Genomic DNA, 231,862 nt, shown 5'->3' with positions numbered 1-231,862 from the left:
GCCCCGCAATGGTGGAGCCAGGGAGGTCTCTGGGAATCCCATTGTTCCTCACTTTTCCCAGAGCTGGCGGGCGGGGAGCAGGTGATCACGGCTGGCTTTACTGGGAGGCAAAATGCTGACTGGATTTACTGGGAGGCAAAACGCTGACTCATCTGTCTGGGTTTGAGGGCGTCGCGGGTGCCGTGGCTCGGATGGACCCTCGGCAGGGGGGTGGCAAGGGCTGATTGATGGCCCTGAAGAGAGAACGCGAGACAGATGGGAGAGGGCTTTGGCAGCCGAGGGAGGGGTAAAAAATGAGCCCTTACCCAGAACTTACCTCCACGAGCCGAAATTAGTGCCCTTGCGAGTCAATTAACCGCCAGCAGTCCCCCGGCCCTCCTAGGGTGGGGCTCAGGGGCGGCAGCGAAAGGCGGCTGCAGGCAGGTTTCTGCGGAGGATGCAGAGCAACAGCAGCAGCCCCTTGCCCGTGTCGACAGCGTGGGAGACGGAGATGAAGGGGCAGCGAGCGACAAAGCGAAATACAGGGGCACCAGCACCGGGGCAGGTGCAGGGGCACCGGGACCCTAAGACGGGGGCGAGTTGGACCGCCGGTGCTGTCCCTTCAGCACCACCCGCCCTGGCAGCCTGACCCGGGGAGAGCCTCGGATCTGGTCCGGGTGGCTCAGAGCCAGCCCCAAAGGATTCAGAACCAGTCCCGAGGAGCTCAGAACCAGTTCTGGAGGGCTTAGAGCCAGCCCCGGGAGACTCAAAGCCCCGTCCAGGCACTGACAGCCTGGGCCCCTCTCTGCCTTGCCTGGGCTGCCAATCTCTAGCACACCCTCCTGCTCCTCGTGGCTGGTACAAGCTTCATGTGTCACGATCCTTATTTTTTACTTATTCACAGAATCACAGGACGTTAGGGATCAGAAGGGACCTCGAAAGATTCTCTTGGGTTTCTATCCATGTGAACTGCTCTTGTGGCTGGTGATGAGGAGGGAGGGTTGCCTTAGTCATCTCCAAAGGGTTTGTTTGATTTCTGCCAGTCCAGAGCGTGAGAGAAGAGACATTTTTATCCCCAAGGTAAGTGGTGCAGCACACTATTGTTGAGCGTGGCTGTCTCCACCTGATCCACATTAATAATGCCACTGATCCAGGTCCATGAGGCTAATCCATACATGATATTGCTCTGAACCAAACCCAGTCACCAAGCTGCTTGTGACTATACATTATTCATTGATATGCCTCTTTGCCCACGCATGCATTAAATGGTAATTTCAGAGGCATCATTGTCCAAAGGGTTACCCAAGCACCTTCATAAGGTTCAGAAAAAATAAAAAGAAAAAACACCACCACAATCAAACAAAAAACCCCATCAAAACCAATAAGTAAACAAAGAATAACCCCTCAGAGCCTTCTCTCCCTACAAACCGCACCCAAATCGATGCATTTTGACCAAAACCCATGGGGAAAAAAAAATAAAAAGGAGAAAGCAAGCAACTTCCCCCTCCCCCCCAAGCAACAAACAAACAAAACCCCCAAACAAACAAAATAACAAAAAAACCCACCCAAGCCAAGGTCACAACCAAGTGAAGCCTTGTAACAAATGCACAGCACAGTGATAAAAGACTCCAGACTGAAAGGCGAAGAACTAAGCCTGCAGCTTGGCCCTGAAGGATGAAAATGATGTGCTCTGGTAACTAATGAAGGAGGGAGAGATCCAAAGCCAGAGGCCCTCTGGGGGTGGGGGGAAAGCTCCACCTCCTTCCCCTTCTGGGACCCTAATGGTGGATGTAGCCATACTGATCTCAGGTGCTTTTCTGGGGATTGGAGGCCACCATATGGTCTCTCAGGTACACTGAAGTCCTGCATTATTTAAGATTTATAAATATTAATCATCACAGCACTGCTGATCAGGCAGCCCACAGAAGTAGCACAGTGCTGAGAGATGCTTCAGCAAGCTGAAAGCCTTGAAGTGATCATGTTGACACATTCTGCAGTTTGCTGAAATGGATGCAGTGTCTTTCAGAGAGAACCTTAAATAAAGCTCATTCATCACTTGGCACATCCTTGGAAGATGCTCAGACGGCCGTGGTCATAGGCCTCTGTGGAGGGACGGAAGGAGAATGCTCTGCCAGTAAGCTGGCCCAGAAGCTGTGAAGCGAGGGAGACAAGAATGAAATCCTGCAGACACGACCATGACTTCTAAATGTTTCAGACTTGATGAAGGTCATTACCAAAAGCTCAGGTTTCCCACCATACTTTCTTTTCCAGTAAACCCTCAAAACATGGACCAACAATCACATTGTGAAGAGCCATCTCCAAGTGATTCCCCTGTCCACAGGTCCTTGAGGACACACTCTCCAGTGTCTTATTTTGTGAATTTATTTCCCAATGTACTCATGGGAAGCCCATCAAAGACACCTTGCCACAGGCTGATCTGCTGAGTCTTTGGCCTCATGTGTCAAACTGAAGACACTTGCATTCACCCATATGGAAACACAGGCACTATGAAGAATCACTCAACAAGATGTCTTCCTTTTCGTACATTCTCCTTATTTTGCTAGTTCATAAGGTCTTTGTGTAGTTCTGTTTCTGTGGTCCTTTTAAGGACACTGAAAAATCATAGAACCATTAAGGTTGGAAAAGACCTCTAAGATCAAGTCTGACTGTCAACCCAACACCACAATGGCCACTGAACCATGTCCCCAGGTGCCATGTCTACACATTCTTTCAACATCTTTAAGGATGGTGACTCCACCACCTTTCTGGGCAGCCTGTCCCTATCCCTGAGCACTCTTGCAGCAAAGAAATGTTTCCTAATCTCCAACCTAACCCTCCCCTTGCACAATTTCAGGCCATTTCCTCCCTGATCCTAGAGAGACGTGACCAACCCCCATTTCACTTCAACCTCCTTTCAGGGAGCTGAGGTCTCCCCTCAGTCTCCTTTTCTCCAGACTAAACAACCCCATGGTATGAACTAGGCAGGCTCCTCATCATACAAGTAGAAAATTAGGTCTCTTGACTGACACATCAATATTCCCTCCATGCTACAGTGCTCTGGTAACTGTGGCCTGCCTAGAATATCTCAGGAGCACAGGACTCCTTCACTAAGCTAGCTGGGATGAGAAGGAATGGACTCAAGTTTCACCAGGGAGGGTTTAGGTTGCGCATTGGAAGAAACTTCTTCACTGGAAGGATTCTCAAAGACTGGAACAGGCTACCCAATGAGGTGGTTGAATCCCCATCCCTGGAGGTATTTAAAAGCCACAGAGATGTGGTGCTGAGAGCCATAGTTTAGCACCAGCCTTAGCAGAGCTCAAGAAGGGTTGGACTGGATGATCCTAAAAGGCTTTTCCTGTCTAAGCAATTCCATGATTCTAGGCATCAGTGGCTCTAGTGATTGCTGATCTCCACTGGGTCCACTGAGAGGAGACTCCATGGTGAAGTGAGCTAATTGCTCAGGTTGGAAAAGACTTTTAAGATCATCAGATCCAACCATAAATCCAGTGCTGCCAAGTCCACCACTAAACCACTTCCCTCAGCACCTCATCTACATAGCTTTTAGATACTTCCAGGGATGGTGACTCTACCACTTCCCCACGGAGCCTGTTCTAGGGCTTGGCAATGCTTCTGGGGAAGCAGGGATGTCCTTCAAAACTAGCACAATGATGCCTGGGAGCATGGGGCTAAAAGCAGAGATCCAATGACCATTCTTACATACAGTAGCAAATGATTTTCAAAGAGAAGCTGAACAAACCCTCAACATAAACCCACAACCAAACTCCAAGGATGCTCATAGCAAGGGCTTGGGATGGCTCCTGCTGACCTCTGCACCATCATCTCTTACAGAATTATGCAGCCCTTGAAAATACCAACTTGTTGCTTGTGCCACTGCAATAGCCTGTGAACTTCCCTGCCTGACCCACAGCCTGGGAAAGCCTTGTCCTTTCTCTGGTGGTTGCCTTACCAGCTGCTGATGCCTACATCTGACCCTGTGATTATAATTTTCTATGGTGTTGGCTCAATATCAAGAGATGGCAGTGAATCATTTTATTTCCAGAGTATTACTTGAAGAATAAGAATCAGCCTCAATCCTAAAATGCTTCATTGGGTTGGAATTGTTCTGTCATAGCACAAAACCTGAAAGCCCAAGTTGTCTGCAGACAAATCATTAACCAGCTTCCCTTTGGGATATGATAATTGCTGGAGTGGTTGACAGCTTTTCTTGGCGTGGAGCACTCAAAGAGCAGACACATTATTTCAGAAGCATTAAAGGCCAGAAGAAAGTCTTTTGATAAATGAGTAAAGTCCATTCAAATGCTGAAACAAAGCTTACTTATTTCCATGGTCCTTTCTATTTCTGCTTATCCTATGCCTCTCTTTTCCTTTATGGTTTTGTTCTCAGCAACCTCAACTAATGTAAACCAGCCCTGGTGAATTTCTGCCAATCAAGGTTTGGTGGAGGGGGTTTAGTCCTTGAAAACAGATGGTTTGAAAGCCACATTGTGCCACCATGCACACAGCCAATAGTACAAATATTTGTTCAATTAGAAGGGGATTTTCCAAGTCACAAATGTAAGAGGCAGACAACTCCCAGTGTCTTCCAGAGGGAGTGGAGAGCCTCATTGCCTCCAAACCTTCCCGCGCTAGTTCAGTCTTTCTAAATGCAGGCGGAAGGTCCTAGCCTGCTCTGAAATCAGACATTTCCCAGCTGTTCCCAGGATGACAATCACGGATAGAGGCAATAGGAATCTCCAGAATGTTCAGTATTTAAGATAAAAGTTTCAGCAACATTGTTGATTCCACGGATGGAATTCCATTCCAGAGATGTCCTGTGACATTCTGAAGCCCTAGCAATAGGTTGTGTGGGTGGATTACAGCCAAGGGTTGAGGAATGCTTCTTCCAGACATTGTCATTAAGAGACCTCACCCTTCTAACCACAAAAAGGCATCATTAAATATTAACATTTCCTCTCAACACCTCTCTAAGAATATGACAGCTATTGGCTCACCACCACTAAAATCTGTATGGAACTGGGACTCAACAGGAAATAGAGACTGATTTGGACTGGAAATTATCTGCAGTTTTACCAGCATTTTCCCATCTGCAAGCTGACTGAGGGACCACTCAGTCCTAAAGATACGAAACAAGACTGGCTATGCTGAGGGCTCTGTTAGGTACATCAGTGGATGGCCACAGCACATATTCATGTTCTGTCATCTCACAGAACAAAAGCACCTTACCCTTAAGCTACATTAAGGAGCTTCACCTCATGGGCTCTGTGTTTGGTGGTGGCTTCAGAGCCTATTTTAAACTTGTCACAACAGTCTGCACAGGTAGGGTCCACGCAGTCAGAGAATGGAGGGGGCTGAAAGGGACCTGTTAAGACACATTGGGGTTGCTGAATTTAAAAGTGAAGCTAGGAATAAAAAGCTTCAAGCAGAAACCTGTACTGGACTGTCTCTGTACTGCTCAGCTTCTTCATTCCACTGACGTGGCTTGAAAACCTCACCTGGCACAGTGCCCAGCAGGGCAGAATTCAGTTCTGAAGACACCTTCAGCTAAAGCACTGAAAATCGTTTGTCATTTTTGAAAATCTCATCTCATTACCTCTGAAACAGTCAGGACAGAGAAAGGCAGCATTATAGGCCTCACATGGGAAATGAGACATAGAAATTCAAATGACCCACCTAAAAGAGCAGAAGCAGCTTGTCACATGGAGCAATAGCAAGACACTGGTCAAAGACTCTTGTCTGTAGTCAGCCCAGTTTGGGGATCCCCTCCAGCCACAACCATTGCTTTGTTCACTAGTCTGATTTATTAAAAGCAATTAAACCAATAGAGATGAATTCTTCACAATGTGTCCTCCGTGAGCATGAGCCCTTGTCCTGTCACTGAGCACCACTGAAAAAGAGACTGGGCCTGTCCCCCTGACAGCCTGCCTTGGAGTATTTATGAGCGTTGAGAAGATCACCTCCCAGCCTTCTCTTCTTTAGGCTAACAAGCCTCAGGTACCTCAGCCCTTCTTCATATAGAAATAATAATAAAAAATAACAAATACTAATCCAAAGCAATACCTTCTTCATTCCCTTCTTCTCATCTTTGTTTCCTTGCCGTGGAACAGAGAACAGAATACAGCACCAGGAAATTTGATGCCCAGGTTGCTGGAGGCAGGCACACTAATAGTCTAGGCCTCTGTAAGACGTCTCAAGTTGGGAATCTTAATTGCTAAGCACTGAGGAAATCCTTGCTGTAAACACTTCAGAGTCTTTCCTGTCAGAATGGGCATCTGGCCAGTGGGCTTCTGTTCTGCACCCTCCCTTCAATGTCAGGATCTTTGGAAGAGCTTTCTTGACAATGGTGTCTCTACTCTGCTCTGTTGAGGTTGCACTTGGATTATTGTGTCCAGTTCTGGGCTCCCCAGGTCAAGAGAGACAGGTAACTACAGAGGCCACAAGGATGATTAGGGGACTGGAGCATCTCCGTGAGGAGGAAAGGCTGGGGCTGTTTAGCCCAGAGAAGAGCAGCCTGAGAGGGGATCTGATCAATGCTCAGCAAGGGTGGGGGGCAAGAAGTTAGGGCTGGGCTCTTTTCAGTGGTGCCCAGTGACAAAACAAGGGGCAATGGGTACAGACTGGAACCCAGGAGGTTTCACTTGAACTTAAGGAAAACTTTGAGACTGCTGGAGACCTGAAGTAGGCTGCCCAGAGAGGCTGTGGAGTCTTCTCTGGAGAGATTCCAAACCCGCCTGGACATTGTGGTCCTGGGCAAGATGCTGTGGGTGCCCCTGCTAGAGCAGAGATATTGGACTGCATGATCTCCAGAGGTCCCTTCCAAGTCCGTTCTGGCTACTCCCACCTGTTTTTTCTAGAATCAGCTGCCTGGGTTTCCTGGCTCAGAAATGGACAACAAAGGCCCTGGCAGGAAGCTGCTGCCCTCCAGTGCTGCTGCTGGTCTGTGGGAGCTGCAGCAGATCTAGGATCTGACTCTGCTGGCTCTGGCTGCACTCCTTCTTTAGACTCGTGTCTGGCACTGTGCTCCTGTAGAACTGCCGTGTGCTGATGTGTTAATCCAGGGGTGAAAGGTTTCTGTTATTCTGCTCCAAACAGAAACCCATAGAATTCTTAAAAACTCCAGGCTTCTGTGCCTCCCCATCTCATGACAGGGATGGATTGACAGAAGGACTTGGAGGGACTGAGAGCCTCTCCTTTGTCTGTGCCTGAGTGAACAGAGGGAAGGAGGGCAGCACAGGGTGAGTCAGGCTGGATGAATTGTTCTGGCAGGGCCTGACTCTGATGTATTCTGATGCATCCAGGCACAGCTGAGTGAAATGTACTGGGCTGAAGTTCCTTGATGATCTTTGCCTCAGTCAGGGTGGGGTTTTTTCCAGCGGAAGTCTGGTATTTACATCCCTTCTGTTTCATTATCCAAAGCTTGCTCCTTACAAGCAATTGAGAGATTTGGGTGATGAGAACTTTGGAGCAGGCTCAGGCTCACTGTTGGCTGCAATAGGTTTGCACTTTACAACCAGAATACGAAGAATTGCTCTGAAAACATTAATATCAAACTGGTAGTAGCATGGACAGCTCAGTGGAGTCCAGTTCTGGTAAAGATCACAGAGTGTAGCTGTATCTTTTGTGGCATGGTCCAGGCTGGGACATCTGAGCAGTACAGCCTGCTTGAGAGCAGCGCGGCACAGAACAACTGGTCAAGCATGTGGCCAGCAGCCATGTTATACTACCCGACCTGCAACTGTCCTGGAGAAGAGAGGTCCCTCATTGTGTCAAGGAGCCAGACATCAAAAGGGGTGATTTGTGGTGCTGAGAAGAGTGAGGGGGGAAGGACTCTGGCTAGTGTGGTAAGTGCGTAAGAGTGATCATAAGTGGGGCCCTTTTGGATAATTGATTAATTACTCTCATTTTATTAGCAGCATATTAAGTAGGGTTCAGTGCACTAGAACCTCATTAACTAGGGCAATCAGGGACAAGCACAATGAGCAGACACAATTTGATTTTCACAAGGGTTGCAAAACACCCTCAGTTATACACAAAACCCCTTTGAAGTCCAAAGTCATCTACAACCTGCGAGCTGGGAGAGCAGCACAGCTAAACTGCTCTACCCACTACCATGTGTCTTGCAGAAGGCTTTTGCTGTGAGGACCCTGTCTTTGGAAGTTAGTGGGACTTTTGCTTTGACATCCCTGTGGTCAGAACTAAAAGCTTCTTGTAAACTTCTTTAAAGCTGTAGGGAAAGGAAGGGAAGAGTCCAGAGGCCTTGTAGAAGCTGAGAAGCTGCATCCTCCATGAGAAGGAGGAGGTTGGTTGTTGGAGTGGATGTAGCAAATGGGCATGAGTTGATAGTCCCTGCCTGGCTTGGAATAAAGAGCTGCCAACTGAACTCAGGTTGGATGTTCTGACAGGATCTGGACAACAGGTAACACTGGTCAGATAACTCCCTAGGAAAGCCACAGCAATAAACATCCTCCCAGGTCTCTTTAGTACACAGCAGAGCAATGCCTGATGCATCCACAAGCCAAAATGGGAGCTGGATCCTAAGTCCACGTGGCAAATCTCAAGCTGTTTTGGCAGTAATTGGCTTGGTAGTCTGTTGACCATTTTGTAGAGGTTTGGATCACTTTTATTGTGGAAATGGAACTGATAATAAAAATGGGGTTGACTTTAGTGTGCACTGTGGCCCAGTGGACTATTTACCATGGCCTCATGGACATCAGTGCTTTGTAGTTGGAAAGACACTGTCTCCATGCAGTGCTGAAAGGTAATTTTGCTGTTAGGGTGATAGATGCAGCACAGCAACAAGAGCCTATTTACAGGCTTCTCATCAGGTTATATGAACTATAGAATGAAGCACTTGCTCAGCGATAATCTGTGAGAATTGCTGACAGCTTGGGCTGCAGCCTGTGAGCACAGAGGAGCAGCAAAGATGGAGGCAGCAATTAGGATGAAGCAAAGTCAGCTGACAAATTGGCCATGTCCCTCTTTTCCATTCAGTTGTGAGTGACAAATGGTTTGACTTACATTACTTCCTTACATTAAACTACAGCATGGCCAACTGCCTGGCGATGAATGCAGTCCCTGGATCTTATAGCTCACATTTCTTTGAATGGGGTTTCTGTTTTAAAAGTTCTTAGTGAATTTTGATTTTGGTTCCAGTCTGCTAGGTCGCTGAAATGCAGTGTTTGCAAGAAACCTAGCTGAAAGGATTACAGTGCAATTAAAATTCCTTGTCCTTTTGATTTTCCTTTTTCTTATTTTTTCCCCCTCTCTGGCACTCCTGTGTGTGTGGTGGATTGTTTCTGTGTGGAAGATCTAATTAAGCTTGCAGCTTTGGAAGAGACAGAGGAGCATTAGAGGTGGCCTTTTCAGTTCACTTGAGGTGGAGCATGAGGGCTGCACGGTGTCTTACGTATTTCCTGTTCTTGTATAATTTACACTCGATGTGATGAGCTGACATACCATAAAAGTAGATAGGAATGATTGTTTAACTGAGTCACACTGATTTACAGTGCTGAGAATGCAACTGGACTTTCCAAAACGGGGATTAGCCAACTTTAGCTTGTTCTCTATGCAGAAGAATGCCCAGACCTCTCTCAGTGTGTGTTAACATTTTAGTTGGCGCTGAACCAGTTGTCAGCCAGTGATAAAAAATCAAATCAGGTGCTATTTTTAGCTGTGTACCAGTGGATGCAGAAAGCTACTATAGAATCGTGAAATCACTGGAGTTGGAAAAGACCTCTCAGACCAGCTTCTAGGAACAGAAGAGTTAACAGAAACAGCAAGCAGTTTCCATTGGAGTTGGCTTAAATGCCTTCTTTACATCTTTAGATGTATGGACTGACACATCAGAGTTTTTCTGTGTATCTCTATCAGAAGCAGCCACTAATTTATCTCTCTGTGCAAATTCTGGTCTGTGCTGTGTTGATGAGTGCTCAGCACTCTTAATCCAGGCCAATTTGGGTATGTGTGCCCAATACACCCCCTCAACTCCTTGCCTTAGGCCTGTGGGCAGCCTTCAAATCTGACCTAGGTGCTTTTCTGAGTGGGTTGAAATAATGCATAGGCCTGAAATCAGCTCCTCTTGGCATAATGAAGGAAGGACAGGGGAAGAGGAGGCTACTCAGAGAGGAGGACTGATCTTGTGGATCTGAAGCTGGGTGAGCAATATGGTTTCAAAACTACATCAGGTGTGGGGTACAGGCTGGGTGAAGTGACTGAGTGTGTACCCCTGCTGAGGACCTCAAAGTGGTGGGTACAGCCTTGTCACTGTCTTCCTTTCTCCTTCACTTTGCAAACCCATCTCCTTTGCTCTTGGAAATCCTGCCTCTGATCTTCCACTACAGCTTGGGTATAACAGGATTTGTTTTCTCTGTTGCCGTCCTTGGACTGCAAGGATTTGTGCTCTGTGCAGCAGGGACTGCAGAGGAGGGCTTTGGGCACATGCAGCCCCAATGATGCCCCAGTTTCAGTCCTGTCTAACCACTGCAGCAGAGTGATTGCCAGCTCCTCGGGATCCCTCCCAAGTGTGTTTTGCTGTGAAACTTGTTTGCAAGTCTCTGTGGCTACACCAAGAGCAGGCTGGCTTTTGCTGCTCTTCCACTGTTTCTTCACTAACCTTTGTTTTGTACAAGTGCTCAGGAATGATGCACATTGGGAGCATTTCCCTCAGGTTTTTCACCTTATTTAGTTCCAGCTTTCTGCTGCACTGCCTGAGAGCAGAGATCTCAAAACCCAGGACAAAGCCAAGGCAAAGGTAGATCTGCACAGAGCTTACAAAGGCCAAGGTTTGGTGATCAGTAACCAAGGCAACAAGGGCTCTTTGGAAGTAAGTGCATGCTGCAGACCCCCCATTTTGTAGGGAGAACTGGTCAGTATTAATGATTAGAGAAGACAAGGTAAGATCTATTAAGCACACAAAGCCCTCAGACAGGTGATCAGATGTTATGGCAAGGTCTGAATCTGATGCTGAACATCTTTGCTGCAGGATCCCTTGCAGTGTCACTGCTGGACACCACATCCATCCACCAGCAAAACTTCAGTCTGAGGGAAGAGGCCAAGTTGGTTCCAAAGATAAAGGCATGATCAGGTGTCTGAACAAAGCACTGATGGGAGGAGGCTGTGGTCACAGATGGTTTTACTGCCCAGTGCTTTTTGTCAGAAAAAAATGAGCCCAGCCTCTTAATTGTGCAGCTATGAGTTTATTTTTGGCTGCTTCAGCACCTGGAAAGTAAGTGGGTGGAGGTCTGTCTTTTGTCTTCAAGTGGGCCCCGTTTCAGTGAGTTTAAGCTGCTGAAGCTCAAGCTGCTGAAGCTCAAATTCAGTGATCTACAGTAAGCATTGTAGAGGGAGGGGAGTGCACTGGCAGACTCGAACTGCTATGTCTAAGAGCCGCGCTAAGGAGGAGCCCCGAGGAGAATCAGAGCACTGAGTTTCGTTGGGAGCTCTTCCTGCTCTCTGGAGAGCACCCTTTGCATTCTACTGCCATTGCTATAGTAACTTTCTGTCTCCTGGTTTTGTTCTGAATGGCAATGGGGAAAGCCTCCGTGCCGGCTCCAGCTGACGCCCTGCTGTTCCAAACAGCCTCAAGGCCTGCTCTCGTTTTTAACTCATGAATGGGTGGTACTTTTTAGCTGGGGTGCTTTGTGAGCCTGTGATTGCTTCCTTTTGTCTCTCCTGCATCCATTGTACATACAGAGGAGAAATCTGGAGCAAGCAGCTCTAACAGCTCTGGATCGTTGGGGTGGGTGCTGAGCATTGTGGGGAGGTGGCAGTTTATAGCAGTAGGGTTTGTGAAATAAATGAGAGCCAGTGGGGTTTAGCAGGCACCAGTGTAGGCTCTGAAGACTGACTTCTGTCTTCCTTTATCACAACCCAGGCATCCCCTCTCCAGACACAAAGCAGCTCTTTTCCAATTGCCAGCATGTTTCCCCTCTGGGACTTGCTGCTGCCATGGAAAACAGCAGAAAGCTCTGGTGAATCTATTCTGTACCCAGTGGTGAGCAGCAGGTCAGGGTTATCACTGCCATTTAACAAATGTAGGTGGATCCCACAGAAGGGAAGTGGCTTGCTCAAGCCAAAAGAACATACATCAGAATTGTGGGAAGAGCTTGGGAATCTGGGGATGCAATGCTAATTTCTTGGCTTCTGTTTGGAAAATAAAACTGAGCAATTTGAGGGAGATTGTTTGTTTGTTTGTTGCTCCTCTGTATGACTGGAGAAACTGATCCAGACTGAAAACTGATTGGTTATTACTGGACCTGGAAAGAATTCTGCCATGTTCAGGGGCTCAAACTGCAGAGCACTGGATCCTGCAAAACTCCTGAATGGAAGCTTAAATCTCAGTGGAAGAATTGCTCCACTAGTACTCTGAGGCCACCACATGTTTCTCAATCTGGGCTGGTTGTTTGCAAGGAGATGCACAGATCAGTTGAGAGACCTAGGTGTGATCCATTATCTTTTGCCTATCGATACTGAGGCCGCAGCAGATTAACTGCTCCTTCCTTAGAGCACTGGTGTCAGAGTTGGATAGTGCAGCCATGCTTCTTGTTTGGAAATGTTCTTAGACATGCAGTGGGGCAGTGTTGGCAGTGCTGGGATCACTGGGGCATTCCCTGACTGTCTGCCAGATGCTAGCTCAGCTAAACTGGCTTGGGGCAGGCATTGTCCATGCTAGAGCTCTCTGGTGGTTACAGTGCGAGGCCTTTGTGAGCAACCTTTATCCAAATGTGTGAAGTGAATATCAAACTTCTCTATTGGGCCCTTATTCAAATGGATCTGAACACTGTCAAAATGTTTGATTTTTTTTTTCTTTCTTGTTAAAATATTCATGCTGGTTCTTGATAAAGAGCAGTTCTTCATTTTGAAGTCAGCAAGTCTTTCTATGCAAACATTTCCTGGATCCTACGCAAGCAACAACTCACCCCTAAAAAAGAGCAGTTTAGCCCCCAGAGGAGATGCTTCCTATCAAAGGGAAGCAGGTCAGTCTGAAACGTGGCATTTTGATTCACTGAAGTTTGTTTAACATTGTTTCACATTGATCTCAGATCATTAAAACAAACTCCTAGCACACAGCAGGGAGGAAGGGCTGGTTCGCACAGTGTAACACAGACCCTGACCTCCGGGTCCGGCTCTTCTGGAAGTCAGCAACACCCCGCATTTTTTCACTGGCTCTTTGGATGACTTTAAACAAATACTTCCACATACACAGCCTATGGTGGAGGGTTTGCAACTTGTTCTTTGAAACACCGCTACTAAATGTGTGTGGATGTTACAGCAGCCTCCTAGTCACTCTCCAGACACTGCATTTCACTGGGGGGGGTCATCCCTCTGGGTCACTCCTCACCCTGCCCAGGGAGAGTGGACTGTGGCACTGGCATATGTCTCTGTCTGTGCAGGGATACCCTGGCAGAGGATAATGAGGGGTCTCCATGTGCTGGTGACATTACTGTTCCTTTCAAAAGCACCAGCTGGCAGCCCTCTGATTAGTACACTACAGATGGCAGCAAGATGCAAAGGGCCTCTCCCATCCCTGCACCAAAGCACAGCACCCTCCACGCTGCCCCCTTCTTCCCTAATCCAAGGGAACCCATGGCTGCTTGCTGGGATTCTCCTATTCTGACAGTGGCAGCTGGAAAGCCATGAGCTGGGCTTTGGCCTGTGACATGCAGAGGGCCCTGCTTTTGTCAGAAGGAAAGGCATAGTGCATTCAGGAGTTAATGATCTGGGTGATCTGGATTTATGAAATAAAAACAGGAATGCAGTTTAATTAAACAAGTGCAACACGAGGATGTTGGTGCATGTTGGTAGCTACTGCAACGCCCCCAGACTTGATGGGTTCTGCAGAGCAGCACAAAGAGGTCTGGTTTTTGCATTGCTGTATTTTTTAGTCCTCTCTCTAATTACTGCCTTTACTCTTGGCTTCTACCTGCTTCTGCCCTGCCTAGAACTATGAGAAAGTGTGACTTTCTAGAGAAGCTGTTGCTTTATGAGGAAGGGGAAGGGTAAGTTGCAGGAGTTCTTGGTTAATCAAGCTGCTGAAAGGTTAAATATCTGTCAGAACACACACAGGGTGAAGAAAAAAATCCTTGTGGGGCACAGAGCTGCTATGGATCAGAGGTTCCAGGAACAAAAGGTAAACAGATGCTTGGGGCAAGGAATCTCCATCCCTCTCTTTGCAGAGCACCATGTGCATCTGCAGCAGGGTATTAGGCATGGCTAATGATGCAGGGCTGGGCACCTGCTAGACTGATTGCAGCACAGCAGGCTGGAGTGCTGTGTGGACAGCATCTGGAGACAGCTCTGCACTCAGGGCAGTGCTGGAGCTCACAGCCAGAGCTGTGCTCTTACACTGGCTCCCAAGTGCCAGACTGCTATGAAATCTCTGCTGTGAGCTGGGGAATGCAGAGCACCAACAAGAAAGAAGGAAATGGTGTCAGTTGTCTCCTGCTCTGTCCCTCGCCCTGAAACCTGCAGAGGCCATTGGAGACTTGCCCTGGCTCTGCATCAGGCTCTCTGCCACTAACATGCCGCATGGCCATGACAACCCAGCATGGCTGAGGGGGTCACAGCACTGGAGCAGAGCTTGGCCTCTGCTTCACTAGGGCTGTGAGTGCTCTGCTCCCTTCTGAGCAGAGATCTGGCCTAAGGCCTGGGCAGAGCTTCGGTCCCACAAAAGAAGGTTTGTGCTTGAGGAACTTGACCCACATCTCTTACCCACAGTTGATGAAATAGAGCCGCGTAGATTCCATACAGCTATTCTTCAGAAAAGAAGCCTTTGCATGACCCTGCTGAAACCCACAGCTCCCAAGGAAGGATGAGGTGTAGCACAAACTCTACTGAAACTCTAATCCAGTCCCCAGCCTGCCTAAAAGCCTTTGCCTCTCTTCCTGATACCCTAGACCAGTTCTTATTTTGACAACAGCAAGGACACCAGCTATCACAGTCTCACAGTATCGCCAAGGTTGGAAGAGACCTCGAGGATCATCGAGTCCAACCACTGCACCAAGTGCCACGTCCAGTCTCCTCTTGAAGACCTCCAGGGACGGTGACTCCACCACCTCCCTGGGCAGCACATCCCAATGACGAATGACTCTCTCTGGGAAGAACTTTCTCCTCACCTCCAGCCTAAACTTCCCCTGGCACAGCTTGAGACTGCATCCTCTTGTTCTGGTTCTGGGTGCCTGGGAGAAGAGACCAACTCCTTCCTGGCAACAACCACCTTTCAGGTAGTTGTAGAGGGCAATGAGGTCACCCCTGAGTCTCCTCTTCTCCAGGCTAAACAACCCCAGCTCCCTCAGCCTCTCCTCACAGGGCTGTGCTCAAGGCTTCTCCCCAGCCTTGTTGCCTTTCTCTGGACACCTTCAAGTGTCTCGATGTCCTTCCTAAACTGAGGGGCCCAGAACTGGACACAGGACTCAAGGTGTGGCCTAACCAGTGCAGAGTACAGGGGCACAATGACTTCCTTGCTCCTGCTGGCCACACTGTTCCTAATGCAGGCCAGGATGCCATTGGCCCTCTTGGCCACCTGGGCACACTGCTGGCTCCTGTTTAGGCAGCTGTCAATCAGCACCCCCAAGTCCCTCTCTGTTTGGCAGCGCTCAGCCACTCTGACCCCAGCCTGTAGCTCTGCCTGGGGTTGCCGTGGCCAAAGTGCAGCACCCAGCACTTGGACTTGTTAAATGCCATCACCCACTGCTCCTCCAGGAGCCCTGTAGGACATGCCCCACCCTGGCCCTCTTTGCCACAGTGGATCCCCAGCAGCTCAGGTATGTGACCCAGCTCTAGCCCAGTGTCATGCAGAGCCTCTAACAAAATAACCATGTCACAAACTCCAGACTCTAGGTTTTAAGAGTCAGGAAGAATGCAGTGGTGCCAGCATAGCACATCTGAACATTGATCAAGACCTATTTCTCTCCAAGTCAACAGAGGATATTTAATGGTGGACTGGGAAAAATCCCTCGTGAGGTTTAAATTGTTGTGTCCAACCAATACTCAAATTGCTCTAGAGATCATCATCAGATTTCCAGCTCACTGCCCCTCTGCATGTGATAAAAGCATTTCAGGCTTAGCAGTGAGGTTTCCATCACTCTCCATGGGAGTTCTGGGAAGACCACTGGATTCTGTCTGGAGAACAATAGACATTTTCTTACTGATAACAAGGGCAGGGAGCAGATTATAGAACAGGCTGCATGCATGCACTGGAAGAGAAGGGACCTTGATGGGACAGCAGCAGTCACCCCATCTGGCATCATCTACATTCTAGTGCACAAGCATGTCTGTAGGCTTCAGCTGCACTGCACACACAACCTGCCACAATCCGAGTTTGGCTCACTGAAAGAAGTTGATACACAGACACTGTGTGGCTTCATGTGCATTATTTGAATTGATTAAATAGATTTTCAGATCCTGACCCTCACAGTACAGCTCCTACAGCAATCATATTGCCTGATAATGCCGAACAGACTTGCAAACACCTTTCACTTCTGCAGAAGGCAAGGGAAGGCAGCGGCTTTCAGCACCATTCTCTCTTACACTTCTCTGCTGAGAAACTAAAGCCTAAGGCTGAGAAGTGCCAGAACTCAATCTGGTGCCAGGCCTGCTGGGGTGACATCACTCATCACACCACCATGGACCCAGCCAATTGGGGAGGTTTCTTCTCCTGCCGTTATTTCTCATGCAGCAGGGAAGCCTATAGGCAATGTAACAGCCCTGGGAGAGGACTCACTCTTCATTGTTGATGCTTATCTTGCCACACCTTCCCTTCCTTTCCCACTCCAGTGTGCACAGACACAGAGAGCACAGCAGAGGCAGAACAGACACAGGCAGCAAAAATTCCTCTCCAAATGTGAAGCTTTTGGCAGTGATTCACAGAAGAGTTTCTTGCTGGTTCCAGAGATTCGTATTTTTGTTCGGCAATCTCAGCGGGAGGAAGCAGCTCCCTCTTCTAAGTCACTGATCAGTGTAACTCATTGTCAGACACCATGCAGCTCTCAGCCTTTGTGTTTCCATCCCAAGTACACTAAAAGCAACTCATCTCCAGCCAGACAGCCCAGTCACGCCTGTGACCCTGTGAAAAGACAACACAGAGTTTAAAGCTAGGCCTGCAAGCTGGCTTTTCCCAGATACCTAATTCTTAGCGCACAGACGCAAAGCCCAATATGAGATCAGGGTAAGCTGCAGTGCTGCAAACTGAGGCTTGCAGGTTATTGTTCTGCTTACAGCAGGTATTTCACTGCAGGGCTGTCTAGGAGAGGAAAACAGGAAACAGGCACACAATCTTGTTCACAGAATGATGCAAGCTGTTAAATAATTGGTAGGAAGCCCAGAGATCTCTGCTACCTGTCAGACAGGACCCTTAAAACTGCAGGTATAAGTTCTGGAATGAAACACTTGGTGCATCAGGAAAGCAAGCTGAGCAAGTTGTAGCCTTCAAGTGCTGGCACAACCCGCTCATGCAGGAGGTTAAAACAAGCCCTCTCTGCAAGAACTCAAAAGGAGACTGTAGGTTGAACCCCAGGCACACAGCTTTAAACCCAACTCGGCAGCACCTCGAAAGCCTGTGGGTATAAACAGCTTTTGGTCCTGCTCCAGGCAGCGGTCACACACTGCCAGGCTTTGCAAAGAGTGGGCTGAAAACAATCCAGCACCAGTGTCCATCTTGCTTTTGCTGACTCTGGTATGAGCATTTGTTCCTACCTTATCAGTATTTACAAAAATACCTTTACTTTTTAAAAGGCAGAATTCTGCAACTGGAGCTGAGTAGATAACCCCATGAAAAAGAACATTCTGTTCTTTCCCAGTGCTGGGGCAGCAAACCCTGCCACACTGTCCAGCAGACCAGTTCCTGCAGCTTGCTCAGCCCTTGGCTGCTCTGCTAGCCACAAGCAGGAGTTATTACAGCCCTCTATGTAGCCAGATCTTACTGCAGAGCACAACCAGGACTTGTCAGTGCCTGTTTAACTTTCCCCTCCCTAACACCCAGCTAGTCTTTCTGAAACTCAAATAACTGCAGCTACAGCTTCATCTTATCTCCAACAACAAGCAAAACACTGGCAGAAGGAGCAAGTTATTTCTGTGAGCTCCCTTCTGCATGAAATTCAGAGCTGTAAGTAACTATCCAGTGCCACTGGAAGTAAACCCTGGTACAAAGCATCCTCCAGACCTTCAGGACTTCTCAGCCAGGAAAGTCCCGAATGTGATCCCATGTTTGGAGATAAATCCCAACTTAGCTTACTTATTAAGCCTGCACCATTCTCTCAGAAACATGACAGGCTGCTTGTAAGTGACCAGGCGTGCTGTGCAAGAGACCACACCAACCCCAGGGGGCAGATCTGGTGGGACAGGGAAAGGCACCACAAAACAAGGCAGATTCTCCTTGAAACACTTATTCAGGAGACAGCCCCTGAGAAGTATGTACCTGGGAGGCAAAGTCTCCTTTATCTACCACTGAGAAGCATCCCAGGGTCCTGTGGCTGTGACAACTGGGCTGGGTAAGAGGGCCAGCACAACTCACACACTGAAATCTTGCATGAATCCTAAATGACACATCTTAGCAACTCAAACCAGACGGAGGACTATTATACTTCAGAGTAAGCACTTTGGTCATTTTCTGGCTTGAAAATTACTGGATTTCACTTTAGATAACAAGCTGCAAGCTCAATAAACTGTGCCAACAAGAAAGGTCTCTAAACAAACTCCACAACCTTATGGGAAAAGTGTTAGGAAACAGTTTAAAACAGCTATAGTTGACAAAAGCCACTTTCCATGCTCTCACGTCTCCGCAGCAGCACAGAAAGTGAAGTTCTGTTTACTTTCCTTAATGGAAAAGCTCCACTCGCTCTCCCCCTAATGTCAGGACTCATCACAGAGCTTTGGCTGAGTCAGCTGCACTCAGCTGAGCTGACACAAAGAGCGAGTTCATGAAACAGGAATTAACGTGGCCATTTCTTGTTCCAGTAGGTGCTGCATAAAGCACCAGAGTTTTCCAGGATATCTTAAGGTTTTAAAGTGATGTTTGAACCATACAGTCCAAGGGGCCTTGCATTTCATTTGGTTTTCAAGAACCAAAATGCAAAGGGCTCTTTCTGTATAACCAAGCATGAGGCACAGAGCCTACAAACACTTGCAGAGAATCAGGGTTTCATTTTTGAGACAAAATTTGTACAGGTATGCACACACACAAATGTAGAAATAATAGAATTTATATGGAATTTCCCCCTTTTTTTCCTCCCCATTTACTCAGCTCATTTCCCTAGCTTCACTGCATTTAGTTGAATGGAGCAGCAGTATCAGAGTGCTGCTCTAAAACAAGTACAGAAATAAACCCTTTCTCATCAGTCTTTGCTCAAACTCACTTCTACTAGAATGAAAAGAAACCTGAAGGTAGCCCTCGAGCTTCATCAAAACCTGATTTAGACTGAAGTGATTTTAGTGCAAAGACACTGTTGCATTGTGCAGCATTTGATTCTTTTGCAAAACAACTAAAACCAGCCCAAAGTATCCAGTGAGGTTTTTCCCGCCCTGAGATACCTGCTAGGTAAATGTGTTTCTTTCAGGCGTCTGCAGAGTATCCATCTGCTCAAAACCACAGCTCTGCTCTCCAAAGCACCAGCAATGCAAAACTTCAAGCCCGAATCCAAGACATTTAAACTTGGACTGAACAACTCTGCACATGACTCCTAGAAACGCCCAGGGCTCTTGAACCAAGAATATGGAGGCAGATTAACAGTTAGGGTTTCTCTCCCCTATTCTTTAATCTGCAACAGAATTAGGTAACAGAAGAGAAATACTAGGAGTACAACAGAGTTGACCCATGATACAAAAATCCCATCAATTGGACTTTACATTTTATGTACCACTATATTAGTTTGCTTTAAGTTTCCCTGGACAAGGTGCTGGAGGGCTTGGTGCAGGTCCACAACACTGAGAATGGAAATTCCTCTATTAGGTGCTTCAGGGAAAGAAGCAAATGATCCCATGTCACTACAAAGAAAACAAACCCCAGCAAGCTTTCAGATGATTCCAGTCTCTGAACAGCAGCTTCAGTGTTCGTGTAACCCAGAACACAACAGTTCCAGTGGAACGCTGCACACAGCCGTCCTGTAAAAGCAAAGACAATAAAAGAGAGCGAGAAGGGCGCAGCATGAAGTGATTCCAGACAGACAGTTTTGGGAGAGCTTTAATGGCACAAAATGCTGGTAAGCTACAACTTATACATGAGCTGTAAACTGTGTATGTTACAAAGTGCTAACTAATGGATGAAGAATGCAGACTCACTTGGGCTCAGTTAACTCCAATATCTCAACAAATGTCAATTAAAAAAGTTTGAGTTTCTAACAATCTTCAGCTTCCACTTTAGAACAGGAAGTCAGTGTGTGCTGCAGTGAGCTCAGCCTGCTGCATCTTTAATGTGCGAGTTTATGCATTGTTTCTTTTTTCTTTGATCCTATTTACAAATATTCTAGGCCAGTTTTCACTGAAGGTAAGAAAAATTAAGCCTGCATTTTTTTATTGATTTGTTTTCCAAAACTGTAAACAGGTATAAAGCTTTTTAAACAACATTTATCTTAACAAAACTTCAACTATCAATAGTTGAAACCCCTTTTCAAGCGATACAACCACCTGTTTCTGCTCATTGTAGAAGTAGGATTTGCAGCCTCTCATCCAAAGCTTATAGCAGAGCATCAGTAAATACTGCATTGTATCACAGCAAATGTTACAGTGATCACCTCCACTCCTCCTCCAGAGGTCTTGCCACTTTCAGCCACACCATGGTTCCCTCAGACACTCCAAGCTGTGTTGACACTCTAGCCACGAGCTTGCAATACTCTTGGATCAGATTTTAATTTAGAAAGGAGCCTTTTTCAGTACTCCCTACTCAGTAAAAATCTATTTCCCACTATTGCAATTTCCATACAAAACAAGGTGCTGCAATTAGAACTGAAAGCGTTTCAGCCTTTCTCCCACCTCCCTGGTTTTTAGGGCTGTCAAAGGATGTACTTGGTCCTACCTAAAACACCTTTCACCATGCCCCCCACTCCTTGTCCCACCTTTGGGTGAAACCCAGTATCAATGCTTGGAACAACCAGGCAGTGGCAGGCAGCTCAAGGGCCACCAGAAGAGAAAAAAGCAGATGTCAAAAGAATTTCCTTGTCAAGACTGCCCTTGCACCCTGAAAGCATTCTCAGTCAACAGTCAGAAGTAGAGAATACAAATACAGCTTAGCAGGGGGTGATACTTCTCTTTCTTACTTCATGGGAGCTAACTAAATTCTTTTCAACCAAATCTCACTTGGAATTTAGCTTCTATGCATCAACTGTTTCAGGCATTCACTGCTGTATCAAATAATCAACTTTGTAGTCTGATGCAAGCAAACAATTACAGGTAGCTGTTCTCTCCACTCCAGCAGACTAGATCTTGTTTTCCACATGTCAGCCTGCTAAAGATTTTATTTAAATGAGCTTTTTGCTAGTCTTAAAATTAGCACTGGTTCCCTAGATACTTAGTATTAAAGTCTATATCTTTTTTTAATATATTCATATATATATATATATATATTAAAAAAAAAGAGTATTCTACCCTTCAGAGTCATGCTACATGTTCTGAAATCCAATAAAACCTATTTAAGGACAGGACTGTCCCAATGCTTTGTAACAATTTGGTACTAAAGCTTCACATTTTGAGAAGAAGTGTCACTGAAGGAGGACAACGTTAATGTTCCCTAAGATAAGAGTTCAACAACATTAGTGATCAGTCTACCTAACGTGAGACATCACAAGTGACTTCCAGATTCCACGTATCCCCAGAGGAGACTGTACAGTACACGGCGAGGGGAATGTTGAAGGCTCCTGCAGAAGGCATCGCAGAACTCCGCAGCTCAGCGATCCTGACGTGCCTGCCAGGCTGTCCCCCTTGAAGTCAAAAGCTCTGCTTTCTGAAACTGCCCTATCAGTGTGACTGAATGGTTCCACAACAGAGTCATTCTTTTGTACAGAGTCTAACTATACTTACAGCTCTTGGGTTTTTCCTTAAGTTAAAAATACTTGAGGAGGAAAATGTCACATTTAAAATTTCCCCTTAAGAAAACAGGTAAGGAAAAGAAAAGCTTCTTCACATGCAAACAATGCAATTTCTCTAATATTTTCTAGGCATCAGACAGGTTTTCCTACAAGGAATAGGGAGCAGACTTCATAGAAAAGACAAGATTACAACAATTACTTAAAATATGCTGACAGATTGAGTTATCCTGCTTTCAAATGTATGTTCTCTCTGCCTCCTGCAAATGAACCGGTGTTAGCCAATACAAGGGGCCAAGTAAACTCCCCCAAAAAGCTGATTTAGATTTCTTTATTGCCAGTGATTTCTTGCTTTATTTCACAACCAGCTTGTTTTTCAAAAGGAAAACTCAGTTTCACTCCAATCAGTAATTTTCTTCCAAGGAAATTTATCACTGTAATGCAGTCAACATTTACACCATGCACAACTGCAATTTAAGTCAGGTTGCACTGAAGAGGCAACAGCATCACCGATAAAATGAAAACTTGCTGGTGGCATTTTGCATTGAGAGAAGCCCTTGCAACATATGGACAGTTGTAAACTCCGTTCAGCAACTCTGACGTGTCTTGCAGGCCAAGAGGCAGGGGAATGGGAGGAGAGGGAAAGAATGTGGATAGCGAAACACCTCAACAGAGTTCCAACACAATACTGAGTTCCAGAGTTAGCAACAACCTGGATACGTAAGGAAAGGGTGAAGTCAGGGTCATGCTTAAAATGGTCTCAAGTCACATGTACTAAATGAGACAGTAACACCTTCACAGGTCACAGGGGCTTCCAGGTTCTGCACTCCACCTTCAATAAGTGCTGGCTGAAGGTGTGGTCAGTCGCTTCCCAATGTAGATGCTGAAACAGAGAGCATAAGGCAGAGGTAGTTCAAGGAACAGTCTGATCTCCAAACATCCTCAAGCACTCAGCTATTCTGATTTGTCCTTCAAGCATGTCTGATGAGATTCTTCCAACTCAACCCCTGTAACATTAATTAGAGTGAGATTTTCAGATGAGCCCAGGAGGAGTTGTCCTACCCATGCCAGTGCAGTGGGCTTCTGCCAGCCCCAAGCTCATCTGAAAACCACAATCAAAAACTTTTGTCTTGTTTGTGGAGCACCTGACACAGGGGCTCCTGAACAGCCAGCCAACACCACCAGATTATCATGGCAAAACAAAGTGCTGCCTGCAAAAGGATGGGGCAAGCTTCCACACACTGAGCACTGAGGAGCTAGGCAAATGCTGATCTCTAATAAATAAATCCTGCAAGATTTACTTGGTCACAGAAAGGCACAATTTGCTGAAGCACAAATACCTCACAACATAGGCTCATGTGTTCTCTGACAGTTTACAAGAATGTAAAGTGGCACTCCATCCCCAGAAACACAGCTGAAGCTAAAGAAAAGCACACTCTGTGTACACGTCTGCCCCACCAGAGCAGAACGTAAGATGGATAAACACAAGGTCAGGATTGAAGCAAACCCAGAGCTTACGTGAGATTAAGCAGGCAATGCAAATACTGCTGCAGAGTCACAGCTGATCTCCCAGAGCACATCCAGCATTTCATGTACCTAAGCATTCACACGGTGACTGTCAGTTGTATCTCACAACTGCAGTATGAGACCCTGAAATTCCAGGGCATGTGCCACACATAGGACTTTTATGTGCCCCTGGAATGGTTCAAGTTGCAGCAGGTTTCCACCTATTCCATTCTTACTTTCGCTGTGTGATATCTCGAAGCCTAAGCAGAAGGTGTGGACAATCAAATGGCACATGTTATAACTGCAAGGGTTATCTGGCAATTAATGATAATCCATGAAACAAAATAAAAACTGATCTAGTCTCAAAAGAAAACACAGTAATAGCTGCAAAGTTTCAATTGCAACAAAGTTTTCCTGCATCTCAAGAAGTGTCCCAAGTCTGCCTTGAGCAAGGTGCATCAACACTCCAGTTATTCTAGACACAGCCCTTTCCAGCAAGCACCTGACACACAAGCCAAAAAGCAAAGCCAGATGCAAAAGGTGAGGTGAGAATTAGGTCAATACTTACCCTAGTCCCAAAGCCAAAACATGAGATATGAAGAGAGATGGAATGAAAACCTTGAGAAATTCTGCAGAGAAAATGCCACCTTTTTTCATTGCTCCACTTTTTCTCATACTTAAAGACACTGAACGTTTAGGATGTCTGAAATGAAATTCCCTGAAAGAAGAGGGGGAGGGGGGGAAATTCAACAAGGTCTTTTTGTTTCTTTCTCTTTTTGCACACAAATGCACAGATCTCTCTAGAAGCACTTTTTAAAGCAGCACAAAAAGCTAGAGATCAAAGCAAGAGATCCCTTACTCAGAGTAAGGAACCAAAGAGAATAATAGGAGGTATTGTGGAGAGACCACTTACACAGACAGTACAGAGACAAAGGGAGCAGTAGCTGAAGAGAGAGGTAGGTCCGAGAGAGGGAATTTCAGGATGTGATTTGTTAGCAAGAGCCTCATTTTTTGTTCCAAACAGAGATACAGAAGTCTGCCAGATTTAGACAGCATCCTCTATTTTAATAAAAAGGCTTTGCATTCACGGCTCTCAACGTTTCCCCTTCCATGGATGAACATTACATATTTTACATAGAAAGAAAAAGAGGTACAGAGAATTTAGGAGATTTCTCAGCATTATCCCCTTCAATAAGCCAAAACTAAATCCCATGAATCCCAGCTCCAAGTACCCAGCTCTCCCAGTAAATACAATTTTGTCAAGAAACCCTAATCAGCTTGGTGTGGGTTTATATCACTTGACATTACTTTACTGTTGCTATTAAGATTTTCACACTAAATTGTTTTGACTTTCTATAGCCTCCCCAGAGAGAAATCTTTCTCTAAGATGATCCTATGTGGAGAGCCAGAGCAATTACATGTCACTGTGACTTATGATTTTTCTCTCCTTCATATCAAAGAACAGCCATTGGAAAAAGAAGTTAACTCACTTGGGAGGAACGTTTTCAGGCCTACTTGACCAGTCTGACACCCAGTCAGTACTTTTCTTCAAAACTTCCAATTCTTTCTCTCCTTCTACTGCTTCTTCTTCAGACTGAAAATAGACATGGGTCAAGCCTTGTAACACGCAATCAGCTCCTCCTTAGGGTGTTAAACTGAGAGCAACAGCATCAGTGGTAAAGTGATAAGCACCAAGTGGTGACACCTGATAAATGAGCAAGTGTTGTTGGACTGCTGGTTATGTAGAAGAGATTTGATTATGCTAAAAGGAAGATCTGCAGCAGTCAGTACACTACAAATATTATTGCGATATTCAGGACATCCATATCCCTCCAGCTTGTCTGGTTGGGCTTTTTAAAACGACCTCCCAAAAAAATCTGTTTATTACACTTAGTATTAAACAGTACTGGGCAAAAAATGTCCAGGTTTTACAAACAGCAAAACCTTTAAGTTGATGCCATTGGATTTAAAGCATACAGAACATAGCTAAAGCCCAGAAAAACAGTCAAATAAAAGGGCTTCAAACCCAGCATCTTCACCTTTTTAAAGGTGTTAATAGTCATTTAGAATTCATATTGCCTGCAACTTGCAGCTTCTACTGTGTGTGTCCCAGATGCAATAGGGAAAGGCAGGCCCCCACTACAGCTGCCTTGAACCAAAGATTTCACAGAACATCACTTCACACAGATGTTACTACATAGGAAAAAAGAAAACTGAAAGACCTGAGAATGCCTCTGACTTTGGTACAAATTCCTCCTTAGTAATAAAACAATTTGCTGAGGGACTCTCTGTAAAATCAGACAAACCATTTAGAACATTCCAAAACCAGAGGTAATCACAGAAGTGAGATGGCAGAGCCAATCAGCCACTTCATTCAGAGGGTTCTGACTCTGTTAGGGCAGAACTGCAACAGTCCTGCTGTTGGGCCAGGTCTTTGACACAATTAAATGCAAGGTTTCATTCTTCCAGGAATGCTTTTTATTTATAGTGCTGAGAACAGCAAGTTCTATTAAGTGATCGAAGCAAGGGTTCAGTGTTGGTCTCCTCTCAGTTTGCATTATGGATATTACTCACTATCATGTGAGCTGACTGTCTGCAGAGCCATCAACTCAACACCCTAACATCTTGAGCTGAAGTAGAAACATTTCAACAACTAAGCAGGTGTGACACACACAATGGAAGCAGCACTAGACAAGAGACCTGCTACTAACAGGGTACTTCTCAGCGTTAAGAGGGAAAGCCTCGTTTCTCCCCTCATTCCACAGCTATTCCCCTCTGTAAGTCAAATTCCAACTCATGTGAAATCTAAGTCGAAACAAAGTTTACCAACCCTGTCTTGGTACTAGAGAGAAGTGTTCTGGAATGTGTTTTAATTAGTAAAATGTAATTATGAAAAATAAACCTTAAAAGAAAAGGCAATTTAGTTCAACTGCCATAGGCTTGAGAGCCCAGAAATTGTTTACTGCCCCTATTTATGGGAGGTACCAGATAAGGTTCTAGTAAAAAAGCCTGAGTAAAAACCTGCAAGAGCAAAATACAAGAGAAGTAAAAAGCCTGGCCCAAATGATTAAGGGACACCTCCACATTTTGGATAAATAAGGTTTATAGAATTCATTTGCTTGCATTGCAGCTAACAGCCAAGTTAAGGGTCTCAGAAAGAGAACAGCTGCTAGTAAGCAGTAGTTTAATGCATTTTTTGATACACAAAAGCCATGACATTTTAGATCCTTTGACATAACAGAGAGCTTGCTCTGTCCCTCGAGTACTCCCCAAAATGATGTACACAAAGACAAGATCCAAGATCTCTGCACAATGTTCACAACTTCACAATGTATCTCTTTGAAGTTTATATATTTTAAAGGTTAATGAAGACAATACCTGAGAACTACTGTCTTTACTTGTGTGCATTTCCACATCAAAAGTTATCTGTCCATCTTCTTGGGGTGAAGGGCTGAAGAAAAATTGATGTCATGTCAGTTTGCAACACTAGACTCTGTCAGCTAAAGAATTATCAGTGTAACCAGCACTGCAGCTGAATCATTTCCCATACACTCCTGCATACTGCTCAGGTAAGGTACAGGACATGCTGCCCTTCAGAACACAAACAGCAGTATTAGGAAGCCTTCCAAACACCCTCACCTTTCCCATTTTTTCTTTTCCATTGATAATCCTACCTGACTTGAGTTTTCAAGAAATCATAGAATCACAGACTGGGTTGGCTTGGAAGGGACCTTAAAGGACCTAGTTCCAACCATGGCAGGGACATCTCCTACCAGACCAGGTTGTTCAAGGCCCCACCAAACCTGCCTTTGAACACTGCCAGGCTTAGTGCCTCCAGAGAAGCTCTTGGGCAACCTGTTCCAGTGCCTCACCACCCTTATGGGGAAGTATTTCCTCGCAATCCAGTTTCTCCCAATTTGAAGCTATCACCCCTCACTCCATGCCTTTGTAGAAAGTCCCTCTCCAGCCATCCTGTGGACCCATTCAAATCCTGGAAGGCAGCTCTAAGGTCTCCCTGGAGCCTTCTCTCCAGGCTGAGCAGCCCCAACTCTCTCAGTCTGTCCTCACAGGGCAGGTGTTCCAGCCCTCTGATCATCTTTCTGGTCTCTTTGGGGGCTGCTCCAACAGCTCCATGTGCTGAGGACTCCAGAGCTGGACACAATACTCCAAGTGAAGTCTCAGCAGAGCAGAGAGGCAGAATCCCCTCCCTTGACTTGCTGCCTGATGAATATCCAAAAAGAACTCAAAACATCATGCTGAAGACCAACTTACTCTTCAGAGCTTTCAGAAAAGCACATTAAGCATCAAAGCACCTCCCCTTTCCTGTGTGCTACTTCAACTGTCAAAAAGGCAAATAATTACCAAAATGCGAACCAGTGGAAAAACAAGTGTAAAAAACACAAACCCAGGAATCTCTTTCACTAAAAATGTGGGCAGTGACTGTAAAACTCCTTGCTAGTAGAACTCCTCAACAATCATCACCTACCAAACATTCCTGGCTGGACTGCAAAGTATGAAACTACTGACAGCCAGTTTCTTAGCAACACAGACGTAAGAAAATGTTCCATAAATACAACCATTCTATTTGAAATATTAATATGGCTCCCTTTAAAACACTCCACTCCATTCAGTAATTAGATCAGGCCTAACTAACTTTAAGCAGCTTTTATCTGATGAACCCCTTACATAATAAGACACACAGCAGACATGAGAGAGTTCACCCAACAAAATTGAAGGAGGCAGGAGCAGAGGGACAGCTAAAATTATAGACAGAACCCACAAGAGGATTCCCACAGCTGCTCCAAAACTCCCTGGGAAAAAAGGTGTAATGAACACCTAAGAATATCATCATGCTCACGTGCACCTCAAAGGATTACAGCTTTAGGTAAGAAGAATCACAGAACTGTCTCGGCTGGAAAAGACCTCTGAGATCACCAAGTCAGTAACATTAGGTACTTTGAATCCCCTTGGCATAAATCACATGTGCTAAGTTTAACTGTGACATTGATGTGAGCTTCCTGCTCCTGGACTACTCAGTTTTCTGTGGTAATGAAGTATTCTTCAGTTCTGAGGTGGTTCTTGATAGCCATGAGCCAGTAAATACTCCAGACACTGGAGCATAACAAATTTAAGGCCAAGGAAAAGCTTTACCCCCACCCTGCACTTAGAGGATGAACACTGCAGTAAGTTGCACACAGGGCAGCAAACATTCCTTTACCTGTCACAGTGGGAGCTACCCCTGGAACTGCTCTGTCCCGACTCGTGCTGGGCGTCCAGGAGGATTTTCTCCATGTCTCCATTGTGGATGGAGGATGATGAAGGGACGTGCTCCAGGCCTCCGTTCTTCCCACTGCCGTTATCGTTGCTGTTGCCGTTCATCTGCAGCTCCACCCAGGAACCTGTTGGACCAGCCAGATGCGCCTTAGTGAAAGCAGTGGAGCTGAAACCCATCATCAAGTTATCAATTACACACAGAAAAACACACCAGCATGGGGGATTCAGATAACATGCCCTGCTGCTGGGAGAAAGCTCATAAACACCCACTGCAAGCAGGACTGACCTGGCTTTTCCTCTTTCATCAACATAAACACCCCTAAAAAGTTCTGGGGTGTTGTTGTCTACCTGCCCCCAAAGCCAGGGGAAGAGCATGGCCCCTCTCTCCTCAACTGTTCACACTTTAATGGGCCATATTTCTCTCTGGAGTTTGAAGCTTCAATTACCTGTCTCAATCACAGTAGTCACCAAGCTTCCTTGTTCTCCTGTGCTCCTACTGTTCTGCTTCTCTTTTTTAAAACAAAATTCTCATTCCCCAGCCCCCTGCTCTACAAATCCTCATTTGTGATTCCATATTCTCCTCCTTCCCTCTCTTTCCAAAGGCCCCCAGTCAACCCCTCATCTACACACGACACAGGCTGCCCTTCTCAGGCCTTGTTCCACTCTTTGCCCTGGCCCCTAACAAACATCTCCCTCATTGCATGCCACCTCTCCTATCCTACCATGACCATACTGGGTCATACAACAACCCTGAACTTGGCACTGAGCTTCCTCACACAGCAAAAGGACACAATAACACAAACACAACTGCAGTCAGGTTAAAACACTTCCCTGCTAATAAGCCAAAACAAAGAGCTGAGCAGCACGAGGAATCCCAAACTCTCACAGGTAGTAAGTTAACAATCTCATTGCCTTGACTTCAGCCTCCTTCCCCTGCCCCTTTCTGCCCTTTCCATAGCCAAAGAGGGCTGCACAGCCCAAAAGTTGAAGGTTTCCTGGGTTTGCCTTTATTTTACATAGTCCTGCCTATAGGCTATCCACCTGTGCACTGACATTTGACAAAGAGCAAGAGGACATGGCAAATACTAAAAGCACCTGCTAAGAAGTCCATGTGCTCCGTAGCAGGGCTGAGGATTTTTATCTTTGCTTTTAAATGTCTTCACTTGTATTTAGGTGCAGAGTAACCAAATGCAAAGCTGTTCATTAGGCACATGCTTCAACTGGAAACAAACAGGTTTGGGAAATATGTTTCATTCATAAATAAACTGGTGAAGGTAGAACAGACTTCTCTTGCTCTCTGTTCCAAATATTTAACTACATTCCCTATTCAACTGCAATCCCAACTTCCTCATTAAGACATATAAGGAGAATCATACAGCCATGATTATGGAGAAGAAGATCTCCAATTTCTCAGAAGGATCCTGTTTTCAAGGCAACATTATGTCCCATTATCAGACAGAGAATGTGTGATATCATCACAGTTCCTGCAGAACTTAATCTGGCACCTGAATGTCAGAGCTTTCAGAGCTTTTGTGGGTTTTATTTTTTGAGGTTTTGGCATCTTCAGCACTGAGGCAAAACCTATTCAATAAAGGAAGCCTAAAGACATGAATCAAACAGCTTTTATAAACACTAAAGGTACGGGTTCTAAATTTCAACACTGATTTCTTGGCTTCTGAAATGCATCTTAGACTGCCTGCACTTATCTTTTAATTGCAAAGTTTTGGCAGGGGGGAGGGGCGCCGGCGACAGCGGGGAGGGGCGCCGGCGACAGCGGGGAGGGGCGCCGGCGACAGCGGGGAGGGGCGCCGGCGACAGCGGGGAGGGGCGCCGGCGACAGCGGGGAGGGGCGCCGGCGACAGCGGGGAGGGGCGCCGGCGACAGCGGGGAGGGGCGCCGGCGACAGCGGGGAGGGGCGCCATCTCATCACAAATTCACCTATTTTCAACGTGATCTTGTGAGGATGAAGCAGAGTTTATCCTTAGCACCAGTTATTATCTAGACCATTATACTGATGACCATGGAAGCACCATAGCCCTACAAGCCCTAGTGGTTTACAGCCTGGTTCCCCCAAACTGCGTTGACAGAGGAGGAATTTTTGCTCGTGTGCCAGCTGTGTGTGCATGGAGGGCTGCTCAGATAATGGGAGATGGCAGCTTTTGCTCAGATCACTCAGCATGAGGCACAGTGAGCATATTACTCCAGATTTATGATGACTGCTGGTGTCTAGATTTAAAACCCAAAAGTCCATGTTGCAAGAGCCACATCACTAAGGTAGATTTGCCTTGTAGCAACACTTCCATAGCAAGAAGCCATGCAGAAAATCGTATGGCAGCTGCAGTGAGAAGACAGACCAGAAAGCTGTATGCTGCCCAACATGCATTTTGGAGTGGAGAGCATCTGCTGGGAGGAATAGAATAGAATAGAATAGAATAGAATAGAATAGAATAGAATAGAATAGAATAGAATAGAATAGAATAGAATAGAATAGAATAGAATAGAATAGAATAGAATAGAATAGAATAGAATAGAATAGACTGGACTGCCCAGGATCTGCAAAGACATCCACCACTACAAAACCAGCAAGGAGTGGTGGAAGCAAACCAGCAAACAGTATGGGAAGAATAGAGGGTAAAGGTGCAGGGAGAAGTCTCCCTCTGACACCAAGCAAAGGAAAAGCCCAGCAGATGATCAGAACTGGCTGCTCTGGCACACAGACTCTAAACACTGCTCCACAGCACTGAGAATTGTGCACAAACCAAACCTTTTTATTAACACTCCCCCCCATGTTTATCTAAAATGTGTTCTGGAGGAAGAACACCCAAATTAGCCTGTGAGTAAGGAGTCCCAACCAGCTGAGCGGCAGTTTACATGACAAGCAGCACGTTCTCCCTCTGACCTCACTCCTCATGAGTCAAGGCACATCCAAGGAAGTGCAGTCTGACATCAGGCTCAAACATGCTGCATCCTCCCACTGGCAGACACAACCGGTTTGGAGGAAGCCAGAGAGCTCAGGGAGTTTCAGACTGGCCAGAGGAACCTGCATTTTTGCTGCTTTCAAAGGACACACAGGAGTACATCCCAGGATAAGCTGCCTACCAAAGAGCATGCTTGCTGCCCCAAGCTTTCCTCAGAACACAGGGACCTACAATCATCATCCACAGGAGAAATCTTAACTTCACCATATTTCAAACTTGACAGTAAAACAGGAAATGTGGTAGAATTCTCCTCCCTTCACAAATCACCTGAGAGACACTTTGGGGAGGAAAAAAACAAACCATACCACAATAACACAACAAAATAACAAACCACCTCATAACTGTTTATCTGAGTGGTATTTTTCTCCAAATGGGTTTGAATTTTGGCCATGCTTTAAAGCTCATCACCTCACTATCCGTTGATCCAGTCTCTTTTGCCACAGCTGGTGGACTGCTTCTACACCAGTACCTAAATGCATTGGGCAAGAGGGGTCTCATGTTGCTTATTTCACTCTGTGACTTCACTTGGGTGGGGGAGATATCAAGCACAAGATATACATTTAATATAAATACTGCGTAGTCAACTTGAATAAACTAAGAAATACCATTTTCATAATGCAGTAGTTGATAAAAACAAAAAAAGAAAGAGAAGAAAGCTGTTCAGATTCCCACCATGGAAATTATTAAGCAAATCTGCCATGACAGAGCTAGATGGATTCCAGCCTAAGGTGAGATTTCTTATTTTTGTCAATACATAACAGAGTTTTATCATAATTAAAATACAAGAAGCACCTAGAATTCCCATTACAAGCAAGCCTTCTGTTTTATCTTTGATGAACCCAACAGGTTTATTCCCAGGTCTTCTACCCTTTGAGTCAAGGGCTAAGGGATCTCTGAATGAAAGGCCCTAAAGAGGCACAAATGACAGAGAACAAAATGAATCAGTGTCTAAGCTCATTAGTCTGAAAAGGTTCACTGAAAAGCTCATATAATGGCAGAAAATGTAACTATAACACCAAAGCATTGTGGAAAGGCTGAACGTCTGAAAGCAGCACTAAGCCTGGATGGAGCTGGTTGGCTGCATTTGTTTTGTCCAGGGAGCACAGACTATCAAACATTTCCTCTCATACCTTGTGCTCACCACCTTCAGTAATCACATTGATTCTGCTAAGCCCTTCCCTGCTGATCCAGCAGTAAGATCTGCGTGGGCAGATCCAGCAGAGGCTTACAGAGCACTCCTCTCTTGTTGCTCCTATCTCACAGCAGATTAACACGTCCCACAGAGCCAGTTAACTACCAAGAGGAAACAAAGAGGGGATGTTAAAACACAGAAGCATCAGAGGCAGCAGATTCTAAAGTCAGTGCCCAGTTAGGCACCAGGCATGCCCCCATTCCAAGGTGTCAGAGTTGTTAAAGTCTGCTAACAGCCCTGAATAATTTGCTGAAGTACAGATTTGACTCAGGTGAGCACTGCTGTGAGCTGCCATGGCTCTCACATGAGGCAGTGCTACCACAACACAATAGCAGTGTTAGGCACAGGCCACGGTTTATCCTTCCTTAACACAATTCCCATTGAACTAGAGCAGCTCAGCCAAACAATCTATTTCGTGGCCAGTTTAACTTCACTGTAAACTATGAAGGTAACAGTTAATCATTAATGCAATTTATTCACCTCTTCAAGCAGCAGCATCCTTAGTAATTACAAACAAACGAAGGGCGGCATTACTCTAGACATGTAACACGAGGGAAAAGCATCTGCCCAAGGACGGGAGCCTGAACACAACCCCCAACGTGCCTCACCGATGCTGTGCAAGGGACAAAAGACGGCAGAAGGGCGCTGACAGCGCTGCCGGATACCGCGGGGCAGAGCTCACGTCAGTGGCATTGCCTCAGCCGCTGAACAAACTCATTCCACAGCCATGCTCCTCCCCTGCCCTGCTCCATCCCCATCTTAGCTTGCCAATGCCAGCCACCGAATGAACTCCGTTCCACCACGGAGCAAACCTGCTCCAGCTCGTCTCGCACCAAACCACGGCGCTTGCTCGCTCCTCCGGCTGCCCTCCCCACGGCCGATTCAGCCTCCACCGCCGTGGTGAAGAGCGTCGCTCCCCGGGAAACCCCCCGGGGCTCATTCCATTTCGGGCAGGCAGCCTCCTCAGCGCTCCCGACCCCGGGCCCCACTGCCCCCAACTCGGTGCCCCCCGGCCCCGCTCCCGCCTCTTCCCCCCGGTGCCCGCCGCCGGACCGATCAGACTCGCTCCGATTGGCCCCCGGCGGCTCGCGCGGCCCCGGCTTCCACCAATCACAGCCCAGATAAGGGGGGCAGGGGGTCGCGGCCCCACGGCGGCCTCACAGCCGGTGGGCCCCGCCCGGGCCCTTCGGCGCTCGCTGCCGCCCGCTGCACTCACTGTTGAGGCCCGGCTCGGTCTGCGTCCCCTCGGCCGGCGGGTTGTTGTTGTTGTTGTGCTGCGGCAGCTCCTGAGGGCTGGACATGGCGGCGCAGGAGCGGCAGCGGAGTGACTGAGGAGCCCGCTGGGGCTGGGACAACAACAACAAACCTGGACTCCGCTCCAGGCCCGCCGCCCCGCCTCCCGCACTGCGCAGCCGCGGCCACCCCGTGCCCGCCCTCCGCCCGCCTTCCGCCGCTGCGCACCACGGGGTTCACCGCCCCTGCGCACGTCTCGCCGCTGCTGCCGCGCCTGCGCCGGGCCTCACGGACCGAGGCGGGGAAAGCGCGGGAGCACGGCGGGGCTCGGCCTGTGCCGCCCCCCGGGAACGAGGGAAAATGCGCAGAGCAGCGGGACCCGTGCGGTGCCGGCCGCGGGGATGTGCGGCCTGTGCGGTGCCAGTCACCTCAAAACGTGGGGCTGGAGTTACCATGGGCGCTGGACTTGGCAGTGACAGAACCTTAAGGGGGATTCTTCTGTTCCTCGTTTGTTCATTCACATTCTCAATCACGAAGCAGCAGTGAGACTAACGTCTCACAAATTATTATTTAATTTGCCTTCCCAGCTGTAAAAATCATCTTTGCTGGCTTCACTCCATTTGACATCATCCAAGGTTTATTTTGAAGCTTGGAGTCTTTTTGGTGGAGCTTTATAGCTCAAGTCCCACCTCACACACGTGTAGAAATACCCTTCTTCCCAATAGCAGTAAAAACCTTTAATGTCATAAATCCCATCCACATTGGTCACAACAACCCCAGGCAGTGCTACAGGCTGGCGGGGGAGTGGCTGGAGAGCAGCCAGGCAGAAAGGGACCTGGGGGTACTGGTTGACAGCAGATGAACATGAGCCAGCAGTGTGCCCAGGTGGCCAAGAAGGCCAATGGCATCCTGGCCTGCATCAGGAATAGTGTGGCCAGCAGGAGCAGGAAAGTCATTCTGCCCTGTACTCAGCACTGGTTAGGCCACATCTTGAGTCCTGTGTCCAGTTCTGGGCTCCTCAGTTTAAGAAGGACATTGAGAGACTTGAAGGTGTCCAGAGAAGGGCAATGAGGCTGGGGAAGGGTCTGGAGCACAGCCCTGTGAGGAGAGGCTGAGGGAGCTGGGCTTGCTTACCCTGGAGAAGAGGAGGCTCAGGGGAGACCTTCTTGCTCTCTACAACTACCTGAAGGGAGGTTGTAGCCAGGCAGAGGTTGGTCTCTTCTCCCAGGCAGCCAGCACCAGAACAAGAGGACACAGTCTCAGGCTGCACCAGGGGAGGTTTAGGTTGGATGTTAGGAAGAAGTTCTATACAGAGAGAGTGATTGCCCATTGGAATGGGCTGCCCGGGGAGGTGGTGGAGTCACCATCACTGAAGGTGCTTAAGAAGAGACTGGATAAGGCACTTGGTGCCGTGGTTTAGTAGATTAGATGATGTTGGGTGATAGGTTGGACTCGATGATCTCGAAGGTCTATTCTATTCTAGTCTATTCTATCCTATTCTATTCTAAGCAGCCAGGAGAGTATAAGGTGGGATTTTAAATCAGGAGTAGGAGTTCAATCACAGCAATGCCACCAGAGACTGGACTTGCACAGACACATTGCCATTAACATTCTCTGTTATCTCCCCATTACATGCAGAAACCCCACTTGGTGTCAGTGTCAGAACTGATTCAAGCTCAATAAAAAGCTTGTGGATACAACTGTCTCATCTGTCCCATGCTGGAATGCTCATTTCAAATGTTCTCACCTGTTCATCAGCACTGTATTGATGATCATCCAGGTGGCCCTTCCAAACCCACCTTTCCTAATGCAGTACCATGCCCTGCAGGACCGCTCTGAATGTGTGATCGTGTAGGAAACATGGATGTCTCGGGGGTATCACCACAAGAGGATTAACCACATGCAGTAAAGAGAAAGCATCCATTTAAATGATTGAATAGAACAGCTGCTTACAGGCAGAAGGGCCACAGATAGGCTCGAGATTGGAATCAGAACAACGAGCTGCTCATGACTTTGAACAGAATCCTGCCCAGGTAACCCTGTCCTCCTTTGCAGCCCTTCCAGTCACAGGTCTGCAGCATGAGTATTTGTCATATCCATCATTCAGGAAGCATTTGCCATCATACTTGTGACATGAATATTTATCAGTGCAGTGGGACTAATTAACATTTCTGAGTCATAAATAAATTGATCAAGATTATAGAGTGAGCCAATGCAGAGCCAGAAATAGCATTCACAAGCCCTGACTTTCAGACCTGTGCTTTAACCACTACACAGTTGCCTGTGGCAACTGCATGATGTAATTAATGTTTGTAAAGTCCTTTGAATCCGTGGATGGAAAATGCTATGACAACAGCAGGGTTGGAGGGACAGAAAACCACTTGTAAACAGAAGAGAAACAGTGGCTGTAAACTGGGAAAGGCCTTTGTACTGAAGTGCAATGTAAAGGTTTTTCTTCTAGAAAGTTATAAAAAGCCCTTAAATTGATTGACACCAAACAAGAACTCATCTGATGTATCTCAAAGAGCTGAGCCAAGCTCAATGTTCCTCAATGCTTGAAGCAATTTAAGTAGATCTAAAGTCTTAAACGTGCTGCCATTGCTTCTGTTTTCTTCATTTAGTGCCCCATGCCTGCAAAAAGTGCTCCCTGATGCTCAGATGGATGGCACCCAGCAAAGTTTCTCCCTGTGCACCTCTGTTGGTTTCCTTATGCTGGGGGCAGCAATGACCTTATTGTGGCCCTCCAGTATCTGAAGGGGGCCTACAAGAAGGCTGGGGAGGGACTTCTCAGGATCTCAGGTAGTGATAGGACTAGGGGGAAGGGAATGAAGCTGGAAGTGGGGAGATTCAGGCTGGATGTGAGGAGGAAGTTCTTCCCCATGAGAGTGGTGAAGCCCTGGAATGGGTTGTCCAGGGAGGTGGTTGGGGTGCCTTCCCTGGAGGTGTTTAAGCCCAGGCTGGATGAGGCTCTGGCCAGCCTGATCTAGTGTGGGGTGTCCCTGCCCATGGCAGGGGGGGTGGAACTAGATGATCCTTGTGGTCCCTTCCAACCCTGACTGATTCTATGATTCTATGTCTACTGGGATCCTGGCATGGTGAGGGTGGGAAGGGACCTCTGAAACTCATCCAGTCCAAACCCCCTACTAAAGCAGGGCACCCACAGCAGCTTGTCCAGGATCACAATGTCCAGGTGAGTTTGGAATCTCTCTAGAGAAGGAGACTCCAGAGCCTGCTCCAGGGATCCAGCACCTCAAAGTAAAGAAGTTTCTCCTTAATTTCAAGAGAAACCTCCTGTGTTTGTGCCCATTGCCCCTTGTCCTGTCCCTGGGTACCACTGAAAAGAGCCCAGTCCCATCCTCTTGCTGAGCATTGATCAGATCCCCTCTGAGGCTGCTCTTCTGCAGGCTCAACAGCTCCAGGGCTCTCAGACTCTCTCCCCATCATGTGGATGCTCCAGACCCCTCAGCACCTTCCCAGCCTCTGCAGGACTCTCTCCAGGAGTGAGTTCTCTGTCCCTCCTGAACTGGGAAGCCCAGAATTTCTATTCTCTTAGCAGCAGCAGATCAGAGTCCTTGCAGACAACTGGTGGATCCACTGGATCCCTTTTCAGAGCTCCTGTCGCTGGTCGGTGATGCTTTGCCTCCTAGTGGGGAGCACCCATACAGAAAAGCATCAGAGCAAACCACAAGCACTGCTTCCTGCGAGGGAGACACCAGGGCTGTGTTGTTTGCAAACAGCTGAGATTATTAAAATGCAGGAGTAGGTTGTGTAGACAAGTGAAATTCCCACTGCTAGAGGCTGTCAGCTGGATCACAGCAGAAGGAAGCCCTCAATCCAGCCACTGCCGCCCTTCTCCTACTGCTCATTTTTCCAAGCCAGCACCTTTCTGTCCAGGTTAAACAAGACCTTACAGACCAGCACTAAAGAAACTGTGGTTCTGCACAGCAGCCTCACTCTCCCAGCTCCACCCACAACACACCTCTCCCCACCTCAATGCCACCTCCCAGTCCTTCTACTTCCAGCAGCTTATCACAGGGCAAAGGGCAGAAGGAACATCTCCTGACAGCAGCCAGCAGCGATGTATTGCGTGGGGGGACTCATCACCTACAGCCCGAGATAGAATCTGAGGCCAGTGCACAAGAAATTAGTTCCCAGCTGTGTCATGCCTAAGAACACCCAATTCGGCCTTCTTTTCTCCAGGCTGAACAACCCCATTTCCCTCAGCTGCTCCTCACCAGACCTGTTCTTTGATACCATCTATTCCACCACCCAGCAGCCTCTCTCTGAGAGGGCAGGGCAAAGAAAAAAAAATAAAAAAAGGGGGCTTTCTGCTCATCATGAGCAGCAGAGGCTGCTCAAACTAGGTGGTGTCCAGTTCTGGGCCCCTCACTGTAGGAAGGAGGTTGGAACGTGGCCAGAGAAGGGCAACAAAGTTGGTGAGGGGTCTGGAGCACAGCCCTATGAGGAGAGGCTGAGGGAGCTGGGGTTGCTTAGCCTGGAGAAGAGAAGACTCAGGGGTGACCTTATTGCTCTCTACAACTACCTGAAGGGAGGTTGTAGACAGATGGATGTTGGTCTCTTCTCCCAGGCAGCCAGCACCAGAACAAGAGGACACAGTCTCAGGCTGTGCCAGGGGAGGTTTAGGTTGGATGTTAGGAAGAAGTTCTATACAGAGAGAGTGATTGCACATTGGAATGGGCTGCCTGGGGAGGTGGGGGAGTCACCATCACTGGAGGTGTCCAGGAGGAGACTTGATGGGGTGCTTGGTGCCGTGGGTTAGTTGTTTAGGTGGGTTGGATCGGTTGATAGGTTGGACGCGATGATATTGAAGGTCTCTTCCAACCTGGTTTATTCTATTCTGAGAACAAAACAATGTGCAGTAAAATACTAAATGCTGAAGGTCCAACCCCACCAGAAGAGCAGAGGCAAGCAGGCTGCTGCTGACTCTCCATGTTTTCAAGGCAGCAGACACTTCTCAGCAGGAAAATGAAGGGCCTCCAAGCACAGAAGTTGCCTTCATCAGACCTCAGCATTGGTGACAGCAAGCAGTGAACGCTGGCAGTGACACTGCTGCAGTTCAGCATGGCTGCAATCTTCCAGACACTAGCAGCCTAAGGGGCAGTTGTTGGCTTTGGGTATCATCACTGGCTTCATGACAAGACACTAGGGAGCAGAACTCCTTTTCTGTGTTTCGTCCAGTACCCAAGGATTAAGAATGGAGGATTTGCACTGATTTCACTGGAAGAGGCTGCTGGAATGAAGCATTCATTTCTGTAACTGAGCCTGTTGGTGGAAGGCAGAATTACACACACCCCCTGCCTGGCCCAGAAACCACAGCACAGAAGTCAGAGAATTGCTCAACTTGCAGAAAGCGAGAGCTCAGCAAGTGCACAAACACCTGTAAAGAGAGAAAAGGAGAGGGACTAGGCAGAGGATAAAAAGCCACCTGACAAAACATATTCCAGGCATACTTTTATTAATAAAATATAAGATTTACAACATGTGTCAAGGGACAGTGTGCTTAGAGAATTATCTAGTTGGATAGTATGACAGCAAGGTCAGTAGCTGGTTTTGGTGAGGGCAAGTTAAACATGCCAGGGGTCACCACTACTGACAAAAACCAGAGCTCTTCCCAAGCCCAGCTTTAACCCACTTCCATCCCAACACACAGGCTGAGGTCCCACAGGCAGCTTCACTTGGGTGTGGTATTGCTGGGAGGCTATACTGTGCTCTAGGGCAAGCTACCTGCTTAGTCTGTGTCCTCTTTGCATCCTCACTTCCTTGTGTCTGTGCCAAGAACCTTTCCAGGTGTTCAGTGCACAGAGTCACAAGAGCAGCAGTCCCCACACCTCTGTCTTCCCAGAGAAGCAGGCCTGAACCTTGTGCTGTTCTGCACACAGTGCAGATGAGTTTTACCTGCCCTGGTGTCAGTCTCATTACCTCTTTGCTCTTGCAGTAAGAACAAACCTTGGCCCTGATCCTGTAAACACCCATACACATGATTAACTTTACTCACCAGTTGTCTCCTTAACTATATTAGCAAGTAGTCATTTGAGTACAATTAGTCACATGCTCTGTAGGCAGGAGTAGGATCTACTACTGCTTCATTCACCCACTGGAAAACAGCTGCTCTCCCTGGGGCAGTTAAACATTTTTACAAGGCTAACAGGTGAAAATAAAAAGGTCAAGTTCTTACAAAGGCTCATGGTCAGGCATGCATGGTACAAGACAAATACTTAAGCAAACCAGACCTAATAAATATTAGAATCTTTACATTTTCAAACCACTGCACAAGGACTTAAAGAAATTAAAGGATGTCTGCAAGAGTAATCTTGTAACAACCTCACCCAGCCATAATTTTACAGCAGAAACAGTACCTTAAACTTAGCTGATCAAATAGAGGCATTATAATATCTACCCAGAACCAAGCCACAGAAAGAATTTCAATATAGGTAACCAAAAAGCAAAAATCTTCCCAGGCAGGACAACCTTTTCCATGAAGGAAGACTAAACCTAAAAGCACAATTTGCAAAAATACCTGGCAGTAAAAACTCATGAGCCTTACAAAGCATCAGTATCTGGTTCATCTTTGGCTAAACCTTGTTTGCTAAGGACTTTCAATCTCTCAACTGCAAGTATTCATGTCATGCAGCTGCTGCACTCCAGGTGTTTCTGATCTGCACCATGCACCTTTCTGTAAGTACAACTCTGCAACACCAGAAGGCAGGAGAAACACCTGTACAGTCAGACCACAGTTCCAGTGCTACTGGTAGCCACAAAGCACAGACAGGAGAGCAGCTCAGGATGCTGCAGCGAGCTCTGCATGTGCTCAGCGTCTGCACTACAGACAAGAACTCAGACAACTGAAAAAGCCACAGGGAACTCAGCACTCCAAACAAGGCATTAAGGTTTGCATTCTAACAAAAGGCAATCAAGAAACCAGGACAAAACTCAACATTAAGACATTATTCCCATAAAGTAGATTTCTAGGCCCAAAACCTCACTTCCTGTTCCAATTAAAAAAAGGGGGGAAAAAAAAAAAAAGCAAAGCCTTTGGGGACACTGCCAGAGGAAGTGCCCTGCTCAGATGGCACAACCTGACAGCAGGGCACGGCTGAAGATGCAGAGGTCAGCATACACCACAGCTGCTGCTGCTGCCACTCATGGATGTGGATTCTGCTGAAATCCCTCCCTCTCCTCATTCCCATGAAAAAAATTAATACTGGTTAAAATCATTACAAAAAACCATCATTTTATTTTCATGCATCTAAGGTAGAACACAGAGTATTTGTATAAAGAGGTAGATTTAAAAAAAAGAAAACAGATTCTCCATTCTTTGTCACTTTTATTCAGTAGTTTGTTATTTTCTCCTTTTTTTTTTTCCCCTCCTCGTTTTGGTGCCAGACATGGCAAGGAGTGATTACAGTCAACTGTTTATTGAACATTTGTTGCAACACAGCCCCCCTTTACCACTGACCCCAAACGGACCCACTTCATGTGCTTTCTTCTGGTTTTTCTCTATACACCACCACCGAAGCGAGGTGGAGGGGGATGAAAGGGGAAGGGGAAGTCCAGGAGGCGGAGGAATGCTACAAGCCACAGCAAGAATGAGCTGTATTTAATAAAAAAAGGGGCCACAAATGATACAGTAATGAGGTTACACAATTAAATCCCATAGCATGATTGAAGGCTTTCCCTGTGTCTGACGTCATCACAATGGAAGGCATAAAAAGTGGAGTAAACCGAGGTCGGTAGAGTCCAGGCTAGTCCATTAGGCAAGATGGTGCAAGTAGTCATCTTAAATTAAAAAGTGCCCTACCCTCACCTAAATGGCTGGCAGGCATGGAGGGGAGCAGCAGGGCTCTCTCCATGCAGCTGTGAAGTGTGTTGTCATATGGCACATGTCAAACACTGCCAAGGGGGTGCCACAATGGACCTCTTGCTCGCTCTCCGTTACAGGTACAAATACTAGATTCAACTATTTCAACTATGCAGGAAGTGGACTCTCCAGTTAGGAATGCCAACCCTAATTCATTTTGTCTTGAAATATATACAAGTTGTTTGTGGTGGCTACAGCTATGATGTTCTCCTTGGGGTGCCAGGCTGTGTGCAGAATCTTCTTGTTGAAGTCCAGGCTGTCCACGCTGATCTCATCCTTCTTCCGCTTGCCGCTAGCACAGACCTTGCGTGGCTTCAGCACCGTGCGGGGCTTGTTGTTCTCCCGGGATGCCTCCAGGGTGACATCTCGCTTCGTGTTCCTATCAAACATCCTGAAGAAGTTGTTGTAGGACCCTGTCATGACTATGCTGCAGGGAGGGGAAGGAAGAAAGGAAAAGTTCAGCCAAAAATAACCTCTCCCTTTTTTAGTAGTGAAGATGATGCCTCAAGCATGCACCTTCTGCAGTCTCAGGTGAAACTCAAACTGCTTGAGTGTTTTGTGGATTTATTTTAATAAGGAGCATCTTCCTCCTTCACTGGCCCTTCAAGGTACACAGACAAGGAGAGCCAAGAAAAAGCTCCTGCAAGTTTTTTCCCTAGTGTTCTACCTTTTGACTAGACAGCTGAAACAGAGAGCTTCTACACTTGCTGCCCAATGGGCCTGGTGTGTTCCCATACAGATCATTCTGAAGTCAGATCACACCAGATGACACTGATAAAAACCCAAACCAACCCAAAAAGACAAGGCATAGGGATAAAGCAGCTAGTGGACTCGAGTATGGGTAGTGCTGCCTCAGAAAAAATTTACAGCACACCATCTCTGACCTTTCTGCACTGCCAGCCTCTCCAGTCTGAGCAGCAGCTGCAACATTTCATTGCCATTTCACTCTGGCAAAGTCACACACCTCAGCGCCTAGTCCCACTACATCCCTTCAGAACACCAAGGCAACTGTCCATTGCTGCAGCACCAAGGCTTCAGAGCGAACATAAATCAGCATCTACTCAAGTACTTCAACATCACCTAAACCAGGTCATGGACAAAAACAGGTGTTTGAGTCAGGCTCCAAGGTGCCTGCTTCAAGAATAACTTGGAAAGAAAGACCTTAAGTGCATACAGGAAAGAATTAAACTGACCTGTCTGATCCATTCCAACAGCACTCAAACTTGTCAAAGATGCAATCATTCTCATACAGGGAACAAAGTTTACTTCTGAGGTATTCATGCACCTGGGAGGAAAAAAACCACAGTGAACTGAATGAGACTGTTCCAGAAGCAACTGCTCACCCCCTGCCCAGATACAAAGCAGCGTGAACAGATGCAGGAGCTAACAGGTCCTGCTCCCCAGACTTCCAAAGAACTCAGCAGCAGGTCACTCAGGGTGGGGAAGGCAGAGGCTTTCCCTCTGAGCCCGTCAGCCCCTCACTACCCCTGCAGGTATCCAAAAGGATTTATCAGACTTTGCTTCTCTCTCAAAAATGTGCTTTGATGACTGATCTTCCTCCTGTCTATGATAAAGAGGAGCCTTTCACAAATGTTCTTACAAAAGAAAACACAACAGCCATTCTCAGTGCTGTTTTCTGCAGAGAAATGTTTTTCCTCTGGGCAATTACAAAGTCACCTGCAGACTCTGAGGGCTGTGCTAGCTCATGGCTGAAGGTTACTGTGCCACATTTCCACTCTGTGGGAGGGAGGCTTTTTCATACCCAAGCATGGGTTTGGGTTCTGCAATCAGTGTGCAAATAGCAAGATCCTTTAGACACGTCTGGAAGCCACAAATCTTATTGATGCTTTTCTTGGACACGGCAGTCTCTAAACACAAATGTAACTGCCAGCAACCCAGCATCCTCCCAGGCTTTACTCCCGAGCCTACGCCATCCTCACCCAATACCTGGTATGTTTCCACAGGTCTGTTTTCCATGTTCAAGTCCCAGATCTTCACTGACAGGTAATCTCTAGTCATCATATAGCGACCACTATGGCTAAATTTGACATCAGATATGGAAGAGATGATTTCAGAGAAAAATGATCTGTTGCTAGGATCTTCTGGTTCTTCAAACACTGTATAAAAACAAGAGAGGTATTTCAAGAAGTAAGTTTGGCTCTTCCAACACAAGACACAGTGCTTTCTCCAGCAGCTTGCTGCACTGGGCTCCTCTGCCTGCCTTACACACTGCAGCTTTCCACCAGAAAGCCCTAATGGTACAGTGGCAATACTCTCCAACATTTCACAGTGAGTCAGGGGCAGCCTCTAAGTGCACTGCTCACCAAGACCTGGAGTCTTCATTCACACAGGGAAGATGGCTTGCATCAATGACAGACCAAACTCAACCAGTCCTTGACCTCCTGAAGCCTGCAGAAAGTCATTCTTCCCTGGGCAGACTGCCCCGCTTAAGCTGGTCAGATTTTGGGTTATTTTCGCCAAAGTAATGAATAAAGAGAAATCTACTTTTAAAATCTAGATTTTTGGGATTAGATCCATTTGGCAGATTGCAGAATGCAAGACAAGCACACACACACTGCAGGGTGCTTCCTTCCACCCAGCAGCTAGCAGGTAACACTCTGGAGCTTACATTTTGAGTGCCGGTCACAGAGTGCTGACGCCCTCATGTCACAGAGGCGAATGGTTCCTTTACTGCTGCTGTACACAAACGTGTTGCAGCTGTTGGGGTGGAACTCTGCAGCTGTGATCACCTCTGTCAGCTCTTCCATGTTGGCAGGCTTAATGTCTACAATATCTACAGCACTTGGTTAAGAAAATGCCTCCAGTTTTCGTAATGTTTTTCATTCAGCAAAGCTTCTTCAGCTCAGCATGCACCTGGAATAGCCAAAGAGAACTAGAGCAAGCAAATGAAAGCCAAATACTGCCTGCAATTTGGAAGCAGGACAAGATTTCCATGCCAAGGACTGTGGAACCCAGTTAAACTGGACAGGAGTTAAAACATGGTTTAGCCCCAGCTTTGGCAGAGTTAGAGAATGGTTGGGCTGAATGATCTTACAGGTCTTGTCCAACCAAAGTGATGGTGCGATTCCCTGAGATGTGCATAGTCATCTTCTGACTTGACTCCTACTGCAAGCCAAGGAAAGTCTCACACCATAGTCTGCTGTGATGCTGCTCTTCAGAATTGCTCAGCTCACTTGAACCCCTGCTTTTTATCCTTTACAAGAAGCTGTTTTTCACCATTCACATGACTACTACTCATACTGCTTGTGCTGAGTGACCTCTCGAGTAGTCAAGTCCTCAACAGCTGCCAGGGAGAAACAACCAGGAAATGGAGGCACATGCCACATGGAAAGCCTTCCATGAAAGGAAATGCAATCCAGTGGCTGTTCCCATCGTGTACAACACCACAAAAAGGATACTAAAGCTTCTGTCTGTGATTTCTAGGTGCCACAGGTTGATCCGCAAGTCGTCGGCAGACAGGTAGGTCTCGTAATCGCTATTGATGGAGATGGAATTGATGTGATACGTGTGAGCATTGGCAAATATTCTTCGTGGACTAGCTTCAACCATGAGGTCCATGGGCCTGAACACTGGCACCTGCAAAATACAGACCAATGGAAGCTTGAGCTGCAGATGCATTACAAACACACCAGGCTGACTAAAATAGCTCAAAATCACCCCAGGAGTAAATCTGTCTGCCAGCTGGCATCGCAGAACACGACAAATTGCACCTGGGGGCACGTCTGACTGAGCCACAGGGTCCTCTGTGTGCTGGGGTGAGAGGAATCCCTTCAATGCAACTGAGAGCAAACTACTCACCCGTAGTGTTGTAACCGTAGTAGGATCCCTATACCGTCCATCTTCTTCCTTTAAATTATAACCCTCTGGTCTCTTGTCCCTTTCACTGATTTTCCATAACTTTATTGTTTTATCTGAAATAAAGCAGCCACAGTTTGCAATCAGAGCTCTAGCAAAGACACTTGTCTTCAATTGATGCACTTTAATATGAAGCCTTCAAACAAGACAAGACCACCTCCACGTACCAAAAAAAGACAAACACACTGCTTGGAGAAAACAAGCTGAAAAAGCATTAAAAAGGCCTCCTCCACAGTTTGTTCTTTTTATGAAAGTTACAGCAAGTTGCAGTCAGAATCAAGATTGTTATGAATGACTAATCCAAGCTCCCACCATCAGATACCCACATCAGAAGCACCAAGTGACATCTTAGCCAAGTCCCTCTGCTACAGAGCAGCCAGATCAGGACTGCCTGATGTCACAGCCCATGCTGGGGGACTTCTGCAGGGCAGGCAGCAGTGCAGTTCCACAGCACATCTCTGGGGAAGCCACAGCCCTGAGTACTGGCATTTAAAGCCAACTTATTTCCAGCCCTCTGACAGTGGAGGATTAGACAAAGTCCCCAAAGCAAGCCAATGTCACAACAGGTCACCATGCAAAAGCAGCTGTGTAGGCAGGACTTACCATTTGTAGATAACAAAAACTGAGCAGCATTTTTCTGGGGTAACCACCTAATTTTGTTGATCTTCTCTTCAATTTCTAAACTTTTCAAGTAGTCAAACTCTGGTTCATGGCTTTGAAAGGTACTGTAAACATTGTATTCTCCCCTACTGTGAGATTGGGTTTTGTTCTAAAAAGAGAATGAAATCATCAAGGTATGTATGCAGTTAACAGAATGCTTTCAGGCTGCAGGCAGATACAGATGCAGTCACACACACAGGCAGAAAGCCCAGCACCATCAGAAGAGGTCAGGACTGCCACACACATTGCTGCCTATGCCTGATGTGCCCCAAGTGTCCTTTGGTGCACAACTTGCCTTACTGTAATGAGCCTGCAGAACCACAGAATGGTCTGGGATGGAAGGAACCTTAAAGGTTACCTAGCTCCAATCCCTCCTCTTTCTAAAAGCTGTATTTTAGGTACTGGCTTCCTAACACAAATACTGCACTGCATGAACTAAGCCTGCAACAGGTACAGTGCCAGGAAACTGGAACCATTTCTGAAACAGCACCCACTGGGGTTAACTGATCTGATTCAAGCTGCAGTTTCTGAGGTATTGCTGTACCACCCACCTCAAGAGGTTGCACCATCAGATGCCTTTCCTGTGGTATGTTTTGTTGCCCATTCCTTCTAGTGTCTCACGTCCAGCCATTCATTTCATCCCTTCACACCTCTAAAACATACTTCTTGATATGATCCTTGCTGGCCCACATTTGCCACATTCCTCACATCATTCTCTCTTGCTTCATACCCTGATTGGCAGGAATCCTGACATTTTACTGCTGTGGGGGAGAGAAAAGCAGCCCAAATACTTAGAAATAAAGGCTGGCAGCAGAACACTGCCCCAGACCTCTGAGTGACGCTGCCTTCCCACCCCAGGAACAGGAGGAACTGAGCTCAGTGAGACCCAGCGGGTTAGGCAGGGTCACTGCCTAGACTTGTGAAGTACATTCACTGTGCTTCAGGAGATGCTGGACTGTGCTGTGAAGGTGCCAGAGCCCTGGAGCAGGCTGCCCAGAGGCTGTAAGGTCTCCTCTGGAGACTTTCAAATCCTAGCTGGACACATTCCTGTGTGACCTGCCCTAGGTGAACTTTGGCGGTGGGGTTTGGACTTGATCTCCAGAGGTCCCTTCCAAGCCCTACCATTCTGTGATTCTAAAGGACTAGAATAATAAAAACAAGTGATAACAAATGCAATTCATCCTTGGGACTAAAGCAGGACTGAAGCCATCAGACCACCCCACAGCTCTCAAACCCAGGAAACCAAACAAGAAGAGGTGTTGACCCAAGCAAGCACCTCACATGAAATGTCTATTTAGATAACTGCAGGTTGCCCACGTCAGTTCCTCTCTTGGCTCCAATTAGTGACTGTGCTCACTTCCTGCATGACACTTGAGCAATGTCCCTTGCCTGGCCTTGCAGAAGGGCTGCCAGACTGCAGCCCAGAAGTGGCACCGCATTGGCAGCAGGTGAGTTACACCAGCTCCTCTAACTCTGTACAGAGCTCTTGTGCTTTAGAGTGCTCGTGCCTGCACAGCTCTCTGAACACAGTGTGACAGAAGGTGCTACATGAATGCACCCAAAATACTTGAACAGTTGCCTTTTAGCTAATACTACAGCTAAAACTTGCTCCAGACAGTGGTGCACGTGGTGTAAGCATTGATGCATTAGGGAATCCAGTCCCCACCTGCCACTGACTAGACTGAGGAATCAGTATCATGACAAACCCAGTTATGTGCAGCTCCATCTGATGAGCCAGGTGGCTCCTGCTATACCTAGATCTAGAGGATATGAGCCATGGGTTATGCATCAAAACCTGAAATAGTCAAAGACAACTCACTTGAGAGCTGGTGATTAGCTAAAAGGCTTTAAGCTACATTAAAGTATCCTTAAAGGATGCAAGCTACAAACCAGAGTTTAAAAAAACAAACGAACAACAAAACAGCACAGAAGTTTACAGCAAGGATGAACACAGCAGGTGAACCATTTCAGATTCTGGCCCAATAAAGCCCAGCAGAGGCTGGCCAGCCAGGAGACCCCACTAGATGGCACCAACCGACCACAGAGAGGGATCCACCAGGAGAAGGTCCTGCCCTTCTGTGTCCTGCTAGCAGCAGACAGCCACTTGCTCTGAGCAGCTGTGGAATGTCGTAGGCTTAGGATTTTTAGACTTGAACTTGCATCATGGTAACAGAAGTGCTCTTTATCCTCTCTTTGAAGCAAACTCTAATCAAGTCAACATCTAACCACAGCTGTAGCTAAAACCCAAGTGCTCCATCTCCGCTTCCCCACCTTTCACAAGGGGGCAGAGGCCTTCTCCTAGCATTGGAACATCTGCAGAATTCTGCAGAGACCACAAGAACAAGGATAAATGAAGAGAGATCTCTCCTTCTAGGATACCATGGTTTTGCCTGGCTGATAGCAGTATGGAAAAGTGCATCTTAGGTCATCATAAACCCACCAGCTTCAGCTTCCCCTCCAAGGTCTCTTTGTGTCCTGCTCCCCTACCTCTTTAGGTGGCAGCTAAAGTGTGTTCAAAGTTTACTTTCTAATAATATCACAAAGTCCTCACTGATTTCTTTGCTCTTAAATCTAATTTCTATCACTTATTACACAAGGATCAACTGTGTGTACACTTTTCAAATAAAAGCATTCTCCTTGTCTTTAAAAAGAGAATGACCAGGGACAGAAGAACATGAAATGTCCTTTAGGTAGTTAGTACTCACCTCCTGCTCCTGTTGAAAGATGACAACTCTCCCTCCTTTGTCTCCTGTCGCTAACAGCTCTCCAGAATGGTTAAACTCTACTGTAGAAATTATGTCAGCTGCAAGGGAACAAAAACAAACACTGCACAGTCACCATCAGGCTCAGAGAGCTAGAGCTGAGAGAAAGCAAAGGCACTCTTCAGCTTTGGCTTCTGTCACAGAGCTCAAGGGGGGCTGCCTTCAAGAGGTTTTTCTAGAGCTGGACATTTGCAGAACAGTTATCAACTGGCCCTGCCAGAGTTACAAGCTCAGTGCCATCACTGCATTGATTTGCAGGGGCTTGCACTCATAAGAAATGATCCTCTTCTACAGTTGCTGCTCCAGCTGAGCACAGCCATGGACCTCCAGTCTGCGCTTCAACCACAGACACCACGACAGGCAGACTCCTGTGCTTTCTGACAGTCACTACCTAGATGATCTCAGAGCCTCTGCTTGCCGGTCGGTGCAGTTGTTGTTGAGTTTTGGGGGTTGTTCTGTGGGTGGTGGTGGTTTTCTTGTGTTTTAAGGACTCTGTACCAATTTGTCAGCTTAAGGGCAAAAGGCATTTGGTTGGCAATGTTCAGACACCAGTGTCTAAGGAACACAAGGGTGGGGAACAAGAAGAGCTACTGAAAATTAATAAACAAATTCAACAGCCTCTAGCAAAGTCTCCCAAGGTAAGGGAGGAGAGCTGGCATTACCACAAGCACTGCACAGAGAGCTAAAATGAAATAGTGAGTCCACAGTGACAAAAGCCCAGTCACATGGATCTGGTTACACAGCAGAAAGGACAAGTGATAACCCCAAATCACTCTTTCAGTCACACATATACCCCTCACTTTTAAGCGGCAAACTCAGAAGCCAAATGGTTCTTTGAACCCCAACTTCAAGCTACACCTTAGATATTGGGCCCCATCCTCTTTAGCATCTTCATTGATGATCTGGATGAGGGGGTTGAGTCAGTCATCAGCAGGTTTGCAGATGACACCAAATTAGGAGCAGATGTTGGTCAGTTAGAGGGTAGAAAGGCTCTGCAGACAGACCTCGACCGACTGGACAGATGGGCAGAGTCCAACAGGATGGCATTCAACAAGTCCAAGTGCCAGGGGCTGCACTTTGGCCATGGCAACCCTATGCAGAGCTACAGGCTGGGGGCAGAGTGGCTGAGAAATGCCAAACAGAGAGGGACCTGGGGGTGCTGATTGACAGCTGCCTAAACAGGAGCCAGCAGTGTGCCCAGGTGGCCAAGAGGGCCAATGGCATCCTGGCCTGTATTAGGAACAGTGTGGCCAGCAAGAGCAGGGAGGTCATTGTGCCCCTGTACTCTGCGTTGGTTAGGCCACACCTTGAGTCCTGTGTCCAGTTCTGGGCCCCTCAGTTTACGAAGGACATCGAGACATTTGAAGGTGTCCAGAGAAGGGCAACAAGGCTGGGGAGAGGCCTTGAGCACAGCCCTGTGAGGAGAGGCTGAGGGAGCTGGGATTGTTTAGCCTGGAGAAGAGGAGGCTCAGGGGTGACCTCATTGCCCTCTACAACTACCTGAAAGGTGGTTGTAGCCAGGAAGGGGTTGGTCTCTTCTCCCAGGCACCCAGAACCAGAACAAGAGGACGCAGTCTCAAGCTGCGCCAGGGGAAGCTTAGACTTGAAGTGAGGAGAAAGTTCTTCCCAGAGAGAGTCATTCGTCATTGGGATGTGCTGCCCAGGGAGGTGGTGGAGTCACCGTCCCTGGAGGTGTTCAAGAGGGGATTGGATGTGGCACTTGGTGCCATGGTCTAGTCGTGAGGTCTACCGAGACAGGTTGGACTTGATGATCCTTGGGGTCTCTTCCAACCTTAGTGATACAGATTTCTGCTGAAGGAAGTGCCTTGGATTTTTACATATGCAAGTCTGCAGCTTTTGTGTCGGTCAGCTCATGATAATAACATTTTCAACTGCATGGTTCCTTCATCCTGTTTTGGAGTTGCAAAAGTTTCTGGTACTTGCTCTGCAGACTACTTGCTGAAGAGAAGTGACTCAGTGAGTTCACACAGACACTATTGTACAGCACATCACAGAAGCTATCAGAGACAGCACGAGGGTTATTGCATATGAAGAAGTGAAACCTGCAGGATTTTCCTCTCATTCACTTCAGTATCAGAATGAGCTGATATCATTCTGGGGCGGCCCCAGAGATGGGTGGTGGACACCAAGGCCAGAGGTGAGCTGTGCTGTGCTGGCTGCACTCACAGCAGCCACAGGCAGGCAAAGTCTGACCCAGAGCTGCCCATGCAGAGCTTGGGCACACACAAACTCAGCTGTAAGGTCCTCAGAGGCAAGAGATGCAGAGTCAGCCTCCTGGCACAGCTCAGCTGTGTTTGCTATACATCCAGCCTGCCATGAAACAAAGGTGAAACAAGATCATCCTGTCTCCATCGGGCTCCCTTGCCATGATACTTGGCACCACTGGAAGCACAAACAAGCTGCAGTTTCTCAAGAACACTGTGTTAAGGACAGAAATACGATGTCAGCTTGTGTGAATATAAACCAGGATCCAGATCACACATAAGAACCCCTTGATTTGAGTGCACACATTATTTCCCCTCTCCCTGGAAGGTAGCAGTTACTTTAGTCATTAATTTATGATCAAGATGAAGTGATTGATGTCCCCTCTGTAAGACTGACAGCTGCACACTGTTCAGTGTTCACCTTGACAGGTGAGCAAGGCACACAGATAACACACAATTAATCAAACGCAGTATGCAGAGTGAAGTGCAACCCAAGCAGTCTGATTGTTACTCTTCCACACAATGTAATGCAATCCTCTGCTAGGAGAAGGCCCTAAGGTAATGATCAGCTGGAGAAAACCAAGATAACTCCCCTCTCAGCAGTGAGAGGAACACACAGTAATTACTGATTTGATGAGCACAGATCTAACACTATGAGCTCTTCAGAGAAGACATTACAGCAGCTATCAGCAGATCTAAATATGGACATGGATGTGCAAGGAGAACTGAAAGAAAAAACCCCATAACCCAAAAATCTTACAAATCTATATCCACCTAAAACCAGATGGATAAATTCATCACACTACCTACTTGGTGTAAAAGGTCAAAAGCCTTAGGCTTCAAGCCCTGTGGTTAGAAGAGACAACAGCCTTAAGGGAAGGGCTAAAGCCTTTGCTCAGCTCTGCTGGGGTGCTGGAGATTGCAATTACACAAGGCTCTCATGCAGCAGGAAGCCGACTGCTCCTCTTTAAGTGTTCCCAACCTTCTTCCTTTTGGCATCTACTTTAACTTTCAAGATTATCCAAGCTTGCTACTGGTGATCTCCAAGCTGATGAAGTCCTGTTTGGTCTATACAATCAACTGTGTGATGGAACTTTCAGCTCTAATATCCCCACCACACCTCCAAAAACGTCCATCAGGCTGGGGGTGACCAGGTGCTGAAAACCCTCGGATGCCTGCCCAACACCATGCAGATGATCTTTCCAAGTACTTGGATTGATTTGTAAACAAATTACATCCCTTAGCAGCAATCACAACAGAAAAATAATTAGCTGTTAGAATGCAGCACACTGGAGTCTTGGACTGTTCTGTTTCCAAGGGCAAAGCAAACACGCTGAAAAAGTAGGCAGAAAAATTTCTGCTTGAGTAGTCCCAAAGTAGGGTGAGATCAGCAAAGCCACCACCAGGACACTGTAAAGCAATAACTCACCATTGAGAGCATTGCATTCCCATACCTTGGTCAAAAACACAGACAGACATCAAGGTACTGGTGCTGAACGGGGCAGGATTCATGCTGCTTGAGAGCTGGCAGGGGAACCATCTCATCTTCCACAGTGCACCAATCCGCTCCAGGATCTTCATCAGGGTTAACACCCTCCTTGCCAAGGCAAACCATCAGCATTCACCTTTTATCTGCAGAGGGGGACTCCAGCTCCTCTCTCAGTTACACGCTGGGTTATTTAAGTCCTTTGGCATCTCCAGAGCGTGCTGCCTCCTCCCTTGCAGGCTGCTGATTTTGCTACAGTCCCTAGGTGGAGTCTGGCAAGCATAGAGGGCTGCTTTCACTGTCCAGAAGCATGGAAATGATCCCTGCTATGCCAGACAGCACCAGGGAGGAGCATCTGAGGGAGAAGCAGTCGTGTAGTGCTCTGTTGTCACCAACATCACTGGCTTTTGGAGATAGGATGCATTCTGTTGTTTATTGCTGACTTCATTTCAATGCCCTCCTCTTCAAGCACTAGTGTCTGAGACAAATAACCAAGTCCTCACCTGATAACCACAGCCCTCAGAGGACACATACTACTGTCTGTAAAGAGACTTCCACGAAGTTACCCATGCTTGGGAGATCAGATTTGTCTCTCTCCTCCCCCAAAACATCTTGAGACATCTCTGGCACCAAGATGAAAGGTGGCATTTCAGGTGCTAAGATATAAAACACTGTAGGGCAACATCAAACATACATGAAGGCACCATTCTGACAACAGCAAAAAAAAAACAAAACACCAAACCCCCAAACCAACCAAAACCACCAACTTCAAGCCCGGACAGCAAAGTATCTGCACTTCTGAGCTTTAATTCAATCCCTTAACAGTAGCGCACCAAGGGAAGGGAAGGAACCAGTACCTGGAGACTACTATTTCACAGGGCAGACACCTATCAGGATGGCTTTGAATTTACAGATGCATTTATAACAGGTTCTTAGATAACCCAGAGATAATGCAACTGAAGTCCCAAACCTACAGAAGACATATAAGCTACAGGGCCAGCCTGCACTGTCTGAAAACAATCCCAAACTGGTGCCTTGACCCCATTTCAGCTATCAGACAGCTACATGGTTTTGTGTTGGTTTCAAATTAGTTAAGAAAGTGCTTGAAAAATGACTGTGAAAAGCCCTCTCTCAATAAACACATAACGACAGCAGAGAGAAGAATGTTTTCTCCATATAAACACAAGCAAAGCTGTTTGGTTTCTGTATAGAAACCATTAACCCTCACACCCCTGATTAATTACTATTTTCAAACCTTAAGATATCACTGCAGTTCCTTTCAGAGCACAGGCACAGGAAACCAACCTCCTCCACTAGGTGACTGAATCAACTGATCACAGCAATATCTCTGGGCTCACAAGAAGCTGCAAGCCAACAGCACTCTCAGCACAGTTACATGGATCGTCCAGATGCAAGCACCCCAAAGAGCTCCTGCTGACCAGGCACTGCTTGTTTAATTAATGAGGTTAACTGGCTCCAGAACTGGCTGATATTTAAAAAAATAAATAAATAAAAATTAACAGTGGAAACAGCAAAACATAAGTTGGAGTCTCCTTAATATGAGGAACAAACCTGGTTAGGAAAGCAACAAGAAGGAAAATTCTCCCCTCCAGATCATCATTATCTAGGTTTAGAGTTTTGACCTGAAGAGTATAAAACCAAATGGGATTCTGTCTTCCTCTAGTACTGCCAGCATATTTAGAAAGCCCCCCACACATGCATGTACATACAGGGAACATCTTACCAGGGACAAAAAGCAGAGGATGAGCACTAAAGTCTCTTAATACCTAGGCTTCTCCAAATTCAAGTTATTCCTTAAAATATGAACGGAAGTGCCTATTTGCTTGTCCTATTCACACTAGTCCAGGTCTATTGTTGGCTGAAACAAAGCCCTTTCAACCTGCATGACCCGTTCCCAGGACATTTGACACTAGTTTATTAATATCACAAACACAAGAGGCACAAATGGCAGAAATCCAGACCCACTCCTGTGCCAGTTTTGAATGACCTTAGCCAGGCAGGTGAACAACCTCATGGGCTGTCCAATTACAACGCTTCTTCACAACTAGGAACAAGCAGTTAAAGGTCACAGTTTCTCCTTCAGCCTGTTCTTTGCAGCCACTGCTATACCATATCATCAAGAAAAAAGCCCAAACAACCTCAAGTCTGCCCACAGGCTTTCCTCCCTCCAGCCTGGAGAACCGCTCTGCCTCTAACCAAAGAAGGTAACCAACAGCGGGCCCAACATTTCAGCATCCTGAAACACCAGCCTGCTGTTCTGCACGGCAGCTCCTGGGGCTCCATTTTCTGAACATCAGAGTACTTAGATGCTGATAGCTTCCAATCAGTTTTTAGGTAGAGAAACGGAAAAAGAGCAGTAATTCTCCTCCTAGGGATGTGTCACACCTAGCTTTATATCAAGCTCTCTGCTTCTACAGTTTGTACTAGAGAGGAAGCAGGTTGAATACTACTCCAGACAGTGGTTAAGTAATTGAAGCAAGAAGAGCTTTTCCCCTTTGAATTTTCCCCTTTGAATTTTCCTGTTTCTAACATTTCCTATCACAGGGACCATGTCTTTCAGGCCCACATTATGCCTTTAAATAAATTATTTAATGAAGCAGCATGAGAACAGTCCACACCAATTCTATTTCCACCCCAGAAACAGTGTTCAGCCAGCAAAATCTGCACTGATTACTGAGAGGTCCCCCAGCCAGAGCTAACAGAAGCGTTAAGTTGTATTGGTACTATGCAGAATTCATTTGGAGAGTTACTCATCATTTTTGTCCTCTGTACAATCACAAACAGATCAGACATATCTAATTATAGGAGAACAAAATTAACTCCAGCAGGAACTAACTCCATGCCCAAACAGCTTCATACAGGACCCCCTTAAGTACCTGCGTGTTCTGCGACTATCACTCATGAAACTGAGGAACCTATTGAGCAGTATGAGGAGAACTGAGACTAAAAGGCTCATATCTATCAGATTTGATTGCTCTAACACAGCGATCTGTACACAGTGCTCTGGTACACAACTTGTTCCAACATGTCTTCTACCTGCAGAGCTACTCTACAATGTTATCATTAATAAAGCTGCAGCAAAACTGGTTCTACATATATAATTTTCAAGAAGCATCGCCATTTTAGCACTGCTGAGGACAAAAATTCAAGTTTACTGATTTTTCCAGAGTAGACTCCATGCTGGAACAGAGAAATTAGCCTCTGTTAAGAGGAAAACAGCACCGTCACTTCTGACCTCTCTGACAACATGCTGCTGACCTGCCGATCAAGAACATCCTATTAACCACAGGCAGAGTGAAGATGCAGGAGACCAGAACTCCACCTCAAGCCTCTTCTCTGGAAAATCTGTATTCCTAGAGCTCAGTCATGGTACCACACTCAGCAGGCTCCTCAGAGCCATACACAATGCCTACAGGAGGGCTCCATATCCTCACAGGGCACACACCATGAAATTCAAGTTAGACATCACACAACGAGTCCCCAAAATGCATTAAAAACCTTGGCCTAAGTCTCAAGCTTCATTTCCTCTTCTGACAAGCACATCTGCACTTTCCCAAACACAGGCCCACTGCCCCTTGACAGGAGGAGCGCTTTGCTACTTTAGTTGTACCTCCATTTCCTTAGGGAACTGCTCTCAATATGCTGAGGTAGAATGAAGAAAAAAAAAAAAACTTGAAGAAAAAAAAAATAGTCCTGAAAGCAAGTGTCAGCAGCTGAGCTGTGCTCCCCAACAAGTGAGACCCAGTTCATGGCACAGAGGCACTCCCTTGTCTTGGGCATTGGGGCTCACTTCCATCCAGGCCCAGCAGGCAACTCAATCCCCACACAAATTCTAGGCGTTCCCTCAGCAGAAGTTATTTCAGACAGTGTAAAAAGTCATTCCAGACTTGAGATACCCAGCCCATGGGGAGCTAAGCTTTCAAATACATGCTTCTGAGCCTGCAGAATCTCTGCTGATGAAGGGTTTTCACTCAAAGTCCAACAGCAGTAACAGGTTCATCTGAAAGATTTAGAGAATGTACTAACAAGCTCCCAAGGTCCTGTCAGCCCCACTCTCTGCGATGCCGTCCTCATCCTGCTGTGACAGCTGATAAACACATTTGCTTGATAACAGGGGCCGAGAAGGACAGCGAAGAGTCTGCCACTCGGAGCGGGGATTTCACAAATGCCAATGTTGTTTTCATGCCCTCTGGGTCCCTTTCAAGGGAGATTTCTGCAATGAGCAACAGGACTAGCAGAAAATCAGCCCTGTGACCAAAGCAAAATATGGAAGCATTTACTTCCCTCTTCATCTAGTTCACAAATGTTTACTTGCCTCTGCCTCAAGACTAGAAATTACCTTACTCGGAATCACTGACACCAATTATAGCTGAACACACCTACACAAGAGCTGCCCCTGTGTTACTTATTCAAGAGCATGTTCATCTACACACTACAAAACGAGTCGTGGATTAATTCATGTAACCTAACATCCAATTGGTAAAAGCAGTTAAGAGGAAGCTTTAAGTTGGGTGTCTGCTCATTGAAAAACAAAATAATTTCAAGTCATATTTACTTGACCCACTACCTAATGCCCAAAACAAAAGCCATTGGGTGATGACCAATACTAATGCATACCTGCTTCCCTTCTGCTCACAGATGTGTATTTTTGTGAGTCTTTTCCTTCCCCCTATGCTCAAACCAGGTGGCTCTTGAGTCCCTGAAACTAATCTGGATTATGAGCTACCCAAATTCCTACTGATAGCCCCCCCAACCCACAGAACCCTTCCTGTTGCCCCCCCTCGACTCTGCACTAAGCACACACTAATAGCACAGGCTACACAGTTCCCTCAGAAGATCTCGCTTTAGATCTTTCCAGGGGTTGTTTGTGTTCTGAAGTAGTACAGAGCTATTTATGGAAAAATCTCTGCTGGAGTCAGCCAGAATTTCAATGGGCTGCAGAGCACAGAAAAGCCAGTGGTTGGTTTTCTGTTTGCAAATAACAATATATTTGGAAATAACACACTGTGTTACTGTTTTGCATGTACAGAACAGAAGCCTTCAGGCAATGCCTTTCTTGTCACTGAGAATGCTACAGACTAAGAGCACTGGAAGATCTTGGGGCTTTTTTTGCTGAAGTCATTCCAAACCATACTGCAAGTGAAAAATTAGAAGCAGTGTTTTAGAAGAATATCACAGTTTGGCAGTGCCTTTCAAAATCAGCTACTAGGATGCTGTGGCTTGATGTGTACTGCTGCCATAGCTATAAAAACCACCTCCTAGAAACAATCCTGCTGCTTCAGACTTAGCTTCTTTGAGCCTTTCTATTCTTTGCTTCATTCTTTCTATTCTTTTACTTCAGGTGCAAAAGCTAAGACAAAAAATGTCTAAGGCTTTTCATCTTCAGGTGCAGAATGCAACAGAGCATGGCACCTCAAACACTCCAGTGCCTCCTCCTGGGGAAGGAGAGTGACGGCAAACATTGACTCTCACCCACCCCTGGGGAACGTCGGGCAGACGCAGACTCACTAGAGGAGTTGCAGGCAGTTTGCTGGGGAACAGAGCGCCTGTGAAGGTCACAAACACAGCTGAAGTTTCCAGCAGGGATGAATGCACTGCTCTGGCTTTCAAGTGAGGGTGGAATAAAACATTACAAGTGCTTCACTATGGGCATTCACTGCTTTAGCAGTTCATTTTAGTACTTACTGCATTTTTTGCGGCACTTGGAACCTGAGAGAAAAAAGTCTTCCCTTTACCAGTTGCCTCCTTTCCCCCCCCTCAACTTGGCAAGTATTTTGCCATGTTTCTATTCTGGCCCAAGCACACATGCCTCAGCTTCTTTTAAAAAAAAAAAAAAAAAAAAAAAAAAAATATAAATTAAGCAGAGGCCAATCCTAGTTCCTGGCCTGGACTTTCAGATTCTCAACACTCACTTTACATGCAAAATGGCATCTACAGCTAACAATTCTGCAAGGCATATGGTGATACACATCTCAAAAATGGGCATTTTTAAAATACACCCACCAATTTGCACAAAATACTTCAAGTTTATTATTTTACATCTCTCACCTTCTCTATTTATAGACTGGGACCTTTTCTTTGGATTTTGGGACAGCTGTATTTCAGCTGAAAAGAACACAGAGCCTTTAGCTGTAGCCCTGTCCTGCACGGATCTCCAGCTTCCTTGCAGTAACTTTCATAAGCTTTGGAATTTTCAAAGAGGGTCTGGAGGAAAATGAAAGACCCTGGACGTTACTTGGAAGCGAAATGAAAGATTCAGCAACACCCAAGCAACCACAGCAACAACCACCACCAACCAAAACACTCACCACCAAACCCATGCAGCTGCAGTAAGAACTGCCACAGAAAAGGCAGAAGACCACACAGAACTTCTATCATCACTTTGGTCCAGCAGCCAGTTCCACATACCCCTAATGCTGCTGGTGAAGGCTGCCACCACCTCTCTAAAGCACTGCCATTTTCTCACTGCTCAACTATGAAATGAGGTTTGTGAGTTCCATCTTCAACTGCTGTTTGTTCATACCGATCTGTTAGAAGAGATGGCCTCAAACATGAATTCAGTTCCCTGGGAGCAGAGTTTTGCCTGTGAGTGAGCACCTATCACCTGTGAGCACAAAAGGGCTGCGAAAGAGGCTTGAGCAAGCTGGTCTGTGCCTTAGTTTCTCAGGTTGCCTTAAAAATCATTATAATTTCTCCAAGAGAAGCAACTCCTGAGTAATCTAGTAACTCAGAATAAAATTAATCTGACAGCAAATAACCCCAGACATATCATTTTAATTCAGTTTCCCAGGTGAGCACTGGTGAAGGTCCAAGGAAGGGGCAGCTCTTTTAGAAGCAGCAGCTACTTGAACTGACAATGAACCTAGAAGCAAGTCAGGATGCAACAGGAATTCTAATTCCTCCTTCCATTTCAAGCTCACAGTTCACAGCAAAACAAGCTGAACAGGACAGTTGTTAAAAGCCAGTCCCAGGGCTGTTGTGTTAAATGATCTCCAGTACGTCTATAAATTAATCCTTAGCCAGTGCTCCAAGAACTTAGAGGTTTGTTAAGCAATTCCATTGGAAAAAAGTCCAGGAGCTCTCCAAAAAGCATCTTTGAGAATTGTTATATGGCTGTTGCAGCTAAGGTTTATTTCATTACACAGCTCTTTTCTGATGGACCAATTTAACCTTCGAAGTTACTTGAAAAGACCAACTCCTTCAGTCTCCGTTGATAGACAACACAGAGGTCAATTTCTGGGAAGCATCTTCCACTGACCTACTCACAGGAGAAAGGCCAACTGAAATCACTGCTTTTAAGAGTCAAATAGTCCCTGGAATACTTTTTGTAGTCATGAGGGGAAAAGGAAAGTGGAACATTTCTAGCATTTAACAGGCAAGAACATACTGGTAATTACTCTACATTTTAAATAAGCAGCCATAGTATGGAGTCAGTTTCCTTACCTGCTCCTGAATATAGTCAATTATTTTATTTCTCTCAAGTCCTCAAAAATCAGACTGCCAACTGTGTGTGTTTGGAGAGCATATTATTCCCAGGTCATTAATTTAAGAATTGCAACCAAAAACATAAAGGGAAACATTCCCACCCAAAAAAGCATACCTGGAAATCACTCTTACCATGCAACTCTTTAAAACCCTCATTTTCTGACCCTCAAATTTTCTTCTAAAATGAGACACAAATGTAACTGCCTGAGGGTTTAACTTGTGACCTAAATATGCTGAGTTTCTTCATGGTGCTATCACTTGTGGCTTGCCAAGAGGAAAACACATTTCTGTGAAGAATGGCTGTTTCCTTCCAGCGCTTAACAAAAGCATGGCAAGTTAGAAGCTTACAGCCACTGCTGTTTCTGCTGCTGAACTACAGTCATGCACAGAAGCCTCCAAGAATTACTTTCAGTCATACTGTCAGGTACTGTTACTGCTGCACAGTAGCTGTGGTTACCGCTTTTCCCAATCATGTTTAAAAGTCTACATTGCCCAGATGGGGCTATTTTGATTGCAGGGCCTACTGCTGCTTCCTGAAAGAGAATGTTCTCAGCTAGTTCCTGTGTGCCCAGCTGGTCAAGGCCACCAGCATCCTGGCATGGATCAACAATGGTGTGGCCAGCAGGACCAGGACAGGAATTGTACCCCTGGACTGGCCACTGGTGAGGCCACCCCTTGAGTATTACCACAGCAGTCTGCTAGCTGTTGTCTACGTTCACATTCACCACCCATGTGCCCACCTCTACCAAGACTTTTTACTCAGTTAAATAATTTCTTCATAAGGCTAAGTCTCAGTTTCACCCTGCAAACCCTATGCACAGTCAGGGTACTGCGTGCTATAAAGCACTGAGAACAGGAAAAAGACCCCTCAAGCAGTTGTTAAAGCTTCCCATACTACTAACACTGCTGTGGGAGGATGGTGCTTCCTGAAGAACAAAAAGCTTAGCTTGATTCCACCAGCAGTCGATGGTTGCACTACAGGAGCACACAGCAGATTTAATTGTATGCAGCCCTCAGCAGCACCTAAACCAAAGCAGGCCCAACTCTACCCAAAGGCAAGACAATCCATGAGTTTAGGTAAAGTCAGACCCCCAAACAAGAGATCAGTTCTTCAAATCATATTAAGAGCTCTAAGACACGACAAGAGCAGATTATCATTTGCCAGATTCTTTTTGAAGTGCTTTACAGGGAAGCAATCAGTCAGTAATCCACCTCCTGTTTAAGTGGTGCTCTTTCCTACAACAGCTTCCAAGAAAATGAACTGCATTGATACCAACACAGAGCTGTTTACTAACAGCTAGGAATGGTACTGAGTAGATCTTGTCTCCGTGCACTGCTTGTGTGGACAACAAAGGAAGAGAACCTGCCCCATGTGTGCTGCTTTAGCTGCAAAAAAGTGCTCCAAAAGATGATTCACAACACAGTGATACATGGCATTTTGTGTGCACATCCCTCCATGTGTTTGTGAGACCTGCTGTCACACAAAATCTACAACTGCCACCTCACAGCAGCTGGGCAGCTCCCTTACACCCCAATCCATGCTGCCCTCAACCACACATTCCCAGCACCCCTTCTTTACACCTCTAGGGTACCTCCATACAGATGTAAGTCCAGGGATCTCATTTGACTACAACCTAACCCAGTAAAAGAAAACCCCACCCAAACAACTCTAGGCCCATTTATTTTCACAAGCAGCACAGACTTGGAGCAGCTTCAGTCTTTACATCCAAAAGTGATGCAGAACCTCTGGCAAGTGTTAAGTGCACCACATCAGACCTTCAGCCGTTTCACCCTGCCAGTATTTTAGTTCAGTCTCCTCAGGTAATACCCAAGAGCAACACTGTCATGGTGTTCCATTGCTGGCCTTCAGATAGCACCTGTTCAAAGGCTAGATCTTGAACAGGTTTAAAGTCCTGTCCAGCAGCAGCAGTGCACCTGGGGATCAGGAACTTGTGTTGACTATCCATAAAGTCCTCTAAGGCACCAAGTCTTTTCAAGAGGTAGGTCCTTGTGTTGCCTTGAGCCACTTACCACTCTACCCCACACTGGTACAAGCACACACAGAGCTCTAAGAACCAGAGCAGGGCTCGATTCAGCTGAAAAAGTCTGGTCAAAATCACAATTTTAAGAATTTGTCAGCTGTATCAGCTTCCCAAACACATTCATTCTGCATTTGCAGGAACACTTGTGCCGGCAAAGTAGGAAGGAGTGCCTCTTCAAGCAGAAATGCTGCCAAACATGTAGCCATGGCCTAAATAGGCAAGCCAGAAGAGAACAGAAAGAAGGAAAAAAACAAAACAGGCAGACAGTAGAGCTAGGAACACCCAGCTCTTAACTCTTACTTCAGCACTGCTTCCACAAGGAGCTGCAGTTCTCACTTTTGTTCTTTCAAAACACACTCCGTGAAGCTACAGCTACCACAGAAAACAATTTCTAAGGTAGAAATACCCAGAGCAGAATTGTTTAGGCAGCACCTCTAAACCTACCAGTCATGAAGCACTAAAGCTGATCAAGAGCTATAATCGACCAGGACTGCCAATGACATTCAGTTGCATTCATTTGTACTGTTGGCATCTCGACCACTGTAACTTCTGCGTTCGTGGCACACAGACCTCACTCCTTTTTCCAACCAATTTTTAATTTAAGCCAGAGATACAAGAACAGCAAAGCATCCCACATCTTTGGATTACACTTGAAAGAAATTCAGATACAGAAATCTGACTCTTCCTTCTGCCAAGTGATTAAAACAAATTTGACTTAATTTGTTCTGAAGTACAAACTCAGTTCACTAAGTAAGTGTCTAGTTTTCAGAGGCAGTTTAAACTCAGCTCTTGGTTGTTTCCAACTGGAGTTGCAATTATGCCACTTCTTGGACAACAGAACAGCATAAGAGTAAAAAGTCTTAAGATGAAGCAATTGCTGCAGAAAATCCTTGCCATCCTTGCCTGTGATCATTGCCATAAAGGAAGCTTCTCCTATGCAAACAGAGCCATGTGCTTCTGGACAGTTAAGTCTTACTTGCACTGAAACAGTGCCAGCACAAAAGGAAAAAATCCAACTGCTACAAGATACTTTTGATAACCTGATCACTGAACTTACCAAGGGCAATGACTCCATGTTCCTCTGAAGAAGTCCTGACTAATCCAGTGTCCTGGCTCTGGATTCTCCAGAGTACACAAAACAAGTTACAGACATTGCAGAACTGGGCTCCAGCAAGACAAATAGAAAATTAAGAGGGGAGGAAGACTTCTGCTGAGCAAAGAGCCAGCTGTTTCAGAAACAAGAGCACAAGCTACAACACCCTTGCCCTCACCCAGGAGACTCCTAAATCACAAAAAGGCAAACTTTTGCCATTAGTTAAAATCAATGGCCTAAATTATAATGATGCTGACACTCAGATTTCCATTTATAACCCAATTTCTGTGCTTAACAAGAGAGCCAGGCCACAGCTTAAACCAAGGATGGATTCCACACTTATCAACAGAAGAGAGGCTACTCCTCTGCTCCTCACATTTGTACTCCACGAATCAGAAAAGCTCTGCCGCAGCAGAATGGCACAGGCAGTCTCCAGGTACAGATTCACTGCCATCTCCTCTCCTCGAGCTGTCCCTCTTTCCCTTCCACCCTCACTATCTCTGCAAGAAAGTCACATCCATCTATCACACAGTGCTTAGAAAGCCAGAAAAATCAAAACCTGTATGTGTCAGAGTTCATGTTTCAGCCAAAGCTACCAAATACTGACCTTGCAATAGCCAGACAGGCCAGCCTGAGCACCCACAGCAATACTGGTTCTACAGGAGAGGTTACAGGGTCAGAGCTGACTTGGAAGATGCCTACCAGCCTTCTCAGGAGGCCTTTTCCAAGTTGCTGCTGCTGTTACTATATTATTTTTTCCCCCCTCCATCAGCCATGTTTCACAGATCACCTTGTGGAGAGGCCACAGGGTTCATGCTCTGCTGATCAGTGCAATTAACCGGACGATGCCTTATTCCTGGTCAACACTTCCCGATTCAGCCTAAGCCAGCTTTCCAATACAAACATTGCAACACTGCACTGCCAAGGGGAAGAAAACAGAAAGTGAAACCCCTAATTTCCTTCGGGTTTGTTTTCTTCACTCTGATTTTAGTGAAGTTTCAGCATTCCACAAGTTCTCCTAAAACAGGAGATCTAATCTCTCTATAGCCTCTCAAAAGACAAAAATCCACACCCTAGGTATGACCACACAAAAACTGGCACTGTCCTCAGGCACAGCGACGGTCAGAGCCCACACTCATCAGCTTGCAGATCACAGTGGTTAAACAACCATCTCACTTTCAGACAGCATGATTTTCTTCATCTTTCAGCATGTTGCCTCCCACAAGAAAGCAGGCAGAAAGGCAGGGAAGGAAGAAAAGTCCCCAGACTACACTTAGAGCCACTGTCAACTTTTCCTTGGGCATCCTGAATGAAGACCAGCAGCATGCAAAGCTTTTTCAAGAACCACACAAGGCTGTGTTTCATTGGAGTGAGCCCCCAAGCCAGAAATATGGCTAGAGAAGGAAAAAAAGCAACCAGCTTGACGCATTATTAATCCTTCCAACAGTATCATCAGAAGTCTTGAAGGATAGCAGGGAAGCCGAAACTGCATTTCAATTAGACAACTGGCTCTTAACCATCTCCAGCAGGAATTGTGGGAGCTAAACACACAGTAAGGAGGGAGAATTTCAGCTCCACAACTCATTACAATCAAGTATCAAAACCAGCCTTGGAAGCTGTCTCCAGGATCTAGGCATTTACATTTCAGGCTGTCTTGAAGTCTATCAAGGCTCTGCATTTTCGTCTTAGGATAAGTCTTAAGTCAGCTACAGCTGATGCTGGGGTGAAAGTTCTCTTTGGGTCACCAAATCAGAAAGGCTATGTCTCCCATAAAGTCAGAAATGGACATTCTTAGAAGTTTTTGGCAGCCATCCTGTCTGGCTTGCTGAAAGCGAAGCCCGTTAATGAACTTACAGTGAAGTCCCCCAACCACGGCTGCAGTCCACGTAGTGCACTGCTAACCTGTCAGGAAGTACAAGGCTGGTGAGTTATCTTTCCCAACACAATGCACAATGCTTCGGCATAGCCAAGGAAGTCAAGGACAGCCTATTTCCTGACTTCTGCATGTCCAGAGCCCCATGAAAACTACTTGACCACACATATATAGAAAGTTCATCTCTATTACATGCATGTCAGCATGTTTGTTTTAATGCAGAATTACTTGAAAGCACCTGCCACACAGACAACTTCAGTATCTGAACTTCTTCAAGGATTTAGTTGGGTATTTCATTAAAGGTTTCAGAATTTGAAGTCTGATGAGGAAGAAAAAATTACATTTAACAATAGCCTTGAGTTCAAGCTTTGGAACGTATTTCCCCAAGAACTTTAAATGAAACTTTACAAACATAGTTACAGCTTTCTTGTCCCCTCTCCCATCACTGAAGGCATATTCTCTGCCACATGCTGCACCAATAGAAACAAGTCACTGATGTCTACACTGACATACTGGCCTCTGAAGTTAGTGAGCCACAGGTGGAATGTGGAAACAATAGAAACTGTAGTAATGGCTTTCCTAGACACAGCATGAATCTTGCTTGTAACTCAGAGCATTCAAGATACCTACAGAAAGAAAAATGCCCTGCAATTGCCTAACTGCCAAGGGCCAGCTGCTTGCAAAGAAACATTTAACTCCCGATCTGGCAGGCTCTGTTCTGCAAACAGGACTTCACAGACGAAGAAAGTTAGAAGTCAGTGGGAGTCTTCTCACAGAAGAGAGCCTGCTCTCCCGCACAGCGATGCAGCAGCCCAGTAAAAGAAAATGAGAAAGACATTTCTCAACCAGTCACAACCAGAGGCAGCCATCTTAGTGTGAGATGACATTTGGCACTGCCACCTTGGGAATACTGCAGGCAATTTCCAGTATTATTTCAAACACACACCTCCTTTACTTCCCAAGTCAGAGTGCACAAATACTCAGATTTCTTCCTCTTCTCATTAAGAGGAGCAGGAGAGATTGGGAAAATGACCTAATCTTTATCTAACACTTAGATTTTCAAAGAGTACAAACATTAATTATCTCTCAAAAAACTTCCCTGTGAAATGCAAGTATCACATTCCCATTTTGCAGATTAGGAAAAAAAATAAATCAAAAGCTGAATGACAGGAAAATTTTTACAATCCTAGGAAATTATTCCAGCAAAACATTTAAGCAGCCTGAATTCAGCCCTTCTTAGAAGTGTGCAGCACAGTACACTCAAACCCGTTTCATCCCACCCTGCACCTGGGTATCCGAACGCAAATAACGTCTATTTGCTTTGCTCCAGTTCTTACAGCAGCTCTGAGGTATCTCAGTAAGATCACATCCACATCCCCCTGCCTCAAGAGTGGTTAAAAAAATCGGAAAATATTCAGTAAAAAAACACAACAACTAAAAATATATTGCTCTTACCTTCTGCTACATCATCATCCACAGCGCCTTTCACCTGAGAAAAACACCACTGAATGTCATTGCCTCCTCCAGCTCCTAAGAAAAAAAAACAAACCACAATCAACGAAAAAAAATGAGAGCCTCCCGCAGGAGCAAGCACACAATAGTCAGCAGAACATCTCAGCCAGCGCGGTGCACGCCCACTTCCCGAGCAGCGGGAGGCACAGTCCCAGGCCGCCCCTCCCCACCTTTTTCCTTTAGAGATTGTTTTGGCATTAGCGGGACACCAGCGCTCAGCGCAGCAGCCTCCGGCCACCCAGAGCTCGCTGGAGTCGGGCACATCGACCAAGCTAACTCGGGCCACGCGTTTAAAGCCAACATCATCTCGCACGGGAACCTTCTTCCTCCTGCAGAAGTCAGAACCCTCTACCAACACACAAAACCAAACTTAAGCTGCACGCTTTGGAAAGCTCCAATCCTTCATCCAACGCAAACCAAGGGCGCCCGTAGCCTCCTTTGCTTACACAACACTCAACTCGACCTCCACTAAAGGCTGAAGAAAAAGAGTTTTACCACAGTTTTAGTCTCTTCGCTGAAGTAACGAAAACATTTATCAGTCTTAAAAGCAAAGGGCAGCAAATCCGAGTAGAAAAGCAAGCAAACAACGTGATGTGAACGAGCTCTACTACCATAGAAAACGGATCGCAGAGAAAACTTCAGGAACATTACTGGCCGGGCGGAAGGCAGCGATTCATTTGAACCCTGCCACCAAAACGCACCAAAAAACACCACCCATTTCTTTTGCATTTCGTGCTGAGCAAATCACTGCAGGGCTAAGCACATACAGGAAGAGGCTAAAACGGACTTTCTTTTTTTTTAATTCTTTTGAAAGCCACTGTCAAAATGGAACTTTTCCTCAGCACAGTTCCAACAGGCTGAGCAACAGATGGCATTTACACACTAATCCAGAGCCCTGCCACGGCTCTGGGGACAACAAAGCACAGAGAAGGGACTTCTTCATGCTTTCACACTAACTTAAAGGGGGAAAATATCCAAGACAAGGAAATCAGAAACCTCAAAATAACCTTTGCAAAAAAAATAACCAAAAAACCCCCAACAACCCAAGTGACTCAGAATGCTGAGGGAAGTACTGGAACACAATCAGAGTCCAGTCTGCATTTTTTCCTTGCCTTAAGTTCTTTTCTGAAGGATTACAGCCATGCAAGGCAGGCAGCCTGAGGAGGCAAGTCCAAGCACCCACCTATGCGAGGGACCTGCTTGAGGCTGCCCTGGAGAGCTCTGCCTCGCATCTCCCCTACCATTCCCCAACACACCAACAACACATCCCCTTTCCAGCCTCATTTGCCATTTAGCAGCTGCCACCATGGAAGCACTTGAAGGGCACAGCTTGTAAGAAATCCACTGCTCCTTCTAATTACGACTAAAATTTTGGTTTTCATACAATTCACTTGAACCGAGTTAGCACTTTCCCTCCCCACGATTACAACAAAAAGAGGAGGGTGGAGCATGGGCATATGGTGTGGGGGAAAAAAACCAAAGCACAAACCTACTGCAGCCCCTCCTGCTTGCTCCTCCAAATGCAAGGCCCTGGAAAGACAATTAACGTGCAGAGGAGGGGGCGGAGGTGTTTCCAAATTAAGAAATCTCAAGGAAAAGTAAGAAGGAGGAGGCCTTATGCATACACACTTCTAGCCTACCAAAAGCACTTTGGGATGCAAAATGGGGAGCGAGCATAGGAAGAAATAAGAAAGAAAACACAGCCAGACTTGTATTATTTAATTACACCCCGTACCTAATTTTACTCTCATTCGCAGATGCTTAAAAGCTGCAGCCTGCAGAAGGTTGCAGTTCATTCCCGACACAAGCACGTCTGCACCTCGACACCTCCCCGCGCACAGCAGCCCTGTGCAGCCCACACTAACTCCACCTGAGCACACAGCTCGGGCAGGGACCCGATTCCTAACGTCTGTGGGGCGGAAAAAACAGCCAGGAAAAGGAGGCGAAAGACCCACCCAGTCTGCAAGGCTCCGGCATGCCCAACTTCAAAACACACCCCTTCCCCCACCGAGCCCCTCCGCCTCACTGCTTGCCTGCTTTTGGGGTGGGCTTTTTTTCTCCCCTTAGAAGGGAGGGAAAGGTATAAAGGGTGGGTGGGAGAGCAACACGACCCCCCAGAAGGGGGGGAAAAAAAATAAATCGGGAAGGCGCAGGCGAGACGGAGAAGAGCGGGGCCGGGGCACCGACCGAGGCAGGGGCAGCGGCACGCCGGTAGCCACAGTCTCGGGAAAGGCAGCGGCGGGCTGCGAGGCCAGGGAGAAAACCCCGGCGAGCTGAGGCAGGCGGGGCACGGAGGCTGTCCAGTGCCCGTGGCCGGCAGGCCGCTGCCGCAGCCTCACCTGCGCCCCCCGCCCGGCGGCAGGGGCCGGTGCCCCGCGGGGGCAGCCTCCCCTTACCTGCCATGTTGGGCTGGCGATAGCGGCTGCGGCGGGTCGGGCGGTCTCGGCGCAGAGCGGCGGGGCCGCAGGTGCCGGACGGGGGGCGGCGGCAGGGGGCGGATGGCGGCGGATGGCGGCGGGGGTGCGGCCGGCTCCGTTTCTGGGGCTGCCCCCGCTCCGCGCCTCGCTCCGGGCCCCCCCCGAATCCTCCACTTTCAAAATGGCGCCGGCCGAGCTGGGGGTGACGTCACTCGGCAGGGGGGCGGGCGGGGCGGTGCTCAGAGAGGGCGGCGCAGAGGGTCCCTCATGACCCACCGTAGCAGCAGGCCGCCCTCGCCGGCCCCTGTATCGCGAGGCAGCATGGCGGGCTACTGCTGCGCCTGTCCGCGCTTCCTCTCCGCCCTCGGCTCGGCCCTGCAGGGAAGGCCTCTTCCGAGGGCTCCGTTCCCGGCTGGACGCTCTGTATCTCACCTTTTATTTCCCTCCTTCTGCGGCGTCGTTTGATTTTTATTTTTTTGGTCGGTTGGTTGGATTTTGTTTGTTTTTGGGTTTTGGTTGGTTGGGGGTTTGTCTGTGGGTTTGTTGCGGGGGGTTGGTTTGTTTGGGTGGTTTTTTTTTAACTTGCCTCCACTCCCTTCCTTCTCCTGCCTCTTCCTCACGCAGAAGTTCCTCGCTGTAGCCACAGAACCTGTTTGATGCACATTTTCCATCCTCTTGGATGCTTTCCATAACGTCTGCAGACTCGGTCTCTGATTTCACCGGAGAAGCCCAGCGCCTCTGTGCCGTTCTCATTGCTATTCGCTGCATACACCCAGCCATGCTCCGAGCTATGTTTGGGCTCCATCCACCTTTCACACCAACAGCCAGCAAGAGCTGCAAAGAAAGACCCAGCCGAGCCCAGCTTGGCACCACTCCTGCTGGCTTAGAGAGGATGAAGGCTCCTTTTTAGCTCGCTGGGTCTTAGCTCGCTGGGTCCCAGTTAAAATCTCAGCTGTGGTTAACACAGAGGAGTTGGATAATTGATTCAGTATAATGTATTAAAGATTTTGAGAAAGTCATCTGTTTCCCTTCACAGATGTTTGTGCAAATGTTTTCTTCTCAGGCTGGGTATAGTTTGCTAATCCAGGTTGCCCTTGGGAGATTCATGAGTTTACCCTGAAAACCCAGCACTGCCACAAACACAACACGCTTTGAAGCAAGTCTTCTATAATCACATGTAGACTAGCTTTTTATTTCCAGCTAACACCACCCAAAAGGATGGTTTTCTTAAACGAGAGACCACAGAATTCCTAGTCTGGTACAGCACAAAACGGCACTGGGAAACTGAGCATCCTTTAAACACACCCACAAGTGCAGTCAGGCTCTGGGTGTGAGAGTAAACACCAGAACCCCACCACTGTCTGCTTTGGACACATGCTGATGTACCTCTACATCCCTGATAAAGGATTGCACAAGCAAATTAAAGAACTGAAAAATCAATCTTGCAAACAATAAAATGTTTGAAGGAGCACTCAGCACACATGGGGCGTTCTCAAAAACTGAAACTCGCCTAGGTTTGGGAATATCTGGAACCCAGTATTTTTCTTAGTCCATTTTGAGAGCAATCCAAAAACCTAAACCCAAACACACTGCAAGTCTGAAAACATTCACAGTAAAGACAGGCTCTCTTTGGATCACTACAGCATTAAGGCCCTTCTCTTAACACCCAGCTCCACCCTTCTTAGAGCCGAGGAACAAATACACTCAGTTCTACAGATTTGTGGCTGTGTTTAGTTGATACCCAATTGGAATGAAAATATGACATTTCTTTCCCCCCCCCTCCAGGATTCCTTAAAAAATCCTTTCCAACCTTAGCCAGAATTGGTCTGCCACCATTTAGCAGGAAAATTTGCAACTAAACTCCAGTTCATTCATTGCCTTCTGTACAACTACTGCAGAATTTGACCCTCATAGTAGAATGAACATTGTTTCAAGAACTTCTGCTGCATTGTAGTAGTTTTAGGCTATGCCTTTAAAATTTCTTCACAGATCTTGAACAGAAAGTAGTAAAATGTAAATAAATTACTATTGGGTGTAAAAAGGAAAATAATGATAGTTCTAAACAATCCCATTGGAAGAGATAAGGGACTTAAACTAGTTGTGCCAAACAATGTCTCTTCTTCTCACCTCTTGGTTCTGGGAGATACTAACTCCTTCTGCTTGACCTTGGCTGCATCTCTCTGCTCCTTTCTCTTACCCCTTTTATGTACAAGGGGGGAAAGGAGGGGCAGGGAGGGAGAAGCTATTTGCTTCCCCTGGTTTTTGGCTGGGGGGGTGCTTGTGCTGTTTATTAATTGTAAATACCTGTAAATATTGTAAATACTGTATATTTTGTATAAATTCATTGCATTTCACTGTAGATTGTAGTTCTGCTTGTAAATACAGCTTTCATTTGCTTCCAACTGAGCTGGTCTGGCAAATTTAATGTTGGAGGGGACTTTTCAACCCACCACACGTATTGAAAACAAAACCAAACCAACCAAACAACAACAACAAAAAACCCCAAACCCAAAATACAAGAACAAAAAAACCAAAACAAACAAAAAAACTCCAGACCTGCAATTAGTTCTGTAATGTAAATTAATGAAGCTTTAGTGCATACCTTGTAATTAAACCTTTTCTAAGAGGGATTGTGTCTTAATATCATTGCGCCAGAAGGATGGATCATAACTCCAACATTTCAGGGTTTTGTTTTGAATTAACTGCTACAGAATATAAAGAAGTATAATAAATAATTAACATTAAATCACAACCAGGGTAATTAGTAAGACATCTTGGAAAACACAGTCTTTGCTTGGGTGTTCACTCGCTTGTTAATTCAGGCAACGCAAGGATTCAAGCTGGTGTGAATAGTTTGTGCAAATGAGCATGAGCAGGTTTGGCAGCTGTGGATCACTACTGTGAGCACATCCCAGTGCCCCTTGGATTTCAGTGGGGTTTAAGCATTTGTTCAGGTTCTCGGGGCAGCCAGGAACTGTATTACATTAAAGTCACCAGTGGAGTCCCCCAGGGATCAGTACTGGGCCCCATCCTCTTTAATATCTTCATTGATCTGGATGAGGGGACTGAGTCAGTCATCAGCACGTTTGCAGATGACACCAAGTTAGGAGCAGATGTTGGTCAGTTAGAGGGCAGAAAGGCTCTGCAGACGGACCTCGACTGACTGGACAGATGGGCGGAGTCCAATGGCATGGCATTTAACAAGTCCAAGTGCCAGGGGCTGCACTTTGGCCACAACAACCCCATGCAGAGCTACAGGCTGGGGGCAGAGTGGCTGAGAAATGCCAAACAGAGAGGGACCTGGGGGTGCTGATTGACAGCTGCCTAAACAGGAGCCAGCAGTGTGCCCAGGTGGCCAAGAGGGCCAATGGCATCCTGGCCTGTATTAGGAACAGTGTGGCCAGCAGGAGCAGGGAGGTCATTGTGCCCCTGTACTCTGCGTTGGTTAGGCCACACCTTGAGTCCTGTGTCCAGTTCTGGGCCCCTCAGTTTAAGAAGGATATCGAGACACTTGAAGGTATCCAGAGAAGGGCAACAAGGCTGGGGAGAGGCCTTGAGCACAGCCCTGTGAGGAGAGGCTGAGGGAAGGGGTTGGTCTCTTCTCCCAGGCACCCAGCACCAGAATGAGGGGATGCAGTGTCAAGCTGCACCAGGGGAAGTTTAGGCTGGAGGTGAGGAGAAAGTTCTTCACCGAGCGAGTCGTTCGTCATTGGGATGTGCTGCCCAGGGAGGTGGTGGAGTCACCACCCCTGGAGGTGTTCAAGAGGGGATTGGATGTGGCACTTGGTGCCATGGTCTAGTCATGAGGTCTGTGGAGACACATTGGACTCGATGATCCTCAGGGTCTCTTCCAACGTTGGTGATACTGTGAGACTGTGAAATGTATGCACAGCCACCCACAGCACAAAGCTTTGATGAACATTTAGCTATCGCAGTTGCGCTTTAATTACTAATTCTTACTCTATGGACTAAAGAACATCTCCAGGAAAATTGAGGAACATCCTGGGACAAGGAACCACAGAAAAATGTTTCTGGTTGTGTTTCTCAAAGCACAGTAAAGTTCATACAGAGTGCTCAGTTCACAATAGTATAGATCAGGAGCTGCCGAAGTGAGAACAAGTTAAAAATCAAAGTGCAAAATGTGACTGGCAGCTAGTAAAAAGACATTTATATTAAATGTCAAACCACTGATCAAGCAACCCAAAGAATTCCTTCAGGAACTCATCTTGGATCTGCTTTAGCTTCCCAGTAATTTGACCCGTTAGACAAGACTATAATGAACTACAACAACTCAGGGAGTAATTATTCCCAAAATTATCACTGGAATTTAGTAACAGCTGAGCCGTCAGAGGTCACACACAGGCTGACATCAGGGCAATGCAACTCCCTGCAGTGTTCTGTCCTTCGTTCTATCTGCAAGTGTCTCAGCAAGAGCTTGCATTGCTTTTTGGGAGATTTCACAGCCAAACACCTTTTGCTCCTAGAAATGTTTGCTAATATTCACATTGTGTTTCCCCAATTTTAGTTTCATATAATTGTTTCTATCTGTGTAGCCACTTAATTAACAACCATTATCAAAACAGTGCTGAGTCACATCTTAAAATGGCAATGTGGAATTTCATGCTTAACAAAGGGGCAGGCAGATGCTGGCTCTGCAGTGAGTTTCAGGCAAACTCCCAGGGTAAAATGCCTGTGGTGCAAGTCCCAACCCATCCAGCTTCTGCATGCCACCCCAACACCAGCTTTGCTCAAGTAGGGAGGCCTTCTGCACTATTTGCAGCGTGTCAGCAAGTTTTCTGTTGGCACACAGATCTTTCATTGGCTTTTTCCATCAGGATTTACTCAACCCAAAGTCACTTTAACCAGGTCCCACTTCTAAAGCCCCAACTACCAGTAGCCAGAAGTTTTTAGCTAAACCCAAAGTTTAAGCATTTTCAGTTTCAGTTCCTGCCTCACTACCCTAAACTTATACACTACAAAGACATACATTGTGCCCTACTTCACTAGAGCAATTCTAAACTCATTGGGTTTTAATCTTCAAAAGAAGAAAACCTAAATAAAACATTCTATCAACTCTGAGCATCTGCACTGCTGAGGAAATACTCAGAGTAGCATAAAAGCATCATCTCTCCTGCTCTGTCATGGGGCAGTTCAGTAGAGGTATTAACAATGATAAAAGCTGAAGAGGATGGTCCACAAGTTTCAGTTCCCTCTGTAACTATCAGTAATTTTCTCAAGAGCCATTTCCCAAACAAGGCAAGGTGACAGCACTACCTGCTGCTCCTTGGAGTGCCCCAAGCTCCCCATCATTGTGCAAACCTGGGCAATACAAACTCAATAATTGTGGCAAGCAGGCAGCTTGTGTCATCCCAAAAGTGGAAAGTTCATTGGATTCAAGTTCTGCTATTCCAAGAGGAAGGCTCAGCATTTTCTTTCAGAAATTACTAAGGCCTTTTTTCCTGACTTTAGCTTGGTGAAAGCTAAAACAGAACAGCTAATTATGCTTGGGAAGAATTCCATATGATCATTAGACCAGTAGTTTGCAAGACAGGTTTAATACCAGATCGAAAGGTGATTTGTTTAGAGCAGGTCTAAACTACAATGATTGAGATGAGATCACAATTTGTGAAGTATTAGTTCAACGTGTTGTTTAAGCATGGCTTGTACAGGATTCATGCACCTGCATTTTGGCAGGAGCTTTATTTTAAAGCAAGTGCAAAAATACAGGCAAGGATAGAGGGGCTTCTGGAACAAAAAAGAGAACTGTTGTGTGGAAGCTTTCAGAACTAGAGCTGCTAGAACTAGAACAGAATAGAATAGATTAAACCAGGTTGGAAGAGACCTTCAAGATCATCATGTCCAGCCCATCAACCAATCCAACACCACCTAAACAACTAACCCATGGCACCAAGCACCCCATCAAGTCTCCTGAACACCTCAAATGATGGTGACTCCACCACCTCCCTGGGCAGCCCATTCCAATGGGCAATCACTCTCTCTGTATAGAACTTCCTCCTGACATCCAGCCTAAACCTCCCCTGGCGCAGCCTGAGACTGTGTCCTCTTGTTCTGGTACTGGCTGCCTGGGAGAAGAGACCAACATCTGCCTGTCTACAACCTCCCTTCAGGCAGTTGTAGAGAGCAATAAGGTCACCCCTGAGTCTCCTCTTCTCCAGGCTAAACAACCCCAGCTCCCTCAGCCTCTCCTCACAGGGCTGTGTTCCAAACCCCTCACCAACTTTGTTGCCCTTCTCTGGACTCGTTCCAGCAAGTCAACCTCCTTCCTGAACTGAGGGGCCCAGAACTGGACACAGGACTCGAGGTGTGGCCTAACCAGTGCAGTGTACAGGGGCAGAATGGCCTCCCTGCTCCTGCTGGCCACACTGTTCCTGATGCAGGCCAGGATGCCATTGGCCCTCTTAGCTGCCTGGGCACACTGCAGGCTCATGTTCAACCTACCATCGACCAGTACCCCCAGGTCCCTCTCTGCCTGGCTGCTCTCCAGTCACTCTGACCCCAGCCTGTAGCTCTGCTTGGGGTTGTTGTGGCCAATGTGCAGAACCCAGCACTTGGATGTGTTAAATCTCATGCCCTGGGACTCTGCCCATCTGCCCAGCCTGTCGAGGTCTCTCTGCAGAGCCTCTCTACCCTCCAGCAGATCAACTCCTGCCCCCAGCTTGGTGTCGTCAGCAAATTTACTAATGATGGACTCAATGCCCTCGTCCAGATTATCAATAAAGATGTTAAAGAGCATGGGGCCCAGCACTGATCCCTGGGGCACACCACTGGTGCCTGGCTGCCAGCTGGCTGTGGCACCATTCACCACCACTCTCTGGGCTCAGCCTCCAGCCAGTTCCTAACCCATCGCAGTGTGCTCCCATCCAAGCCATGGGCTGACAGCTTGGCCAGGAGTTTGCTGTGGGGGACAGTGTCAAAGGCCTTGCTGAGGTCCAGGTAGACTACATCCACAGCCTGCCCCACATCCACCAGGTGGGTCACCTGATCATAGAAGGAGATCAGGTTGGTCAGGCAGGACCTGCCCTTCCTAAACCCATGCTGGCTGGGCCTGATCCCTTGGCCATCCTCTAAGTGCTGTGTGATTGCACTCAAGATGACCTGCTCCATAACCTTGCCTGGCACTGAGGTCAGGCTGACAGGCCTGGAATTCCCTGGTTCATCCAACCGACCCTTCTTGTGGATGGGCACCACGTTGGCCAGCTTCCAGTCCTCTGGGACCTCTCCAGTGAGCCAGGACTGCTGAAAAATGATGGAGAGTGGCTTGACCAGCACATCTGCCAGCTCTCTCAGCACCCTAGGATGGATCCCATCCAGTCCCATGGACTTGTGGGGATCCAAGCGGCTGAGGATATCTCTAACTATCCCCTCCTTCTGGAACAGAGGGAAACTATGCAGTTCCCTGGCTCCTTCTGCCAGCTCTGCAGGCCAGCTGTCTGGAAGACATTCTGTTCTGCTAGTAAAAATTGAGGCAAAGAAGGTGTTAAGTAACTCTGCCTTCTCCTCATCCTTTGTTACAACGTTCCCCTCCGTGTCCACCAAGGAGTGGAGGTTGTCCCTGCCCTTCCTCTTGCTATTCATGTATTTATAGAAGGACTTTTTGTTGTCCTTCACAGCAGAGGCCAGGCTAAGCTCCAAATGTGCTTTTGCCTCCCTGATTTTTTAACTACATGATCTAGCAACATCCTTAAACATTCAGTGGGTTGCCTCACCTTTCTTCCAAAGATGATACACCCTCTTTTTTGCCCTTAGCTCTATTACAAGTTCATTGCCCATCCAGGCTGGCCGTCTGCCCTGGCGGCTCATCTTCCAGCACATTGGCACAGCCTGTCCCTGCGCCTTGAAGCAGGTCCAGCCCTCCTGGACCCCTTTGTTTTTAAGGGCTTTTTCCCAAGGAACCCTCTGAGTTAGTTCCTTGAGTAGCCTGAAGTCTGCCCTCTGACAGTCCAGAGTGGAGGTCTTCTTGCTGCCCCTCCGAGCTTGACCAAATACTGAAAATTCAATTCTCTCGTGGTCGCTGGCCCCTAAACAGCCTCCGACCACCACATCCCCACCAGCCCTCCCCTGTTGGTGAAGAGGAGGTCAAGCATAGCCTTGCCCCTGGTAGGCTCGTGCAGCACCTGGGATAAGAAGCTATCCTCCATGCACTCTAAGAACGTCCTGGACTGCCTCCTCTCTGCTGTGTTGAGATCCCAGCAGATGTCAGGCAGGTTGAAGTCGCCCATGAGAACAAGGTCAGGAGATCTGGAAACAGCCTGAAGCTGCCTATAGAATGCTTCATCAACATCTTCCTCCTGTTTGGGTGGTCTATAACATACTCCAACCAGGATGTCTGCCCTGCCGGTCTTCCCTCTAATTCTTGCCCACAAGCACTCAACCCGATCATCCCTAATCTCCATCTCAACGGCATCTAGTGCCTCCCTGATGTACAGGGCCACCCCTCCACCCCTTCTTCCTTACCTGTCTCTCCTGAAGAGCCTGTAGCCGTCAATTGCAGCACTCCAGTCATGTGAGCTATCCCACCACGTCTCTGAGATGGCAACTACATCATAACTTTCCTGCTGCAACAAGGCTTCCAGCTCCTCTTGTCTGTTATTCATGCTTTGTGCATTAGTGTACATGCACTGCAGCTGGGCTGCTGGTATCACCTCTGGCTTTAGCTAGAACTAGAATTAGAGTTGAGGATAACTTGGAGACCTGCTAGCCATAGAAAAAGTGAAGTGAGAACAATTTTGCTAAAGTAAGCACCAAGAACACAAGGCAAGCCACTCAGAAAGTGTTTTTATTCCAACTAGAACAATTAAATGCTGAACTACATCTCTGAAAACGTCCACAGCACATCCACCACCAGGCACTTTTAAGAGCAGATTAGATAACCATCTACAGGGAACAGTCTAAGTAGAGCTGCTCTCTGCCTAAAGGTAAGAGATGCCTTAGTGCTTCCCAGCCCCAGTTTTCACTGCATTTTTCAGCCTGAAAACACAGGTTCTTTGTAGCAGTGACAAAGACCTAGATACACTGAGCCAAATCAATCCCCACTCAAAAAACACTTTAAAAAGTGTCAAGAATTCCTTCTGCTATTAGTCTGTAGAAAGGCACAATTAATGCTCCCCAATCTCTTTGAATCCTTGAGATCAATAGAGGAAACATGATAACAACACCAACAGCTGTAACAAGAGGTTATCTGGGAGGGAAAACCATCACTTCATGCACAGACTGCACTGTTAACATGCTGCATCTATAGGAAGCCTTGGGCGACTCTCAAGTGAAAGGAGCCTCACTCATCACCTTCATGGAACAGATTGCAGGAAGAGGGGGAGCTAAGGCAAAGACCTGCAAAAAGTCTCCAGTAGCTTCCATGTGAAAAACAGGCTGGAATCACAGAAAGATGTAAGAAATCTGGCTGAAATTGTTCAAGTTGGTTTTAGCTTTTGATTCCAGAGGAAAGTGTGAATGTGAAATGTGACTTCTAAAACAAAAGGGAAAGCTAATGCCAAGAAACATCTTGATTCATACTATACATAGAAATATTAGTAGTAACTTACTCTGAGTAGTAACACTTGAGTCGTGTGCAAAAATGACACATGCAGGTAGCTGGCATGGTTGGCATTAGGCATTCGTTAGCTTACTCCTTGCTGTATGAGTTTGGTTATCTCTGGTTTCATTTCTCACTAACAACTGCAGGGTATTTCTAGGATATTTAAGTGTTTCAAACTTTAATTCAACAAGCATTACTCAGGTATTTGCAGCTGAAACTGTTCTGAAACATTCCTTGCTTGCTTTGCTTTGTCACCCCCTGGTGACAAGTTGATAAGGCTCTGAAGGTAATGCCAGGAATGAACTGAGAGGGGAAGGAAGGGAGGCTGAAACAGCAGAATGAATTGTTCCATTCATGTGGCTTTTCTGCTAGGGAATAAGTTCACTTTGTAAACAGGAGAGAGGTGTGGTTTGCAGATCGGACAGGAAATCCTTAGCTCTAATCCTTGCTGTGTTGTTGATTCCCTTGGAAACCTCCAGCAAATGTTTTCTGTTCCTATTTCTTAAAAAATTGGAAATAAGCAGAGGATGGTAGCACTTCACTGGGTCCTAGGAGTAGACTTTCAGTTAAAACATTTATAACATGCTTTAAGAACAGGTCATGGAACATGCTTGAAAAGTGGGTTACTTGTCTGGGGCTATTTCCTTAACTTGTTCTTGGGGCCAGGGTCCTTTGGGGACCCAAGCTACCAATGTGCATCTAGAAGCTTTATTTTTCTCACTTGTACCAAAGGAATGCAGATACCTTACCAGGGGTATAAGGAAATGCAGCAGGCATTGTCTGGTGTGGTTTGTGGTCAGGCAGCCTTCACTGTTGTGCCCAGAACATACTGGCTGCACTTAGCCTTGCTGCACAGACTCCTTAATGCTCTCCCCTTGGGTTGCAGGGAGCACACTGGCGAGTGAAGCTGTGTGAGAAGGGGCTGTGGCTGAGGGAAGCTCCTGAAGAGGACTCTCTGTGTCAGGCCCTCATTAGGAGATGCATGCTCTGGCTGTTGAGCAGTGTGGTAAGTCCCTTCTACCCAAGAGCCCACACAGCAGATGCAGCTGTCTGGCAAGCTGCTCAGCTGTGTCTGATGGTGAAGGGTCCTGGAACCAGCAGATGATGGTGCTGGGAATACTGAAGCAGCAAAGAGTCTGGAGGTGTGACAGCTCTGCTGGGAGTCAGGGCAGAGATTCTGATGATTTTAGTGTGGTTCTGTATCCATGTAAATGACTGGTTCTAACCCCCTGCAGGGACACCTCCCACCAGCCCAGGCTGCTCAAGGCCTCATCCAGCCTGGCCTTGAACACCTCCAAGGAGGGGACAAGCACAGCCTCCATGGGCAACCTGTGCCAGTGTGTCCCCACCCTCACTGTAAAGAATGTTTTCTTAATATCTTCTAAATTTCCCCTCCTAAGGCTTCAATCCATTCCCTCTTGTCCTATCACTGCAAGCCCTTGCAAAAAGTCTGTTCCTAGCTTTCTTGTAGGCCCCATGTTTTCGCTGGGTGTTTCTTCCCTTGTGTTAGACAGAACACTGCATAAAGAGGCAATTGTTTGCTTAAACCACTATATCTCTATTGTCCTTTGAGAACAGTAATGAGCATGAGGTAACTGGACTTGGGGTCTGCCACAAGAAATAGGAGCAGCCAGCCCAGAAAATGAAGCTGCAGTGCTCCTTTGAAGAGGTGTTTTCTGCAGCAGCTTGAAATAGCTTGCTGTTTCCTCTGATTCCTTCGTGCAGTGCCAGCATCAGCAGATGCTGTTGCAAGCAGCCTGGGTGTAGTCCTGGTTTCATCCAGCATTGCCAAATTTGCAGCCTGACCACTCTTTCCCTCCCAAGTCGTAGTTAGCTGCTGATTTCAGCATCGTGTTTGCCACCCTCACAGTGTAGATGATGTGATGCAGTGCTCTAAATGGAGTAAGTATCTTGCTTCTGTTGTGACTGTAATGGGTGCTTTGTTTACCAGGAAAGCCCTGTCCCCATGAGTCAGTTCTGAAATGGATTCATACTGGGTGCACCACCAGAGTCCTCTGTAACTGCCGGGATGCTGGTCTTGAGGGGAAGGCTGGGGAAGCAAAATCCAGTGAATTGGAAAATACCATCCACAGGGCCCAAGCTGGCAGCCATGAATTGTGCATGAACTACAGTGATGTTTATCCAGTGTTATTCCCTGTGCTTAGAGATGTGGTTTTGGCCATGAAACAACTCAAATCAAGATCTCCATGAGGCACATTCCAACCCACCTAGGACTTCTGTCGACAGCAGTAATGAGCCAGCAGCGATAAGCCACCAAACCTTTGTTTTCTCAGTGTCTGATGTTTCTAGGACTCCTGAAAAGGCCCAGCTACATGCACTGTTAAATATTGCTGCCATTCCTCATCTTGGTTTGGTACACATCCACAAAACAAAATAATCCAGACAAACATTTGTAGTTGCATCTTATCAAAAATCATCCCAGAGTTGAATGTAAAGGTAAAAAAGGTTAGCTGCTCCTGGAGGCAAGCTTTGCTCCCTAGTGATCTGCATTCCCAACGGTTTTATGATGTTTTTTGACATTGGAACTGCTCCTTTTGGTTTACAAGCTGTGTCAATTGTAGCAGCTGCTCCAAACAGCACTGAGATGCAGCCCTTTCTGGGGTAGATTTTCAAAACTGTTCAGTGAAAAAGCTTCCAGCACATGTCAAAAAGGGGCTAATCCTATGGTTTTTCTTTACAAAAATCAATGGTAAGTTTTAAATTAGAGACTGATAAGGAACTTAAGGGATGTGTATTTTTTCCTCTGTTCTGTTTAACATTTGTTTCATGAGCTAAGCAAATAATCTCATCTCTTCCTTCCCTTTTCCCTCAATGCAGGAACAACAATAGTTTCTTCACTAGGCTCATGCATTTGGGTTATCCCACTGCATCTAACACTGTTTTGCTGCACAAATAACTCTAACTGCTATTTACTAAGGGAGACCTGAAGTTCCTTTGGATGTCTGTGCAAAATACACCCTGAATAAGATTTTTTGGTGATGCCAGAATAATTGCAAAAGAAAACAAAGATGAAAACATCCTCTAAAACTATCTGGGAAATTCAGGTCAGGGAATAATAACCCTTTGTGGAATATGCCAAGAACTCTCTGAAGAGCTGCGGTGCTATGCAGGTATCCTAGGCTCTTTAGAAATGCTTAACACGGAGGAAAACAAAGTCCTTGTGTCTAAAAAAGTACACAAGGAGACAGGATCTTGGGTTTTAATTCCCTTCTGAGGAGGTGTAGAATTTCGAAGGCTGTGCCAGGTGTGAGGACACGACGCTAGGCAGCTCCAAGCAGAGTGGACATTGCTTGGTTATTTTTGGACACAGCTCTTTAGTCAATGACCCTGGTGCTGCAGCTGTAACAAAGAGAGGTTTCTGCCTTGCTGTGGAGGTAAAACTTGAGGGAGGAAGGGAGGAAAAGAAGATGAAGACTGGATGGCCTGACCCATGTCACGTTTTGCTAACAGCGTTAGTTCATTGTTTAATTAAATAGTTAATTAAGTTCGCTGTGTGGACTGGATAGAACAATTAATTGGGTGCTCGTTTTGGTTTTTGATTTAAGAAAACAAAATTCAATTCATCATCACCTCGTGAATTTTGCTTCCCTCAGAGCACTGATCTCATCAATGTGACAGACACTAGCTGCCCTTTGTAGTATTAATGGGTCACGGTAGAAGAGCTTCCCATGCTTTCGGGGGAGTATTTAGAGAAGACTGGGAAAATGTGCTGGAGTAGGAATGGGAATCTGTTTGCAGCTGGCTTTTAAAAGGGAATTTCAGTGTGGTAGTTGAAATGAGGAGGCGCCTGGGGAGAAGGCTTTACTGGAAGGAAGGTGGAGAGTCATGAAAACAAATCCAAGAAATTATTATTTTTTTTGTAGCAATAGCTAAATGCAAAATGCAAATGTCCTCTTTTTTATTTTCATTTGTGGGAATATGGCTGTTTGTTAAGATGCTGTGAAAGAGGAGGCAAGCCTGGAGAAGTTGTATCTGACTTTCTGTAACATTCATTGTCAAAATGACAAGTTGTGAGGCTTGCAGCCAATGATTTTTGCTAAACTGCAATTTTCTATTTTTTTGGGTTTTTTTGGGTAGAGACTTAACAGAATTCTCAAAACGCTTCAAATGAAAGCTTCAGTGAAAACAACCAAACAAAACCCAACCACTCCTTCTCCTCAGGAGTTTGTTTTGTCTCCTTGCCAAAAATGAATCCTGGGCAGGCTTGATCAGCTCTCTCCCATTTATATGTTCAGAAAGGTTTGTGGCATTTCAGTTAGTGCTGCCAGGAATGCTTCTTCAGAGCAGCTCGGGGGATTTATGCTTGATATACCTGAGGTTAACAGGTGGTGTGCACAGTGTTAGCTGTATCAGGATGGCAAGGAGGATTGAACTGGGAGCACCCACGTTCTGGATAATTTCTATCCTGTCTCAGGTGCCAAATGATGAGCCAGCAAGTCTTGTAAAACAGCAAATGTCTTCTCTTCAGCCTTCTCTACAACACTGGGGTTTTGCAATTTTCTCCGCGTTTTCTAGGCTGAAGTCAGCCAGGAGAGGGAAGCAAAAGCATAGCCATGTGAGGCAGGTGTGAGATAACAGGCAGCTTCCTTTGTGACTTTTTTTTACCAGTATCCTCAATACCAGTAAGCAGGAATCCTGAGCCATGTGCATGTATGAAGCTGATGAAGCAGATGCCTGGGCAGCTGAGTAAAATCAGCCCACGGAGCCTTCTGCTACTGCTGTGTGAACTGCAGCAGGAATTGTGCCTGTCTTGGGGAGGAACTCTGCTAGTTCTCCTTCTCCTCTCCACTGAAGGTGTGTGAATGCCAGTACAACCAGTTCAGGTCTCACAATGAGAACTGAACTGCACCAGCTTAAAGTGCATTTTCTGAAACTTTAATTGCATCAGTGTTGGAGTTTTCTCACCTCATCAGTGATGAAAGAGAACACGCTGTGCCAAAAAGCTTGAAAGTTTGATGAATGGTGCCTGGTGAGAGCAGCTCTACAGAGCACCACTGCCTGGGTGGCAGCACTGCAGAGAGTTCCTGGAAAGTTGTTCCGTGGGTGCTCTTCTGATTCCTCCTGGAACTCTGCAGTCATGCTGCCACCTATGGAAACCTCCCCAGCAGCCTGGCTTGCTGCTCCGCAGCTGTGCAAACAGGCTGTGAGCTTACACCTCTGATTGCTGATAAAACTCCTTTCTGTTTTACTGGATCTTTGTTAATCTCGACATGAGATGGCTCAAATTCTCTTCCCTTGAAATAAATTAGTTTTGAAATTTAAATTGGTTCCGGAAATTGCTCCTTAGGACAATATTTTTGTTTGACACTGAGGCACCAAGGCCTGCAGAAGGAGGAGTTTGTTCAGAAGTATTTTCTCGTGTTCTCAACAGTGTTCTGGTTCTCTGGTTTGGGTTGTTCTTTTCCGCAGCACATCATTGGTGTTAGGTGTACTATGAATGTTGCAAAGAAGCTGTAGCATTTGTGATTAAGAAATTTCCAGGTAGTGTGTGAAGGTATCAAATGTTATTGAGATCTGGAGGAAAGACTACATTGGCTAAAACCTTCAAAAGGAGCTCAAGGGAATAGGGTGTTCAAATGCTTATAGAAATTGGACCCTAGAGCTTATCTGAGTGAGAAAAGTGACAAGAATAACTCCATAACTGTTCTTAATCACTCCCAAAGTAGGTATTTCCAGTCCTGAAATCCTAGTTTGTCTTGATCTGCTTCAGAGAAAATAAGAACAGTAGTAAAATGGCTGATTCTGCAATAAAACATTCCCCACAGAGTATAGCCTCTGCTATTTCACTGGCAGACTTCTGAAGCTGCTCCACATAGACCTGAAAGAAGCAGGAAGGTAAAAGAGAGAAGGCAGTATCTCAATGTTTTTGGAATGAGTTTGACCACAATATAAAGGTCTCTCTGAGGTCTGTGACTACTTGGCACATATAAGTTAAACTGAGGAATGGAACTGTGAGACAACTCTAAATCCAGCAAAGCAGTATGTGTGGCCTCCAGACAGAGGGTGTAACTCTGCCCCTGAGGAGGACACTGCAGGCTGTCAATGTCCATTCCTTGGAAACTGTGCTCTTGGCTCTGATGTCACCCTGAACCAGTTCTGTGTTGGTGACTGCAGGGAAAACTGCTGTAAATGTTTGTGAGCATCCTGGAAAGCAGCCTAGGTTTGCATCATACAGGATGTCTTGATTATATCAGTAGCAGATATCCAAAGCATTTTTGTTTCTTTATGGCTGTTTCATACAGAGTAAAACTGAATTTTATAATAAATAGTCATGTGGCCAAACCTGATGACTTTTATATTTAATTCGTTTTGGCTGTCACCTGAGGATCTTTAATCATGATGCAGAGGTGTGATAACCCTGATTTAGAAGGCAAGGGAAAGGAGATGAACTTGCTTCAGATTGTGAGATGCCTCATTAACAAAGCCTGGAATTGCTGATGCTCCATTTATTTGCTCCAGTTTGCTGTTAATGTGGTCTGTGTGGCACTGAAAGTTGGGTCTAATCCAGCAGGCAATTCCCCTTCCTTCAGAACTGCTCAGGACGTGCTTTCTCTTGCTTCTCTGCACAGCATAACTTCAAGTCTATGCTGCCATTTGTGCTTGGAGGGGCAGAGAGGAAGGCTTCTTATGGACCAGACTCTATGAAACTTAGTTTTGATTGAGGTCAGAAGCAAAGTGTATATTTACACTACTCAAAAGCAGAGAGTAGCAGGAGTTTATAGGAATCAGTCTGGCCTTAAGATGCTATAAGGAAAAAGAAAAGTTTAGATGGGAAAGTCTGTTGGAGTGTGGGTCAGGAGACAGAAGAGACTTCTCTGTCAGTACAGTGGTCCTGGGAAGGCATTTTTTTGGGGTTACATGAGCAGGAGGCATGTTCAATCAGTAACTGTAGCTTTCCACGTCTTGGGACAGACACCAGCTTTGTAATAGCAACGACTAAATGATCATCCCTCATTAAATCTAACAGCACATACCAGAGCTGTTGAGGTTATCCATGAGTCGAAGTCTAAGCAAAGTTATCTCAGAAGAGAAGAGCAGGACAACGCTGGATTTATTCCCTCCTGGAAGCAGCAGTTCTAGCAGTGGTGTCACCATACGGGCCACAAGGTGGTGGCATTGCCCAGCTAAACCATAAACCATCCTCTCGGTACTGGGACTTCGATGGGTTTGTGTCTTGTGCAGCTTTGGGGAAAGAAAATCACCTTGAACATTTTAATCTGTTGCATAATTAATCAGGAACATAAAATACACATCTTGATGGGAGTGACTTTTTTCTCTTCCTCTTCTGCTCTCCCCAACACCAGTTATTAGGCATTTTGAATAGCATTTACCTGTCCTTCAAAAGCACTGAAAGTGGTTTGTGCCCTGGGAGTTAGAGTAGGTTCAGTTCCTGACTTCCCATGTGATCTCGGGCAAGTGGCTTAAATTTTGTGGAGCTCTGTTTCTGAGTGGTAAGTTAGAATTATTCCATTCCACCTGCTCTGGTTTACTGTGCAGCCTCTTCAGACACAGCATATGCACACAGCATCCTGTCTCTTCTGGAGTATTCAAAGTACTTTTGTAATCTTTGCAAAGTTAAGAGGTACGGCCCCAAAATATTTCATTTAATTGTTGTTAATTAACTTGTACAAATGAGTTGAGCAACGGGAGCTCAGTGGAGATGTGCACCAGTGGGCAGCCTCTATTGAGCTGGTGCTGAGCCCTATTCCTTGACCTCAAAATTTGGTCTCATGTTTGGGATTCTGCTCTGACAAGTATAAGGCTGGTGTGTGGTGAAGTCAGCGAGCAGATGGCCAAGGGCAGCTTCACTACTGCTGAAACTAATGACAGAACTTAGGCAGCTCACCCAGTTCCCTGCTTTTCTCTTGCTTGTACTCATGAACAAGTGCACCTAAGATACTGGGGGATGGGAAATCAGTGCAGGTGTTAAAACATGACAGATGATCAAATATTTAGTGCCTGTCTTATGAAATAATAAGGCCAGGAGATTCTGTCAAGTGTTAAGGCTTGTAAACTGTATTCCCCATTTCACAAAAACTGTGGAAGTGGAACCTTTCCAACTGTGGAGTGAATCTCTTAATAGTTTACCAATATCTGCTGTTTTACCTCGGGAGTTGAGCTAAAGATGTGCAACTTTCTATGTGATCAGTGTGGATGTGTCTGTGTGAGGAGTGTGCAAGTGTGGTGATTTGATTATCTAGATAAACCTGGCAGTGCCAGTGCATGCCCTTGGCTCATTAACCAATACTTGGTGCAAAGGTTGCCTTGTTCCCAGCCCACAGCATGCTTCTTAAAACAGATGTTTGTGTCTTGGCTTACTTCTTAAATGTTATTTTGCAGGGTATGTGGCAAATGTGCCAGTAATGGAGCCTTGGGGAATATTTTCACATATTCATGGATAACATACTCCCAGAATCCAGGAGCTCCTGAGATCAAATCCCCTCTCTTCACAGCTGACCTGCTGCAATTTGACTTCCAAGCGCTCTCACTTCTCTGCTCACCAAGCAGGAATGATACAGTAACATTGACTCAGTGCAGGTGCTGAGAGACTTGCCTTGGTAGTTGTATTGAAAAGGGGAAAAGACACAGCACAAAGCACATCAAAGCTCCCACTTTGTAGGGCTTCTATTATGGAAACTAGCTTGCAGTGGTCAACAAAAATAGAAGCAAAAAAAACAAAAAACAAACCAAAACCAAAGAAATGAAAACTTAGGAGAAAATATGAAGAAATTAACTGCGCCAGTCCTTCGAAAAGAACTTTTCCAAGGTGGACTAATCCCTGAAGAAACTTTGATTCTTGCACTTCTGATCTAGGGTTGTGAGATGAGAAGTGTTTGTTAAGGTAGTTTATGAGCATATACAATTGCCTAATTGGTGCTGTTGTCTGCTGATTACTCTGCCTGGTTTAAAAATCAGTTACCCATGCACAACAATAGTAACTTACTACTTTTCTGATACTCACTCGTGTTGAGATGATGCCTGATAGGCTGGCTAGAAAAACACGGCTGTGCAAGTGTGTTCAAATGAAAGCTGGAGCTTTTTCATACTAGGGCTGATCTTGCTGCAGATTGTGAATGGAAGAAAGAAAATTATCTGCCATATGCTTCAACATATTCTAGACTTCAGATGCTCTGAACACATGGTCTGGAAAACAACAGAGGGTGTTTTCCTTCCCTAAAGCCAAAGAATGCCTGTGGACCACAAAGCTGTCTGCTCAGGGTAGTGTTCTCAAACCCCCTGAACCTGCTCATCTGTTTTGTTGCGTTTGATGTCTCATGGACTTGGTGTAAGCAAAGGCTTATTTTTTGTCTTTGGCAAGGAGCTAAGGGGGAGGCTGCATATCAAGAGCTGTCTTTCTTTACTTCTCTTCACCCCCTGCCCCATGTTAGTCAACTGGTACACAACGAATCTCTAAAGCTGGTGCTGCCTGCCATGAAAGGATCATCCTGAACAGAGCCATCTTCTGCGGAATCACAGCTCAGATGACAATTTTTCCATCTACAAGAGAAACAAACAGATCTGAACTGATATCATGGCTTACTGTAGCTCTTGGTATAATTTCAAATACCTTGTGGTTTGTCATCATAAAGTTTGCCCTGGGTAAATCTACTGACCACGGAGCCTGGCTCTGGTTGGGTGTCATAAAGGTGCCTTTTTGTTTAACAGCTCTTCACCAGCCTAAGCATAACCTGACTTCTGTACTCGTCTGGTACCAGCTCGTTCTCACCGATGCCCTTAACTTGGTTCTTAAATTGGACTGATTTGAATCCTCAAGCTTATAGAAGCTCAGAATTATACTGGTTACAGGACCCTAAGACTGGAAAGACCTGTGGAAAGCATTTGGCATTGGGTACTAACAGCTTCACTGCTTGTAACCCAAGTGCAAATGCTTGCAGGATCAGAATCAGCCTGTGTGGCTTGGCAGCTTTTGAAATGCTGTCCTCTGAGGCAGAAGTCCATTTGGCTCTGTGAAGTTAGGTGTGTTAATAGTTCTGTTCCACCAAATAAATACACACACACCACACCTTCACACCCTCCCCAACTCTTCAGGTTATTTAATATACTTCAGAGAAGAACCAAGTTGCCTCTCCAAGGCTGTAAAGCTCTAATTGTGATATACTGAGCTTTTAACTACCTCTTCTTACCTTGTGGAAAGAATGTAGGAAGAGTCAGATTAGATTGGGCTTCTTGTGTACGTAATCTTACCTTCCAGCACCAGATGCTTTAAAGAAGGCATGGGAAACCTTGCAGGAGGCAGATGTTTTGATTATTGACCTTCCCCATGAGGTGTTTTCCTAATCTTAATAATTTGTATTATGGTTGTAGCAATAAACTCCAGTCAGGGATTTAGAATCTGGTGAGATTCCATATTAAGCGACAAGATTAAAGCTACTTCCTCCTGGAAGAAGCCTGCAAATGCAGCCCCTAATAACACAACCTGCTTTTATTTTTAAATTGCAAAGCTCAGTGCCACTTTCAGGATTGTTTTGCACTAATTCTGTAACTCTAGACTGAAAATAGCCTCCAATGGCAACATATCTGCAAAACCAGCAAATCTGGGATTAAACACAGCTCACACGCTCCTGCTGCAAAGCTAGTTTGCATCAAAGTAATTTTGTATCGCTGTAAGCCGAGGGTCCAAATTTCAGTGTAAGGCTGTGCTGTACAAACTGAAGAAATTTACAGCTGTTAGCACTTCTTACATTTTTAAACTCTTCAAAAATCAAGGGGTTTTTATCTAGCAAGTTCCTTAAGGTTTGCTGACTTTGGAGCAGGCAAAGTCTCCCCGTGGCATCACTCGAGACTGACTATTCCTGTAATTAAAGTCAGACACCTGTTTGAGACAGAGCTCCGTTGAGCTGAATCTGGAAATAAAACTTGGGCCCTAGCTGTACAGATGTTTAAGCAGGAGGTTAAGCACATGGATATTGTCAAGTAATTTTTGTAAGACCACTCAGGTGACTAATATAGGTCAAGTGCCGATACAAGAATGTCTGTAATGCTGGGGACCACTTTTTATTTGCTTCATATGCTAATGAATTTAATTCTGCTCCTCAGTATGCATTTATCCAGTTGCTGGTGAGAAAGTGTCTAACAACTGGAGCTGGGTCACCAGTGTGTGGAACTAGAAAAGTCACAATCTCCTCTTCCTGTTGAATATTTTAGATACTTTATATACAGAGCCATATTGAAAATCTGTCCTTGATTGCTGTCCATAAACTGCAAAATGAGAGAGAGGATCCCAGCACAAATATACACCCACTTAAAGCCTTTTTCCTGCCTGTGCTTGTTGCTTCAAACCTCCATGTGGTTAGAAAAACAAACTTGAGCACTAAGGCTTCTCAAATCTGCATTGTAAAATAAAATGGAACGTACACTCCTGATGGTAAAATATTATTTGCTAGGGTGTTCCAAACCCCACTCTAGGCAAAAGGCAGAAAAAGTATCCTTACAAAAAATAGATTAAAAAAAAAAAGTTGGATATAAAACCTAGCAGATGTATTTTCCTGTTCTGGTGGAAGGAAAAAAGCACCTACTTGTTGGGATGAATGGGAGACTCAAATGATGATCTGATGGATACATTTCCCCTCTTTTGGGCAAGAAGAGGCAGAGAAGAAGTTATTAAATGTTTACTTATGCATTTGTAAGTTTGAAAGTGTTCCTTTGCTCCCTGCATCATTATAAATGTGATCAGCTGAATCTCTGAAGCTTTCCCATTTTGTAGGTGCTGATCAGCGTGCAGAGGGGCTGCAGCAAATGGTGCCTTCATGATGCGGGAGGGAAGGGGGAGAGAAAGGGAGAGACCAGGTACAGCTCCTCATGTCACGGCTCTGAGCTGTGTTCCTGGTTACTGCTCATGGCACGGCGCGGGTGAGGGTGTGCGTGGAGGGGGCTGGTGTTTCATACATGGGGGTTCAACTTGCCAAATAGCGGAGTTCTTTTTGAGATGATATAAACCTGAGCTTCAGTAAATACAACCAAGGGGACTTCAACGGTGAAGTCTCTGGTTGGTGCTTTCCACTCAGAGTCAAGAGCTCGATTTGCTTTCAGGACTGAGTCGTGTGCACCTGAGCTGCTTTAAGCCTCTCACATTAAAAACCTCTTAAGAATGTTTTGGGGGGTGTGTTTGTTTGATTCCACTCAGGCTGTGTTCTTATTTCATTTAAATCAAAGGTCTGGTAAACCAGGAGTAGGCTTACATCAGTCGGAGTAAACTTCACATCCAGCTCTGCTCCTTGAACAGGGTCTCCATGCCAGCTCAGGGCACAACTTGTGCCAGTTTCTTGCAGCCATGTTTCTGTTGAAGGGTAGCCCGTGCCAGTCAATGTTTTGTTGATGTTTGTGTTTGGCAGTTGCAAGTTGTTTTCGAGGACTCGTTTGTTTGTCAAATATCGTTTTCTTGAAGGAATGTGATGTCTGTGTGCTTGTGTTCCCTTGCGTTGTGAATAACTTAAAACTTCGGGCTGCTAACAGCTTCACGCAACGTTTACAGCGGACACTTCTATTTCTAGTACAAGGCTACCAGGAAAATGAACTTTTGGGTGAGATCAGTGGGTAAAGGGGGAAGGTCAATTTTTCTCCATCTTGACACTGATAATTTTCACCTATGACTCTCCCCTTAAGACACCTCAAGGAAGATGAGTTCTCACCATGGTTAGGAACAAAAATGAAATGTTTCAAGTGCCGTCTTCAGGTGTAGTTTAACTTTCTCATTGGCGTGTTCTCCTTAAGCGCGTGAGGAAAACAGGAACGGTTTAAAGTTGCACTTTTAAAGGGCTTAACTATTATCTGCAATATTTATATTTTGTCCTGCTTGGGAGCTGCTGAGATGTGTCAAGCCGTGAAAGTTGCCTCCGACGCCACTGAACATCTACATCGGCTTCCTTCTTGTCACCGCGGCGTGTGGCAGCAGGGAGGGGATCGCTCTCCTCGGAACGGAGACGAGCAGCCCTCGCCCCAGCAGCCGAGTTTTGGGTTTCGTTGGGGTTTTTTTGTTTGTGTGGGTTTGGTTTTGTTTTTTTCCTTCGGGTTTTTGTTTGGGTTTTTTTTTTCAGCCTCGGGAAACCAGGAGCTTCCAGCCGTTCGCGGGAACGGAGCCGCTCGTTGCGGCACCTCTCGCAGTGGCGGAGTGCGGAGCCAGCCCTGGCACCGGCCCCGAGCGAGCCTCGGCCCCGGGACTGTGCGGCCCGAGACCCTTCCGGGCCCCGCTCGCTCGGTCTGTGAGCGGCAGCCGCCCGAGGCTCCGCACCGTTCCCTGCCGACTTGGAGCCGTTTCCCTCGGCGCCACGCGCCTCCGAGAAAGCCGCTCCCGGAGCCTTGTTGTTCGGGTCTCTGCTTCGTATTCGGAACGGCGGGCAAGCATGCTGTGGAAGACCCGCTGCTGGAGGGGCCCTTCCCGTCACTGAGGTTTCCTCCTCGGCTCTTGCGGTGGATTTTTGCCGAGCTAACGCGCTCATCCCTTTCGGAGTTACACAGTGCCCATTACCTGCGGCGGAACTGGCTCCCGTAGACCGCACAAATCTCGGAAGGGCAAATCCCCATTAAGCGGTGGTTGCACCAGTATGAACGCTGCTTTCACTGGGTGAATTTACATCGGAAGCGTTTGAGAGGTGGGCTTTTGCTAGACGGTGTTTACACCGTCGGCATGAAATAGGGAACCTGGATCAGGAGTTTCTCATGTCAGAAGCATTTCCAACTCCTGTGCTTGTTCTGGATGATCTCCGGAGGTCCCTTCCAGCCCCTATTGTTATGTCACTAAAGATACGCTGCAAAGCAGGGAAACTTAATTTGGAGGGGGAAGAGATCTGCCGCCGAAAGTGCTTCCTCAGGCGAGGCCCGTGCCGCCCGCAGCTCCGCGCTTCTCGGTGCTTCCCGGCGGGCACGGAGCAGCTCCCTCCTCCTGGGTCAGGGGAGAGGGAAGGCTCCCTTCGTTTGCTCCTGAAGTGCAAAATTGAGGTGGCAGCTGTTTGGAGCGAGGAGAGTGCATCTCCCGTGACCTGCGGCACTGCCCTCTGACCCGCCGTGAATCCCGAGAAGCGGGAGGCTCCCGAGGGCCTCGGCACACGAGTCCCCATTGTTTCCAAAGCTGGCATCGTCCCGCCGGGCACGCACCGGGAGGTTCCTTAAGCGACCGGGCTGAGACCGAAGGAGCATCTGAGTTGGATCTGAGCGGGGCCACCTTGAACGCCTTCGGGAGACAGGCTCGGCTGTATCCCTGGGAGCGAATGACTCCGGTTATTAGGGAACATTTTTCTTCCTACGAATGCATCGGCCAAGGTTAGATAGAGTGGGAATTCTGCCTCCTCCCCTTCCGTCTCTGTCTCAGGTTTAAGAGTAAATGCAGAAACGGTCAGAGTGGCATTGCCAAAAACGATCTCTGGACAATGAGGGGGCTTTTACTCGAGGTAATGTACCCACGCTAACTGTGAAACAGTCAACAAACAAAATCTCCAGACTATCTTCCCATTGCCTGTACACTTACATCACACGTTCTTGTTTTCTTACTCCCTTTCTTTTATTTGTTTGAATATCTTACCCTCTTTGGTTGGATCAGTTTAACTTATGCTGAGAAATTGAATCTCCAAGATAAAAATATCATCTCTGAAAGCTTGGTCTCCCCTCCGTAACGCCATCAAACTGCTGTTGCTTTTCTTTAACGTGCAAATAACGCCAGCCTCGCCTTTGCTAACCTGGCGAAATCACTTGCTGCATATTTATCAGTCTGGGGAGGTGGGTTAGCATGGTAAATATCCTTGAACAAAGATCGTCTGAGGTGTATTAGTTCACCCGGTGCCATGTCTGTCACTTAAGTAGACAGAATAATTCGGAGTCCCGGCTCTGCCCTCAGTCGTGCCTGAATTAAGGATACATTTCCATGAAAGTTTTATGGGAAGGTTTTAATTTGCTATGTTTAGGGGGAGAGAACTGTCTGAAACTCCACGAAAATAATTTGATGTTGGCTAGAAAGGTTCTTTTTAAAACGCAGATGAACGGGGATGGAAGGATTTAGGTTTATTCTGAAATGGAAATGGTAGTTCTATCCCGTAAAAAAAAAAAAAAAAAAAAAAAAGAAAAGATCATAAAGCAGGTTAAAGAGAGAAGCTGTACATAATGAGTAAAGGAAATCCTTGCGCTGTCCCTTTAACTACCGAACATCTGATTCCCTCATCTGGCAGATGGTCTCTGAGCACAGATTTGCATTCATTGTCCTGAAATCTGTTTTCGCGTTGGTGTTATATAGATTTCAGAGGCAGATCTATACACGGATCAGAATACAAAAGGGCCGGGAGGAAAGTATCTCCAAGGCAGAGTGGTTTGGAAAAAAGAAATCGACACTAAAAGTCGGTGCAGGTAGCGCCTGGCGCTCCGCGGGCTGAGCGGGGCCAGCGCCGGCTCCTTTCACGGGGAATTTTGCCTCTGTGGGATGTTATAAAAAGTTTTAAGGCTTGGTCCTGACAGCTCGCTCACAGAGAGAACTGCAGGCTCTGGGCGCTGCAGTCTCTCTCCCCTCCCTGTGACTGGCACACACGGAGCCCTGGCAGGCTCCGCTACCCGCTTCGTTCCCCCGGAGCAATTTGGATTCACACGCCCCGCCCGCAGGCAAACCAGCGCTCTCTTTGTTACAGAGTCAATGAACCGTTTCGGCCGGAAAGGGCCTTTAAGGTCATCGAGCCCAACCATTTTCCGACTCATCCGAGTCCGGTGCTGAACCATGTCCCTCAGCACCACATCTCTGCGGCTTTTGACCCGCCTGTCTCGGAGATGTGCACGAAAGGAGGTCTGCCAGCGCGATCCGGATTTACAGGAGTTCCTGCTTCTGGTGCAATGCAGATGTGAGGCGGCAGGGCCGCTGGATGCGGGGCTGACAAGCTGTGATATTGGGTGCAGGTGAGGGGTCCCGCTGCCCGGGGTCCCGGGGCCTCTCCCACCCCGCGGTAAATGCGAACCGGCAGCGCCGGGAGCGCGGCCCGGCTGCGGGCGACCCGCGGACAGCCAATCAGGGACGGCCATGCAAATGAGAGTGCCTAATATGGGCGTGGGCCCCGCCCCCGCCGCTCCCGCCTGCGGCCCATTCATGGTGCGGGGCCGGAGCGCGGCCCGGGCGTGCGGCGCGACTCCAGCTCCAGCTTCTCTCTGCCGCCTCCGTCCCGCAGCTCCTGGCCGGCTTCATTTTTTCCTTCTTCTTCTTCTTCTGTGTTTTTTTTTTTTTTTTTTTCCCTACCCTGGATTAGGCAGCGATCAATCCTGCTCCCTCTGTCTGTTGAGAAACAGGTGATCCTTGGTAACAGCGATTCTTTCCTGGATGCGGTTTCCTCGCCTGCCTTTGAAGGATGATGACACCAGGGAAGACTGAAGCAGCGTAACTTTTACTCTGCAAGAGGAGAAACTTCCCCCCCCACCCCGTTATCTGAAGGCATTAAAAACACGTAGCATTTAAAAGCAGAAGAAGTTGGTTTTAAAGCTGAACTCCGCTTTTCTGGGATTTGTGTGTGTCAATTACAAAAGCTGCATCTTTTTAAATTTTTTTTTTTTAAACCTACTTTCCTCCTTCCTTATCTCCCAAAAGGAAACTGTTGGTAGTTGGAATAGACTTTTTAAATGTTTGGAATTCAAGATACTTTGGGAAGAGGACCAATTCTGAAAGATAAATCTCTAGGTTCCGAAATGGATTCCGTCAGGTCCTGGGTCAGAAACGTTGGGGTTGTGGATGCAAACGTAGCAGCACAAAGGTAACCATCACTATTTCTCTCCAACTTTCCCCCCGCCTTAAAAAAAATTCTTTAAGCAAGCCGATTCTTTACTCACTGTTGTTATTTGCATTTCATATAACATTTATTTTCTCCTTTTCTGTCCCACTCCCGGTCTCCTCTAGTCAATGCCAATTCAAAGTAGCACAGCTAGGACTAGGGCTAAGCTCCGAGCCCGCTGAATACCGAGTCCTAAAGCCCGGTGCGGGGATCATCTGTCAGAGACCTCAGGCCATTCCTTCTCCTACAGAAGGGAGGTGTGTGGAGGGGCGGACAAGTTGTACCTAGGGTATAGGCTGCTCCTGCTCGTCTCTGGGGCAGGCTGCCGAGCAGGAGCAGACCAAGTCAGGATTCACTTCCCTGTAAATCGCTGCCCCGCTCCCTCCTCCCGGCCTATCTTGTTTACTGAATACAGCGCCCACACAGCTGCCGTGGGCACTGGTGAAATCCTGACCCGCGGGTCCAAGGCTGATGATCAGGACAGCACGAAGCTGGGCAAGAAGGGGAGTTCACGGAGCCTGCAGCCTCCTGCTCGCTTGCGGGTAGTATCTGCTTGAGCCTCTCGGGATCTCTGCTGAGCCGGAACGCCGGTCCGCACCCCGAGCTGGGGGCTTGGTTGATCGCTCTGGACTTGTTCGAGGGGGTCAGCTCCCACTCTGTGTCTTTACTTTCTCTTCCCAGACAAGTCGGCAGAGGACTGTTATTCCAGTCTTTTCCCATAAGGGGCAAGACGATTTAAAAGACTCCTTTTAAGTAAAATATTTTTCTCTTCACTCTCTGGATACTTTAAAAAAGAGGTAGTAAAGATAATAATAAATAAATAACTAGAAATGTTTTTAAAAGTAGCGTCGAGGAAGGCTAAATTTGTCCTGGAATTAAGTTTGGTTTTATTTAGTATAGAGACAAGGTGAAGGGCATCTAGCAGCAGATGGGACTTCAGATGCAACACAGAAATAGTCCATCCATGCCCAGCCTGAGCATGGTTTCCCGAGCGCTATGGGAGGAGTTATCAGAGTTTTACGAACGTCAATAGACGGTTTAATAAATACCAGGTGGGGGGGGAGATGTTTATTCCTGGAAAATTGAAAGTAAAAGGAACCAGCTTCTAAGAAACCTGCAATTTGTGGGAGCGATGCGGTCACATCACGCTAGTGGTGGCACCACTGTGTTTATTCAGAGATTTGTAAAACAAACCAAGAGATCCCAGTCCTTACATGGATGAGAAGCCCCAGAATATGGGAAGTTGTGGCACACGTGGTGGGTTTACACTGTGCCTCTTCGGCTGTGGTAAACTCGGGGAAACAGCTCTAGCTCTCCTAAAGAGTCAAATACTTTTGCCACTGCAGTGAAACTACTTAGGAGGCTGAAAAAGAAGGTATTCTGACTCCAAACTTGTCTGGCAGATAGACTTAATCTGTCTGTTGAGCAATAGAGAGGTGCCCATGTGCACCTATTCTCTGCAGTAGGTACAAACTGACATTAGGGAGAGGGAGCTGCAACGAGTGTCACTTTCCAAGGTAGCTGCAGTTAGGGATAGCGTGGGTAAGGAAAAGCATTTCCATCTCTCCAAGCCGAGGACTGTGTGGGAAACGTCGCTGAACTTTCTGCAGCCAGGGATAACATTTGTCTGAGGGATGATTAACTCAAGACTATTCCACCCCTCTATTTAAATCATAAACTGAAGACCCAGACATCGGTTCAAATAGATCAGTGACTAAAAAATACATGGACAAACTTGGCTGCTGAGGAGCCAGTTGTCCTCAGTTGTCTTGCCCAAAATGCAGGTGCCTCAAGCTGACAGGGAATGCTCTGAGCTCGCTCGTCTTCTCCTGCAGGAAAACTGAACGGTGCTGGGGTGTACAGAAAGCACTTCCAGACTCTCTGCAGGGTTAACTCTGCTTCACCCGCCGCATGTTGTCCCCCAGAATCAGTGTGACAGGCAAGAGAATAGGCAGAGGAGGGAGTGGGAGTGAAACGCTTCCTGCGTTTAGCAATAACGATTCCGGCGTTCGGGCTCTGTGCTCGTAGCACAGCGGCACACACAGCGGCGCCAGGCCGACCCCAGTGACAGCTTCAGGCGCTGCAGTGACAGCTTCCATCCCTGCAATGACAGCTTCCACCACGGTCATGGCCCCTTCCTTTCCGCGCCGGCTCCGCCACCGCTCCATCCCGTCCCGCGGCGGCCAGGAAGCGCCCAGGTTGGAGCGGGTGCTGGCGAGAAGTTATTTGTGACCTCTGTGACACCAACACCAGGAGGACAGGGGCTCCTCGGCTTTCTCTGTGCGTGCCCTGATTTTGCTGTTGTTGTTTTGCTGTTACTGCTGCACAACCTGGTAACGTCTTTGTCTCTTCCCCCACCCTATCCCGTCTGTTTCCTTCACAGCGGAGTAGCTTTGTCCAGAGCTCACTTTGAAAAGCAGCCACCCTCCAACTTGAGGAAATCCAATTTCTTTCACTTTGTTCTGGCTCTCTACGACAGACAGGGGCAGCCCGTGGAAATAGAGAGGACAGCTTTTGTGGACTTTGTAGAAAATGATAAAGTAAGGCTTGTTATCTTCCTTCCTCCTCTTTTCCTCTCCAAATTTGATCGTTTTCTTCTCCCCACGTTGAGCTAATAACTTTTAATACCTGTTGCCCCTAACAAAATACAACCAGCTCATGGTCCGCGGTTCAGGTGCTGCGCCAGAGCTGTTAACTTCCGTGCTGCCGCATTTGAAAAGGCTTGCAAACCTCTGCTGTACCGGGAACACAACGGGGAGTGCATGCATCCAGTAAAAATAACATTAAAAAAAACCCAAAGGGGACAAATGTGCATTTATTGTTTTTTAAATTTTATGTTTTGCTACCTATCAGATCTGCGAAGTTTTATTAGTTCCCCAACAGATGGGGAATCTGACCTGTAATCCCTCATAATATCTTTTGAGCACAATTATAGATTCGTCCTAAGACTCCAAAGTCAGTGGCAGGACTTGAAAAACATTTGCTTTTGGATTTGAAATCCATGTGTTAACCACTTCACAATGTTTTTACAATGGTTTTCTTAGTCACGGGCAAGATTTTTTTAGTTAAGAAGGAGGCTCATAAATAATTATCTTCTAGGAAATGACAATAAAAAAACCCACACAAGAATCATCCCTGTAACACAGCCTTCAGGAAATAAATATCAATAACGACTCAACACTATTGCAGAGTAATGAACACATTAAAAACAGAACCCAGGGAGCTTTCCCTCTATCAATCTGCTTTATATTAACTGACTCAAAATGTACAAATTCATCTCGGTGTATTGCCTTGGGAAAGTCGAGAGGATAATAGCAGATATGAAAGGAAAAGAACTCCTGAACTCCTGCAGGAAAAGATGTCAGCAGTGTTTTGTAGTTTGTCCTGGGTCATTCACAAGGTTAATATACCCCAATCAGTGGCTTCACCTCTCAGAATTTTAATGAACTGCGTCGCCATTTCCATCATGATTATCAGTTTTTGCATTTTAAATGTACCCAGTATAAGTTTTGGAATAATATATTTATTTATTTAAACTCTCTCTTTCAGGAGCAAGGCAATGAAAAGACGAACAACGGCACGCATTACAAACTGCAGCTGCTTTACAGCAATGGTGAGTGCCCTCTCCAGTCACCTTCTGCAGGCTCTGCAGCAGGGCAAGGCTGTGGGGGTGCTGTCACTGATTTCTAAACCCCAGAAATTCCTTCTCTTGATGCCCCTTCGTGTAGGTATGGGCTCTGAACTTTCCCTGGTGGGGATGGGCTTGGGAAACACTCCTGAGGCAAAATGAAACGGTCTTTCTGAGGATGTTTAATCTGGCACTGGATAGAACAAGATGGTTTTGTTCTGATGTTTGGGGAAGGTGCCTGTCACACATTATTGATCATGCTTCTCTCTCTCTCTAGGTGTCAGGACTGAACAGGATCTGTATGTGAGGCTCATCGATTCGGTCACCAAGCAGGTGAGCAGAGCTGATGTATGCCCTGCTTACCCTGTCCCAGCCACTGCTTTCCTTAGCACTGCTCTGCATCTCTCTATTTCTGGCTCATTTTTGTCTGTTTATCTGTATGTGCACCTTATTTTTCACAGCAGTTGAAAAGTGATGCTCTAAGTCTCTTTTTGCCTCATCTACAGATTGTAGTTTTTTAACAAGCTTTCTGTAGAAGCTGTTTTCCCTGCTTGTAAAGGCTTTGAGGGAAGGTATTTATTTGTGAGCCTTCGCCTCAGCTCTGATTATTGTGACAAATAAGGGACTCCTGACACTGCTGCTTTTGCCTTTATTTTTGTAGCCCATAACTTACGAAGGACAGAACAAAAACCCCGAAATGTGCCGAGTTTTGCTTACCCATGAAGTCATGTGCAGGTAAGAGGACTTTATAACAGCGTATCATTGCAATTTGTGTCCGTGGATGCTCAAAGGGCCTTTCCAGGGAAGTCCCAGGTAGGAAGAGTTTGATCTGGGGGCTGGTTGTTTTGTTGTGGAGTCAGATTCTTTATGTGGGAAGATTTCCTTTTTACTTGTGCAAAACATTTGATTTGGGCTCAATATAGATTTGAGGGGGGAAGAAAGGTGTGTGGGGGTTGTTTCCTCATTGCTTTTGTTTTGTGGTTGCCTTTCCCCCCCCCGATACCCCCCCCTCCATGAGATTTAACAGCCCCAGGTCCACAGTCTGAGCTGTGCTGTCTTGGTTTAAACTAGGCCTTTGTATGTCTTGTTTAAATCAAGACTTTTCATACCCTTATGTCTTGCAAAATTTGTGCTCACTGTTTGAGCAATTGAACTGGCAGATTTTAACCTGGAAATCAAAAGGCATTCTTCATGTAATCTTCTCTGGCAAAATATTTCAGTGTTCTGAATTAAATTATTATCCTTAATGTTAATTTTGCTTAGCTCTACCCCAAATGAAATCCCTCAAACCAAAACACCAATCCATCTTTTCTGTACTGTGTAAGCAAGATTTAGGTGACTTCCACCTTTTAATTTTATAACATTCACTACTTTTGGCATGTCAGGTTAGAAATTAGAGGGTCCAACGAGTTAAGGCTGTTTTAAATATCATTTGTATATGTCTGAAGTTACATCAACATCATGTATATACCTCATGCTTCCATGGTAACTTACTACTTTTCCTGTTCTTGTGTAATTAATTTTTTCCCCAATACATATAACAATGCAAACAGCCAATGTTCTTAGATTAAAATGTGTTGAATTGTGCATCAAATATACTTTCATAAAATGAAAGGCAAACCCAGGCTTGACCTTTATTAAACACAGTTTATGATTTATTATATTTGTGGGAAAGGGTTAAGCTGTTGGACTAAATGTTGCTTCTTTTAATGTTATAGTTTGCTACTTGATGTCTTTATTTTAAAGTAGCCTTCTAAATGGATATAGTGATAAGAGCAGCTTCTTGTCAGGAGAAAGGCTCCATTTCAGTACTCAGCAATTGTGACAGCTGTATTCCTTTTAAAGAATACTGGGAATCAGATGAATGCGAGTGCTGCTCTGCTGTGCTCTGCTCTGGCTCATGAGGAACACGAGCGGTGTTACTCCCAGCAGCACTCACCGTGTGCACAGTCACAGCCTCCACTGTGTGTGGGAAATGTTTCTGAGTTACCAGGACCTGTGGATGTAGTAGCAAAGTTTGAGGATAGATGTGTTACTTTCTGGCACATCTAGAACCTGGCTTTGCATTAAATATATCTGCTATGCATCCCGTTGGAAGTTTTCACTGTAATTAGGTGAATGTTAGAGAAGGAAAATCTGGCTCCTGGTTGTGATAACAAGATAGCAGTTCACTTACTTCATCTTGCTCTGCTCTTCCTGCCCAGGCTGCAGCTCTATTTCAGCAGTTAAAATATTTCAGTGGCCCACATGCACCTTCCCATCAAAATATACTTCTTTAAGATCAGATTAATTTGGCTTTTCCCTGCTTTTCTCTCCTTGCCTTTGTAGTGCCAAGGGCTCTGTTCAGCTATTGTATACCTGGGCTCTGCTGATGCCTACAGCAGTGTTCTGTGCTTGATTTAAGGTAGTGTTCTACAAATGCAAGCCGTAATTCCCATTATCCCAAACTCTCCTGCTTGATAGATTAGCTAAGGAAGCGTTACAACTTGGGGATGCCCTTTCCATGTAAAACACAGATTAGGGAAGGGACTCAAAAGTGCTCTGTAAGCTGATCAAGGCATTTGATTTGAAATGTTGTGTTTTCCTAAATCATCTCTGAAGAGGATGCTGTGCGCTCTGAAGAGGCATTACAGAGATCACTGTGAATAATGCCAAGGGAATGGATCCAGCTCTAGTTAAACTTGACATTTTATTTTATTTCTTTTAAGTACAATAATCAAATCTTCCTCATTGTGTGCTGCTTAAGTGGCAGCATCAATTTTTAAAGGCCCTAGTTTAGTTTGCATTAGTAACAGTAGATAAAAATTTAATGTGCTGTACCCACTCCGCTGTCCAAATTGATGCCTACTGCTTTTAAAAAGAAAGGGCTGCCTGTCTTTCTGCTTCTCCTCTCCCACTCCCTGCTAGCTGAAGGCAGGCTTTTTGGGGGGGTATTTTTCTGTACCTAATCACGCAGCAGATATTCCTGCTGCGTTTGAAACTCTGCAGCTCCCGCTCCGGCAGTGACAGATGCGTGCTTAGCAGGAAAGTTGTCTAAATATTGATAGGGCTGCAGCAATCTGTCACACCAATTGAAAGTTAAACTCTCAATAATTAGAGCTTTCAGTGAGAGGCTCTATTTATTTATTTGCAGAGCTGAACTTTATTATTTTTTTTAGTTTGGGTTCTTACGGCCTAATGGGAACTGATCCTGTTAGATGGATCATAGTCATAGAATCTTTTTGGTTGGAAAAGAGCTTTCAGATCATGGAGTCTTGTCTTATGTGCAGAGTCCTTCCCCTCAATGGTTTGAAATCAAGGTAAAGAGCCTCCTCTCTTTGAATAACTTTTCTTCCTCTTCTTCTTTTTCTTCCAATTATCGACTAAGAGGAAACTAGTTGTTATGCTGCTGCCAGCAGCCCCCTATGCCCTCAATGCTCAGAGGGTTAAAAGGTATTATAATTTGAACAGAAGTAGTCTCAGGGCCTACAGCTGGCTAATAACAGAGCTGCATTGAGTGCAGGCGAGCCCCACAGCTGTGACTTTCGCCACAAGGCTCAGGCTAGACGGGGGCTCTAATCAGCTGGGCCAGGCGGCCACTGGGGCTGTGTCTTTATCGGCCAGATGGTGTGAATTTAGACACTTTTGTTATGCAATTGCAGGGAGGAGTTGGGGAGAAGAAAACAAAACAAAGGCCACCATGCTGTGAGCTTATGTGAGTTTGAAATTAGAAACAGATTTTTTTTTTTTTTTGGTGAGGAGGGAAGTTGAGGGCTGAATTTTAAAAGCATTTTAGTCAAGTGTGAGTAGGGAAAGGATGTGAGTTTGCCTTTGACATGAGTCTTCTGGAGGTTCACTCTGTAGATTTGGTGGTGCCTGTCCTTGTCTTATGGCTTTATGTTTGCATTTAGTTTTTTTCAGGACAGTTCATGAGGTAAACCATGGAAATCATTTCCCAGCGTAGACCTTGTTAGAGGGGGAAGTATAATAAGGAAAGGCATAGAAAATAGAAGTCCTAGGCCTTGATATTTGTGTTTTAATCAAATAAGCATCTCTAAAGGCATCTTCCTAGCACAATTCTAGGAAAAATATAAATATTGGAGAATTCATCCCAATAAATTACTTTAAGAGAATATTGAATTTAAGAGAATTTAAGAATTTCAGAGAAGGGTTGATCCTGGCTCACCCTAGTCTGGGATTTTTGCCATTGACTTAAACTGGGACAAGTCACTTCTGCTACAGGCAGCACTTGTAAAACAAACCCAGCGGTAGTGCTTGGATGCTGCAGTGAAATACTTGGAAACAGGGATTTAAAGATTTGAGAGATACTTTTGCTAAAATGACAGGCTGAAACATCCTCAGTCTTGGACAGCAATCCAATTTATGGTGAATGGGTTGCTCAATGGAAGTGACTAACCACTTAGGCACTGCTTTCCCTAGTCAAGACTCAGCTAAAAGGGAATGTTCAAAGGCAGAAAAAAATGATCACTCTAACAAAACTCTGCTAGCCAAGTGTGATAAGAATGTTGATATGTTGATGTTTGTAAAATATTTGGAGACCTTCAGCTGGAAGCCACAGCTCTAGAAGGAAAATTTTGTAAATACTACAAGTATAGTTCCTGACTGTGATAATTGTGCAAACTGAAATCACAGAATCACAGAAACATCCAGGTTGGAAAAAACCCGCAGGATCACCAAGGCCAACCAATAACCCTGCTCTACAAGGTTCACCCCTAAAGCATAGCCCCAAGCACACATCCAAACTACCTTTAAACACATCCAGGGTTGGTGACTCCACCACCTCCCTGGGCAGATCATTCCGGTGCCTGACCACTCTTGCTGTGAAAAGTTTTTTTCCTAATGTCCAGTCTAAACCTCCCCAGTTGTAGCTTGAGGCTATTCTATCTTGTTCTATCACTAATTACCTGTGAGAAGAGACCAGCACCAGCCTCTCTACAACGTCCTTTCAGGTAATAAATAAACCAAGAAAGCTCATTTCAGAACCCAGCCACCTTGTACTCCAGTCTCACATAGCTCCTTCTAAAACACTTCCTATGCCAAGAAGTGGCCACCTCTCTTGGAAGGGTCTCAGAGCTGGGGAGATGTGGAGGTGCTGATGGTGTGTCCTGCTCGAGCATTATTTTTTAGGACCATCTGCATAAGTTGCACTACTAAAAGATACCTCATCTAGTGTTATTGCAGGGAGAGGAAATGCCTGCTGCTTCAGCTGGCTGTAGAAACCAAAACACTGCCAAAATACTGTAAAAACTGAGTTCCTTGTGTGTTGTTATAGCAGTGTGTAAACCAGCAAGGTGTTTACTCCTGGTTTTATTTCCACCTGCATTGTTGCGTTGGGCAGGCCCAACTTTTATTCTTCTGAGAGAAGGTTTTCAGGGTTTTTTTTTGGGTCTATTAATTTTTTTTCTGTAGAAAATATCTCCCATTTTGTCTTTCTAGTACAAGAATAAACAATCATTAAGCAGTGAAATGCATGAAAGATGCACTCAAACCAAAGTTTAAGTGGGCAGAGGAGGGAGTGGGATATTCTTAGCTGGTGTGAATTACCATAGCTGTGCTGGAGTCGATGGAGCTGTGACAATTTACAGCAGCTAGAGGGTCTGCCCCAGGGACATTTAAATATTTAGTGTATCCTTTTATTTTCAAAGGACCAGCATCAATGAATAAGTGCAGGTTGCAGGCAAAGGGAGTGTAGAAATATTGAAACAGTTAGAGCTGCTCTTCAAATAGATCTGCTGCTTGTAGCTCGTCTCGTTGGGCAAGTTCACTGTGCAAATGAGAAGCTCCTGGCACTGCTGTAACTTATGGAGAAGGAAACTGCATCTGAAATGGATTCTTTTTGGAAGGAGTTTTTTGGGGTTTGTGTGTGTGAGTTGTGTTGGTTTTGGTGGGTTTTTTTTTTCAATGCTTACTTTAGGTATTCGTAATGGAATATTAGGCATTTCAGGACAAAAAGCTCCTCTTTCCTATTCTGTGCTACTGTAGTGTTGAAGTTCCCTGTGGGTGTACGGAACACAGAGGTTCCTAGATACTTCATAATGAACAAATCAGTTACTGGAGGATCAATCACGAGGCTGCCGATCGTCAGTTCTGATGCCTCCTTTTGGTGGACTTGGAGCCATACCTGACCCCTGACACACTAGTAATGTCACTGTGGCAGCTGCCAGACAGCACCGCGGGCTAATGCGTGGCCGCATTCCTGTTCAGCTGGCGGCGGAGAGCCAAGTGCCAAACTCCAGCTAGAACCAGCCAGGCCCTGGGCACCCAGTTCCTTTCTTTTCCCTTGTGAAAGCCAAGCCAGGATTGTCTCAGTCACTCTTCTAGGCAAATCGTGATTCCTGAAGATTAGCAGACAAGACTTTTAGCTGTTGCTTTGCTGTCAGCTGTCCTAGACATTTTCTAACTTTGCTATTCTTTCTCTCTCTAGTCGCTGCTGTGAGAAGAAAAGTTGTGGCAACAGAAATGAGACTCCATCTGACCCCGTCATCATTGACAGGTAGGAAAAAATTCCTCTTTTTCCCACAAAAGCAATCCCAAATTGTTATTTGTGTTTTGGGGGTGGCTCATGGTCTTTCTGGATGGTTCTCTGTCAGTGGCTGCCACCTGGGGCTGCCTGTGTTTCTTGATTATTTAGTTGCCATCCCAGCAGTTGGTTTGCTTTGGTCCCTCTGGGCTTACCTTGATAAAATAGTCGATGTTTATTTTTTCACATTCAGTTCTCTCCAATTTTTATTGTGACCAAGTATTTCCTGTATGCATCTGGAATATTTTCCATCCACTAGGGATATGATCCAACTGGATTACTTAAACCTCCCTTTCACCTGTGTGTGTGCGTCTCGAAACTGTGAGTGAGATTTGGAGTTCAGCAGGGGTCATAAGGAGGTACTGAGCCAGGCAGAGCTGCCTTACCTGGCTCTAAGGGTAGCCACTAAATCAGCTTAGGCCACAGTAAAGAAATGATTACTAAGCTGTACTGCTGCCTGGAGGTTGAGGGGTTTAGTGATCTGTATGCTCCTGTCTGGACTGGACATAGTTAACAACTTAGGGTACCTCTAAGGCTGGCAAAGATGCCAGAGATACACACTGCTGTCTATGCTGCTGCAACTTCTTGGTTTATTGAGGACTTTTTTTTTCCCCCTGAGTGGCTCATATGTCAGCTCTGTCTGTGCCACAACTTCACCCTCTGACCACCCTGGAGATGCACCTTACAAAACTCATGAGACTGATGAAGCATTTATATCAGTTGAAGTAAAAACCTGCCATGCAGTGCTGCAGTGAACTAAGCACACACCAGATTAGCCAAGTTCAGGGACCAGTTGCTGCAGATGAACATGACTCCATCAGCAGTGCAGACTTCTCCCCTTTGCTTGTTCCTCTTCCTGCTTCCTTGCTTGGTGTGCTCCGAAAGACTGCGGCTAGATGCTGGTGTTCATGTTCCTGTTTGCTGCTGTGGGGAGGCTCAGCTCACTGGTGCTTGCCAAACCATGGAAACTTCTAACCCTGTTTATAAAGGAAGAAATAGTTCAGTGGGAAAAAAAATGTCAGCCATGTTGTTGTTGTTTTTTGTCTTCTGGAACAAATTCCAAATGTTCTTATGTTAAATAAAACATTTCTGCTGTGACCTCTGCTCTGGAGCCTAGATTTAGATCTAAGGACCTTGCAGTCTTTTTTCCCTCTTGGAAACCAGCACTTTTCTGTATGGCAGGGAGCTGCTGCTCTGCGCTTTACTGTGCACCCTCTCCCACCATCAGAGATCCGTAGGACACTTCAGAGCCTCTGGGTTCCTGCAGTGTTCTGAGTTGGAATTCCAGTGTGACTCAGAGCACGATCTGATCTCAGGATGCTGCCTCTGCTTTGCCAGCAGTGATACAGCTCAGAGGCTGCCATGCTGCTACAGCAGGAACAGATCTGACTCTACTAAAGCACAGGACTGAAAGGACCACCTGAACAACTCATTGTGGTTGTACTCTGTGGAGGCTCTGGAGTCCTCTTCTGTTTGTGAGCTGACGGAATGAGGCCATTTAGCTCAGGTGCTTTAAGAATCCTGGGTTCAATTTCTCCTGCTGTTAACCTAAAGTCTTCCTAACTGTGCTGTAAGAATCTGTCGTGCTTTGTTAGATCTTATCTACTTATTTATCTACCTTTTATCTACTTCTTTCTTGCAGTTGTTACTGGGGCAGTGATGGATGGGACTGGAGTGAGCTGCTGGGCTGTGTGAAGTGCTGCCGTGGGTCGAGACAAGCAGTAACCAGTGGGTGGAGGCATGGGGCCAGGTCTGCAGCTGGGCCAGCAGGGCTGCCTGGGCTTCACCAGCTGAGCTTGGCACGCTGGTTTCAGGAGATGGTGAGCTGCAGCACTGGCAGCTGGCCCAGGCTGTGAGCATTTAGGCTTTCATTATTATTTTTAAGGAAAAGCTCCAAAGCATGGGCACAGCTGGCAGGATTGCTGGCATCTCTGTGAGGAAGAAGAGGAGGCTGGGTTCCATCCCTGTGCCATGGGGTCTATCCCATCAGGGCAAAAATGGGGTGGTATGGCCAGAGGGTGTCCTCACTGCTGGCACTGGAGCTCTGGATGCTGCACAGATGAGCAGAGCAGTGAGGCCTTCTTGGCTGGCACCTTTCACAAGCACTAAAAGTCACTTTAGGGAGGACAGCTGTGGCCAGGCTTAAACATTCTGACTGCCCCTGTAGCATCCATGCTGTGTGCTAAAGTGCTGTGTGTGCGATGTCCACAGCAATAGGCTTATGCTTTATGTTTTCTTGTGTTGCTCACTCTCCTCCTCTCAGTTCCCTTTCCCTAAAAAAGGCAAGAGGGCACAGAGATTATCTTTCATTTTGAAGGATCTGGCTTTCAATAAGTTCAGACTGCTGGCTGTCCTGGGTTGTTTCGGGTTCAGGTTAGCTTTGTTTTACACTTCTCTTAATCTCAGCCATCAAAAAGGTTTTAATCCCTTCCAACTCCCTTTCAGGCTGATCCAAAAAAAAAAAACCACTGGGTAACACAAGGATATTTCACAATGCTTAGAGGTGGAACAGCATGAATGGAGAGGTCTGTACCAAATTCCCACCAGCACTAAGTTGCCCTGTCACTTTAAACAAGCCCCTTGACTCCATGCCTCAGTTTCCCCCTTGTTAGAAAGTATTAGCACTTGCCTGGCTGTGGGAAGTGGATTCAACTCCTTGAACAGGAGTGTTTGAGTTTATTTTTCATGTTTCTACTGCAAGGAGGATTTCCTCTAAATGTCAGAGCTGAATTGCTCTTGTTCTGCTCTGTTTTCCATGCTCCTTGTAAGCCTGCCAGGGTAGAATGAACGTCATGAATCGGCTGCTGCTTTGGGGTGAAGCTGGGAGCCACAGACTGATGCAGCCCTCAGCTCCCCACATGCTCCAATCCCCCCTTCCAAGCCTCCAAACCCCACAATGATCTCTTCTCTTGTCCTAGGGAGTCAAAGTCCTTTGTTCACTGCTAAACCCTGCTCTCCTGCAAAGAGCTGCTGTTGTGCCATCTGTCTCTTTATGAATTTTTTAGTAGACTGGATGTTTGTGGGGAGTCAGTAACTCAAAGTGCACTTCCCAGCCATTTGACAAGTGGTTCTTCTGGTGCTTAATTTGTTTGTTTCTCTCTCCCCCCCCTTCCCCCCCCCTTTTTTAGGCAGAAAGGAAATTTCTTTACTAGTTTGCTGTCCAAAGTATCTTGAAATCTTTGATGTGTACAATCAATTCAAGCTTGTAAATGGAGTGAACTGCAGGCTAGCTTGTGTCACTTCATCTTTTTCTTTTAATGTCAACAGCCAGCAGATTTCCCAGCAAGTGGCGAGTCAAGAGAAGCTTAAAGTCTTCCCTGAGCTTGCTAGAAAAGTGAAGAACGGACTCATAGTTGAGTTTGAACTATGGAAGTCCTGGCTTCTGCTCCTTTCTATTGCAGACTCCCCTTATTGTTCCAGCCATTCCCCTAGTCTCTCTTTAATAGTAACCCAAGTGTAAGTGCCTGCTTTTCTACCTTTCACTGATGACACAAAGACAAGCGCTGAAACTGATGTGTGGAAATCCTGTGGCGGTGTGGAAAGCTGTGGCCGTTAGGGCAGAGATTGTCTCGGAGCGATTTAAAAAGTTGTTCTCCTGCATTGTTCTTTGCTGCTGCCTGGGCTGAAGGTGTTACTGCTTCTGAAACATGAAGGAGTTTAAATCACCGCAGATTCCATGGCCAGATTTACTAGAAAGCTGATAGAACCGAACTCATTGCCAGCAGCTCCTTGTCTGAGCATGCTCCTGGTCATGTGCTGTCACTGTGTGACTCTGCAGCCGTTCTGGCTGGAGCCCTGACAGTGGAGTTGCAGCTTTCAAGGGTGTGTTTGAGGGGAGAAATCTAATGGGTGAGAGCCTTGACCAACGCTGAACTGTGAGGGGAGCATGGTTAAACCTGAGCAAGGACATATTATATAATTTAAAGAAATAAACCTTGACATTTGCTACTGCTGCCTGGAAGCCTTAAGAAAATAGGTCCAGACCCAAAGGATTTTAGCAATTTTGCATAAATCAGATAAGCTTCCATGATGCTTTAGTGAAGCTTGGGCAGCAAGCATGGGTGGATTCCAGTCTTGTTGGGTTAGTTGTGCTTTAGCTGAGATAAAAACTTGGATGGTGGTGACTGACTGAATCCTGACTGAGCAATGCAAGGTTCTGAGCAAAGTGCAAACAGAGTGTGGAAAAATCTGTGTCCCTTTTCAACGGAAACTTTTCTTTGCAATAAGGAGAATCTGGTCCATTTCATGTTGTATTGTCAAGAACATCAAGAGAGGAGGTTAGCTGGCTGATCCCCATGCACTAGCACCTCTGGGAATAGAAACTGAGGATAAATTCACTGTGCAAACAGCACAGAAGAAATTGTGAGTGTGTGGAGCAGCACTGTGTGACATGGGATCTCTACAACACCCCTGTGTGAAAAAGGGTCTGTGTTTGCCTGCACCCATCATGCAAATTCATCCTCCCAAAAGCATCCTCTGTGTATTTATGGCCTAAAATACTCTTCCATGTCACTTCTGCACTCTTCAGCCTCTGTCTAGACTTGGTTTTATGGACTTGTCACTTCATCTGCCCTAACCTTCTTTGTTACTGCCTCTAGCTTTCCTTTTTAACCTTTTGTTTTTGTCCATCCCTTCCTTGTGTCTTTCTTTCACCATCTGTTTCTGATGGGATCTCAGAATTTTCTACCCTGTAATCATCCCAGGACTCCAGCCTCTCTGAAGCAAGTGCTTCACATCTGAAGAAGGCCTCCCAATTGATGTGTAGTGTTTCCTGCTTTCAGATAGGAGATGAAATAATTTGTCCTGCTCAGAACATCACCCAGAGTCCTTGTGAAATGAAGGCAAGGCTGAGATCAAACATACAGGATGGAAGTCTGACACTTGCCTAAGCTGTCTGGAGATGGGCTCATGTTTTAAAGTTCTTGCCCAAGATCATGCAGGAGACAGTTTGTGAGAGTGCTGAGTGGAATCCAAGTCTGATGTGTGCCAGGCTGGATCACGTCAGCAGGTCCTGGAGCAGCATTTCCTCTCCTCAAGTGTACTTCATCTGTTTCCATCTTTCTGATTGGATCTCTATCATGCTGCTGTCACCCACCTCATCTTTCTTTTTACTCCTTCTTGTTCTTTCCTTCCTTACCCTCTCCATCTCCTCTTCTCTGCTGGTTCTCTTCACAAATAAGTGCTTATTTCTCCATGGGCATTCCATTTATAACTCCATGCTTGCTGGCTTTTCCTTCAAGTGGAGTCCATTGAGCTTGTAAATTGTACTGGATCAGTGAGCCCATAATGAGGCTTCTAAGTCCAAACAGTGCAAGTCTGCTGGGATTTTATTGTTCATAAAGCTTCTTCCCGGGGGAGTGATAGAGCCATTAGGTGTGTGCTGTGTTTAATACTTGGTCATGACAGGAAGCAATAATTTTCTATCTTTTACTGTGGCTCCTGAGTTGTTTTTAAGCAGTCAGCTTATTTGAGTTTCAGTGACTGTGAGCCCATTAGGCAAAATGAGTTGCTCTTTCCTACTGGGTTTGTATCTTGCCTAAAACGGCTATTTCAGGAAAACAAACTAGACTAAAGTGGCAACTGATTTGCCCTGTGGTGGCTTGAATTGCTTGCCCCTCTCACGAACTCCCCAGTGCTGTCACACCTGACAGGAGATGGCACAAAGCTGATGTCACCAGACCATGGCATTTCTCGTGCTGAGGGAATTTTAAGAGCCCTTTTCCCTCTGCTCAGTTTTTGGCATGAAGGTAGAAAATTCCGCTTCCTGGTTTTTTTCATGCCTTTAAAGAAAAAAAGAAAAAGTGGAGATTCACTGGAAATGTGAATCTCAAGCAAAGTAAAATGATATCATGAACTATCACAAATGCTTTCAGGATTCAGGCTTTGTAGCCTGTTAGGAAGATGCTCCTCTGCCTCTCTGTCATATTGCTGATGCTTCCCTCACAGAACTTGTCACCTCTCTCTGCAGGATGTGCCAGCAGCTCTGCATGCTCCACACACGTTCCATTGTTGCTGCTGGCTGCTCCACCAAGCTGATTATTGTAGGTGTTCTCTTGCTCTGTTCCTGTGCTCCAGGGGAAAAGTTTTCCACTAAACATTTTCCCGCTGGGTCCTTGCCTTGATCTTTGCAGCTCAGTGCAAGAGGCTGGTGTCAGAAAGGGAAGAAATAATTGCCTTGCTGTGGTGGCTCTGTCCCCAGGAGCTGTGTGGCAGCGTGGCTGCACGAGGTGCCTGTGCCTCAGCCAGACACACGCAGGATCTTCTGCAGAGTGCCAGACCTTGGAGCAAGATCATCCAGAGCTGGAAAAGAGGTGGCACACGGAGGGTAATTACAGAGGCGTTTACAGCAGCTGAAAGCCAGTATGCAGTGAGCAGATGAAATTAGCTGATGGCATAAAGAAATTAGACCTGAAGCTGAGAGTGCTGGTGCCAATACAAATTGGATTTAATTATTTTTGAAGAGCTGGGGCTAGATTTTCTTATGCAACGCTGATAAAAAGCTATTTCAGCAAATGGGTCCCGATTCAGCAAAGCAATTAGCACTTGATATTGTTTAGCATCAACATCAAGAAGCCTGTGCATAAATATTTTGTTAAAAATAAGTCCTGAAAAGAAAAATGAAACCACTCAGATTCCCATGTGGGCTTTTGGCTTGTTCCACATCTGCAAACTTTGTATATGGAAGTGCAGTTGTTGAAATTGAGTCTTGGGACTCTCAAGTTCACAGGAATCTAAAGCAAAAGGGGCTGCTTTGGAGGATGAGTAGAGATGAAGATGCCTCCTCCAGACAGGCCACTTATTTTGGGGATCTGCCTGAAGTTTTTCTTCTTTCAATGATCCTTCTGTTTATAGCTACTAGAAGCTGCACTGGGTCTTCAGATTGTGAGTATGAGTGAAATCTTGGATAAGTGATGTGTTCCCTCCTTAAGAAACGTGGGTGCTCAGGACCTTGAGGAAAAATAATGACAACTTTCAGGGTTGAATCTGTGCTGCTATAAATCATCCTACTTGATGTTAACAAAATACCTGGCTAGTCAAAATTCCTCTGCTAAAGAGAGGAGAAAAAGTATACAGTGTTGTGTCAGTGTCACTTGTTGACACAGAGCCTCGAAAAAGTCTCCTCTGGGACATTTTGGTGTTTTGGCTTTTTTTTTCCTTCCCTTTATCTCAAGCATTTCCCAGCATTCCTGCAGGCACATCTGGTTCTCTCATTTTCTAGCTTTACTTGGTGCTTTCAGAAAGGATCCTTGTCAGTTCCTCTCTGTTTAGCCAAACAACACAACAGGACAGTGGCCCAGACTGATAACTTGCCTAAAATATAGTTGCTCTTCAGAAGCAGTGACCTTAACCCTTCCTGGTGAGGAGCAGTGCAGGCTGGCTGTGGACACACCAGTTCTGCAGAGACGATGAACCAGCGGCACAGCCATGGCCATGCCCCTGTGCAATGCCTGCAGGATTTCATAGGCTGCCAAGGTTTTGCTCAGCTTAGCCCTACACATGTTGAGTGTCTCTGTCATCGCCTTCTCCTCCCTGCCCTCCCCAGGTACAGCATTTTAGGTACACCTTGCACATCTTTACTGGTCCTGGACAGCAAGGTTAAAGCTGAAGTCACTGATGAGACATCTTGATTGGAGTTGCAGCTCTTCCCCTTCCTTAACACACAGATCTCTCTGCAGCTGCTTCTCGCCCACAGGAGGCTTAGGTTGGTCACTGGAAGAAGCTTCTTTGCTGGAAGGGCTCTCAAGGACTGGCACAGGTTGCCCAGGGTGGTGGCTCAGTCCCCATCCCCGGAGGTGTTTCAAAGCCCTAGAGTTGTTGTGTTGAGAGACATGTCTTAGCCCCAGCCTTGCCAGTGTCAGAGAATGGTTGGGCTGGATGAGCTTAAAGGGCTTTCCAACCCTTCTGTGATAACTTTTCTCCTAAATGGCAAAACATTTCAGTAGGTTCTGTCACTTATCAAAACTGCCTTTTAAAAGAAAGAGATGTTCTTTATAAACCCTTGTTCTACTCACAGCATGCTCTTGCCAGATTATATTTTTTCACCAAGAAAAAGTAGTCTCAGATTAAAAATTGCAGATAACTGAAGCTGGATTAAATCCTTTACGAAAATTTGTTCTACTCTTATGCCCCAACTAATTACTGCTAATGATAGGGTCTCTTATTTCGAGACTGCTGGTTCTAATTGATGTTATTTGATCTAATCTATTTGCTGGCCATTCAGTGGCAGCTGAAACACGAGATGGCTTTCTGAGGGCCTGAGTGAAAAATCATTTACTGCCGTGGCAGTATCGCTGAGGCACTGGCTGTGACTGAAAATCCTGCTCAGTTCTGTGCAGACACAAACTCTGGCTTTTAGTCCATTTTTGTCTGTACTCATGTCCCAAAATCTTGTGGCAGCAGCCTTGTTGCTGTGCTTCCAAGGTTGGAAGAGCACCAGGCTGTATAGCTGTGTGGCTTTCTGCTCCAGGACTTGTAGCTGTGTTACCGCAGTGATCCCTGCGGATGCTTCCTGCATGTTATCCTCCTGGACACCCACCGGTAACAAACCCTCAAAACTCCTCCCTTAGCCCACTGAAAATTTCCTGTGCTGTGTGCTGCCGTCTCTTTCCTAAGCCATGTTTTCTCCTGGAGTTCACCATTGTTTTGTCAGCCCACCCATCACAAAGCAGAGGTCACATCAACATGACCTTTTGCTGGTACAAGGAGGCTGCTAAATAATTCACGTGGCCAACTTGATTTCGGGGTCCACATTTGTTTTTTCCACTCTCCTAATCAAGATGCTCATTTAATTCTATTCCAGCACCTGTTCAGCAATTAACACCCTACAATTTGCATCTTACCCTGACATTTGCTATCTTTCCAATTAGTTTTTATATCAGTATAATTAGGTAGGGTTATTACAGTGCATCAAGCAGGGTCGAGGATATTCCCAAGCCTTTAAGCTCTTTCCCAGATTTGTTTAGGGAAGCCACGGAGGGTAAACGGTTGATTAGGATCACTGTTTTTCTTCTTCATTCAGATCAGGAGAAAACTGTTTCCCCATGTGGCTCATGAAAGATCAGGGAAATATGTCAGTCTGCAAGAACTAATATTGTGTAGTTCATGACTTTTGGGGTGCATTTACAGGGGATTATTAGGAAGGGTCAGGCTGTGTGGCCACTTGCAGTGGCGTTCACCAGGGGACATTATGCTCTTGCTTTGTATTGCACCCAGTAAACTGCAACAATGCTTTTAATGTTTGAAATCAATTTTTGGAGTTATCCTGTGGGTAGGGGGAGCAAGTCCCAGTTAGAGGGCAACCCAACCATACTGAACACTTAAGCTTAATTGGTAAAGACTATGGGAGTGAAGTGGCTTCTCTGAACACCTCTCAATTTGAATTCCACAGAGGGAGGGTCTTGCTGTTCACCTGTGACTAGTCTGGGTTGTAGGCTCTTGGTGTTAAAAATTGTCAACCAAGGCATATTGGGTGTGGCCCTTCCTTCTCCTCCTGCATTGCCAGTAGTAGAAGAGATAGCTCCTTGCTGTTACTGTTGGGTTTTGTTTTGTTTTCCTTTCCTTTCAATCCCCCTGCCCTCATCCCCTATACAGGGCTGACATAAGGGAGGCTGAGATGTATGCAGGGAGGTGGGACACAAGGAGATGAGATCTATTGTATGGATCAGAGAGAAGTTTCTTTTCTGCTCTCACACCACCCAGCTTGGTACTTCTTTCTTACATGTGGTTTGAAATTATCTCACTCCAGCCCCCAGATTCCCCTGTATCTCTCTGGAGTCTGTAGGTGCATACAAAGCCTACATTATCAGGAGGCAATATTGCCCTTGGCGAAATTGCAGCAAAGGGAAGTGTGTGACGGTAGGAAAATCACACCTTGCCTGGCAAAGAGGTGGATCAAAAACCAGCCCCAAATCCCCCACTTCATGTCTGGTGCATTGCTCCTGGACCTGGTTGTTATTCTGAGTCTTTCTGCAATATACCTTAATGATGCTCTCTAGACCTTGGTGGGGAGGGATACAGGGGGCCCAAAGGAGGAATCAGCCCACTCTAATTCCCCAGTCTGGAGAAGCTGGAGAGAGGCAGAGTTTTCATGTGCTGAGCTGGCACAGCCATAGCCACAAGCTGTTCTCATGTTTGAGTGTACAGCAGGGTTACCCCTGCTCAAATGAATAATCTAATTGTAATGAGCTTCACCTCTCCCCACTGTGTCTTTGTTTTTAATCACTGACAGCTTTACATGGGGAACTGAGCAGGCTTAGGAAAACAGTGTGGAAAACTGTGAAATTGGGGCAACAAGGAAGAAGTAGAATGGGAAAGGAGGGTGGAGATGGATAAGAAACATAGGGACATGAGGCTGGTTAAATGGAATGATCAGATACAGAATGAGAAAACATAAGCATCAATCAGGCAAGTTTTGAACATCAAATCTCATTGCTGTGGGCAGGATCTCTGTCTTAGTCATCCTCTCTAACTAATTTTTAAAGTGTTAGCCCTGCTGCTTTTCATGATATCAAATCCATGGGAATGAATTTTCACGACCAATTGGTAAGAAATTAAATTCCCAAGATCTAAGAAGGTTTCAACAGGGCTGCGACACCCCCTCCCCGCCCCCGCGCGCCCAGGTTTAAAGGCAAAGCAGAAGATGGAGATGCTGCAATCTGCTCCCTCTGCTGGTGAAGGCATCGGCCCTGGCTAACTGTCTTGGTTTGTTCCCTGTCTGTCAGAGCAGAGCCTGGTCCGAAAATTGAGCAGCACACACTGGATCAGGCTGTACTAGCAGATAAAAACATGAGAGTGTACTGAAAGAAATAAGGCTACAAAGGAGGGGAGCAGGAAAGAAAAGGAGTCTTGTGAGGGTTGAAACTGAACTTGGGAACAAGTCAACTGGATGAAGAGATCTGCCCAGCAGACTTTACTGCCTTGTGCTGTGAGCAGACAAAGCCAACACTCACCTGTGGTGTGTCTTTCAGGCTCTTGTCTTGGCCAGCAACCTGGTTCTTCAACTGAGCTCTCTTGATGAGCGTAAATGAGGTTCTACGCAGCCATGGCTGGGAATGTGCTGAGAGGAATGGGAGAGAAGGGTTTGTATAAACCCTGGGAAAAAGGAGAAGAATTTGTATGGAGATTTCCTATCCCATTTTTCAAACTCATAGCCTTCAGCTGGACTCTCACCTGAGCTAAACCCTGAGCAGTGTGAAGCTTTGCCCCTGATGTTCACCTCTGTATCTCCTGAGGAAATCTGGAGTCTTGTGTGCTTGGTAGGTGGGTAGAAGAGAGAGTAAACAAACAGTTCAGTTTAAAATGGTAACCATATCCTGTATTGTGTAGATCATGTCATTATCTGATCACCTTGTCTGCACTGAAATCTTACACTTCATCTTTCCCTGTAATAGATTTCACCCTGGAATGCAAATGCACTCTGGCATTGCTGAACAGTCTGGTTTGCATTGCTTCTGGGTGCTCTAGGCCAGGAAGAGAGGTTCTTAATGTGCCCCAGAAATCACTCAGAGTGCTGAGAGGTGAGCAGCTTCTCATTGCACGGCAAGCAGATCATCTCCAGCTGCTCCTGGTGACATCAGGAAGGGTTGGGATTTGTATGTGTGTGACACCACTGTGAAGGGCTGGATCTTACTGGTGCTGGGTGTGGATTGTTTCTGAACCAGCAAATGAGAGCTTTGGGGCTGGTCTGCCTATGGACCAAGGTCTTAAAAATGTGAACTTTAGCTGCCCTGTCATTATTCAGGCTGAGATGTTCTGTGTGGCCTATGAGTTTAGAATGGAAATTATAAACCAACTCTAATGTCTGGCATGGATGAAATAGCTCAGAGGCAGCAGCTGATGTTACAGAACTTGCTGGCTCTTAAGGACTTTTGAAAATGAAGCCATTTCTAGCCTGGCGCTTTTGAATCCAAGAATTCTGCTCTAAATCATCTTACCTCATAACACGAGTGACCTCTTTTCAGGAGAAAGAATGAAGTCAGTCTGAGGAATCTTTTACCAGTGTCCAAAGAGAAAATGTACCCTGTAGTGTTCAGAATGCACTTGTGGTGGCTTTGTCTTTGAATCTGAGCTGTGGGGCTGTTTTGTGAATGAATCAGACTTTTCAAAGTTAGGTCTTTTCCATCTCTATTAGGTCACCCAGTGCCCACCCTAGTGTGGCCTGCTCAGGCATCTCTAGCTGTTTTGTTGATACCTCTCCCTTCTGTAACTTGGTGCTTTGCTTCCCTGAAGGCAGGTGTCCAACACTAGAGGGAGGTGGATTTGCTAGCAGAGGGATGTGCCAGCTCCTCAGTCTGCTGTCTATAGTAAGTGGGGAGGAAAGATGTTAGGAAGAAGTTCTTCACAGAAAGAGTGATTGGCCATTGGAGTGTGCTGCCCAAGGAGGTGGTGGAGTCACCATCTTGGAGGTGTTTAGGAAAAGACTGGATGGGGCACTTGGTGCCATGGTTTAGTTGATTAGTTGGTGTTGGATGATATGTTGGACTCATTGATCTCAAAGGTATTTTCCAACCTGGTTAATTCTATTCTATTCTATTCTATTCTATTCTATTCTATTCTATTCTATTCTATTCTATTCTATTCTATTCTATTCTATTCTATTCTATTCTATTCTATTCTATTTCTATGTGAATGAATAATAATATTAATGATGTTTGCTAAGTCTCTCATCTAGTGCACTAGGCAGTGTAATTGCTGCAGTGCTTTGTGTGAAAGCCAGCAGGCTGATGGAGAAATAGAAACAGAATTGTTCCCCTCCCTTCTTCCCAAACAAGAAGACAGCCACTAGTAAGGGCTCTTTGTTTCCTAAAAAGAGGAGCATGATGTGTGAGCAGGCAAGATGTGTGTGTCCAGTCAGTGCTAGCTCTGCTGCCAGCTATCCAAGTTCCACTAGTTTGGTGGGGGAAGGATCTCTCAGAGCTTTTAGAGTTGTGTTAATACAATATTGGTGTGTGGGAAAACCTGCAGGGATCAGTCTGACTTGATTTAACAATGAATGATTAGACTGAAATGATGTGAAACTCTGCAAAGCCTTTTAAATATTTAAAAGCAAAGTTTGGAGAAAATGAAAATAATAATAAAAACAAAACAGCAACAACAGCAACAGCAGCAACAGCAGCAACAGCAACAACAACAATATTAACAATATTAACAATATTAACAATATTAACAATAACAATAACAATAACAATAACAATAACAATAACAATAATAATAATAATAACAACACTTTAATTTTAAAAGCTAAGCCCAAGTTTAAAAGAAGGCAGAAATCCTTCAGGTTGGGTAATATAAGCAGGGTGTGTGACTTCTCCAGTTGTCCTCCTTTAAATCCTTTTGGGATGCATTCAGGGACTGCAAGCTGTCAGGTACAAAAAGAACTGGCTGCTGTTTGGAAATAAATTAATTTGTAAGATGAAAGGTCATGCAAAATATTTGGGAATTTTGGAAGCACTGCAGCTGAACTTGGTTGGCACCAGGAGCAGTTACACAGCTGTATAATTTTTAGGGGGGCATGGAGAGGGACTGGGATGGGAAAGGGGAACCCGGTGAGTGTTTTGCTGCCGGCAGCAGGTGACCAAATTGATTAGTTGCTACCGTGTTTTGTTCAGGGAGGGGTCAGGGAAGAAAATACAGGTGGGGAGGGGACCAGGCTCTGCATGGTCGCATTTTAACACCTCCTCTGCTAAGCAGGAGGCCAGCTTGGGGTGCTAAATTCCTGTCTGTGGCCGTCTGTGAAATAAATCCGTGTGTCGTGCAGTCCCAAGCTGTCAGCAATGGTTTGCAGTGATGGACTCTGAAAGAGGTTTCCTCCGGGCTGGTGGCGTGGCCGGCAGCCGCTAGGGAGCTGTCGTTAGCTCCGATTTCGGAGCCAGCTCATTAGAGCAATGACGGCAGGCACCGCTGCCTTCTGCAAGGGTTTGTCAGCTCCTGCCTGTTTACAGCGCTCTGGCTAGACAACAACATTGCATCTCCCTCTACCTGCAGCAGAAGACATTGAATACAATGCCAAGTTAGTTGAAGAACAGGGTGGTGGTAGTTGCTCCTTACCGAGCAGAAAATATGGTTTCTCTTGTTCTCCCTCTGTCTCCCTCTTTGGTCTTGCCTAGACCCTAAGGGCAGGGGGGCTTGTATCCAATGATGTGGATGAGACTCCTGGAACGCTGTAGAACTGACCCCAGGAATCATTCATACCATGCACCTATCACCGTAGCTCCTCAGTTTTGTGTCCTCCTTTGCTCTTCCACAAGGGACATCTTGGCTAACTGGCAAAGATGTGACTAACCTGCACTGCACTGGAGGCACCAGTGGTGAGCTGGCACTTTGAGCTCATTCCCTACAGCAGCAGTCAAATGAACAAGTACAACTCTCAGATATCTGGCAAAAAAGCATTGGCAAACTGAGTATTAATTAAACAGCTGATAAAGTTTCATTTGGTTCATTTCCCTGCAATAAACCACTAATTATATCAAAATGAGAACATTTCTGAGCATTGCAGCAGAATGGGATTGAAATGGCAGTGGCTGTGCCAAGGCCGATGCCACCCAGTCCTCCCACAGGCTGCTGTGCTGAGCAGAAGAGGGGCACAGTGTGCTCAGAGCCAAGGTGTGGAATCTGGTGACAGAAAGAGGAGATGGTGTTTGGTTGCTCAGCCTTTTATTTTCAGTAAAAAGCATCTCTGTCCTTGGGCTGCTGGAAGGAAACTTCCTCTCAAACAGATGACAGCGGTGGAAGGTGGTTGGTGCTTGAGGTTTGCAACTATTAATTTTTAGACTTCGTACACAAAGTTTTCCTCTCTTAACAAGAAACTCTTGAAACTTGGAAATGTATTTGCAGTTGTTGGAAAGAAAAAACAACAACAATATTTTTTCCTAGAAGAAGAGGAACAGTTGCACTGCAATGCTGCTGGAGGTCAAAACATCTCCTGGAAGGATCATAAGTAGCGAGGGAGATCACTGTGTGACAGTGGTTCAGAAGCTTTTGGGTAGAGAATTTGAAAAGGGTTTGGGGATCCAGAGACCAAAAAAAAGATAAAATTGCAGGGCATGAGTAGGATTGACTAGCACTGATTTGCCAATGAATGTAATTAGTATCTTTTGTAGTATTAACAATTCTATTCAGTTAATGCTTTCATTACCAGCTTACCATTTTGATGACGGTGTGCTAATTCCAGGGTATCTTTCTTAATTAAGAACCACCTTCTTTACAACTTTTTAATTGAGTTAATGGATTTTGCTTTCCAAAGTGTAACCAGTCAGACTCACAGTGCCAAAATTAATCCATGATATGGACTTTGATCTGGGTGTTTGGAATGTGATCCTGGATGCTGAGGTTGACAAGGCAAGGTCAATCATCTCATCTTGAGAGGGTTACATAATTCTTTGTGATAGGAAGTTTGGGCTCTTCACAGCTGTGTTACAATTTGTGCTGCTTTTCTAGACTGCCAATCTCTTCATCTGGACAGAGAATGTTTGTAGCCCAGGGACTGAAACAGGCCAACAAAGCAAGTGCCTGTATGTTTACGAGGAAAATCTACTTCCTAACAGCAATTAGCCTGCTTGTGTGCTCCACTTACCTGTTCTGCATTGTCAGCAGAAAGCTCTCATTCTTTTTCTAGCTTTTAGTTTATGCAGATGCTTACCAGCCTCCAAGTTTGGGGTCTTGCTGCCTTTGCTGCTGCTGTTCTATACAGACCACTGCTTCTTCTCAAAGACTTCTCTGAGCACAGGCCTGCAGGCAGGAGCACGAACCAGCGTCCTTTCAAGGTCTCTTTCAGTGCTATTTCTTCTAAGGACCAAGTGGAATGTGTCCTAATTTCCTTCAACAGCAAAGATACTGCAGTGTTGAGCACTACTGTCCTGGTAGTGGCTTTCTGGGGTTCATCTGGCAGCTGTGTTGCAGGCAAGGTCTTCCCAGATGTTATCAGGGTGCTAGTTTCATGCAGGATTTTCTCTAAAGGAAACCATCTTGTCCCAGTTGTCTCTCTCATCTTTTCTCCTCCCCCATCTCCCCCAGCCTAGTGTGGATGTTGTTTCTCCTCTGAGGTTAAGCTACAGTTAGAGAGAATAAAATAATGAATGCAAGGAGGAAAGGCAACTGGAGTTTCTTTTTAGCATTTCAATTTTATTTCTGTCAAATGACACTTGAGGAACTGGAGCCTGTTAATGCTCTCTCCAAGGAGCAAGGTTTCTTTTGAGAGAACAACTACAGGGAAATGCAGCAGCAACAACAAAAGTGCACCAGAATCCTTCAGACCTGGGCATTCTCCAAAGAGCTCTGGCTGTCATAATTTACACACCTTGCCTAATTCAGAGCACATGTCTGAGCTACAAGAGGCATTCAGCAGACACGCCGCTGTCTTCCTCTCAGTGGGCCTGCTGTGAGTTTGTCAGCAGTGCTGTTAACAATGACAAAGTAGTTCATCAATATATTTTTTTTTTAACACCAATATCCTAGAAGCAGCAAAAATCTCGTGTGCTATTCCTGCACAGCCTTCTCTGCTGCAGCCTTAGGGTAATAGAGCTTCTGCTGCCGGATAATGAAGCCCTGTTCTGCTGTGATCAATACCTTGGCAGCTTGTCTTTAGTGCAACACTGCCTGTGGTTCATCCCAGCTGAGTGAGCTGACCTGGGCTCCTGGTAGCTTCCACAAGCACAGAGCTCAGCAGCCCTGCAGGGCCCAGGATGTGCTGATCTGGAAGCAGTGTTCAGTGCATATCCGCACGGGTGCCCTGCAGAGCCATTTGTACTTCTGCATCACATTTCCAGCAGTTGTAGGTCTGGCAGTGTCCTTGCACAGGCTGCCTTTTGGGGCTGTGTGGATATGGCAGGCCTGAGCCTTCTCCTGTGTCTTCTGGGTGGGACATGACTTGGGAAACGCTCCTGGATCCAGAAGCTCTTGCAAACAGGGTGTAGAGATATTTGAGCTGGCTATGCAGGAAATCCATCTGGATGATTCTATTTCCTGGAGACTTTCCTACTGCTGCAATATCTAATGACAACTGAACTGCACTTTATAATCCCCAAATCATCACTTTTGTTTATCCATGTACCTTTGAGCTGCACATTTGCCTCAGTGGGACTAATTGGACTGGATTAGAAATTTATTGAAACTAAAGACTGATGACTTAAAAGCAGCAACATCAAAACCAAATTTAACTTAGAAATGGTCTTGGAAGCTGGAGCAGTTTAACACAGTGAAAAATGGAAGAGTGTGGGATGAAAATCCTGTCTAGCCTGGAACTTGTGAAGAGATTTTGGTGGCACAATGAGCTGCATTTCTAGAGGAATACTGCCAAAGTGAAAATGGATAAAAAGGTCACACAACGCAATGTGCAACAGTACATGGCATGGACCAGGGGCATAGTTTGGTGTAAGTTAAGCAAAGGCAAAGAGAATATTCAATGAAATGGAAAGACTGCAGACAAAGCAGCAGCAGTGTTTGAGGCTGTAGCCAGTCTCTGGCATTCACTGTCAGTCAGCAGTAAGCAGTCAAATTATCAAGGTTTATGGATGTTCTGTATGGGTGGGATATGGAGGGAGGGAATTTTATTTCATGAGTGATGTGGCTCACCGGTTGGTGAGTTTGATGCTGATCAACAAATGTAAACATGCATTGCAAGATTTTCTAGAAAGGTCTTTGATGCTGAGGTGCTTGGCAGGACTGTTTGTAAGGGCTGTATCTGTCTTGCTGCCAGGCTCTGGTGCTCTGCACGGTGGCACTGGAGTGTGGAATGGGCAGGCTGGCAAATGGCTCCAATTTTAGCTGATAAAGGAACCCTCAGCTCTGCTTACCTACTCCCTCCCCCTCCCCACTGCTTAAGGAGCTTGGTCTGACTCATGTCTGGCCTTTGCAACATGTGGTAAGAGTTAGGAGGAGGGAAAAAAAGTTTAAAAAGTTGGGGGAAGGGTAGGATGGGAAGGTTCCACAGAATTTAATAAGCCTGCTTAGAATTTATGCTGAAATCCTATGGGGAACGTCTGCTCCCCTCCCCCCACACCCCCCGGTGTTTGTGCATTTTTAGAGCCAAGAAATGTAACATTTGGGTGGAGGTGTCAGAAAAGACATGGAGGTAGGGCTTGCAGGTAGAGCAAATGAAGAAAGGGGAGTTAAAAAGAACACAAAGTTAGAACCTGGGCTTGGTGGAAGCAGTCCCAGGGCTGTTGAGCTCACATCCCATGTGAGAGCAGCTGGAGGTCCATGCCTCTCCCAAGCCGAGGTCGGGAGGGCTGATTGCACTCTGCTTGGCTGCAGCGTTGGGTAAGTGTTTGAAGGAATAAAATTGATGTTGCTGAAGCCAAAGCTGCAGAGTCCATGGGGTTTGTTTTCAATCCCATCTGTATTTTTCAGTCCCATGGAAGATGGTTTGGAATTATTTCTAAGTGCAAGGATTTGTTCAAGAATATATCTTGTCTGCAGCAGTTTCAGGCCTGGCTTTGCTTCAGACCTGCTGATCTAAGGTCTATGGGAATCACTCTTGAGCTTGTCGCTGAGCAGGGTCTGGGTGTTGTGCTGCTGTAGACCCTACAGGGAGGGTTTGTGTTTTCCCTTCCATGTCTTGAGGACACATTCACTTGTGTTACCTCTGTGTGGGCTTTTTGGCTGCTCCTCTGCTAATTTGTTGACATAAGAATATAACCATCTTTTCAAGCTGCATCTGCTTGTCTTTCTTCCATGAATTCTGCATATTTTCTTCTCTGTTTTTCCAAAAGCCGCTGGGCCTGCATCCAACAACCTCTCCCCAGCTCTCCCAAAAAGTGTTTCCGGCAGTTGCCCAACAGCTTGAGTGAGGCTGAGAAAAAAAGACATTTTCTGCAGAAGAACAACTGTAGCAGTGCAACAAACTGGAAGCAAAGGAGCCCACTTCCCCCAGCATGACCTGCCATCAGTGGACCCCACAGCAGTGCAGTTTTAAAAGCCAGGCCTTGGGGTACAGTTGCAGGGCTATAAAATCAGTTTGAAATCTTCTCATTTAGGGCTTTGATTTGTGTTTATTTACAGTACATTAGTTTCAGATGGTGCCTCTCTTTCACTGCAGAGCTGTGAAATGTGCCTGCCTCTTACTCCAGTTGTGGACAAAGACATAGCTCAGTGGCCACTGAGGGTGCATTTGAGCTGAGCTCAGCTGGCTCTGATGGGCAGGTAGCTGCTGCCAGCTCTGCTCTGAGAGTCAGCTTCAGAAAAAGAGCAGTTTTGCAGAATGGTTAGTGTTGGAAGGGACTTCTGGAGATAATCCAGTCCAAGCCCCCCTGCTAACCCAGGTTCCCTCAGATCAGCTTGCCCAGGATCACAATGTCCAGGTGGGTTTTGAAAGTCTCCAGAGAAGGAGACTCCACGACCTCTCTGGGGAGACTGCTTCAGGGCTCCAGCACCTTCACAGCAAAGAATTTTCTCCTTAAGATCAAGTGAAACCTCCTGGGTTCTAGTCTGTACCTTTTGCCCCTTTTCTTACCACTGGGCACCACTGAGAAGAGTCTGTCCCTGTCCTCTTGTCCCCCAACCTTCAGCTCTTACTGAGCATTGATCAGATCCCTTCTTAGGCTGCTCTTCATTAGGCTGTACAGCCCCAGGTCTCTCAGCCTCTCCTCATAAGAGAGGTGCTTCTGTCCCCTCAGAATCTTCATGATCCTCTTAGGCTCTCCCATAGTTCTCTGTCCCTCTTGAGCTGGGGAGCCCAGAACTGGACACAATATTGCAGGGTGGACTGACCAGGGCAGCGTAGAAGGGGAAAAGAACCTCCCTTGACCTCATGGCCACACTCTTCTTACTGCACCCCAGAATACCTTTGACATTCTTGGCCATGAGGACACTTCTCCAAAGCTTTTGTTGAAGCTCACAGGCATATTGGTGAGTGCTCATACATTAGCATGTCACTTGTGCAGGTACCTTGATGGAAACCAACTGAAGGGTGAAACTTGTAAAGGATGAGGTTGTGTGCTGGCCTCATGCCTCCTGGGTCATGAGTGTGGATCGCAAGCTCCTGCAGCAGAGATCAATCTCATGCAGTGCCAGATACAGCTCTTAATTGCCCTGTCGTAACGCGTTACTCCTTTGCTAATAGTTTGAGTTATTTCTTTGTTAACCTTTACACAGCCAATAACAAATTAAACATCATTATCTGAGTTTAAAATAGGCTGTAAATCTCGAAGCCTTGGTTCATACTCAGGTACCTACAACGAGGGAGCAATAAAAGGGCATTTAATGACACCAAAACACAACGTGGGAAGTGTTACAAGCAAAAGAGAGGAAAACAGGGCAGTTACGAATTGTCTGTGGAAAGAGGAGTTTACATAAATGACAGTGTTCTTAAAACATGTCTCTGATCAAAGTGAGGAGCTCTCCTTCTCCAGCTGCAGGCAAACTGCTTCTCTCCAGCTCAATTCTGCACAGTAAAGTTTTCAGCACAATCACTTGGTGTTCAGTAAATAGTGCGGGCATGAGAGACACAGAACTGAGCTGAGGGATGGGAAATTTTGGTCTGTTATGAGTCTTTATGCCTTTGGTTTGGCCCAGCTAGCTTCTGTTTGCCAGGGGTGCTCTTTGGTTCTCAAGCTGTCTGTTACATGCACCACACTGGCAACCTCTGCTTTCAGCATTGTTAGGTGGGGGTGGGGGCTGGAATTCGATGATTTTCCTCAGCATTACAGTCCCTCCACCAAGGCTGGGGCCAGGCAGCTAACAGACACTTAACTGTGTGCTTGGGTTGACAGTGTTGCGTGTGTGTATCTACACCCGTCCCATGCCTGAGCATCTGAGCACTCCGCGTGCCTTAGTGGGGTAGACACATCTGCAAAGAAGCCTTTAGCACAGTTCCTCAATGTTGCTTGACTTGTTTATTTATTTTTCACTTGAAGGGGCTTTGGAAGTTGGTGGTGCAGAGAGGCAGCAGGATGTCAGGGAGGTGGACTCTGGGCATCATTAAAGGTGTCAAAGGTCGGGGATCTCAGAAATGACACACTTGACCCATTTCCTTACCACGCCGGACCCTGAGTCTGGAGTGAGCTCCCCTGGGGACAGTGCAGTGGGTCTGAAGCTGAATCTTCAGCCCTTCCTTCCCACGAGGTGTATAATTTGATATTTACAGCCTTTCTCTCCAACAAGGTCTATGGCACCTTGGGGACCCATTCCATAAAGAATGCTGATTCCCTTTATGAATTTTTGATGGGGGAGGAGGAGCAAGGGAGGCCACAGGGGGGACTTGTGAAATGTTAATATTTTCTTCTTCTTAGCAATGTTATGATCAGCCCCTCTGATTGTGTTTGCTGGGATAAAGTTGTCTGAATTTTCCTTCTCCTCTCTTGCCCCCTTCTCACCTGCAAAGCAAGAATACAGAAAGGAAAATTGCTCACCTCACAGTTTCTTAGCAATGCACAGATTTTTCTGCTGCTGTTCTCCTAAGACACAGATGATCAGTAAAGAAGATATTTTCCTTGAATATGGCCCAAATGAGCCTCCTTTGTTCTGCTTTATTTTGGTGGTCCATGGGGGTGGCACTCCTGGGACTGGGAGTGCCTGGCTGTATTTCAGTGCAGAGGAGGAAATGAGGCTCTGCTTTCCCTTAGTGTGTGTGAGTGCATGTTACTCAAGTTGTGATTTTTCTTTTCCTGTCATAAACACAAACAAATGTTTACCCCTGCTGCCTTCTTGCAGGTGAAATGTCCACCAGTGTGATTTTGACCACAGTTTTCATCAAAGAGGGGGTTTGGTGTTTTTTTTTGTGTGGTGTGTGTTTGGTTTGGTTTTTTGTGTGTGTTTTTTTGGTGTTTTTTTGGGGGGGAGGGACAGGGGTGGTGTCCTGTGCTCTGGAGAAGTCATTGGGCTCTGGGCTTTAGCCTTCAGGCCAAGTATGGATGCACTGCTTTTACTACTGTGCAGTACGTACCCATGACACACGAGAAAGCAAGATGCAGGGCCAACTTGAGTTTCCTCCTGCAGGCACTCCAGCATCTTTCCTGCTCTTGGAGAGAGGCTGTGTGAGCACTGGCCATGCTCTGCCTCTGTCACATCCTCCTTCAGTCGTTGAAGCTCAGGCTCCAAGCTCTGGGTCACTCCACATGCAGAAGTCAGATTGCTTTTAGAAGGGCAAGGCTATTGCAGAAGTGGTTGAATGTTCTGCTCTCATGCTCTGCCTCTTCCCACCTTCTGGTAGAGTTTTATGCTTGCTCTAAAGTCCTATTTGAATGCTCTCATCTGTATCTGTCCTAATCCTTATCTGCTTGCTTCCTCCTCTAACAAGGTCATACTGACTCTCTCTCAGCTGTGAAGCCTCTAAGATAATGTCAAATGATGTTGCAAAGACCCCTGTCAAAGGCTTTGCACGTGAGAAGCTGAGGCTCCGCTTGGGTGCAAGATGATGCAGGCATTGCTGTGATTAGTCAGACAGCTCCGAATGGCAGGAGGAGGCTGAGATTTCTGAGACCATCTGAGACCATCAAGGCCTTTTTTCCTTGGCTGGGGGATGTCACAGATCTAACATCTGTGTTGTGGTTTGCTTTTGCTTTTGCTTGACTCCTAAAACAATATTTGTGAAAACAGAGGTGATTCCTGACTTTAGCTTCAATCCTGGAGATGCTTAAAACACATCCTTAGCCTTGCTGTCCTGAGCAGTCCTGGGAAGTCAGATGGTGCTTGCTGTTGGTCTGCTGCTGGACTGGTAGAGCAGGAACCTGGAAAAGAGGGCTCTCAGTATTCTGTGTTGTTCTCAGTGGTGACTATTTTCTAGGAGTGAGATGAAAAGGGTATCAGGGAATAAATGAGATCTGCTCTACTGTGATTTGAGAAGAGGGGGGCAGAAAAAGAGGTCTGGACCTTTGCCTTAGATTTTCCCATCTGTTCAACAGGGATTAAGGTACTTTCTCTGCTTCCCATCAAGGTGTAAAACTTAATGGATTAGATTAGCTGCTGTTTGATTCCACCTGCTAGGTACTGTGTTATCAAGCTTGCTAGATGCTGTGTTCTCCAGCAGCACCTTCCTGTAGAATCTTTATCCTCATTGCTTTTTCTCAAGTCAGTCAAACCCTTTTTCTTGTGTTTACTTCCCATTCCCAACTTATTAAACACTTTTGGGAACACAAAATAGATCTCCCAGTGGTTTTTATCAAAATAACCTTTAATGCTAATGTCTGCAATGAGCTACCCTGCAGTCTTGATGCTCTATTGGTTGACTTTGTCTTCCTTCTCTCTTCTTTACGATGTTAACTTACAAGTTTGTGTAGTAAACCCTGTGGACAGCCAGTGTTTGTGCAGTTTATTGCCAGGCATGCTTGAGTTTCTACCAGTGCTTTGCAAATATTTGCAAAAGGGCTGCTTACACTGAGATCTTGTTGGGAACAGTCTTTAGCATTAGCAGAGAATAGGGACAACAACTTTCCTACCTAATAAAACCAGCTGAATATAAAAAGTCGTCACACAAATGTGTTAAAAGTAGACTGTTAGGACTTCTTAAATAAAGCATCCAATATAAGCAAAGTGCAGCAGGCTATTAAAAACATACATTCCCCTCATGATGGAAGTAGGCTTAATACAAACAGGGCTAAATGCCACTCATTACAGAAGCAGACACTTCCACAAGACCTATGGAAACCTCCCCAGCAGCAGGAAGGTGCAGTAGACAGCAAACACTTCACAGAAGCCTAGTTGACCACAAGCAAAGCAAATTAGCTGGGCAAATACCACAGGCAGCTGTCAGTGGAATCCCTGATCTGTTCTGAGTGACGTGGGGCCTCTTGGTTCCCAGCAGCCACATGGTCCATGAGAGCTGCTCCCTGAGGCTGGGTCCTTGACAACACCCAAATGGAGATGATGTTCAGTTGCAAAGCAATCCTGGCACTTAGGAAACTCTTCATATTCTTATCGAAGCTGGTGGCAAAACACTCATCCACCTCAAATGCAAAGCAGCTGATCTTTCCCTTTTTGGTGCCAGGCTTTGATCCATGTTACCCAGCTCTAGCTCCCGTTTGGTTTCACGGCTGCATGTGACTGCAGCCAAACCAGACACCTGCCCCAGCTTCCCTAGCCATGGATACAGGATTTGTGTAGCATCTACAGCCTACTCTATCTGTTTATGTTGATGAGCTCTTTGTTATTAGAAACGCTGGTGGGAAGCCAGGAAAGCACCTCCTTGAGTGCTGTACCAGTGCCTGCCTGCTGTGGTAGTCCATTGTGGGAAGGCAGTGGAATCCAATGTTTGTCAGGGTCCAATTTTTGTTCCTGTGGGAGTGAAAGTTTTAGCAGGTGTGGAAAAGGAAGAGTGGTCATCTGAAGTTAAAGTTTAGTGCCTAAATGGCCTGCTTTCAGTTCTGTACTTCGTCATCAGCTTACTCAGTTCAATTCTACAAGCCTTAGTTTTCCTGTCTGTGAAACAGTTATTATGGAACTTTCCTTACAACTAGTAAGTGCTTGGGCTTCGTGCTGATAGTGCTTCACATATGGATTGGCAAGAAAAAGGACAGAAAGTTGCATGCTTAGTGTCTACAAATATCTTGTGTGGTTTGTTTTGGAGATGGCTACAAGGCTGAAATCCTGCTCCTGCTCTCCTGGACAAGGACTTCTGAGGAGCTTTCCCTGTTTGCAATCTAATATCTTCCCAGCTGACCTTCTGGTTAGCAAACAGAAAGTGCCAACTGCTGATGGTGGTTATCAGTGAGTTACTGCTCTGGGTTATTTTGTTCAACTCCAGCTTTGGAACTGCCTCTTTTCTCTATTCCTTAAATGAATATCAGTCAGAAAACAACCCAGTCCTGGGAACATGAGATTTTAATGTGCAGTGAGTGAGTGCCTCGAGACTGAAGCCTGTCACTAGAACTCATCTGGAATTGCTTACCACAGGGTAAATTTACTAGAAGCTGAGAGTCAAGACTGGACTTTAAAAGGTGGCACCTAAAGAAATCCTCTTAGTGTCTCCACAAGCTGATGTTGACAAGTTCTTTGCATTAAGGATTTATGGCAGAGTCCAAATCCTTGCTTGGTATGTTAGACAAATAATTACAGAGAATTTTTATCTTGATCCCTTGCTCCAAGGTATCCATTCATAAAGTATTTACAGCAGCTGCAGAGGATGCGACAACCATTTGGTGGGTTTTGTTCCTTTCTTTTTCTTCTCTTCCTAGAACCATGATTTGTAGAGTTGTCAGAATGAAAACCAGGCTTTGTGGTTTTTAGCAAAGACATTTCTCAGGTGAAACTGAAATTCTTTTCCCTGTAAAATTCTGACTCTTTGGTGGTTTGGTGTTTTTGTTATTGTTGACATTTCAAGCACTGGAAACCATGCATCAGAATAACTAATAGTGAATGTGGGGACTTGTGCCCATACGAGAGCCTGTTGAGCTGATCTGGGCTGTGTACTTGTCGAGCTAACTCCCACTTTATGTCATTTTCCTGAGTCTCTTGCCCAGAATGTTATGAGTGCCTCTAAAGATGTCAAATCACCATCCAGCATCTACTGGGGGCTGCAAACCTTTATGGAAGTGAGAGAGCTTAGCACTCGAGTGGTGTTTAATAGCAGTCTGTGATGGGAGATTGCCAAATTGGCTAAATTATACTGATTTTGATTGTGAAGTGGGGAAATAACATGGAAAAATTGCATGTGGGTTTAAGAAACTATATTCAAGAATAATTTAACAATTTTAACCACATCCTACTTAAAGAAAAAAAGTAATGTACTTTTATGAAACCATGATGTGATTTATCTGGTGAGGAGTTTGTTCATTGGAATCAGAAAGATCAATGTGAACCTGCACTGGGTGCCTCTTCTCAGCCAGCTGTTTTGCATGACAAGTTGCAAGTTCTTCCAGGCAGGGGTGGCTGGAACGTTGAAAATGTAGGATGTAATCAGTGAACATAGTGAATGAGTGCACAGAGACGTGTGAGGGAATGGAAACAGTGATTCTGGGGTGGATTCTCTCTTCAGGTATGCAAATAATTTTGCTTTAGAAAAGGAGGAAAGATTGCTCTGGCACTTATTTGCTTAAGTCATTATTTCTCTTGGAGGAAATAATTTTCCTGCCTAATTTATCAAGCAAACACTGTAAGCTGTTAGCTGGAAATAAGAGCCTCAACAGGAATAATTGTGCTGGGTTTGGTGCTGTGCTTTCCTTAGAGCCACAGAGCAATTTAGCTACTTTCCAAACATTGGCAGCTTTGTTCTAGGTGCTTACAGAATGATCTAGAAAAAAGGCAGTTCCTGTCCAAAGTACTTACAAGAGTTTCTAATTTTAGGTTTATTCTATTCTATTCTATTCTATTCTATTCTATTCTATTCTATTCTATTCTATTCTATTCTATTCTATTCTATTCTATTCTATTCTATTCTAGATGATAGAAGGCTTTAACAGATTCAGACGTTCTTCCCACAGTCAGTTTTCCTGGGTGCCAAGCAGCACTTTGGGATAGAGACTGGCAGTGACTTTTATTTGTTGGGCTTTTTGGGGTGGATGCCAATTGTAACCAAAAAGCATTAAACCACTCGAACCTACAAGAAGCAGACTCTCAAATGAATCCTCTGCCTGTGGATTTCTCATTCCCAATGGTGGGGGCTATTTCTCTACCCTGGTGTCAGCTTGGTAACGAGGGGGGAGGCACAGCCAGTAGCTTGATTGTTCTGGATGAACTATCAGCGATCCACAGGGAATGCTGGTACCTTGACCTCCCTGACCCTCAAAGTGCTGAGTGTGGAAAATGTGAGGTCTCCATGGGCCTCAATATGTGCAAGATGTCAGAAAAATGCAGTTCTTGGAAAACCTTTTTTTAAGGTTGCATCATTGTGCTAACGTTACAAGTTCGCCTTTTCTTTGTGTTGTTTTGTCCCCAAATCCACCTTTTCCTTTTTCATCCCTTCAGTAACATTCACATTTTTGTTGCATTTGGGGTGTTTACAATTGTCCCTAGGGAAGGAAAAATGTAATAGAGGATTTTAAACACAGTTACACTGCAAAATTGCATTCTGCTGCTGCCTCCACCATGGAGCTGGGATCTCTTTTAATAATGTCTTCCCCACACTTAGCCAAAATCTCTGCTGAACTTGAGTAAACTTCCTACAGCTCCTTTTGGACTCATTAAGGGCCAAGCTATATTTCAATTTTGATATTTGGGTGTTTCCTTGGCAACATTTTTTTCATTTGGAAACACAGAAGGTTATGGATCATACACTTGCTCCTCTGAATTCCCAAGCATTGTTGGTGTAGCAGAGCACAGCCTGAAGTGCACAGTAACAGCCTGCTGCTTGCCACTGGTGCTGCAAGTCAGGATTTATAAGTATTTCCAGATTGTTTTTGTCAATATCCAGAAATGTGTATGGTGAGCACACAGCTCACAGAAAGTTTAGTCAACAGTTTAAGATTTCAGTTAGGGAGCCAAGAGTTTTCCCCCCTCCTACTCTGAGGACAGAAGGGTGTATTTGATTTAAAGTTTATACACTGTGCCTCTTCAGGCTCTGTTGTTTTTGTTTTCCTGATGGCTATTCACACTCTGAGCACTGCTGCCCTTGCCCTACTGCACAGCACCTTGATTCTCCCATTTTCAAACGTGGTGTGCAATGCTGGGTGTGGAATTAAGAGCTGAGAGTAAAGGTTCACCTTAGGCTGGCTTGAATAAATTAATTTTTCATTGCATGTGCTTTGGTTTCTGTGTCTTGAAAGATGCAGACTGAAAGGGAACTGAGACTGAATTTTTAAGGCGTCCGAATTGTTTGTTGTTGCAAAGGAGAACTTAATCTTAGCACAGATGCTGATAGCAGCACCAGGCCTTGTACAGCCTTTGCTAAACTGTTGTTAACATTCCCTGGTTCTGGATCTGATTTCGTTAGTGGATCCAGGAGCATCTTATGGAAGAGCCAAAGTAGTTTGTTAATTGGAGTTCTTTTGACATGGATGATGGGGTTTTGGTTTTCTTAAGATGCTGTTCTTAATGAGGTGTAATCATTTAGACATGCCAAAAAATTCTTAATTAACTGAAGACATCAGCAGACATAACTAATACAGTTAAAACAAGCTCTGCTCTCTGTAGCCCAGATCCATAGCAATTCTTACTATGTAAGGTCTGCTACTTGCAGAAGACCATTTTGTCTTTGCCTTTTACTTTCCATAAGAGCCAGAATTTGTTAGCATCAGCCTTAACTTCCAATTTCCTGGGGTTTGTCAGCTTAAGCCAGACACTTAACCTTATTCAGAAACGTTTTGCTTTAAGGTTTTTTTTTCAGGGTTTATTGAGGTAAAATGTTATGAAAAATTGGGAGGGGGGGGAAAGAAGTCCTGATGTAACACATTTGAAGACCAAACTTAGTTTTCAGTTTCTTGAAACAGAAGGTGAAAAATGCTGATTTTTTACCACTTCTTCCCCAGGGAAAAAGGGGAGGTTGGGGAAGGAAAATGTCTCTGTTTATGCCTTTGCAAATATAGTTCTGAAATCCAGATGTATAATTAAAGCCAGCGAGTCAGAAACCTGTAAATATTACAGCAGCCTTCGCCAGCATGCGGTGAGCTCCTGCTGGCTCAGGGGTAGCAACGAAGGGAAGGTGTGGGGTTTGTGGTTCATGAACCATCAGCATGTGTGGCATACATCACCTTATCAGTGCTGGTGAATGACTGAAAATGCAGCTACCATTTGCCTGCAAGCCTTTTCCTTATAAACATCTCCTTCTGGACTTTGCTGTGTTATCATTCAGGATTCATAAATCAATATCCAGAACCACTGGTGTGTTGCTTGCATCTTGCCCATGGTGTTCCTAGAGCTTTTCCATTAGGAACCCATCCACGGTGTGTGTGAGTGAGGTTTGGGAGCTCTCCCCTCTCTCCCTGCCTTATAACAACTAATACATCACTGGTGGATGTGGTGCTGAGGGATGTGGCTCAGCAGCAGGCTTGGTAGTGTTGGGTTAATGGCTGGACTCAGTCTGAAAGGGCTTCTCAAGCCTAAACAATTCTGTGATTCTAAACCCTTGGAGATCATCATTATGAGTACAGTTTAGCTCAAGTATTTGAGGAGAGCTTCCTGTCAGGTTTCCCAGCTTATAATGGAGGCAATCCAAGATTGCTGCAGTTAAATGCTGAAGAGAAATTGACAAATGATTTATTTTGTTTTTAGGAATTAATGGTGTTCTTTCCACTGCAGCACTAACAATGCTTAGTTCTGGCTGGAAGGGTTGTGTCAGTGGGGACTGTGTTCTCTCCTGAGTTTGCAAGATGAGTGGCACATTGGGGTCCCAGCCTGTTATGAAGGGTCTTGGGATTTTTCAAGCCACAGACACAAATGGGCCAAAACCCCTTTACTTTAGGAGAACTTCCAAAGTGTTCCCTCTTTGGGCACCTTTCTGCCAGAGGTGTGAAGCTGTGGGAGAGCTGACCCATGAGCTGTGCTGTTTGTTGTGGGCTGTTTTATTAGGGAAAGAAAAGCAACTCACCCAGTTTGCAAGTCTGAGAAGAGCTTAATTAAACTGATTTTGTGTTACTTTAAATACATCTACACCTGCTTCTGTGGTGCTTTGAGAGGCTCCTGTTCCCAGAAGGCCAGGGCAGATGCGGGGAACAAGGAGAGTCATGTTCCAGTTTCCTTTTTTCACCCAGACTTGTGAATCTTGGACTTGTGTGTTTGCATTTGAGGGCATGCACGGTGGAAAAATGAAAGGTAGAGTTTTTCATGGGGGAAATTCCCAGATACTGGCAAACTCTTTTAGATTTTTTCAAAATAGAGCATTTAGAATTTGGTTGTTCATAATCCCTAAACAATTTGTTTTGCTTCTTTTGTTTCCTGTTCTGGAACTTTTTTCTAGAAAATTAAGGCTAGGGAAAAAGACAGGAAAATAACAAAGGAACAAAATCTCTCTGCCTCTTGCCCAAAGATGGGAAACATTTGGTTCAGAGGACACCCTTACTGAAGAGTTTCGTCAAGGGCATTCCGCACTGGGGCGAGTAGTTTAAAAACCAGGAGATGTCCTTTCTTGAGAAGCTGTGCCTTGCACAGCCCAATCTTCTGGCCGGTTTCAGTGTTGTGATGCAACACAATAAACATGGAACAAGCAGTAAATTGGATCCTGTGCAAGGTTATGCATTGTGTTTACATTCCACCTGCAATAAAGTTAGTATGATTGCATTAATTAAAGAATTAAATTACAGGAGAGAATTCAAATATTGAAATGTTGCTCTTAACACTAATCATTGTCTGTGAAATGCTGTGGGTTTGATTAAACTTGGGTTTTCTGCAGGACTCTTGTTTCTGCTCAACTTGATGCACAGGGCAGCTGGGGAGGCAGAGGCTTTAACACTGCGCTCGCCTTTCCTGCCTTGTCGGCCTCCAGGTAACCAGGAACCAGGGCTCTTCTCTTTCATGAGCATTTAGTTATTTAGCTAAAGCTGACAGTGTTCGATCGGTTCCGGTGTCTGGAGTGGATTTTTGAAGCCACCTGGTGCGATGCCGAAGTATTGCAGCAATGCCAGCCCGATCGCGGACATCTGGCAGCCATCAGGAAAGCTGCCTGGGGACAAGGACTGCAGGGCAGCTCCTGAGGCTCAGGTCTGCTCGTGCCAGTCCTTGTGTGCGTAGATAACTGGGTGGGACAAGGAATGAAGTTTTGGGTTCACTCCTCAGGCTCTTGGTTGACACCAGGAGGGAAGACGGTTGTGTCAGAAAAGGCTTGAAACTGCCTGGCTTGTCCTGAGCACCTGCAGGTGAGATCTGGGGACATGTCTCTTAGAGACATGGGAGACTGAAGGGGTTGATAATCTGCCAGCCCAGTGCCCAGGAACCAGCTGCACTGACCTTGGTCAAGTCCCCTTCTCTGTAGCATGCCCTGCCACAAACACTGAATTACTCTAAAGGCTTCGTAACATGAGCAGCTTCATCTGGAACTGCTGGGCATGCACCCACCTCTGGCCTCCTGTTTATCAGTGTCGTTGTATCAGACTGAATCCTGTCCTGGCTCTTTAGGGCAAGTCTTGCTCTTCCTTGGGGGGGTGTGTGTGAAAATCTGGGGGTGATTTCTTCCCCCCCCCAGTGCATACACTAGGACTGCTCTTTGTCTTCTCACCAGCTGAGCCTCAGCTGCAGATTCCCAGGCTTCTCTTTTTTCCCTTCTGTTCTCAGCAGTGATTTAATAAATATATTTTAAAATCACTTTTTCCTTTTTCCTCCACCCAGATGCCAGCTCCCACCCCCATAACATTCGTGTGCACATCCATGTGAGCTGAATTCACATCTGCAGTGGGTGACAGGGCTGATTTCACCACAGCTTAACACAAGCTGGACTTTTATTTATTGTATTTTTTTATTAGTTCCTTCCCCTCCCCCCTTTTTTTCTCTCTCTCTTTCTTTCTTTCTTTCTTTCTTTCTTTCTTTCTTTCTTTCTTTCTTTCTTTCTTTCTTTCTTTCTTTCTTTCTTTCTTTCTTTCTTTCTTTCTTTCTTTCTTTCTTTCTTTCTTTCTTTCTTTCTTTCTTTCTTTTTCTTTCTTTCTTTCTTTTTCTCTTTCTTTCTTTTTCTCTTTCTCTCTTTCTTTCTTTTTCTTTCTTTTTCTTTATTTCTTTCTTTCTTTCTCTCTTTCTTTCTTTTTCTTTTTCTCTCTCTCTTTCTTTCTCTTTCTCTCTTTCTTTCTTTCTTTTTCTCTCTTTCTCTCTTTCTTTCTCTCTCTTTCTCTCTTTCTCTTTCTTTCTCTCTTTCTCTTTCTTTCTTTCTTTCTTTCTTCTTCCTTCCTTCCTTCCTTCCTTCCTTCCTTCCTTCCTTCCTTCCTTCCTTCCTTCCTTCCTTCCTTCCTTCCTTCCTTCCTTCCTTCCTTCCTTCCTTCCTTCCTTCCTTCCTTCCTTCCTTCCTTCCTTCCTTTCTCTCTTTCTCTCTTTCTCTCTTTCTCTTTATCTCTTTCTCTCTTTTTCTCTCTTTCTTTCTCTCTCTTTCCCTCTTTCTCTCTTTTTCTTTCTTTCTCTTTCTCTTTCTCCTTCTTTCCTTCTTTCCTTCTTTCCTTCTTTCCTTCTTTCCTTCTTTCCTTCTTTCCTTCTTTCCTTCTTTCCTTCTTTCCTTCTTTCCTTCTTTCCTTCTTTCCTTCTTTCCTTCTTTCTTTTCCTTCTTTCCTTCTTTCCTTCTTTCCTTGTTTCCGTCTTTCCTTCTTTCTTTCCTTCTTTCTTTCCTTCTTTCCTTCCTTCTTTCCTTCCTTCTTTCCTTCTTTCCTTCTTTCCTTCTTTCCTTCTTTCCTTCTTTCCTTCTCTCTTTCTCTCTTTCTTCTCTCACTGCCTATGTCCTTTTTGGATCCTGGTGTAAAAGTCAGTCTCACAGCAAATATGTGAACTAAATTTATATACTCAGAGAGAGTCTATCAGCTGAGAAAGGGAAGATCAGAGTGACCAGGTCACCAGATTACAGATTACAGATTACAGGTACCACTGAAGCTTTCCACAGTGCCTGTCAGCACCAATAGAATTCCCTACTCAAACTTGGCCAGTGCTACAGCAAATATTTCAGTTCTTGTTTCTTGACATTCAGAAGCCTGATGTCTGAGTGTGGTTTGTGTAATGGGATTGCCTAATGTGTATGAGTAGCTCTTGGATGTTGATGGGAATTTGCTTCTGAGAACTCAGATTTGAGTCTCGTTGGCATTGGTCTGTCATGGAGTTCATGGACTTCAGTGGCACTTACATCACAGAACACTGAACACTGAACTGGAGCATCCAGAGCGCAGGGCTCTGTTCTGTGTCAGGCTGTACTTGTGTGATATTGGACCCAGGGCCAGCTCATAGAATTATTCAGGCTGGAAAAGACCTCTAAGGCCATCAAGTCCAACTGTCAACTCAGCAATCATCCTTCTATCAATGGTTCTGTTCCTTGGTGCTGGTGCAGTGCTCCCAGCTCCACGTGAAAACTCCTCCTGTGTGAGCTGCACATTGAGAAGCTTTGCTGTAAATCAGAAGAAACTTCTTCACTGAAAGGATTGTCAAAGAGTGGAACAGGCTCCCCAGGAGGTGTTTAATACTGCAGAGATGTGGGCTTAGCCCCAGCCTTGGCAGAGTTAGAGTGTGGTGGGACTGGATGATCTGAAAGGGCTTCCCAGCTGAAGTGATTCTGTGATCAATGGAAGGAGAGGCCTGGAGGAATGAACTGATCCACACCAGCTACAATCCTCAGATCTTCCGAATCCCATCCCTGCACTATTTTGTCTGGTGTTATCTTTAGTGTAAACTTCCTTTGGCTTCTTAGATCCAATCAGTTTAGACCAGATCAAGGTGTAACAAGGGACGCATCAGCAGAGCTCTTCTCTGCTTGTTCATCCCCATGGCCATAACGACTGCAATAAAAATTCTTGCACAGTAAGGAGCAGTTGGCTGTGAATAAACCTGGGACAGAGCAGGTCCCCAGGATTACTGGAGCTCATGTACTCCTGAAACATCCCTAAGCCAGTCCCAGTGCCTTACTGGTGCAATGGGGTATAGCAAAGGCATTAAGGATCTGAATGCAAGTGAAGCAATTCAGTGTAAGACAAGATCTGTCAGCACAGGCTTTAATGTTGCTTAGCAAAATATGTTACAGTAAATCTTTATAGACTGTATAAGTGTGTTGGGTTCCAACGAAGTAAACCAAAGTAAACATTTCTCTTATGGGAAATTAAATTCCATGTGGTTAGGGCAGAGCTATGATTAATTCAATGGCAATGAGAATATAGTGAAGTTATTGACTGTGTCTGAGAAACAATTTAATGTCAGAAAAGAAGTTTGAACACCAGGTAGAGGGAAAGGGAAAGGGAGGTCCTGATCCTTAATTGTGAATTAAAGCATTGATGCTGTAGGTATGAAAGTAATGAGCTTGCTCCACCATTAGCAAGGCCCTACCTGCAGCTCTGGGGGTGCTTGCACAAACACATAGGGTGCTTGCACACATGTAGGGGTGCTGCACAGACATGTGGGGGGGGTGCTAGCACACATGTGGAATGCTTGCACACGCGTGTGTGTGAGATTTGGTGTGCTCCCCTCACCAGCAGGAGCAGGGAGCGCTCGGGGGCCTGCTGGCCTGCGGTTCATGGTTTCATAATGCTTGCTTTAACTTTAAATGATTTTTAATATTCTACATATGGTTTCATGGTTTTAAGGCTCCTCACTGGGAACGAACAAGGCTGTGGTATTATGATGAATAGTGGATCAGGTCCAGGAACACCCACTTGCTTCCCTACATATCAAACATGTGGCGCTCCCATTAAACATGGGGATCTCCCTGGGGATTAGAGTTGTCCTATCTAATCCAGTCCTATTCTGTTCCCCTGACCCAGATTGAGTAGGATGCATTGTTCCCATACATTCTTCTTTTAATTAAATGCAGTAGATATGTCATGTCAATGAAATATTCCAGGTCTGTTTTTACATCTGTAGCCATTTTCTCCTCCTTTACTTCCATTTGCCTTCTTGGAAAGAAATTCTGCATTAAATAGTCTTGGATTAGTTGATTGGCTGCATGTCTGCTGCCAAAACAGTTCAAATAAAAATCCTAATGTTGGTTTTTGCTTTTCTGCCTGTATAAAACTGGACTGCAATGTCACAGAGACACTGCTCCTCTGAGAAGTTTCAGACCCACCAGAAAACTCAGTCTCCAAATTACCTGCCCTGCTGAGTTTGTTCTGCTAAGTGGATGGATTTTGCAGCAAGCACACCAAGGGTTTGCTCCTTGTTACTCCTCTAATCCCTACAGGCATTAGCATGACGGACACTGCGCTGGCTTGGTTTGCACGTTTGCTGCAATGATTTGGTGACTGATCCAATTGATACAAAGCTTCATCATCATTTAGAGTCAAAATCCTCTCTCGATATGCGCCAGGCAGATTATCCAGGTCTGGAAACTGATCTCCTTTTAAACATGCCGTGTTCAATTATTATTTTTAAAATGCTGGATTACAGCTATGAATTCTCTAGAGGTTAAACTGGAGCCTTATTATAAGGGGAACTACAAGTAAACATTATTAATTATATAAAAAAAAATTGCTTAAATTAGGGTTTTTTTCACACCTGCTTCTTTCTTAATTAGCTAGGAGTCCACACATTTCAGTCAGCTGAACTCTTTAGTATTTATTCAAGCATACTTGACATTAACATACTGTTTGATGTTTGATATCCTGAGTTTTTAATTTAACCACATGACAACAAATGGTATTTATGAAATATCAGTGAGCTGGAAAAATATCCTGTGTCACAGTTGTGCACCATAGTGAGCTGGAAGCTGCTTCCTTTTGGAGCTCCGAGACAGGCTGAAATGCAGGGGGGGGATGTGTGCCTTGCTCTGATATCCTGGGGTTTATCCTTAGCAAGATTTACAGGCTGCCAGGGGTGCAAAGCTACCAAGAGAGTAGCAGGATCCTGCTGCAGGATCTGGGAGGGGGGGAAACACAAAAATGCTTTTTAGATGATGCCACAAGTTAGAGAGGTCTTACACAATGGAATTGTCTACACGAGTCACCAGCAAAGTATGGAGCTATTAATGCTGTTACACTTTGGGTTTGGATTGCTCCTTCTTCCCCCTTAGGATCCACAGCAATTCACAAAATTTCCATGAAAATTTGCAGAACTTGTTTGTGTTAGAATGGTGCTTGGAGACCAAGCTGGGCTCAGGTCTGGCTGTGTTAGGTACTGCTCACCATCAGCAGAAGACAGCGGCTGCCAAAGAGAACTCGCATTCAAAACAGATTTGTATAAACAGAGGGTGCTGAGCCCAGAAACCACAGAGCCATGTGAAACAACTTCCTCAGGATTTCACAGTGGGGCAGTGGCAGCCTGAGGATTAGAGCTTGTTCCCCAAACCCCACTCAGTTACAACAGCATTGCTCCATAGATAGCTTTGCAGTGGTTTTGGGTTGGTGGTTGTTGTTTTTTTCAGTGGGGAAACTGAGGCAGGAAGCAGTCAGTTGGCTCCTGAGGAGCAGCTGCGTGCAGAGGACAAAGAGCAGTCCTTCAGCTTGCCTGTGGGTTCAGGAGGTTTCAGCTCTCTGTCTCCCAGTGAATAATCTCACATTTGTAACTGCAGAGCTCCACAGCCAACGATGACAGCCTCTGGAGCTGGCTTGCATTAAACTTGCAGAGCCTTTGCCAGAATCTTGATACCTGCTGTGCTGGTCCTCATGTGTCATCTGAGTGGGGCTTACAGGCAATGCCTGGCTTGGTGGTAAAGGTCCTCAGCAGAAGGGTGTGGAAGGCCTGAGTCATTTATTAAATCTGCTAGAGATTCTCCTGAGTTGTGTCCTTCACAGGCTGTTTGCTACCTGACAGCAAAGTTTGGGGATTTTGCTGTGTTACACTGAGCAGAGCTTCACACAGCCATGCTGCTTTGCACACAGCCATGCTGCTGACTGACAGCTTATCAGTTGCAATATTGGAGAGATCCAAAAGGAAGCATTTTCAACAAAATGGAATACCAAAAATGGGAGATTTCAAATAGATTTAGACAAGAATTTTGTTTGGTTTTCAGTTTCAAAATAGAAATTTATCTTGAAATCAAAGCCCTTAACTTAGAAAAAGTGGTAACAAAATGTTTGCTTGGTTGTGTGGTATTTTTTTCTTTTGAAGTCTCTGCCCACCAGGAAAATGTAACAAATTGGTCATGTCCTTAGCCTACCTGTGTCTCTGCTTTTTAGGTTGCTCTTTAAAGCTTCAGATCTGTTTCTGTGTTTGTTGAAATGCTGTTAATCACCACAATGACATTTGAACCTTTTCTGGGCCATTTGGGCCATAACAAAGGTTAGAACTACAAACATGTATCACCTTTGTGATCCCCACTTCAGGGTCAGGTAGGATCCTGTGATGAGGAAAAGCTGCCTAAATGCCCTGGTTCAGACTAAAACCGCTTTTGTGTTGTTGTAGCAGACACCAATTTCCATGTGATCTTGATCACCAGGAGATCACTGCAGCTCCAGCCACACAGGTGTGTGTCCACACTTCTGTTATCACTGCCTGGCTGCTGTTAGAGTTTGACAGCAGCCATTAGCTCTACCTGCTTGCTGTGCCATTCAAATGTTGGCAAACAGTGAAAGAAGACAATAAAAGAATATTTCTGTTTGCACCCTGCATCTCCCAAGAGCCTGCATGCTCTGCACCAGGGAAAGGCATCTGCTCTGGGGTGGGGCTTGGTCAGAATCAGGCCCTGCTGTGTAATAAATGATGCACTCACAAAGAAGTACAAAGCATGGATTTGGAGGAGATCTCTCACGTTAGTGGAATGTTCTAAACTGAGAAGAATATCTTCATAAAAATAAATGGGAGACAGATGCATGGATTTCAAGTAGCAGGATAGATGCTGAGTGAAGAGAAAGCTTGTTTTGGATGTTCACATGTTAGCAGGTCAAGACAAGGCTCAAGAAGACAAAGCTCATTCCTAGCGAAGCTGCATTGTCTGTGCTGGGATCTGAGCTCGTGACAGCTGCCTGTGTCCTAGTGAGTGTGGGGTAAGAATGCACTCAGGGGGTGTGTGGAAAGAATGCACTCCACTGGCTGTGTTCCCTCTCCAAAACAGAAAGCTGGACTCCCTCATCTGCAGGAGAAGGAAGGGTTTAAGCTGAGCCCACCAAAGCCTGGGACCTCAGCACATTCTCCATTCATGCCTTTGCTTTTCAATGCATTTTCTAATGCGACATTCTTCAGCTGGCCAGGGCTGGAGGGTGATGAGATCTTGAGGCATGATTTCCACCTTGCTGGTTGCTGAGCACTGCTTTAGTGAGGCCATGCTCTGTTTGATTCCTAAATATGCCACTTAGCAGCTGTTTGCAGAAGATTCAGTCCAAAGGCCACTGATGTCAGTGGGAGCCTTTCGTGGACCTTGCTCTGACTCTCTCATTCAGAGCTGCAGCTATCAAACAGTTTTTCCAAATCTTCACCTTGCCCCTTACCTGCCAGGTTGGGGTCCTCACTGTCCAGAAGTTGAAACCACTTTGTTTTCTTCATAACTGGATTTTGACTCTGTTAGAGTCAGGGACATGGGAGGCTGATTATTACCTTTGGATAGAGGGAATGAAAGAGCTGGGAGGTGCAGTATGTGAGACTATGACTCTGCTAGAAAGTGTGGAAACAGGACCAAAAGCAGGGAGGAGCAGGTTGCTTCTAAATTCTTTCATGGCCTGAGTGCTACAAACACTGATGCCAGAAATATTTCTTGAAGGTTAAAAAACTCCTTGAATAAAACTGTTTATGGAATGGTTGTCACCTGCAAGGCTGCAAAGGAATGCTCAGGGAAAGCTAGAGAAGTTCCTGAGCTTTTCCAGCAGAACACTGAAGTAAGAGTCCAAGCTAACATGTAGGGATTACTGGAATAAGCTGGCCTAGAGGAAGGAGGTGTTAAGGAGAAGCTGATCTAGAAGAAGAGCCAATGAACATGGAAGAAAGGTACCAGACCCAGTAGCCACAAAGGAGAGATGCAGCCCTTTCAGTCTGCAGCTTGAGGGGAAACCATTTCAGGTGCAACCCCGGGTTTACTTTAGGTCTTAGCTCCTTAGTCCTCTGGTGATCTATTGGTAGATGACATCTGCGCAGGGTCACTGGAGGCACTGAGACCCTGGTGCCTGGTTCCTCACAGCATTTTCTGTACGTGTGACAAGGGGAGAGATGTTTACAAACACACCAGAGCAGTTCTGTGGAACGAAGAGCTTGGCAAGTCCCTCACTCTGGACAGTTGTAGTGAGGGCTTAAGCTGTGCTGCAGCTCAGCTTTTGCTTTTCACCTGCATGAAACATTTTTATTCAACCACTAAGAGGGTGATATTTCTTTAAAGACCACAGACCTAATACCAGTTTATTCCACAGGTAGGAACAGAGCCAGATCAACAGACCTGTGTAAACAAGACACCACAGGCCTCTTCTGGATTTTTTTTTTAAATACATATAAAGAGACTACTTCAGATTCTGCAGAAGTAATAATAAAACCAGACCTAATGGGTCACCATATGTGGAGAGGAGTTCTCTTGGGTCTTAGGATATACACTTAAAGAGTGAAATAAAGAAAAGGAAAAAAGCAGTAATATTGGCAACTGTTGTTAGGTAGTATAAACAATAGCCAGCCATTGGCTTGGAGCAGGGGATCAAGTTCCAATAGCACTCAATAGGGAGCCTTCCTTAAAAAATTAGAAGAAGCTGGGTTGGAGCTGGTCCATCCTGGGAATGGCAGAAGAAGCAAAAACAAGAGTAAATGAATGGAAATTAAGCAGCAGGAAATGGGGATTTGGCACAAGGCTGGAATTTGAAACTGCAGAGAGGTGTCAGTGATAAAGGTTGGATAGAGTTTCTGGCCAAAAACAGAAAGAAAGAATGCAGATGTGTTCATTGAATAAAGTACAGATGTAGAGAGTGGAAGGGGGGTGGGAGGTGGCAGGGGGAAAGAGGAATAAAAAAAAGGAAAAAAAAAGGAAGGGAGATAATGCTGCCAGTAGGTGACTCCTGTTCAGTGAGGGTTTGCAGCACTTTGTGTCTGTGGAGAGCAGCAGCTGTAGGCTTGGTCTGGGTTGCTGCAACCTACAGCAGCCTGTGTTTGCATACAGCTTGTCCTGGCCCTAGTGTGCTTGGCCCCACACTCCTTGGGACCATGTAGCAGTCAGCATCTAGGTGTGAGGTGGGGCTGGGGATCTGCTCCTTTATCATCTGGCAGCACCTCCTCAGGAAGAGGAGGTGATGTCATTGCAGGGACTGCTGGGTTTATGCTCCTGGACTCTGCGTAAAGAGCCTGGGCTGTAGAAGTCCTATTTGCATTTCTCTTGTTCTTTCCTCAGTTGTCTTTGCTCCTTGCTGCCTCTCTTCGGGGCAGTGTTTGTGCCTGGCTAGGCACAGGGCTGCACCATCCACATTTATTGTCCATTATTTAGACATGCCCACGTTGTGGCAGTCGACAGTGGGTCTGTTCCTCCTGATTGCAAAGGAGGTTTATTTGCTTAAACTGTTGTGAATATGAAGCCATTTCCCACTGCAGTTGGGCAGGCTGATTGCAGTTTGGTTTCCATTTCTGCAGTTCATCTGATGAGTAATGCTGTTGTATTCTCTCCCCGAAGTCCTTCGGTGGCACACGTCACTGCTGCTTCCCAGCACTTCTGCCTTCAGGCAGTCGCCCTGGTGGCAGGAGGAAGTCCCGACACTCCTGTGGTGCTGCTGTGCCCTTGGTAAGCCCAAACACAGCAACTTGGAAGGCATTTAGTCCTTTGTCTCCTAGTGCTTTGAGCACATAAAGTAAGAAATATGGTCTGAGTGACTTGCCAAATAACCACATTGCCTCTAGCAGAGCCAGAGCAGAGCCTTCTAAATCTAGACTAGGACTTCAGCCACTGGAGCATGCTCCGTCAGCACTGTGCTGACAGAGCTGTAGCTTAGGGAATAACCAGTCCAGGGATTAAGCAGTGTCCTCCTAGCAGTGTCACTGCCTTCACCCTAGAGGTCCTGCAAACTTAATTATTTTTAATTGGCATCTGGTGTCTTTAACTTGCATATTAAAGAGGTATATTAGAAGGGTCTGATTCTCTGCTGACCCCTGCCTTGTGTGTCATTTACTAAGTAGGAAAGCTGGCATTTGGTGCCCTCTTCACAGCTGATGTTAATAAATGAAGTGCAGTGCTGCACTAGACCACAGCTCTCAGAACAGCAGCTAAGATGAATGGCACTCCTTGAGCTGTGCTTGCCCAGACTGTGCTGTGGTTTATGGATTCATGGGGCTAGAGCCTCATCTTGTAACTCAATCTGCACTGTGACCTGTTGGCTTCTTTAAGAGCCTGTCCAGGAAAACTCTTTCACTGCATTGGCAGCTCAGCCAAGGCAGCTATACAGAACCACACTCACTGATGTATGAGGTCTTTGCATGTGTGGAGGTTTAACTCTTTGTGCCTACAAAGGACTTGTAACTTGGCTCCCACCTCCAGCCTGGACACACCAAACCTGACCACCTGACAAAGATGATGCACAAATGCTAGCAAAAGGTGTCAGTCTCAAAGATTCCCCAGCTGAGATCTGTTAAACTCCTTTGTGAAATCATGAAGTGGCCAAGCACTAGCTGTGATCCTTTGCCTGTTCCTGTGTCGGTTCCTGGGTGATGTTAACAAGTAAGGAAATAAACCTGCAAAATCAGATGTGTCTTTGAGGGATGCAAATCCTGGCCATTAAAAGGGTTGTTATCTCTGCTTTTAAAGCAGCATCTGACCATCTTCCTCTTTCTGTTTCTCCATTTCTGCTTCGTATCACTTCTCCTCTCCCCCGACTTCCCTTTATGGAGTCTTTTAAGTATAGATGCTACTTACATGCTTAAACAGCTGTAAAACTACCAGCGCAAACCCCCTGCAAATGCCGAACAGATGCGTGGTGGTGAAAGCTGCATATGGGCAGGACTATCAGCATCTTGGAACCTTGGACTCCTCACCTTCTTCCCTTAGTGCAGGGAGTGAAGGAGAACTGCACCAACCTTCAGCTCCTTTTGTTAGGGCAGGAAAGGTCACGCTAAAACCTTGGAGCTGGCAGCCTGGGAAGGAAGTACAGAGGTTGTTACTTTGAGTTTGGGTTAGTTTTGGTTTGGTTTTTAAAAGAGAATGGATGGACAAAGATACACTGTGGTGATGTAAGAGCACAAACTGCCTCACACTGACTTGCATCTAACTGCCTTTCACCCTGCACTAAAGATGCGTGGCGGGATTGAGAATGCCTCATGGCAGCACAGTGGCTTTGGGAGACTACAGGCTGTGCTGCAAGAAGCATGTGGGATGTCTTTGAAGCTCATCCTATTGCATCTCAGCCATGAGCTGTTTGCATGTAGCCAAACAAGTTGTGCTTCTCCAGCAAACCTTTCTGCCTTGGCCACACAGAACCTTGCAGGAGGAGGTAGGAATAGGGAACGCCTGACAGTTAGATCAGAGGTTTGCATGTGGAAAGATCTCCTGTTGCAGGCTGGGATGAACAACCTGTTGATATTTAACAGTTAGCATCTTTATATGGAGTCTGGTGGTGTTGGGCTGACAGTTGGACTTGATGTTCCCAGAGGGCTTTTCCAACCTCAGTGATTCTGTGGTTCTCTGATTCTAACCCAGTTTCCTGCTTTAAATACATCTGTGAGACTGCTGCCCACAGGACACGTGTGGGAACACAGTGGGGCTCCTTTCTAATTAAGGTCCTTGGCAGTTGCATTCTATTAACAATGGATCAGAACTCTCAACCCTCACATTAAGGTACATGCAAAAAGTCCTTAGCTTTTACTGTTTGTATGAACTGGGGAGATTGATTGGGTGGTGACTGGAAAAGGAAGATGGGACATTTCCAGACTCCAAAATAGGACCAGATTTGCTAACAAACCTTCATGAGCGGAGGGGGTAGTAATGTTGCTGGTTTTGTGCTGAAACAATGTGAGAACTGCAGCTGTGAGTAAGGAGGTGTCTGAGCCACAAGGTTTGGTCTCATTTCTATTCACAGGCATGGGTGTGGGGATGCAATGCTGCAGCCTGAGCTGCTCCTTGGTTCAGATCCAGTTCAGATTGCTGTGCTTGCTTTTCGAGCTTGTTTTGTTCCCTCAAACTCGTGGCACAAATTCATGTAGGTTTGCAGCTCCAGGATTCAGAATCTGTTGTGGGGAAGGCAGAGTCATGCTGTGGGCAAGCAGCAAGTGAACCTTGTGAGGAGTCTCAGTTCAGCCAAGGACTAAGACATCGAATGCTAATGGAACAAGTGTGGGTGAGGTGTGCAAGGATGCTTTGCCCAGGCATGGTGCCTGCATTACATCTGGGCAATTGCTCCTTGCACCATCCGAGCAGGATCCTTGCACGTTTCCCAAGCTTTGGACTGCAATGTGCAAATTGCAACTCTGGTTCTGGGGAACCTCTGCTAGGGCTGAAGTTCTGTGCAAACAATTCCCTCAGTTTGAGTAGTGCTTTGGAGATCTCTGGCTATGAGTGTGCCTGTAGCAGGAACCTGGCATTTTGCTCTTCCACCAAACCCCTGATTTTAACAGTTTGGCCAAATGTTTAATTACTGCAATTACAAAAGGGCATCACACTGAACATCAACCATCTTCCACTGCAAATGTTTGCACATAGCCAGGACTGAGAAGAAAACAAATAGACAAGATGTGCATATGTTCTAATGTCAGCGCGGAAGAATCGTCCTCAAGGCTGTTAATGTGCAGCTAGGTTGGAGCAGGGCTGTTAGCAGAGGATACCTCTGAACCTGCCTCCTGAGACTGCAGAGCCAGAGTGAGAGTCCTTTTGTCAGGAGCATTTACAAGGGGTCCAGGGAGTCTTCTGGGTATTCTCTTTGCATGTCTTTTGAGACATCCATATGCATCTTTTGATTCTACATCTATGGGAGTTAATTCACTGGAGTAGCTGGAAAAAATATTTATAGCTTCCCTCTTGGAATTCTACAAAGTATCCATAGGATCCTGCCTGCTGAATTATGAGAGAACCATATGGTTTATTCCCAGCTGAATACAGGACTTCTGAAAAGGAGGGTGGTGGCATAAATTTTTTCAGCACAGCCACCCTCGTCTCTTTGCATCACTTTCACAAGTATATATTAGGCAAATGAAGCTGTTGTAAGATTCTTTTTTCTCATTTTTTTGAAGGGCCACTGTGGGATGTTGGGAGTTGATTTTGATTGTAAGAGAGATGTTCTGACAGCCAGGCTTGTGAACAAATCTGGAAGGCAAAGCTGGAAACGTGTGACTGTTTTGTTGCCTGATATTTGATTCTCTGTTGCATCAATCTTTTTTTGAATCAAAAGAGATTTTTTTTTTGTTTCTGCACAACTGATGAAAAATCTTCTCTGGAAGGCGACCTAGAGTTGCACAGCCACTTCTGTGGCTTTTTTCTTCTGTTAAAAGATAGATGATGTCAGTAGGATTTGCTTCCTGATCGTTCCTTTCAGGGGTTATTTGGTTCTCTCTGTCTAGCTAGAGCTCACTAAGTGCACCAGATTCATCTGCGTCCTTAAAGCATCGTGCAAGGTTAAGCTATTGCCCATCGCTCTGTATTTTAACCCAGGAAGGCTTTTTAACAGCTGTGTAGCTCTACTGATTTATTTTTTTTTTCTTTCTCCTTGATTTTGTTTGACTCTTGGGAGGGGTAGGGGAATAAGCAGAGAGGAGAGAAAAAAAATAGCATTAACACAAAGGAGCACTTCTTATTAAGAGTAGGTGGGTAAAGGCATTGGAAAAATAATACCTCAAGATGCATTGAAACATTTTAGGGAATTAGGGAATTCTGATCTCCTGCAAAAGGAAAAAAGAAAGCGGGGGGGGGGGGGGAGGAGAAAATTAATATTAAAGACAAGCTGTGAGTTTCCATCTGGCCTTGCCGCTTTCGACTAACGCTTCCATGACGGAATTCATCTGTCCATCAACTGTCAAAAATTCTCCTGTCAGTAAATCCCTGGGCACTCTTTCCAGCCCACCCCACTCAAAAATATTCCGAGCCACAAAGTCCTCTGAATTCCGAGTTGCCCTCTCCCCCACTTCCTGCTGTGCTCTTGGTGCTGCCAAAGTTGCAGCCCTGGTTATTTACTTATTTACACCCTCCTTCAGAACCGGGGCTCCAGGACGGGGGGAGCTCCAGTGGAAAGAAGCTGGGGAGCGTTCAATCATCTGGAGGTTAAATTCCCACCAAGATCCTCCTAAGTCTTTCAGTTGCAGTCTGACAGCAGACAGCCCACATCTGTTTTAAAACACTGAGTGGTTGTGAAGTGTGAACTCCCCACTGTTTAATGTAACTACATGACTCTCTAATGTACACACTGCTAGAGCAGCTCGCAATGCCAAACTGTTGTGACATGCCTGAAGGACATATATAAACACAATATACAGTGGTTTATTGTGACAAAGTGCATCTCTGCTACAAGCAGAGCCAGACCAGCCTGCTCCTGAGTGGAGTCAAATGGGAGCAGAATGCTATTTGCCATCTATTTGTTCATTGCCGACATAAGCCAAATATACATGAAACTTATGCCCCTTCAAATTGCATGGAGCCTATTTAAATTCCCCAAAGAAAGAATTTTTAGCTGAGGATTCATCCAAATGTAGGTTTTCTGTGCTGTTATTGATGTGATAGAAGTAGAACCGAAGGAAGCAGGAAGGTAGCCTGGACAGTGGGCACCGTGTGTGTGGCTGGTCCAGCTCCCACCTCCCCTAGGACTGCCTTGCTCCTTTGTGCCGACCTGGCCTTCTCAGAGATTCGAGGGGCTGCACCCTACCAAACATTTCTGGGGGTTCCCTGTCTAAGCTTCATTCAGGTGAAGTGGCAATTCTCTAATTTTTTAATTCTCTTTTTTTTCTCACCATGCTGAAAGCTAAACCTGCCTCTCCTGCAGCGGGCAGCAGGAGCACTGCTACGTCTTTCAAAGGACATTTTATTTCACTGTTTCTTCCTTCAAAAAAGTGTTGGTTACTTGTGGCTTCTGACACCTCATTAATCAAGTGATCAGAATTCGGTATTTTACGGCAGCAAGACCAATTAACCTTTGCTAGCTACATAGCAGCCAAAAATAATTTCTAATTGTCAAATGGGGAAAGAAACCTCACTCCAAACACTGAACCTCTGAAGAGCACAAAGATGAAAAAGTGGGATTGCTTTTTGGGTTTGCAAGCACTTAGAGAGAAACCTTACACTCTGCATGTGTGCATTTCTGCTTCTGACTTCTGAAGTAAGGAAGAAATTTGGAGAGAAGCAAGTTCAAAGGTTGGGCTCTGCACAGTTGCAGAGTGCCTGCCTGTAACGTGTCTCCAAATCCCTTCGGATGAGAGATTGGCTTTGCTGCCCTGTAACTCGAGAGCCTGTGTTCTACAAAATCTCCCTTCCACAGCTCAAATATTAGTAGGAGACAAAAGACAATGTGAAAAATCTCAGCTCATTTCACTTCCTCTCCAACATTTGCGCTGTGCTGTTCCCTGTCGCAGTGTCTCACTGCAGCACTCCCGCTCTGGACCATCCATGGCAGATCTTCCTGGCAGTAATGGAGTCCTGGCGGCTCAGAAGCTGGTCTGTGGGCTTTGTTTGCAGCTCCTAGCTTGAGCATTTCAAATAAAACCCAAACATTCCCACCCAGGGGTTACTTTTCAGTGGAGACTTCACTGTGCTCCTTAAAAACAAATCAGCTTTTGCTTGTGAATTATGTTTTATTCTTTCGAGGAGCATTGCTGGTTTAAAGACAATCAGAGCAGTAAACATTGTTTTAGGCAGCTTGAAGTTGCTTTAAAAGAAGTCTTTTAAATATTAATGCTGGGGAAGGATGGTGCTGTAAGAAGTTCTTCATGAATTAGAAAAGTTACTTGAATTGTCTTTATTGCTTTGTTACTCCTGAGGAGTGAATGCAGAGATTTGGTCAGAGCTCTGGTCTGGCCTTTGAGATACACAGAATGAACCAGCTGGAGATGAAAGGACCCCAGTGTGTGAACTGCTGCTCTGCCATACAGCACCCCCTGTTTCCTTAGCACTTGTGAGAGCTCTCCTGATTTCCCAAGTATCTTTTGCTGTGACCCTTGTCTCATTCTCTGCGTTTTGGATCGTACAAACCATCAGAAGGTCTGAGTACAAAGCCAAGGCAAGGTTCAGATCCTCTTTGAGCTTTGCCACTGAGTTTCACAAGTCCGTGCTGCAGCCAGGCTTGGGTTATGCAGTTGAATATTGTCAGGTAGTCCTGAGGCATAGCTGGGTTTTGTTTTTCTTTACAAGCTGGTAAGGTTTTTATACATTCATTATAAAACAAAATTGCACCAATGTGTTTGTGTGCACTCCTCAGAGGCTTCGAACCCTGGCTGGCTTTTCCTGGTTGTTGGGTTTCTCCACCATGCTTTTAATTAAAAGAGGGTATCTCCATCCTCACTTCGGACACAAAGTGCAGCAGGAAATTGTTTATCAGGAAGGGCCCGTGAGGTTGGGTTTTTCATTGTGATTTTATCCCCCCCATTCCAGGTTTCCCCCTCCTCCCTCTTTCAGGGCTGTTCAATGTATTCCAGGCAGAGGAGGTCACAAACACTGGTGCATATGCAGGAGCCAAACAAATAGCCTTTCTGATAGGGCTGGGTGACATGTGTCAACCCCTGTCATCCAGGAACAAGAGAGGCAATGTGCCCAGACAAAGGAGAGGGTGGAATCTCAACACACTGGCAAACCCTGACCCACACGCAAGGGCTTTGTGCAGCAGATGCCGCCTCTTATTGTTCCCTGCCTCTCTCCCCACCACCCCTGACAACAGCCACTGCCGCTGGCATTCCACCCTGACATCTGTTCAGCTTTATTGATGCTCTCCTGGAGGAATTCCCAGTGTAAACAGGGAATTCTCTACGGGAACCCCATGTTGTAAAAGGGATGAGCTGCATAATGCAAAGATTTAACCACTATTTAAAGGTGTGACACTTGATTGAAAGTGACTTGATTTTATTTTTTTTCCCCTCCCCCTCTCCCCAGCCACCTTTAGCCATGTTTGGCACAAATTGTCTGGGTAGGATTTTTATTTTCCTTGCCTTTAAATTTCCCTTTCTTTACACCCCACCCCCACCTTTTGTTTTTGTGGAGCAGGATTGTCAGGACAAATGAAAACTAAGAAGCAGAGTGCAGCAAAAAATGGAAAATAAAGCAAAAACTTGAAAAACTCTGGAAAGGTGGGAGAGAGAAACCTGGCGTGTGGCTACCAGAGTCAGTCTAGGTCAGAGCCACCTACACCTAGGACTGACAGCACAGCAAACATCTTGAAGATCTTCGTATCTCTTGAACCTAGGGACAATTCCTTCTGAGAGGGCTGAAAACTGGAACAGTGCATTCAGCATCTCCAGCAAGAGGAAGCAAAGGAACACACCCAGCCATAATCCTTCTGCATCCATGTCCTTCATTCCTCAGTATTTGTTTCAAAAGGAATCTTCTCTACTTCCATTCTGCTTGTGGCTCTGGGTGGGTTTTGAAGCCACCTCCTGAGTTGAAGCACGCAGCTCTGCTCCTGTAGAAAATATTGAGCTGAGTTTTGGCACCAAAAGCTCTGCTCCAAAATCCAGAGCAGCTGATGAGAGGCAGTCCATTGATTTGAATTGGCTTTGGGGCAGGATGTTAGATGCTGAAGTGGCCAAAATAGCAGGAGGACTGGGAATTGCTGTGTATTCTTGTCACCTAGGGAGCACCAGGAAGAGACTGGATCTGGCATTATTCTGAGTCCCTGATTTGTTTAAATAACCATGTGAAAATAAATGTAGATACTTGAAATTCAAACAGTAAGCTGTCTGCTCCTCAGATCAACCAAAAAGAGACAGAAAAAATCATGCTGCACCAGTCCTGCAGAATTTTAACAGCTAATATTATTCTGTTGAGATTGCTGGGTAAAGCCATTGTGCCTGGTAGTGCAGGAGCAGCTGAGGTCCTCCCGCACCCACAAGCAGACTTCTCTGAATTAACTGAAGGCTCAGCCTAGAAGTTCTCAGTCTTTGTTCAAGATCTGTCTGTGTTCTTGTAAGAAAGATTGTATGTCAGGTACAAATATTTATGTTCTTGGATAAGATGCAGATATAAGAACATGCCCTCCAAACAGTGAAGAGCACTAAAAGAGACACCAACTAAGGAAGAAACTAACATGTGGGAAAAATGTGCAGAAAGGGGAGCGCTGCTGGGTGGAGGAGTTCCCTAAGCCTGGAAATGTTGTGCTCAAGGTTAGGAAGCTCTGGGCACAGGGATTGGGATGTGGTTATGTTGGTTCTTCGTGAGATGCCATCACCTAGGCTGGAGTTGTTAGCAGGTTGATGGTGTCACTGGGGTGAATAAAGTAACCCCAAAATGAGAGCCAATGTGTGCAGCCTGCGCCCATTTAGGTATAATGAACATTTCTGTGCTGGCTGCTAGGAGGAAAGGTCTGATTGAAACCATGAGTTGAAGCCTGATTGGACACTCAATAGGTTTGGCAGTCAGATGTGTGTTTGTTCTATCGTTCCGTTGGGTCATTTAAAAAACCATTGCTAATTGCTGATATCTCATTTCAAAAGATGTTTTACAGGCTTTTGGAGGAATTTCTTTTTGGAATCTTTGGCTCAATTATATTAGCATCTTTTCTGTGTTGTTCTCAGAAGGGGAACAAATATCTAAGCAAAAGGAAAAAAAAAGTACCAAAGAAGCAACATTTTCCTTCCCTCAAAGGCAGTGACCAACCGACCATCTATCTGTACTGGTGAGGCTGGTAGGGAAGTCGAGACCTCGGTGAGCAGGGGGAGATCATTCTGTGTCAAAACAAGTTGTTAGCATTATGAGAGTTAGAGCTCCCAATAAAGTCAGTGCAGTAGGAGCAGGCCTTCTGAGATTATTTTGAGACTAAACAGAGGATTGTAGGAAAAGAAATGAGAGACTCATAATGAAGTTAGGGAGAGGTGGATTTGATGGTATTTGTAGGAGTGTCTCTAATTAGAATGTCTTATTTCCCCCCTCATGTCTCCTTTCCCCCTGCTCCTAGTAGCTGAAAAATAATGAATACAAACAGCGAGGTGCTGATGGATGGCCAAAGTCGTGGCCAAATCCCACTCTGTGCTTCCTGTGCAGTAGAAGCTGAAACACAAAGAGAAGTTGCTACCAGAATTCTCAACAGCAGTCAATCAGGAACAAATTTACAATAGCAACCCGGGTTCCCCTAGGAACAAATCACTTAAAGATTTAAGGATGTAAACAAATATCCAGCAAGAGTTGTTTGAAGCATAAAGAGGATTTGGTTCCATTGGCGCATTCCTCTTGATGGTGTTGTGAAAGGCAGCTCTGCTCCCTCCTGTGTCAAGAGCTGGGGAAACGAAGCCCTTCCTAAAATGTGATCAAATGTCTGTCTTGATGTGAGCAGGGCCAGAGGAGTGACCTGTGCGTGGGGACTTCTTCTGTGCATACGTGTGTCTGTGTGCTTCACCCGTGCATGTATGTGTGTGTGTGCTTCACCCGTGCATGTATGTGTGTGCGCTTCGCCTGTGCACACGTGTGTGTGCTTCACCCATGCATGTATGTGTGTGCGCTTCGCCTGTGCACATGTGTGTGTGCTTCACCCGTGCACGTATGTGTGCTTCACCCATGCATGTATGTGTGTGCGCTTCACCTGTGCACATGTGTGTGTGCTTCACCCGTGCATGTATGTGTGTGCGCTTCGTCTGTGCACACGTGTGCTTCACCCGTGCATGTAGGTGTGTGCGCTTCTCCTGTGCACACGTGTGTGTGCTTCACCTGTACACATGTGTGTGTGCTTCGCCTGTGCACGTGTGTGTGCTTTACCCATGCACATGTGTGTTTCACCAGTGCACCTTATGTGTGCTTCACCAGTGCACGTGTGTGTGTTTCACCAGTGCACGTGTGTGTGTGTGTGCTTCACCCGTGCACATGTGTGTGTGTGCTTCACCCGTGCACGTGTGTGTGCGTGTTTCACCAGCGCACGTGTGCGTGTGTGCTTCACCAGTGCACATGCGTGTGTGTGTGCTTCACCAGTGCATATGTGTGTGTGTGTCTTCACCAGCGCACGTGTGTGTGTGTGCTTCACCAGTGCATATGTGTGTGTGTGTCTTCACCTGTTCACGTGTGTGTTTTTTCCGTGCACACGTGTGTGCAGTGTGTCTGTCTGCAGCGATGCACAGCTGGCTCTGCAGCCGGGTCAGATGCCAGCTGCTATTCTGAGGCTCGGCTTTTCTTACCAATTTGTCGGTAGATTCAGGCACTATTGAAAACTTCACAAGTCCGCATCTGAGCTTCTTCCTAATCAGCTTCCTCACCTTGCTGATATTCTAACGGCTCTCAGTTCACTTCAGCGCTGCCTTTTGCAGAGTTTTCCAATTAGCAGAAACCTGTTCCACCTTCTCCCATAATTACAGGGGACTCGCTTCAGATCAGCTGTGGCCAGACAGCATATGATGTACTTGCCAAAATCTGTGCACTGAGGGTTTTCCGTCTGTGTGTGTGGAGGTTTCTTTAACCTGTGCATGAGCTGGCACAGGCTTTACATCGCTGTTGTAGGCAGGGAGCTCCCTCAGTAGTGGCACGTGTCAAAATACCCAAATAATTTCTGCTAAACGCACCGCAGTGAGAACACAAATAGCAGCCTGGCTGGGCTGGTGTGTGATGGATGCTCAGTGCCTTGTCCTTCTATGAATCTCTGTGCATGGCTATGAAAATCAGGCAACTGCTCAGTGACTGCTGCCTTCAGCTCCTGCTAGAGGATTTTATTCAAGCAGCATCCATTTGGTCACTTTTTATCACCTTTATCCCTCAGCATGTATGTCAAGCAGTAAGGCAAAGACAAGGTGGTGCCGATGCTCTCTGATATTACCCCAGCTGATCAGAAAGCAATCAGCACCATTTCTTTAGAGCTGTTTGTCCAGCTGAGATTCCTGCTCTAACAATGGAGCAGCCATAACTGTTACTGTTACATGAAAAGAAAATATATTTAATAATAAGCTCATTGATTTTTAACAGCATCTCTGTGTTGCCTAATTGATGGGAAGTTGTATGTTTGTGTAGCCAAGGGGGGTTATGAATTAAATATGGTCGTCATTCCTTGAGGGATGCATGTCAATGCAAGAAGGATGGGGGATCTACATCTCCCCCAAGCTAAACAAGCCCCTCCAAAGACATAGGAAAGGCTGGAACAGGAGGAAGGGGGGAAAGGGAATAAAAAGCATCCATCACTGTTTATTAAGTGCTGCTACTTGAAGGTAAAAGGAGTATTGAACTGTTTTTAAATTGGAAGGAATGTAGCCAGACACAACGTTGATGGCAATATTAGGTTGGTGACAAATTTTATTCTTTTGTCCACGTGTATTACAGTAGCAATTTGAAGTGATTTATGTCTCTCTGCTAACTTGAAGTAAACCTGCTTGCAGTAGAGCTGCAGTGGTAGTGTTTGCTTGTTCTCGTAAACAGCTATTACGAAACTAGGAGTAACTACCGCTGGGGATGCTAATTAATGGGCAGATTCACACTGGGACAGGTAGAGTCCGCAGCATTCAGCCCAAAGATTGCAGAGAGAGAGAGAGTTTGCCAGTCCAGCCCCTTACAGCAGCGCTCACAGCCAGGGTGAGCCAACCCAAACCCTTTAGAAAAGAATTTCACTTTTGTCTCAGAGTTTTGTCATGCTCTAAGCTCCAGTGAAAACATTGCCAAGCAAAGGAGCTGCACTACTGCTTCTGCTCAGGTGCTCAGAAGAGATTACTCAACAAGTGAAGAAGGGAGTGGGTTGCTTTTTATGAGCAAGAATCTCTCTGCTGAGGGTAAAAGACACTTTCCCACTAATATTTTACTTGCTAATAGGTCAGTACGAAGTAAGCATGTAAGGCAGATGAAATGGTTCCTAATGCCTCACTCTGAGAACCAGAGTAAAGTTTCCCTGAGCTCTCTGCCTGGTAGTCTGATTGAGCAACAGAAAATCATCTTGGCATTTGCTGAATTATTGCAAAAAAACCTGAAGCTGTTGACTAATTTTATTATTTTTGAAGGCAGAGAGGGGAAGGGGAATAGAGGAGAGGGATCAGTTCTTAGAGCAACTGATTAATCTTCTGAAAATCTCCAAGTGTCCTGGTAGAGATCAGAGTTTCTGCCTTGACATTTATTGGTTTGATGATTCCTTATGAGTGTGATTAGAAGATATAAACCCCAAGAGCTTCAGAGCCATGGCAATCTCTTTAGTTTCTGCATGAAGTTGTGGAAGTCTTAGAGCTGGTCTCACCAGCAAATGCTGGTCTTCCAGAAAGAGATGCAACATTTCTGGGTCCTCAGGAAAACAGGTTTTTCGCAGGTTTTTGATGTGTTACTAAATGCAATCACATGAAAAAAAGAGAAGCTTCAGTAACAGGAAAGCTTATGGCAGACTTGTCACTGCCAGTCCTTTGTCAGCCTTGCTCAGCAGCCTCCTGAAGTGCCACAGATGCTCTTCGGCTGATGTCTGATGCTCTCCAATGAGCCACAGGCCTCCATCCCATAACCTGTCCTGACACTGGAGGGACTGACTCTGTGTCTGATGTCTCATTGTACAAGCTCTCCCTAATGACAGTGCTACTCCCATTAGCCTCCCTTGATGTCTATTTACCACAGCAGCTTTTCAATTATTTAAAATGCACACATCTGGATTACATAAAGGAAGAAAACATCAGCAAATGTTGCATGCACTCTAAAACTTTTCTCCAGAAATTATGACTGTGGTAGAACTTGAGAAGGAACAGATCCACAACTCACTGCACACATCAGCCTGTCAGTGTGCTGCGGCCAGGGGCAGGAAGTCCTGGAGCTGGGAACTGCCAAGAGACCTTTTTCGGTAGAGAGCACATTGTGATGGTGCATTTGGGATGACACCTTGGTATTTAAAGCATCAAACCCTGAATGTTTGCCATCAGTAAGCCAACAGCCACTTTAAAATTGATACTCTGCATATGTGTGTGTGTGTGCCTGCTGCTGGAGTCTGTAAAGCGTGCACTATGAATGCATAAACCACCTTGCACACCTCCCAGGGAGGCACTGGGTTAGCTTTTCTCCCTGAGAAGCCTTCCAAAGTTGGTTAAGTTTGAGGTTCATGTCCAGCTTTAACTCTCACAGACTCTTACAAGTGCCTCACCTCTGGCTTTTGCAGTGCCTGCTTAAGCAGGGCATTGGATCTGTCCCTGTCATCTATACAAGTCAAGGAAGAATTTTGGAATCCAGAGTGAAGAGTGCAGATCATGGCTGCTGCACCGGGGAACATCTGGAGCCCTCACACAAGCTCATTAGTCTGTCCATAAAGCAGAGCCTCACACAAGCCTTGCCTTAATGAGATTCAAAACAAGCACACACAACCCAGGGGGAGAAGGACCATTCTGGTGGGGCAGAGACAGCTCTTGGGAACACTAAGTGCTTATTAATCATTGGCTTGAGCTGGGGGGGACCTGGTCTTGAAGTGTCCCCATTCTGCAGACTCCTGCAGTTCCCCTCAAGGGCAGGTAGCCCAAAGCCAGGTCTGTATCTGCAGTGGAAGATCAGGAGCTGAAATCATCAGATCATTAAGGTTGGAAAAGACCTCTAAGATCATCAAGTCAAGCCACCAACTGAACACCTCCATGGCCACTAAACCATGGCCCCAAGTGCCATGGCCACACACTTCATCCTCACCTCCAGGGATGGGGACTCCACCACCTCCCTGGGCAGACTGTTCTAGTGCCTAACTACTCCTCCAGCCAAGAAATTGTTCCCAATTTCCAACCTAAACCTCCCCTGGTGCAATCTGAGGCCATTTCCTATCATCCTATCCAGTGTTACCTTGGGATCTCTCACAGAAGTTCCAGGAATGTGCTTTGCTCTCACTAGAGGGCCAGGCTCTGTAGCTGAACACAGAGCTCTGAGGCCACCACTCTAAGCAGAGCTGACCATGTGCACCCACTCCAGCACGCAGCAGGTTCTGCATTGTCTGTAATGCCCTGGGACTCGGTGTTACACATGCACAGGAAAATGAAACCAATCCCATGCTTCAGGCTGTAAATTGATCACTGGAAAGGTCAGGAAGCAATTTTCCTCTGCTGTTAACATCACTGCACAGGTGACTTGGGGTGCATGCGTGTGTGGGGGTGCGAGGCAAGAGAAGCCATTTCTCCTGAAGCACAAAGTATTTGCCAGAGGCAAAATAACTGCAGCCAGGAGCTGAGAGCAAACCCATTGCCCACATGCTCGAGTTCTGCCTTGTCTTGCTTTCTGAGTGCCTGATCTCAGACACTTTAAAGGCTTTGGGGATGCATCTCATGAAAATCTGGGCTGTGATGCTGTGCAGTTGCAGCAGGTGGCTCTTCTTCCACCTCTGATTTGAGCTTTCTGTGGGGTGAGGATGTAGAGTCAGGGGTTTGAATTTTGAGCCCAGAGAAAGGGCAGGCTGGATTTTGACCCACTGCATTCTGGAGATGTGTCTGAGCACAGTGAGACTTCGTGCAGTGTTATTCTGAAGGGCCTCGTTCATAGAATGCCTTGAAAGGTGGAGCTCATGAGGACAGGGCTGGGGTCTTGTCAGTGACAGGACAAGGGGCGACGGACACCAACCAGAGCCCAGGAGGTCTCACTTGAACTTAAGGAGAATCTTCTTTGTGTGAGGGAGCTGGAGCGCTGGAGCAGGCTGCACAGAGAGGCTGTGGAGTCTTTTTCTCTGGAGACTTGCAAAACCCACCTGGGCTTTGGGATCCTGAGCAATCTGATGCAGCAGAGCTTGTGTTATCAGGGGGGTTGGACTGGATGATCGCCAGAGATCCCAGTGGTGCCAGGTTGATGGTTGGACTTGATCTTAAAGGTCCAAGCCAAGAAAATCTGAGTTTCAGAGTTCAGATTTTTTTCCCTTTAAAGCAACCCAGGGGCTCTCTGGGAGCCTTTGTGCACATACACAAGAACAAGGTGCACAAACCTGTCAGCCTTGGCAAATCCCATGGGCAAAGGCTTGGGAAATGGTAGGAAGCTCTGGCCATCAGAAATGCTCTTAAGGATGGGGTGCTGCCATTTGCTTTTGGCCACGAGCTGTGGCTGTGCAATGTCTTCTTCTGGCAGAACAAGAACAGGTTGAAAGATCTGCAGCACCTGGCTCCTGTGCCCAGCTCTGTGGCTCTGGAGATACAGATTCTATTTCTGCCTCAGCCATCTGACCCAGATATCTTTGGGCCCTTTCATCCACGGTTTAAAATGAGGTGCAGGCAGAGCTGAGGAAGGAAATTAGAGACCCAACCTGTATTATTTTATTTTTAAAAGCTCATTCTTTCTTCTCTGTCTGCTGAGCTGGGGTCCAGGCAGGCAAGCAATGGAAATGTATGTATGAGGCAGAGAGATGCTTTCTGTTTGTATTACTCATTTCATCCTTCCTTAGCTCCCTTGTCAGCTGGTGATGTGTTCAGTGACTCTCAGGAGAACAGCAGATATTGGGGATGTCTGTAAATGTACAACAGCAATTGTTGGAGGAGCTACTCCATGTCTGGAGCCCTCAGCCCCGTGGTAATCTGACACAGACCTCATGGCCTTGTTCTGCTTTGTGAGTAGCTGGGCTGCTTCTGTGGTTTTAATTGTGAGATGCTTTCTTCTCCTGGAGTAAGGTCTTTGTTAAACACGTGCCATCCACAAGCACACTTGAAGGCTTTCAGTGGTTCACCAGTCTTCTAGCGCAGGAGTGTAATTTTTCCTTCTTTCTGCCTTTGTTTGGGTTGGATCCTGAGGGCTTGCTTTGGGTTTTGCTTACTCACAACTGAAGCAAACCCCTGGTGATGCTGGTGAGCACTGCTTTGGGGAAAGGTGGAAGTGAAGGCTAAGGAAGGATGCTAGCAACAGAGCTGAGATATACAGCAAGAGCTGTATGAATAAATCCAACAATCAGCAGATGAGACTGCAGGCGATGTGTTTGTAAGTGCAATACATTCCTGCTATTGTCTGCGTCTTTGTTTGCAAAACATCCGGTGCTATTTGGGGTGCCCTTTCCTTCTTTCCCTGCACAGTCACATTGCTGGGTGAGATCTCAGGACGTGGCTGCTCTATGCACAAGGGCTGCTTTGTGCGTGAGGAGCAGGCTCCCCAGTCTGTAACACCGCACATGTCAGAACAGCCCTTGGCAGGCACGTTCCTCTGAATCCCAGCTCCTCAGCATTAAAGCAAGACCCTTCATTTTAATCATTAGAGAATGAATCCAGTGCTAATAGCACTTAATTGTTTCACTAGAATGCTCTCCGTTGGTTTTGGCAGCTGCAATGAAAACAACTCCAAACAGCATCAAAGGAGCTCATCCACACGGCATGCGGGGCAGAGCGCTTCGCTCCGCACCGCCGTGCTCACATCCTCACATCCCCTCGCTCCGCAGACGCTGCTGTAATCCTCTCCTGTCTCAGGCTATGATCTGGGGAGGTCTGATGGGTAAAAGCAAAAGGAATAAAATAGACACAGAAAATCTTGGTCCTTGCCCTTGCAAATAGCAGCCCGATGGTGCCTCTGCTCCAGCCGTGCTCCTATATTAGTCCTGACTTCTTGAAGCCTGCCCGCTCGTCTGGATTTGTATGCGACATCAAGCATACCTTTTCACATATGTTCTTTCCAGATTTTTTTTAACAGTTACTTAGCAGTTTATAGAAGGAAGTGAATGATCTCATCAAGCTGCTTAGAAATTAAAAAAAAATCTGTGCTTATTAATTATGCAGGATTAGTCTAATTATAATTCAGCAAATTAATTAGCGACAGAAGGTGTTCTGAAACATTGGAGTACATTTGCATGTTAAATGGAGAGGCTAGTCTGTAATATATGTAAATTTATGCATGGCTTCATAGTTTAATTTAAAAATTTGCAGCTGCATATGGTATGGGAGCAGGTGAAAAGTCAGTTTTAGTTTAATGATGCTAACAAACATTGGATGCTGTCCTGTCTTAGGGAAGGAATGTGCCGAGCGTGCCCCTGTCTGCCAATCTATAAATCTGTCACAGGAATATGATGTTCCAATGGCGCCCAGAGTCAAGGTCATCTGTGGCCAGACCCAGAAGTACAATAGGTGCAAATCCACCGACTGAGCAGACCTCAGAGAAGGGAGGGGCACCGGCTGCCGGGCTGTAAATTCGCCTCTTTAACAAATGACTGAGCGGTCGTTCAGACCGACCCAGCCGAGGGACAGGCTCCTGCCTCCAGGAGTGAGTGAGAGCTGTCTGCTGAGCAATATCCGCTCTGGCAGGTGTGAAAGAGGTGCCTAACCTTGGGTCTGTCTGCAGCGTTCGCATCAGCACAACTTTCTGATCTCTTGGAGTCACTGGAAAGTGATTACCAAGTTCTGCATTAACTGCAGGGTAGAGTTTTAATACGCTGGCCTCTGCCATCTGGCAGCAACAGTAAAAAGCAGCAGAGCCAGCAGCAGCAGAGAGGCTGCTGGTGTAATTGGTGCTCACTGTTCAGCCTAGCATGGCTCAGCAGACAGATATTTGCTGAGAGCAGTGGGGTAAGAGGAGAGAGGAGTCAAAAGAGAAAGGAGTCACAGATCTCTCTGAGCATGGCAAATAAAAGAGTGGGGATCAGGTTCTGTGCCCTCTGAACACCTGTGTCAGGTCCTACCTTTTCTGGAATCCCCAGGATTTCAAAGTGGACCCTGAGATCAGTTTGCACCTGATTAGAGCTGGAAGGACAAAATGACACCACAGAAGGAATCAATGTGACTGGTGCTGCAGAGCATCCTTAGGCCCATGCCTGTGTGAGCTGGTCCCGCACCAAGCTGGGCTGCAGGGCTGAGGCTGACAGAAGTGTCATGAAGAAGAATTTGGCTCTGCTTTCAAATCCTGCTGGGTGTTGTGTTCAGAGGCACTCAGCTCTATGAAATTTTTGTCACCTTTAAAGAGAACCAACAAAAAGCACAAACATGGAATAGTTCTTGGCTCAGGAGCAACTTGAGCTACTCTGTGAGGTAGGTCACTTGTTTTCTAGGTGCCTTGACTTCCCCACCCGCAAAATGTGGACAGAAGCCTTCCTTCCCTCCTGTCCTTTGTGTGTCTTTTCTCCAGGAACTATTTCACAACCTGGCTGTGCAATGCTTAGCAGAGTTGGAGCCTGTAGCTGCTGAGAATATTACCTGAATGTCCTCTTCAACAGCCCAATCCTCTACTCGATTACTTCCTGCCTCTTGACTTTTGATTATGTTATGGCATTTGGTCCTGTGCCAAATGGCAGGAATGGTATGGATTTTGCAGGATAAATAAGCTTTTAGCCATTTTCTTATAGGTTACTGGAAAGTTTTGGTGTGGGAAGAAGAAGAAAAACCCAGAGGAAAAGGGAAGTTGCTCAGATTGCAGAGTCCTCCAAAGACTTTTTGGAGAACAATTGCAATTACCAAGGCGCTGTTAGTGTTGTGTTTCATTTTCAATCTGAACCCATAGAGTTCAATTATTATTTTCATTAATAGTGTCAGGTTTTCATCAGAGTGCACAAACAAGGAGGTTTTCCTTGGAGAGTTGTGGGTTTTTTTTCCCTAGCAAACATGGCCATGCCAAATGACTCCGTTCAGCACCGACAAATGATGGCCTGGGTGACCGGCAGTGTGCTCCCCCAGCCCTTGCTTCCTGGAAATGGGATCCCTTTGCAAGAGAGGAGAAACATTCACCAAATGAGTGTGAACTGCAGCTGGGCAGGGGGGGAGTGGGTGGGAAGGGAATGGGGGTGGGGTGGCTTGCTGCTGCTGCTGCCCAGAGTGGGACAGAATCTGGAGATGAAAATTGTGCAGAAGGTGGGAAATATAAGGACTATAAATACCAGGTTTGCTGCTGGGGGTGGGGTGGGGGGTGGGGTGTGTAGGGTTTGGAGAACATTGTAGGTCTACATTCAGCTATTAGGTGGAGGCAAAAAAAATAAGTGTCACAGAAATTTATGGAGAAGGATCCTTACTCCATCTCCTGTAGGTTTGCACACACCTTCACTCATCTCCCACCCAAGACTGAGGAATTCTCATGTGTTGTCTGTTGTCCTCTGCACGCAGAGGTGTGGAGCTGGAGAAAAGTCTTCTGAGATTGGTGTCCCATAACTGATGAAATTCCTTTGAATCGAGGCAGGAGGATAGAGATGCATTTCTTGGTTTTCCCATCAGGAAACAAAGGTGGTGTTAGGGGCAGGAGTAGCAGGCAGGTCCAATTTTTGGTGTGGCTGGAGTCTATCAAACAAGTGGCAAATGAACAACCAACTTCTCCTGGTCTACACTTGAGACCTCATCACATCATCTGACTCCTGCTGCCTCCTCTCCCAGCAAATCTCTGACAAACCCAGGAAAGTCTCCTGACCTACATATGTTGGTTTTCACATTTGTTAAACTGGGTTCACACTTTATGCACAGGAGTTTTGTGAAGATTAATTAGCTGCTGTTTGTGGGCTATCAGATCTCTGGAATATTGCAATAACCTCACTCACTCCTCACGCAGCGTGAGCTGCCCGCTCCTTGGCAATGCCTTTGTGCAGTGCCTGATCCCACATTGCCTGCAGCTGCTGCAAAGGAGCAGCAAAGGTTCTCCTCAGCTTCCTGGTAGTACACTCACTAATAGAACAAAGTTACTCCAGAGATAATATTCAGATTATAAAGAAGCCTTCTGCTGTGATAGTCATTAAAATCAAGACAATGATCTCAAATAAATGCAATTAATTGATTTTAAGCACTGACCTTCAAATGTGTGAGCAGGGTCTGAGCAGAAGATGTTGTGGATGTCTTTGCTCCAGCTAAACCATATTAAGATTAAATATACTGTGAGCTGCACGACTGTCACTACAGCAAGGGTCTGACTCCAACCAGCTCCGTCCAAGCTAGGGAAATCTGAGATCAGGGTCTCCCATCCTCTCCTCCCACTGCCCACCTGTGTTTTGGTGCAGCAGCCTCTGAGATGAGTGGGAGAATCTACCCTGCCCCACAACACAGCAGAGCAGAAGGTTCTACTCCACATTATCTCCTTTCAAAGGATAAAAGAGGCCACAGGTTTGAGCACAAGAAGCCAATAAGACTCATTTGATAGAATGTGTTCACTCAGAGCAGCTCCTGAGGCAGGAGGTTCTGGAGGGTTTTCAGTTGAGGGTACAAAGAGGTGGACCAGCACCAGCACATTTCCCCTGCCACCCCCAGTGCAAAGAGAGCCTGCAGCAGGATGTGAGCTCTCACCCTGCTCCGTGCACACAAAGTACCCAGAGAGCTCTAACTCGTAAATGAGAAGAAATGGCAGAGGTGAAAACTCAGTCTGCAAAATGCACACCCAGAGAAAATAACTATTTTAAGTATTTAAAAATGTTTGTGTGAGATTTAAGGCAAAAAGGAATGTTTTAAGTGAAAAAAGCTCACTGGAAAGATGAATTTTGTGCAGTCATTTTACATGATGCTACCAAGGGCTTTTCTCTGGCTTCAGTTGCCATGAGGTTTGTGAAGGGTTTTGTTTGCTCGAGCAACATAGAAATGGATCAGATCCTTCGATGTTTCTTTGTGTGCTTGGGGCAGAAGGAAGAGAAATACCCCAGGAAGAGATGCAAAGAAAGTGGGAGAAGGGAGAGTGGCTTTCTGCCTTATTGTCTGGCATTAGGGCTGTTCTGGCTGTTGTTGGTAAACCCTAGGAAATATCCATCTTTCTCCTTTAAAGTTCTAATTCAAGGCATGAATGTGTGAGTTCTGAAGGGACTTTGGGACTGCGGTAAAAAATCGTTGTCATAGTAACAGAAAGGGAAATCGGCCTGGCTCACCTGGGACTTTAACTTACTGCAAAAGCGGATTTTTTTTTTTAAGGAAAGCACTCAGCAAGAGAAATAAATAAATAACTTCTTCTTTGTATTCTACAGCAAGCCTTCAACTATTTATTTTTGCTTCCATTCAAATATTTTCCCTTTTAAATCTATTTAAAAGTCTCTGATCCCTTTTAATTTCAAGTGTCGCAGCTCAGCCCAAATGAAAATGCAGCGAATCACAGAAAATACTCCTGCTTGTGACAGAGGATGCCAAAAGGGTTTTCTGTTTTCTGACTTTCGAAGACGTCCTTCTGTTGTTGTTAATCCAACAGCTCTGATTCTGCCTCTAGTTTCTTTACCTCCGGTAAAGAATGGTAAATTAAGTCAGATTAACCAGGTAACAAAGAGAGGGATCCCCTCCTCCCTTCGTGTGACACAAAAAACCTGCCTAATATTTCTGCCCTGCAGCCCTGGTGCTGTGGTGCCCAGTGCTGGGTAAGCCAGTCGAGCACACTGGAGACTCCGCTTGTGCCGGTGACAGGCTGAACCCCCCCCCAAATAATGACACATAAAGATAGGCATCTGTGACAGGGCAAAGGTAATTGGCAGGAGAACTTTGTAGGATGTTAATAGGTTTATCTGCTTGGACAGCAGGAGCTGTCATGTATCACTTCAGGTTGTGTTTTTGTTATCCACTCTCAATCTATCAAAGTTTATAATCTGGGCTGGTGGCAGCTCTTCTTCTTTGCTTTAGTTACTGAAACCTTAGTAACTAAAAACATCACCATGATGAAACCTCGCCAGAGCCACACTTGCTCCTGCTTTTTAATACACTCGGAGTGGTTTCAAGCCTTATCTGCTCCACAGTTACCTTGGGTTTGTAGCTTTCACCATAAAATCCTTCTCTGTTGTTTCATGGAAAATCCCTTCACACAGTCAAGGAAAGCCCTGGCATGACAGGGTGGGTGAAGAAAGAGCCTGGAACCATGCAGCCCAGCAGGCAGCGAGGGAAGGGAGCAGACAGAGTGACTGTCAGCAGCAAGCAGCCCAGCCCAAGCCTTGCCTGCTTCTTTCCCCTTCTCTTTGTCAGTTTCTTTGGTTCTGTTTTGTTGCATTCTCCCAGCCCTGCTCTGTTGCTAAATCCCTAGGATGTGGACCTGCAAAGAGAAATCCCAGCACTGGTTTGTTCCATTCCATAGCAGTGACTTGGCTCTTTTATCTTTCCAGGTTCTTCTTAAAATTTTTTCTCAAGTGCAATCAGAATTGCTTGAAAACAGCAGGAAACCCAAGAGATATGAGACGGTTCCAGGTAAGTCTTACAAGGCTCAGCATTAACCTTTTGCCTTTTCTCTTCTTCTCCTTTTCCCTCCCTCTCTCCTGCACAGCCCATTACAAACATGATGACAGTATATGCTAAACCAGATCAGAGATTGTTCAAGTTTTCCCCCATCTGTGTGTTTAAACCTTTCCCCCCTTTTTCCCACTCTGAATCCCCAAGGGGAAGTGCTGTACTGTACCAAGCAGCAGTGGATATTTGATGTGACACCCTCGGGCAGAGCACTCCCGCACGCAGCTGCCCACAGCAGGGATCCTGCTCCTGAGCCTCAGATGCCTCCAAATGGCTCCGAGTGGCTCCGTCCGTGGTGCACAAGCAGCCTCCTCAGCCCCTCTCCACTCCCTGTCTCTTCCCATCTCTTTTCTTTTGTCTTTTTAACACTCTCGTGCCCTCCCTTTCAGTTTATTTACACACACACAAAAAAGAGGCAGCCAAAATCGTGAAGGTCACTTTAAGAGCTCATGCAGCAAAGCAACAAGGCCCATGGGACACTGACCCAGCTGCTTTGCAGTGAAATCTGCCACTGGTTTCATCATAGCTGTGGCTGATGTATTGTGAGTACCAGCTAATAAAAACACAGGAGGAGAAGTGTGTCACTGGCGAGGAGGAAGGCAGGCACAGGCTCCCCCTTTCATAGCCTCACCATGAAGCAGCTCTCTTGGTTTTACCTGGAGCTTAAGCCACACCAAAATGTCCAGGGAATGCAGAAGGCTTTCACAGCTTGGAGGAGCTGCCTCTGTGTGGCATGGAAGGTGGCACAGCACAGAACGCTGGGGCAAAGTGATGCTGGAATGAGCTCTGGGGCAGCTGGGGGTAAGGTAGCATAGGACAGTAAGAGGGACACAGGATGGCAAGTCAGAGGGTTGGACTGATTTGCTGGGTGATCTTTGATCATTGTCTTGTCTTTTAGCACCTCTCCAGATTTCATCTTGGGAAAGCTTTGAGCTCTTCCTTCATGGAGGTGTTTGATATGGCTCCTGCATGCTTTGCCAGCCAGAGTTTTTAAACCCTACCCATGAAACCCAGGACCATCCTCAGAAAGGCTGTCACTGCTTGTTGCCATTGTTACTGCATTTTCACTGTGCCACATCCCTGATGCAAAGAGGATTTTGGCTCCCTGAGGGATGTGTGGTTTCCTTGTGGCCCCACAAGCCTTGCAGCGGGAAGGTGACATCCTTTGGTTTGGCAGTTTGTGCTTCATGACTTGCATCACTTTCCTCATTTATAAATGAAGTGAAAACTCCACAGGAGCTTACAGAGTTGTTTAAAACTTTCCACCAAAACATGTTTTCACAGACAAGTGATTTATTTTTTCGACTTTTAGTGGCAATGACAAATTCACAGGAGGTAGATTTTTATATGTAGAAGTTCAAGTTTTAAGAGAAAGGCTGCAATGCAAAAGCTGCTGAGAGCTCCCCAAATTGGAAAGAAATGTAGGCAAGTTATGGAAGTTATGAATGTTTTGGGTTGAGCAGAAATAAATGTAAAGAAAAATTCCTGACCAACTCCATTTTTTTCACTGGTGGTTTGAAGAGGCTGCAGCGACTTCTTCAGTCTGTGTTTTTCCAGATGATAAGAGAGGAAACAAAGGAGCTGCTCACTGATAGGAAACCTGCCCTGCTTTCTTTTCCTTCAAATGGCAAGTTCCATAAAGAGAAAACACCAATTAGGGATCATCTGCCCAGAATGTGAAAAACAGGGAATAAAGGAAAATTCAGTTTGTAGCTTGTAAAGAGATCTTGTTAGGTCCTAGAGCTGGCTGTAGCAGCCAGCTGTGCAGTGGCAGAGCCATGAACAGAGTCGCCTTGGGTTGGGAGTTTGTAAGAAACTTTGCACAGGGGGACCCTGATTAGTGCCTGGGGATCCCAGCACTGCTACACTGCAAGTGATGCATATGGGAAATCTGGATGCAAAGACACCCGAGCCCTGCAGAAATTCAGCTCTGATTTCAGTCTGATGCTCCCTGCCCTCTCGCTGTGGCAAGTGAAACCAAGACCCTAGGTTGTGATCAGTGCTGAACTGCAGGCAGATTTGGGATCTGATTTTTTGGGCAGCAATCTCTCTCTGGTATCAGCCATGTTCTTTGTTCTGCCTCATTATCCCCACACCCAAACTGGTGATGTTACAGAGCCTGCATAGCTTTGTGTTTCCAGTGAGGCATTGGCCAGAGAAATGGAAGTAGGTCTGCATCACCCCCATGGTCATGCTGGGACAGCTCTGCCTGCAGCCAATCCACCCAGTACAGCCTTGCTTTTCATCTTTGTACCAAAATCAGCAGTTTATTGGAGAAGAAAATGAGCTGAGACAGACTCCTCATCTGGGTGTTCTGCTGTACACCATGCCAGGCCAGGCAGAGCCAAGTGAAACTCTCTGATTGTGTTTTACTTAAACTCCTTCTGCACTTTTGGTCCATGGGAATTCAGACCCTTTGAGGTTCACTGTGAGACTGAAGTTCAAACTCCAAAATTAATCAAGATCAGACAAACCCACTAAGTTTACCTTACTTTGTGTCAAAACCAAAAACGTTGCTGAGGCTTTTTTTTCTGGCGTCACAAAAATGAAGCCTTTGAGACCCAAACTGCTAAATGCTTGAGGTTTGGAGGGAGAGCAGGACCTGCATCCACGCTGCTTCAAAGCTGGATGCCTCAGCTGATGGGCTTTGTTCTGGGCTACAGCGGTCATTATGTGAAAACAATGCAGAAAGTAGTTCAGTTGCTAGAATTTTACACACTGGGAGTAAAAAAAAAAGCTCGCAGGGCCGAAGGCAATTAGCCAGGAGGAGCTAGAAAGACAATAAGCACAGAGAGTTTGTTTACTGCCTGCCTTGCTGCTTCCAAGGGTAGCAGCAAGAACTCCACTGAGTGCCACCGAAGTTCAGAGTAGCTTTGGATGATCCACTGCCTCTGCCTCCTGGAACCTCCTTTTTTTTGGCTTGATTTTTGGATTTTTTGGGGCTTTTTGGTTTTGTGTTTAGATTTGACCAAATGCTTTTTTTACCTGCTGCTTGTTGTGTGCTGTCAGATGCCCTTAAGGTCAGGAGTGGGGAAAACAAAGCAGCTAACTCTCAGTATCAGTGATGTGCTTGCATGCTGTCAGCCTGTTTATTTTCACTTGAATTGTTAAGATTTACAGCAAAGAAAGTAATGAATGTGCAGAATGATCAGGTCTGAAAGGACAGCTGCTCATCCTGCCAGCACAGGAAGATGTGGGCAGAGTAAAAGCAGGGCCAAAAAGCACAGTGCAGTAGGGTGCTTTATTCCCTGTATGATTTAATTCATTATGCTTTATTCTTGGGTTGCACTTAAAACCTTTATTGTTTTTTCCTAATAAATTATTTGTACAGCTGTTTTTATCAAGGCCTTGCTCTCTCTCCAACCCATTCAACTTGCCTTGTGCAAACAGATTTCTACTCTGCTGAATGTCTTCGGATTGGTACATTTCCTGCAAACCCAAAGGCATTCCTTCTCCTGGAGCAGTGCTTGCCACATCTCCAGGACACACTAAGATACTTTAAAAATGGTGATTAAAAAAACCCAACCACAAGCAAGCAAGAGGAGAGAGAAGCCTTATACCAAAATTCTTTCTGAAACCTCTCCTGAGTCCTGGCACTCAAAGGCTCTGGTCAAAGACCATCTCTGCACTGTAACAGAGATGGAATGAAAGCCCAGAACTCAGGTTTTGTTGTTGACACAAGTAGGAGACATGGAAATAGTGCTGCACAACGCACCTCTGAGCTTTTCAGCATGCAGGAATGGTTACTCATGCCTGGAAACAGGTCAAGTTAATGCTTCTGATTAGAGATGGGTGTGAAGCTGCACAGTTTGGGCTGGGCTTGGCTGATGACCAAAGTTCCAGGGCGTTGGGATCCAGACTGAGCCCAGCCTCAGCCTCCTGTCTAGATCTGTTAGGAGATGTGGATGTTTCATAGTGGAGTTACATGTATTAAGTTAAATGTTAGATTTTACTTATATCACACCCCTGAAAAGGAGGGGAGTGGAGAGGAACAGGGATGGAAAGGTTACATTAGTGCTGCATTGTAAATGTGACACAGCCTCAGATGCCTGCAGAGGTGAAGGCTTTTCGTGTCTAATTCTTCTGTTTGGAGAGCAGCAGCAGCTGCTTGGTGAGCACATTGGCAGCTTGAAGAAGTACAATGACAATCTCTTTAATTCTTTAAAATCAAAGACCAATGTTTTCTACTATTGAAAAAGTTGTCAGGCCCCAGAAGGTAAAAGGTGAGGGAGGAATACCTCAGTGCTTACTCCCCAGTAGTAACATAGTCATATTGCAAGTCAGTGTCCTTTCCTTCCTTGTTTCTGAGGAGTAGCAGCAGTGAGGGGGAAGAAATGGTCTGAAAGTGAGGCACAAGAGCAGAGATTTATTGAAGGATGAGAGGAGACTCCAGGGGCCTCCAGGTCAAAGCAGTGCAATTAGCATCATATCATCTGGCTAAGCAGCTCCTGCTCCACCCCACCAGCCCTGCACCCAGCCCAGAGCCAGGGGCAAGACTCTCACCAGCCAAGATACCACCCAGAGGAGCTCAGCCCCAGCCAGCACCCGTGGATGGGATTGGAGCAGTCATTAATCATTGCCCTAACAACCAGGGGGAGGGGAAAGGAGAGGGGGGCACCAGGCCACTCAGCCTTTGTTGTCACCATCACCCAGTGTGCACCATGGACACTCACCAGAGATGAGAGGAGGATCCTCAGCTCAGATGGGCTCAGCTTGGGGCTGCTGCTCTTCCTGGTGGGATTAAATAGGGGAGTGGATGGGGAAGGCCAAGTGGCCACACCTGGAGTGGGAGGAGACTCCAATAGAGCCCAGATGCTCTGGGTTTGAGGGGGGAAAGAGGGAAAATGGGGTGGGTGAGGGACTTTGAGGGTGTCAGGTAATGATGGGACTGGGGGGAATGGAAAAGGAAAATAGAAATGGGTAGATTCAGATTGGATGTTAGGAGGAAATTCTTCCCAGAAAGAGAGATTTGCCACTGGAATGTGCTGCCCAGGGAGGTGGTGGAGTCACTGTCCCTGGAGGTGTTTAAGAAGAGACTGGATGAGGCACTTAGTGCCATGATTGAGTTGATTAGATGGTGCTGGGTGATAGGTTGGACTCAGTGATCTTGAAGGTCTTTTCCAACCTGGTTAATTCTGTGATTCTGTCTGTCTATGGCTACAGCAGGGAAAGAGAGTCTTCCTAGATCCAGTGGTGATGACTGCCCAAATACATCTGCAGATGGAGCAGCATGTCCTTGTGAATGTAACTGAAGCAAATGTTGATGAGTTATCAATTAAAATATTTCTGAGTAAAGATTTTTCAGTGGAAAACTGACAGAGAAGTGTGGTGAAATCAGCTTTTCACACCCTGCTGCTGATACCTGAGCTCAGCTGATCTGCAAATCTGAGCTTACACAGGCAGGGTTGTTGCTGTCAGTGCTGTGTTCCCAGTGAGTGATTCTCCCAGGAAATGAACCAAAAAAACCCCTGATACCCTCCATTTAATGAGGACTTCTCCTAGAGAACTTGCTTGAAGCCCAGTGATACTTAATGGTAACGACCGGTGTGTAATGGGGGACAATAATTCTCTGGAATGAAGATGAGGCACTTCAGCTCAAATGCTTCAGCTGAGACCTGGTGCTAATGCATCAGACTCCTGTTGACTGGGAATTCTGCTTCCTCCAGCAACACACTGATTAAACATCCTGCAGAGCATGGATGAGGCTGGGACAAGGCACCAGAGCTACAATGCTAACAATGCTCAGCTTTGAACCAACCTGCTTTTTTAGAAGCAAAAAGAGAAAGGTCAGCAGCTGCCCTCTGTTTTCAGCAGAAATCAGGATGTGGAAGGTTTCCTGGCAGGTATTCTCCCTCTAGGTGCTCTAGGGAGAAAGAGAAAAGAAAATAACAAGGTGTATCCCTGGGGAGATTTCCTTCCTGACCTCAGAGTGGCTGGATCAGTTCCTCATCAGGCGTGTGAGCAAAGCTGGCTGTGTTTGACAATTCACCCAGCCTCTGATGTGAGGCACTGCAGGATCTCTGTCATCCAGGAGGAGGAAGAGTGGGTAAGAGTGGTGGGATAATACTGTGAGTTAGGAGTGTAGACTGTGGGAAGCAGAAAGGGATGGCAAGGACACAACATAACTGGTCAAAATTCAAATCCTTTTCAGACTTATGGTGAAAGAAAGTGCCTGAGATCCCCAGGTCAGGTCTGGGCAGGGACAGGAGTCACCCAGCTGTTGTTGGAGGTGAACACTACATGGGCTGCTGTTGTGGCAGACTGAGCTTTCAGCAGTCTGGAGCCGTTTCAGGGTGGCAGATTTCTGCAGCAGATAGTGACTGACCCAACCAAAGGTGACCTTATTTGGATCCTGTATGAGTAAAGGCAGGAGTGACTGTGAGTGCAGAAGGAAAAACACTCGAAGAGCCAAATGTGCTCAATCTGAAGAGCAAAAAGCCACTGTGACAGGAGCTCCAGAGCTGTGCATTGCCTGTTAGAAATGAGATGCCACTGTCTCAGGCAGGCTTTGCCAGCAGAAGGAAGGATGTGTTTGTACCTTTGTCCCCCACTGATTTCTTGTTGGAAATGCAATTCACTGCTTTTGCTGCCTTCAAAAGAGATGAAAATGAAACTGGAACAGGTGCAGGAAAGGGTCATTAAGGTGACTGGGGAGTGGATAAGAGCTTGGCTCAGATGCTTTAGTGACATGAACTGAGAAGGGATGAAGCTGCTGTCTGAAAATGTCCTAGGGTAGATCAGAATGGGGAATAATAATCTGAAAAGTAGTGTTAAGTAAGCACTGAGTAGGAATAAATGTAGACTGTAAAGCACAAATCCTCTAACCATCAGGACAAGAGGATACCAAAGGGAGAAGCTTGGAATGGCTGAAGACAATTTATCAGAGTAGCTGCAGGGCTTGGAGGCTGGGTGGCAGTGATCCAGGAGTTATCTCCCATCCCTGCTCCCCTATAATCTGAGGAGGCTTCGTTCCTCAGCTGAAGCCCTTGTGCTTGGCTCTTTCTCTCAGGGTCCCAGGGAGGTTTTCCCAAGGAATTCAATGGGAGCTTTGAGCAGTGAGAGGCTCTGGTGCTTTCCACTTTGTTTATCTTATCCCTAACCCAGCTCTGAAGCAAACAAACTCTGTTCTCACATCCACTCCTGTGTTACTCGCTCACCCAAAATGCCTCCTTGACATCAATGGGAGCCGTGTCCAAGTGAAGACAGCAGGATGAAGCTTGACATCTTTGCTTCCACCCAGCTGGAAAATCATAATAATGATGATAATTTTTAAAATCCTCATAGCAGTTATCCTCTTGAAAAGTTAAAACAACATGGTGCTGGGACTAGAGTTAGAAGGGAAAGTGCATCAGGAATGCAATATTGTTTCCAGATGTACAATGTCATAAAGAATTTTTTCCACACTTGGAATGGTAACAGGAATTTTTTGAGAGAGATCATTTACACAGTGATGAGATCTGTTACATGTAAGTGAATGCCTGTATGCCTGGAATGCTTGTACCATCTGGCTAAAGAGGTGTCCGTGAGCGCTACAGCTTGGGGATGCACGCTGATAGCTATTGACTTGCCTGCCTGTGAGTTGGAGAGGAGCCTCTTCTGCAGCACAGAGATCCTGACACAATGTAGAGATAGGGGAGGAAAAATTGTGGTACCCAGGTGAAGGTTTGCAAAGACATTCAGCACTTGGAACTGTGCAGGGGAGTGAAAGTGCAGCTGGCAGGGCCTGGGTTTGATGTGCTGGATGTGGTGGTGGTGAAGCCTCACTGTGGCTCTTGAGCAGGGATTGAGCTACAGAAACACCTGGGAAGCAGAAAAGGTGTGGAGACCCAGCACAGGCATGGCTGCAGCGCTGCTGGGGAGCCAGTGTCTGCCGCTTCATAACTGCTAACGAGACCCTTGCAGGTCTGAAGAGAGAATCTTAAGCACTGCCAAAAACTCCACATGGAAGCCAGGAATTCCCTCACTGTTCCCAGTGATGGAACCTGCATGTGGATGGATGAAGGAATATCACATTTCCCTGCCTGTTCCTGGCTTGATCGGCTGCCCTCTGAAACTCCAACAGAGATGAGGGTTTGCTCCAGCTGTTCTGGGGCACACAATGTTTAGTCTTTATGCTGTGCCAGATTTGGTCCTCAGCAACACTTACAGAGCCCATGGTCTACCCAACAGGTTTTGATGTTCTCAGGTCATTCCCTCAGGATTACATTGCGCACGAGCTACTGATTTTAGGTACAAACTCATCATGAACAGACAGAAGTGCCCTCAGATCAGGTAAAGACAACCACACCATTCCCATTTCCCAGTGTTGTGGACCAATCTGAGGTGTAATCCTCCAGGGCAGTTTGCACATAACCTTTCATCAGCACTAAACAGCAGTTTGAGGCTGAGAGACCTGAAGTGTTTTATGATGTTGGGAGAGCAAGTGTTGCTGCTAAATGTGCTCAGAAGGCTAGTGGCAAAAATGCCTAGAAATGGTTAACAAGGTAATGGTAAGAAACGTTGACCTTGATTTGTTTAGCTAAGATGTAAAGATTTTTGAAGGTCAAAGGTGTTCTTGTGTAGTGATTTGGAGTCTAACTGTGTCTGACCCTCTAACATTAAGCTGCTGTGGCCTGCAGTTTTGAAGAGTGAAGCAAACCAGGGGGAAAGAGAGAAGGGGGAGAGAACAGGAAATGGAGTGAGGTGTTTCAGGAAGTTGTCAGGAGTTGACTGATTGATTCCAGATGGAAAGGGTCACCCGTCATGACCCAGGAAATACTCACTGGGGAAAGCAGTTGGCTTGTGAAAGGGAAGGGCCTGGGAGTTAGAGACCATAGTGGAATGCACATTCCTCTTCCTTTTACCCATAAAACATTGGTTTTAATCTTCAGTACAAAACAATTGGGTTGTCATCATCATCAGGCAAGAGGCAGCAAAGGGAAGAAGCTCAGCAATAATCTCACAAGTGCTCACTCTTCGTGCTGGGTAGCAGTGGTGCAGCAAGGAGGACAAAGACCTGTGCTGAAGTGCAGCAGGAACCTGGAGATAACTGCAACAAGGCCCAAAACCTTGAGAATGTTCTGCTCCAGACCTGAATTTTGCGTTTTGTCCTGCCCCTCAGAGTGCTGCCTTCATTTATCCCAGGTCCCAGCCTGTGAAACGCCAAGTGGCTTTCACCCCCTTCAGGGAGAGGAGGCTGTTCAGTGCTCTTCTTCCAGCAGAGGATTCTTGCTTGCCTTTGCTTGTGCTGCAGCCCTTACTGAAGTGTGCAACATTCCAGCCGAGTGGTTGTCGAAGCAGGGCAGGAGTGTGTGCATGAAGCCTGCCTGCAAGATAGAGATCTCATGCTGAGAGCTCTGGGGGGGTTTGTCACACAGGTACCGAGTGTGAGCTCAGATGTGCTCCTGCAGCCAACTCTGTCGATGCCTCCACTTTATTTACATTTGGTTACAATTTAAAGACTTGTCGTAAATATTTCAGGCACTGGAATAATTCAGGTCTATTCCCCTGCTGCCAAAGTGTGCTCTGTGCTGGCCAGTGAGAGATTAAAATTTATTTCCATTGTTTAAGGGAAAATAATGAAGTGCATCTGAGTGGGTTCAGCGATGTCAGGACGGGACGGGAGCCTCCCTCCACCCAAATGTGCAATGATGAAATCAGTTGGCACACAACAGCAACACATTTTGTGACAGGAATGCTTGAGAAGTAGAAGAGTACAGCATGACAGGAGCCTTTTGGAATGAATTAAACTTGTCTGAAGAAAGAAAGTATTCTTGAGGCTAGGCAGGGCTTCTCCTCTCTGGGCTGAATATCGTTTTATCAGCAATTAGAGCCTGACATCGCCTTACCTGTGACAGCTGCATCTGTGCAAATTCATGGACACATCCAGGGTCAGATCCTCAGTGAGCTGCTGTAGCTGTGTGGCAGCTGAATGGGGTTGGGCTGATTTACACCAGCCTCAAAGTTTCAACAAACTACATCTTCTTTCAGCAGTTAAAACAGTTTGTTCTTTCTCTCCCTTAAACTGTTGTTGTCTATAAATGTGTTGCACATATTTCTGGATTTGTAGGCCCTTTGGATATTGCAGAGGGAAGGCTGAGTTGGATGCATTGCCATAGGCAACTGCACAGCAACACAGGTCCTGCAGGCTGAGGTTTGAAAACTGCTGCTTGATTTGGGGTCCTCAGGCTGAGATGATTTTCAAGAGGCACCAGGCATGCATGTGTCAAAGCCCAGACATGATGCTGGGTACTGTTCTCATGTAGTAGGAGTTTCCATTTGGCTCAGTCAGTGGAGACCTGTATTTCTGGAGCAGATGCAGATATATTTGCATGGAGAGCAGATGGTTCTGAACCTGCCTGTCTGTTTCAGAGGGCAAATTGCTGTGGTGCTCTCAGCCTGGCCTCCTGGTTGGTCTGTGCAGACCCCTTTGCCATCAGCTATGCTACAGTGCATCATAGGAAAGGAAATTTAGGGCCATCTGCAGAGCTGGTTCATTATACGGTGAGGGCTTTATACGGCCCTCAGGATGCTGTGCTGCACAGAAGGGGCACAGAGAACCTAGGCTGAAATATTTCCTCCCCTTTCTGCTAAGGAGCAAACCCTGCAGGACACAATGCTGTTTTACAAACAGAACAGAGCTTTAACTACATGACCAAGTTGAATTGCAGGGTGAGCTGCTCACCTGCCTGCCTTTGCTCCCCTCCCATGCCCAGGTGGTGCTGTCGACAACGGTGAACGTGGACGGGCATGTGCTGGCCGTGTCTGACAACATGTTTGTGCACAACAACTCCAAGCACGGACGGAGGGCCAGGAGGCTCGACCCCTCTGAAGGTAGATACGTGTGTGAAGATCAGCTGCAAAGGAATGCAAAAGCTGATTCCCCATTCTTCAATTTCTGTTTGTTTTCAGGAGGGAAAGGAGAGCTGAGAGGGAGCTACAGAACCTCCAGGGGTTTAGAGAAGGAAGAGGCAGGAACACAGAGCCTGCTGCATGCACAATGCCATCCTCTTCACATCTGAGAGACTGCCTCCCCCTCGCCCCCCCAGCTCATTAATTAGTTTGTACTGCAGAGATGGAAACCACAGAAACACAAAGTATTGTCTAAATTTCACCCTTCTTGTTCAGCTGGGCTAAGTTTGATTGCAGGCAAATTAGGCAAGATGACATCTTAGTTAAACAGAGCTGGTGTGGCACGAGATGTGTATGAGAAGTGTCATGGCTCCCCCAAACAAACGAGGCACGAGGCATGGCAGTGCACAGGAGGGAGCTGACAGTAATTGATTTGAGTTTGTTTGGCTAAGCAAGACTCATGGCTGGCTGCAGGATGGCTTTGGGGCTATATTAAAGCAATTACAAATAGTTGTATCTGTTAAGCTTCAAAATGCTGGGCCCCTCCCCTCCTGCTTCCCCAGGTTAATTCCCAGCACATTCCACCTCTGTCCTGCAGACACTGCTCACTATGGCCAGCAAATGCTATCTGTGGCTGCTCTGCCCTCCCCTGCAGCTAGTGAAAGTGAGAGGAGCTGGTGATGTTAGTAGAAAAGACAAGCAGGGATATTATTTCATTATAATGTTTTGCTGCCCCACTTCTTAACTGTGCCCTGCATCAACCTAAAAGAAGAATTAATGAACTGGAAGAAAATGATTGAATCAGTAAAGAATTCAGAGTGGTGTTAATTCTCCCCCAGCGGGCAGTGAAATGGTAGAAGGAAAATCCCAGGATTCCTAGCCTAGGAAGCCATCCAGTTTTTCCTTGACTGATTGGATGTGATTGACTGGCTGTTCAAAGGAGTCTCATGTTTTTGGAGCGCTGCCAAAGTTCCCCTCCACCTCTGACCCTGTCAACATCGGGAATGGAGTGATGGATTGACTTTGGTTATGGCCTGGAAACCATATTGGGTTCCTGATGGGATGTATAGTCCAGAGGCCTTGAACATATGGAAGAGAGAAGAAAAAAAACAAACCCCAAAATCTACTCTATAAACTCAAGAAAATTATTAGAACTTGTCTCCTGGTCAGAAGTGGAGCAAACACTTGGTACTTCCATATCTTTTTACCCATTGATAAGTTTCATGAATCTGTCTCTACTCTTTACTGCACAGGGTTTAGCTTTGGAGTGATTCTAGGCTATGGAGAAGGCTCTTTTGAGAGGCAGTCTCACAGAGCCACTGAAGTGCTTCATTTTTCCACCCTTGCAGTTGGCTTCTGAGGCTTTAATAGCAGGACGTTAAGTGCCGGTAATGAGTAGGCAAGTAATTAACACTAGCAAGGTAGAAAACACACTTTTGATTATTTGCTTATTTACTGGGGTTTGTGGAATGGTAAAGCAGCCTTCATGCATGAATGGCTAGAGATGACTTGTCCCAGGACTTTGCCAGCCCTGGGGAGTTCACCCCAGCCCTGAAGCTGCAGCAGTGCAGAAGCTCCCAGGAGCAGGCACTAAAGCTGCTCCGAGCTATGGTTTGCAGCACTGGGTGCAAACCTCTGCAGCAGATGGGTGCAGGCACCTTCTGTGCATACTGAGCTGGCCGAGGTCAAAATCAAGCAAAGTCTCAAGATGTGTGGGGCAAAAAAGCCCAAGACCTAACATCCTGATGTCCTTCTTGTCTTGTTTAGCCACACCGTGCATCAAAGCGATCAGCCCGAGCGAGGGCTGGACCACAGGAGGAGCAATGGTGATCATTATTGGAGACAACTTCTTTGATGGGCTGCAAGTGGTGTTTGGAACCATGCTTGTGTGGAGTGAGGTGGGTAGCGCTGCCTCCCTGTTGCCAGGCTGAAAAAAACACTCCTCCTGTGAGCAAGGTGTGGGGAACAGAGTTCATTCCTGTTCCAACAACAGTACAGAAGTGGTAGTGTTCAAGGTGGGCAGCAGAAACCTGTGATGAGAAAGCTCCTGGGATGAGATTTCTCTGTGGAACTTCTTCATTTGTGATACTGTTGAGGTCAAGTGCTCAGTAATTTCCAGAATGGATGGGAGCAGTTCCAGGTGACCTGAACAATGCTTGGTGGCTTGAACAGTTCTAAGTGTCTGGTAAAGATATAAAGAAAGAATTCAATAAAGAAAGGATTCAAGTTTGGGAAGGAGAAAAATTCCTGCTGGGTCCAGAAATAAGCCAGCAGCTCAGCAGTGGGCACAGGCAGCACAATTTTCCTGGTGACAGCTGATCCTAAACTGTGTCCTCATCTCTTGGAGGCAGGAAGCCAGAGCAGCTGCATCCCTTGCCTGGTCCTGTGGGGAACAATGGCTGCCTTTACCCATCAAACATGTGGGTGGGAGGTGAAAGCAGGGTGAGGGACACAGGCAAGTCATCATCCTTCTTCTCCCTCTCCTGTCTCCAGCTCATCACGCCCCATGCCATCCGCGTCCAGACGCCTCCACGCCACATCCCTGGGGTGGTGGAAGTGACATTGTCCTACAAATCCAAACAGTTCTGCAAGGGCGCCCCCGGCAGGTTCATTTACACAGGTAGGTGCCCTAGCAGCAGAGCATTATCCACGGCTCTGGAAGGAAACCTCAGGTGGGGGCAGACTGCACACTTCAGTGGAACCTTCTCCCATGGTCTTTTCTGCTTCTGCAGGCCTTGCTCTTAGTGTTCTCAACAAAAGCATCACTGAGGGTCCCCAGCTGTGCGCTGGTGGTACCCGGGCTGCAAGACGGTTGGGAATGGAGTGATTCGGAGATGTGTGACAGAAATGTGCATTCCTCTGTGGAGAAAAGGCATCACCTTAAGTGCAAGACTTGTACCATCGAGGGGGGCTTGAGTCAGACTGCGGCACAGGTCTTTGAGGTGTTAATTAGAGTGCTTCTACACAAAGAAAAGGCCACGGAGATGTATGCAGGAGCCAGGAGGAGAGAAGCAAGTTAAAGATCCTGTTCCTGTGTTGCTGTTGGCACAGGGCTAGCTGTGGGTGTTTTCTGAGCAGTGAGTGGGTGCCTGCTGCCATATGCTGCAAACCAGCACCACACAGAGATGCCGAGCTCGGAGCGCGGGTGGGACAGACAGCTTCTCAATCTGTCTGCTCAAGAAGCTCTGCTTCTCCCACCATGGCAGGCAAAATGATAAACAGAGCTGTTAGGTAGAGTCTCACCTGTGCAATAAATTCCCCCAGACTGTTGCTGCTAATAGCAGCACAAACAGCTCCCAGGTTATGAAAATAGCATGGTGGCATTTTTCATGGCTGAGCTACCAGGGCCAAACCTCAGTGGTTCTGGGAGTCTATGAAAAATGCCCAGGTAGCTGCTGAGTGGTGCTTCACAGTACAGTGACAAGAATCATTCGTGTGAGCTCAGAAGGTCTGTTTCCAAACACCACAACTCAACATTTAGTCCCTGTGTGCACCTTGGTCTGGTGAGAGTGCAGGTTACAGACACATTTCCAGGTTCTGATTTACATTTCTTCCATCAGCTGTTCCTAGCACAGCAAGACATCTGTTCTCTGCTGCTAATCCAGCAGCAGCCTCATGTTCTGCCTCTAATGCTGCACAAACTCCAGTCCTCTGCTGCTGTAAGCAGCTCAGTTAGAGTTCCCTTGTCTTTCATAACTCTCCCATCTGCTGACGCCAGCCCAGGATACGTCTCTGAGGCTTTCCTACCTTAAGGTTGATCACAGCTCTGCATTTTCTTTGTCACAGAGATGCTCACCTGGAAATGTCTGTAGCAGGGAGATTTTGAACATAATTTTCCTTGCTGAGCAGAAATCCTCCAGGGGTTAACTTGTCAGAGCAATGCAATATAAAATAATCTGCAGGCTGTGTCAACTCCTGGGCTGTGCTGGATCCATCGCTGTGCCAGGGGCCAGGGATGGGAGGGTGCTGGCTTGCTAAAGCTTGTGAGGAGATTTGAGAAGGTCTTGTTAGCTGCTTGTGGGAAACAGCACTTATAAGGATGCAGTGAGCCCTGCAGATTGTAAGAGTGAGCTGAGGTGGCCAGAACACAGCTGACGTGACCTCTCCCTCTTGCTGACTAACAGCTCTGTGGGTAGAAGAGTGCTGCTGCTGCAGTGAGGGTGGTAGGCCAGTTTAGCTGCCCAGGAGATGGCTGCTCTCTGCACACCTCATGCCATGCCATGCACAGTGCTTTGTGCTCTGGGGAACCCAGGAGAGCCCTTGTGCCTAAAGCACTGGAGCTGAGTGTTGCCAGAGAGCTTTGGCTGTACCTGAAGCACTTTTCTTGGGGGTTTCACCTCAAAAGCCTGATCTGTGGGGAACCATGAGCAGCCTGCTCTTGTGTCAGACTCCCTCAGGTTTCTCAGTCCAGGAACCCTGAAGCATTTGGAGATAACTTTGTCCTATGCTGTGTAACACCTTGACCAACCCCTACTGATCCAGCAGCTCTTTTCCCAGTGGTGTTCTGGTGAAGCTGTTTAAACTTCCTGCTGGAGTTCACAGCTTGCCCCTCAGGTGGAAAGCTGCCATGTGGTCATACAGGTGTTGGTTTGCAACAGGATTTCATGACAGATATCTTTGTTTCATTAATGAGTAAAACTAGTAGTAGGCCATTTGGGTGCAGCTGTGCAGAGAAGCTTTTGTGCTGACAGACTTGATGTGTCCAGCCATCCACCATGGCCGAGGAGCTCTCGGAACACATCCACGTTGCTGAGAGAGATTTGCTGCTCTTTATCTATCAGAATTAAAATGTCCACATCAATCCATTGGAAAAATGGCTGCTGGGTACTGGCCAATTTCTTTTCCTGAGTTAGCATTTTGTGTATTCCCATTAGCTATTTTTAGTGCACTGTGTACACATCCATGTTTGAATTCCTCTGGAGCTCACACTGCTGGTGCTGAGCTGCAGATATATATATATCTTAACTGATGAGCCTCTAATCAAGAAGAGAAATGGCACATAATGATGTACTGGCTCTTGGGAGAATTGGCCTATAATTCTCAGGATTATTGGCAAGCCCCCCACCCCCTAAAACATCCCCCCCTTCCCAAATGGGATGTAGATCCTGTGGCAGTGGAAATGTGTATTATTAAACTCCTTAAGCAAACCAGAAGGGCTCCCAGTGGAGAGCAGAGACATTCTAAGTATAGCCAAGACTAAATTCTCAGGTCTGGGTTTTCTCTACTCAATTCCCACTCGATTATCTCCTGTAATATTTAAACTTCATGCCATGCCATAATTATTTAATAAAAAGTAAATATAAGATGTGTCTCAGTGGGGAATGTGACCTTTTACCTTCATGTTGTTCCACCAAAGGCAGACACAGATAAACAACCAATCTGGATCAGCAGAAGAGTGTCTCACTTGACAGCTTTGTTATTGTGGTGTCCGAGCCTGGTGGCCCGGAAGGTGCTGAGGGTATCTGGGAGGATTCCATAGGTGCCATCAGTGGTCCTTTCAGTTGGGTGGTTTCAGCTCTGCTGATGTCACCAGAAGAAAGTACTGAAAGAATTTTCTTTTTCAGAAGAACCACAAATGTTGCAAGGGGGTAGAAGCAGCTAGGACTGACTGGGGACAGTGCTGAAGGACTCACACAGAAGCACAGAAAGCACTGGGTTGGAAGGGACCTCTAAAGCTTGAGTCCAACCCCCCTGCAGTCAGCAGGGCCATTCCCAGCTGGAGCAAGCTGCTCAGAGCCACATCAAGCCTGACTTTGAATGTCTTGAGGGATGAGGCTTCCACCATCTTCCTGGGCAACCTGCTTCAGTGTTCCACCCCCCCCCATAGTAAAGAGCTCCTTCCTAATGTCCAGTCTAACTGTACCCTGTTCTAGTTCCAAACCAGATATTACTAAATGTGTCAGGCAATTCCTAGCAAGCTTCTCAGCATGAAAGAGGCACTGGGATGAGAGGGCATCCTCTGAAGGGTAAGGAAATTCCAAGCCACCCTTGCACTGTGAGCACAGGAATCCTGTAGTGCTAGAGGCTGCAGAGCTGTGAATGTGCAGGATGCTGCACAACTGACTTCTGGCTTCAGCATCAATTTGAGCTGGAGTTTAATTGTGAATGAACAATCAGAAATCAGATTGTGCCATGACTGCACAGGAAAGAGAATTACAGCACCTGAAGGTCATGAAATCACCAGTGATGCCAGTAGGGCTCTGCCAGCTATTACTGCAGATTTGGGTAAAAATATCTTGGTTTATCCACTGGAGACCAACATCATTACAGAGTGTCTGTGTGTGCACAGCAGCCCTGCACCGCTGCAGGAGATCCTGTGCCCTACTTTGTGCTGGCAGCGTGCTGGGGGTGTGCACAGCACTGGTGAGCTGAGTCTGCAGGGCTCTGGGGTTCTGGCTGTGTACCCAGCATACAGCTGGTCTCATGTGCATTGCAGCAGGACTGCCTCTGCTGCTGCTGTGCTCAGTCCTGTCCAGAGCAGGCAAACTCTTCCCTGAAAGAGGGTTTTGTGACAGTGCTTCCCTGCTGCAGCTTTCAAACGAGTCACTCAGCCTTTGATAGATGGTGAGCAGCCAGCAGCTGAAACTGGAGCAGGTTTAAATGCAGAAGTTGGGATTTCTTTGTTCCCTTAGTGAGGCAAACTCACTACTGTGACCCTCTGGAATAGCCTCAGCTGTGCCCACCAGCACAAGAGGGCAGAAGGGGGATCTGCACACAGATGTGTGTGTGGCTGCCCAGAGTTCCTGCAGGGCTGGGCTGTGAGCAGAAAGGTGCCACCAATTCTTCACCAAATGGCAGCCACCCTGAGGGGCTGTCCAGGAGCAGGTTGGTGGACAGAGAAAGGCAAAGGTGTGGACAATTCAACAGGTGGAGCTGGGGTACCAGAGGCTGCTCTGTAGTACATGGTCCAACACAAATAGCTCCTGGCCTGCACTCAATGACCAGGGCTCTCCTCAGCCCTCCCTGGGCAGGGAGGCTTTCTGTGCACAAGCTGAGAAATCATCTTCCTTAGGTCATGAAACCTGTCACACAAAGAGATCCAGATACCTCTGTACCCCTGTGATGAGCTTTCTGTTTGCCTTTCAGCTCTAAATGAACCTACCATAGACTACGGCTTCCAAAGGCTGCAAAAGGTCATCCCAAGACATCCTGGGGACCCTGAAAGATTAGCTAAGGTAAAATATTTGTGAGGACTTCTCTGAGCACACTGGCCACGGGGGGGTTGCTTTGCTTGGTTGCTGTTATTGAGAACAAATAAAAGGATGTGGAGATTATTCAGGGGTTTTATGTCCGTGCAGAAGAGCAGATGGACATTCAGTGGAGATCAGAGCTCTGGTTCCATTGGGTGTCTGGAACCTCTCTCCAGTGACGCTGCTGCCCTTGGAGCAGCTTCAGGACTCTGGAGAGCTCCAGGGTGAGCGCTGGGCACGGTGCTGGCTGACGTCACTCTCAGACAGCACTGCCTACAGTGACCACCACAGGAGATGGGCTTGGACGGGACTTCTGGAGATCGTCCAGCCCAACCTTCCTGCTAGCGCAGGGTGACCCAGAGCAGGTTGTCCAGGAACGTGTCCAGGCAGTTTTTGTAAGATTCCAGAGATGGAGACTCCTCCATCTCTTTGGGCAGCCTCTCCAGGGCTCTACTGCCCTCAAAGTCAAGAAGTTCCTCCTCGTGTTTAGAAGGAACCTTCCTCTGTTAAATGCCCATTATGTGCATCTGCTCCTCCTGCAGGAAATGCTGCTGAAACGAGCTGCTGACCTGGTTGAAGCCCTGTATGGAACCCCACACAACAACCAGGTCAGGCTGACTGTTCTCATGGGGGGATGGTGGTGCTTTCAGGGTGAGTAACAAACACCAGGACATTTCTTGAAGCAGGGCTCTGAGTCTGCCCCTTCCCCCTGCAGGACATCATTCTGAAGCGAGCTGCAGACATCGCAGAAGCTCTCTACAGTGTGCCCAGGAACCCAGCGCAGATCCCAGCCCTCTCCAGCTCTCCTGCCCACAGCAGCATGATGGGCATCAACTCCTACGGCAGCCAGCTAGGAGTGAGCATCTCAGAGTCAACACAGGGCAACAACCAAGGTGAGCACTGACAGCAGAGGAATTTCAACAAAGGAAAAGTGAAACTCAGTTGATGCCATTTTGGAGCATTTTTAATGCCAACTCAGCCCTGAATTCTGCCCCTGCTCCCCTCAACACCTTTTGGTTCTTTCTGGTTGGATCTCTGTTTTCATAAAAGGACAGCAGCTGCAGACCCCTCTCAGTTCCAGAGGTGGAGAATTTCCTTCTCCTTTTTGAAGGCTGTTATTCAGTGTGAATTTTACCACCCCCAGTGTCAGTGTGCCCAGCCTGCACATGGTTTGTGTATCACATTGGCTGATGGCATGGAGAGATGTCTGTAACACTCTAAGGCAGTAAAACCACATCAGCTAAAGTAAATGTCACATAAACCATGCTCTAAGCCATCATGGAGATCATTTTGCCAGTTCTTTTTAAATAAGATCTCACCAGAGAACCTCATCAGAGAAATGGGCAGAAATAATCTGACTTGCTGTCAAGCGGTAACCACTCTGCAAGCAGCTGCTGGACCCGAACAAAAGCTTTTCCATGGCAAAATCCCTTTGTGGCTGCCAGCAGTGCTGAGAGCTGTGGTGTTCTTCAGGTCTCCCACTGGGAGAAAGAAGAGGCTAAATGTTGGTTCTCAGATATTTTTGATTGTTTTTTTAAGACAAAAAATTGTTTTTTCCTGTCCTAGTTTATTCTTCCCCCCCCCCCCCCCCCCCCAAGTCAAAGTGCAAGTTGTGTGTGAGTTATCATCTCCCCTTGGAGATGTCCTTCCTTTATTTGTAATTCATTGATGATTTAAAACTACAACTGCAGAGAACCCCTCAGGAAAAGGTGACACAGTGGTTTCCAGGTCCTAGATTCAATTTCAGCTCTCAAGCTGGACATAAATCAGTGACTGATTTAGAAGGGGAACCTAGAGGGGAGTGCTTGGAGCCCAATCCATTGACATGCTTTGAAATGTGGGTTTTTAGGTTACATTCGTAACACCAGCAGCATCTCACCCCGAGGTTACTCCTCCAGCTCCACTCCTCAGCAGTCCAACTACAGCACCTCCAGCAACAGCATGAACGGCTACAGCAACGTCCCCATGTCCAACCTGGGCGTCCCAGGCTCTCCTGGCTTCATCAACGGCTCTCCCACGGGGTCCCCCTATGGACGTGAGTGCTCTGCTCCTCTGGCTGCAGGCTTGCTCCTGCTTAGCTTAGCTTTGCAGCGAGGGATGGCTGTCAGGAGGAGTCCAGGCGTGGCACAGGGGTTTGTGAAAGGCTCTGACTGGTGTCCTGGCACATCTGAGGATGAGGCAGGACACGCTCCATGTTCCAGAGCAGAGGAACACTGAATGCTGCTCGTGTGTCCCTCACTCTTTGTCCTTGTGCACGTGCACAAGTGGCAAGGGCCACCCTGAGGAATGAGGCACAGCTGGGAGCTGGGGAGGAGTTAGCAAGGAGCCCTTGCTGCTAGCAGAGTGACTGCTTTGGACCCTGTGAACTGCACTGCCACAGACTGAGAGCTGACTTTGGGGGTAACTTCCTGTGGAACTCTCTTACCTTGGGAACCAGAAATAGAGCAGGGACGGAGTCAGCATCTCTGTGTTTCTAGTTCTTAGCTTTACCATGAGTGAGTCACTCTTCTTTCATGCCCTGATTTCCCTCTGCCATGAATGTGTGTGAAATAGATAAACAGATATCTGCATTTGAGGCTGCACAGCTATTTCTGTACTTATTTATTTACTGATTGTTGAATTATTTACCTACAGTGCAGCCAGCTTAGGCAGGGGAGAGCTCCCAAAAATGTCTTCCTTAAAAAGAAGCCAGTTTCAAGTCAAATCTAAGCAGCAGCTTTAAACAAACCCCCCTCAACTCCAACCAAGCAGCCTTCATGTTTAAAAGCTCAGAGGGCACAGGAGTCACAGAATCATTTCAGTTGGAAAAGACCTTCCAGGTCATCATGTCCAACCATGAGCAGCCTTCCCAGTTTCCAGAGCAGTCTGAGTGGACAACTTGTGACTGTTTCCTCTTTGTTCATATTGATTCTCTCTCTCCCTTGATTATTTTACCATTTTCTCATCTCTTCACCTTGCTTTTCAAACCTCAAGCTCTCTCTTGTCTGGTCTGTTCACCTCTCTGTGTCAGACTGGCTGCCAACAGCCCAGGCAGAGTGAGGGTGGAATCAGAGTTAACACAACTTAGACATGTTGGGCAGCTTTACCAGACCTCCGTAATGACATTTCTGAGGAGGAATCACTTTTTTTTTCCCTTTCACAGTGATGTCTTCAAGTCCAACAGTTGGCTCCTCCAGCACTTCTTCCATCCTTCCATTCTCCTCTTCCGTCTTTCCTGCTGTCAAACAGAAGAGTGCCTTCGCTCCTGTCATCAGACCCCAAGGGTCTCCTTCTCCTGCCTGCTCTAGTGGCAATGGCAATGGGTTCAGAGGTAAGAAATGCACAATTCCTGCTTAGCATGCAGATGCAAAGCACACTGTGCTGGTGCAGGCAAACACAGCAGCCACCTGCACCAGCCCTGCAGTGAAAAATCTGACGCGGTCCCGCCAGGTTGAGGCAAAGCTCCAAGCTCTGTCTGGTTGGATTTAAAGCAGCAGGGCACAGACACTCATCGGCACCAGGAAGGACCTGACCCACACCGCATTTCAGCACCAGCTCTTTTGTCAGGGCTGACTTCTCCTTAGGCTTTAGGGACCTGTAAAACAACCCTTGCCCTGCAGAGCTGACCCACAGCTCTGTGCACAACAGCCAAGGCTTGAAACCTGCTGCAAGGTTTAGGTTTGTATTGGGAATTGAGGCCTCTAGGATATTTACAGCCTTTTTAAAGGGGGTCTGCAAAACAAATGTGAGTACTAAGATAAGAATTGAAACCTGTGCTGAATTCTTTCCTTTAACAGGCTGGGGGGGCACATAAATACACTCCAAGTCTCTATTAAAACAAGCCTTTATGGGGCCTGAGAAGTCATCTGGCTCCTTCAGACTCGACTAGAGATACCACAGAAAGCACAGCTCTGGGAATTCACTACACCAAGAGCCAGAGGTGACGCTAAAATGAGCCCCACAAACCACACCTGTAGCTGTGGCTGCCTTACAAACCCTTAGCTGGCTTGCACCCAGCACAGGTGCCTGCCACCACAGCATCTGGGCACCACCTCTGCTGGAGTATTTGTTTATAAAAAAGTTCTCCAAGCTTGTGACAATTTTAATCAAGAGTTGCAGCTGATAATTGCAAGCTGTCAAGGTTAATACAATAAGGCTCATCTCTAATTCTTTTTCCATTTCCCTCCAAGAAAAAAGCAAAGACCCTCTGGGATAATGACTCTGGTTTCTATATTCCCAACTCATCAGGGAGTGTCCTGCATTGAACCACCTTTATTGAAAAGTTACATCGATTCAATATCTAGTAATACAGGCAAAAATAATTACAGCTTTGCTAGCAGTGTAAGACCTTAATCCAAACCTCACAAACATTCAATAAAAAGCCAGACAGGCTGGGAATAGGCTTCTGACAGTGCAATCCCACAGGGGAGTGGAGGTGGGGTGGAAATGGATGGCCAGGGGTATGTGAAAACAGAGTGAACCGCAGAGCAAAGCCCTTCAGATGAGCTGTGGAAGCCCAGGTGAGAATTCCAGGCAACCAGCACCAGAACAAGAGGACACAGTCTCAAGCTGTGCCAGGGGAGTTCAGGCTGGAGGTGAGGAGAAAGTTCTCCCCAGAAAGAGAGATTGGCCATTGGAATGTGCTGCCCAGGGAGGTGGTGGAGTCACCGTCCCTGGAGGTGTTCAAAAAAGGACTGGATGTGGCACTTGGAGCCACGGTTTAGTTGTCAGGATGTGTTGGGTGACAGGTTGGACTTGGTGATCTCTGAGGTCTTTTCCAACCTTATTGATTCTATGATTCCAGCCAATATTCCTCAGCCTGCTGGTGCTTTGCTGCAGAAGGAGGTGGGGCTGCAACAATGGCTGAAAGCCAGTGAGGCAATCAGCCTTTGCTTGCCCTGTTGAGGTGCTCTCACAGTTCTATGTGAATTTGTCCACTGGTAGGTTCCATCCTATCCTGACACCTTCTAAGGAGTCTCTCTGCTCTGGAGCACTGTCAGGACAGGCTTGGGCTGGGGGATAATGGTGAGGAAAGCAAGGACTTGCTGTTTGCTCAGGAGGAAAGGAACGGAGGCAAAAGGACTCACCAGAACCCCAGGGGTTCCTTCTGATTGCAGGTGGCACTTTTGGGCACTTTTGCTGTTGCCATCACTTGGCTGAGTCCAGGGCTGCTGGATAAATATCTTCAATTCTACAGAAAAGATGAAACTCCCATCCCAGGTCAGGGACTTGCCAAAATGTGTTCTTGCCTTGCTTCTGAAGAGACACAGCAGAAACTCAGGCTCTGAGCTGATGAAGGATTTGCTCTCCTTGATTAAAAAAAGAAAACAATGTTGATAACAACAGTACCAGGGGAAGCCTTGATGACAATGCAGCCTCTGCCCCTGGGAACAGAGTTTAAACTGTTCTGGCAGCAGCCCCTGCACATCTCAAATTCAGCCCCCCTGGCTGTACCAGGCTCTGCTGCCTCCCTGCACACAGAACCTGGCTGCTGTGCCACGAGGAAAGAGCAGCCACAGGTAGGGCCTGGCCAGGCACTGGCTGTGTGAATGACCCTGGCTTTGCTCCAGGCAAGAGACCCAGCCAGGCTACTCGAGACAAGGAGCTCAAGTTCTGGGGGCTGACCTGGCTGGTTGTGACTGCAGCAGCTTGGGAAGCTCCATCGGGAATCCTGCGGGGGGGGGGGGGAGCAGCTGAGGGCACCACTTCCCTCTGCCACCAGCCCAGCAGAGATGCAGCAGGGCATCCATCCAGGGCTTAAGGCAGGAACATGGCTGATGCAGAGGGAGAAGGCTTCCCAGGGTCAGGCTGGGACACGACTGTTAGGATCATTTTTGATTTTGGGGGTGAGGAGGAGGAGAAGGAAAGGAGCAGCCCCCTCAGCATGGTCAGAAAATCCCTGCAAACAGGCAGGCAAGCCTTTACCTGCTCGGTCTGGGGTTGTGTGAATGGTTTGACACAGAACAGCAGTCCTCAGCAACTGAAACCCGCAGAAACGGGGCCGAAGGCTGTTTGTTTCACTTTCTCTTTCAGCTGCCCTGCCAGACGTGGCAGGGCCTTGCAGCCCCAGGCAGTTACACAATACAAAAATATTTATTTTCCCATTGTATGAAGTGGCAAACCACATCCAGAGCTGTTTAAAATCAGCCCAGCTCCTGGGCTTCCAGCAGAGTGAAGCTAGCTAAGGATCTTGCCCTAAGCGTTTGTTTTAAACAGGATGAACGAGAGGGTGAAAGGAACTCTCAGAGGACAGGGCTTTAAGCACTTGAATAATCCCACAAATTCCAGGGACCATAAATCTTGGCAGGATTAGGACCTTGCACTGCACTGAGGCCCCTGTGAGAATGTGACTCACTCATTTGCTATACAAATACACAGAAACTGAACTTACTCTCAAACCTTGGGGAGCAGCACCAGCTCCAGGCAGCTTCAGGACAGGGGAAAAGCACCCAAAAATGAGTCACAGAGTGCATTGGGCTGGAGGGCACCTCCAGAGGTCATCCAGTCCAACACCCCCAACCAGAGCAGGTTGCTCAGAGCCCCCTCAGCCGGGGGCGTGGGTCAGCATTTCTGAACAGCCTCCTACTGAGCCTGGGCTGAATCCCTTCTCTCCATTGAGTCCCAGTGGTGACTCCACCGTGAGCTGGCACGTTGTGCCCAGGCTGTGGACACTCTCAGTCTCATCCCCTTAGCTTCCACCAAGGCTCAAAACCATTCCAAGACACTGAAGTTTCAGTTCAGGCTGCAGGTGAGGCCCCTGCTGCACTCCATGGCTGCACACAGGAGGGTGAAGGGCTCAAAGATCTCTTGTCCATGGAAATTTGCCAGAATTTCATCTCTGTCAATTTTCTCTTTCAGCCATGACTGGGCTTGTCGTGCCCCCGATGTAAGCAAGAGGCAGCTTTGCTCCTCTCCATCTTCCCTTTTTTCCTCTTCCCCCCCCCCATTTTTCTTTTACAGCACAAAACTACTTATTGTGATGGACCAATAAAAGAAACAATAGCACTACAAGCTCTTTTTGGGGGAAAGCCAGGCCCAGGGGAAAAAAAAGAAAGAAAAAAAGCAGCATTTTTTATGGATTGGAGAAGCCACAAGTCTGCATCTCTCACCTCTCATATTCCTGACACAACCACAGCAGCTCCTCAGACCCTGGGAGTGAAGAGTCAGCCCAGAGCCAGGACAACAGCGCTGGCAGGAGGGAGCCAGAAGGGCAAAGTCATTCTTGCCAGACACGAAGCCTTCCTCAGATTTGTAAAATATGGAAAGGAGAAAGAAATTGGCACAAATGCTTCAAGCTTGCTATTTTGGATACAATTTGTTTTACTTTGTAGGGGAGAAAAGTTGAAGTTTCTATTTTCTATGGAGCCTTTCAGATATCAATTTAGTTTATGCAGAAAAAACCAACTCAACAAACAGGGTACCAGGATGGAAGAGTCTCTAGGACAAACTGCAGGAGTGATGGACCTTTGGTGTATTTGTGTATTTGCTTATAGTTTAACCTCTTAAAAAATGTAAGATGTTTTACAATTATTTAAATAAATAAACTTGTAACTTATTGTATGTAGAGGTAGAAATGAAACCCTCTTTTGGATTTTTTTTTTTGTTTTTCCTTCCAATTGTACAATGAAGAAAAAAAAAGATGCAAAAATGTAGTCACCAGTTTGAGATTTATTATCCCTCACCTCTTCCCTCCGACTGCATTCACCTGCCAGGATGTGCAGGATTGCTTCTGGTTGCCAGAACCAGCAGAGACTTTTACACCTTGGGTGTGGATTTGCATCCTCCTCACCTTTCCCCCTTTCAGTTTTTCTTTCCATTGAAATATTCAGGTACTAAGAGGAACTGGTGAGCTTCAGAGCCCCACTGGCAAGTGAGTGGCACTTAGGGATCTGAGCAGACCCAAGGTTTCATGAGGTACTGAGTTTATTTTATAGATGCAATGTCTGAGTGAGGAGGGAAAAGGTTCTCTGGGGGAAAGGGTTCTCTGTTTCTCCAGGTAGTTAGAACACCTTGAGTTCAGTTATACTTCATACTAAGGGTGCATTTATAAAGGGTAAATATGTATTGGAATAATTTATGCACTTTTATGCTCAGTCATTAAAAATGGTAAGTATTTTCCAGTTAGATGCTGAAGTTCATAAAGTGATTGCTTCCAATTTTCCTGTGTTTTACCATTAAAGAAGTTTAGTTCTCCTTTGCATCTCCTCTCCTGACATTGGCAGGTGAGGACAAGTCTGATAAAAACTGTCACCACTTCCCTGACTAACCCAGAGAGCACAGGGAAGGATTTGGTTCTTGGAAAGCCATTTTTGGAAAAAAACCAAGCAACAAAAAAAGACTAAATCAGCTTCACTCCTCACCCCCTCCCCCCTGCTTTGTAGCTGCAGCAATAGTTGTTCCTATGGCAACATCTTTATCTTCACAAATAAACCCTCACTGTGTGGCCCCTGAAGGTGTCCATTGCCTGGTAGTTTTGTTGGTGGGTAAGTCAAACAGTGTTCTTGGTGCCCCTTAGAGATGGTAGAAGGTGTTGGGGTCACTGCTGGACGACTGTGACAATGTGCAGGGCTGAGGCTGTGTGGAGCTATTGTGGAGCTGGTTAGAGGTAGAGCTAGACTAGAAAACAGAAAGCCTCTGTCTGCACCCGTGGCTCAAAGCCAGCTGTGGTGAGTTGTGACCAAGAGGCTTGGTGGTGTGTGTGGCACATGACCTCTTCTGGGTGACCCTGCTCTGGCAGGGGGGTTGGACTCCATGCTCTCCAGAAGGTCCCTTCCAACCCCTACCATTCTGTGATTCTGTGAGCAGGTCCTCCCTGGAAGCTCTCCTCTTAGGTTAGGGCAGAAACGGGAATCAGAAGCACGTTTGAAGGGAGATTTGGTGGCAATGATGTGATTTTGAGCAGCATGAATGGAGTCAGAAGCTGACAGTCGGGTCGCTGAAGGTGTCTGCATTCCGGGAGAGGTGAAATACAACAACTCACCATTGATTATGGTGGCAAGGTCATTGGTGCTGCATGTTCTCTGCATGCCCTTCATGCCATCAAGGTCAGAGCAATCACTGGTGGCCAGCAGGAGCCAACCTTGAAGCTAAGTGACCTCTGAAACAGGAAAGAGCCACAGGAGTTAAGTCTGGCGTCATAGCTGTGCTGTGGGACAGTCACCACTGGTGACACAACAGGGACCACTTTCTAACCTGAGCAGAACAAAAACCCCTCCAGACCCAGCACTTGAGGGACCCACAGGCATCAATGTCCCAGCAGGCTTGAGAGCAGGAGGTCCAAATTCCCAGGTGGAATTCTGCATGTGTGCAGGGGGAATACAAACAGGCTGAGGATTTTGGACAGGGTTGGGATGAAAACTCCTGTAACCCTCAGTGGATTCTGCAACACACGCCTTGATGGACCAGGCTCATTTCTGAGTGTCTCCCTTCTCCCACTGGGACTTACTAAAAGGCCCCAAACAGCTCCAATCATTGATGGTGGATTCCCTGCTCCTCTCCCCCTTGCCCTTCTCTGTTGGGCTTTTAAAATTTTATCCTTCCTGCTTATCCTCAAAATCCTGCACCAGCAAATATCCCAGAGCCTTCTAGCCCTGCTGGAGAGCAGCAGCTTGCTGCCTGGTCTCACATTGTTTAACAAACAAAATCTTCATTACAAAAACCTCAGTCAGGAAGGTTTCCAATTTAAACAGCTGAGACACTTCATGGAGAGGTTATGCTGTTGATTGTCCACCCTTCTTTCTTACTCTTCTTTAGTTAGCACAGGCAGATATAAGAGATCACTGAAGCCTTGGGAAGATTCAGGTTAAAAATGAGACACTGGCTGGAAAAGGGAAGGTTCTGAACCACTCCACATTGCCTTCACACTTCAGTTATTTTTATTAGCTCTGTCCAGTTGCTCTGGAGTGGGAGAGTCAAGAGTCCAGATGAAAAAGAAAACCTCTAGAAAGCGACTTCAGGTCCTTCTCTTAGAGGAGGAGAAGCAAGCTGTAGCTGCCTCTGTCAATGTAAACATGGCAAATAGTTTCTGGTTTGAGCTGAGCCAGACAAATGCAAAAGCCCCAAACACAGGAATGCTTTAGGAGATTAATTTTGCTTTTGCTTGGAAATCATCACCCTCAAGATGAGTGCAGAACTTACAGAGCTTTCCAAAAAAACAGGTGTAAATAAAAGCAATCAGAAATCCTTGACAGAAGGACTTTGGCAGTGGCAAAGCACCCAACAGAAAGGAGAAGTGCTGGAAAAATGGTTGTGTAAGGATTTTCTTCAGTGTGATTTCACAAATCCATCCTCTCCTAGCTGTTGCTGTTTCCTTTTCCCCAGCAGCTCTTCCCTTGCCACTAGAGAGATGAGAGCCCTGCGGTCAGTACCGACAGAGGCCATCACCAGGTGGAAGGAGAATGTTTTATCTCATGACTTCTCTTGGGGTAGCATCTTCCTCTCCCTCTTTCTTTGCACACTTCCAACATGCATGGATTCTGAAGACCATTTCTTCCCTTCTGTAAATGAAGAGCCTCGTTTCTCCCTCCTGTGTAGAGCTGGGGTTGGTTCTTTTGGGTCTCTTTGCTTTGTCAGTTATTTCTGGTATGAAGTTGCTATGCACAGAGCTTTTGTAAAGACAGCTTTCTTTGGTTTTGGTTACTGTTTTTAATGGTCCTACTTATGGAAGAATATCTTGTTTGTAAAATGAATATGTCTACTTCAGTTTTAAACTTTAAATTATCCTAACAAGAAAATAAAATTTTTGTACTGTACCCAAGGGGAGGAATGAGCTTGATTTGAGAGTGGGGCCTGGGAGAGCTGCTAACTTGTGCAGCATGGAGAACACCACAGAAAATTCCGTGGAGCCATGGAGTCCATAAGGTGGGAAAGGCCCTCTAAGATCAGCAAGTCCAGCTGCCAACCCAACACCTCCATGGCCACTACACCATGTCCCCAGGTGCCATGGCCACACCTTTTCTGAACACCTCCCCAACTCACTCCCACCTCTCCTAACAGTGGTGGTAAGTGGAGCCCCTCCTGTAAGTGGCCAGTCCAAGCCCAGTTAGCCTTTGCCTGGGGAGCAGATGACTCCAGCCAGGCATGGCCAGGCTGCCATCTGCATGATATCCTGCTTCAGAAAGACCTCTAGCAGAGCAGACTGGCTTCCACTGGCCTTTGTCCCTTCCCAGCTCTTTTCTAGGTGGCTGTTCTGTAAGAAGTTGAGTTTTCCTTTAATAAATGGAGAAATGCTAGCCCCTGGCTCAGCCACTTAGAGAGGGCAGCTCGGGAATTGCCAGACCAGTTAAAATATTTATCTCGGTGACAACACACAGCTGCTGAGGTGCAAAGATCTGAAGCTTTAATGGCAGCAGGTTATTTAAGGAGGAATGTCTCATTAACTCTGCTGCAGGACTGGATTAAGCAGCCAGCTGGTGGCCATAGCAGAGGGTGCAGACACAGCAGCCATGGCAGAGACAGTGTTGAGCTGTAGATAAGGGGAAGCAGGAAACCAAACACTTCCCCCTCCCCAAGTGGAAGGCACCAAAACACTGTTCCAAGGAGGCAATACAAGAAGACTGGGGGGCAGGGGAAATCTCATCTGGTGTCCTGCTTCCTTTGGGTGAAGTTACAGCAACAACAACAAAAAAGGGATGGGAATGACCAGACAGAGCCTCCCCATTACCAGTTGCTTCTCCTGGGGGGGGGACGTGGATGGAGCAAGGCCTTCTGCAAGGTTTACAGGACCTGGACTTGGGGAAATCCTCCTGGCTCATTTGTCATAGACTCACAGGATGCACAGGGTTGGAAGGGGCCTTCAAAGCTCATCCAGTCCAAGCCACCTGCAGTCAGCAGGAACATCCCCAACTACAGCAGCTTGCTCAGAGCCCCATCAAGCCTGACCTTGAACGTCTGCAGGGATGGGGCCTCCACCACTTCCCTGTACTCAGTCCAACAGAGAGGTTGTGGCTACCCAGCTGGAGCACAAGAGACTGTCCCTGCTGTGAGGTGCTGGCTGCAGCCTTGCCACCGTTAAAACCAGTGGTAGCTTCCCACCCACCTCATTCAGCACTAGAGCAAGGTTTCAATGAATGTGATCCTGGTTGAACTGGTCAGAGGCTGCAGACAGCAGCAGCATTGAGGAGCAGTGAGAAGGGAGGGGAAAGTGGCATGGGGGAAGATCCAGGAGGAGAATTTTGGGATCTTGTCTGTGGTAGCAGCCCCACCTGCCCCTATTTACAAGCTCAGCACTTGACAAGACAAGGGCTGAGCCAGAGTCAGTGCAGGTGCACCAGCAGCCTACACCATCTATTGATCTGCCCAGATAATTACTTTCCCCTCTGGTCTGCAAACCAGGAGCACAGCTACAAAATAAAGTGGGGAAGAAAAATGTACAAGCATTGGATTTCTGTTGTGTTCACATTTGTCCCAGCACAGCACCCATGCTTACAGCACAATGGCAGGAGAGGGCTTCAGAACTTTCTGGCCCTGTGATCCTTTAAAATACAACACAGCTTTTCATGGAGCCACAAAGGTTGGGAAAGTCCTCTAAGCTCATCCATGGCCATTAAACCATGGCTCCAAGTGCCATGGCCACAGGTTTCTTGAACACCTCCAGGGATGGGGACTCCACCACCTCCCTGGGCAGCCTGTGCCAGTCCCTGACCATGCTTGCAGCAAGGAAATTTTTCCTCATGACCAACCTGAACCTCCCCTGGCACAATTTCAGGCCATTTCCTCTTGTCCTATCGCCTGATCCTAGGGAGAAGAGAACAGTCCCCACCTCACTGCAGCCTCCTTTCAGGGAGCAATAAGGTCTCCCCTCAGCCTCCTCTTCTCCAGCCTGCACAGCCCCAGCTCCCTCAGCCACTCCTCAGCAGATGTTCTCCAGACCATGTTCTTTCTTTCAGAAAGGCCTTGATGGTGTGGGTACAGTCATCAGTATTTTTAGTCTAGGTTGTGATTTCCTGAGCCATGACAATTACTTTGAGGCTGAGTGGAGCTGGAGTGGAAAGAAATATTTCCAGCAGCCAGTAGAGCTTTGAGAAAGTTTCAGATCAGTTTTGGGAACAAAGCTAGCCCTGATGAGAAAGTTGAGCCCCTCTCATCTCCTCCAGACAGTTGAGTTCAGTGGCTGCATGCAGCAGCAGAACAGCCTGGAGAAGGCCTTCTCCCAACACTTCCCTGAGACTGCAGGAACTTGATTGAAATTTAGCAGCAGGGTCCCTGTGACACCACAATTGCTGCACTCATTTCTTTGTCTTTAAAATGCCATATAATTGCTAATGTAATTAGTGCTGTATACTGAGGGGGCCCGTGCAATTACCAACTCCTAAGATCAAGTAATTAATGTTCTGTCAACAAACCAGCAACTGTTTCATTAGCAACTGTCTGGGCCTGCAAGCAGCCCCACTCGGCGCGTTCCCCACTCGGCTGAGCTCGGCAGTCGCTGGGAATTCAAACCAAGCCAGCCAGGATCCGCGGCGTGCAGGCAGCCTCCACCCACAGCCACCAGCCCTTTCTCCCTCCAGTAAGGAGCCATTAGTGCTGCTCCAGGAGACAGGATCACATCTGTCCAGTCTGCTTCCAGGAAAGAAGGTTTTCCTCATATCCAATCTAGACCTCCCATGGTGGGACTCGAGGCCACTTCCCCTCATCCATCACTGGATGCTCGGAGCAGTGATCGCTTCCATGCTGGCTGCTGCTGCTCCCTTTTCTGAGTACTCTCAAGTGTTAGGAGCTTGCAAAGGGGTTCTAGGACCTTCCAAGGTTTGTAAAACATGGTGAGGTTTTCGGTTTGGTAAGGCCAATGACTTTGTTGTCCTCTGGGTTTGATTCTCCAAGCTTCCCTCTGCTGCCACAGCCCAGGCCCTGTCTCGTGATGTCAAAGGAGTAGCTGGGTGCCCACCCTGAGCTTGTTTTTCATTCTCCTTCCTTTACAAAGCTTAGTTTCCCAATGAGGTTTTTAACCAAGATGTGCTTTGGCTTTTTCCTTGTAGCTCTTTTGTTCTGACAGCTTTCACCCCCTACAGTGCCCACCAAGCCCAGCTGCATGTTTCAGTGCTTGGATCCAGGCTGATGTGAGGACTGGGAGAAGTTGTATTGGTCCTACACGGCTCAGGCCCGTACTGTGCAACCTTGAGCACCATCTGCTGGCTCTTAGCTCCCTCTTTGTCCCAGCCTCTTGCCCCCCACCCTTCTCTTGCTGAGCACTGATCAGATCAGATCCTCTGTGGGTCTGCTTTTCTCCAGGCTCTCAGCTCCAGGGCTTTCAGCAGCGTTCACCCCTCACAGAGATGCGCCAGGCGCCTCAGCATCCTCATCATCCTCTGCTGGACTCCCTCCAGCAGTTCCCTGTCTCTCTTGAGCTGGCAAGCCCAGAACTGGACCCAGGACTCCAGGTGTGGCCTCTGCAGTGCAGAGCAGAGGGACAGAAACCCCAGGTCTGTTATCCCACTGTGCCCTCCCCTGCCTCAGAACTGCACAGCAGACGGTGAACGGCAAGAGGATGAACAATGGCTGTGGTGGAGAAGAATGAAGCAGCAGAAGCAAGAGGCTCTGTGAGGCTTTCCAGTGAGACTTGCAGCACAACCAAGCATGAGGAGCTCCACAAGCACACAATTCCTGCTCCCCTCTGCGCGTGTCATTTTATTACAGGGTAATTAAAGAACACTTTAAAATTGTGATTAATTGGCTTTTTAGCTTCAGAGAAATCAAATCTTTGATGTCAGTTGCTTAAACATTCAGTTTACTTTGCCATTGAGGAATGCAAATAAATAAGGAATGGCAAGCGTGGGGTTTCCCCTTCTCGTCTGACTTGCTGCAGAAAGCTGTGGAACAGTAACATGGATCAAAGTGAGACTCAGGCCACAAAATGATGTCCTGCCAGACCAGCCAGAGGAAACCTCATGCCACCAGTGCCAGCATTCTGGCACCTCAAGCACATCAGCAGGGCCACATGGCCATGGTTCACTGACCAGGGGCAGGCAGCAGTCGGTGTTTGCACACCATCAGTGCGCAAGGTGCTGTGAATCTTCCTGGGGGACATTCAGCTTCCATGGATAGAGGGAAGGAGCTGCTCCCTTTCTCTATAGCAAGAGCAGCAAATCTCAGCTGCTCAAAGCCTGGTTTTCTGCCTAGTTTGAGCCACTGATTGACGTAATCCCTCTCAAGGGTGCCTGTTTTTATTTCATATAACTATTTTTAACCATGGGTGGATTGACGCATGATGGAGAGCTTTGAGAGAAATCACTTTTAATTGCCCTTATTTTCCCTTTTCTCTGAGAGCTGAGCTCCACAACCAGGCAGCTCCAAGCCCTGGCAGCCTGCACCCCCCTCTGTGGTTAAGGTTATGGAGGTTCCCATTGCCACAGCAGTGTTTTCAGCCCACTGACAGCCAGTGTGGACAACAGTTATTAAGGCATGACTCTTGCCTTTGCTTTTCTCCATTTCTGTCTGCACTCAGCCTCTCCCATAACCACAGATCTGTCTTAAGGACTCACATGTCCAGAGTCACTGAGTACCCCTCAGCTGTTGACTGCTCACAAGTGTTCAGCAAGGCAGAGCAGTGCTGTGGCTTCACAGAAATTGCTCTGATTGAGGCACTGAGATGCAGAGGAAAATCGATGGCACCTGAGCACCTGAATGCCTTGAAGTGTTGTGGCCCTAAGTGATCTGCCCAAAGCCCAGCACAAGGCTGTGGCATCACCAGAGACTTGAACCTATGCCCTGGAAGTGAGAAAGGTACTATAGGAAAGGAGTAGAAAGTGAAAAGGCAGCTCTGAAAGTGTGAGTGACTGCATTCAGCTGCTCTCAGTGTTTCTGCAGCACTGCTGGCAGAGCTTCTCTTCATGGCTCTGTCCTACTGTCTGCATGAACCCTGCCTGACACTCCCTGCCAAGGATTTGTAACCTGTCACACCTATGTGGAGATTAAAACCATGGATGCTTTTCATTCAGTTGCTCTTGGAAGAAAAAGGGAAGGGAGAAAAGGGGGGGGGGGGGGGGGGGGCAGGTTTAGTGCTCTACAGTAGCAGAAACCTCCTGGGCACAGAGCATCGTTCAGGTAACACATCTGGCGAAATGCATCACATCAAATTAGTGTCAAGGGTATTGAGATTCTGAGACGACTGGCAGACAATTCCCCTTCTAATGTACTGCTTTTTAGATTGTTGAAGAAACTTGAATCCCAACTCTCCTGTGAAATGAGTGATACTGAACATGCCTGCTCAAACGCTGAAAGTGAAGATCAAAGACGCGGTGTCCAAATTGGCTTTGCAAACAAAGCAAGCCCAGGGATCCCCCAGAGAGCGTGGTGCTAATTTTATCAGATCTCCCTGACTTCTCTCTCCCAACAGTTTGTCATTTAAGAAAAATAATAATAATGAGAATGCATCTCTCTGACTGTCAGGAGCCTTGTTGTAAGACAAACAAATTCATTCCCTTTCAAGTAGATGCTTTGCAGGTCACCTAATCGTCTTAATCTGGTTTAAATGAAAAATGAGAAGGTTGCAGTCCCGGGGAGCTGCCCAGGGCTCCGTCCCCAAACCACACACACACAAACACGCTCGGCCATGAATATTTCAGTACAGCTCAGCCCTCCGGATCAATACAGGCAGCTCGCAAGCTCTATTGATTTTTCAGGGGTTTGGCTCACAAGGGTGATAAAATATTTCTCAAGTTATGAAACCTGAGTTAAGAAGGTTTTGCTGACACTTCAGCGCTTATCAGACACAGCTCTCTCTCCCCCTCTGTCTCGATTTATGACTAAGCAATAAGTCCTGGTGGGCTGGGCAGTATCATCCCATAGGGCCCACTTAGGGTCAAAAAGAGAAGTCAGAATCATAGGACAGCCCTTGAGGTCCCCAAAGTTCTGCTTTCTGAGGCAATCACTTATTCTTTTCCACATGCCCTCAAAGTCCTTACCCCAGCATTCATTAGCCAAAGAGTGAAATTCCCTTTCAGAGCACCTCTGTAAGCTGTCAAAAAGAAAGGGACACCAAAGCAGACACCAAATAAAGCAACTCCCTGCTGAGGCAAGGAAGCTAATCCTCTCCATATGGGAAGGAAATACACTTAATTATGTATTTATGCATGTCATTGCAGGCTTATATCTTGTTTCACTTTCATCCACAGTGATCCAAACCCATTTCAATATCATGAGTAAACATTTCTGGTTTACAATATCATAGGTGCGGCGGTCCCCAGCCAGCTCCTTGCAGGATGTGGCCATCCTGGGGAGTCTTACTGCTACTGAAGCAGCACCTGGGGAGTCAACCGTGGACACAGGGAGCAGTTCCTGGTGCTAAGGCAGCACCTAGGAAGCCAGCCATGAATGAGGACTCCAATGTGCTATGTGCTGATCATCACAAGAACCAGAAGGCAACCACTGCCAACTTGGGGCTGTTTCCTCAGTGGCAGGGCTTGGCTAAACCACGTCCAGGCAGAGCCCTAACCTTAGGGGGAGTAGAATATACACAAGCAACAAATCTTCCTTAAGGACCTACCCAGGGTACACTGACATATTTTAAAAGCAAGAAAGACATTTCACATATCAGAATTCCACCTGGGAAACCCAAACCCTTGGCTGTCCTTGCAGGGGCACCAGGCACCCACTCCATTTGGTTTTTCTCCTTCCTATTGATGCTTTACACTGAGCTCCTTTTTTTCACTGCAGCACTATGGTTTCGTGCTGACTGTTCTCCCACAGCCCCAAATCCCCTTCCTGATCAGTATGCTGCATGGCTCTGCCATTCCACCTCTGCTCTCACTTCTGCTGCATTGCCCCCAAGATTTAACATCTTATATTTGTCTGCATTCAAAGGTTTTTCTCCAGTTTTTGGCCTCAGACAGACTCTAGCCCTTCTAATGGGGGTGATGCGGTGATGCTGCTACCTCCTTGCTCAGCACCTCCTCTGCTTTCAGATGAAACAAGGTAAAATAGCACAGTTCCCACACACAGAGACACAAGGAAGTGCTGGAAAGAGCACCACAAAACTTCAAATCCTAAAGCATGGAGGTACTTTTGAAGCATTATGTCCAGAAAGCTGGATTCAGAAGTGCCAAACCATCAGTGGTTATGATGCTTGATGCTTTGGGAATAGAAAACAAAGAAATCCAGCTAATTATTCAGCCCAACCCACAGTTTGTTAACCTCACTGCTGGCCTTGCCCTGAAGTTATCAGCAAATCTCTGCTGAAATGTATTTTAAGATAAAATCAGTCTTGAACCAGATCCTAAGCTGCTTTTTGGTAGTTCAGGAGTGGAGTCCTATCTCTGTTTCTTTGTGTAAAGCTATTTTCATTATTATTGATATCAGTCTTTTTTATCCAGTGGCATCAAGAAGCCTTGGGGACTTTGACATCAGGGACACTCAGGGACATCTCGTGCTGGCTGCTGTCCATCACTGGCAGGAGGCTGTTCCAGGGCCCTGTTCAGCACAGAGAACGTTTGGGAGGGAACAAGATTGCAGAGGAGAGAGACCTGGCCAGATTCACAGGCTCAGTGGCCAAGGCAGGAGTGGAAGCCACAAGAGACATTCCCTGAGCTGCAGCTTGCAATTTAAAAAGGCAGCACAAAGAACATCGCATTTTATTTTCAGACAGATCCCCACCGAGGATTTGTGTGCCCGGCACAGAGCCACTGACACACTTGCACTGCCCTGTGACCTCCAGAGGGCATCTCAGCTGCAGTCAGACACCTGGAGAAGCTGATCTGAGAGAACTTTCCCTGGAGTGGCTTCCCTGAGGAGGCAGCTTGCCCAGTTTCCATTGTCTCTCCTGTGATGACCTTTAAGACTTTTGGGAAGTAGAAGGCCAAAAAAAAAAAAAAAAAAAAGACTAGTCCTCATGGAACCCTTGAATGGTTGGGTGGGAAGGGACCTCTGGAGATCTTCTAGGCCAAACCCCTGCTACAGCAGCTTCACCTAGATCAGGGTGCACAGTAATGCATCCAGGTGGGTTCATGCCCCCCAGGAGACCACTCGACTTCTTGGCCAGAAGGGCACATTGCTGGCTTGTGGGCACCTTGTCCCCCAGCACTCCCAGGTCCTTCTCCATGGAGCTGCTCCCTAGCAGCTCCCTTCTTGACCCTCATGCACTTGATTTTACTTCTTCAAACCAAGTCTTTCACCCCCTGCCTGGCTAAAGGCATTCAACATTCTCCTCCCTTAAACAAGCTGCAGGTTCATCAGCACAGCTCTGGGAAGCCAAGAGAGGCTCTGCAGCTGAGTCTAGTTTGCCACTGCAGAAAGCACAAGTCCAAGCCATGCAATCCAGCCCCACTGCCTCCCACGGCAGCAATACCTTTGAAGAATCCTAAGTTAGTAAAAACTCACCTGGAAAGCCCACGTTGGCCATCTCTGAGCAAATTACACTTTCCAAGCTGTTCCCTCCCCAAACCCCAGCAAATGCTTTCTCCTATTTTCCCACAACTGGTGTTACAGCATAATTACTGCTGCAGCTCTTTGCCCCTCTTGAATAATTGGTGTTAGATTTGCCACTTTCTGGTCCTCGGGTACATCACCAAGAAAGCTTCTGAAAATATCAGTTAACACTTCACAATTTTCTCTCCTTTATTTCCTTCTGCAGCGGTGGGTATGGCCTCCCAGGACCAGATACCTGATCTGCCTCTGAGCTGAAAACCTTCCAGTGACGATTTCTGCAGTCGTTTGCACAGCAACACCTTTGACATGCCTGGGAATGCCAAGTCAGACCTTCCCCTGGTGTAAACTGGCCCAGAGGAGTCTGGTCAGAGGGGATCTGATCAATTCTCAGCAAGAAGTAAAGGGTGGGGGGCAAGAGGATGGGGCTGGGCTCTTCTGGTATTGCCTAAGCTACTGTCCCATGGCTCTAAGCTCTCAATGGAAAGGATGAGATGCCTCAGGCTGCGTCCAGCCTCCCTTCCCAGCACAGCCCCGTCGCAGTGCCAGCCCCACAGCCCCAGGCAGCAGGGCAAGCTGGCTGCGCTCAGCAGTGCTGCTCAGGCTGCTCAGCAGGGTGACCCCCTGGCCTCTGCCAGCAATCTGCAGTGCCCAGTGTCACACGACTCCTAGCGGCACTCTTTTGGCGCTGGACAGGGCAGAGGGCAAGGTCTGGAATGTCACCAGGGCGGCTGCTCATTGAGGAAGGACAATCAGCTCCTTGTCCAGACCCCCAGCGCAGTGCTGTGTGTGATAAGCTTGCAGTCAGCTCGGGGGTGACATAAACAAGCTGCCTTGCCGCTGCCTTTTCCTCCTCGGCCTCCTCCTTCCCTTGCTGGGCATCCCTGGCATTCCTCCTCTGGCTGTGCTGCTCTTCACAGCTCAGCTGCTCTGCATCAGCAGCTTTGCTCTCAGGGACCGGCCAGCTGTGGACAGCTGCAGTACACAGACAATGCTTGAGCCACAAAGAGCTCCTTGTTAAACCCAAAGTGTGTCTCTAAGATGACCCAGTCCTCATCTATTACTTGCTGCAGGTAGGGGGAAGATATCTCCATGGTCTATTTCCCTGCAAAACACTGATAATGCCAACTTAGAGCTCTGGAACTCCTCTAACTCCAGCCACCTCCTGGTGCTTCACTCTGGCCCTAGCTCACCAAACAAAGTAATCACAGCGTTAAGATCTCATTTCCTGGTGCTCAAGTGCTTTGCTGAGCTGGGGACGAGACCATTTCCATGCACATCTGTGAGGCAGAAATTATCTGTCCTGCTTCAAGGCTGAGAAGAAAATGATGCTCATAGAGCAGCTCAGACTTACACTTTGTGATTCTAGGTGTGTCCAAATCAAACAGAGGGATGCACAAGAATCCAAAACCAACAGGCTAGAGGCAGACCCTGTTTTAAAGAGGTTTATCTTTTCATCCCTGTGCCACAGAGACCAGGCTGGCATGCAGAGAAGGAAGAGGAGCATATGGGAGAGATGAGTGCCTCAGCACTGAGCATACAGGCTCTAGAAAAATTATCTTAATTGCTCTTTTCCCTCTAAACAGGCACCCACCTCTACCTGTAGGCCTGGTAAACTGGCACCAACTCAGCATGCTGCCTCTGGGCTCACAAAAAGATTTATGGCAGTAGGAGCCTTTTCAGGCTCCAGGGCCTGCAGGCAAGCCCTTGGGTCTGTCTGTCTTACCCAGAGCTGTTTCACAGGACCTTCTCAGGCAGAACTTGCAGCACTTGATGTCCTGGGAATTCTTCCCCCAAATTTCCAAGTGGGGCTTTGGAAGAAGTGTGTCTCAGGAGGATCCTCCTTGTGTTTTACACTGAACCCACCCACGTGTCCAGGGAGGTGTTTCTCAGCTCTGTGCTGTGCAGACACAACCAATAAAGCTCACAGTTCACCCTCTCACTGTCCACTCTCTCTGCCTTGATTTAAAGAGGGACACAGCAGCAAACTTCACACAGGGCAAATGTGAGGTGAGAGCAAATCTCCCTTACCTCACCCCAAAGCTGACTGCATCCTAGTGAAGAGAACAGCCAGGATGTGGTTTATTTACATTCCTCAAATAAGGCACTTGGGCTTTGGGGGGTTTTGTGTTTTGGGTTTTGTAAACCAACTTTTGTCAAATGAGTTTGTCTAAAAATGTCTCATAAAGCCCTGAAGGAGTTCTGCTGAGCAAAGCCAGCTCTGCATTTACTGTGCTCCAAGCTTCCAAGGCACCTTCCTGCACCATAACCACTCCGTGACAGAGCAGTGACATAAAACTGAGGGAAATGAGTCAAGGCTGTTAGCATCCAAACCACTGCACATAAAACTTCTGTTTGTGGGCCTCAGAGGCTTCTTAAAGCTCAGGGAACGTCACCAGTCTAACCATGCTGGGAACTGGGAGCTGTTTAAAGCCTGATTTAGCAGAGTTTCTTTTAGGTTCAGAGCCACTTCAGACACATCCTGCCTCACGTGGAGTTTAGTGTTCCACTGAAACTCACCTGAAAAACATCTGCTCAGGTGTTCTGTGCCAGACTCAGAGCCAGAGGAGTCCAGCAAATACGAATGAAAGACTTGCTCAAAGCAGACAGGATAGATGCAGGAGAAGTTAATTTATCCACTGGTCTGAAATAAGTCCTGGGCTGGCCACTGGTAGAGAGCTTCCAGAGTGGTCCTCAGCCCTCTCTGCAGACCCAGCTGAAGAGACTTGCAGGCAATACTGCGGAGAGCCTGAAGCTCTGCCCAGCCCTGGCAGTGGTGGTCACCCAGGGGTTCAGGAAAGAGCTCTCCATAGCTGTTGGCAGCAGCATGCCACAGGCAGATGCTCCACACAGCCCCACACACCACAGCCCTTGCTCTGATGAGGTCTAGGCAGAATTTAATGGTAGGAAACAGCTCTGTCTGGCCCAGCTGATCCTGGGAGCCCAAAGACCTGGTCAAAGGCTGGTTTTTTCTTTCCTCAAATGCCTGATGCTGGAGCAGGGCAGTCCCTGAGTAATTCCTATTGCATTATAAACAAACAATAAAAGATGAATGTTTGTACAGCCTGTGCAGACTTTGCAGCAGGTAGCCAGAGCAGGGAAAGCCTCAGCTCATATTGCTGCTTCTGTGAGATGTGTTAAATCAACTTCCAGCACTAGCAATTCTCCTGCAGAAAGGGGCCCTTCCTCCTTTCTTCATATAATTTGACCCCCAGGGCATAAGAGCTTTCTCCTCCGCAGCTCTTGCCCATCAGTGCATCTTCTTTGCATCTCTTTTCCCCTTCAACTCATTCACACTCTCTTCTCAACTCAGCTGGAAGCGTCTCTTTTCCCCCTTGCCCATGACTCTTAATTTCTCTCTCCCTTGGCAGTTATTTAACTCATTAACTGAATTAATTTTAACCCTAAAGCACTTTGGGTGAATAGATTTTATGAAAGATCTGATACAAAATCAGGTCTTGGGGGCCTTGTGCTACTGTAGGTGCACAAAGGAGCCTCAGTGTGGCTGAGACTCAGACCCTCCTTTCACAGGCTGCACGAGGGCTCAGACTCAGTGCCACTCAGACTCCATTTAACGACGAAGTGGCTTTGTGGCTGATGAAGGTCCCAAGCCTCTGGTGCAGACTAAATAGCCAAGCATCCTGAACAGTGGAAAAATTATTCTTGGATCTGTATGAAACCAGACTCTCCATCATTTCACAGACACACAGAGGCTTCTGAGAGAAACTCCTTCCCCCTTCAGAGCTCTTTTGCTGGAGTGGACTCCAGCAGGGTGGTTCTGCCTTTTGCTCTGGGAGGTGGCTGTTTGGCAGGGGGAAAAGCAGAGAGTCAGCAGAGAAAGATGGGAGTTGCCCTAAGGACGTCTGCTGTGCTGGGTGCACTGCTGCCTTTGGAAAGTGGTGAAGTTTTTCTCGGGCTAATTAACATTTTGCTCTGCAGACAAAGGTCTAAGGACATGAGGCACTGACTGCAACCTGCTGGCACCCAGAAAGGGGCATTGTCTGCTGGCTGTGCCTGGGTGGCTCCTGAGCCTACACAATTCCAGACAGATGCTTGGGAAAGGAGCAGAGGCAGCCTGCAGAGCTCCGTAAGTGTGCTCAGAACCCACCACAGGGATCCTGGCCCTTCAGCACAGCTGCACTCCACAGACTGGCAGACAGTTCCTGACTCATGTTTGTGGGGTTCCCTGTCTGTGCTCAGATGCTTGCTCACATACCTGTAAAGCTGCCTACAGTTCTGCCCACCAGCACTGCCCAGCACTGTGATGCTCACCACAGCAAGGCTGTCCCTCCCAGCAGCAGGCAGTGTTGCATGCAGCCCTGCTCTGGCAGCACTCTGCCCAGCTCAGGCACAGATCACAGCTTTCAGGTCATTCCCTGTCCAGCAGCAGTCCATGGCACAGCCTGTGGCAGAGAAGAGGAGCTTGCCCTCAGCTTCTCAGAGCAGGTGACCTCTCAGCTCTCTCCTCATCTGTAATTTCTGGATTCCAGCTGATTTAGAAGGCTGCTGGGAAACAGCACTGCTCACGGACCAGGGCCAGAGAGGAGCCCTGGTATCAGGAACACCTCTCTGAGACCTGGAGAAAACTGACCCCAAATGCAGCTGTGGACTTGATGGTGGTTGCCTCTGGAAGCAGTAAACAAGGAGCAGGGCTGAGCTCAGCCAAGCCAATTTGGCCAGTTGTGACTGAGCTGAAAGGTGACACTGAACACTGAAATGGTTTATCCCCCTCTTGTTAGTGGCATCATTCAATCAGGACTACTAAGCCTCCAAGTGAAGGGATTGCAACTACCAAGGGAATTACTCACTCCAGCCAGGAAGTGTGGGGTTTGTTAGTTCAAACAGCATCTGTAGGGAGCTGGTAAACAACAGCTGAGATGATGAAAGATCACATCAGCTCCTTGCTTTGAAGTAAAAGATATTAAAACCATGAGTGTAAGAGTTGTTATTATGGCTGAGTCCCCCCTGCATGCTGATCCCCAAGAACCTGGCACAGTTCTCCTTGCTGCATAACAAGCTGTAGAATGGAAATCCATAAAAAGATCAACCAAGCACTTGAAAGAGACATGGGAAAAGGAGGGAGGTCTGCTTCTGGTGATGCTGCCATTAAAGGCAATTTGTTACTTTATGCCTGGAATGAAATCAAACATTCTTCCAGGCCCAGAGTGACATTTCCAGTCTCAGAAACTGAAGTTGTCACCTGGTGGGCAGATTATGAATGCTCAGAGGCAGACCCATTTGCAGCATTTGTACATGGAGTGGTTTGCAAAAACCTGCAGACATGGCACTTGGGGACGTGGTTTAATGGCCAGGGTGGTGCTGGGTTGAGGGTTGGACTTGCTGTTCTTAGAGGCTTTTTCCAGCCTTGGTTCTGTGATTCTGTGCAGTGAGCAGAGGGCACAGGGGCACTCTGGCACAGCAGACTCAAAGGCCCTTGCAGTGTCAACTCTCCCATTTGCACAGATCTGAGATGTTTGCTGTTCAATTACTAAGGCACAAACCCAGGTGAGGTGCCTCTGCCCCTTGGCCTGTCAAAGGACTGCAAAATGCTTTGTAGCAATGGACACAGCTGCTTCTGGAAGCTCTGTCCAGCTCCCTGAGCACTGCCTGGCAGTCCGGAGCCCACACAGCTTACATTGCTGTCTCTGTCAGCTTCTAGCGTTTTAATCCACTGAGAAAAATCTCCTCACTCACTCCTTACTCAACATCTGCTTCCTCCAGCTCTTCTAACCCCACTCAAAGTTTGCATTGTGTTTCCCTTTTCCTCTGCCTGCCAGTAACCTCTCCACCTTGCTTTTCCCTCTGAGCTGATGAATTCTGTCTTGTGTTGCACCCGTAACAAAAACAGCACCCACAGAGTCCAGTCAATAAGGCACTGGTCTGGGGCAGTGAAGGGCTTGACTCTGAGTAGTCCTGATCTAGGCACTGCTGTTAGTCTACAAGATCAGCTCTCTCCTTCCAACACAGAGCTGCTGGGTCTGATTCAATCAGCTTTGAAATGTGGAACATGAAAACAAATCTGTTCAGGTTCCCTCTCTCTGCTTGCAAGACTTAGCACCTTTACAGAATGAGCAGGGAGAGGAACACAGACTGCAAATGGATTAATTAGACCTCGTGGAAGCACACACAGGCTTGGAGGAGTAGTTTCCAAAGTACCAATTGGTAAAAAAAAAAGACATTTCATTAGCCAGTGCCCTAAAAGCACAGATGAGAGCAAGCAGGGCAGAGAGAAACCTGCCTGTGTCGGAAGAGACACAGAGCCATCATGTGTGGGGCAGTCAGCTGTCAGAACAGGCTGCTCCTGCCCTCACCCCCCTGATCTGAAGGGATCTGCCTGCATTATGGGGCTACAAGTAATGCAATAAAGAAAAATTTCCAGTTTCATTTGACTCTTGCTGCACTGCACACCAGAGCTGCATGCTTTACAAGTCTGCCAGAGTGAAATAAAAAGGTAAAACTTCCTGGATGTCTGCTCCACTTCTCAAGTTATGAGGCAGAGAAAAAAACCCATCAGTAATTGCTTTACATATAAATGTGAAAATAATTTTAGAGTTCCCTGGTCCTGCATCAGCACACATGTGTCTCTACCAGCTCTGAACTGCTCAGGATCAGAGCACATCAGAGCAATGAGAAAGGGGAGTGTCACTCTCCACACTTCTCTGCTAACCTCCTTACAGCCAAGCATTTGCAGTGACTCTTTTCCCCTCGAGGTGTATCTGGGGATGCTGAGAGCTCTGCAGACCGTTTGCAAGGTGCAGTAACGCAAAGTCTAGGAGCAGCTCCCTGAGCCCTGCTCCCCTCTGAAGACAGAGAGCGGCAGGAGGAGGAATCTGACACAAACCAACCTGCACCACAGTAAGGGGATGGTTGAGTTCCATTGCACTTCTGCCTCCGTGCTAACCTGGTCACAAAAACCAGCCCCTCACTGCACTACATCCATCAACAACAGAGCACACACTGCCAAGAGAAAGGAAAATCAATACCATGCAATTAAAAAGATTTCTTCCAACCTGTCCTTTCCCTTGGCAGAGGCACCCAAAAGCTTGTAGAGTACAAACACAACACAAACAAACCTGAGTGGATGTCCTCCTCCAGCATCCATAAGGAAACCCAAGGGAGCTGAGTGCCACTTGAGGGGGAAACAAAGCACTTTCCTCGGCGTAGTGATTGCCAGAAACCATTTAAAAACCAGCCAACCAACCAGCAACTCAGAGCACTGCAACCCTGTGTGCAGCCCTGCACTCCAGCTCCACCTGGGAGCAGCAGTCAAAGCTCTTTGGGATAGGTTTGCAATTCAGCAGTTGGGTTAATTAATACATTGAGTGGTGAGGGTGTGTATGGCCAAGGCATGGAAGGAAGTCACAGACTCATAGAATGCATTGGGTTGGAAGGAACCTTCAAAGGTCATCCAGTCCAACCCTACTGCAAACAGCAGACAGGAATTTCCAAAGCAGGAATTTCTTCCCAAACCTCTTACTCCTTCCCACCCTTCCCTCATTCCTTCACAATTCTGCTCATCACATCACATCCAAAATGAAAACACCACACAGTGACCAACTAAAGACCAAGGAGGCTTCCCTGAAGGTGCTGTCTTCAATTCTGTGAAGCTGCTACTGCTGAGTGTGAAGATGTGCAGAGCATTGTTACAAGAGTAGAAGATCAACAGGCAAACTAAGCTGCACTTCAGTTTGAACCATCATGGGCTGCTTGGGTGCCAAAGGGGCCAGCCTGAACAGTCTGGAATGCTCAAGGCTCTGCTTTAGTGCCCACTGAAATCAATTATGGATTGCAGCAGGAGCTGGAAGATGTCTCCTGTGAGTCGCCCAAAGAGACACAGGAAGTTCATGGCAGAGCTCAGCACCAGCCCAGATCTCCAGACTTCCCACCCAGCCATATGTCCATCTGTCCTTTTACATCTTTCTGGTTTCCTTTCATGAGCAGCTCCCCCCACCCCTGCCCCCCATCTCTGCTGGGACTGAGTAGATGGCACTTCAGCTCTCCTAGCTGCACTGTGTCAGCTCTCTGCCACTTGGGATGTGCTGTCGCTTCCATGGAAACAGAATCATGAATCTTTTTCCCAGGAAATGCCTCCAAACTGCCTTCCTTTTGTGGTGTTGTTTCTAGGCAATCCTGTGTGGGGCTTTTGCTGTTGCTTATTGGAGAAACAACCTCTTGGAAACCAAATTTGGTGCAAATTTAATCTCAGTGTCAAATATCCTCTCTACTTTTCTAAAGGATTTCCCCTCTCTGCCTGGGACCTCTCTGCCAACATTGGCCATGCCAATGGGTATGGAAATATTCACTGATAAATCTACATCTGTCATGGTCAAGGCAGCTCTGTTGCAGTGAAGGAGAAGGGGAAGCTCCAGCACATCGGGTCTGGCTACAGCTGAACTCTCACAGGTGCCCTCCACCACCTTGGCCACTGCTGGGGTTTGGACTGGAACAGAAGGCAGCCTACAGCCTGGGCTGCCAAGCCAGATCCTACCAGTTGACATTGGGAAAGATCAGCATCACCTCCTGAATAAAGGCCAGAAGGGGCAATGCCGAATGAAAGCTCCCCCATGGTGCAGCACTCGCAGCCCTGGAGAGAACAGAGCCCAGGAGAGCAGCCACTGGGCCAAGGCGATGCTCTCTGAGCAGAGGCCTCTGCCGGCAGCTGGGATACGCCAGGGTGAAGCTGTGTGGGGAAGAGGGGCAGAGAAGCTTTGCTCTGCCATGCCCTTGCCCAGCCTGCACTGCAGAGCGAGCAGCTCTGGCTGCAGAGGAGCAGCCTCCTGCTCTCCACAGGCAGCTCCAGGCTGCTGCCACGGATCAGAGCCCGAGGGAAACTTCCCTTTCCTTTTTTTTTAATCTCATTCCTATCTCCTCCTATTTTTCCTCCCTCCTCAAACAATTAATTATAAAGCTACACCTAAATTATAAATTACCAACTTTAGGGGGGGAAATGCTTAAAATTCTGCAAGGCTGCTCTGTCAGGATTGGAGGGAAGCAGCTGTTTTGGAAGTGTTGCCTTTTCCTTTGTTCCGAATGCTATTTAAACATTGGCAGGGGGCCTCATTAAAGATGAATCGATGAATTAGTAAGTAGTGTTGTAGCCAGAAGAGACAGCATGTGCTCCTGTGGTGAAAACAGATTTACACAAAAGAAAGCAGGGGAGGGAGAGAAAATGCCCCGGCTGGATGTGTAACAAAGTCAGTGCTGTACAATGGTCTATCAAAGCTGCACCAATCCCAGGCAGCATCCCTCAGAATTTCCAATATAAATTCATATTTGGGGAGAGAAGTTGAAACTGGATGCAAAGTTTCCTCTGGGCTAAAATGTAATAGACAAGTTTTGAACCCTGGAGCATTTTAGTTACCAAAATGTTATGAAGTGTGAAATAAAAATAATTAGGAATATAACATGGGAATCGGCAGGCAGGAGGCTCTAATCCAGCTGAAAAAGCAAAGAGAGATATCAGAGCAGCTATCAGAGCTGATGCCTGCATTAATGTGCTAATGGCACCTCACTTTTGGCACCAGGCTGCAATGGAGGCCTTGATAAAAAGGCTGAGCTTCAGCTGAGGGAGTGCAGGGGCGGGGGGCACACAGTCCAGGGTGACGAAGGGATAAATATCAAGGGACAGACCAAAAGTGGAACTGCTGAGCTGTCACACCTCCTGCCCTCAGCACCACACTTACTCCTTTGGCCTTTACCTCTTGCTCCAGTAGCAGGAGGTGCAAACCAGGATCAAGGCAGCAGCAGTTCCGTGCCGTAGTAGTGAGAATGGTGCTTCCCATCACATGGCTGAGCTAGCCTTACATATCACCTCCTCACAGGCATGTGCCCACCACCTGGTCCTGAAGGTACCAGCACACAGCTGGACATCAGTCTTCAGCCTTCAGACATCAGCCTTCTCTCCCAGCAGACTCCTGACCAGCAGCTGAACAGAGCTGGGCACAGGACTGCACCTCTCAGCTCAGCCACAGAAACCAGACCCAAGCCTCACTCTGATGTTCTGCAGACCTCCCTGGATGACTTCTGAGGAACTCATGAAACAAAAATCTTTTTCCCATGGAGGCCTCCTCCTGGCAGGATTCTCAAGTCATTTGCCAGTCACAACCAAACCACAGCAGTCCAGCAGTTACTGGGAGCTGCATTTTGTGCTTGAAACAAACAGAACAGGCAGCACATCAGCGACCTGTATAACCCAACCTCAGCTCTAGCAATGAGTTGCCCTCTGCCTAGCAAAGAGAAGCTGGTGTTTGTAGAAGACTGCAGAAGTATGGGGGAAGAAGAATCCATTGCTGTTGTCCTAAACGGGGAGCTGCTAATTCTGTTCCCTGTGTCCCAGGCGCTCTGCAGGCAGAGGTCACATTAAACCTGCACACAGCCCAGAGAAGATTTTAAGTAACTGGCACACAAAAAATCAGAGCAAACACAACCACTGAGCTCTGAAAGTGGAGAACTGAGGCACAAAAAGAGTTTGTCATTTACTGAAGGTGACCCTGGCAAGGTCAGGCAAAGCCACAGGCTGGATCCAGCCCTCTCATGTCCCTTTTCACATGGAGCCATCCTGCAAATCGCAAAACAGAGGACCGTGAGCAGCTGCCAAGCAAAGAGAAGATTTCTAAACGACAGCAGTAGGGTTTTAACTCATATAAAATATTTGTATTGCTCCAGCTTCTCAGTCTCCAATTCATTTTGGAGCTATCACTATTAATAAACCTCAAGAAGACTCCTAAAAACCTGCAAGATGTTAGTTGCTCTTTTACCAGAGGAACATTTATCCTACTTTATTTAGTTTAAAGTGCCAAAATTTTCAACTGCTTTAGGTTTGTCTCCACATTGAGGATTTGGAGCAGATAAAAATTAGTGCAATTTATGCCTTGATTGCTACACGGCTGGACCTCCTCTGTTGCTTTGCTGTTTTCCATCATTTACTAATTCAGATCCGGTTGAAGACACTTTGCATCAGGTATATTTTGCTTTTAAGGGGGGAGTCCCCTCTTGGTGAACATCACCTAAATTAGTGCCCTTCACACAGAGAACCTGGGGCACAGATCAGCTGGGTGACAACATTGGCACATGAACATCCTGAGCTGGAGCTGGGACCCACATGCCAGCAAGAGGAACATCCACAGCTTTTCAGCTGAATCCTGACCCCCCCCCTATCAAAGGATCACAGAATGGTGAGGTGGAAAGGGACCTCCAACCCCCCTGCTCCAGCAGGGCACCCGCAGCAGCTTGCCCTGGATGAGAAGAGGAGACTCAGGGGTGACCTTATTACTCTCTACAACTACCTGAAGGGAGGTTGTAGACAGACGGATGTTGGTCTCTTCTCCCAGGTGGCCAGTACCAGAACAAGAGGACACAGTCTCAGGCTGCACCAGGGGAGGTTCAGGCTGGATGTTAGGAAAAAGTTCTATACAGAAAGAGTGATTGCACATTGGAATGGGCTGCCTGGGGAGGTGGTGGAGTTGCCATCATTGGAGGTCTTCAGGAGAAGACTTGCTGGGGTGCTTGGTGCCGTGGGTTAGTTGTTTGGGTGGTGTTGGATTGGTTGATGGGTTGGACGCGATGATCTTGAAGGTCTCTTCCAACCTGGTTTATTCTATGTATTCTATGTATTCTATACAACAGCCAGGTGGGTTTGGAATCTCTCCAGAGAAGGATACTCCACAACCTCTCCAGGCAGCCTGTGACAGGGCTCCAGCAGCCTCACAGTAAAGAGGCTTCTCCTCAAGATCAAGTGGAAAGTCTCTCTCTGTGCCTACAGATTTCTCTTGTGTTGTCTGCACTCTCTGCAGTGTCCATAGGAGACAGCCATGGGATGACAGAAAATTCCTCACAGGCAGCCCTGCTCTCACAGGCTCAGGTGCCAAGAGCTGCCAGCCTGTGCTGGAGGTGAGCAGTTTGATTCCCCCTCCAAACCAACTTCCAAGACCTCTCTGTCATTTGAAGTTTGTTATTAGGGATATTAAGAACAGATTTTTTTTTTTTTTAATTAACTTTCTCTCCCCTGACTCCCCCCCAGCTGCTTCCTGCACATTATTCTGCATGCTGCCTCCCTGTGACCGTGACCCAGATTCTCTCCAAGGCAGAGATTTGATCAGGCAGAGCTGAGACCGTGCAGAAGTGAGGTTGGACTCCCTGGCTCACATCGGGCAGCCACACCAGACCGAACTTGATGGCTTAAGTTAAAGCAGCCCAGAGGACACTGCACCTTACTCCAGAGTAAGGCAATCAGTCTGGTTGGAGCCAGCAGCACAGGAAAATTAGGAGCCTGCAGATCTCCTGCCTACCTCAAATGCACACCTGTAGAGGAATAGGTCAGTTCAGACCCTCCCTCCATGAGTCACTGCCACTGACAGGTGAAGTCTCATCTCGTGCCATCAAAGTGAAATGGTAACTTTGCCTCCATAGTAAACAGCATTTTATTCCTTACCACATGAATTACTTGGAAAATAAAACTCCACTTAGTGTAAATAAAAGGGACAACATTTGGCCTGATTTAAATGAACTGCTAAAAGCCAGAGGGGTGGAGAAAATCCTGCACCAGATTCTTTCCTAGGTCTGACCAAGAAGCACCAAGAAAAGGTCAAAGGTAGGATGAAATCTGAATTATTGGACTGTTTGCATCAAGTGGTCCAAAATGCTTTAAAAAAGGGTGAGAGAGAACAGCCAGAGAGAGCAGTGTGAGCCAGAATGGGCAGTGGCAGCTGGGTGTTTAAGGCCAAAGACATGTTGGGGGCAGAGCCCAGAGATGGTTACCCACCCTTGCAGCAGGGCATCTCTTCAAACCAGCTAAATAAATGAATAAATCCCAGCCCACTGCTCTCAGCCACCACCACAGCTTCCATTCAGAACGTCTGCTCCATGCCTTTGCTGCTGCTCTGCCTTTGCTCTACCTTCTCTAGGTAGGGTCATAAAAAAAATATTGTACCTTAAAAAAAATGTACTTGGCTCTATTGATTTCTGCTGCAGTAAAGCCCCTGACATTCTGGTGCGATGAAGATATTGCTCTGGACCCTGTGTGCCTCCTCATACTTCTCCTCTGCTTATGAGGGTCTCTAAGGATGGTATTAAAGATATTGTAGTTCCCACTTTCCGACTCTGGGATATCAGCGAGATTCTCCTGTGTAAAGAATAATTATCAGCACTGCTGTTACCTCTAGTAAGTGTGTAATTACATGCTCTGGTTTGTGGGCTGTAGGCTGTGCAATTTTAAATTATACAGTAATGACAAATTCTCTCTTTTTCACCACCTTCTTCCAAATAATAATAATAATCATCATCATCATCAACATCATAATGAAAGAAAGAAAATCTTCCTCTCCTGTTAGCATTAGCAGTTTGTGTTTGGTTGTGGAATAATTTTTTTTCCTTGAGACTGAATAAAGCATTGAAACCTGCAATTTCTGGGGGAAACAGAAGAAGAAAGATAATGGGGGGAGAAAGAGGATGAATAAAAACACAGAGAGGGCACAGGCATGGAATAATATAGGATTGAATCCAACAGAATTCGTCCTGCTCTTATTGGAAAGCCAATAACAGGAGCCCAGTGCACGCTGGAATCCTTTCCCCAGTGTGGGAAGTGTCTCTTCATGAGGCCAGATGGAGACCTCCCCATGGAAAGACATCAGCTCTCCGTGAAGGAAATCAGCCTGACCGCGATGTACAAGGTGGAAGCGGTTCAAGAGATCAGATGTCAGCGTGCTCCTCGCCTGTCCCTTGCCCACCACAGCAATCAGCAACTGAATGTTAAACCAAGGCCACTATGTGCAGAGTCTGCTGGAAGCCATCAGAAGCTCTCTCCTGTGCCCACACAGAGCAGGAGACACCTTACAGGCAAACGGAGCCTGCTCAGCAAGCAGGGACTGAAACCAACTCCATCTGCAGCCATGCAAGAGCAGCGCTTACCTGTGCCAGCAGAACCTTCCTTGCTTTGAAAACACACACACACACACACACACACACACACACACACACACACAGATTTTTCAGCTTATTTGGCTTCAAGAGAATTAAACCAGTTTGGTTTTGCTGAAAATTCACTTGCTAACATTGCTTTTGTCTTCCTGGTCCTGCTCAGGCCGGAGTCCCAGCATCAGTAACCCTGCGAGGGGGCTGCTTGCAGTGAGCAGCGGACAAAAATGTTCTCTTTTCATTGCATTTTTTCTCTATAGGAAGTAGTGGAGGGTGGTTTCCTTTTACAGGATTTCCCATCCATCCTATAGGATTGAATCCAGGACTCCAGAAGGTTTCATCTAGCACTGAGAGATCTCTTTCTCATGCTCAGTTTTAGAGCTCTTTCAGCCCCTGTGTCTGAATGCCGCTGACATGGAAGCAAGGAGGGCAGCTTGGAACCAGCTCCCACTGGAGTTCAAGGAGACCTGGGGACTAACTTGCCTTGGAAAAAATCCTCTGTTAACATCTGTGGGACTAGTTAGATGCTGATGTGTGTGGTTGGATCAGACTCAAAAGACAAGAATCAAGCCCTAAAAGAATGAGGTGAGGGACAGGCACGACTGGGACATGAAAAATAGGAATTAAGTCAAGCATGCAGAATTGTCATTAAAATTTACCAGGCCAGGGACTAAATATCTGTGTCTGCCTCACAAAGCCTGCTGGAGAAACCCTATAAAAATTAATAGGCACTGAGTCAATAGCAGTCTGCAGGAACAGGGGGCAGAGAAAGGATTCCCAAGTCCACAAGGAAAGGTGAAGTTTTAGACATGTTTTCTTTTGTTAAATGCACAGCTTTTAAATCCTGCAATAGGAATAAAACCCGAACAGAAGTCTGGAAGCGGAAATAATTTACAATTAAAAGTCATGAAGATACAGGGGAAAGCCACTTGGAAAAATTTACTTGCCCATAGCTAGTAGAATTTTACTTCTGAGTCACATCCGGAATGAATCTGAGTGGCATTGTGCTGTCCTGGAGGAGTCCAAGGGCAAAGCCACTTCAGTGGCATCTTTATCAGCAACATCTTGTTTGGTTGGTTCTGTGATCCAGGAGAGGTTCTGCACACATCTAACAACAGGTCCCTGAGCCCCAGGGCAGAACTGATGCTCCAGCTGCTAGGGAATGCGTGTGAGGGCATGCTGACCAAGAGGAGGGGGAGCTTCAGCTCAGGCCATGGTTCCTGGCACTGCATTCCAGGGCTCTTGGGAAGGCCAACCCAGCAAAGAGCCACTTGGCTTGCAGGTGAGCACAGGGAGAGATGAAATTCTGCAAGGAAACAGAATCAGCTGCACAAATTAAACTGATTCACAAACAGGCAACACTTTTGTCTCTGCAAGCTAAGATAAAGTGATGCCTTAAATTTCAGGGCATAACCTCTCAATACAGAGAACAGCAGATAACAGCTTATAGAGAATGGAGGTATTTGGTGCAGAGCTTTAAGATCGCACAGAAATAAGAGAGTATGACTCACACAGATGTTAGATAACAGATTATGGATAACAGATATCAGATAACAGATTATAGGTAACACAGACATTAGGTGAAGAGCTTTTCCCCTGATTCCCCTACAAAAGCTGTTAGGACAGATTTGGTTTCTCCATTCTGCCGGGGAAAAGGCTGTAAAAGTTCAACTCTGGATGGATGTTTTCCTCTCAGAGACAAAATGCAGCCTATTTTCTTTGTTACTCACAAAGAGTTTTGAGAGCCTTGGGCAGGCCCCTCATGCTTTTCTCGGGGTTCATGCTTTGGGTTTTGAATGAATCTCTCCTTCTGGATTTTAATTGACAGTGAAAACTGATTTCTGAAGGCAAGGTAAGGTACTGAAGGTAAGTGATCAAAAGGCTGCCCCTGCAATAAATCACTGTAGCCCAGGTCACGGTCTGGAGTGTGAATGCAGCGTTCAATAAAGAAACACACTGCACCTTCCAGCTTCCAGCCGACCCCAGCTAATTGACCTCATTGTGGTCCCACCATTAATCATTCTGGCACAAGGGGCAAGAGGCAGCTTCCCTGCACAGACTTTGAGGAGGTGGGGGTGGAAATAAAAGGTAAGATGAAATCATAGACAATTCCTCCTTAATTAACTCATGGGATTGTTTAGTTAGATGTCCCAGCTTCAGCAGTGGAAAATCAAGAACAATGTGCATGGCTTGGGCAGTTTGGGTTCACTTAGCTCAGGGATGCCCAGCACAGCAGGAAAAGTGACTCTGAACAACTACTTGGTACCCAGTGACACAAAGGCAGGCGAGAGCTCAGCCAAGCCAGGCTGCTGTTGAGTGCCCAGTACAAGCCACAGCAGCCACTCTGAAAACTTCAGGTTTCTGAGCTCAGTTCCACTCATGACCCAGAGTGAGTGAAATCAGTGCTAGGTCTGCATAGGGGTCCCACACACATCTGCAGGACAATGTCGTGAGGAGCACAGTGGGAAGCTATGAAGCTTCACTTGCCATATCAGTCCTTACCAAGTGTCACTCAGGGTTCACACCCACCCTGTGGCACCTGCACCTGACACCAGCTCACAGTTCACCTACTGATCTGATGCTCCAGAACAATCACCCAGACTCACGGCCATCCTGCTGTGAAGACCTCCAGTCCCCTCATCAAAAAGATGTTTAGGAGCTCCACAGCAGCAGGGATTTCACAGGGCAGTGTCCCATGAATGCACAGATTTGGAATCACCTCCTGGCTCCAGCAGCTGCTGGGTGCTGGGCTGACAGGGATTTACACTTGGGCAGTGCTTGGTTTCAACAACCCCAAGTGCTGGAACCAGGGCCCAGGAACAAGAGCATCTGTGATTCTGCCAGACCCTTAGTCCAGACTCCAATCTTTCCTGGAACACTGTTTCTTCCTTCTCCATTTCCCTCCATTTGCAGTGACTCAATGCTTGAATGCTTTCCTGCCAGCAATTCAAAGGAGGGGACAATCCCCTTGGAGCTGCAGACACAGAACCTATTAATAAGCAAATGGAAAGAGCTGGCAAATATTCCTCATTGTTTAATTCAGCAGCCACCAGAGTCTGAAGCATTTCTCTCCAGGGTCTCAGCCATGTAGAGTCAGTGTGGGAGATGACTTAATGCTATTGTCTTGAGCAAACCATCTCAAAGTCTTACACACAGCAAGGACTCACAGGATGAAGGCTCTCCTTTAAACAGTCACATCTAGATTTGAAGGGAAGCAAGCCCTGAATGCTCTGCATGCTGCCCACACCTGTGCAAGGTTCAGTTTTGTGGGTGCAAAGGAGTGCAGAGCTCTAAAGCCTCAGCAGAGCTGATGAGCTGTGTGGAGATGGCTGCAGGGAAGACCAAGTCCCTGTCCCCAGCTGGAGAGCCATCACTTCAGCCTGTGCTTCTGGGGCTGCTTCAACCCTCCCCTCCCTCAGATCTGACCTTCCCCTTCTGCAGTATCAGCGCCGATAGCACAGAGTGCAGGAGCCCACTGGCCTTTGGAGAGAGCAGATACAATTGTTGGGGCCAGCAAGATGTTGGCATCTGCCTGAGGTTCATCTCTTGTGCAACAGGTTGACCACTCCAACTTTAGTTCCTTCAAGGCTCTGCAGCTTGTTGAAACCCTGTACCCAGCACCCCCACTGTGTTTATGGAGACCCTGGAAATGTTCTAGGTGGGGGGAAAGGAAAAGCAAAAAAATTCCTCAACACCTCCCAACCCCAACCCCCAACCACCCGGATGCTTTCCCTGCAAGAACTCTTCTGCCACCTCCCTGCTGCATCTCCCTGAAGCCTCTCTCCTGGCTCTCCCTAGCAGGTGAGCTGCTGGGCACTAAAATCCCAGCCTGTGACAACACTGCTGGGTGTGTCCTGTGCTTAAATCATCTTCTTGTCCCTCACACTGGCACCCTCTCAAGTGCAGCCCCTTCACACAGGAGTTTCAGTGACATGTTGGATATCTCACAGGCTCCCCAGCGGGCTGTGGTCATTTTAAGGCTGTGAACAGCTCGTCACACCTCTTATCCTCCTTCCACCTTGCTGCATCTGCTATTGCTGCTGCACAAATTGGGGTGACTGTGGAGAGACAATAATCTCACTCTGAGGCACCATTCCCATCCCACTGGATGCCTAAGTGATTTACAGATTTCACATCTGATTCGCTGCATCATTTCTGCCACAGAACACCGGCTGAAGCCATGCTGCGGAGGTGATGCTGCTGGAGCCATGCTGCTGAAGCCATGATGCTGGAGCCATGCTGCTGGAGTGATGCTGCTGGAGCCATGCTGCTGCAGCCATGCTGCTGGAGCCATGATGCTGGAGCCATGCTGCTGGAGTGATGCTGCTGGAGCCATGCTGCTGAAGCCATGCTGCTGGAGCCATGATGCTGGAGCCATGCTGCTGGAGTGATGCTGCTGGAGCCATGCTGCTGCAGCCATGCTGCAGAGGTGATGCTGCTGGAGCCATGCTGCTGAAGTGATGGTGCTGAAGCGATGCTCCTGAAGCCATGCTGCTGAAGCCATGCTGCTAAGGCCATGCTGCTGGAGTGATGCTGCTGGAGCCATGCTGCTGGAACCATGCTGCTGGAGCCATGCTGCTGGAGCGATGCTGCTGGAGCCATGCTGCTGGAGCCATGCTGCTGGAGTGATGCTGCTGGAGCCATGCTGCTGGAGCCATGCTGCTGGAGTGATGCTGCTGGAGCCATGCTGCTGGAGCCATGCTGCTGGAGCCATGCTGCGGAGGTGATGCTGCTGGAGCCATGCTGCTGAAGTGATGGTGCTGAAGCGATGCTCCTGAAGCCATGCTGCTGAAGCCATGCTGCTAAGGCCATGCTGCTGGAGCCATGCTGCTGGAGCAATGCTTCTGGAGCCATGCTGCTGAAGCCATGCTGCTGGAGCCATGCTGCTGGAGCCATGCTGCTGAAGCCATGCTGCTGAAGTGATGGTGCTGAAGCTATGCTGCTGGAACCATGCTGCTGGAGTCATGCTGCTGGAGCCATGCTGCTGGAGCAATGCTGCTGAAGCAATGCTGCTGAAGCCATGCTCCTGAAGCCATGCTGCTGAAGCCATGCTGCTGAAGTGATGGTGCTGAAGCCATGCTGCTGGAGCCGTGCTGCTGAAGCGATGCTCCTGAAGCCATGCTGCTGAAGCCATGCTGCTGAAGCCATGCTGCTGGAGCCATGCAGCTGGAGCCATGCTGCTGAAGCCATGCTGCTGGAGCCATGCAGCTGGAGCCATGCTGCTGGAGCGATGCTGCTGAAGCCAAGCTGCTGGAGCCATGCAGCTGGAGCCATGCTGCTGGAGCCATGCTGCTGCAGCCATGCTGATGCAGCCGTGCTGCTGGAGCCATGCTGCTGAAGCCATGCTGATGCAGCCATGCTGCTGAAGCCATGCTGCTGAAGCCATGCTGCTGGAGCCATGCTGCTGAAGCCATGCTGATGCAGCCATGCTGCTGAAGCCATGCTGCTGAAGCCATGCTGCTGAAGCCATGCTGCTGGAGCCATGTTGATGCAGCCATGCTGCTGAAGCCATGCCAATGCAGCCATGCAGCTGGAGCCATGCTGCTGGAGCCATGCAGCTGGAGCCATGCTGCTGGAGCCATGCTGCTGGAACCATGCAGCTGGAGCCATGCTGCTGGAGCCATGCTGCTGCTACGTGAAGCCATCACCATCTGGAAATGCAAGCTGAGTTCAGGAAGAGAGGATGTGAACAACCCCATTAGAAACATCTGCCAGTCTAATGCCCCTGAAGGGATGCCATTGCAGTTTTGAGAGTCCCAAATGCTAAGGACAGTTTATGATTCCTGCTCAAGAAAATCATGCTGTGGGCATCAGGCAAGGAGGGGAAAGCAGCTGAGCTCTAGAGAGGGGAAGACAGATAATGAAATCTGTACAAACAGCCAAGATGGTTTGTTCTGTCCATGTACATATAGACAGAAGCTCACTCATCCAATCCAAATTTTACCATTTATCAAAATGTTATCATTTCAGGGACAAGACTTCACAGCAGACCCTGCAAAATTATAGGATCACCTCCAGGGATGGGCATTCGGCCACCTCCCTGGGCAGCCAGTTCCAGTCTTTGAGAACCCTTCCAGTGAAGAAGCCCTCCCTGGGGCAACTTGAGGCCATTTCCTCTCAGGCTGTCGCTTGTTACTAGGGGAAAGAGACCAGTCCTCACCTGGCTCCAACCTCCTTTGAGGGAGTTGTAGAGAAACAGAAGGTCTTCCCACAGCCTTTTCTGCAGGCTGAACAACCCCAGCTCCCTCTGGCTGGTTAAAGCTTCCTCGTTCACTATCATCCTGTCTCATTAGAAAGCAAACCCCAATAAACCCTTCCTCAAAGCAACTGGTGCCAGTGAAGCCCCAGCTGGGTCTGCTTGGGTGATGCAGTGGAGGATAACCAACACAAAGCCCTGGAGATGACCACTCTCCTGGAAAGCCCAGCTCTCCTCTGGGGAAAAGCTTGAGAGCAAAGTTTTATAAGGGCTCTGTAAAACCAGGCACAGTGACCTCACTGCTCCTCAGCAATGACAGCCCTGGAACAGCAGCCCAGAATCTTCTTGGTACTCTAGGACATTACTACTGCTGTGATGCTCCACCCTGGGGTGATCTGGATCACGTGCTGGCTTCATATATGTTGGAAGGAACCTGTAGGCATTTTCTGAGTCCCTCAGTCAAGCTTCTGTGGTCAGCCAAAACAGGAAGAGTAATGAATGGCCACGCTGCCCTTAAGAGGACCAAAGTTATTAGCCTAATGCATCGGGAGGAATGATGCATTAAGACATTAAGAATCAAAACAATCACATTAATGCCTGACAGCATAAGCAGGAAACAAAAGATGAGAGCTGTAATACAAACCATATGGCTTAATAACTAATCTCTCATTAAGCATTGTTATTAAAACACCTCCTAAATGCCTGGGCCTTAGCAGAAACCTCAGCATCATTATTTTACACATTTATCCTTTTATTCTCTCCTCCCCCGCTCCTTTCCCTGCTCTTTCCCTCTCTGAAAGGGTTTTGCTTTTTTTTCTGAAGAGATCTTCAAACTGTTTCTCCTTTCACAAAGTCCAATTCCTGCGTCAACCCAATTAAGCCTACACAGTCATAATAAATGAGGGCTGTCAGTTAGTCTCACTTGAGACACAAACTGTAGCTAATATTACTCAATATGCAGATGTTTTCTGTCTCTTTGCCTTGGAAAAAAAAAAGAGAAAATATTATTCAAATGGATTAATGATAAATTGCTCTTAATATGAAGAGGATGTGCTACAGAGTGACACAAGGTTGCAGAAATGTCAAGTGGAGGAGATGTGAGAACAATGGAGTCCCCTTAACGTGCAATGCGCTTCAATAATTCATGGACTGGTGTCCTCCTGGACCACGCCAGCTCTCCCCCAGCAAAACCCCAACCAAACAACAACAACAAAGAAGGCTGCAGAAAAATGTCAGAATGCAGGCCAGGGAAAGCACTTCAGGAAACCTTTTCATGCAGTATCTTTACAGTTCATTTTAATTACAGAAACTGCCTTCTGGAGGAGCTGTAGGAAGACACAGGGACCCCCTCGTGTTGCACTGCTGGCCAAGACTGGGCTAAGGCAGGTCCCTGGGAGTACTGCAAGTTGTCCGGGAAGAGACTCCAGAAGTACCTCCAGTGTTTGCAGCAGCTGCTGCATTTTGTGCTTTACCAAAGGCCAATCCCCACTGAGCCACTGTACAAATGCTGGGGCTGCTGCTCACCCTTGCCCTGGGGTTCCCTTTCCCTTGCAGTGCAACTGGAGGCACTGATTTACCTGTGCTAGAGCCAATGCTCAGCTGCTTTCATTCAGGAGCAGTTTGCTGGAGAGTATCCAGAGGTTGAAATTTTGATGATAGGTGGGGTTTTCCCCTGGTTTTTGTTTTTTTTTTTTCCCCTACTTTGTTATCAAAGCAATGTAACAGAGGATGAAGTGCTAGAGAAAACTCAACCTTTCAACAGAAATGAGCATGAAGAGAGTTCCCCTAGAGTCAGCCATTGGTGGCACCAAAGGAGGCACACAGCATGTGGAGATTCAGTGTTCTCTGCTGTTGCTCAAACTGAGCATCAGTGGACCAAGAGCTTTCCTCTGCCACTCCAGTTGTTTGTAACATGAGCCCCTTGGGCTGGTGCTGCCGTTTCTGAGGTTCTGCAGAAGGGGAGCTGCAGGTCCTGTCCTCTGCATCAGCGTCAGCACAGGCATGTGAAACCCGCCAGCACTTTGCTCTGTTGCCTTTCCTGCTGCTGCTCAGCATATTTGCAGACTGCACACTTGTTATGACAACAAATGCTCTCTCTGTCAGTATTCTAAGTGTCTTTTGTGGATCTGAATGCAAAAATTGACCAAATAAGAACGGCAGCAGTGATTCAGGGCTGTAAGGTGGAGGTACTGCAAGCCTGGTTGTGACCTCCACTCAGAGCAGTGCCAGTTGTTGCTTTTTCAGGAGTATAAATTCACTTACTTCAGATACAAGGACAGAGGGGAAAAAAGACCTGCAGCAAATGAATTTGAAGGTTATCCACTGGATCATGGACTGGGAATCACCTGTGCTTGGGTGAGCAAAACAAGCTTGTGGCAGCCATGCCTGCAGGAAAGCAAAGCACAGAGGAATTATGGCTCCAGACTGTGTCAGGAGATGCAGAGCAGTTTGGGCTATTTTATTTAATTTTTTATTCCCTCATTCTGCATCCTCTGCATGGAAAGAGTTGGCTAAGTGTGTCAGCTTCCTGCCTTAATTGGAGTCTCTGTCTACTGAGATCTACAGTCAGTAATAAATAGATTCTCACCTACCTACTTTCTGAAGCTATTCAAAGCCCACCTGGGCTACTGATGTTCTTGCTTACAATGGAGAATAGAGAAGGAGCTGAAGGATTTGACACTGCCTGAAACAGACACTTAATAAATAGTGTGCTCTTGAAATTATTAAAACCAGCTGGCCTCAGTGAAACTGGGTAGAATTTAACTGAGGAGAAGGAAATAAAGATAAAGTCAGAATAAATTCATCTCCTGCTTCCCAGCCTTGCTCTCTTTATCCCTCTCCCTTCCCCCAAGCAGCAAACCTGTTTTTCATAACTGAAAAGAGGAAAAAAGGGGAAAAAAATATCCAAGAATTCCTACTAGAAGAGAGCAGCCAAACGTAAACTGCTCCAAACATGAAAACCTTCTGAGTGTCCGAGAGACAGCAATTGCCTACACTTGGCTGCTTGGCTTCACAAACTTGGGGGGGCTGGGGGAGGAGGAAAAAGCAAAGTTCAGGCCAGAGGAACAAGGTTTGCATCCATGAGCAATGGTGGTCAGGGATGCAGACTGACACCCACTGCAGAACACCTGCCTTGTGGGGAGCTGCTTCCCTCAGGATGGGCCAGCCTGCAACAGAGCCCCCCACAGGGAAACTGTTCACTTTGAAAGAGCCCTCTCAGCTCCCAGATTTCCCATTAAAATAGCATCAATCTTGCTTTTATCCCTGATGGATCCACAAAGTGATTCAGATCCAGTGCATGAGGGCAGGTCTGCGTTCAGGTCCGGCTGCCCCTGGGGCGAGGAGCAGCAGCTGCTGAGAGCACAGGGTGATGCTGAGCAGAGTCCTGCAGCCGAGTGGAAGTGCAGGACGGATCAAGGCCACAGAGCACAGGCAACTAGCATAAAGTTTCACCAGCATGACAGCTTCAGTTTCCAGACCCATGGAAAGGTTTCTAAGCTCTTCAGTGACCACATAGTTCATGCTTTCCTCAAGCCAAGTAATGCCTCCAAGCCTCACACTCACAGCCACACTTGAGTAGCCAGCAGCAGCTCCACAGATCTCTTTCTAGAGACTGGCTGACACCACACGTGATGGAAACCTACTTGGCAGCAAAACAAACCTGAGCTTTTCTTCCTTCCCACTCAGGTTTAAAGGAATATCTAGCTTCTTCATCAGGACCTAAATATGCTTCTCAGCAGTGATAAATGACAGAATCTGGAGGACACCCCCAGGACACCCCTGGTTACAGAAATTCACTCAGCTACAGCCCAAAGGGTTTTCTGTCCCTGAGGTTTCTGTCCCAGACAAGAGACAGAGTTTTTCTTCAGACAGAATAGAGCAGAAAAGGCAAATCCTGTTCTTAGGAGCTCCCTGACCTGTTTGCAGCTGAAGTTTAGATGTTGATAGAATCACTCTAAACAAGCCTCCTGTCTGCCAGACCGCTGCATTTTGTACACAGGCTGGTAAAAAGGTTGGGGGGGGGTCTCTTGTTTTCAGGTATTTTTGCAAAGAGAAACTGCTCCTTTAGCTCCCCAGCCTGCTACTGGGTGTGCTTCAGAATCACCTGGTAAGCAGAAAACTGCTGCAGAAAGCAGCAGGATAATTTGGAGAAGGGGCCCCTCTTAGCTCCTGGAGCCCATCTCCAGCTAAGCAGGGCTGCTGCCTGGAGAAAGCAAAGCACCCTCACTTTTACTGCAGCCACTGAGGTTTAGACTTCCAAGTTGTGTTCATTTTACTAGGGGCTGGGAGATCAAATTCCTTGGGCAGCCTGGGACATTCTGAAAGCAGCGTTTTCACTGAATTATAAGGAGAATAAAGCTCCCAGTTGGTGCAAGTGAAATCCCTGTAAAGAAGCTGTCACCTCCTCAGCCACAGCGGTCGGCTGAGGCCGGCTTTAGGAGCTGCCTTCCGCAGGCAGCTTGTGCTGGAACTCCAGCTTCTGCCAGCCACCTGCCAGAGAGTCTCTGTTCACAGCAACTCTCTGCTTGCTAGTCTCAGGGCAAATATATCGCCCAGGGCCTTCATTAATTTAACAGTTCCCTGCCTGAAAGCGTTGTCAGACCCTGGAACAGGGCAGTGGAGTCCCCAGCCCTGCAGGGACAGAAGAGAAGTGGTGCTGAGGGATGTGGGTTGGTGGTGGACTTGGCAGTGTTGGGTTAGTAGCTGGAACTGATGGTCTGGGGGGTCTTTTCCAGCCTAAGGGATTGGATTATACAGCACTGCTCATCAAGGTTCGTTTATTAAGGTCAGAGACAGGCTGGGATCAGGCCCTGACCATGGACGCTTTCATTAGTTTGAATAAAACCATGTCCTGTTCTGGCAAACAAATCTCCTTCTTCTGTGGATTTTAAAGCAGTATGAAGACAGAGGTCCTGTCTCTGTCATGGGTAGGGAAATGGAGGCAGAGCACTGCACGATGACCAGTCTGAAGTCACAGAAGATTGTCGCAGAAGTAGATCCTGGCACTCACTTTCCATTCTCTCCACCAGCTCAGCAGAATCCAACAGTGGTGGAAGTCTTTGGAATATGGTAGAGGAAGTGGTGGTCACACTGCATTAGAAGCTGACTGTCGTAGTTTGGGCTGGGTGCCCTCTGCTACAGGGGTGTTTCCTGTGTCCAGAAGTCCATCCCAGTGGGTGGACTCAGGAAATTAGGTATTTCTACCATAATCCCTTGCACCACTATAAATTTTGCGGTGGGGTCTGGCACTTCCTCTTTCCTTCCCTCTCCGAGACTTGGTAACTGGGGGAGAGATCTCCCGGCCATGGGCCTGATTAGGCCCAAGGCCACAGGGGGATGGGCAGTCTCAGGCCTGGCCAGCTGAGACTAGCCCAGCAGAGGGAGGGGGAAGAAGGAGCCCTGGGGGTCTTGGATGCACCCTCAGGTGGGGATGGGATCTTTCTTTGTCACTGCGCTTTGGGTTTTCTGTAACATTCACTGCTTTCTATTTAAACTTTCATCACTTTTGCAATCCGTTTGTCTGAGTCGTTATTTCTGCCTGTGGTGGGGAGGGGATCTGCCCCAACCCATTAAATTTTTGGCGCCCAACGTGGGGCCAACTGCAGCTCGGATTGCAAAAGATGGAGAGTTTAAATTTAGTTCTGGGCGTCGGTTTGGGTTTGGGAAGTTGGGGCTCAGGTTTTGTGTTACCGGGGCGACTGTGTGAACTCCTGTGGGCTGCAGAAGGATAGCTGGTGCGTCGCTGATGGCATGGAAGTCCCTACTGTAGCTTGGGAACAGCGAGGGGTGGTTCTTTCTGTGACTTTCTGCCCAGGGTAGCTTAAGAATGGTCGAGTAGCCTAAGAAGGCGAGACCTGCCTTCTCCTCGTTCTCTGCGGAGCGGCAGGGAGTGGAGGAGGGGCAGCGGCAAGCAGAGCGTGGTCGGCCCGCGGCCGCTGCGGGGAGCGGACACCCGCGGCGAGCGGGCAAGCGACTGCTGGAGGTGACTCGGACTCTGCATCG

General features: G+C 46.8%; 3 protein-coding genes across 6 annotated transcripts; 1 reads left to right on the top strand and 2 right to left on the bottom strand.

Annotated features, from left to right (window-relative positions):
- Positions 1-20,138: 20,138 nt before the first annotated feature.
- Positions 20,139-34,386, bottom strand: BNIP3L (BCL2 interacting protein 3 like). 2 transcript variants are annotated; one of them, XM_054174949.1, is made up of 6 exons: positions 34,174-34,386; positions 28,732-28,912; positions 26,892-26,964; positions 25,004-25,107; positions 24,082-24,231; positions 20,139-22,890 (listed from the first exon to the last, which is right to left on the bottom strand). In XM_054174949.1, exons 1-6 carry the CDS (start codon positions 34,256-34,258, stop codon positions 22,842-22,844), a joined length of 642 nt encoding a protein of 213 aa, XP_054030924.1. In that variant the 5' UTR covers positions 34,259-34,386; the 3' UTR covers positions 20,139-22,841. The 2 variants fall into 2 exon arrangements, with proteins under 2 accessions (XP_054030924.1, XP_054030925.1); XM_054174950.1 differs by lacking the exon at positions 34,174-34,386 and adding an exon at positions 33,566-33,733.
- A 6,301-nt stretch (positions 34,387-40,687) lies between these two features.
- On the bottom strand, positions 40,688-69,717 carry PPP2R2A (protein phosphatase 2 regulatory subunit Balpha). Of its 3 annotated transcripts, none has more exons than XM_054174867.1 (10): positions 69,501-69,717; positions 67,048-67,122; positions 49,311-49,408; positions 46,549-46,714; positions 45,889-46,001; positions 45,489-45,666; positions 44,699-44,863; positions 44,017-44,186; positions 43,263-43,354; positions 40,688-42,496 (listed from the first exon to the last, which is right to left on the bottom strand). In XM_054174867.1, the coding sequence occupies exons 1-10, from the start codon at positions 69,505-69,507 to the stop codon at positions 42,217-42,219; spliced, it is 1,344 nt and encodes a 447-aa protein (XP_054030842.1). In that variant the 5' UTR covers positions 69,508-69,717; the 3' UTR covers positions 40,688-42,216. The 3 variants fall into 3 exon arrangements, with proteins under 3 accessions (XP_054030842.1, XP_009899898.1, XP_054030841.1); XM_009901596.2 differs by lacking the exon at positions 69,501-69,717 and adding an exon at positions 67,716-67,763; XM_054174866.1 differs by lacking the exons at positions 67,048-67,122; positions 69,501-69,717 and adding an exon at positions 53,047-53,218.
- Positions 69,718-95,674: 25,957 nt separating this feature from the next.
- On the top strand, positions 95,675-193,331 carry EBF2 (EBF transcription factor 2). Its single transcript, XM_009901601.2, has 16 exons — positions 95,675-95,825; positions 98,227-98,383; positions 99,393-99,456; positions 99,749-99,804; positions 100,133-100,206; positions 105,896-105,964; positions 168,277-168,358; positions 179,092-179,209; positions 180,995-181,125; positions 181,721-181,847; positions 186,314-186,402; positions 186,960-187,025; positions 187,133-187,310; positions 188,267-188,452; positions 189,560-189,727; positions 193,255-193,331. The coding sequence occupies exons 1-16, from the start codon at positions 95,695-95,697 to the stop codon at positions 193,284-193,286; spliced, it is 1,728 nt and encodes a 575-aa protein (XP_009899903.1). The 5' UTR covers positions 95,675-95,694; the 3' UTR covers positions 193,287-193,331.
- The last annotated feature ends 38,531 nt before the right edge of the window (positions 193,332-231,862 follow it).

Source organism: Dryobates pubescens, chromosome 31 (assembly GCF_014839835.1).
Source record: "Dryobates pubescens isolate bDryPub1 chromosome 31, bDryPub1.pri, whole genome shotgun sequence".
Lineage (NCBI taxonomy): Eukaryota > Metazoa > Chordata > Aves > Piciformes > Picidae > Dryobates > Dryobates pubescens.
Note: the sequence above shows the minus strand (reverse complement) of the source record. Positions and strands in the feature narration are given on the sequence as shown.

What these genes read in the sequence shown, in the direction of transcription:
- BNIP3L (XM_054174949.1), bottom strand. Translation starts at nt 34,258, where the DNA reads ATGTCCAGCCCTCAGGAGCTGCCGCAGCACAACAACAACAACAACCCG. An exon ending in GGTAGCTCCCACTGTGACAG is followed by an intron (nt 26,965 to 28,731) that starts GTAAAGGAATGT and finishes ATTTTTCTTCAG; the next exon opens with CCCTTCACCCCAAGAAGATG. An exon ending in GTTTTGGCTTTGGGACTAGG is followed by an intron (nt 22,891 to 24,081) that starts GTAAGTATTGAC and finishes TCTCTGTTTCAG; the next exon opens with CATCTACATTGGGAAGCGAC.
- PPP2R2A (XM_054174866.1), bottom strand. Translation starts at nt 53,173, where the DNA reads ATGAAGATCCTGGAGCGGATTGGTGCACTGTGGAAGATGAGATGGTTC. An exon ending in GTTTTTGTTATCTACAAATG is followed by an intron (nt 46,002 to 46,548) that starts GTAAGTCCTGCC and finishes GCTTTATTTCAG; the next exon opens with ATAAAACAATAAAGTTATGG. An exon ending in CTGTGACCGGCACTCAAAAT is followed by an intron (nt 44,187 to 44,698) that starts GTAAGCTCCAGA and finishes GTTTTTATACAG; the next exon opens with TGTTTGAAGAACCAGAAGAT.
- EBF2 (XM_009901601.2), top strand. Translation starts at nt 95,695, where the DNA reads ATGTTTGGAATTCAAGATACTTTGGGAAGAGGACCAATTCTGAAAGAT. An exon ending in ACTTTGTAGAAAATGATAAA is followed by an intron (nt 98,384 to 99,392) that starts GTAAGGCTTGTT and finishes TCTCTCTTTCAG; the next exon opens with GAGCAAGGCAATGAAAAGAC. An exon ending in GAGGCTCGACCCCTCTGAAG is followed by an intron (nt 179,210 to 180,994) that starts GTAGATACGTGT and finishes TGTCTTGTTTAG; the next exon opens with CCACACCGTGCATCAAAGCG.